Source organism: Hevea brasiliensis, chromosome 10 (assembly GCF_030052815.1).
Source record: "Hevea brasiliensis isolate MT/VB/25A 57/8 chromosome 10, ASM3005281v1, whole genome shotgun sequence".
Taxonomy (NCBI): domain Eukaryota; kingdom Viridiplantae; phylum Streptophyta; class Magnoliopsida; order Malpighiales; family Euphorbiaceae; genus Hevea; species Hevea brasiliensis.
Window position 1 is genome coordinate 2,117,142 of NC_079502.1, and position 226,355 is coordinate 2,343,496.

Consider the following 226,355-nt stretch of genomic DNA (forward strand, 5'->3'; position numbering starts at 1 on the left):
ATATTTTTTACTAATTTAGTTAATAAAATAGATTAAATTAATCATTTGGTAATTTTCTTATTATTTTTTAAGTGTAATATATATGTAGCTAAAATTAAAAGTATTTTATTATGTATAGACATGAAACATTTTATATATATGTTGGAAAGGATATAGGTCCCAAATAAATCTTTTACAAGAACTGATGATTCATTGTAATGGCCTAATGGGCAAAGTATTTTTCTCGATGCAAGGAAAGCAAGAGGAAGACAAGAAATCTGACCAGATCATATATATAGTTTCATTATCAGAAAATTAGCAGATTAATTACGTATGTGATTTTGTTTTACATTTCTAAGAACAAAAAATTCTCCATTAAATCAGTTGATAAATAGCAAGAAAAGCATGCCTTTTCAACACTAGCATTATCTGTTTTAATTAATAGTAATGGATCCAGCAACCAAATGAGTTGAGATCGACACATCAGTAATATTTTACTGTCATAATAGATACAAAAAGAACAAATTCACTTAAAAGTTAAACAAAAAATTAATCAAAAGCGAGAGAAAGATGGGAATAGGTGGGAAAAGCAGAATACACAGAGAATCATTAATTAAGAAACGAAGGAATGAAAAATGGTAGCAGGTGGGCATTTATAGTTGGAGGTTAAAAAATTATCACATGCTACATATGGAACTCGCACCTTCTTCCCTTGCCAATCTTAGAACCCCTCTCTGAATATCTTTTTATTGAAATGACCTATCGGCACATATATATATTGCTAGTCTTTGCCAAAGGCAATTGTGATGGGTGGTTCCTTTATGCCCTGAACGACTGACCCCCTTTAATTCTTAAAGAATATCTCTGAAAATGGTAAAAGTTGTTTACAAAGGGAAGGTTCTATGAAAACCATGAAATCTGCATTCAATAATATCTCCTTTCCTTTCCTTAAATGCAAAAGATGGATTGTTCGATAATTTTATCAAACGTGGAAGTCATGATCATCAAGAAGAGAATTTTCAAGAATCTTTAATCTTCTTTTGTGTTTTCTGTTCGCTGTTCTTCTTGCTTGTTATGTATTTAATCGTAGAAACAGAACTTGCATAATTACAAGACCCCCAAGCTACAGCCAATCAAGAACCGATTCCAGGGACCCAACAAAGTGTAGAGGTCATATAACATCAACGTATATAGCTGATATGATGGAATATAAAAATAAATCATTAATTATAGTTTATAGTCTGCCCTGGGAATTATACTTCATAGAAACAGAGAGAGGGAGAGAGATGAAACAGATTCCAGGACCAGGACTCTTATTCTTGATGCCCCATATTTTATGGCTTATGCCACTCCTAAACTAAGCTAGATAACTTGCAGAGTACGGCTTCAGACACTATAAATAGGTCTTTCTATACTCAATGCTCAGTATGAGTAACTTACCCTCTACATCTCTTTGTCTGTCGTTCTATGGCAAGAATAATAGAACCTCTCATTGTTGGAAGAGTGATAGGAGAAGTTATTGATTCTTTCACACCAGCAATAAAAATGTCTGTCACTTACAATAACAGGCAAGTCTACAATGGACATGAGTTCTATCCATCCACTGTTGCTGCCAAACCTAGGGTTGAGGTCCAAGGAGGTGACTTGAGATCTTTCTTTACACTGGTACTTGCATATTCTGATCTCTTCAGGTTCTTTTCTTCTTATGAGAACAAGTTCTTGCAAAATTCTAGCTTCTTGTGATCGTACAATGTCCATCCCCCCCCCCTTTTTTTTTATCAGGTCATGACAGACCCAGATGTTCCTGGTCCTAGTGATCCGTATTTGAGAGAGCACCTGCACTGGTATAATCGAACCAATGTTTTTTGGCGGCTACTTTGTTCTTTAATTTCTTGCGTTAATATTCAAGAAAAAATTATTTGGCTTCCTGCACATGTGAACCAAAGCCAACATCACATAGGCCATAACTTACAGAGATCAACTTAGATGCTGCTGAAGTTGGTCTTAATCACATGCTAAGTTCATCATATTTTAACTACATAAACATAGTTGCTTCTAAATTCTAATGGGTTATGTCTTATAAGCTATTACTATGATAATCAAAATGATGTATGAATAAGATGAAATGGAATAGAAATGTGTGCGTGATGCCTTTTAATTATAATAGAAATACGTGATATATAACCTAAACAATCAGTTAATTTGGAATGAACCCTTTACAGGGTAGTGAGCGACATCCCTGGAACAACAGATGCCACATTTGGTAAATTCATTTTCCTTTCTTGGACTAGCAAATGAAACTTTCCAGGGAGGTAGAGAAAGGTCAAAAACTAATAATTGTTTGTTTGTTTGTTGATTTGGGATTTTTACAATAATTTTAACAGGAAGGGAGATAGTGAGCTATGAAATTCCAAGGCCTAACATAGGGATCCACAGGTTTGTGTTTGTTCTATTCAAGCAAAAACGAAGACAGACAATCAACCCACCTACTTCGAGGGACAATTTCAGCACTCGAAATTTCGCTGCTGAAAACGACCTTGGTCTTCCTGTAGCTGCTGTTTACTTCAATGCACAACGGGAAACTGCTGCAAGAAGGCGCTAACCAGATATGGGATATCGATAGATCTCTTTCATATGCTGCTTATCATCATCATTATTATTATTAATAAAGCTGACAAGTGGCCTTCAATAATAAGTGTTATCAATATGTAACCAAAAATCAGCTTGCAGAAACATATATATCTGTCACTCTCTTCTCCATATATAATCTATTTTATCTGTGACTTGTTTTTCGGTGTTTCTGTTATTGAAGATCTGCGGATTCTTGTGTCTTCTCTTAGTATATTTTCCAGTAAATATACAATCAGTTAGATATCATCAACTCGGTGCCCTTCATTTCATCAAGTGAATCATTATCCATTACGCTGGCCAAGCCTGTCATTTTGTGTTCTTCTTGTTGTCATTTCAATATTTAACATCATGACGTTTACAATGCCATAAAACTAAACAAGGCGGAACATACAAGTTAAACCTTAGTTTTTACCAAAAAGATTTTCTAGCACTATGAATTTTTAAAATATCTCGTAACACACCTCAACTTAATTCCTGTAAATATTTGAAACATTCTACTTTATAAGAGTTGAGGTGTATCATGAAACATTTATTATAATTAAGGTGTGTCATATAACATTTTAAAAATTCAGAATGTTATGAAAATTTTTTAATAAAATTCAAATGTGAAATTATGAATTCGACCAACTAAACAATTTTGAATTTCAATTGGAATACATGTGTGTTTAAATTTGACACATTAGACAACAAAATTGTACATTAATATGATATACTCATTTACAATTAAAAATAATAATAAAAAAAAATATGGTTACTAAAAACTTACGATGAACATCAAGTTTGAGATTACATACATTTGTTGAATTCTGTTATGATCATTTCAGGGTCATTGCAGAATGAGGTAGGTGATCGCTTCAGCCACAAAATTGGGATTGGTTTCATCTTGAAAGGCTTGAATTTGAGCTAGAATAATATAATACAATTAACCTGTAAAATAAAACTAGCAAAAACCCAAAATCCAAAATAGATAAGAAAAAAAAATAATGGGAGAAACTAAATTAACAATTTATAGATTAAAAATAAGAAGATCAAATACTATATTTATTAAAATAAAAAAAATTAAATAATTAATTTTATTAAAATACATAAATTAAATGGTAAGTTTTCTTTTGAAAATATGATATATTCAAATCCATTAAAACGATACAATTATCATTCTTCCACGTACCTCACATTTCCAAGCGCCGCAAAAAAATCTAGCCAAACCGCGAAAGGCAAGAGACTCGAATTACTGTACTCCACGTTTAACTAATATATTTCTCCACGTGTTTCATGCCTACTCAAACTGAAACCCACAAGGTTTATACCTGCCAGATCTCAACCGCGTGCTGTGGCCGACGTGGGCAGATACATGGGGCCCGGGAACATGTCGAGAGGTGAGCTGGCATGATACGTGTCAATAGTATACAATGTGCGCTAAGCTAACAAGTGTCCAGTAGTAACTCTCCTCTCTCTACTACCACCTTACCCTCCCTTGCAGGAAGTGGGATATCTCTCTGTTATTGGTAGATGGATTTGGACAGATTTTCTGTTTCGAGTTTGGATTCTTCTTCTTCGTCTGCTTCTTCGTCGGGGAGTTCCTTGTCTGCGACGGCAGATCGGATTGTGAGGATAGGGACGGAGGCGGCAAAGACGCTTGCGGATTTGGCGCATTTAGCGATGCGAGAGAGTAGGAGACATGATTCCGGCGGTAAATGGGGGAGCAAAGGAAAACAAGGTAAGAAGCGAGTCAAGAGCGAGTCGCCCCCGATTGACCGTGCTTCGAACCCACTAATTGATGACTCGGTCCACAGCTGCCGGGATCTCGCTGCGGTTCGCCTATTAGATTCTCCATTTTTTTTCTTCCTTTGTTTATATAAAGAAGGTAGGGAACTTCAGATAATTTCTGGAAAACAGGAAAATTAATACTAAATTGGAATCAGTACTTAGTTGAATAAGAAATGATTCTGTTGGTTATACGGGTTAAATCATGTGCTAAAATAAGAGACGAGATGATGGTGATTGAGGTGTTAAGTGGCTTTGCGAAGCTTGTGGGCAAACTAGCTTGTAAGTTTTGTTATTGAATATTGACATTGTAGTATTGCTGAAAATCTTAGTAAAATGAGGCTCCAACTCTTAGTATTGCTGAAAATCTTAGCATATTCCCCAGTCATATTCTCTCAGCTGTACTTACTAGCAACTAAAGTTTTTCCCCATTCAGGCTGAAAAGGAAGCACGGAGATTACGTAGGATATTGGCAAACAGAGAGTCAGCTAGACAAACTATTCAACGTAGGCAGGTAATATTTTTTGCTAGATTTGGTAGATGTTCTGGTTTAGTTGAACTTTTAACTATTGATGTTTCTTAGGAACATTGGCATCAAATATTTCAGTTTTTGGAATAATGCAGAAAAGTGGTTGATTGCTCTTTCATATAAAAAGACTTTATAACCAAAATGTAATGACTTGCGTGTGTTACAGAGATTAATATTACCATATTGCCTTGCTAGTGTGTGAAAATATGTTAGCTATAATATAAAAGTCTGATTTGCCTAAAAAGAAGGCAAAATAATGTAAAAATCCAGTTAATATAACAAGAAGATATCTTTTTGTGGTGTGTGTCACTATCATGGTGTGTGTCACTATCATCTTTTCCTTCAGGCTCTATGTGAGGAGTTAACAGGAAAAGCTGCTGATCTAGCATGGGTGAATGAAAACTTAAACAGGGTGAGCAGCGTTCCCAATAATTGTGGACATCTTCCAACAAGATAGTTTTCTTTTTCTTTTCATACAATGTTTTAAACATTTCTGAATTTTGCAAGTGGTTTCATTTTTTTTTTCATTTTTTCTATTTTAATTTCCAAGTTATTTACCTTTTATTTTCATTTGTTTGCACATAAATTCTTGGATTGCTAACTTTATCTTTTTCATCTTTTGTGAAATTTCTGCTGAGAAGGAAAAAGAATTGGCCTTGAAAGAGTATCAGTCTTTGGACTAAAAAATAAGCGCTTAAGGCACAGGTGAGATGTGGCTTAATTTTTTTCCTCATTTTCTTCTATTGGATCTAAGTTTGTGAATGACAACATCCTAGATGGTAACAAGTCCCTGATATACTTCATGATTTTTCCAGATGGCCAAGTTAATAAAAACTGAGGCGGAGGAATCTCCAGGAGATCTTAAGTCAGCCCTTGTGGAGAAGTCTACCGCCTCAGCTACGAACTGCCCATTACTGTTTTATAACCAGCATCCATTTTCACCGCTTTGTTGGCCTTCCATCATTCAGTCTTCAAATCTTGTCTGGTCACCTAATGGGCCTTAAAATGTCATTGTCATTCCGTCAACCATTTCCACAGTACGTAATGGAGAGCCTGATTCATCTCAGCAGCAACAGGGAAACCCTGCGATTGCAAATGAACCAAGGACTCCCTTATGTATAGTGTCATGCCCGTGGGTTTTCCTTGTTCCTGATCATGGCAATGGAATCCACCCTCTACCATCCCTTGGATACTCACAAGATGGAACTTCTGTGAGTAATCAATATAATTATAGTTTGTCTTCAAAAGCCGCTGCTCTTACAGAGAACCAACTTTCCTCTTCGCCTGAAAAAGTTGAATTAGAAGCTGCTGGCTCTACGGAAGTCAGGGTTATTAATGATCATAACGAGACACCAATATGATTTCCCTCGGATGGAGGCTGTCAGTGTGCGGGATCCCACCTAAAGAAACCACTCCTCCGGTAAGGCTTAGTTCTGTTGCCATTAAAAATGAAAATGGGATTCGATCAGAGTTTGTTCCACGCATTGATGGCTTTTTCCGAAATATAGGCAACTAGTAAATACTCTACAAGAAAAGAATAAAGATCCATTCATATTGCCGAGTAAGAAACTAGTGGATGCAACTGCTGCAGCAGAGGCGAGGAGGAGGGGGAACTTACAAAACTTAAAAGCCTCTACAGCAGCATGTCAGATGAACTGTTGAACTTTTATGATAGATTTTGGATGGTTTCTTCATCAAATGAGTTCTGGATGAGTGAGCTTTTGAACCTTACTCGGGATATTGACATGAAAGTAGATAAGGTTTCTGTAGGGAATAGAGATCAACCACTTTGGTTATACATCCATGAGACTGCTAGTCTGCTATTTAGATTTGATGAGTAACGCTTTTCATTTTCATCCGTAATGTATTGTGGGCAATTTTTTTTTGCCCTTTTATGATGTATAGGTACTCTTACGCCATGGAATCTCGGAGACTCAGAAGAGCAGAATACATTTAGTGGCTTATGGTTGAAAGTAAGGCAAGGAAATAGTATTTACGTAAACTGAATGTTGCTGCCATTTTGATGGGGTTGAGTTGGGAAGGGCAGCGAAAGCAGAATTAGGAAATGAATATGTTGGTTGAAATTTGAAATTGCATTAACTATAATTTCTCTTTAGTTTCCTATCGCTTCATTCAATCTAACTGTAAATCGTGAATCACACCAATTAAAGCAGTAGTTCTTCCTTTAAATAATCGATACCATATGAGAAAGGTTAAAAAAAAAAAAAAACGCGCTAGTGTTGTCTTAAAATAAACAATTACAAAAGGAAAATCGTTATTGGTCTTTTAATGCTGCAAGTCTTGACTGCTTCATTTTTCTTCTCTGTGGTCTTTTTTTTTTTTAATCCTTGGGCCATAAAATGGAGGTACAGTGGCAAATCAAATCCAGCAAGGCAGCAATTTCATAATGGGGTAACTTTGTGGCAAGGATTTATAACAAAAAGAGATTTATAGGAAATCGGACGAGATTTACATTAAGAGCTGCCTCCATTGTCATACAGGGAGTTTTAAAACCGCCATAAACACTTACCATAATCTATAAATTAGGACAAAATTACCGAAAACTTATCTTTTACTGGCCAAATATTTATCTGTATCAGAAAATATTATTTCTTGACACCGTACAATTCCTGCAGCTCCTCCTGAGCACAACCATCTCTCGCAACCTTTGTTCATATTCCATCTAACTCTATTCATTGCAACTATTTTGGGAGGCATAACATCTATTTCATTCGCAGCTTCTGTCTTCTCACGGTCTTTCTCCCTTCTGTCTTCTCGTTCATTTGTGCATACTAATGCTAGATCCTCTACAGCCATTTTCTTACTGGTATTTTTGGATTTTGGTTTAGTTCGGCTTTTGAAAGCAGCAAATGTTTCATCAAAACCAGATTGCATACCCAGATCATTGCCATGACACAGGGCTGTCACAAAGTTTGAAAGAACTTTATGATCAAAGAAAGAGACATGTAATGGCTAAATGGCAACATGAGTATAGCAATGAAATTGCCATCCTTACCTAATCGTTGATTTTCTGCAGCTGTTTTTTCTTTCTTATCATTAGCTCTTTTTGTCTGATTAAACTCCAATAAACTCCACATAGATTTTGGGTTGTCTCCAACACTAAATGGCTTCTTCAAAGTTAAAGGAGCACCCAGTAATGGAATATTTACTGTAATAGCTGATTCATTCTTACTCAGGGACCCAACCATAAAATGTGGAGCTCGATGTCTTGATGGCTCTTTCTCTACTGCTTTTGATGTAAGCTGATATAAATAGATTATAATAAGCTTTTACAACTTGGAAATGCAAATATGAACATCTATCAACACCAATCATCCAAATTATTGATAAAGAATGATGCAAGCACGATAATTCAACCCAAATGATGAAAACTATAAATTCAAGAATCCCTTAAGAGTGTGTTTTGTCCCCAACTCTCCATATTAGATGCTTAAAGGTGCTGAAAGATAAAAAGTTTTACAGATGAACTTGGAACAGCAGTTTCCCTACCAGAAATGCCAGCAAATTAAGCATATAATTTTCAATCAAGAAAAAGGAGGGAAAATCATATTACATTGCATTATTTCTATAAACAAAATTTTGGCACTTAAAATACAACTCCCATCTGGCATATGATTATTGTTCCATTTATATAACATGAGCCCCATTCATTAGCAGTTTGCGCAACAAATAGTCCGTGGCATGGTCACCAATGATGTTATAACTTGCATAACTTGTAGGAGTTTAATTAGTTATACTAGAAAATTGGGAGTGAACTGACCTGGAAGCGGCTAACAATACCATCTGCACCGCAATACGCAACCATGCCTATTGAAATTCATGAATAAGTTTATCAGATGAAGGCACAATTTTCTAAAAGAGAAAAGGAAGCATTTTTAATCAATCTAATTGCAATTAAATTGAAAGAGGATGCTCTATAAATCCCATCATAGTTTCAATGGAAGATTTACATTTTACAACTATTTGCCACAAAAGACTTATCTAGGTGATATAATACTAACATACAGAAAAGCATGAAATGTTGCATACAAATTATGTAACTAGATCAAGACAATGTCATTGGCCTAGTGGGTAAATCAAAATATCCAAAAACAAAAGGGGCAGAGCAAAATATTGATCAAGACATTAATAGAATGAAGCCTATTAATATGAAGCAAGTAGAACCTAGGATCTAACAACAGAGCCTAATTGTGTTATGCGGCATTAGACCTGATCATCTTATGATCACATGAATAAGTCTATGCAGCACATGTAGGCAACTTCAGACACATTTAAATCCTGTTAACCAAAGAATAATTAAATAGATGGAACAAGGTTGTTTTAATCTAAAAAATAGTTCTCACACCTATATGCATATAAACATATGAGAAAGCATGACAATTGCTAGTCTCATACCAGCCCTTCCTCTTTTAGAAAAGCAAATATAAAATTAGTCCTCTAATAACATAACCAAATGGAATGGGAGGTACCTGTTTTTCTTGACACTTGAACGCTCCAGATAGCAAAGGATGAAGAATTAAGAATATGCATTCCTTGTTGTTTAGGCCCAATTGTAGGTTTTTCATTAACATGGCCATCGTATGCAGCCTTTGTCAAGCTGAGGAGTCTCATTGTTCCATCATCGAAGGATAAGATAATACATCTGAAAATGTGAATAATTAATGGTTCAATCATGAGAAAAAGCATCCTTAACAAAAGCTCCAATATCTATTCACCAAGAAAGAATAACACAGCACCTTGGATCTGGCAGCCAATCCAGACTATAAATGAATTTCGGTGTTGGGTGGAGGTCCCACAAAGGTCGGAATGGATCACTGAATACAACCAGAAGTTTATAGATCATTAGAATGATGTGCAATGATTATAAAACTGTACGTCAAAATTTCAAAATGAGTGCCAATCTCCTAACTCTCTATGCTAGTAGCTAACGTAGACAAGTTTACATTGATGATATGACATGCACAAACATATATTTCATCAAGTGAATCCAACTCTGGCAGGGTTTCATGCCTATTTCAGGGGGGAAAAAGAGAAGAAAAAGAAAAAGAATTAATGACACTTAATATTGAGAATCCGTGACTGTCAGAAAGAAATTTCATAATTCTTAAAAATTCAGAAAATTTATATATGAAAATTATTTGGCCACATCCAAAGAAATCTGATAATGCATGAGAGGCTAATGAAGGCACATAAAAAACCAACAGTTTTGTTCAAAAATCAGATTGATGTAAAGATGTATTACTTATACTTTATTTAGTGATTCAAATTTAGCAGTAAAAACTCCAGCCAAAAAGGATTCAGAAAATATATGCATAAATTTATATAAGTTAACATGATTTACTTATTCAGACGCTTCAGAACACCATAAGCAACTAATTTTCAAGGAAAAATCTGTTGAAAGCACCATGCAAAAGGTGATCAAGTTTTTGATTCAAAACAAGAACGCACATTTTCTTGATACAAGTGTGCCTTATGTTATAATTCCTACAGACCACGTGTTAAGTTATCATTACACTCCCATAAAAGTTCAATTATGTCCAATATACACCACATATTCAAAAACAATCACCAAATAAATTGAACAAAGGAAAAATTAAGCATTTAAAAGATGAAAATAAATAAATTAAACTTGGGAACAGCATCAAACGATTGCACCTAATTAAGAACCTATCATAAAACAAGCTATGATTTACCGTATGTCCCAAAACTTCAGCCCTCCATGCCCTGCAGTAACTATGACATTTGCACTCTCTTGGGTACTGAAAACAGTTTAAAGAGTACCATATTATACATCTCAATAACTAGCACAATAAATAGGGGGCATTTCATAACAATTACTTAACCCAAAACCTACATGTCCTTCGGCCTTTTTACATAATATGACAGATTACCACATAAGAATCTTAGAATTGATTGACACCATAATGGAACAAATTACTAAAGCTATATGAGAAGTTATGGTCTCTACTCTCTAGTGTATCATTTTCAACAAAAATGGAACTGCAGCATAATATCTTCCAATATGGCACAAACAGACTGTTAAGTGCAGATTCTTTGAAATAACATCAAGAAACTTGCTGCCAGCATTTTTCAATTAAAACAATATTAGACACACCAAACTCTTGTAGACAAGAGAGGTCCCATGACCAAGTAGCAGTCTTGCAGAGTGCCAAATCTAATCACCAAGATTACAAATTTGCATTAAAAAAAAAAGGAAAGAAAAATCAAACATTATGACTCAGAAACAAAAAAGAAAAATATGTTATCTGAAACCACTGACCTCTCAACTGGGGCCCAAGCAACTGCTCTAATTGCAACTGTATCTGCACTGAAACGTAGCAAAGGCCTTGTATCTGTAGAGTAAATGAAATAATTGCTAAAATTTTGTTATAATCCCTCAATTAGTGTAAATCCCTTAATCAATGGAAATTAGCTGTAAATTAGAATATAATTAGGAATCATTGTATTTATTAGCTATTATTAGTTTCCTAGTTAGTCCTAGCCTTTGTATATAAATTAGAATGCTTGTAAATCATTTTACTATGAAGAAATATAAAAGAAAAATTTCCAAATTCTCTATTTTCTACATGGTATCAGAGCAGTGCCAAAATTTATTGGCATGAACAGTGTAGTTCTGGGTATTTTTTTTTTTTTTTTGTCAAGCTTCTACATCGTTCTAGGAAGGGAGGTGACTGTAACCACCCACTTGAGGAGGAAGGACACCAGCCGATCAGCCTACGCAAGGAGTCCAGCCGCCATACGGTGAAGCGCACAAGCTCATGCTCCTCCAGAAGTCTCGCGTCATTCTTCACATGCCGGCGCGTGCACCCTTTTTTTGGTGATTTCTCCGACCGCGCCTCTTGCCAACAACCTTTCCTGTCCAACGCGCCTTTGACCAACGTGTTTCCACACCTGATTTACACATTTATTTTTTTTGGTACCTTCCGTTGTCTAGTTTCTTGCTTTCTGTCTCAGTACCTATTTCTTTAATTGAAAATGACTGATGAAAAGAAGAAAGCCTTAAAATAAAGGCTGCATTTGTTGGTGATAATCCCTCTTTACAAATTAGTCCTATAAAGTTGGATGGAACTAATTATTTGGCATGATCTAAATCTTGTCTACTATTCATTCAGGCTAGAAGACTGCAAGGATATATCACTGGAGATAGTACAAAGCCAGTGGGAGTCGGAGAACTCTCTTATTATGTCATGGCTCATCAATTCTATGCAACCTCATATAGCTCGTGGGTATTTACTGTTGGACAATGCCGCTACCATTTGGAGTGCTGTTTCTCAGATTTATTCTCAAGTTGGGAATGATGCACAAGTTTATGAGCTTAGGAACAAGGTTTATGGAATGAAACAAGGTGAGTTGACTGTTGCTCAATGTAGAAAGAGATGATTCTCATTGATTTCAATTAATCTGTACATGGGTATTTAAATACAATTGATTCCTATAATTGTGTTATACTAATTAGGAAGAAATCCTAAATAAGAAATCCTAAATAGGAATACAGAATACAAAATATACACATAAATAATATAATGATTGACTTTCCATAACACTCCCCCTCAAGTTGGAGCATAGATGTTAATCATGCCCAACTTGTTACAAATGTAGTCAATCCTAGCTACATTCAGAGCTTTTGTGAAAATATCTCCTAACTGCTCTCCAGTTTTGATATGTCCTGTTGAGATGATCTGTTGTTGAATCTTTTCACGAACAAAGCGACAATCAATCTCAATATGTTTGGTCCGCTCATGAAACACCGGATTAGAAGCAATATGGAGAGCAACTTGATTATCACACCACAATTTCGCAGGCTGGGGGGTCTTAAAACTTGTTTCATCTAGTAATTGAAATATCCACATTACCTCACATACTGATTGTGCCATGGCTCTGTATTCGGATTCAGCACTAAATCGAGAAACTACACTCTGCTTCTTGCTTTTCCAAGACACCAAATTTCCTCCAACAAAAACGCAATATCCAGTAGTTGACCTCCTATCAACCTTAGATCCAAATTTCGGCATCGAAAAACATTCAACATTCAAATGCCCATGATTACCATATAACAAACCTCTTCCCGAGCTCCTTCAGATAGCACAAGATTTGTCCCAAGGCTTCCCAATGAGCAACAGCTTGGAGAAGACATAAACCGACTTACCACACTAACGGCATAAGCAATGTCGACGAGTGACAGAAGGTAGTTCAATTTTCCTACCAATCTCTGTATCTCTCTGGATCTTCAAACAACTCACTATCCCCTGCTAACATTTGTAAATTTGGAGTCATTGGTGCACTACAAGGCTTAGCACCTAATTTTCCTGTCTCTGTCAATAGATCGATGACATATTTTCTTTGAGACAAGAAAATACCCTTCTTACTTCTCATAACTTCAATACCCAAAAATACTTTAATAATCCCAAGTCTTTGGTCCAAACTGGGTTTGGAGGAAGGTTTTAAGAGATGAAATACCGCAGAGTCACTCCCGGTGATGATAATGTCATCCACATAGACTACTGTGAGAATTAGACCACCTCAGTTGCTTATAAAATCGAGTGATCACACTTACTCTTTTGCATACCAAATTCCTGTACTGCTTCACTGAATCTCCCAAACCAGGCCCTAGGACTTTGTTTCAAGCCATAAAGAGACTTTCGAAGCCTACAAACTTTACCCAACTCCCCCTGAGCAACAAACCCAGGTGGTTGCTCCATATACACCTCCTCCTGAAGATCACCATGAAGGAAAGCATTCTTGATATCCAATTGGTGCAGGGCCAATCATATGTAGTCATAAAGAGATAAACAAGCGAATGTAAGTTTAGCTACAGGAGAAAAAGTGTCGAGTAATCAACCCCATATGTCCGAGCATATCCTTTTGCTACAAGGCGTGCCTTTAACCTAGCCACAGAACCATCAGATTTACCTTTCATCAGAATACCCATTTGCAACCAATAGCTTTCTTACCGGTGGGCAAAGCCTCCCATGTACCATTAGCATCTAAAGCCTCCATTTCCTCTTTCATAGCAAAGACACCAGATGAGACAAAGGCCTCACCAACAAGATTAGGGATAGGAACAGAGTCTAAAGAAGTAACAAAACACCGAGAACAAGAAGACAATTGATTATAAGAAACAAAAGAAGAGATAGGGTAAGTACATGAACGTTTACCTTTACGAAGAGCAATGGGTAAATCTAGATCAGAATCATGATCAGTATGAGGTACAGGATCTCCCAACGAAGTAGTTGGTGGAGGATCTGAGTCAGTAATCTCCAATCTCCTGGAATAAACATGAACAACGGGAGGCCGAGTAGGTCTAGAGACAGAAGAAACAGACTGTGAGAGAGGACTAGACATTGGTTGGACAGTTTATATTAAGATATCATCCTCCTCCCCCTGACTCTCATACACAGATGATTGAGAAAAAAATGGAGTGGACTCAAAAAATGTGACATCTGCAGAAACAAGATAACGATTAAGAGTAGGAGAGAAACAGCGGTACCCTTTTTGAATTCGGGAGTACCCAAGGAAGACACATTTGAGAGACTTTGGATCCAATTTAGTAACCTGCGGACGAACATCACGTACAAAACAAGTACAACCAAAAATACGGAGTTCAACAGGAAACAAATATTTTGTAGGGAACAAAGTAGTATAAGGAATATCCCCATTAAGGACAGAAGACGGCATACGATTGATCAAAAAACATGCCGTAGAAACTGCATCCGCCCAAAAGTGTTTAGGAACTTTCATCTGAAAAAGAAGAGCACGAGTTACCTCAAGAAGATGCCGATTTTTTCTTTCGGCCACGCCATTTTGGGATGGGGTATCCACACAGGAAGACTGATGAAGAATGCCATTTTGTATGGCCAGGCTCATGACAATAATAACAAATGACTCCTCTTGAGTCCTGATTAGAACTAGCCTCTCCATTACGCTGATTACTTCTGTTGCCTGTAATTCCTCCTCTACTTCCTCTTCTATTACCCTGTTGTCCATTTGGATTACGGCTAATAAGAGCACTACTGGCAGGCTGTGAAGATTGGGTACTTTCTGTACGAAGGACCCGTGTGAATGTTTCATGCAAAGAGGAAATCTCGAATCGAAAGAATCTGAGATTTAGCAGTCTCATACTCTGAAGGAAGGCCTGCAAGAAAACTCATAACAGCCAGTTGCTCCCGTTGGGCCTGCTGAACTTTCACATCAGAACTAAAAGGCAACAATATATTAAGTTCCTCATATACTCGTTTAAAATCCATAAAATAAGTCGTGAGAGACTTATTCTCTTTCTCAGCACGATAGAATGCCTTACAAACATCATAAATACGGAAGATATTCCCTTTACCAGAATACAGAAAATCTAAGTAATCCATCAATTCCTTAACAAATTCACAGTGATTAATTAAACTAATTACCTCACTGTGAATCGAGTTCCGAAGCTGCAAAAACAACCGAGCATCCTCCCTTAACCAAGTTTGTTGTGTATCATCAGTAGGTGGATCTTTAGTAAGGTGATCATCCTTATCAATGCTACGCAAATAGACCCTATGTCTTACTCCACCTGTAATTCGAACCATTAAGTTTGTGTTCCGTGATCTTAGTCATCATCGGAATCACATCAGAAATAACATTCTTATTGTCTGCCATTTGTTGAGACAAAAAAAAAAACTAACCGAAACGCTAATCCAAAGTGTTGACAGCAACAAAATAATCCAAAATCACAAATCAAGTAAATACCGAAATAGGATCTGAGAGCCAAACCTTAGAAGCCCTTTAATGGTGTACTGGATCAGGCAACAGCACACAGTGGTGGAATGAGGGGATTGAGGCGACGCTGGCAATGTTGATCGGAGTCGAAACGGTCGGTCGGCGGCCAAGGTCTCTCCTGAGCTGGGTGGTGAGAACAAATAGTCACCCTAGATGGCCGGCTCTGATACCATGTAGAAAGAGATGATTCTCATTGATTTCAATTAATCTGTACATGGGTATTTATATACAATTGATTCCTATAATTGTGTTATACTAATTAGGAAGAAATCCTAAATAAGAAATCCTAAATAGGAATACAGAATACAAAATATACACAGAAATAATATAATGATTGACTTTCCATAACACTCAGTATTATGCGGAACTGAGTGGTCTATGGCAAGAGTTGGATTTCTATCAGGACTTTCAGACTTCATGTCCGGCTGATGCAGTTAAGTTCCAGAAATTGGATCAGAAGGAGTGCATATATGATTTTCTTGCTGGACTAAATGTAGAGTATGATCAGATTTGGGTCCAAGTGCTTAGTAAGGATCCTTTGCCCACCTTAAGGCAGACATACTCTTATGTTCAGCAGGAGGAGAGCAGAAGGAGTGTCATGATCAATTCTACAGCTGTTGATAAGGTTGGTCTGGCTTCTAACTCCTTACAAGAACAGTCATATGATCCATCAGATAAGGATCACTTGCATTGTGACTACTGTGGGAAATCTCGGCACACCAAAGAACAATGTTGGAAGCTGCACGGCCGCCCAACTAAAGGGCGTGGAGGAAAAATAATGGGCTTTACTAGATCATATGCAAATGTATCAGAGGCTGTGAGTGTTTCTGAAGATACTGCTATCACTGGGATGTTTTCCAATGATGAGGTACAAACTCTGAGACGATTCCTATCACAGCTTGAATCACAATCCACTACAATTGCCTCTTCTAATTTCGTCAACTCAGGTAATGATTTTCTTGCCAATCATAATAATTCATTTTGGGTTATAGATTCTGGAGCAAACAAACATATGACAGGCTCTTCGAATAAATTAATATCCTATTCTCCATGTTCAGGCAAAGAAAAAGTTCGCACGGATGGATCCTTATCTAATGTTTCTGAAACAGGTTCTGTTAAATGCACTCCTACTATAAGTCTTAGTTCTGTCCTACATGTGCCTAGCTTTCCTATTAACCTTTTGCTTGTCAGTTCTATCACAAAAGCTCTCAACTGCAAAATTGAATTTTTTCCCACTCACTGTGTGTTTCAAGAGTTGATAACAGGGATAACGATTGGCAGTGGTAGACTACAAGATGGGCTATATCTATTGAATGATTGTGTTGATCAGGCCATGTTGGGACAGTCTATGGGTGCTGAGGAAGAAATTATTCAGTGGCATAGGAGACTTAGACATCCTTCATTTACTGTTTTAGAGAAACTTTATCCTCTTTTGTTTAAGCAATGCAAAACTGAATTGTTAGTATGTGATACTTGTGAGTTTGCCAAACATACTAGACAATTTTATTCTGCAATAAATAATAAGGCTTCAGTTCCTTTTATGACTATCCATTCTGATGTGTAGGGGCCTACTCAAATTGTGTCTTTATCAGGTTATAGATGGTTTGTGACCTTTATTGATTGTTGCAGTAGGTTAACTTGGGTATATCTGATGAAAGGGAAAAATGAAGTATTTTCATGTTTTTAACAGTTTCACAGAATGATTAGCATCCAGTTTGATGCTCATATTAAAATACTGAGAACTGATAATGGCACAGAGTATATAAATGGAGTTTTTCAGGAATATTTGAAGTCACAGAGAATTTTGTATCAGACTAGTTGTGTTAACACTAATGCTCAAAATGAAGTGTCTCAACTCAACTCAACTCAACTCAACTAAGCCTTTATCCCAAAAATTTGGGGTCTGCTGTATGGATTCGCTTTCTCCACTTTGAACGATTTTGGGTTAAATCCTCAGAAATGTGTAATGCTTCTAGGTCATGTTGTACTACTCTCCTCCAAGTCAATTTAGATCTACCCCTTTTTTTCTTTCTATCCTCTAACCTAATGTGCTCTACTTGTCTAACTGGAGCCTCCGTATGCCTACGCTTCACATGACCAAACCACCTCAATCTCCCTTCTCTCAACTTATCTTCAATTGGCACAACTCCTACCTTTTCTCTAATACTCTCATTACGGACTTTATCTAGTCTAGTATGGCCACTCATCCACCTTAACATTCTCATATCTGCAACTCTTATCTTAGATGCATACGACTCTTTCAGTGCCCAACACTCACTACCATATAACATAGCCGGTCGTATGGCTGTACGGTAAAATTTTCCTTTTAATTTATTGGGAATCTTACGATCACATAAAACTCCCGTGGCACGTCTCCACTTCAACCATTCGGCTTTAATCCTATGACTAACTTGAAGGACTGAGCCTAGATATTTAAAGTGATTACTTTGGGGCAGTATCACTCCATTCAAACTAACTCCTTCCCTATCACCAGTTTGGCCTTCACTAAACCTGCAATGCATGTATTCTGTCTTCGTTCTACTTAACTTAAAACCCTTTGACTCTAAAGTACTTCTCCAAAGTTCTAGCTTTCTATTGACTCCTTCTCGTGTCTCATCTATCAGAACAATATCATCCGCAAACATCATTCACCAAGGAATACTCTCTTGTATATGTTTCGTCAATTCATCTAAAACTAATGTAAAAAGGTAAGGGCTTATGGTTGATCCTTGGTGTAATCCAATTGAGATCGAAAAATCTCGTGTCCCCTCCCACTGTCCGCACAATAGTAGTTGCTCCTTCATACATATCTTTCAATACTTGTATGTACCTAATAGATACCCTCTTTTGTTCCAACACATTCCATAAGACCTCTTGGAGCACTATCGTAAGCCTTCTCCAAATCAATAAAAACCATGTGTAGATCTTTCTGCACATCTCTATATTTCTCCATCAAGCTTCTAATGAGAAAGATCGCTTCCATAGTAGAACGACCGGGCATGAAACCAAATTGATTGAGAGAGATAGAAGTATCATGACGTAGTCGATGCTCCACAACTCTCTCCCACAACTTCATAGTATGGCTCATGAGTTTAATTCCCCTATAGTTTGAGCAACTCTGTATGTCTCCCTTATTTTTAAAAATAGATACTAAAATACTCTTCCTCCCTTATTAACACTAATGCTCAAAATGAAGTGTCTGAGAGAAAAAATAGACATTTACTTGAGATTGTTAGGTCTCTTATGTTTACAATTTATATTCCCAAACCTTACTGGGGGGATGCAATTCTTTCTGCTGCATATCTTATTAACAGGATGCCACTCTAGACTTTGGAGTTTAAGAGTCCTTTAGAGGTTTTATAAGGTAAAAATTCATATATTGTTCCTCCAAAGGTCTTTGGTTCTATTTGCTTTGTTCATTAGCCTAATAGGGAGAAGTTAGAACCTCGAGCCCTTAAGTGTGTCTTTGTTGGTTATTCCAGTACTCAGAAGGAGTATAAGTGTTACCACCCTCCTATACAGAAATATTTTGTGATCATGGATATTACCTTTAGGGAATCTGAATCTTATTTACATCCACCTCTTCAGGGAGAGCATAGGAAGGAAGAAGAGGTGTCTTTCCCTTCTTCTTTGTGCTCTCCCAACTTTCAATTTCAAAGGAAAAATCTGGGTCTAAAGCCTATACCTAATAATGATACTCAGGGGGAGTTACCTAAATCTCAAGGGAGACTGAATGGACCAGATTTGAGAATCTATACTCGACGAAACAAGACAGATATAGCCATCGAGCAGGAGACTGCTGATCAACCGGAATCTCTAGATTCAATTCCTGAACATCCTGTGGTATGTGATGAGTCTTCTTTGGTTCCTGAAGAGTCTAATTTTAATTCTCAGTCTATTCTTCCTTCTTCTAATAATGATCTTGATATTCCTATTGCTCTCAGAAAAGGTGTTACAACATGTACTAAACATCCCATCTCTAACTTCATTTCCTATGATTCTTTGTCTCCATCCTATAGAGCCTTTCTATTGTCTGTTTCCTCTGTTTCTATCCCACAGGATTGGAAGAAAGCATGTCTTGATCCAAAATGGAAGGTAGCCATGGTAGAGGAGATGAAAGCTCTAGCAAAGAATGAGACATGGAAACTTGTTACTCTTCCAATGGGGAAAAAACCAGTTGAATGCAAATGGGTGTTCATTGTGAAACATAGAGCAGATGGTTTAATTTAAAGGTATAAGCTAGGCTGGTAGCAAAAGGCTTCACACAAATGTATGGGGTAGATTACCAGGAAATGTTTGCTCCTGTTGCTAAAATGAATACCATCAGAATTTTACTATCATGTGCAATAAATCTTGAGTGGGATTTGCAGCAGTTTGATGTAAAAAATGTCTTTCTACATGGCGATTTGGAAGAAGTATATATGGAAATCCCTCCAAGGTTTGAGAATGGGAAGACCAAAGGAAAAGTTTGCAAATTGAAGAAAGCACTGTATGCTTTAAAACAGTCACGTAGGGCATGGTTTGACAGGTTTAGTAAGGCTATGGTTTCCTTTGGATACTGCCAAAGCAATGCTGATTACACCTTGTTTATAAAACACTATAGGGGTAAGATCACTCTGCTTATTGTCTATGTGGATGATATTGTGGTAACTGGTGATGATAGAGAAGAAATGATTCATCTTAAGGAACAACTAGCACAGGAGTTTGAAATCAAAAATTTGGGAAGGCTAAAGTACTTTCTTAGAATAGAGGTTACCAGATCAGATAAAAGAATCTTTATTTCTCAAAGGAAGTACATACTAGATCTGTTGGAGGAAACAGGAATGCTAGGTTGTAAACCAGCAGAGTCTCCCATTAAGGCAAATCACAAATTGCAAGCTGGAGTTGGGAAATCCGTGGATATTGGGAGATATTAGAGGTTGGTTGGCAGATTGATTTACCTTTCGCATGCCAGACCAGATATAGCATATGCAGTGAATCTAGTGAGTCAGTATATGAATGATCCTCGTGAACCTCATTTGAAGGCTATTTTCCGCATCTTGCGATACTTAAAATCTGCACCTGGAAAAGGACTTCTTTTCTCAAAGTATGGCCATCTTTAGATTAAGGTCTTTACAGATGCAGATTAGGGTGGATCTCTTGATGATAGGAGATCGACATTTGATTACTGTACTTTTGTTGGTGGTAATCTAGTCACTTGGAGAAGCAAGAAGCAAAATATAACAGCTAGATCCAGTGCAGAGGCTGAGTTTAGAGTAAAGGCTGAAAGTATTTGTGAACTATTGTGGTTACGAAAGTTGATGGAGGAATTAAAATTACTGAAAACTAGTGGTTTGTCCCTGTTCTGTGATAACAAAGCTGCCATCAATATAGTTCACAATCCAGTTCAGCATGATCAGACCAAGCATATAGAGATTGACAGACACTTCATAAAAGAAAAAGTTGTCAATAGTTCCTTAAGTATCTCTTACGTAGGGTCAAAAGACCAATTAGCTGATGTGTTCACTAAGGGAATAAGTTGTAAGGGGTTTCAAACCCTAGTTTGCAAGTTGGGCATGTGCAACATATATGAACCAACTTGAGAGGGAGTGTTAGAATCCCTCAATTAGTGTAACTCCCTTAATCAGTGTAAATTAGTTGCAAATTAGAATATAATTAGGAATCATTGTATTTATTGACTGTTATTAGTTTCCTAGTTAGTCCTAGCCTTTGTATATAAATTAGAATGCTTGTAAATCATTTTAGTATGAAGAAACATAAAAGAAAATTGTCTAAATTCTCTGTTTTCTACAAATTTACACCAAAACCCTGAGCCTTGACATAAACCATATCTTGAGCGAGAAAAGGCAAAAGAAATTTTAAAGACTAGTCATTACCTCCAGATGAACCACTTGCAGAGAACTTCCATAAAGCAACCTAAAAGTAAGTAGATGAAATGGCCATGTCATGGATAAAGAAGAAATATCTGCTTTAGAAGAATAAAGCTAAGAGTTAAAGATTTTGCTTTAAAATTAAATGAAGAGATATTTAGGTCCAAAAATATTGGTTTGATTTAACTAGATTACTTGGGTTCGTCTATTTATTAGAACTTCGTTATTTTTATTATTTATTTTGTAAAGTCAAAAGAAGGTCAAGTTACTATTGTAGCATGGTAGAAGATACTAGTTGTCACTGTTGCATGGATACTGTTTACATTACTATTTGATAGAATTGTTTTCTCCCCGCTTCTTTAATTTAGAGTTCAGCGGTTGTGATTTAATGTTTTCTAGGGCTAGGAGTTATTAATTTAACAGTTTAAAAGGCATACAGAAGGGTTGTAATATTTGCCTAGCTTTGAAGTATATCATTAGGATTGGTCTCTAGATACTAGTGTCCCTCTTGATCTTTTTATTCTCCAAATCTCTTCCTTCATTATTTTTGTCTCTATAAATATTGTGCAAAAGATATAGGCTTTAATTCATGAAAGTAACCTGAAAATTCAGCAAACCTTTTACCACATTGCCTTCTAACGCAAATACATACCACTGCTAATTTCATTCATGTTAAACCCTAATTCCAACAGGATTTGGAACACACAGAGCTTTAAGGCTATTGTTCATCATATGGAAACATTTTAGCTTCTAATAACATAATAAATTCAGAATGGAACATGAGATAGTAGGATTGGTCAAAATGAATGACATATGGAATTGAATCCAGCACATCAACAGAGATTTTTCAAAGAATGTGCTAATTTTTAGGAAGCATGAAAAACCTATTCTTTTAGCAAAGTGCACATTAAGCTTGTTATATACGTGCAGACATACATATGATATCAAGTATGCAAATTATCAACACTTGTAATTATGGGGAGTATGATAAAGCTAAACAAAAATAAGATAATTGGCAAATTACAGTTCCGTCATGGCATCCAGCAAGTAAGTAATCATGGGGACATGAAGTTGACCATTCCACTGTCAAAGGAATGCTGCATGGGAAATTTTGTAAAGTAAATTAACTGCAAATCAAATAAAGTATAGAATATGAAGATCAACAAAGCCATGGTTCTAAACTCATCCCACTTCTATAAAGATTCTGTAGCTAGATGAATTCAACCATTGTTGTTAAAGCCATTAGTTACTTGTTTAATTTTATATTTTATTTGTTTGAAACATGTAAGCTATTCAAAATGTATACAAACTCATAAAAGAAAAACCAATTTGAAAAGTTGTGGTTTCAAACAGTCAAATAATACAATATTGCAGATTTATATGGTACAGTCACATGATTTTAAGATTTTATCTATTTAAATATTTGTAAATACAATGTTCTCTTTCCATGTATGGAAGCCATTATTTCATGCTTACTTCGACATCATTTTCAAATTGTAAGTTTAAACTTCAAATTCCTTAATTAATATTAAATTATACTAGTTGATCCAGGAAAACCTTTTTCTCAATCCCATTTGAGTTCACATAAATATCAAGAAGATAAAAGACACGCAAGTTAATTACCTCTGTATTTCCCCACGCTTGGCAATTGAACATCTGAATACTGGCTCCAATTTTATGAAGCGAGGATCAGTACCTTCTCTATGAGAAGAAGAATAAATAACTTTCATTATATGAGGAAGAGGAACATCCCATCTGCATTTTATAACAGGGATTATAAGACAAATACCACATAAAATCACTTCTTTGAGCGTAAATGGAAAGCAACTAGTAATCGGCACACATGCAATCCAAGGCTTGCATTTATGGCAAAAAAAGGAACTAATGTAGTTGTATAACATACAGTTCTTTAACATTTTGAATTTACTCTATTACATCAGCCAAACCCCACCTTTTCAAACCCTGCCCCCCAACTATGTATTACTAAATTATTTTTTATTTTTTCAATCTCAACATTGCTACATTGAAAAGTGCAATAGTCTCTTTTACTTTCCCCAAATTTTCACTTGAATTTAATGTTATTCAACAAAACTTAAATTCATTGATCGCATTAAAATGATAATAAAGATAGAAAAAGTAATTGTTATTTCCGAATACATAAATTCCCTCATAATAATTCATATTAAGAAATCAATGAGTTTTTCCTAATCAAATGAGTTATATAGCAGAAAAAGATCATGGATAGACAAGATGAGGAAGGCAAACAAAATGTGAACAGCTTAAATCATTATTGAAACTTTTGACTCACACTTCTAGTGATCCATTTCCCAGCAAGACAGCAAGATAACCCATGCGATGCTGGCATTTGGAATCAGATGCATGGCAAGGCTGCCATTTCACATCCCACGCCACTTTTCCATTATGAGCTAGGCATAATACAACTCTTGGCAAAGCAATATCCTTGGGAATAGAACAAGAATCAGAGGTTTTGTCCCAAGAAACATTATCTAAACTACTATTAAGCACTGCAGGATCCTGTGTGCTGTTTTCATGTATTGTAGTGGAAGATTGATCATCATCATTTTGAGTCAATAATGGTGGGCACATAACATCAGCACATTTGCAAGCTGCACTTGCCTTGGTTTTCCATCTTCTACTCTGCCCAGTAGTTTCAGGAGCTGAATTACATGCAGACAGTGACTTAGTGGAAGTCTTTTGTTTTTTGCCCTTGTTTTTCTGTATGTTTTGTTCTTGGGTACACCCAGAAACCCCTTCTATAGCAAGTAATTGAGATGAATCTTCTGGATATTGAATAGCGAGGGCTTGAACATATTGGTTGTTGCAATCTAAACTATCAAGGGATTCGTTTATTTCCTTCTTTCTAGGTCGTCCTCTTGGCCTTTTAAATTGAGTTGAATTCTCCTCTCTGGCTTCATCACTGGGAGATTTTTCTATTTGCTGCTTTCTAGGTCTACCTCTTGGCCTCTTGAATTGAAAAGAGTTCTCTGCTGTGTCTTTGCCACTGAGGGATTCTTCTATTTGCTTCTTCCTAGGTCTTCCTTTTGGCCTCTTTATTAGACCAGATTTATCACCCATGGAATCACTACTGTGCATTCCCCGTTTTGGCTTTTTTAGCGGAGGTGGTTCCTCCTCATCCTCACTGACGTTTAGAATGCACCATATCTGAACAAGACCTCTGCCCATAAGCAAAGTGCCTATCTTGTGATAACAAGAGTCAGGAGGATGGGCAGCAACAGCAACAAACTAGCAAAGAAAAAGGTTTAGGAAGTGAACCAGAAACATAAGACAATAACATTTTTCATTAATTATTTTCTTAGTCATGTACATGCAAAAAAATAAAAAATAAAAAAAAAAGCTTTTCAATTTTATGGGCAAAGTACAAATAATAAACAAATTTAATAATTTAACCAAGTAAAAGAAATAATTACTTATATGAATCAGGAAATGTTACAACATAACCATGTCTTGCGTAAATGATGGAAATTTCCCAATCTGAAATGTAAGTTTCTGTTAAAATTACACACTCCCATGTCCCATCCATGTATCCACATAGCATGGATTAAGTGGCATCCATTTTTATAGGTACAAAAAATATATATATATATATATATATATATATATATATATATATATATATATATATATATAAAACATTCAAGTGTTAATAATTATATATTACATGTGCAACACCAAAATAGCCTAACAATTTAATTAATTATTTATTCAATCATGCAATATTAGAGCATGCATTGAGTGGTAAATTTTGACAGGCAGGTCTCATTATAACATTCAAGTGTTAATAATTATATATTACATGTGTAACACCAAAATAGCCTAACAATTTAATTAATTATTTATTCAATCATGCAATATTAGAGCATGCATTGAGTGGTAAATTTTGATAGGCAGGTCTCATTGCAAACATTACACATGTCTACCAATGCCACATTACACATGTCTACCAATGCCACATTACAGCTTCCTTGAATACTATTTTTATGACACACATAAACACATCTATGAGGCACTCCAAAATGCTCTTCATGATTTTGTAAGTTCAATGAAGTATGCTGGTTAGCTTGCTATGAGTGTGTAAAAGGTTGGCAAAAGCAATCCAATAATTTCAGCTTAAGTACTTGATAAGGATCTGTTTCCACCAAATTCAGAAGTGAAAAAGAGGGAGGAGGAAGTGGAGAGGAGAGATCAGAGAAATACCTCACATTTGATACGACAGGCAGACCTTTCATGAAACCTAGGACACCAATCCAATGCCCAAACAGAACCTCCAACATACATCACAAAGTCTTTGCTGCAATAAGATGGAAAGAAAGAAGTTTGAACAAGTAAATAATAAAGCTTGATTACATAGTAATTGAGGATAGAAGTACATTAAAAAAAAGGCTGCAAGTTTGGAAATGGATATCTTTACATATAGTTAAACCTGAAATGTCCTAAAATTTAGGCAATAACACCAACTAAAATGAAGCAAATGCAGGAAAAAACCATTCTTGTGTGTCAATGATATGCCACATGATAAAATACACTATTGTACTATGCAATTAATTTCAATTACGACTTTATTATCACTTCACATCTTAAGAAACATTAAAGAGAAGAGCATGCATGCACACACACACACCCCCACCCCCCCTCCTCAAAAAAGGCCTCTACATTAGTACCTGGATTCTGGAGATGCAGTGTCCCCATGTAGTCCCTCATTCTGCAACAAAACAAAACCAAAAATAAATGAAAGTACTAGATGCTATATATCTGCAATGTAGAGAAAGTAAAATCGAACAAAGGAAGGAGCGAGAAAGACAGTGAAAAAAGAAACAAAGAATAAAAGATCTTTCCTCGAGCATTTTTGGAACGGTTGCTGATGAAAACTGGGGTAAATTTGTGTCACCAAGAAAACATTTTTCCTGTGAATTTTTCATTTCACAAGCAAACCTAACAACTCTTGGTTGGTAATTAAAATGGCTCCATTCTCTGGTAGCATGAAAAATTCCAAATTAAAAAAAGAACATATTGTGACCATGTAAAACTCAACTTCTAAGCTCATATTAAGGTTCATATAACTCAAAAAAACAGATATGACAAATTTTAATCTAAAAGCAGAGTCTAAAGCAAGCATTTACTAACCTTAGGAAAGTGATTGAAGAGGACAAGCGCTGAATTTCATCTTCTTGTAGAGAATCAGTCTCTGCCTCACCACATAGCTTAGAAATCGTGTCCATTGCCTTGAAGTGATTCTCTACCGAATAATCAAACAGTGAGACGTTAATTCCAGCACCATTGCCTCCTAATAATTCTTCTTCTTCCATTTTCCATAAAATTTGCTTGAATGGGAAACTGCAGGTAGAAAAGGTGACATTGGCTGGTTGAGTTCAAAATTCAGCAAAATGGAAATAACAGAAATTCTTTGAGAGGAGAACCAAACTCAATTGGCTCATTGATGGGTTCTCACTTCTTAGCTGAATAAATATCACCAATATATTCCTCAAAAAAAATCACCAATATATAACTAAAAATGAGTTAAACCAAAGCGTGTTTAGCTTTGGAATTATTAACATTAAATCCATAATAAGATTGTTTAACCAACCTACTAAATCTGCCACCCAAAATCAGTTTATCACTTGTGCTTGGATTTTTGATAAATTTTGTAGATTTTCCTTCTAGTTCTTAATATTTATAGTTGTTCAAAAAAAAAAACTACTAAATCAGAAGCTCACCGGTCACCACGCACAAAAATTATCAAAAGTAGTAAGCAACAACAACATTAAGAAGATTTCAGGAAACTGAAAATACCTAGGTCAGACTAAAGAGCCAAAAACCATAGACTAGCATAGATGAGGGTGCAAAAAGGCAATGAAGAGAGGGAAGGATTAGAAATTTGCCAACAGGAAGCAGCTTGACAGGGAAGCGCCAATGACGGAGAGCCGTGGAGGGAGGGAGGGAAGCGACACAGAGGAGAAGAATATTGCCGAGCATCAGCGGAAATTGCTTTGTATTTGAATTAAAAAACGATAATGTGAGAAGAGGGAAACTCGAACTCTTGTATGTGGACAAAAAATGTTTTTCTTCATTCGCTAAATACAGGGTCCTGAGACTCGAACCCTAGACCGGGAACGCAAAGCTGATTAATAGAAAGTTCTGACTACTCAATTATATCGTTAAAAAAATGGTAAATTACTATGAGGTCCCTATTTTTTATATTATAGCTCATGTACATACAATTAGTTTGATGGCGCGATGAAGCGCAAGGCGCACTGGGCGGTAAGGGTGGCGCCTGAAACCACCAAAGGCGGGCGACCTCACTCAGGCTCAGTGAGGCCCCAGGCAGCCTAGGCGAGTTGAGGGAACAAATTAAAACAGGGGCATGTTCTTTTACCCTTTCCTGCACCGCAAGAGCTAGTCACGCAGCCCCGAAAGAAGAAGAAGAAGAAGAAGAAGCCCACCCATAACCCATCCCAGACAGTCACTGAGGAAGAAGAAGAGAAGAAATCAAAGCAAGTACCTCCCGCTGCCTCCGCTCCTCGAAATAACGTGGCTGTCGTTTTTTTTTTTTTTTTTTTCGAATCGTCGTGTGACGTAGCTGGATACTTAAACATGGGTAACTGATACCCATCGGCGGCTGTAGTTTCTATCTGCTCTAAAAATTTAGAGCCGTTTCTCGTCAGCTAATAACTGATTTGATTTTATTTTTATTTTGATCATATTATTCTTTTTTATTTAACTTAAAAATTAATATTATTAATATTTTTATTTTTTATTTATAATGTTAACATTTTAATTAACGTATTTTAACTTTATTAAAATATTTTTTATTAATAACATAAAATATAAAATATTTATTTATATCTAAAAATTTAAAATTAATTATAAATTTTTCTATTAATAATAATAATTATTTTATTATTTTATCTATATTTTTAAATTATTTAATTATCTTAAAAAATAATTATTTTTTTATTTCAATAATAAAATAAATGATATAATATAATAGATTAATAATTATATATTTATTTAAATAATATAATATATTAATTTAATAATTATATATTTAATTTAATAATAAAATAAATAATATAATATAATAAATTTATAATTTTATATTTATTTAAAAATTAAATAAATTATATGATATATACCCTTATTAGTCATTTCACATATCAACAGCAACAGCTAAATATAATTTTACCAAACACTTAACATAAAAATTATCATCACTATCGCTATCACCATCACCTAACAAGAATAAATTATCAGTTATATTCAACAGTTAAACCAAACAGGCCCTATGTACTTCAATTGCAATGCGGTTAATGGCTATTGTATATAAATCTAATTTAGGATTTTTTATTTTTATTTTTTTAGTCCAAAACTAATTGAGAGTTTTTTCTTTTTAAGATCTCTATTGCATTTATATTTAATTTTATTTTGCATGAATTAAATAGATAATTATTAATAAAATTCAACTAAAATTATTTTAAATTATGTTTAGTAAAATGTTATTAAATTAAATGTGCAGTGAATTAAATTTATTATTTTAATATTATTTTTTATTAAAAACAAAGTTAATATAATATATTTTAATGATAATTTTCACTCTATATATATAATTTAATTGAAAATAATGATAATATAATAAAATAAATAATATATTACATATATTTTTATATGCAACTAATATTATGTTATTTGAATTTATAGTGTTTATATAATTTATTTTTATAAATTTTTTTATTTTTACATCTCACTTTGCTTACAAGTGGGCCTGGGCTCAAACTTGGAGTTTTAATGTTCCTTGAGTCTTTATTAACTATGTGCAAATTAAAATAAAATAATAAAAAATCTAACTGAATTAGATGTCATGTATTGCTTATGAAAAATAAACCAAATTTTTAAATTAAATAATTTTGATTATTTTTAAATTTATATGGAATTTATTTCAATTCCAATTTAATCTCCATTCACTTTAATTTTAATCTAATTCAATGGTTTTTTTTTTTTTTCTAAAAGTAAAAACTTATTTTGAATTGAAATCCAACAAAACCAACTTGATAATGTTATTAAATTCAATCTAGATATTGATCCGGCAAAAACAAGCTCAATTCGCTCGTCAAAAAACTCATTCATTCACATCTACCTATTCATTCGATTCAGTAATAATTTTATATAATTTTTGTTGTGGTATTGCTACAACTTAATTGCAAGCATTTTATCATTTGTTCTCATTAGCATGCTTACTTGAAACAAGATGGCAATTTCAGGCTAATTTTCAACTGAAAATAATAATCATAACATGCGGACTCTTTTCCTGCTGCTTTCAGCCAACAAATTCAAGAACAAGCAATTTGGAATGGTAAAGAGGATGGACTTAACAAGTATAATCACAAATTCAACAAATTTAAAATATCTGTTACAATTTTCAATGGCCAGCAATTTCAATCCCATCAATATAACAAGCAGAATCAGCATTAAAAGAGAGGAATTCGAGAATTGAATACAACCTCAATGTCAGCAATGTTGTATTTTCGGTGCAGGAAATGGTAGAGAGGGACGGAGCAGCAGCTAGAGAGGATGGAGCAGAACGAACCAATCGATTATAAATCCTGCGATTCTGGAAGGAGCAGCAGCTGCACATGCGGCAAGAGAAGCGGCGAGAAGAATAGAGTTAATGGCTTGGACTTGGAGGAAGTGACGACGCCAAGGATGCCGTGAAGGGCACAAAGCTGCGGGATATTGATGGGATTTTAGGTTTTGTTTTTTCACACGAAAGGATGTAGTTTATTAGAAGACATTTTATATATTATATTAGATAAATTTGAAAAAAAAATGCTATATATGTGATATTAACATAAATTAATTAATAAAAATATTTATAAATTTTATAAAATATTGAAGAAATTTTAAGAAATAAATTGAAATTAAGAAATAATAACAAAAAAATACTGAGTTGTTTACTTTCACCCATCTAATTTCAATTTGATTTTTCTTCAATTTTAGTTTAACTAATTTAACTCGATTTTAATTTAATTCAATGATTGACCTTTTTAAAATTTATATCTTTTGCTTTAAAAAAAATCTAATTTTAATTGAAAATAACAAAACTGATTAATTTTAACCTGATTTTAAATCGATTTTAACACATCAATTCAGGTCAATTTCTGTCCAATTCTACTTTCAAATTAGAAATTCTGATTTCGAACCAAAATCAAACAGTAGCCATGCCTAGTCTACTCAATGACATGTATTGTAGCTGTGGCGGATCCATTTTAGTAATTGTGATTCTATTCTGCTACTCCTCTAGAATGGTAAATCGAGGGAGAAGGAGAATTAAACTTGCACTGTTTAAATAAATGATCTCTGAGGACTAATCTTTGTAAGTGCTAATTAATTAAATAGTTTAATGGAGTCCCATAAAGCATGGGTGCATTCCTTGACTGCTTTTGGTTATAGCTAAAATGCATTCATGGGCATCCAAGTTAAAAATTTTGTACACTGCAAGATCATTTTATGAGAAAGCTATCATAAACACAGGCATTACAAGTTCTAATGACAGGAAGGTTTTTGTTTACACCAATACAAATCTTTTGAGCCTGTTCTTGGCATTCTCTCTGGGTTCTTCACTTGGAGGTGAAAATCTGAAACACATGATATAATAAATAGTTAATAAAACCAAGGAAAATATTAATTTTTATATTAGTTTGGTTTAAAGCTAATTTGTTATTTGTAATGTGAGAGAGAGCAGAAAGGGATGACTTACAGCGAAAATGGTGGCATGGCCAGGATCAGCAAGGTGAGCAAAGAGGTTGTCAATTGGGCCAGTGCCTGTGTAGATGTGTTGGAACCAAGCACCCATCACAGCCAACATTGCCAATCTCCCATTCTTGATCTCCTCTGTCCTCAATTCCTTGATCTTCTCGGGAGAACCAGATCCCCATCCAAGAGGATCAAACCATAGCCCACCTGGGTAACCCACATCAGTTCCAGTGAGCTTGTTGTTGGGGAAGATCGGGTCTGTGTTAACACACCCCGGTTTGAGAATATCTGCCCATCTTCTCCCCTCGGCCCATCCGATAAATATGAGCTCAGTAATGAAAAGGGTTGTGGTATCAGCAAAGTATTCCAGTTTTCCAGCTTCATACCATGATGTGGTGTTTAAGATGCCAATCTTGGTTAGGAATTCTGGGATGAAAATACCAGCAGCACCCAACATTGCCCATCTGCAGTGCACAAGCTCTGCCTGTACATTCCATCTCAGGGTTTCGGGATCAGATCCTGTTTAATATCCATTCAAAACACATAGAAGCTTTTGATTAGATTAGACAAGTGAACAATAGCTAAAGCTTTTAAGTTTTTGTCAACTTGCATCTCGGGTACATTGAATGGAAAAACAGATTTAAACTATGCACTTATCAAGACCCAAGGGATCAAAGCCAAAATCTCCAGGGAGACTGCATTTGAAATATTGAATTCAAAAAATACATTAGAACCATATCATTTGAGCTCTAATTAACATGAACATGGAAACATAGAGAAAAAAAAAATTAAAGAACAAGTAGTCTAACTGAACCTGCCATCGAGCGATGGGGGAGGGGTGCTGCCTGGGAACCACAGGGGTCTATAAAGATCAGCTGCAGCACAAACAGTAACAAACCTTGAAGCTACTGGCAATGTGTAGTTTCTTAATCTCGATTTCTTCCCACTAAGGAAAGAAGCCTTTGTAGCCCCTACTATGGATCCACTTTTCTGGGAACTGAAACACTTACCATTCATCATTTACTTGTACTTTTCAAGAACTGTATCATTAATTTATTACATCTAGAATCTATCATTAATTGCAGTTTCAACTGTTACTATTAACAATAAAGGTATTATAAAAAGTGATTATACATGTGATTAATTGGTTCTTTCACCTTATTATATCTAAGAACATTTGGTTTTAGCATCATAATTGCAATTGCTGATATGGGTTTTGAGCAAAGTTGCCTCGGAGAGGAGACAGCAACAGCTGCAATGGCAGAAGAAGCAACAACAGAAGCCATATTTGGCCAAATTTTTCTTCCTGAATGAGTTTGTATTGTGTTGGAATGGCGTATTGAGTGTGATATGGACGCAAATTTGTTAATGTACAGAAGGGCTTATCTTAAAAGATAGGAGAAAGAATATGTAATTGGCTAATTGGTTGCCATTTGGCATGCAGAATCTCATATCAAACCATTCTTCTTCCGCATCTATTGCCTGGTAGGGATCAATCACAAATTGGTGGCGCACATTCTCTGCGTCCAAACTCATATATCTAAATATCAGTTCCAACATATATTGCTAATATGCTATTTTTTTTTTTCAATTATAAATAATATGAAATCATTTCATTAATTTAGTTTACAATCACATGATTGAGTTACAAGTATTATATTAAATTTTTATAAATCAAATTTTAATTTTGTTAAATAATATTTTACATTAAATTCATATGGGAACATGTATCCTTGAGATGTCCTGAAGAATTTGCAGAAGGTGCTGGGCCATTTAGTAGATGCATGTTTTTGCTACTGCAAGCCTGACCCAAATTTACTAAACTCTTTTTGATGGGCAAGGCCTTTTGTGCTTTTCTTTGTCAAATGAGGGGCCAAGTCCCTAGTTGCAGAAGAAAGAGAAATGATTTATGGACACTGTTGTGGCTTGTGAGTTGGAGTTTGCAAAATTTGTGTTTAGGCAAAATCATTGTCTCTATGAATTGATTGGGCTGCTTTTCCAAGTTAGAACTGAGCCCATCAAAACACTGAAACCTAAGAAGTGAGAATTGGAATTAAAAAATTTACTAAGGGAGTGATATATCTTCAGCCTTCAGGCGATCTTCCCTTGTATTTAAAATCCAATTCAGGGTGCTGGCACAATTGGGTTATTATCCTCATATTTGAGGTGAAATCATGGCTTTCATTTGTCTCGCTTATAAGTAGATAAAACTCAGGCCCACTTCTACATACCATACCATACTTCCTTTCCTCCCAATTTGCCCGCTTAAATCCCTAACTGGAAAACCAACCAATTTGCACTCTGTAATACCACCCTTCAGACAATATTTCATGTTTCTTCCTACCCACTTTTTCCATAAAGATTTAGGCTTTATTTGTTTTATAGAAAATATTTTTTTAACATTTATTTTTTATATCTTTTAACATTTAGGGTATTCAAAAATGAATTAATAGAAAATATTTTGCTAATCAAAGGGAAAATTCAATTATATTTAAGAAAATGACTTCCTCTTTAAAAGGAAAAGTAATTTTTCATTTTCTATATTTTGATAATCTTATTGAAATATAAAAACACTTGTATATACATTATATAAATACATACCATTAATTTAATATTGCAACTAAACAATAGGAAAATATGAAAATATTTTTTCATATACAAGTTATTTTCTGCAAATCAAACAGAGCTTTATACTATACGAGTGTTAGAGATAAATAAAAATAAAAAAAAAAGCTGATCTATTAACTCAATTTAAACCCATCAAATTCAGAGCAATATGGTAAATTATTTCAATGTTCATAAAATCTAAAATGATTTGAACATGAATTATATTAAAATTAGAATATCAATTGGGTCAATTTGACATTTTGTCATTCAAATTTTAATCTTAAAAATTAAATCAATAGTTTAATTTAAAATAACCTGCAATCCATAAATTATCTCGAATTTAACTCGCAAACATTTTGTTGTACATGCATCGTTGCAACTATCAATTTAAAATGATCAAAACTAATTTATCTAGGAAAAACTCATAATTCAAAATAATTCGAATTCATCTACTTATCACTTTAACAATTCATTTCGGTTAGAAAATAATTTAAAATTATTTATTTTAAATATATCAGTACAATATAAAAGCGTGAATCTTTAAAATTAGTTAAAGAATAAATTTAAATGTCATACACAGTAAATACTCAAGAAGGAAAAGAAGGTAGACATTTCCAATGAAAAATGATTTTAACTTGCAAAGCTGCACATGATTTCACAGGGATATAATTAAGCTTTCCTGAGATGTAAAGATAGGGACTTAATCCCACTGCGTGGTGTAATTACACAAATCATTATCACCAAATTTACTCCACAGTATAAAGCACCGACCAGGAGATCTAGTTTGGTAGCCTTACCAGCCAAAAACGTTATGCTTTTTATTTTCTTTTATCAACTTGAAAAGGAAAGCAGGGTTCTTTCTTGCCTGGACGCCACCACCAACCAAGAGCAGTCTGGGCCTTTTAAGGAAGCAATTGGTGGTTAAAAACTTGTACATTGAATTGTAATTAATCAATGTGTTTTGAGGTCTACCAACAATATCAAAGCATGTTTGATAGAATTTGGCAAAACCCCTTTACCTCTAACATTGATTTTGATTTTTCTATATTGTCTTCTCTCTCTTGAAATTGCCTTGGATTCCTTTCCTCTACTTTTCCATGCAAGCATGTGCTAGCTATTAGTACCTGTAATTATGTCTTTCAAGAATTATAGCAAAAACCATTCTGCTAATTATGTTGCCTCAGAATTATATCATGTAGCAGTCTTGAAAATTCTATCATTGGATATCTATATATATTTCGTTAATTTTATTATTCTTAGGCGTTTATTCTTTTTTCATTCAACATAAATTAAAATAATAAAATAATTTATTTTTTGAGCGATTTTAAATTAAATTGTTTTAAATTACAGGTTAATTTTAACCATTTATCAAATCACTATAAAAAAGAATTTTAGATTGATTATTTCTTATTTTTTATAGTTGAGTTCTCTACATATATGTTATAATATGTACATAAATTTAAGGCCTGCATATAATCACGCAAATACAGTATAGATAAGAGAAAAAAAAATAGATATAAAATTTATATAGTTCGATCATAAGGTATACATTTACAAGTATGGTATAAGAGGAAAAATTTTATTATAATGAAAAGAATAAAATATAATCATACAAAATTATCAAAACCCTAATCTTAGTGTTTTTCTCAAAATTTTTCATACCATTCACTTCTATAACAAACTTCATAAAATGTTTTATTCAGTTTTAACGCGAAACTTTTCAAATCAAATCACACTTCGTTCGAGTTTATAAATACATATTCAAAATTTAAGTCAGTATATGTAATTATTAAATTTTCTGCTTGAGGTCATTTTCATCCTTTTAATTGCGGAGTCAACAAGCCAAGAGGCAGTCCTGGGCATGATTAATGGACTTTGTGTGGGAGAAAAAGGAAAACAAAATTGAGGACAATGATCCTAAGGTGATCATCTTTCTGAAAGTACTAAATAATGCAACCATTGGTTTGTTATAATTACTATAACAACTTTGCCAAACTCTCCAAAAGTTATGATTATAGTGTCGGATATTCCTTAATTTGGGTCACTTGGACGGACCCATAAAAGAAAAATTATCATCAAGTTCATCAGTTCATCTTCATATGGCACTCATCTTTATTATAATGTTTCACATGCTAGCTAGTTGCTTCCATTAGTGGTCATACATTACAACTTCACATACTTATAATTCTATTGCCATTATTGACCAACTCTTAATTTTATGAGTAGATCACAAGCACCAATTTCATTACCATACTGGATTAAATCCCTCTGTCTCCCTCCTACTAACCATTAATATATGCAGCTGGAAAAAGAAAAAAAAATCTAGTGAATAAGGTTTGATGATGAGCAGTGTTGATAATTGTTATGAAGATGAAAAATGTTTCTGCTTGATAATTATGTGTTTGCTGTCTTGAAAAAGATATATATATATATATATATATATATATATATGTATGTATGTTGTTGCCAGCCAGAAAAATAACACAACACAAAGGGACCATATCATTATTTCAATCTAATTTCAATAATTTTGTACAATTTTGGGGAGAGTACAATACGAAGACTTAAAAAATGGGCAAAAATCCCTTTCTTGTAGGTTAAGCAGCCAACTACCCCATCTAGTTAAAACTTGAATCCCCCACAAGTATATGTATATATATGTATATATTGATTTTAATTTGAAATTAAATCCTATCTGCAAGATGTGATGCATGCACACAAGCCAATCATTTTCACCTATTTCCTTTTGGATTTGATAAATTCATTTCATATCCAAATCCTATCATCAACCCAAGTTACTTAATTATATACAGTGACCAATTAAGAATTAGAATCCCCTCTTCTTTTTCTTTATCTTTTTTTCTTATTTCTGATATTTATATTTTATTTTTTAAATAATTTTCATTTCTGTATTTTTTAGTACGAACATATATCTATTTAAAAAATATAGATATAAATCAGAATAATTAATATTATTTTTTTATAAATGATCTATTTTTAATTTTTTATGTAAAATTATATTAATATAAAGTTTTGTCCCTCAAATTTATATTCTGTCCCATGGAAACTCTCTTATTTATTAAAAAATATTAATTAATTTTAACTTCCAAGTTTAAATTGATCTTAATATCATAAAAATTAATATATATATATATACACATGCGCGCGATCTCACATTGATAAGAAATAGTCTTAGTGAGCATATTGATAAGGAACAGTCTTATTGAGAGGTTAATAAGTCTTTAGATACTCTTCTCATGCAAGACGGCCTTTAAGAGTGAGTTCTACCTAAGTGATTTATACTCATGTGGTAAAATCTTAACAATTTATATTGCTCAATAATTTATATCTATTAGTATCAAAGTTAGTCACATCTTGTGAGACCCTACAAACTAATCACATCTTGTGAGAATCAACAAATCGGAGTGGTGGCCTAAACCCATTGTGTAACGATAGATGATTCGACGTGTAAGGTGCTAGCCGCAACCAATATAATCATGGTCAGAAGAAATTAGTTTTTCAAGTGTAAGTATTGTTATGACCCACATTATTAAGAAACAATCTTAATAAAAGGTTAATAAGTTTTTATTCACTTTCATCTTACAATCTAATTTTCAAGAATGAATTTTACTTAAATAGTTTATCCCCGCATGGTACAACCATTAGCAATTCGTGGTAGTCAATACTTTTAAATTTTAATAGAGTTTAGCATTGACTCTCTTTTCACCTAAACAAATAATTATTAATTTGAGATTACTAATTTCTCTTCTTTTCCTCAAGTATAATTTTTTAATTTGGATTTAATTAAGAAGTCAAATATAATTAAAACCCACAACATATAACCAGCAGGAAGCAACAATGACTTGTTCGAAAAATACGCACGTCATGATATTGGTAATATAATTATAGCTTGATCTTTTTCTATATCACCCCATCAATTAATAATAATCATTACGATGGATTGCCAGATTAGATACACAGCACATATGATTAGCCTTAATGACTCTAATTATGCACTTAATTATCATCTAACCCTAAACAATATGTAATATGGATTTAGTATATGTACTACACCTAATACAAACCAACCATGTTTGGCTTATTGTATTTACACCCATTAATAGAGTTTGCATTCCCTAATAATAGAATTTTATTCCATGATTATTACTTTTATAATCATTTCCTAATTCAATTTCTCAAAAGTTTGAATTAAAGAACAAAATTATTATACAATATTATTATTTATTAATATTTATATGAATAATCAATAAGTATTAGATACAGTGATAAGATTTATTATATTTTTAAAGAAATAATTTAAGTTCAATACTTAAAGAAAATATTATTAGGAGAGACAGTTAAAATAAAATAAAAAATTTGGGAGAGATTAACGATTAGACACCGGCCAAACATCAGAAATTTGTTTTTAATATAAATGATAAGACAGCAATTACTTACTAAACCAAACCTAATCCGAATCCTAATCTTAACAGAAGTTTTAATCCAACCGTTTTGTTTTCTGCAAAGGAATATTAACTTGTCGGTGCTTTGGACGGCCGGATTCCGTCATCTTGAGTTAGATTAAATGGAGCTCTCAACCATGACGTCGTCTAAGTAGCTGCCCTTCAAGAAGCATGCTTACGGAACCATCCAAAAGGCCGTCTAAGTAGCTGATAGGAATTTTTTAATTTTTACACTTTTTTTTTAAAATTATTCTCTTCGATTTTCTTTTTCTGATATTATTATTTGTTTAGGTTGGAAAGTGTATTTTTTATTATTTTTTTAATTATTAAATCCAATTCTAGAAGCAATTAAATTACAAATAAATTTAAAATTAGGCTGGGCATGATAACACATGAAAGCATTTCATCACTTGCTAATATATTTCTACTTTATATCATTGTCAATTTCCTAAATTTTTATTCATAATTTGACTAATTAATCTATTTTTTTTCAAATATGTTAGTTAGAAATTAATTTTAAATTAAATTTGATATATTATAATTAATGATAAAAATATAAAATGATTAAATAATATTTTAATTTAATTTATATAAATCATATTAAATTTATTTTTTAAAATTAATTTTAAAAATATATTCTCTAATGTCGGCTTAATATATATATATATATATATATATATATATATATATATATATATATTAAAAAGTATTTTAAAGAAGGATAAGTATTAATTGGTAATCTTCACTCTTGGATGGTGTCTAATTAACTTTCACTTGCCACACAAGTCAGGTTGTTTCAGAATCGGCCGGCACTAAGCAATCTTTGCTAATTCTAATTTTCTTAACTCTTAAGATAAAATTAATTAATTAATTAAAAAAAATAAATTATCCAAATATTAAATTTATATAAAAATTTAATAATATTAATAATATATATAAATTGATTAGACGTATACATTCAGTCAGGATATGAGATTAAAAATTAATTATGCTTAACAAGATTTAGGCATCCTTAATATTGTATATATAAATTCATTATAAATGTTGAAGTGGTTTACAACTCAGCAAATCTTCTTTCTTAATTATTTCAATTAAGTAGTCAGCCAAAGTTGTTTTAGAGAGAATAATGGTATGTCTTCTTTTGTTTGACATGACATTAGTGGGTATTTAATACCAAATTTGCTAAATTATTTAATATTATTTTTTAAACAGTTTTAATATTTAAAATATTATGGTTAAAATAAATTAAATTTCAATTAATTTTTATATTTTTAATTAATATATTTAAAAATTTTTTTAACCATAATTTTAAATAAAAAATTATTTAAATAACCATAATTGAGAATCATAATAGTAATTCTTTTTTCCAATTCAATGTGATTATTTTTTATATTAAATTCATCATATAATTTCCATATTCATTCATAAATTTCAATAGAGTGCAATTAATTAAATATATTCTAAATATAATTTAAAATTAAAAAATTAAATTTAAATAAAATTTTTTTATTTAAACTATAATATATATAATAAAATTTATTTATTAAATATATAAATCTCATAAATTTAATTTACATAAGAACTTCTCATAGAGGAATAGAGGGGATTGAGAATAGGAATGACAACGAATAAGGTATCCGTGAAAATTACCATACTCAAACTCAAATTCAATTAATATTATCAAAATTCGAACCCATCTCAAACTCATTTAAAATATATTTTCAACTATCTGAACCCGTTTCAAATTCAATTATTATTACTCGAAAAAATTTGAATCCGTTTAATTTTATATATTTTAATTAATATTTTGTATAAAAAAATTATTTTAATTAATAATTTAAATTTTAAAATTTTAATAATTTCATAAAATATTTAAATTATATTTTATATAAAATAAAATACATAAAAATTTATAAATATTATTATAAAAATATATATTTTATATTTAATTAAATATTTATTTAAACAAATTCAAATACTCAATATATAAAATTTAAATTTAATTTAAATTCACCATAAAAATTATTTTTTAAATATAAACTTATCTCAAAATTAATTATATAATATTTAAATTTATCTTATTAAAATTTAATCAAATCAAATATTCATAAAAATTAAACGAAAAGCCCTACAAATTAACGTTGACCAAACGCTACAACTGTTATTTATTTATTTAAATAAATAATGAAAAGGTGGCATAATAATGAAAAGAATGAGTTTATTTATTTATTAAAAAAAATAATGATACAGAGAATGTCAGATAACTTAAGAATCACTCAACTAAGCATATGGGGCAGCACGTGTGCACGCTCACTGGGATTTTACACGATAGCCGGGGAGAGGGAAAGGAAGGATCTCTAATCCTTATCGTTAGAGAGATGAGATGGCGAATGCGTTAAGCAACATCTTTAGTTCCCTCTTCTTAATCCCATTTAGGGTTCGTTACGCTAAATTCTCACTAATCCCAATTAACTCTCTCTAATTAATGTCTTCCTCCTTTTTAAGGAATTAACCAACTACATACTGTTTAATTTTTAAGCTACCTTCAACTATCATTACTAATCGATGTCATATTTAATGTTGTTATAACCCCCGTTTATTTAACGTTTTGATCGAGTTATCGGTATCGATTTAACCTAACTTACGTATTATGTATTCATTAGCAGAATAGATATCTTATTGTCTTCCACATAATAAACGATTTGTCGTATATCTTTTATTCTATTATCTGTCTCGCAAAAGGATTGTTTAAAGTTTAGAGAACCACCAAACCAAAATTGATCCTATGCTATTATAGATTCAGTTCGGTTTAATCCCAAAATCATTGACCAATTTTGATTATAATTTTAATCGATCCAATTCCAATCAATTTTTAATTTCAAATCGGATCAAACTTATGTCTAGATGTTAATTAACTTCATTTTTTATTTAAAAAAATAGATATTGTATATATTTATTTTTAAAATAAAATAAAATACAATGATTAATTTTTTTTAATTTAAAATATAAATATATTTAAACTCAAGATATAAGAGGTGTTATAGGATCTACTTATTAAATATATAAATTTTACATATTTATGTCATAAGTTCATAATAGATCACGTTTACGCATGTACACCAGGAAAGATTACAGATAAATTTCAATAACTATTCATGAACTTATATAGTTGTAAATTTTTCTTTAACTTTAAAATGTAACATAAAACTCCATAAATTTTTAAATTTTACACAGAAAAATCCCTATGACTTTCAATTATTGATTTTTCAATTAGAAACTGACGTGAACAGCTCCCACATGGTGCTTAGTCAATATTTCTCTCTTCTTTCTTATACAAATGTAAAATTATTCTTTCTATATATGAAAAATTATTCTGTCTACAAAGAAAAAAATGATTCAATTTACACATGATTTAAGAGAGAAAAGATAAATATTGACTAAACTCCATACTGAAACTGTCTAGGTCAGCGTCTAACTGAAAAACCGATAATTAAAAGTTAGAGGAATTTTACTGTGCAAAATTTAAAAGCTAATGGAGTTTTATGTTACATTTTTAAGTTAAAAGATTGTAATATTATAACTACATAAGTTTAGAGATGATTGTCGAAATTTATAAAAAAAATTGCAGGAAAACATGACCTTGAGAGGAAAGAAAGTGATTGCTGCTATAATTCTGGTATGGTTTTGGAGGGGACATAAGTAGTAGTAGCCTTTGGTTATTTCTGTGGAAGCTTGAATCTCACTTACCATGCACGTAAATGCAAGCTGGTACTTGTCCCATGACTGGGAGGCAAAATGCGCGCGACTTCTTGTTGCTTGCACGGCCAATTAAGCAGTGACACCCTAAGAATCCAAGAGGGCAATTTTTAGCCTCTGAAATGCCGAGAAAATCCCTAAAATTCCTTCCCAAAAGCATACATTTTCAGAGGATGTTTCTGTCACTTGGGGAATTATCATTTATAAGTGAATGAATGAATTTTAACTTAATAATATTAAAATAATTTTAAAAGTAAAACACAAAATTAATTGACTTGGTGCTTGGAGCATACTCAACCTGTGGGAAGGATTGGAAGAAGAGCATCACGTGAGTAAGTATACCTACGTTAAGCAACATCTTCTGTATTGTCTCCTGAAAATTCTGCCTAAAGTTCTAACTCAGATTCTATATATAGACTTTAGAGAGATATTTTTCAAGTTAAAAATCCCTCCAAATCCCAACGTGTGCATGCTAGAATAAGGAATAAGATTGACATAATTCTACGCTATTAAAATTTAAAATATCTTTTTTATATTTAAGATAGAAAAAAATATTCTCATTTAATACCTATTAAAATTAAATATAATTTCTAACTAATTTTATATTCACACTTCTCCATATTATCTTGATATATTAAGAGTTTATTCATTTTATCCTTAATTAAAGGAATATTTTATATTATTAAAGCCCATTTAGAAAAGTTGGCGTGCATCATGTGTAACTTTTAAGTAGAAGAAAGTAATTAGGATCCTATCAAATATGCATTCATTTTTAATATTTTGCTTTGTTTTTAAATATATAATATGAGCAGATAACTTGTTTCTACAACCCCTCCCCATGAGCTTGCACCTAGTTCCCTATCTTCCCAAGGAGTTGGAATTGTAATTATATAAATGGCAAAAACACTAAGGAACGTATGAGTTGGGTTCTAAGAACTACCAAATGAGGATGTGGGGATGATTTTCTGAAAACCTAATTCTGAATATTGATTCATATTACATTATTTAGTGATTAACTGTCTATTTTGTAAATTAAAATATTAGAATTTTTTTTTTAAACTCAAAATATTAAAAAAGTTTCACATTACAGATATTTATTTGAGATATATTTGATATTATTATTAAAATTATTATTAAAAAAATTATTTTTTAAATCTACTAATTAAAAAATTAAAAATTAAATTTAATATATTTTGATCATTAAAATAATAAAAAATTTAAATTATTTTTTAATAATATTTCAAATGGTATTTTTTGACATGTAAAACCCATATTTGTATAGTCTGGTATATTTCACTATTCCGGTGACCGGAGTCGGTTTGGACAATTAAGAGAATTAGAACCACGTCTAAGATACCTAGAGAAACCTTGAACACGAATAATTAGTAATTGCCAAATAGTTAAGTATAAATAAGAAAAACAGAACATAAGAGGTTAAATGAGCCGAGAGTCACAGCGATGGGTGACCTTCTTGGGAAGGACTGCGAAGTCGATTTAAACTCAAATTTCGAACCGTAAAATGTGACGTTGCGGTCCTTAAGACTATTGTGAACACAGTGGAAAAGAGAAAATCACGAAAAAGAATTGTTAAGCCAGTCAAATAATTAGGTCAGGGAGCTGGAAGGAATATTAAATTATTTGCAAACCGGGTTGAATCGGCGAGGGGCAATTTGGTCAATTGACCCCGAGAGCTGACTCCTGACCTAACCGTCAAATAAAATCAGAGAAAAGAAAATTTCAGAGTCGGGAATTAAATTAAAGAACTAATAGAAAAAAAAAAAAGAAAATGAAAAAGTGAAGGGAGATGACATCATGCATGACATCATGCATGATGCCATAAAGATTATAATTAATAAATTTAATTAATTAGATATTTATGGTCTTTCATAAGATAAAAATACAAGAAAAGAAAGAAAAAAAAAAAAACCAAAAAGTCCTTCTTCCTTCCCTAAGTTGCCGCCCCACCTTTCACTAAGTTACCATGGAAGAAACTCCATTGAAGCTTGAGTTCAAGCTTCAAAACCCCTACTAAACCTTACCTTGACCCCAAATTAATCCATTAGAACTTGATAACTTCACTTGAGAAGAGGATTGAGCAAGAAAGAAAGAAGGAAAGAGGAGTGGAATTGAAGATTGAAATTCAAAGTTTAAGGTTAGTGAATTTAAATTGAAAATTTATTTTTAATATTTGTGTTCTTGGTTTAGGTAACTTAGATCTTAACTTAAAATTAAAAGAAAACAATTGTTGGGGGAGTAATATGGAATTTCTTCCATCTAGGGTTAGGGTTTGATATGGATGATTTTGATGCAAATTATGAATTAGTTAAGTATGATTGAGTGTGTGAAAACTAAATATGCATTTAGAATTCAACAAATATAACAAATTGGTGAATTAGGGTTTGAACTTAGGGTTTAGAGACAAAAATGTGAGAAATTGGTAAATGATGTCTTTGACCTAGTTTGAAGTGAGAAATTGTCATTTGTGACCAAATGAAATGTGTTAGAAGTATTTGAACTAAAAGCAAATTCAGATTCAATGTGGTCATGCTGCTGGCAGCAGGACCAAGTTCCCTTTGAGGGACCAAAAATGAAAATTTACAAGTCCAATTGGTATGAGACCAATTGGGAATGAAAATAGACACTAAATAACACAATTTTTATTTAGGAACCATGCCCAAAAAGTGACCAAAACCTAGTAAACAAATTGACCAAATCCGGAAAATCTCAGTCTGCCCTGTACAAACTGACCAAATGAATCATTTGGCTATAACTTGAGCTAGGCAGGTCTAAATGACCTGAAATTTTACCAGTGGACAGTTGAGGTATAGACCTAAAACTTTCATGAACAATACAAACTCAAATTATGCCATTAACCTAGTCATTTAGCTACCTAAAGTTGGTGACCTAAAACTGCAAGAACTAAAATTTGCCCAGAAAATTTGGGTTAAATCCAATCCGGCAGCCATGGTTTAAATGGCTATAACTTGAGTTACAAAACTCAAATTTGAGTGATTCAAAAAGTAGAATAAACTTAAGACAATATGAAACATTTTCTATGAAGGAAGTTTTGCCAAATTCTAACAGAAAAGTGACCAATGGAACAGTGCAACTTAAGACACCAAAACTGAAAATTTGCAAATGTGCCTAAAAGACTTAGAATTTGAGTAAACAACCAAAACCAACAAATTTAGTGACCAAAATGTGGTATGTGGGTGAAGTTGGAATTCTCATACCTATTAAGCCTTAGAAAGTTAATAAATTGACTTGAATAATACCAGGAATAGTAATTTCAAAATGAAAATTTTCAAGAATGTTAGTTTAAGCATATTTGGGCTAGAATTAAGTATTTATGAATTAATTAATGGATTTATTGGGAAATAAGATACTAAAACACTATAAATTTTATGTTTCAGCTGAAAAAGACCCGAAAGGTATAAGGGACTGAGTCAAGGCCTAGAGGCGACTCACGTCAGGTTTGTGCACAAAAATTTTTAAATTATAGTTTTCATAATGGAAATTGATTTGTTATACATTGAGAATGTTTTTTTTTGTTCATTATGAATTTCGAGAATGCTGTGTTACCTATTTTACAATGAAAATTTGGAATGAAAATTATTTATTGATTTGTATGAAATATTTGAACAATATGGTTTTGAATTTAGTTTTGGCTTGAAAATATTATTTGAAAAAAAAAGTGTGTTGCCTACTTTGTAAAATGAAAAGTTTGGAATGAAATATGATTTGTGAATTATATGAAATGTTTGAATAACTTGATTTAAATTGTTTTTTTATTCACACTTGGCATGGCAATATTAATATGTTCCTCCTCCACTTGTGGGGTGAGTTTGATATTTGATCACTTTCCTCCCTCTCTGGCTTCTCAGTCTGAGGGGTAAGTTTGGATGAGTACTCATTAGCTAGCTAGCCACATCCCTCATTGATTTCGATTAGTGGGGTGAGTTTGCCTTGTCGTAATGTACACACGACATATTCGAAAATTTTGTGTCATGGCCTAAGTTGCGTTATTGTTTGGCAACACTATGTTTATTAAACTGTTTGATCAAGTTGTGCTCTATATTAAGCTTTGAAAATTATGATTTGTTGTAAATGTAATTTGAGAAAAAAAAAATTGTGAAATGCGATTATGAGATTTTTGAATGAGGATTTATTCATAAATGTTTTATATTTTGCATTTTATGCTTTATTGTGCACCACTGAGTATTTATATACTCAATGATAGCTTTAACTTGCTGTCGCAGATAGAGAAAAGGACATAGCAGTAGAGCGAGCTGCTACAGTTAGAGAGGAGCACAATTGAAGATTTTTTGTATGGGTATTTGTCTATACCCTGGTAGTTTAGTTTGATGTAAATATGATAGTATGCATATGTATCTCTGTAATTTGAGCAGTTGTACAGATAAAATTGTAATAATATTATTTTTGAGATTTTGCATCTGTAAATTAACTTATGATTGTAAATTAATGATTTAAAATGCAATGTGCATGAGTTATGAAATGTTTTGAGATATTAATTCTTGATTTGAAATTTGAATTTTGAATTGAAGTGTTGCTATTGCTGTTGATTTGAAGTTTGGTGGTTGCAAATGGAGTGGTGATTGAGAAATATTTTGGAAATGTTTCTATTTTCAAGTTTTGAAGAACTGTTTTCTCAAAATACAGACGGCACTCTGCCGAAATTTTTGTAAAAATTGCAGAGATTTAAATATCCAAAAATTTGATTTTATGTTTGGACTCTAAATGAAGGTTTTTAAAATTTTAAAAAAAAAATTTACCCACCAATTCCAAAATGAACGAAAATTGTTTTAAAATCCCTTGTAGTATATTTAATGGGTTACCGGTAGGTGAAGTACGATAATTCATTAGGTGTACTACGGGAACATGTTACATCTTATGAGGAGTAGGGTGTGACATGTTTAGTGGTATCAGAGCAAGGTTTTAAAATAAATTTTGAACTGTGAATTTGAAATATTTTGTTAGTAAATACAACTGCTCAAATGTTTGATATATATGACATATTTACATCATGAATATGCATTAACAGAGGTCAACCTCCTTGTGTTTGTTATCAGAGAGTAGAAAATTTATGAAAAATGGAATGGAAGAGGGAGATCATTCCGTAGAGTAATCTGTTGAGGCTGAGGCCCGAGGAGAAGCCCCAGCACTCCAGAATGTAAGTGGGTCAGCCACTCCAGCTCCTCCTCAAGCACCGTAGTTCCCTGCTCAGTTTGCATAGCAGATGGCTGCGTTCTTTCAATAAATGGTGGGAAATGTGCCACCTCAAGCACCTGTAGCACAACCACAGTCCTCGGTTCGATAATATAAAAAATTAATGAAATTTGGGGCTGCAGAATTCAAAGGAACAGTGGATCCACTAGAAGCAGAACAGTGGTTAGAGAAGATGGAACGGATTTTTAGAAAACTACAGTGCGCTGAAGAGTTGAGGTTCGAATATTCAGTATCACTTCTGCAAGGGGATGCATATGAGTGGTGGAAGACCATCCCCTACAGTCTAGTAGAGCCACCAGTCCTCACATGGGTAGACTTTTTAAGGGAATTTCGGTAAAAGTGGGTCCCTGATACTTATGTAGACATGAAGCTGCAAGAGTTTTTAAGTTTGAAGCAAGGGGATAGAATTGTAGCAGAGTATGAGCGGGATTTTTCAAGGCTAAGCCATTATGCTGGAAGCTTAGTCTCCACCCCCAGAGACCGGTGTGAAAGGTTTGAGGCTGGATTGAGGCCTTGCTTGAGAATGCAAGTGGTGGGGTTCCGACACCAAAATTTTTCTGAATTGATTTCACAAGCCCTAGAACTGGAAAGGATATAATTAGAATGGGCAGTGAGAAAGAGTACACAAGAGAAAGAGAAAAATGAAAAGGTTATTGGTCAAGCTACTGAGAGTGGCTCAAGGAAAAGAAAACATTTTGGAGGATCTAGCTCGCGCGAATCGGGTAGAGGTATATCTTCTAGATAAAAACCATCCCAATCTGATCAGCAAACTCAACAGACACGCTTTATACGTTGTCAGATCGACTTTGTAAGACTTGTGGTAAACCACATAGTGGAGTATGTTATAGAGCTATAGGAGCATGTTTCAATTGTGGAGGGACTAGTCATTTTGCTAAGGATTGCATAAGTCCATGCCGTTATGGATCATTTACCACGGCAAAAGGATCAGCCCAAGTTTCTACCCGGAAGAGTTTACTAACAGTTGGTAGAGGCAGAGGCAGAGATAGGGGTAGTACACCTAGAAGTCAGAGTACTATGAATCAACTAGGACAAGGTGATGCTCCAGTGAGAGTATATACTATGCGAAAGAGGGATGAAGATAAGACTTCTGGTATGGTTGCTGGTATTTTCTCAATTCTTATCTGAGATATGTATATGTGTAAAAAAAAAAAAATCAATTTTGATATGTTAGTGACTAGTCTTTTTAAATTTAATTTTGGAAGAGTTTGTCAGTGAAAAGTATTTGCTAGCACACAAGAATTTGTAAAGTTAATTAGTAAGCCTAATTATGTAAGGAAAGAGAACCGAAAAGTAAGTTATAGTAATATAGATGCCTTAGATGCGGGTAAGGGTATTACTGCTGATAGATGTCAGTGGGTACCATAATCAAAATAAGTTCAAGATATTAGTGAATTTAAAATAAAAAAGATACAGGGAAGTTTGTTCTATTGGGATATATCGTAATAACTATGCAATATTCTTGATGTTTGTGCTGTAAGCTGCAGATTACAGTACTGACTTGGGATTTATTGTGTAGAGCTACGTACTACTCAATAGTACACAAGAATAAGAATAGTTGCAAACGGCATCTGTTTTGGTACAGTTATGATAAGATAAAGTTTTCTTATTGGAAAGGAGTTTCAAAATCCTAACCTGGGATTTAAAACTCTAAAGTTAGAATATTGAAAGGTTATAGTTCAGTACAAAAGAAAAGAATGACTACACATCAGTGCAAAATAAGCTATAGAATATCGATAGATAAAAATAAATAGAATAGTAAGAAATGAGAAAAATACTAGATGAGGAATTGCCACCAAGGCAAGCAATTTACTTAAGATACATAACGATATTCTGAACTATTTTATTAAGAAAGAAATAAATTAAACCAAAGCAAACAAGATAGTGCAAAATGGCACATAAGCCTTGGTCATAAATGAAGATGGTAAGATAATGGTTATGGACCTATGGCTAAGAAAGAAAAGACTACAAAAGAAAATAATTGCTAAAACAACAGCAAGAAAAGACTAAAATATTCTAAACTAAACTGAAGGTTGCATCAAATGATCAAGAGATTTGATAAGAAAAGAGTAAAACTAAGTCCTCACCCATAGGATCACACGAGGTCCTAGAAAAGTGGATCCACTAGTACACAGATTTGCTTACCTCAAAAATTGAAATGAATTTGAATCTAACTTATGACAGAAGCTTATAAGAAACTTGGCACACGAGGTGAGCAATCAATGAGTAAATATTATTAGTTAAAGTGCTAAGGAACCATCATTTAGGCCAGGAAGCTACTTAAGAGCGTGAATAGGACATGAGAAGACAGTACCCACAACTGTTCAGAGATTGATACCAGGTAAAATTTCGAGGACGAAATTATTTTAAGGGGGGGAGAATTGTATCACCCTTATTTGTATAGCCTGGTATATTTCACTATTCCGGTGACCGGAGTCGGTTCGAACAATTAAGAGAATTAGAACCATGTCTAAGATACCTAGAGAAGCCCTGAACATGAATAATTAGTAATTGCCAAATAATTAAGTATAAATAAGAAAACAGAACATAATAGGTTAAATGAGCCGAGAGTCACAGCGATGGGTGACCTTCTCGGGAAGGACTGCAAAGTCGATTTAAACTCAAATTTTGAACCGTAAAATGTGACGCTGCGGTCCTTAAGATTATTGTGAACACAGTGGAAAAGAGAAAATCACGAAAAAGAATTGTTAGGCCAGTCAAATAATTAGGTCAGGGAGCCGGAAGGAATATTGAATTATTTGCAAACCGGATTGAACCGGCGAGGGGCAATTTGGTCAATTGACCCCGAGAGCTGACTCCTGACCTAACTGTCAAATAAAATCGGAGAAAAGAAAATTTCAGAGTCGGAAATTAAATTAAAGAACTAATAGAAAAATAAATAGAAAAAAAAAGAAAAGAAAATGACATCATGCATGACATCATGCATGATGTCATAAAGATTATAATTAATAAATTTAATTAATTAGATATTTATGGTCTTCCATAAGATAAAAATACAAGAAAAGAAAAAAAAAAAACCAAAAAGTCCTTCTTCCTTCCCTAAGTTACCACCCCACCTTTCACTAAGTCACCATGGAAGAAACTCCATTGAAGCTTGAGTTCAAGCTTCAAAACCCCTACTAAATCTTACCTTGACCCCAAATTAATCCATTAGAACTTGATAACTTCACTTGAGAAGAGGATTGAGCAATAAAGAAAGAAGGAAAAAGGAGTGGAATTGAAGATTGAAATTCAAAGTTTAAGGTTAGTGAATTTAAATTGAAAATTTATGTTTAATATTTGTGTTCTTGGTATAGGTAACTTAGATCTTAACTTAAAATTAAAAGAAAACAATTGTTGGGAGAGTAATATGGAATTTTGTCCATCTAGGGTTATGGTTTGATATGGATGATTTTGATGCAAATTATGAATTAGTTAAGTATGATTGAGTGTGTGAAAACTAAATATGCATTTAGAATTCAACAAATGTAACAAATTGGTGAATTAAGGTTTGAACTTAGGGTTTAGAGAGAAAAATGTGAGAAATTGGTAAATGATATCTTTGACCTAGTTTGAAGTGAGAAATGGTCATTTGTGACCAAATGAAATGTGTTAGAAGTATTTGAACCAAAAACAAATTCGGATTCAATGTGGTCATGCTGCTGGCAGCAGGACCAAGTTCCCTTTGAGGGGCTAAAAATGAAAATTTACAAGTCTAATTGGTATGAGACCAATTGAGAATGAAAATAGACACTAAATGACATAATTTTCATTCAGGAACTATGCCCAAAAAGTGACCAAAACCTAGTGAACAAATTGATCAAATCTAGAAAATCTCAGTCTGTCCTGTACAAACTGACCAAATAAACAGTTCATTTGGCTATAACTTGAGCTAGGCATGTCTAAATGACCTGAAATTTTACCAGTGGACAGTTGAGGTGTAGACCTAAAATTTTCATGAATAACGCAAACCCAAATTATGCCATTAACCTAGTCATTTGGCCACCCAAAGTTGGTGACCTAAAACTGCCAGAACCAAAATTTGCTCAGAAAATCTGGGTTAAGTCTAATCAGGCAGCTATGGTTCAAATGGCTATAACTTGAGCTACAAATCTCCAATTGGAGTGATTCAAAAAGGATAGTAAACTTAAGACAATAGAAAACATTTTCTATGAAGGAAGTTTTACCAAATTCTAACAGAAAAGTGATCAATGGAACAGTGCAACTTAAGATACCAAAACTAAAAATTTGCAAATTTGCCTAAAAGACTTAGAATTTGAGTAAATAACCAAAACCAACAAATTTAGTGACCAAAATGTGGTATGTGGGTGAAGTTGGAATTTCCATACCTATTAAGCCTTAGAAGGTCAACAAATTGACTTGAATAGTACCATGAATAGTAACTCTAAAATGAAAATTTCCAAAAATATTAGTTTAAGCATATTTGTACTAGAATTAAGTATTTATGAATTAATTAATGGATTTATTGGGAAATAAGATACTGAAACACTATAAATTTTGTGTTTCAGCTGAAAAAGACCCGAAAGGTATAAGGGACTGAGTCAAGGCCTAGAGGGGACTCACGTCAGGTTTGTGCACAAAAATTTTTAAATTATAGTTTTCATAATGGAAATTGATTTGTTATACATTGAGAATGTTTCTTTTTTTTTGTTCATTATGAATTTCGAGAATGTTGTGTTGCCTATTTTACAATGGAAATTTGGAATAAAAATTATTGATTGATTTGTATGAAATATTTGAATAATATAGTTTTGAATTTAGTTATGGCTTGAAAATCTTATTTGAAAAAAATAGTGTGTTGCCTACTTTGTAAAATGAAAAGTTTGGAATGAAATATGATTTGTGAATTGTATGAAATGTTTGAATAACTTGATTTAAATTGTTTTTTTATTCACACTTGGCATGGCAATATTAATATGTTCCTCCTCCACTTGTGGGGTGAGTTTGATATTTGATCACTTTCCTCTCTCTCTAGCTTCCCAGTCTGAGGGGTGAGTTTGGATGAGTACTCATTAGCTAGCTAGCCACCTCCCTCATTGATTTCGATTAGTGGGGTGAGTTTGTCTTGTCGTGATGTACACACGACATGTTCGGAAATTTTGTGTCATGGCCTAAGTTATATTATTGTTTGGCAACACTATATTTATTAAACTGTTTGATCAAGTTGTGCTCTATATTAAGCTTTGAAAATTATGATTTGTTATAAATGTGATTTGAGAAAAAAAATTATGAAATGCGATTATGAGATTTTTGAATGAGGATTTGTTCATAAATATTTTATATTTTGCATTTTATGCTTTATTGTGCACCACTGAGTATTTATATACTCAGCGATAGCTTTAACTTGTTGTTGCAGATAGAGAAAAGGACATAGCAGCAAAGCGAGCTGCTACAGTTAGAAAGGAGCACAATTGAAGAATTTTTGTACCGGTATTTATTTATACCCTGGTAGTTTAGTTTGATTTAAATATGATAGTATGCATATGTATCTCTGTAATTTGAGCAGTTGTACAGATAAAATTGTAATAATATTATTTTTGAGATTTTGCATCTGTAAATTAACTTATAATTGTAAATTAATGATTTAAAATGCAATGTGCATGAGTTATGAAATGTTTTGAGATATTAATTCTTAATTTGAAATTTGAATTTTAAATTGAAGTGTTGCTATTGCTGTTGATTTGAAGTTTGGTGGTTGCAAATTGAGTGGTGATTGAGAAATATTTTGGGAGTGTTTTTATTTTCAGGTTTTGAAGAACTGTTTTCTCAAAATACAGACGACACTCTGCCGAAATTTTCGTAAAAATTGCGGAGATTTTAAATATCAAAAAATTTGATTTATGTTTGGACTCTAAATGAAGGTTTTTAAAATTTAAAAAAAAAAATTTACCCACCAATTTCAAAATGAACGAAAATTGTTTTAAAATTTCTTGTAGTATATTTAATGGGTTACCGGTAGGTGAAGTACGGTAATTCATTAGGTGTACTACGGGAACATGTTACATCTTACAAGGAGTAGGGTGTGACATGACAAATGATCGTTAACCTTAACATTAAAGAAAAATTTTTATCTACACCCAATTCATTATATAGTTAAAATATAAATATATAATACTCATATATTTAATAGCTGAGTTCTATTATGTATTTTATATCTTAAATGATAAATTTTGATTAAAAAAAATTCAAAATTGAAATAGGTCTTAATGTTTAGTTCTCTTCCCACTCGTTCTCATGTTTTGTCTTAATTTTTTAGTGGCTGAAACGACGTTGTCTTTAGCGGGGAAAAATCAGCCTATTGGATGTGTTGTATTTTTTTTTTCCCAAATAAATTCTTCCTTCCATTATTTCATGCGACTTACATATATCTCACTGATCCAATTACTTGTTAGTACATAATTTTAATAAATTATTAGTACATCTAATGCATTAAAAAATAATACACTCATCACTTGTAAAATATTTAGTTATTTATTAAATTTAAGAGTGTGATACTCATAACTCTATAAATGAGGATATACATATATAAAATTATCTAATAATTTGCACATAACTTTAGCATTTCTTTCCAAAACACAATAAATAATTTCTTCGTTTAAAATGATCTTATATAATTATTGATGCAAACAATAAAACGATTTAATTAGATGACATGTTTACATTTTATAACTCCATATAAGAAGGTAACTAATTAAGCATTGACAGTTGAAACTTGTAAATAAAAATTTTTTGAAAATAATTTTATCTTAAATAATTTAATTACTATTAATTTTTTATATTTACTATAAGAAGTAGTGAGAAATATGTAAGGGTGTAGGGCGTTCACTGAAAGCGACCATGTCGACGCCCGGGTGTGGTGTTAAGTGAGCAAGAGTTCTCACATCATGGACAAGTGTGGATAAAGAAGTTAGTCCATAAGACAGATAGTGGAATAGAACACAAGATAGACATAGAAAACAATAGAAAATATCATAGAAGGAAACCAATTAGGAAGAAGCAGGATAGGAGGAGGATCAGGGCTGGTACTTGGGATGTTGGATCACTTACAGGAAAATTAATGGAGCTTGTGGATACCTTGGAAAGGAGAAGAGTGAATATTGCTTGCATTCAGGAGACTAAATGGGTAGGAGAGAAAAGTAAGGAAGTGGGTAATTCATGATACAAACTGTAGTTTACCAGAAAGGAGAGAAACAAGAACGGAGTAGGCATAATCATAGACAAGACATTAAAAGACACAATAATAGCTGTGAAAAGAGTAGAAGATAGAATTATACTAGTAAAGCTAGTACTAGAAGGAGAAATAATAAATATAGTTAGTGCTGATTCCCCACAAATATGACTAGATAGTGAGAGTAAACTAAGGTTTTGGGGAGATATAGATTATTTAATGCAAAGCATACCGAATGAAGAGAATGTTTTCATTAGTAGAGATTTGAATGGACATGTAGGAAGTGATAGACAAGGCTATGAGAATGTTCATGAAGGTTTTGGTTTTGGCAATCGAAATGAGGAGGGAAAAAGCATCATGGATTTTGCTATGGCATACGATCTAATACTAGAAAATATCTACTTTATAAAAAGAGAGTCACATTTAGTGACTTTCAAAGTTGGGCAACATAGAAGCCAAATCGACTTTCTCTTAACCAGGAAGACAAATAGAGCTCTATGCAAGGATTGCAAGGTCATTTCAGGAGAGGCTTTAACAAGTCAACATCGGTTGGTGGTCTTGGATGTCAAGTTTAGGAACAATTCAAGTAAGGTCAGAAGAAATAGTGTAGCTCAAACAAAGTGGTGGGAGCTCAAAGGAGTAAAGCAAGTGAAGTTCAAAAATGAGCTTCTCGAGTCTAAAGTATGGAAGCTGGATATGGAGGCTAATAATATGTGGATACAGATGGCATCAAAGATTAGAGAAGTAGCTAGAAAAGTACTTGGAGAGTCTAAAGGACATAGACTACCCTAAAAAGAGAGATGGTGGTGGAATGAGGAAGTACAAAAGGTAGTAAAGAGAAAAAGGGAATGGTATAAGAAATTACCTAAAAAAAAGAGGCAAAAAAGGCAGTTAGTCAAGCAAGAGCACAGGCCTTTGAAAAGTTATATGAGAAATTTGGAACTAAAGAAGGGGAAAAAGATATTTATAGATTAGCAAGGAGGAGAGAAAGGAAATGTTAAGATCTCAATCAAGTTAGATGCATTAAGGATAAAGAAGGAAAAGTGTTGGTGAAAGATGAGGACATAAAAGAAAGATGGAGAAATTATTTTAATGATCTCTTTAATAATAGTCAAAATGGTAATAGCGTGAATATAGATTATAGAACAATAGAAAAGAATGTGAATTATACTAGAAGGATTAGATCTTTAGAAGTAAATGAAGCACTTAAGAGAATAAAAGTGGGTAATGCCTGTGGACCCGATGAAATACCAATTGAAGTGTGGAAGTGTTTGGGAGATATGGAAGTGGCATGGTTAACTAAATTATTTAATAAGATTCTAAACTCAAGGAAAATGCTTAATGAATAGAGGAAGAGTATTTTAGTACCTATTTTTAAAAATAAGAGAGATATACAGAGTTGCTCAAACTATAGGAGAATTAAACTCATGAGCCATACTATGAAGTTGTGGAAGAGAGTTGTAGAGCATCGACTACGTCATGATACTTCTATCTCTCTCAATCAATTTGGTTTCATGCCCGGTCGTTCAACTATGGAAGCGATTTTTCTTATTAGAAGCTTGATGGAGAAATATAGAGATGTGAAGAAAGATCTACACATGGTTTTTATTGATTTAGAGAAGACTTATGATAGTGTTCCAAGAGATGTCTTATGGAATGTGTTAAAACAAAAGAGGGTATCTATTAGGTACATATAAGTGTTGAAAGATATGTATGAGAGAGCAACTACTATTGTGCGCACAGTGAGAGGGGACACAAGAGATTTTTCGATCTCAATTAGATTACACCAAGGATCAGCCATAAGCCCTTACCTTTTTACATTAGTTTTAGATGAATTGATGAAATATATACAAGAGAGTATTCCTTGGTGCATGATATTTGCAGATGATATTGTTCTGATAGATGAGACACGAGAAGGAGTCAATAGAAAGCTAGAACTTTGGAGAAGTACTCTAGAGTCAAAGGGTTTTAAGTTAAGTAGAACGAAGACAGAATACATGCATTGTAAGTTCAGTGAAGGCCAAACTGGTGATAGGGAAGGAGTTAGTTTGAATGGAGTGGTACTGTCCAAACGTAATCACTTTAAATATCTAGGCTCAGTCCTTCAAGTAGATGGGGGATGTGAGGAGAATGTTAGTCATAGGATTAAAGCCGGATGATTGAAGTGGAGACGTGCCACGAGAGTTTTATGTGATCGTAAGATCTCCAATAAGTTGAAAGGAAAATTTTATTGTACAGCTATACGACCGGCCATGTTATATGGTTGTGAGTGTTGGGCACTGAAAGTGTCATATGCGTCTAAGATAAGAGTTACAGAGATGATAATGTTAAGATAGATGAGTGATCATACTAGACTAGATAAAGTCCGTAGTGAGAGCATTAGAGAAAAGGTAAGAGTTGTGCTAATTTAAAATAAGTTGAGAGAAGGGAGATTGAGGTAGTTTGGTCATGTGAAGTGTAGACATACGGATGCTCCAGTTAGACAAGTAGAGCACATTAAGTTAGAGGATAGAAAGAAAAAAAATGGGTAGACCTAATTTAACTTGGAGGAGAGTAGTACAACATGACATAGAAGCATTACACATTTCTGAAAATTTAACCCAAAATCGTATTACACATTTCTGAAAATTTAACCCAAAATCATTTAGAGTGAAGAAAGTGAATCTATATAGTCAATCTTAAATTTTTAAAATAAAGACTTAGTTGAATTGAGTTTTAATTTGATATTAGTAGCATGTCAATTATAATTTTTTTTTTTTTTTTTTATAAAATGGAAAGAGAGGAAGCATCTAATTTGAATAGTTGCATCCTCGCAATCCACGAAAGGAGTAAAGGCGAATCCACGTAAGAATCACTAGAGCCAATAAAGCGAAGCATACGGCCGATTCAGGATACAATTCTGGAAGGTCAAGATGAGCAGCCGCCCCAATGCGGCACGGTGTCGTCTTCAAACAATGCCAAGCATTCCAAAACAAAAACGCAACAAGTGATGGCTTCACCGTGGCGTCAAATTCGTTGACCACTAACACCAAGCGAAACGGCGACATTTGGTTCATATATTTGTCTTGCGTGGCTAACAATGGACGGAGGGGAAGGGTGACGTGTCTATGTATCGCAACGTGTTTAATCCAGAAAAGAGCCGTGCACCACTCGGAGGAAACAGCGCAGATGTCCATAAACGTCCCAACAAAAAGGCAGGGCCCACGCTCGGAAACAGAATCTGTCCTAGATTAGCAATTTAGCTCAGAGGAAGTTACACTAGTTTTCTGTGGAGTTACTAATGAGGGCCCACCTCTTCCATTTCAGCCATTTCTCAACAAACTCCTCAACCGCATGATCTTTCCTTCCAAATGTGTGATTCAATTGATGATGTTGACAATGACACCGCTATAATGCTAACATTTTATTATATAAGTGTCCTTATCTCATCCTATTAACGTTGTTTAATGACAATTAACAGCTTAAATTATATTTATTAATAAAAAAATATAAATATTAACTTAATAAAAATTAAATTATAATTTTATACGTGTCAAAATATAAAATCAATTATATATATTTTATGGTTACGATGACAATAGCAATAGTGGGTCAATAATAGTGATAATTTGGAAGGTACAGGTGGCAATAAAAGGTTGAGGGAAAAGATAGAGCTACAGAACTAGCGTAAGTGTTATGGTAGTCCACAAATGGAAATAATAATGGTACTAGTTGCGGTAGTATCTGCCTCTCATGTAGGTGCCTAACATTACTTAAAATAAAATTAAAATGGAGAAATCTTTCAACTGAAATTGAAACCATCGACTTAATTCTGATTCTGCCCCTAAGCAGCCCATGGCCGGCCCTATGAAAGTAGCAAATTCAAGTGGGAATGCAATTATTGAGCACATTTTTAACGACCCCCCCACAAAATGAGAGGGCATAAATTAATGTTAGAAAAAGGAAGAAACCTACAAATCACACAGATGAACCGTACAACTTTTTTCCAAAGGAAAGGAAACCTCTCCGTCCGTCTTCATGTTCAGCAACTGTAAATTACAGGAACACATAACGTGCCATGTGGATTTCCGCTTGACATGTACTCCAACCACCATGCATGAGTAAAAATTAAATCACTGAATTTTAGAAGGAATAATATTTTATTAAATATTTTTAAAATATGTCAAAATAAAAATATTATCTATAATTAATTTATTAGTAAAATTGGAAATGAGTTGGGTTGTGATAAAATCAACAACGCCCATAAGCTCATGATGGTTAGAGACAAAGGGATCACGTGTACATGGTGTGGTGTGTTTGCATGTAATCATCATTTTTACTTAACGTGCGATCTAATTGAGATTTTCTTTTGCCTAGCTTGTTTCTCAAACCTCCTCGCACCACTTGTAATGATCACGAGAAAGTGTTTTTCACTCTATAATTTTAAGAAATTTCCTATTTTTCTCTCAATACACAGCTCTCCACCTTTGATTTCAAATCCAAAATTAATTACCTTTTTTTTCCTTATCTGAATGAGGATGACCCTAAGCTATGTATATAGCCTTCACGTGTCGTTTTGGTGTTAAGCCTAATCCAACTACAAAAGAAATACCTTTATTAATGACTTGCCCCGCTTGAATTTCGTAGCAAGATCAGGCTCACCAAATTAACTAAGCACTGTTTATAGTCACGCACACAATCCAGTTCTTTGGTAAATTTTGAATGTTAAGAACCTTATCTCAATTATAAACCGGAGAGAGAGAGAGAGAGATTATATATATATATATATAGAATTATTGAGAAATGATCAAATCCCATGACCAAAATCTGTCATTGTATCTTGTACAGGGGAAAGAAATTAGAACACAATCAGAAGAGAGATCTTCTTTTAACACATTGTTTAGGTAGGTGGAAAAAGAAGAGAAAGGAAAATAATAAGGAGAAAATAAAGTTAAAGAGATTTTTTATTGTTTGGATAAAAAAAGAAAAATAAGGAAGAAGAGAAAATTTTATTTTATTTTTTTTTAATTATTTTGAAGAGAAAATAAAAAATTAAAAAAAATTAAAGTAGCTTATCATTTATTATTTTTTATTTTCTATTTTTTACTTATCCAATCATTTATTATTTTTTATTTTCTATTTTCTACTTATCCAAATACAAGAAGGAAAAATAAGTGATAAAAAATAAGAAATATTTTTTTTCTTTTATTTTTTTTTTCTTTTCAATAATTTATTCAAATTGAGCGTAATAGATAGAAGACCAGAAGGTAGAATAAAAAAAAAATGTTAAAATACATCTTTTACCTTTTTCTTATTTTTTTATAAAAAAATAAGAGAAAAACATGAAAAATATTTTTACTTATAAATAATAGAAAATAATTTTTTAATTTAAAATTTAGAAAAATATTAATATTTTCATAATTACAAATAAATTATTATAAAATATATTTAAAATTTTTAATATGTATTATTTATTTATTTTATAATAATATAATTAGTTTTTTATCATTATAAATAAATGTTTCCTTAATAATATAATTTTTTTTGTTAGAAAAGCTATTATTTTATGTTTGGAAAACAGTTAGAAAATAAAATTTTTATTATAAAAGAAAATAGTAAAAAACAATTTAAATTTATTTTTAAATTTTAATTAAATTCTGAAAAATTATTTTTTTTATTCTTTATTTAAAAAATTAGTACATACAATAAAATAAATTAATGGAGAGAACCGAATTTAAAATGGGTCCATTGTTTATGCTTTTAAAAGTACAATAAGATCGACTAAGCTATTTCTAATTGGCATCTTGACTCATTACAGAAAATCACACTTTAAAATAATAATTAAGCACTAAACTCGGCCTACTTTTAAGTTAAGGAACCAACTACCAAAGCTTAAATCAACCGCTCATGTTTATCTCAATGAACGCAATCAACTCCCATGATCTATACCTATTATTATGCCTAAATCAATTATTGATCTCATATTAATTAATTAATTCATGTCAAATCACGCTTGCTTAATTAATTTTACGCCGCCCATTAATTATCTCAATTTCCTTATTTTTTTCCCTTATTCTAATCCATCATTGAAATCTTAAACATCCATACACATTTTCATTTTATCTCTTAGGCTATGTTTGGGAAGTTTAGTACGGAGGAAAGAAAATAAATGAGAGAAAATAAGGAAGGAAAATAAAAGTAATATAAAAAATATATTTTTTTTTGCTTGGATATTAGAGAGGAAAATAAAGAGGGAAAATAATTTTTTAAATAGTAAAATATTTATTTTATTATTTTTATTTAAAATTAAAATAAATAATTATTGAAGTAAAAAAGTAATTTTATTTATATTTCAATAACTTTTTCTTCAAAATGGAGAGAAAATGAATAACAACACTCATTTCTTATTTTCTAACTTTATTTTTCATTCCTCCCAATATTCTCTCATTCCCAAACAAAAGAAAATGAAAAATAATTTTACACTGTTTTTAAAATTTGAAAATTATAATAGAATTATTTTAAAATTTAAAAATATAATAAAAATTCTTTAAATTTTAAAATTTTATATAATATTTTTTTAAATTTTAATTAATAATTTATAAATAATAAGTTAATACGGATAATATAAAATAATAATAATAATATAAATGATTAATGTTATTTTTTTAATAGAGTCTCTCTAATTAATTGTCATATATTTAATGTTTCATTATTTTATGTAGTTAAAATTTTTTATAGTTAATCAATAAAGAGAATCATAATTAATTTTACTGTTATCGCATAAAAGAAAAAAATTATTTATATTATTATAATTCTAAATTATATAGCTAACTATTAAATTTTAAGAAAATTTTAATCACATAAAAGAAAAAAATTATTTATATTATTATTATTCTAAATTATATAGCTAACTATTAAATTTTAAGAAAATTTGACTGTAAAAAATTTCAAAATACATAGAGTTTTTTTTTTTTCTTTAAAAGATAGGTTAACTCATATATACGACTTAGTGATAGGATACACCTCTTAATAAAATTATAATAATTTTATTAAAACATATTAATTCATATAAGTCACATAAATATATTACTTATAATTTATATAAAATTTCAAAAGGTCAATCCTCTCCATAGGAGATCACGTATACATGACTCATATATAAAAGAGAATCCAAACACACATTTACCCTTTCTCTTATAATTTTTATTTTATTTTTTTAAATAAATAAATACATATGCGACATAATAATAAAATATATCCCTTCATAAAATTATAATAATTTTATTAAAATATATTATCTCTTAGAATCATTATATATTTTTAAAAATTTAATTTAAAATTATAAAAATAAATTCATAAATTTTTTAAATAAAAATTTAATTAATTTTTTTTTATTAAAATATATTATCTCATATAAATCACACAGATAGTGAAATTTCAAAGGACCACGAATAGTTTAGTTTTATGTTAGGCACGATTGTGTATGATGAGAACTTTTGGTTATGCTACAGTATCGGAAATAGTAAAAATAAATCCCTATCGCTCTCTCCTGTGATTGGGTGTCATCTCATCAAAGGAAGAACATTCAAGCTTACCGCTTGTACAAGTAATCGCGAAATTTCGGTACCAAAAAATTTACGAACCAAATCGAGTACGGTGATTGCGGGGGCCATGGTGAAGATTAGCGAGAGACCACGCGTCCCCACATTCGTGGTAAAATAAATAATAGAAAATGATGGGTAATTCCATGTCCAAAATACTTGCTTCTCCACCTCGAAATGGAGCGACAGGTGGGTCCATCTTTGCATGACATGAGTGGTCGACATCACTCCTTGAGATCCACGTCATTCCTCAATTTATCTGCACACTGTCTTTCACATTAACTGATGTAGCTTTGATACCGTTACCAACGTTCAAAAGTCACCACCAATAACAGTATTGCTTTTCTTCCTTGAATTATCCACGCTTGTGTTGGGGCCATTACATTGCTTTGAAAAAGTACTTGATTTACCATTACGTTACCCAATTAAAAAAAATGATTTCAAAAATTTTTAATTAAAATTATTTACTATTTATTTATATTAAAAATAATTAAAATTTTATTTTTTAAAAAAAGAGAAAAATATATTTAAGTATCTTTTAATTTATACATTTTATTCATAAAGATTTGAAATTTATTTTTTTCATTAAAGAATTTATGATATTAAATTGTTAGTATTAAAAGATAAAATTATTAAATAATATCAATATATATTAATATATCAAGTTTTTTTATGTTTTAAAATTATCGTGACAAGTGAACTCTATCTATTTAGTTTCATAATTAAAAATATTTTTATATAATATTAATATTATTAATAAAAAATTATTTATTTTAAATAAAATTAAATTCTATGACAACAAGATAATTAATTCCATTAAATTTGAAAAAAAAATTAATATGATAAGAACATTGATCAATGATATTTCTTGATAATAATAATAATAATAATAATAAGAAGAAGAAGAAGAAGAAGAAGAAGAAGAAGAAGAATAAAATGGGTGAGGGGTTTCAATTTCACAGGAGGGTAAGGTTTGCGAAATGTTTCAATTAGTCTGCAATAAAATAATGAAAAATTAAGGGGCGACAATTTTTTTATTTAAACAAAAACCCACGTCACCGTTTGATTTGACGGGAATTGTTAATTTTACGGCGACGTGACAGGAGGCCGACGCTTTACGTTCCTTACGCCACCACAACTAGAGCCACAAGAAGGACTTTTCTTCAATCTCTATAATAACATTAATTTGTTTTTCCTTTTTCAAAAAGGACGGGAGAGATAAGAATCAGTCCTCAATCCCTTTAAAGCTTATTCCCTCCAAGCCTTCAACTTGCCATAATTTTTTTTTTATGTTATCCATGAAATTTTAATGATACTTATATGATATTTTAATAATATTATTATTTCAATCTCTTGATTTTTGTCTCTTTATATATAAAATTCTGTTTGAATCTTTTTTAATAAATTATATTTTTTAATTTTTTTTATTAAATTAATTAATTTAAAATCAAAGATTTACATATAATTAATTGATCTAAATTGATAAAATATTAATTTTAATTTTTATCAATTGAATTTAATTAACTACTAAGTTAATTTTTAAATCAATCTTATTGATGAAATTATTTTACTCCTTTTATTAAGATACATTTCTTTTTTTTTTTATAGTTTTTTAAGAAATTTTATTTATAGTTTTTGAGAATATATGAACTTTTTATTTTTGTGGTTTTTTGATAAAAACTTTTCTTCCTACGTCGATTCAGAAGAAGAAATATTTTTTGATGATTGAGATTATAATTGAAAATAATGAAAATATGGTTGTTTAGGTGTAAAAGTTTCTTGAAATAGTTTATGAGGTATATTTTATAATTTAATATAATCCTTTTAATATTATTAGAATCAATTAAATTTTTAATATTAAAATTTTATATAGTTTTCATCAATTAAATTTTAAATTTTAATTTTCGACTTATTTATAATTTAATATTAAGACACTTATAATTCTTCCATAATTTCATAAAATTATTAAATTTAATTAAATAATTAAAAATTTTGATATATCATGAATATCAAAATAAAATTTGAAGATAATTAATAATACTAGAAAGTTGAATCAGCAATAAAAATAAAGTTGAAAAATGTGTCAAGAAAATTTTATAAAATTACAAGTTTCAAACTTTCAAAAAGTTTAAATAAAACTATAAATATTGTTATAGAATTTTCAATTTCAATTTTAATTGGAACAAAACAAAAAAAAAAGGTATTAATTGATTAAAATTTAAATATAAATTGATTTTTGCTAAACTTCATGAATAAAATTATATTTTATTCAATTAATTAATTAAAATCATTTTCAACATTTTTATTCTCCATAAATGATCATTTCTATTCAATTGAAATAAAAATTATAATTATTTTTTAGAAAATAATTGTTTAAGTAATTGAAGTTGATGGACTAAATTATAACATTTTAAAATACCAGATTTTTGTTTTTTTTAAGAAAAAATACAAGATTTTTGTTAAAACTCAATTAAATTTTAAAATATTGAGTCCTATTTTCTTGCCAAGGGAAGAAAAATATAATTATATTAATTAATGTGGAAATGTGAATGCACATGTTAAGTTAGGGGCGCATCTTTAATTTAAATATATATATATATATATATATATATATATATATATATATATATATATTTTGTTGATTTGTGCATAATTTAATTTAAAAATATATTTTACCGTAAGAAAAAACTAGCGTGGAGATCACTTAATATGTTTGAGTTTAGGAATAATATAAATATTAAATTCAATTAAAATTTAAATTTTATATATTGATATTTGTATCTGAATTTATTTATATAATAATTAATTAATAGTAATATTCATAAATTTCTTCGACATTATATTTCAAATAAATATAAATTATTTATAAATTATATTTATATAAATTATTAGTTAAATATATATATTTATATAAATTATTATTTAAATATATAAAACTAAACATATTTGAATAATATTTGAGCAATAATTATCGAATTCTTGTATATTAAATAATCCATTTTAAATATATAATTTAGAGATTATTAAATTAAAATTTGATATAATTTTGGTATAAAAATTTAAAATAATTAAATAACTTTAATTTTTTTAATACCATCAGAATGATGCCGTTTTAAAAAATAAATTTAAACTTTGTAAGAAAATAAATTTGTGTGGAACCTATTTTAAATTTTACTGTGCGAACAGTGGCGCCACTCAGATTTTGAGTTGACTAACAGTAGGTGCAGTGGGCCCCTCATTCAAAAAGTGTATTATTTCTTTTTATTATTATTTAAATCCTGTGTGATTTGGGAGGATCACGTCACTATTTTTGCCGTAGCAAATTAGCTTACATTATGTTAATTAATCAATTAATTAATTAATTGTGATTAATTCGATTCAGCAGCCATTAAGTAGGATTATGTCGTTGACCTTGACATTTGCTAGTGAAAGGAATCCTCACTTTCCCGCATTTTTTTTAACAGAGAAACAAATTAAATTGAAATTAACCTTTTCTTTAAAAAAAAAACTGTTAAATTTTAGATAATATTCTTTTTTTTCATATTATTTTGATCAAATAGTAAAAAAATTTACGTGTTTAGTCAATCATAGTCAATTTTTTTAATTTTGTCAATTTTGACCTAATTTAAAATTTTAGTGTTAATGGTAAAGAATTAAATTGAGTAAAGTGAATGGTGATAGTTAATATGGTAAAAATATTATTTTTTTGGAGAAATTATAAAAAAATATCATATGGCTTCACTCGTTTTTTCACTTTAGGATCTGTGATTCACTTTGTGACAAAATAGTACTCTATAGTTTTGCACCATTATCAAAAAATGACTTTCCGTCTCTGCTTTGTTAAATTATGCTGGTGTGGACAAAGAATATGCTGACATGGACTAAAGCAAAATGGCTGGAATAAATTTATAAAAGTAAAAGAAAAAACCCTAAATTTACGTAATATAAGCCACATGTGAGAAAGTTTCTCCTCTCTCACTTTAACTTATTAGCAACTTTTCTCTAAAATCTAAGGGAAGAATCCCAAATTCAATGGAATAGATTTAGGGTTATAGGTTGATTTACTTGATCAAACAACCTTCAATTGAAGTTATTTGGGTTTTGAAGTTTTTTGCAAAGCTTGTTGAGTGAAATTTAGGCTAATTTACTATGGGTTGAAAGACAAAGTCTTAGGAGTACGCAAGCAATACTCAGTTTTAGCCTCATACTCAATTTTTGCCTATCTCTATTTTCTCTCAAACTCACTTCCAGCCAAACAACAGTGACATCCCATTTGAGCGATAATCAAAGAAATTCCCAATTCCCATGAATGAAGGAATCACAAAGTCAACACCAAGGGTAAGTTTGTATAAAATGTGATGTTTAATAAAATTTGGTTGTTAACGTAAGGTGAATTAATGTGTTTTTAATTTTGTGGGGGAAAAAAAAAACTACACCAAGCCTTATACCAAGAAAAGCATTAGCTGCTACACAACGAATTCCTGCAAGTCCACATTCCGCTGGAAGTCTATTTGCTATTGCAAGTCCATTTGCACATGCTCTGCATGTATCCCTTTCATAGCCTTGGAGTTGCTTGAAATTTCCTAAGAGCATAAATTTTATCACCATGTGCTTGTAATGCTCTCTCCATATAACTGTTATGCTCTTTTTCTTAATTTCATACACCAATTCTGCCTCTCTTACATGATGTAACACCTCTCACTCGACTACAATGTAGCCAAGCAAAGTGTACTACATTCGGTGCCGAAGCACCCTATCTTATCTTACTTTTTTATTTTAGTAATTTTAAATTCGTTTAATTTAATATCAATTATTTTTCTATGGAGAAACCAGCGGAGTTTCTTCTATTTTATTTCTATTTGGAGCATTTCATTATTCACCTGCTTGAAAATTCAATAATATTTTCATAATAAAATCTTATCCATACTAATCATAATTATCTTATCAATTCGAATATCCTCTATATAATTCAATTTCATATTCATTTCCATTCATTCTCAACTCATATATGATAATTTTCAATCATCATTAATTTACATAATATACAATTTAATTACATATCAAATAATCAATTTTTAAATTTACATCACATTAATATTACTTACAAATTCTTAATTTACATTACAACATATGAATTATAACTTACGAAATATTTATGACATACAAAATACATAAAGTGATATACATGGGACCTAGCTATATGCATTGCTAAGGAGGTGACAACTTTTGACACTCTGCAGATCTGGACTCCCAAAATTCCCAGTCAAACGTCCATTGGGTTCTAGCTTCAGTACTTGCGCGAAGAAAACAATTCCATCGCGCTAAGCATTGCTGCTTAGTGGTGCAATAATATAACAAGGATAATATACAAATAAAGATAAAAACAAAGTTCGGATAATTAAGATTTATTTATACTTTACATCCGATTTCTAAAATTTAATATGTTTTATCCTAATTTAGCCTTCTTTGGAAGTGTTTATTTCTCCAATGTATAGTAATAATGTACAAAAAAAAATGATCTAAAAATAATAAATTTATGCTTATATTATTATATAAGTCACATTTGCAATATTTATTTATGTTATAATTTTCTTTGCTAATCTTTTAGCATTTTCTCAATACTTGCTAGGCTGTCTCAGATTATCTTATAATAAGTAAATTTTAATATCGGTCCAGTTCATTTCAATTCTTTCTAATAAATAACTATTCTAATTTATTTTAGGTCATCTTACTTATTTATTTTATTTAATTTTTAATATTTTTAATTGCTAATATTCTTAACTTATTTCAATAAATTTCACTGCCCAAGTAACCTATGACAGGCTGACTAAACTGGATAACGGGTCGTTGGCATTGGACACCGTGGTGTATCGGGCCGTCATACCATGGGACGCGGAACGTCAACCACGTATGCAGTCAGTATGGCTAAAAAGCCATGATAACACATAATCGGGCATAAAAGCCATGAATGCGGACATAAAGTCATGAATGCGGGTATAAAGCCTTTCGCAGTACTGCTAACCAATACCCTATTGGCATGCCAATCTATCCAATCTGACACACATGTCTAGGCAATACAAGGGCACATAATATCATTAAATAGTAATATATTGTGTTTTATGACTTCATTATTTCATCACAAATTCCATAATTTATATATTCATCATAATATTCATACATTCCTTACATCATTCGTATTGATCACAATTCACAACAATGGTGTTCATGTACCATTATACTCAAAACATTTTTCCTTTCTCTCATAAAAAAAACTAATGTTTCATTCATATTTTCATGTGGTTCATTTTTTTTCATTACAATATTTATATGAATTCATAACTCATATAAGATGTTATTATCTTATTTGTAATGGAAACATAAGTCCTAATGTAAATCTCATCCCATTTATACTCAACAATCCATCTAGGTTAATTTCATTTCATATTCAAGTAGTATTACTTATGTTTTATTAGACCTACTAACAATGGGAATACAAATCTTAACTATATACTCACATAACTTAAATTTTCATTAAGTCATTTAGGTGAATTTCTATTTCTATTCCAAGTAATCCATGAACATTTCATGGATTCCAAATTTCATACCTTAATTTCCCTTTAACAATTTTGACTAGGATGTATAGTCTACATTTGTCATACAATTCTAAGCATTTAAGTTTAGAATTGGTTCTAGGTCTTCATCTTAGTTTGCTAATCATTTTGATTACTATTCATCTTACTAGTCAACCAAAATGTTGACTTTTTCATACTTAATGGATGTGTTAATTCTAATTACACCAAGATCCCATATTTTAAGTTTTACATTTGCTAGTATTAATTGCCAATTGCAATTTAAAGTTTCCTAGATGCATTTCTAAATTTTTAGTTTTGATTACCTAAGTTTACTGTTCCATTGGATAATTTTACAGTGGAAACTGGGCTAACTTTTCTTCATTAAAGTTGTTCCTTATTGTGTCTTCTTTAATTTCCTTTTTGAATCATTCCATTTGGAGTTTTGTAACACAAGTTATGGTCATTTTACCATAACTGGCCGGAGTGACCTGTACCCAGAATTTTTGGGCAATTTGGTTCTGCCAGATTTGGTGACCTAAGTTTGGTTGGAAATTTGACTAGGTTATGATCAGAATTTGGATTTGTGTTCTTCATGAAAATTGTAGGTCTATGTCTCAGCTATTTTTTGGTAAAATTTCAGGTCAATTAGACTTTTCTACACTGAGTTATGACCAAATGAATAAATACTATTCATTTGATCATTTTGCCCAGGCAGAATGCAAGTCACTTGGATTAGGGTAATTTTTAGGTCAACTTAGTTTGGTTTTCTGGGCAAGGTTTCTTCAACAAAGTTGTGTCATTATGTGTCTAGTTTCATTTCCAATTGGCCTTGCACCTATTGAACCTATACAACTCCATTTATGGCTGCCCAAACCTACTAGACTCACAATCAGTCCTGTAGGTTACCAAGGGCAGCATGCCTAAGTTCAACTGCAACATCCTTACTCACTTCAATTCCTCCTCACACACATTCAAATAGTTATTAATTGACCATTGCAAGGTTAATATATCATTTCATAAGCAAACTCCAATTTTTTCACAAACCCTAATTCCCAAGTGTCCATTTCATGCTTTTCATGTCATCTAACACATCCAACACACATAGTTCAACATCTAACTCAAGTTATCTCATCCCAAACCACTTCTAAACAATTCAAGTCATACAAATCAACAAATCTCACCCTTCTCCATGGCTGCCAATTTTCATACATACTTCAATATAATTGTTTTGTTCAATTTTTCAACAAACTCTCATTTAATTTGTCTTCCTAATAAGGATTAAAAAGATAAGGAAGTGAGTATAAGCACTAACCTTTTTGAGCTTCACTTAACCTTGATTAAGCCTCCCTAATCTCTTCTTCTTTAGCTGCTAATAGCTTTTTCTAGGTGAAAGATTAAATTTTTGTGAAGGGACTTGGCAATTTTGGTGAACAAATGGGGAGGAAATTCAAGCTCATAAGCTTGAAAATGGTGGAACCTCTTCTCTCTTTCTCTCAATCTATATGAATCGGTTCATTGAAGAAGAAGCTGCTGTTTTATTTGTTTTTATCTCTTGTTATTTCATTTTTTTTTTCTTTAGTTAATTAGTTAAATGGTGATTGGTGGATAGGTTCTTAATGACATCATATGATGTCATAATTAGGTATTTTCTTTTATTTTCTTTTCTTCTTTTCTCTACTCATTTTCAATTCAATTTTTAGCAATATTTATTCACATTTTATGTCATAACAATTATTTACTTAATCGGACAAGTCAGTCAAAAATCATCTCTGAAGACGAAATTACCAAAATGCCCTCCGTTTGGCTTATTGAGCTAAAATCATCTATACCGATCGAAAAAATTTTCTAAACCTTTTCTTGGCATTCTAATTCCATAGAAACCTCAATGACTCTTCTCTGGAGTCCCAAAAATTATTTTATGAATTTTCTCCCTAGTTTAAGGCTCCTAGTTGCAAGGACCACAACTTCCCACTGGGTTACCCATCGCTAGGGCACCGGCTCATTTAACTTGGTTGCATTTTATTTCTAAAATTTTTTCTAAATTTTTCTTATTAATATTTGAGTTATTTATGACTCCTCACTATAGTCTAATTATTTTTTCAGATGTTCTAGTTATCCGGACCGACACCGGTCGCCGAAACAGTAGAATGTATGGAATTGCTACAGTGAGGGTGTTACACATGAGCTTCAAAAATTTCATCTTCATACTCTTGAATTCTATTAACCATTCTTAGCATAACAACTTCAAAACTTCTACAATTCTCCCCATCTACCCATAGGAAGAAATTACCTCTTTTTGAATGTTGAAATTGACCACAACCATAAACCTATCTTTGATTGCCTTTTGTCATGGATGTCTTCACCGGCACTGAAAGTAAGCATCTACACCTCATAATGTTACAGCAACCTCAAATTCATCTTGCCTAACTACAATAGAGCACTTGATTGGGAGCTCATTCTCTATAATTTGGCAATTAGGATTCCTACTGAAAAAAGAGGAAAGAATGTTGAATTGTGAATTTTCTCATTAGAAGTATAGGTGTGTTTATAATTTTTTTTCCTTTTTTTCTATTAATTTTTACTTATTTATAAATCAAATAAATTTTATTCCACATCAACACATATTGGTCCCACGTTAGCACCATGTAGACCCTTATTTTGTAATTTATTATGAGTATGTGCATTGAGTCCGTAGGGAACCCAATTATGAAAAAATTGTATGACTGTAAGATGTAATTAGAGGCATGGAGCTGAATTATTAATTCCGTGGTATGATCTTCATAATAATAATAATAATAATATATTTTTTTTGTGAAATTAATTTAATTAAATTTAAATAAAATTTTGTTTTGTTTAAATTTAATATGAGTAGTTCTTAAATGGACCTAATTAAGTTTAATTGGGCATCATGGGCCTAAGAAAGCCTAGTTAAGAATTTTAAATAGAACCTATTTAATTTATTTTTTGAAAATTAAAATAAGAAAATATATTTTTTCTCTCTTCCTTTCTCATACAAACTCTCTCTCTCTCTTCCACTCAGCCCCACTCTCTTCCTTGCTCCCTATTGGTGCTGCCCCCTCTTCCTTTCTTCCTATTAGTTGAAACATTTCACCCATATCCCAGTCTCACCCAAATTCTGCAATATCAGTTGTTTAAGTTATCTGAACCTTATTACCCTATGACTCGAAATCCTACCACACATCTCTCCCAAAACCCTATAAATACCCTACTGGGGTATAGAGAAAAATGAGAAGAAAAGAGTATAAAAAAAAGAAAAAGAGGAAAAAAAGGGGGGGGGGGGGGGGGAAGAAAAAAGAGAAAAAAAAAGAGATTAAAAAATATTCAAAAAATTCAAAGCTATTTAGAGATATTTTAGAGGTAAAGGAATTTTAGAGATATTCAAAACTCTTTTAGTTCTTTCTTGTTTCTTTTTTTGTTCTTCAATAAGATTTTCTCGCAAGATTTCTTGAAGGTTGGCTTTTGTTATTTTCTTTTCAAGATCTATGCCATGTAATATTTAATTCTATGTACTTTGTCTTTTAATTTATTTTGCATGTTTATGTGGATTGTGTAATCATATTTAATTTGAGAGGATATACAACTCTACACATATTTAGTTTTTTGTCTCCCAGGTTTTTATTACTTTCTGTTATCTTATGAATCTATAAAAATTTTAAAATTAATTTTAGGCTCAAGAATTGCTGAAAAATTTTTTGTATTTTGTAAGTTATGGCTGTTTGAATTTATCTACAAAACCTGATTTGCAGAATACCCAACTTATGAAGCCCATATCTCCTTTATTTATTAATACTTTTGTGTGAATCCAATGTCTAAAAATAATTTTAGAATCTTATGAATCTTTTCCAATTGGTTTCGATTCTGTCACAGGAAAAAAGTTACGATTTGTGTAGACCATTCGGCTAGAGTTTTGTTTGGTCTATAAATTTTATGATATTGTATGGTGTTTTGACTATTTTTTGTAATTTTTTCATTATTTTTAGGCATGTCTAACTCTTTTTAAAAAATTGGACTTCTTACTACTATTAATCTACCAGAATTTGGGAATGGTATGTTTTGCATGTTCTTGGGTTCCAATTGATATTTGATCTATTTTTCTGTATTCTTTTAATTCAAAAAGTGTTATGAAGTGTTTTGAATATGTTAGAAGACTTAGACCCTTAGGTAGTTATAACTAATTAGGTAGGGGAGAGCAGTTTTCGATTTAAACCGAAAAATCGAACCGAACCGATTAATTCGATTCAATCGATTCGGTTTTTAAATTTAATTGGTTCGGTTCGGTTTATAATTTTGATAATTTTGATTAATCAGTTAGGTTCGGTTTTTTGCATAAAAAAATTAAAAAAGGAACCGAACCGAAATTATTAATATATATAGGAAATAAAAAAAAATCGAACCAAATTGAATCGAACCGAATCGAATCGAACTGAAATCAAAGAAAACCGAACGAACCTTAAGATTTTTGAGTTTTGATTTCTAATTTTTTTTGTTTTTATATTTTTATTATTTAGATTTAATGTTAAAAATATGAAATTTTATAAATTTTGGTTTGATCGGTTTAAAATCGAACCGAACCTATATTTATCGATTCGATTCGGTTCAGTTTTCTCTTATCAATCGGTTCGGTTTTTAAAATTTTTTATTTTTGATTTTCGGTTTTATCGGTTTGGTTCGGTTCGGAACCGAATCGACCGTTTGCACACCCCTATAATTAGGAATCTTAACTCCTTATGAGACTAAAGTTAGAATCCAATGTGAGTTGTTATTAGTATTTTCTTATTTTCTTTACTTTCTTTTTTTTCTTTAAGTTTTCTTTATTTTTTTTATTACATATAAAATTGGTAAGTAGCCTTAATGTAAGTACCAAAAAGGGCATTTACATGGAGTTAAAAGGGAGTAAGCTAGGGATATCATTGTCATACTAGAAGAGAAGACCCTTTTTTAAGGGTAGCTTGCCCCAATGGTAATTGCAATTACGAACAAGTAAATAGCTCTAAATTCTTAGAATAACTATTGGGATGAAATTGTAGTAATAATATGATTTTTATTTGGTAAATTAAAATTAAATTTATTTTTAATTTAATTGACTTTTGCATGTAATTAATTTAATTGGTAAATTAATATTAATCTTGTTTTTAAATCAAACTAAAATTGGCATATAAAATAAATTTAATTTACTTCTTGGTAATTGTAAAATAAATTAACATATTAGAAATCTTTATAAAGGTGCGATTATTTGGGCCTTATGTGATATTAAAATAAATTACACATGTATATAATTAATTTAGTTTAATTATTTTTAGGATAACTTGGTGAAAAAATAATTAATTAGGTTAAATAGAAACTTAGGGCTATTTCAAATTGAATTTGTTTGTAAGTTAAATTCTTAATAATAAATTAATTTTAGTCATCTGGTAAATATCATTTAAATAATTTGCAATCCCATAGATAGGAATTACTTGTGCATGAAAATTATTTGTAAACAACAACTCTTTTATGAATTATTTGCGTATGTAAGATTAGAATTTCATTTTTAGGAAAAAGTTTAATAGAGAAATAATAAACAAGACTTCTAGAAACATTAGTAGAGGACTAACACTCAAATTAACAAGATTAGACTAGGTGTAAGGGGTGCCTAACACCTTTCTCTTATGTACCCACTATCCCGAACTCAAACATTGGGCAATGGTAATGACACATCTTACCCTTCTGTAAGGCATAACATGATCCCGTAGTATACCTAATGAATTACCGACTCCGTCTACCAATAACCCATTAAATATACTATAAGAGATTTTTAAACAATTTTCTTACTTTTTGAAAGTGGTGAGCACTTCTAGCAAGAATTAAAAATATTTAATTGAAGTTTAAAAGCTATGTAAAATTTTTAACAATTTTTATTTTTTTGCAAATTTTGTAAAAATTTCAGCAGAGTGTCTGCTGTATTTGAGAAAACAAAAAAAATTTCACCTGTAGAAAACACTTCCAAATATTTCACTTCGTTAAAATCAACCACCATCATAACTCAAATCAACACAATTTTTTCCAAACTCCACAATTCAAAGCAATTCTCAATTCAAATATCTTCAAAAATAATGCTAAATAATTTCATTCACATTCCATTAAAGAAAAATTAATTTACATTCATCAGTATAAATTTACAGTAGAAAATTCAAAAATAATATTATTACAATTTCTGTACAAATTGCTCAAGACTAATTTGCAATGTACAAATAGTCATTTATATTAAAATAAATATATACAATAAGGGTATAATGTAATACCCGACAAAAGATCCAAAGGTAGTACTATGATCCTCAGCAGCTCACTCAGTTGCTTTACTAGTATCTCTATCTGCGACAGCAATGAAAAGTCATTGCTGAGTACAATAACTCAGTGGTGCACAACATACTAAAAATACTCCTTATGCATAATTAAATCACAAATATCTAATTATAATGATGAAGTCAGTAAATAGATACAAAACACAATTTTAAATTTTCATCAAAGCATTTCCGTTTCAGAAGTCACAAAACAAACTTTATAAAAAACACACAGTCATATCATGCCATCAATATAGTGTTCATCTCAATAGCCAGAGGCTTATGAGGCATACCAAGGCTAGCTAGCTCAAACTATGGGTACCCATTCAAATTCTTCCTCTACTGGCATACACCTCAAAACTTCAGCCAGAGAGGGAATTCAAAACTATTTTCTCCCACTAGTCATGCTAGTGAGGCATTCAGATATATGGTCATGACACTGTGGTTTTAAAACTATCTTAACAATTTTCTAAACATTTATTTGCAATTCATCACATACCATAAAATTTTCCAACAATTTAAGTTAAAAGCATATTGTTTCATTAAATCACAATTTTCAACACAAATAAGTCACAATTTATTCATTCAAACAATTTGCTGAAGAAAATTTATAGAAAAATTCTATGTTGTGCACAAACCTCGTGCGAGTCGCCTCTAGGCCTTGACTCGATGTTTCCTTTCATTTCTTCGCATTATTCTCAATTGAAACACTCAATTTGTAGTGTTTTAGTATCACAACTTATAATAAATCCAATAAATAAATTCATGTTTTCTTAATTCTAATCTTAATATGCTTAAAATCATGTTCTTAAAAATTTGCATTTCGGGATTATTATTCATGGCACATTCAAGTCAAAATTTGACTTTTTCATGCTTAATAGGTATGTAAATTCCAATTACACCCACATACTACATTTTGGGTGCCTAATTTGTTGGTTTTGGTTGCCCCTTCAATTTTTAGGTCTCCTAATAACAATTTCAAATTTACAGTTTTTGTGCCCTGTTTTGCACTGTTCCATTGGCCTGGTTACTGTGAGAATTTGGCTAAGTATCCTTCATCAAAGTTGTTCCTTATTGTCTTATCTTTAATTTCCTTTTTGAATCACTCCATTTGGAGTTTTGTAGCCTAAGATATGATTATTTGAATAAGGCTGGCAGGATTGGTTCTTAACCCAGAATTCTGGGCTTGTTTAGGTTCTGGCAGTTTTGGATAACTAACTTTGGGTGGTAAAATAACTTGGTTATGTGTAGAATTTGGGTTGGTGTTCTTCATGAAAGTTGTAGTTCTATGTCATACCTTTCCAATGCCATAAAAATCAGGTCATTTGGATCTGTCTAGCCCAAGTTATGGCTAAATGAACAAATACTGTTCATTTGGTCATTTTTGTTCAGTGACAGTGCACAATATCCGGGTTTGACATAATTTTTCACTATCAAAATGTCATTTTCTGGGCATGGTCTCTAAATGAAAATTATGTCTTTATGTATCTAATTTCATTTTCTATTGGCTTCACACCAATTGGATTGGTAAATTTTCAGTTTTGGTCGCTGAAAGGGACCTAGGTCAAGCTGCCAGATTAGGAACCCTACCCAATCCGAATTGCATTTTAATTCTACCAATTCCAACACATCACAATTAGTCCCAAGTGACCATTTTTAACCTCAATTAAGGTCATTTGTATCAATTGGCCATTTCCTCTAATTTTTCTCCCAATTTCAGCATTCAAGAACCCTAATTCTAATTTTTATTCACTTTAATTAAATCAAAGTGTTGATCTTTAATCTATATACTTCATTCAACCTAATTAACACTTCAATTTCATCAAATCGTGAAATTTCTACCCCCTCCCCCCCAATATTGCTGGCCAAATTTCACTATGAGTCCTTCCACTTGATTTATTTCATTTCTTTCATCAATTCTAAGTTACTTTAACTAGAAACACATAAATTAAACTAGAGATTACAAGTTTAGCTCACTAATCTTTGTTTGATTTTCCAATTCCTCAATTCTTCCCTTTTCTCCTTTCTTTTTCTTCTTCAATCTCCTTCTCAAGTGAAGATAGCAAGGATTTATGGAGTAATTTTAGAGAATTTAGATTAAAAGCTTGCATCAAGCTTTAATGGAGGATGGAAATGGAGGTTTTAAAGTGAGAGGGAGGAGAGAGATGAGGGACGGCACAAATGATGAAGGTGACCATAATTTTTTTTTCTTTTGTTTTATGTAATTATTTGGCAATTTGACTAGTCAAAATTTGGGTAAATTAAAATTTAATTTTGATTTCATTCTTGATATCACCAAAGTGAGGTAATAATTCAAATTTCCTTACTTTTTCTTTTTCTTTAATTTTTCAATAGTTCTTTAATTTAATTCTCAATTTCGAAATTTTCGTTTCTCCTATTTTGTTGGACAGTTAGATTAGGAGTCACCTCTAGGGGTGAATTAACTAATTTTTCCCTTGCCGGTCTAATCCGATTTGTAAGTAATTCAATATTTCTTCCGGATCTCTAACTTAATTATTTGACCTACTTGGATTTCTAACCTAATTATTTTACCTACTTATCAACTCTGTTATGTGATTTTCTCTTTTTCACTAGGTTCGCAATAGTCCTTAGGACAACAATGTTACATTTTCCGATTCAAAAGTAGGGTTAGGACTGACCTCGCAGTCATTTCTCAGGAAGATCACCCATCGCTGTGACTCCCAAGTCATTTAATCTTTTATGTTATATTTTTCTTATTTAAACTTAACTATCTAGCAATCACTAATTATTTGCATTAAGGGCTTATCTAGGTGTCTTAGATGTGGTTCTAATCCCTTTAATTGTCCAGACCGACACCGGTCACTAGAACAGTGAAATATACCAGGCTATACATATAGGGGTGTTACAGGTAATGATGTTTGTGAAAATTCTGCAATGACTAAGTTGTCATCCATGACCCTCAAAAGAAACATTGAATATATTCCGGTTATTACTGGGGTGGCGACTCCTGTCTATCTATGCCTTTGTGGCATAAATCCTTAGTACCGTGGTCGTGTTATGGAAGACGGTACTTACCAGTGGTTTAATTCTATTAGAATTGTATGAAGTGCATGTGTAGAAAATACTGTCTAAGGAGGTGGTGCTTAATTAGACTATTGTGATTTCATCATTTTTTATGGGCATTACCTGGTGCATTTTATATAATTCTAGTGGATCACGCCTTACAATGACACCCCCCATCTACACACCATTTCGTCCACGTCAAGAGCATTTAATGGAGCATAGACGGAAAGTTACCTTTTGATAATAGTGCAAAACTAATGGATGCCACTTTGTCACAAAGTGAACCACAAACCCTGAAGTGAAAAATGAATGAAATCATATGGTACTTTTTTATAATTACCCCTATTTTTTTTTTACATATCGCTGATGTGACATCAACTTCAATTTTAGTATTTTGTTGCTGATATGGCAAATGACATGATAAAAATATTATTATTTTATATATTGTTACTGACGTGACATAATTTTAATAAATAAAAAAGATAATTTTTGACTTTTGTAAATTATAGTCAATTTTATATATTTGTTTCATTTATAGTTAGTTGACTATTTTTTATATAACTTAGTAAAAAATTAATATTTTATTACTTAATATAATTGTAAAAAAAGAATATTTATATTACTTAATACAATTTAAAAAGTTAATTTTCCCCTCTCTCTCATCCCTCATATTTTTTTACAATATTTATGGAGTTTATTTTTTAAAATATTTAATTTTTTTATTAAAAATATTAAAATTTCATGTAAAATTTTTTAATAATAACAATAATCATCATTTTAGCACATATATAATAATAATAATAATAATAATAATAATAATAATAATAATAATAATAATAATAATCATCATCATCATCATCATCATAATAGGAGTGGATGTGTATATATATTATTGAATGATGGTGGGTGGGACGAGAGAGAAAGCAAGGGGGAGAGGAAGGTGGATGGAGGAGTTTATATATATTATTGGATGACACTGAGTGGGAGCAGAGGGAGAAGGAGAGGGAGAGGGAATAGAGAGAGAGAGAGAGAGAGAGAGGTGGGTGTATAGATATTTTTGAGAGAGGTGAATGGAGGGGTTTATATATTATATTATTGAATAATAACGGGTAGGAGGGGAGGGAGAGAGAGGGTGGTAAGGATATTTGTTAGAGAGAGGTCGGTGGACGGATATTGTTTTCATTTTAAGCAAATAAAAATTTTATCTATTTTTATAAGTAACTTTTATAAATAATGAACAAAAAATTAAAGGGAAAAGAGAGAAAAATTATTTTTTTTATTATATTAAGTAATACAAATATTTTTTTTTACAATTATATTAAGTAATAAAATATTAGTTTTTGACTAAATTATGTCAAAATTAGTCAATTAGCTATAAATAAAATAAACCAATAAAGTTAGTTATAAGTAATAAAAGTTGCAAAGTTTAATTTTTTTTAATTATTAAAATTATACCATGTCAGCAATTATATACATAATAATGTTTTTTATCATGTCAGCAGCACTATAATAAAAAAAAAATTAAAATTTATGTTGTACCAATAGCTATGTTTGTCACGTTAACCGCTATATCAACATCTAAATAGTTAATATTAGTCAACTAACCACATTACTCTTAAAATTTCAAATTAAGCCAAAATAAAATTAAAAAAATTAGCTATGATTGATAAAAACACTTAAAATTTTGACTTTTTTTAAGCATTTGATCTATTATTTTCATCCTCCTACTATTAATTGTGAAAGTTACAAATTTTAATTTTTTGAATTTATTAAATAAAATTATTTGAATTTATTAAATTAAATTCTGAACAACTACTAAAATATTATGTTTAATTCATCAATGACTAAAATGAATAATATGAGAAATTTTATTTTTTTCTTATGGATTCTCTCTACCAAAATATATTGAAAATAACTAATAAAGGAGTACTTGATGTTTAAACATTATATAGTCAAACCAAATCAGTAGTTAATTTTTTCTAAAAATAAGGGCAATTGCTAATTTGGTCCTTATCTCATTATTTTGGGAAAATTATTCTACTAATATTTTCAAGAAACCCTTGAAGTAAATATTTTTTTTTCAAAGGTGGAAGATCAGTTCATTAATTAACTCAGCATCATAGGCCCACAACAGAAAGGTCAGAAAAACAATACAAACACTTAGACCCATTAGCTCCAATATAATTAAATATTACAGAGGAAATACTCTGGGCTTGTTTGGTATTGCTGTTAGAATTGCTATTGAGAAAATCAATTTTTTAGATATATTAGTTAGAGTGTATTAAAAAATAATTTAAAATTAAATTTAATAAGTTTTAGTCATAAGACTATTAAAATAACAAAATAATTTTTTACAAACTGCTTTTTTCAATAGCATCTGAAATGATATTTTTATTTAGAAAAACAGTTTTGAACCTCCAAGCATAATGCCAAACAAGCACTTAAAAAGCCTAACCCACAATCACTAAACAAAGCCTAGGGCCCACATTGAGGAACCCTTTAAAGACCAGGGATGGTAAACTTGCACCGCTCTCATCCAGCACCTGAGATCGTGACATCGGCAAGAAGTTTAAACACAGACTTAAACAGTTCTTCAAGCATTAGTAGAGCCCGCAAAGCCTTTGATTCACTCACATAAGCTCTTCTTCCTCCCAAAGAATGGAGCCTTTAGAATCTAAACAACCTAGAAGCACAACAGTAGCCAACAAGAGGGGATAAAAAGCAGAGCTCTTATGGATCCAAGAATCACACACCATAGGGGAGGAGAAAAAAGAGAAAGCCTTTATGACATCTTATTCTCTTTTAGCCACATGAAGAGACGACAGTCTAGGACAGGTTGCAAACAATTGAACCTTCAAGGTCTCTCTTCCTTGGATCAACTGATGAAGCTTTATCTCCCTGACGATTCAAAGACATAAACCCAGCCTGCAAGTAAAAGCAAAATTACAAAGCACAAAAATCATTAGTAGCCAAGATTTTCCTCTATCTTCATCACTGTTGCTCACCATACCAATCAAATACTATCTACAACCCATCGAGGGGAACTCACTATTAGGGAATGGAGAAGGCGGCCTTCCCCTGTCAAAAGAGGCAGGAGAAAACTACCGAATACAATCTATTTGCTTGTTTTACAACCACCGCAAGTGCACAGATCGCTAACAAGTAATAAAGTGATGAGTAGAGTATCGTTCCCACGAGGACCGTGTTGAGTACCAAACTATATTGATTTTAATTATCTAGACGGTCGAATTGTAGAGAAATAATGATTATATCTAGATTGAAAGAAATAAAATATAAATAATTAACTAAAATAAAATACTAATGGACAAAGGCATTCTAGAGCTAGGGATTCACACTTCAATCAATTATAGAATCAATCTGATTCATTAAATAAATGGAAGATTATTACTTTGATAGAAATTAATTCTAAGTTATCTTAAGTCCTCTCTCAAGGCACTCAATGTGTGTTTTAATTAATATAAACCCTACTTTCGTGGTGATTAAATTAATTAAAACCCTTTAAGATCTTTGATTAATTTTGAAACTCCACAAAGGTTATCAGCCTATCTCTATGTCAGATTTTCAAGGTTTAAAATCCCAATTTTCTAATATTAACCTTCACCTTTCAGTTCTTCAATTAATATCTGTAATCAATACTAAGTGGGCACCAACACATAGCATGCATTAAGGTCACAAGTGATTGAATCAAAGAATAAAATACACAATATATTAAATAAAATCAAACCAGATCCATAATGAAATTGAGTGCTACACTCTAACCCTAGAATAAAGAACCTACTCACCCATGGTGAGTTTTACAATCAAGTTTATAAAAAGATAAAGAGAAAACATGAGAAGAAAATAGAGTGAAAGAACCCAGAAAGAGAGTTGCAGCCTTGGACTTTTGGAACTTCGGCTGAAAATCCCTTAGAGAAATCTTGCAGATCTTTTTTCCTCCCTTGCCTCCCTTAAAGTTGATGTGCATCCTTGAATGTAAATCGGCTCCCCTTGAATGTAAATTATGTTCTTGAATGTATATTCTCTCCCCTCCCTCAATTCATGACTTGTTATATTTATATCTGGTGTAAAAACCCTAATTTCAGAGTTCTAGATGTGTTAGGAACCCATCTTGGATGTATATTCTCTCCCCTCCCTCAATTCATGACTTGTTATATTTATATTTGGTGTAAAAATCCTAATTTTAGAGTCTTAGAAGCGTTAGGAGTCCATCCGGGTTGAGTTAGAAGCAAGAAAAGTCGCATCAGAATCGCCATTAGGGGACTTTACACTGGGCGTGTATCACATGTAACTTTCTGCCACTTTCATTTTTCAAGCTTTCTTTATCCAGAAGGTTGCACGGGGTCCAGAAGGTTGCACAGCTCGTGTGCTGCTTCTGGCCCTATATTCTTCATGTTTTGACCTTTAGATCTCTTCCAAACTCATCTTTGATTCTAGAACCATATAAAAACACTTGATAAAATATAAAAATTAATGAATTGAGTTAGATTAATATGTTTTCAAAAATAATAATGAAAACATATAAAAATAAACATAAAAGGTTGCTAAATGCTAACAAAATGTAATGCATGTTAACCTTAAATATCTATATAATTTGATGCAATCAAATACCCCCAAACTCAAACATTTACTTGTCCTCAAGCAAATTAAAACTTTATAAAAACTTATTGGGGTACTTAGAAATATAACAGAAAACTTAACTTGCACATAATTAGACATTCTTCAACCTTCATACCAATTCCCACTTTCAAGGCATAGGGACTTCAACAGGCCTGCTAAAATCTCACCCCCTTTATGATGTTTCAACTAATTATTCCTCTATGCAAGGCCATTAATAAGTCACAAATAACCTATTTTATCAGGATAGACTTAAGAAATACTTACTCCCCCAAATTTGCCTTTATTATGGGTAATTGTAGTGAAGTGATTCAATTCCAACTCCATAAGCATATCTCAATTTTCTATCTTCACTAATGTAGCATATACTTTTCAAAAGAACAAAAGGTCTTTAAAAGGGTTGTAATGGGGCTAAAGGAATAATGACTTGATTACCAATGAAAGGTTTTTAGGGAATGCAAATATGAGGATAACATGTATGTATAAAATACCAAGTATACTAAGTTTATTCTACTGATTTTGTATGGAGAAATGCGGCTTTTGATTTTTTTATAGTGCCAAGCATGCTTCCATGATACTTATCTTGGGACTTCTTTTTTATTTTTTTTTTGTTTTTCCTTTTTTTTGTCCCTTTTGTCCTCTCTTCCAAACTCATTGCTTTTGCTGGGTTAGAAAGGCAAATTTTAATTTGATTTCAATTGCATACTTGCACTCTTTCTTGAGTTCTACATCCTCTCTCTATTTTTTTTTTTTACACTTAATATACTTTTTACTTATGCATTTAGGTTCCTAAAAAGGGTAAGATAGGAGTTTAGGCTAGGGGCTAGGTAAATGGTAAGCAATAAATTCTAAAAGGTAAATATAGGCTTCAAGTTGGCTGCAAGGGATATATATTTTAATTAGGGGTGGCTAAGGCTTAGTGAGGCTATATCAAAGAATGCCCTAATCATCTCTTCATCAAGCATATGCTAGGATTTCGCCTTGATAGGTCCAAGAGGCATGTTCTAGAATTGCTGAGGCATTTTTAGGTTTGTTTGTATTTTAAAAATTTTCTCCTAATTTTACAAGTTTAATGTGATAAATTAATGACTATAAAGGGGTTTAACTCCACTTAGGTGATTAAATTCTTCACAAACAACATATTGAAGCCTTTTTTTTTTTCAGTTACATTCATTCCTCTTTCCCAGAGAGTCCAATCATTAGGTCACCAAGGTTTTAGTTATAATTCTAAGTTAAAAGCTTTTTTGAAAAAGTCCAGAATTTTCAAAATTTACAAAAATTTTCTAGATTTTTGATACACAAATATAATATAGACATAATAAGATAATGAAATGCAATATATGAATGCAATGCATGAAACACACCCCAAAACTCGAATTTGACATTGTCCTCAATGTCATCAAGATATCATAATCAGGTCAAGAGCAACATCATAAACATAATAACAAGGAAAAGCTAATGGATATAGAATACTCCCCCTTGAAGCGTGCCTTTCCTTGAAGATTTGTGAGTTTGATCTCCATTGGTCCTTTCAAGTGCTTCTTGAACCTACAAAGTGAACAAACATCGAAATCAAGTTTGGGAGGGTGATAAAATAAAAGAAATAGATAAATGCAAATATTAAATTTAAAACTTGGGTTGCCTCCCAAGAAGCGCTAATTTAAGGTCATTTGCTTGACCCCTTTTAGAATTACTAATTAAAAAGCGATTTTTGCCCATAGTAGTTATCATGTAACACCACATATGGGTCTTGATTTGTGGTACCCTCATCGGCAAGATTTGAAATAAGATTGCACATAGCACGAACAACACATGGTTTAGAGTTGTATATTTGGGAAGAGGACTGTTTTAGCTCATGGAGGACATATGATGATATAGGAGGTGTCCATGATAGAAAAGGGTCTTCTGGTGGTATATGTGTAAACATCGTTCATGAGCTCAAGTTGATAGTCTTGTCAATTTCTTCATCTACCAACTTCACCTCTGATCTATCTTCATGTAAACACTCTTCTAATGACCCTCCAACATTAAAGGAGTTGTTTTCTTCAACTTTAGGTACAATTTCTTATTCAAGTAACTCCTGCTCTTGTGGTAACTCTACTGGTAAGTCGTCTTCAAAGGAATTTTGTTCTTCTGGCTCAACTTCTTCTATAGGTTCAAATTCCCATGAAGCTTCTTCATTCTCCCAACTTTGTTCATTTGTTTCCTCCTCATAGAGTGATAGCTCATTGTTCATCATAAGGTTGTCAAAATTTTTCAATGGAGCTATCGCCCCTTCAAATCCCACTCCCTTCTCTAATTGCAGCTCAAATGATCGGTGTGAAATATTATATTGATAGATGTCTAGACGATATTGGTGACTCCAACCCTGCAGTGAAGAATCCCAATGCCAATGGTAATCAAAATCTGCCATGTCATTCAACAAGTGAATGGCATCCTCATGGTCTCTTTGAAGAACATGATCACCGGTAGCCCAAGCTCCATAATCTACCCAATTCCTTGTCACTTCATCTTGACCATTGTAGAAATTGAGAGTGAGTTCATAATTTGAAGGCTATGATTGGCAAATTGCTCTACCAATTCATTGAATCTTCTCCAAGCATTATAAAATGGTTCATTGTGTTGTTGAATAAAACTTGTGAAGACTTGCTGATGAAACATCTCAATGTACCGCACACGAAAAACAAGCAAAAATAAAATTAGACAAGAAATAAACTATAAAAGAAATAAGAATGTCTAGAGTAACCAAATCACTAATCGCTCAATATCAAGCACCGGTCCCCGGCAACGGCGCCAAAAACTTATTTACTAGTTTTTCAACAACCGCAAGTGCACGAATCACTAACAAGTAATAAAGTGATGAGTAGAGTATCGTTCCCACGAGGACCGTATTGAGTGCCAAACTATAGTGATTTTAATTATCTATACGATCGAATTGTAAAGAAATAATGATTATATCTAAATTGAAAGAAATAAAATCTAAATAATTAACTAAAATAAAATACTAATGGACAAAGGCATTCTAAAGTTAGGGATTCACACTTCAATCAATTATAGAATCAATCTGATTCATTCAATAAATGAGAGATTGTTACTTTGATGGACATTAATCCTAAGTTATCTTAAGTACTCTCTCAAGGCACTCAAGGTGTATTTTAATTAACATAAACCCTACTTTCGTGGTGATTAAATTAATTAAAACTCTTTAAGATCTTTGATTAATTTTGAAACTCCACAAAGGTCATCAGCCTATCTCTAGGTCAGATTTTCTAGGTTCAAAATCTCGATTTTCTAATATTAACCTTCACCTTTCAGTCCTTCAATTAATATCTGTAATCAATACTAAGTGGGTACCAACACATAGCATGCATTAAGATCACAAGAGATTGAATCAAAGAATAAAATACACAATGTATTAAGTAAAATCAAACCAGATCCATAATGAAATTGAGTGCTACACTCTAACCCTAGAATAAAGAACCTACTCACCCATGGTGAGTTTTACAATCAAGTTTATAAAAAGATAAAGAGATTACATGAGAAGAAAATAGAGTGAAAGAACCCATAAAGAGAGTTACAGCCTTGGACTTTTGAAACTTCAGCTGAAAATCCCTTAGAGAAATCTTGCAGATCTTATTTTCTCTGTTGCCTCCCTTGAAGTTGATGTGCATCCTTGAATGTAAATTGGCTGTTCTTGGATGTATATTCTCTTCCCTCCCTCAATTCCTAACTTGTTATATTTATATCTGGTGTAAAAACCCTAATTTCAGAGTTCTAGAAGCGTTAGGAGTCCATCAGGTCGAGTTGGAAGCAAGAAAAGTCGCATCAGAATCGCTATCAGGAGACTTTACACGGGCTGTGTAGTGATACACGTCCCGTGTAACTTTCTGCCACTTTTGTTTTTCAAGCTTTCTTTGTCCAGAAGGTTGCACGGGGTCCAGAAAGTTACACGGGGCAAGTTACATGACCCGTGTACTGCTTCTGGCCCTATATTCTTCACGTTTTGTCCTCAAGATCTCTTCCAAACTTATCTTTGATTCTAGAACCACATAAAAACACCTGATAAAATATAAAAATCAATGACTTGAGTTAAATTAACATGTTTTTTAAAATAATAATGAAAATATATAAAAATAAACATAAAAAAATGCTAAATGCTAATAAAATATAATGAATGTTAATATTAAATGTCTAAATAATTTGATGCAATCACAATCAGAATAAGAGCTAACCCTAAAAGAAAAAAAAAAAAAAAAAAGAGCAAGCCGTGAGAAGGTTAGAAGCAAGTTTTTGTAGGGAGGGTTATTATTAGTTCAATTAAAAAAAAAAAAAAAGTTGTATCAAATAGAATTTGATGTTTTAATGTTTTTTTTTAAAAAAAATATAAAGATAAAGGCAGATTAGAAACCTGAAGCAGAAAATTTCGTCCATGTATGCTCGCAATGTAATTCGACAAAAAAGTTGTATAAGAGTACAACTTTTTGCAGCAGAAAAGCAGAATAATAATAATTAAAAAAAAAAAAATAAATCGACGACGAACGGACGGATCTGGGTCAAACCCGTTTGACTGAGAAAACGACAATACAAGGGCTAAGAGTGTAAATAGACAAGCCCGTGTTTTTTTTTTTTTTTTTTTTTAAATTAATTAGATTTTAGTAAATTCGGCTCTCTCGTTGTTCTTGTTGGTCTCTTTGCTCCCTCTTTTATATAAGGTTTCACTTCGCTTTTTCTCTCTTTATCTCTAAGATAGAGAGACAAATCGAAACAATATTCGACAGGGAGAGAGGTACACACAGAAATGAGAAGAAAGAGAGGGTTTTGTTATCCTACGGCAGAAGATTGCGTAGATAAGAGGTTAGTAAAGAGAAGAAACGGAGGAAATTTCACCACCGCCACCGCAACTGTCCCCGGAGAACAAATGCTTTCCCGGAAAAAGCCGAGGTTATCGCCGGAGAGTGCCGGAGAGACTGACTTGTTTGATTTTTTACCCGATGATCTTGTCATGTCTATTCTCTGCAAGCTTAGTTCCTCCGCCTCTTGTCCTTCCGATTTCATTAACGTTTTGTTAACGTATGCGATTCTTTTTCTTCTTCTGAAATATTTTCTCTATCCCCTTACTGTTTTGGATTTTATTTTTCCCTTCCTGGAAATTGAAATTCCTGGCACTTGCAGTGGAAAAGTGGAAATTGGTTAAGAATTGGGGTTCTCTCAATTGAAGTTTTCGATTTTGAAATAAAGAAATGAAATTTTTTCGTGTTTGTAGCTAACCATATGAATTTCGCTTTTTAATGAAACAGATGCAAGAGATTGAATGGGTTAGGCCTTCATTCTCTGGTACTATCTAAAGCTTCTCAAAAAACGTTCGCTATGAAGGCCAAGAACTGGTCCGATTCTGCTCACCGATTTTTGAAACATTGTGCCGATGCCGGAAATGTTGAAGCTTGGTACACTCTTGGCATGGTAATTTTTTATTTTTTATGTAGAAGAATTTTTCTTATATGGAAGTGATGCTAATGGAAGACTCTAAACCAAGAATTGATTTTTCCTGGTTGTCGGCAGATTCGGTTTTACTGTTTACAAAACCGAGGGAGCGGAGCTTCTCTAATGGCCAAGGCGGCGATTAGCTCGCACGCGCCATCACTCTATTCTCTTGCGGTTATACAGTTCAATGGTAGCGGCGGCTCCAAGAACGACAAGGACCTGCGAGCAGGAGTGGCCCTATGTGCGAGAGCTGCTTTTCTAGGCCATATCGACGCCCTTCGTGAACTCGGCCACTGCCTTCAGGACGGTTACGGCGTCCGGCAAAACGTCGCCGAGGGACGCCGATTCCTCGTTCAAGCCAACGCTCGGGAGTTGGCCGCTGTGCTGTCTAACCCTAATTCTGGTCTTAATACACGCGCATGGCTTCCATGGAACCCACACGCTCACCCCAACCATCGGCATGCAAGTGGTCCGGGATGTCCTTTGTTGAGCGATTTCGGGTGTAATGTTCCGGCTCCGGAGGCACACCCAGCTAGTCAGTTCATGGCCGAGTGGTTCGCGTCCCGTGGCGGTATACCCGGTCCGGGGCTCCGTTTATGCTCTCACGTCGGCTGCGGAAGACCAGAGACTAGAAAACATGAGTTCCGAAGATGTTCCGTTTGTGGGGCTGTGAATTACTGCTCACGCGCATGCCAAGCGCTTGATTGGAAGCTAAGGCATAAGGAGGAGTGCACCCCCGTGGAGCGGTGGGTAGACGAAGACGGTGCGGTTGGCGTTGTTGAGGCTGGTGGTGATGGAAACCAAAACGTCGTCGCTGATAGCTAAATTCAATAACGTTAACGGTGACGGTGACTGACGGTAACGGCAGATGACGTGCTGTTGAGTATTAACGGCCGGAGAACGGAAAATGATGATAGTAAGACCATTTTGGGCTAAGTTATTTACCATGGCCGTTAAATAGCAGAAGTTTTGTTCCTCTTGATTGTATAAAGCGTATATTAGAGGAATCGAGGGTACCATTTTTTTTTTTTCCTTAATTTAAATTATAGACAGTGGATTAGGGAGGGGCTCAGTGTTTGTGTCCTTAACCGGCGGGCTAGTGGCCGAGTGGCAAGGATGCTTTATTTTATTTTAATTTTTTTTCCCTCCTTTTGTGTAACATAGTGTAAATTTAAAATGGGTAAGTTAAAAGATGCAAATTCCTGGAATTTTCCAGCTTCCCCCTGTTTTCTTTCCCTTGTTTAAATCCTTGTGGGTTTATTTTGTGAGAAGGTTGTGGGTAATGATGGCCATTATGTGTGAAGATTGTATGGTATGAAGAGTAAAATATTTTGGTGTTTTGAGGGATAAATAAGACGAAATTAGGTATGTGAAATGTGATAAATAGCCAAACCACCTCAATGTGAATTGCAATATAACATTTTATTGTGGTTTTTAGCTTGGCTTAGCTTTGAGGTAAAGGTAAGGAATTTGTATATCTTAGATGTTAAAGAAAGTCAATTTCAATATTTAGTCTCAATTGAAAGGGCAGCAAAACTTTGAGGTGCTCGTAGATTATGGGCAAGGCAACAACTTAATCATTGCAATTTTCAACTATCTTTTATCTTCTTTTTTTTATTATAGTAAAAAAAAGTTGAAATCCATGTAGGAGATTTTTGACCGTTTAAGCTTTTTTTTTTTTTTTTAATTATTTTTTCGATGAATAAAAAGGGAAGGAAAGGGAGTAGTGCATTTTTTTTTTTTTTTTTTGGCAAGTGGAGGTGTGGTGATTTGTTTACAACAAGCTTTAAAGGGAAAATTTTTGACAAAAAAAAATTCCCATTCAAAGGCCACTTCTTATGGTGGGTATGCACTTATTCTTGCTTTTATTATTTTTATTATTATTCTACAATGGGTAGTGAATATTTGGGTGGTCCAGGCCCAGCCCATTTAATGACGTTAGTTGGGAATTCTAGCTGTTGTTGAAAGTTGTCTTTTTGTTTTTCTAGTAGGAAGAGAGAGAGAGAGAGAGAGAGAGAGAGTAGGCATTTGAAATTGAGTTTGTCACATGACTAACTCAATATACTTTCAGTTATACAATAGATAGGGACAATACAACATTGCTGAAGGAAAGCAGATCCAAAATGCTAAGCAGTGATATGTGGGGGTTTGACAAATTGTTGATCCATGTACTACCAAATCTACAGCTGAATCAGGAAATTTAATTTGATTTTGGTGTAGTACACTTCACTGTTTTACTAGTACATTTTGGCTTTTGCATTAGTACTTCAGTGATCCCATCCGACCAACCATTTCAACCAAATCAATTCCTCAACCCTTTTCATTTAATTCAATCATATTATATATCACTCTTCAAAATCAATTACCCCCTTTTGGGCTTTCCATTTCAAATTCGAGTTGGAGTCTAATATATATATATATATATATATATATCAAATGTATTAACTTAATTATTTAATGGTCAAAGGCTTTAAAAATTTTTGAAAATTAAGAAAAAAAAAATCCTCCTTTCATTTATACGTTAATTTCAATATATTGATCGCATTATAATTACTATGGCTTCTTTCATGAGTTGTTCTCATTTCTTAAAAGCGAAGATTGAAAGAAAAAGCATAAGGAATTGGATTCTTATCATCATTTTGCAAGAAGAATAAAAATATAAGAATCTTATAAACTTAACTTTTCTTCTCTTGTTGTGTATAAGAAAGTAAGAGTTCTTGTGTTGTCATTAGTTAATGCATGAGTGTGCCTTTAAGAAAACCTAAGCCTTAAAATAAACACCCAAAATTGATGGAAATTATTTGGAGATTCACACATTAAGCGGATAAATTAAGGCCTTAATTTTTAATATTTTTTAAAGTAATATTTAGTATTTTGATTATAATTAATATATTATCTCTCTTATTTTATTTGATGTTTATATTATTATTTATAATTTAAAAAACTGATTCATAAAACGTTATCCTTTATAACTTTTAAAGTTCGACGAAGTATTTTAACTAAAATGAAAAATATAATATAATTATTTTATATTTAAAAGTTAATCTAATAATTATTTTTACACAATAATTATATTTTAAATCACTGTATAAAAGTAAGCCCTTAACTGTGAATATTTAATAACTAACCGTTAGTAAAATAATCGAGAGCTATTAGAACAACTAAAACTATTAGAATAATTAAGTTATGTAAATAATCCACTTTAAACCCTCAAATTGATAGAGATGCCTTAGACTTTAGTGTCGTTAAATGCTTAAATTAAGTGAAAAAGAAAAAGACAAATTTATTAAATTATGTTAGATTGAATGTTACACAAGCAAAGTTCTTAAATTACTCAACTAGATTAAAAAGTCTATTACTATATGCTAATTTTTCATTTATTTGCTTCTTGGATTCACAATTAGGATTTTATCTAACAAGATAGATAAAAAATCAAAGCTAGAAAAAGAATAAGCATATAGAATTGTTTAAGAATTCCTCTAGAAAATCATACTTATTGGATTTTCATACTTCTATTTTTATAAACATTATGATTAAAATGTATAATTAAATTGTAAGAAATTTAAAAATTATAAAAAAAAACGATTTAATTATTTTAAAATAATAAAATAATTTTCAAATTTTGATACCCAATATATTAAAATGTAAAATATTTAATGATGAAATAAAAATGTAGGTTTAAAAAAGATAAATTAAAATTCAACTCAATTTCTAAAACAAGATTTAGCATTCAAGTGTATATTGAATTAAGTTGAAAATTAATTAAGCTTAAATGCTTAAATTAGATTTAGTTAAAAAAAAAAAGGCTTAAATTAGATTAGATGAGACAGCAAAAAATTAAGCAAACATTCTTTTAGATTTGAAATTAAGCTTAATAAATAAATATTGATTCTTCCATAATAGTGTTTATTTAGAATCAACACAGATTGTATAATTGCACTTTATTAGGGGATATTAAAAAAAATATATATCGTTTAAAGGGCTGCGGTGTAAGATGTTATAGTGGGCCTGAGCCCATAAAATAAGGCCTTGGAAAGAGCCCATTTACAAAGGGTTAGGCCCATTTATCACGCCGTAGTCAACGAATTTTGTTGATCTCAGTCACGGCCATAAACACGCCTCTCTGCTTCGCTAGTTCTAAGCTCTGAACAGTGAACAGGTACGCTCAACCATGTCAATGTCCACTCGATTTCCTCATATTATCTGAATTCAACAGATCGATTTGAGGACCTGATTTCTTGTTTCTTATTGAAATTTTTTTTCGCTGAGTTTGTTTGATTTGAAATTCTAGGGTTCTTTTAAAGGAAGGATGGGATTTATCATGGAATTCGCCGAGAATTTGGTTCTGAGGTTGATGGAGGATCCGAAGGAGAGGGATCGCAAATTCAGGGAGCACGTATATGCTGTGAAGGATCGATGCAACAAGACCAAAGAGATGTGGAGTTATCCACTTCGCCCTTATGGGTTCTGGACATTTGAGCGCCACAATGCCCAGCTCGCTTGGGATGCTCAGATTAGCCAGGTGCCCGGCCGTAGGGACCCGTACGATGACCTCCTCCAAGAAAGCTATGGCTCCCCCAAGTGAACATTGAGGTTAGTTTTTTTGGCCCCCACTAGTGGATTGTATTTAAAATGATTGATTATGATGATTTTGTATGGTTTGATGTTTTCCCCTTCAATTCTTGTGTTGAATGCTTGGTTATTGGATGAAGATGGTGCTGTATATTTGGTTTATGGGTCATTTCTGCGTGCTTGTATTCTCTCTTTCTGAGTGGAATAGTGGATGAATTTACCAGAGCTTTGGTTAATATGGGAGTGAAAAATACAGGGTCTTTATTGTTTATCGTGACAATAAATTTCACTATATTTGTCTTCCAATTGTTGAGTTTTTTATATGATTGTTTTGAGGCTTTAAAATTATGCCGCAATTTCTTCTTCATCTTCTTCTTTTTCTTTTGTACCTAAACTTGATCAAGAAGCATTTCTACTAATATTCTTGAATCTTGATACATATGTAAGTAGCCTTGAAAATGAGAGTATGAAGTTGCTAGGGTGCAATGTAATTAATTTCGGAAATGAATTGTTGTTCTATTCGATTGATGATGAAATTATCTCTATGCCAGAGTTTCATATATTTTGGTTTCATTTCCTGCATAAATTTTGTCTATCTTTATTTCATAACTATGTAATGTTATGCTTAAGGTGGTACATCATATTCAATTGTTCTTGATAACAGAGATCCTCTTGAAACAATTGCATTTTTTTGGCATAATATATGTCTGGTCATGTCAAATGTATGCAAATTAGTTTCGAGGGTTAGTCATGCCAGTATGAATAGGTTATTTGTTAGTATTGATGTTTTATTGTTGTATTTAGCCCATTTGTCTTTTTTTTTAGTAATTGTCATTGTAACTTAATGATGAGTGAGAGAGATGGATATATGAATGTGCTGCTGTGGATCATTTGCCTATGTTTCTTTCTCTAGTCAAATTTTCATATTCAGTTACCGGATCAAATCTTTTATCTAAGTTTAACAGGAGATTAGCAAATCTGTTTATTCATTTTATTAACTGTGATACTTACTAGTGTTATTTACTTATGTTTTCAGTGATGCAGCCAGATTGAGATGGAGATTTCTTTTAAAGTAGACAGAAAGGTTGCATTGTCTTGTAATTCGTTTCCTGCATGATTTGTCAGCTAGTCTGTGATAATATTCCGGACTAGTTCATGATTTTGAATAACTTGTCCATATAACTCGTGTTATGGAGTAAATCTCTTTGTGGAATGTTGACCATCCTTCTAGCCCTCTTCCTCTGCCTGTGTGTTGAGCAAATAGGTGCTCCACGCCACTTGTTTTTAAATGAATTTATCTTCTACTACGAGCATTGGATAGTTTCCCTAAATGTTACATCAATTAGGCCAATCTTATGACGATCTAGTAGATTTACAAACCATTCACATTCATCACCACATTAAGAAGTCCAAAAGACCCATTTGCAGATTTGCCAGAGACGCACACCTTATCACATTTTCGCGAACCTAGAAGCAAACCCATTGGACTAAGAATCGACCTTCTAATCCGAATCTGATGAATCATGTGCAGTTGCATTTTCTTTCTTCTCTGTTTCACCTTGCTTAAATGCCCTGGCTATATCATCAAGTGAAACCAAGGGCACATAATTAAAGACTTTATAACCATTCTGGGCCATGCCCTTAACGGTATGGTTGTACTTCTCCGACAAGTGTGCAGCTGTGGGAGCGACCATATCTGCAACTGTGTGAACCACAGGGAACTGGTTGAGTTTAATCCACACCTTTACAGATTGGGTGAGCGCCAAGTGCTTCAACTCTGTGGTTGCATAACGCACAGCAGCACGCGGCCCTCCAGCGCTAGCTTCATGCACAAGTTCTTGGAGCTTCTGTGATGCTATCTGTAAAAAGCTCTGGGCTTGACTCACAGCCTGCTTAGCAACAGGTGGAGCATGCTTATCAAACTTTCTTGTACCTTCGTCTACCTGCAGCAACCAAACAGTTGTTAGCCATCCTTCAATCGCAGAAATCCAAAGGGGAAATTAAAATCACAATTACTCTTCTATCTGGGTTCATAACAAATCCAATATAACAATTGTTCACGATGCTATATATTGACCTATAATTTATTGAAAACGCTACGAGGGTCATGGTTAGAATTAAATACAAGAACAGAGAACATAACATCCTCAGCAATCTGCAGAAAAATTCAGCAAAGAACATAGAATCAGTCATGGGTAGATTACGTATGCAATTCCAACCCAAAATACATAAAACAAACCCAAGGATAAAATGGTTACAGAACTTGCATAAAATCAAGCGGTAAAAAGATTATGAAGCAAACAGCTATCATCTATTTACACAAGATACCACAAGGCCAGAGGACCTTGGCTAAAATTACATTGAACCGCTGCTAGGAAATCATGCCAGCTAAGATTTATAAACAAATAAAAAGGATTAAGCAGCTCAAGTGCTCAACTAGGAATACATTCCGTTAAGATTCTTAGCAGCTCAAGACTCGAAAGCTGAACAATTGATCCAAACCAATACTTTCTAATTAGAAGATAAGCTAGAATCCAAAGAAACCAAACAAAAGAATTATACTGTAATTACCTTATTATCAAGAAATACAAGAAGATCATCGGGCAAGTCCTTGAATTTCCGGTAGACTGGGCTCACAACGGTAGTTACAGCACTCTCGACCGTCCCAACCGTAGATCTCAGTGGCCCCGAGTTCTGCTTCGCGTAATCGTATAGATTCGAAACGTACACCAGAACCTGGATAGCTGCGATCCTCACGAACACTAAGTGCTTCAATTCTGGGTTCTTCTTCTCCATCTCCATCTTCAAACAAAGGATCCAATTTTAGCTCAGCCACAGATCTAAACTTAAAAGAGTCAGAGAAAAGATCAAGAAAGGAAGAGAAGGTTACTGCAGACCTTATTGCATAGGAAATGAGGGGGAAATTACTCAGCTTCCTCTGCGTTTCTTCTAAGCTTCTTCTTACTCCAGTGGCTTGTAACTGAATTTTCGGGAACCTCCGCTGCAGAGCTGCGTTCTATAGAAATGGACTAATGGAGAGTTGGGAGCTGATAGTGAATCTGAACCGTTGGAATAATCCAACGGTAGTAAGAAAATCTCGCGGTGGAGTTGGGTGGGTCCTGATTATAAATTTCTCGTAACGCAGGGAATTTATAGAGTGGGGCCTGGAGACTGTTTCTCTAGTAGAAAGTAGAGGTTAGCGGAAAAACACGTGGCATTTAGCGAGAAGGAAGTTGGAAATATGTAAAAAAGGCCGGTAATTTTAAAAATTAAAGTATTTATATTTCTATGGTGTGTAACTAATTTTTATTTTTTAATATTATTTTTATTTAAATATTTTTTTTCTGCAATTGATATTATTGAAATTCGAAATTGAAAACTCTTGAAACGACTCTATGTTATTTGCTAAAATTTATTTATTTTATTTAAATAATTTAAGTTTAAATGAAATTGGTTTTTTTTTTTTATAAATTACCATTTACCTATATTCATTAACAAATATTTAAAAAAAGAATGAAGTAAAATAAAGACTTATTATTCATGAAATGAAATTGACTTCAAAATTATAAAATAAGGTAAAATTAACTTCTATTATCAATTTATTTTCAAGATAAACCAAATAAAATTCTTTTATTAAGCAAAGTTCTTTCAAATTTGCTACCTCTATATTTTTTTAGAAAAAAATAAATTCATTAAGAAATTTATTATAACTATTCATTTAGAAGGTACTTGACTTAATTTATATGTTGGTCAAATTAATTTATAAACTTTAATTTTAAATTAATCTATTTATTTAAGATATTTTAAAATGTGCTTATAAGAAAAAAAAAAGTTGAGAAGATGAGTTTTTTTTTTTAATGCTTATAATTTGAGTGTTTATGCGTTAATTGAAAAAAATAATTTATTATATTATCCTTTAAAATTTCACTATATACTCTCAAAAATTTAGATTTTTGCATTAATTTAAATAGATTATTTACATTAATTTTAATGAATTATTTAAGATTAATTTTAGATTTTTATTAATTATTATTTAAGAAATAATTTAATATCTTTCAATAATTTTAATAATAAACAATCTTATAAATTGATTTTTATGAAAAATTTTAATTATTTATTAATTATTATTTTAATAAAAATATATAATTATTTAAAATTTTAAATATTTATAAATTGAAATTAGTTTAACTTATAAACCGTAAACTTTCATAATTTAGGCTAAACGAAGATACGATGCTATAACAAATATTTCAACAATCCGTCCAATATGACATTATATAATGCTTGCATGTGTTAAAAAAAAAAATCAAAATGTAATTTCTTAAAAATAAAAATTTTCCCTATATATATTATTTCCCTTGGTGCTATTTCACATCTGCTAGCCAGCAGCCTTTCTCCACTAACATTTTGGTATTTTCCCACCAATCATGGCATAATTTACTCCTTTTCTTCTAAGTAAAAAAAAATCTAATAACTTTTTGTTCAATTGTTTTATTTTTTGGTTATTAATAAAAAATATTATAAAAATTACTTATTTTTATTAATTTTAGTTATTTTTTAACCTTCTTAGTTCTTACAAATTAAACACATCCAAATTAGATATATAAGTATGATTTTATTATCAATAAATTAGACCAAAAATATAGCAAATTTTCCCTTTTTACTCACAAAATCTAAAAATGGAAAAGAAAATATAAATTTTATTTATTAATCTTTTATATTTAAGATTCTGTTTGTTTCATTGAAATTTTTTTCTGAAAAATATATTCTGAATTTTGTTTAACGTTTGAAATATTTAGAAAAATTTGATGAACTAAAAATATTTTCCTAATTAAAGGAAAAATTAAATAATTTAAAAAAAATAACTTACTTTTTTTTAAAATAAGAAATTATTTTTATTTTTTAGATTTTAATAATCTTATTAAAATATAAAAATATTTATACATATATAAAATAAATATATACTATTAATTTAATATTACAATCAAATAATAAAAAAAAATTCATGAAAAATAAAAAATTATTTTTCATATAAAATATTTTTTATACACAAGTTATTTTTATAAACTAAATTAAATTTAAATTTATAATTTCAATAAAATTTTTCTGAATTTTTATTTTTAAATTTTCCGTCGCTCAAACGAAAGAGAGTAAGTTTTCTCTCCTTGTATTTATTCTCTCTAATTTGTAATCTTCCATTCAAGGTGTACGTATTATAAACTTGTACGCATTTTACTTGATTAATTTAAATAAATTAGCTCATGATTCCAACTTCAATTATTATCTTCATCTTGGATTTGTGCAATCCTTACCACAACTTTGTGTATATATAAAACTTTCAAATTTTTGATGGACAAAGGTCATTGGTTCTTCTCCTAGATGTGGCAGAAAAGGACATTTGCGAAGAACCATCAAATTTCCAAGAAATTCTATATTAGTCAAGTTTAAACCGTGGGCTTGACAACTTGACGCTAAGGATAAGACGAGAACAAGAAAATATTTTTGAAAAAAAGTAAAAACAGAAATAGATGGTTATATATACAATTGAAAGGGTTATGTTAACGAGCCCCTGTGGCATCCTTAAGCATCATTTATAGGATTTACTGGTGTCATTTTCCATATGTTTTGCATGATCTCCAACCAACAATAATATAGAGTTTAGTATTTATAGTATATGGATAATTATTGTTCCTTCTTCTTGGGTTCAGGTGGCTTTGAGTTTGAGTTTTGGAGAGTGGTGGAGGGAAGTTTTCGGGATGAAATTGTGTTCTAAGGTGGCTTTGAGTCGAACCGTAGTAGGGTACCTTTTTTGCAGGTTAAAAATGGATTCCAAATCCAGCTATCATTTTGGCATCATACATTCGTATATACTTGAAGAGTGCATTCTTCATTATGATGATATTGAAAGGATATTCTATATTCCTCCCGTGAAATAAATAGAAATTCAGTTTTTCTATCTACCCAAGATTTGATATTCTTGTCCTTCTGAAATTTGTGTGCCTGACTCATCATGATGTGAAGACTGTTCTGTGTATTCTATTCAATTTGAAATGTGACCTTCATGAATCATGTCATTGTCTTCCTCTGGTCGTTACTTTTCTGTCATGATAAGAACTAATTACTTCCAACATCAAATTCTCCAGATGCTACTTGTAACAAGGTAACCACAATTAGCAACAGTGAAAAGAATTCATGTAATTACCCACTGGTGTAACTGCATTTTGATTTTCTGGCGATTGATCAACCTGAAATTAACAAAAAAAAATTTGGAAATTTAGTATAAATACGTTAAATCATTGTATTACACATCATATCCAAGCTCAGTTGAATCCTTGAGGGGCAGCTAAAGCATAAAATTAAGAGGAATACGATAACTTCCTCACTATCAGATTCAGAAGGATAGTCTTTCTGCAGAGAATCAGCTCCTAAGCTCACTTCATCTCCGTCCATATCATTATTTTCATCCTCAAAAGGATCAAGCACACTCTTTACCTGCCCAAGTTACCGGTTAAACATTGATCAGAAGCTTTAGCCATGAATATGAATTTTAGCCATTAGCAGAGCAAGCACAAAATGCTTGCTGCAGACATTCCCAACCTCCATTTTGAGAGGACTTTCAGTCCAAGGATTAGGTGCTTCCTATTCTGTGCAGCTCCTGAAGAACGGAGGTTCATAACTGTTAGGTAGCATTAATTGCACAAAAAATTTTGAGTGGAAAATTAATCCCAAAATCAACTTTAATCAACATATGGAATGTTGGTATTTAAAATTTTATTATCTAGTAAATTACCTTAAATTTGCTTGAGGAGTTTCTTAACACCAGGCCGGGTTTTAGCAAAGGACCAATCGTTTAGATGTCCTGCCTCTGATGGTTATCCACACATACTGGTTATGAGAAAATTCTCCAAAACCTTCTTAGAGAAAAAGTGATTTTCAATGCTAGCTCAAAAGTGAAAATAAAGCTTGTTGTTGAAGAATGGAAGATAAGCTAAAAGGAGCAACTTTCTATAATTAAAAATTTAACCGTTTAAATTTTATTAATTATAATTGACCCCTATAGAAATTAAAAATCACATTGTCGCAAGATATTTTGCAGTCGCCCAGACGAAGCTCTTCACTAAAGTGGGAAAAGTGAGGAGTCGTCATTTTAATTTTGAGGGAAATTAAAGAAAACCATTTGTGAAAACAAATCAAAAGGAAACCACTTCGAAAATAGAGATTCTAGGTTCGAGGTCCGTATACGAGCGGAGAAGGTGTTAGGCACCCCGCCTCGTCCCTTAATGAGGGTAAACAGATTTAATGTTATGCTCTTTCATAAATTAAAAGGGTAATTAGGGGATTGGGATAGTGATGATGTTAATCCTTTGTGTAAAATAAATGAATGTTTGATATTTCACTTATTTTGGGTTGCCCAAGAACACGAGTTCGTGAGATGGCCCTTTAGTGAATAGGTGTTCAAGTAAAGTTGTCTTGTGTATTGGAGTTGTGTTGTTTAATTCGGATTTTTGTTAAGAGAGCTCAGGTGAGGAGCTTCTCCCCTTCTCTAGATATGTTTTATTGAGGGTTTTAAGCGGGAAATTTCGGATAAGAACTCTCCTCCGATCTCCGGGAGATTTCGAACAAGACTAGGCTTTGACATAGGTCCTTACTAGGTAGGATGTAGTGCCGATCTTTAAAGATCGCCCAAATGATGTAATTTGACCTTTAAAGGTTCTCTTAATGATGTAATCCGATCTCTTAAGATCGCCCAAATGATGTAATCTGTCCTTTTGAAAATGAAATAAAATTTTATTTGAAGGTTATTATTTAATTATTGCATTGGTTATTTTTCCGATCTCTGATGTGCATATCCGATCTGATCTCTAACTAAATCGTCATTAGCCGATCTGCGGCTCTGAAAATTCACACAATCTAATAACCCTAGCTAGCAGATCTCATTTACTCAATTTTGTTATTGTGTTTCTGGAACTTTCCTGCGACGTGTCAGGAAAGCAGGTCGATTCCGCTAACCAAAGCGTCGCTTGGGACTTCGTGAGCATTAAATGCTCAGATGGGTATAAATAGGGGGAGGGTCAATCAGTTGCTCTCTTATGTCACTTTCAGCACTTTGCTAGCAACTTCAACTTTTTCTCATTTCTTCAAGTGTTTCCGGCACCGATCACATTCCGGTAAGGGTTTTGATCCTTTTCTTAGTTAAACTTCTTTAGTTTCTTTGAAAATGAGCAGCGCTGAGGGTCAGAGAGCTGCGAGTCCATCTTCTATCCACGTTTTGTGGACTTCAGAAGAGGGTGATGTGATTAGATCGTGTCACATCCCGACTTAGCGGGCCCCAGCTCAAGCCCCTCTCTGGGTGGCCATCTTGCCGGCGTACCCCCCTAGAGGCCGGCGGTGCGACTCACAAGTCTTGTCGCTTTGGTGGAGTTCAATCGCCTGCAGAGCTAGGATTCGAACCCATATCACCTCACGGATTTGCTTCGCCTCTTACCACTTGCGCTGAAGCTCAATTGGTAAGAGGCGAAGCAAATCCGTGAGGTTATATGGGTTCGAATCTAGCTCAGGCGGCGATTGAGCTCCACCAAAGCGACAAGACTCAGAGTCGCACCGCCTCTGGGGTACGCCGGCAAGATGGCCACCCAGAGAGGGGCTTGAGCTGGGGCCCGCTAAGTCGGGATGTGATCTCAATTGGTAAGAGGCGAAGCAAATCCGTGAGGTGATATGGGTTCGAATCCTAGCTCTGCAGGGCGAAGGGATTGAACTCCACCAAAGCGGACAGTACCGATTTGAGTTGCATCGCCGGCCTCTAGAGGGGTACGCCGGCAAGATGGCCACCCATAGAGGGGCTTGAGCTGGGGCCCACTAAGTCGGGGTGTGACAGATCGGGTGTTCAAACCAGCACAGTCCTCGTTCCAATAACTGGTTCGGCTGCTAGACCGAGGCGAGGGGCACCTTTGAGGAGAGACAACTTGCCAGTTAATGAGTTGCCTTTAGTCTTGAGAGAAACTGATCTCCAATCTATAAGCCAAGAGTACAACCTGCGGATCGACTCTTTTGAACTGATCAAATGTTATGGCGATCATCGGGCCGACCACTTCTTTGATGAGGGCGATCTCATCATGGTGTATGAAGAGCAACTGAAGGTCGAGCTTCGCTTTCCCTTGGACGAATTTTACAAGGCCATCCTGAAATTCCACCATGTCTCGGTAGCCCAAGTGCATCCAAACTCCTGGCGGACTCTAATAGCCTTACGGGGCCTCTGCCGAGCTAAGGGACTGGAACCCACGGCCAAAGTCTTTACCGAGTTGCATAGGCTCGCCCGAAGGAAGGATGATGAGTTCTGGTTCTTCCAAGCTAAGCCCCATTGTTCCCTCTTTACCGATCTCCCTTCTTCATTGAAGAATTGGAAGAACCGGTTCTTCATTTTGAGGAGCAAGATTCGGAACGACTTTGAGGGCATCCCACGGAGTTGGCAACATCTAGTCGCTCCGATCCCAAAAAAGATTACCTTAAATAAGGATGAAGATGCAGTGGTGAAAGAGTTAAAGTCTCAGGCGTCCACTCAGAAATTCTCTTGCTTAGACGCGGTGATGGCCGAACTGAAGTATTGGATGATGCGGCTGATCACTGACGAAGAATACGAGCTTGACTCTCGACCTCGACCGTACTACCAATATCTCTGGTCTCTGAATCTTAGCGAACTCACTGACTTCTTTTTTGTGCAGGTATGGCGAGCGGTGATGCTTCCAAGGAGAGCCACAAACGAAAGAGGGAGGTCTCAAGAAAAGTGAGGGCGATGAAAGGGGCCACCATTGCCGATGCTCAGACCCCTCGTCGCGAATCAATAGAGGTGCCGAGCTCTCCTCCCCGATCTCGGGAGCAACAGATCCCTGAGGTGGAGGTCATTGCCTCGGCTCCTCAACAAATCGAGCTTCCACCTCCTCCTCCTCCTCTAACCTCTTCCAATGTAGAAGGGAAGTCTTCCGGTCCCACGGTCATGATACTTTCTCGGGGCGTACAACTTCTTATCCAATCATTGGAAAGGAATCACTATACTAGGGGGAATCCTGGCCTAGCCAAAGTCATGGGAGCTTCCATTTGCTTCCAAGAAGATCGGAACAGGTTGGCAGAGGAGAGCTTTGATGACATCTTTAGCTCAGACAATGAGCTTAGGCTTAGAGGCCATTGCAAACCAGCATATACTCAGAGAGAAAGCCCACGGCTTGAAGAAAGAGATCCTCAAAGCGGTCCAAGATGCCTCTGCTGCACAAGCTCAGCTCTCCTCTGCTAACAAGTACATTGCCAGAATGGAGGATCAGATGAAGCGTTATGAGGAGAGGATTGTTGACGTGGAAAGAGAACTTGAATACTCTCGAGCAGGTTGGTCTGTCGATCTCCCTCGTTATGCTGAAGACCTTCAGGCGAAGGAGGAAGAGCTCTGAGCCAAGGATGAGGAGCTTCAAGCTAAGGAAGAGGAGAGCACTACGAAGGAAGCCGGGGTTTATATGAACGCCCATAACAACCTTATGGCCGAGATGAAGAAACGGTATCCTGAAGAGGACTTCTCCTATATGAACGAACTCGCCCCAGAGGCCGAAGACGAGAGCGACAAACAGCCCGAGAGAGAGAGAGGAAATGATAGAAATGATGATGTACTTAGAGAACAGGCTGGGGGAGACCCTCCAGCAGAATGACTTGTAAATTTTATTTTGAAATGAAATGAAGTTCTCTCTTTTGTTCAATTTCTTGATGAGATCGGAAATCGTCCCAATTGTATGAGTACTTAATTGTTTGAACGTATTAGAACATCGAATATAAAAGCAACTATTAATCTAAGTATAAGAGGTCGGAAAAACATTGTAAGCATGAGATCGGCCTAAGCCGAGACTAAACACCGGGCAGAACTTTAGATCATTAAAATTGGAAAGGCTTGATTTGAATTCTTAAGATCGGAATCACCACTAAGTCGGACTGAAACCTTAACTTTGTTTTAAGGAATGTCTAAGACATACAAGTGAGGAATCCGATCTTAGTGTTAGCTAAACGGCTTTCAACTATATTTGTAAAGGAGAGATCGGAAATGAGACTGGATGGCATGGAGACCTAATATTGGTTTGATCTCCTTTGACGAGATATCGAAAAATAATTGACTAGATGCGGGATCGGTTTATTTCATGATCGAGTCACTTGTGACCGAAGAAGGCTGGGAGTCAAATTTTAAAGTCTATTGACCTCGGTGATCAGCCAAAATATGGTGTCGATACACATAATTAATTCTTACATTTCTTAAAATTTTAAATTAAGTCTACACTTAATTATTAGGACATTAAGCAGTTTAAATAAAATTTATGCTTTAGAGTTTATAAGCCTCTAGAATTATTTTATTTTATTTTATTTTAATCAAGTCCAACTTGATAACCCAATTTAATTTTTAATTCACACTCTTTATGTGTGTGACTCATTAGATTCCTAATATGTTGGCAACAAATATAATTAAATAAAAATAATACTTTAATTTTATCATCAAGTCATTATTGATTAATTATATTTGTAGATCATTATTGATATCTAGCAATGTGTAATAACTACCTAAATATTAGAACTTGTCAAAGTGGTGTGACTAACCTTTCTATGATGTAATTAATATTCCTTTATCATAATGTTATGATTTATACATTGATGCATGTAATGTGTCTGTTATGTAAAAATCATTTCTATTCTTTCAATGTAATTGATTAATTAAATAAGATTTCAATCTTATTTTACCTTGCGTAAGAATTTAACAATCTACATTGACTAAGAACAATTAAAATATTTTTCTCAATTACCTAGGATGATGAATTCTTTCTTGATAAATAAATATCTCAATATAGTTCATACTATATCCAATAGTTATCACATTTGTTATCCTTATATAGAATGACATGTAAATAGTATCAAAACACAGTGATTTCGATATAAGATAACTTAATGACTCAAGTCTAAGGATAACTTACACGATTATCACTCAAGTCTTTTCATAGATACAAGTAAACTTCTATATAGAATCCTTGTGCAGGTTAATTCAGTAAACTTATCACCATAAGCACCTACACGTTAATCTTAGTTATCTCCTATAACTCAACTCAATGAGAACTGTTGTTTCTTTTCATAAAGGAAAGAATGCAATGTACACTGATCTCAAAAGTTATATCAATGTCCAGTCTTAATATAACATTAACCATAAACATTTTTAGAATAAATAATACAGTCAGAATCTCATAATTATAATCACATTATAATTATTACTGCTATGCATATAAGTTTATGGACTTTATCTTTATTAATTAATATTAATTAAAATTAACATAAACATTAAAAATAAAGCAGCCTTTATCAATATCAAAATGTATATACATGTAATTAAGTAATCACATTTGCAACTAATACATTGGCTAAAGTGCACATATACTAACAATAATCTGCTGGCTACTGGGTCAAACAATTGTCCTATTATTCTTCCTTATGCTCAAATATTCTAAAATGCTTTCTCAAGTTCCTCAACCAATTTTTCACCCATATGCAAAAAGACTAAAAATTCAAAATCATCACAAGCGTAAAGGCAGCTCAAAACATGTCACAATTATATTTGACCATTCTAACTGTCCGAAACTACCAAAGTTATAGTAGATACTAGATGGTAGAAAAAGACATCCTCATAAATGGCCTATCCTTAATTTAGAAAAATTAGGAAATTTTTATGTTCTAAATCATAAAGAGCAATCACTTGCGTACAAATGTATAGAAACTAATTTTTAGAATTTAGTTAACTGACATACCGTTACATCATTATAGTAGAATAGTTTCATCAGTACTATGCGCTGAAAGGAAAAATGAACGTTCAGGTTTCTTGCAGTCAGTATACAAATACTAATAAAATGCAGGAAGTTTGCAATATCTCAGACAACGCATTCTTAATTGTTTAATGGATTTACCTATCCATAGTTCTCATCAACTAAACCAGTGTATGGATCATTTTACATGCAAAACTCCTGAATGTTAGCAATTTCCCATAAATTAACTAAAAATTAAAAGTTTGGAACATAAACAAGCAGAAAGAGATTCAGATTTACGATTGGCATTGTAGCTATCACCTCATCTGATTCAGATTTACGTTGGGGCGTCCTCTACTTGACCCGCGTTACATCGGGGGGTGTAGTGATAATATGCAGAGTGTAGTGTGTTGTTCAAAGAGGCGCGTGGGTGTGGTGTGTGGTGTGTTAAGGGACATCGTGGGCGTGGGGTGGTGTGTGTGTAGAAGTTAGTCCATAGGGAAGGATAGTGGAGAAGATAGAATACAGAGAATATAAGATATCATATAAAATAGATAATAGAAGGAGAAGGAGGGAGAGAGGGGAGAGAAAGAGGAGGAAGTTTGGAGAATGTTGGAACAAAATGGGAAAATAATGGGAATTTGTATGGAGCTTGAAATTGGAAAGGAGAAAATTTTGGATGCTAATTGGGTATTAGAGACTAAATGGAAAGTGAAAAAAAAGTAAGTGGGTAATGGGTAATTTACAAGGAGAGAAATAAGAAGAAAGGAAGGAAGAAATAAGAAACGATAATCATAGACATGGATATTGAGAATATGAAAAGATGAAAATGTAGAAAAATAGAATTAGACTAGTAAAAGACTAAGAAAAAGTAAATACTAAAAAAGAAACAATAAATAATGCTAGTGCTAGGTGGTGTGAGAGAACTAAGGAAGATTTGGAGAGAGAATTGTTTGGAAGAAGATATAGATTACGCTAGCGCCGCCCCTTACTACACGTTACATGGGGCACCTGTAGTGAGTGTAGTGAGAAATATGCAAGAGTGTAGTTCACGTGCCGGTGTGTGGTGTTGTGTGTGTGTTGGTTTCCAGTGGGGGATCGTGATCGGTAGTTGTAGTCCATAGGACGGATAGTGAGATAGATACAAAGATGAAATACAAAAACAATAAAATAAAAGATAATAGATAAGAAGGAAAAGAAGGAGAGAGGGAAGGAGGGAGGAGGAGAATGTATGTTGATTGGATGGATGGATGGACTTAGGAAAATAAATTAAAGAGAGATGTAGATGGATGGAAAGGAGAAGGGTGAATATTTAAATGGGTAGAGAATGAAAAGAGAGAAAAAGAAGAGAAAGAAAGTGCAATACTTACAAAGTGAAAGATTTACAAGAAGAGATAAGAAAGAGAGACATAAATAAATATACAGATATTTAATGAAATAAAGAGAAAGAATGAAAGATAGATAGAAAAGATTAGTAAAAAAGACTTAGAAAAAGAAAAATAAAAATAAAGAAAAAGTGCTTGTAGTTAAAAAAAAGGACTACTAGACAGTTGAGAAATAAACAAAGGTTTTGATGGATGATTTAGATTACAAAGCAAGATATGCATATAGAGAATGTTTTCATTGGTGGAGATTTGAATGTGCAATGTGATAGACATAGTTAAGGTTATGAGAATGTTTTTTGGTTTTTGTGGTTAATTAATAAAATAAAAAACAAAAAATTATATATTTTTGCTATGGCAATACCTGACCTACAAATAATTAAAATAATACTTTAAAAAGAGAAGAGTGATTTTGTGAAAAAAAAAAGTGGGGCAATATCGACCCTCTCCTCTCCTTCTACAACTAGAGAGGAAGACAAATGCAATGTGCAACAATTGACCCAATGTATACTGTAGTATAGTGTGACATGTCACACACACACAACTCAATGTTACTTTTATCTATTTTTTAATTTTATTTATTTTTATTTTTTTTTTATATTATATTATAATATATCTTTCTATATCTTGAAAAAAAAATATTCCCATGTTTCTATTACCATTTGACGTATTTTACTATTCACCTGTTTGAAATTCAACAATATTTTCAAAATAAAATCTCATAATCATCTCATATTTCAATATCATCCATATATTTCAATTCTCATATTCATTTTCATCCACTTTCCTTCATACTCCATTTACATATTAAAATTCTCATATTTCCATTAATTTACATAATTTACAAACTAATTGAATAAATTTATAATTTACATGATATACAAATTAATTACATATGAACTAATCAATTTATTAATTTACATCACATAAATATTACTTACAAGGATTAAAGCCGAATGGTTGAAGTGAAGACGTGCCACGGGAGTTTTATGTGATTGCAAGATTCCCAATAGGTTGAAAGGAAAATTTTACCATATAGCCATACGACCGGCTATGTTATATGGTAGTGAGTGTTGGGCACTGAAAGAGTAATATGCATCTAAGATAAGAGTTGCAGAAATGAGAATGTTAAGGTGGATGAGTGGTCATACTAAACTAGATAAAGTCCGTAATGAGAGTATTAGAGAAAAGGTAGGAGTGGTGCCAATTGAAGATAAGTTGAGAGAAAGGAGATTGAGGTGGTTTAGTCATGTGAAGCGTAGACATACGGAATCTCCAGTTAGACAAGTATAGCACATTTAGGTTATAGTATAGAAAGAAAAAAAAGGTTAGACCTAAATAGACTTGGAGGAGAATAGTACAATATAACCTAGAAGCGTTACACATTTTTGAAAGCGAATAGAGAAAGCGAATCCATATAAACAACCTCAAATTTTTGAAATAAATATTTAGATGAGTTGTATCTTGACTATTAGAATTAGAATAACGGAAGGAAAGTGCAAAACAAGTCATGCTACTGAAACTGTCACCAAACTAAAAAGGTTAACAAAAAATATTATGGGTGGGGAAAAACCAATAAACAATTATCAGGTAGAATTTTTTCCAGTGATGAATCAGAGTCATACACAGAGTGCAAAGTTGTAAATACTTACTGTTTAGAGCGTGGAAATGGGATGCCTTCCGTTCACAACTTGCCATATATACAGTTTCATCAATCAGAAATCTTACTTACACGCATATTCCACGATCATGGGGCCATCTATTGCCTCACATATAGAGAACAAAAGCCTCTTCAAGTACTTTTTCTGTAATGCATCGTAGACACCCACAAAAAGGATAGTAACCTATTGTACTGTCCATTAGTTAAAGAGGGGGAAAAAAAAAGAAAAGAAAGAAAGAAAGAAGACCAAAAAAACGAATAATCTGACAGAAGCTAGCAAATAATATTAATCTAGAGACGATATGCCTTTCTCCATCCAGTCAATCAGTCTACGAGACTCTGCATCCATAGGCGTCAACTTCTTGATCTTCATTTCTGTTGATTACGTCATATTCTCAAATAAAATAGCCAACTAAAGCAACATCTCATATTCTTGTGGAAAATTTGAAAAAAAAAAAAAGAAAATGGCAGAAGAAAAAGCATACCTAAAGCGGGAACAGACTTATCATTGAAATACTTCTCTGGAAACATGCCTCTGATGTAATTAATATTGAATAAGGCAATTCGGAGCAGGTTCCTCGTCGATTCAAACATCACACAACGGAAAATCTAGTTAAAGTCAATAGAAACAGAGAACATAAGAAAACTTAAGGAATCGATTTCAAGTGATTATTGATTATTTTTAACAGATTTAACTCAACAGAAAATTGAAATCAACTTGCAGTAAACAAAAATCTGAATACAGAGAAATTATCAAATAACTTAAGCAACTTCCAAGGCTCACTAGTTTAAACTGAAATTTCCAGAATGAGGTTGTATTTGGAGTTTTTAGCCAAGCGAGCACACTAGTTTCAGATCTGACTTAGAACTAAAAAACCTAAAATCTATACGAAAATCCTATGAAATAGACGTAAATAAAAACAAATTAAAGAAGGATAATAACAAACAGAGTCAGGAGCTCTCTAATGCAGAAACGGCATAGTTCAGCGGTCGATACCAGAAGAAGTGAGTCCTGCTCGGTGATCTCTGCTTCTTTAACTCTCTGTGCTACAACCTGAAACAGGAAACCGATAAAGCAGCTTCAGATTTAGAAGAAAAATGAAGGATAAATGCATTAGAAAGACGAAGCAAGCTCAAAAATGAAGTAGAAATGGAGGATCAAAGAAAGGTTTTCTCAGCTCACCATGGCCGTTGAGATTCTAGATAAAACTGAAAATCGCGGAGGGAGAGAGAGAGCTAACTAGCTAAGAGTGTTTGGTGTTGAAAATTTGAATCCAAAAATAAAATGTTGGAGACAGTTTTGCCAGAGGGGAGGGAATTTGGGGTATATAAAGGTCGTTACGAAACTTTACCGCGGTTAAGTCGTTAGGAATGGAAACTTAAGCGTGGTTAACTGAGCGTAGTTAACTGACATACAATGATATAAAACGCGTGAGGTGAGAAAAATGTTGGATATTTTTGCCATGTCGAAGAAAAAATATTGGGGTAATTGGTCATAGGATGGTTAGCTCAGCCGTGACATGGAACCTTCCATAGAATGGTTTTGGAATTAAGAATTCTTGGGAATTTCCTTCAAAGCACATTTCACCCTTGTAATCATTAGCAAATTACTTGAGGAGATGACAAAGTGTGAAACCAGTGGCTGTAAAAAACTTAAAAAACAACTTTGCAAGCCATTCTATCTTTTATTCCTTTCTTTCGAAGTCTTGTTTTTAAGAAAATTAATAGGAACGCTAACAGGGCTACGGATTGTGTGACCAAACTGGATTTCAATAACCAACTTCAATGTAATTGGTTATTTGCTCTTCCTGAATCTCTTAGAACTTGCTGTAACTTTAATGCCCCAGTGGCCTACTAATGTCGTGTTTGTTTTGCACCTAAAAAAAAAAAATAAATAAAGCTAATAATGACCAATTTAAATATTTTACCAAACACTTTTAGCCCTTCATTTCTTAGCATGAACCGATTGAGTACACTAATTTTCACAAAAAAAAGCTCTCGAAGTTAAGAAGAGCACCCTAATTCACGAGGGTTAGCCTTGCTGGTTAAGAACTCTGCTCCTAAAGCTGATTCGATTATGGAGAGGGCTACGGTGTATCATGCCCTTAGAATGACCTATTTAAATATTTTGCCAAACACTTTTAGCCCTTCATTTCTTAGCATGAACCGATTAAATACACTAATTTTCACGAAAAAAACTATAAGTTAAGGTGAGCACCCTAACTCATGAGGGTTAGCCGTGCTGGTTAAGAAATGTGCTCCTAAAGCTGATTCGATTATAGAGAAGGCTACGGTGTATCATGCCCTTAGAATGCTCTGGGCATCCATGCCCTGATTAGGCCGAGTCCGAGAGAGATTAGTCTTAATGCAGAGCATCAGACACCGCTACTGTCTGAAAAAACCCAATTCTCAAACATGCTCTGATATAGCAACTGCTGCGACTCCATCGTGTATTTCTAGGAGTATGCCCAGAGTTTTATCTTAAAAGTTTCCATTAAAAATTTAAACCTGGCCCTAATAATATTTGGAAATAATGAAGAGGATTCAGTTCAAACTACATCCGTCCTAAGAATTTAAACCTAACCACGCCAAACTGAAGTAAAGGCAACGAGGTTGGTTCAACAACATTGCCCCTAAGAAGAGACTTGGGTCTCCTGTACCTGCAAGAAAGCAAAACAATCTGTTTCCAGCATCTGCACCTATAGGCTACAAGTAATCAAACCATATATGATATATTATATACACATTATATAAAATTGTCAATGATTTGTTGTAGCCTTTTAATTCTCATCATCGAGAATACGTAGCCCCGAGAAGTTTAATAGATTTCTCTGAGGAAGGAATTTCATCACCTTCAAAAGCATAACAGTACACGAGTACATGCTTTTATTAAACCACTATGAATCTTTTTATTCCAAGCTAACCTCGTTGTATTACCTATAAGGCCCTTTCACTAGTCATCTTCCTTGTAGGTTTCATCTCTTGAGCACAATTACAACCGTGTACACATCTTCCCTCTATCTACTTCAAATCTCAAAGCATTCCAAGGACATCCTCTAGAAAGAGGAGGTTTACTCAAATTAAATTGTATAAATAGTACAGGAGAGAACCAAGTCCGCAATTGAACTATCAACTAACATTGAGGCTCACCTTTCCAAGGGATCTCCTCTATTTGAATAAAAAGGAGTATACACAGCTGCAGCAATTTTGTACCGCAGATTGTATTTCTGAGCAATTATTGGCCTAACATCTTCAACCCCAACTAAGCTCTCCAAAAATGGAAGCAGTAAAAGCAATTCTTGATCTGAACGATCATCAAACCAGCTCTCAATTGGTATACCATTGTCCACCTGGAACCCAAATGCCTGAGAAGAAAATAAAACCACCAACTTTGTAAAGAATTGAAGTTTCAATAACTTTACAAATGAAAAAAAAAAAATCTTGATTGAACACATAAATTCACTAGATAAGAATCAGATGGTTGCCCTTTTTAAGTGCACAAGCATGGTCATCTGAAAGTGAGCGTTAATGCAGTAATGGATATGGATAAAAACAATTCAACAATTTTCAGCAAATACACGTAGAACCAAGAATACACAAAGGGAAAAGGAAACTCTTATTAAATTCTCAATAGTCAATAATACTCGCATTAAATTCAATTCACTTCTCACAAATCATATTATTTTTTACATGATTTCTATTTCTTTTAAAATGATTTTTTTCTAAGTTAAAAATAATTGAATTCTTTCACCTATTAAGTTTCTGAACATGAGAATTGACAAAAAAGAAATCAACTGAATTCAATTCTTATAAAATTCTAGTTTAAAAACAAGGGGATTAAGCTCTACTATAATAAGGACATGACTTATCCAGAAAGATTATATTCATGTTTGTTCCCAAGTTATTTATATGAGATATAAATAAGATGGAATGGTGAGTCTCATGCCATATAACAAACATGATAGGCACTTATAAATGATAAGTAGGCCGAACCAGTGGCACTTATGATAAGCACATGGAGTTTACTCTTGTCAATGTTTTGTCATAAATCATATTAGTGCATATAATGTTTAGACCTGAGATAGCACAGGTACCTTATATATAGGTAGTTTGAGTTTGATACTGCTTTCATACTTGTACTATGTATGGGTATATGGGCATGTGTTGGCTCCTACTAGTGAATCTCTCTAAGTAAATAGATATAAAATCCTATGTTCATTTAATTGTTCTTGATGTTTCAAGTTCGACAAATAGATTTATTAAAGAGTTTCTAATGAGAAAATCTTTTAATCAAAATTAAAAGAACATAATATTCATAGCAAATGGAGTTTGACATTGAGTTGGGATTTTTGAGAGATTCTAGTGCATGATAACATATGATTATAGGTTCATTTAAGGTAATGGCATGCTATGCTAAGTGTTAACCATGGTCTATGAGATTCATAAAATGATTTAGAGAAATCATTTATGGTAGGAAAGAGTTCTGATGATATTAAGAGTTGATATCAAGAGTTGATATCATGTCTCGTTGCCAATTAGTGATGAGCCTAGTAAGTCACATACATACACAAGTTATCACCTATTTAAATATGATTTAATTAATTAATTATTAATTGATTAATTAATTGATTTACATGACTTGAAACCAAATCTAGATAATTGGAAATTAAATTTATATTTAAAATTTAATTAAAATTAATTAATAGATTAATTAATTAATTATAAATTAATTAGAAGAAGAAAAATAATTATTTTTAAGTAAGACACATTTTGGTACGTGGCACCATACCATGAGATGGTGGGTGTTTTAATCATGTAAGATGATTAAAATCAAAATTAAATATAGGTTTGACATTTGGCACAATGTGATTGGGTCACTTAAACCTAGAGCTAATCAAAGGGTGATATGTGGCAAGGGTTTAATGTGTTAACCTAGCTATTTAAGTGTGGTTATGAAAAATAACCAGCCACGCCACTTTGACTTCTTCATCTCATTAGCCATCAATCTCTTACTTGATTTTCTAATTAATAGAAAAAGCTTTAGAAGCTACAACATTCTTGATTTAATCTAGGGTTCTAAAATTAATCTGATTAATTTTAAAATCTTAAATGGCAAATACAGATTCAAAAACATATTAAAAGAGTTTTAATATGTTGTTTATCATTGAAATCAAATAGATAAAAATAAATCTTGCATGATGCATGTGACACTAGGTGAAAATTTTTTAATTCAATGGTATAAACTTGTGTTTTTCACGCTTCCGTTCCTTCAGATTCTACATCATCAGGTTTCCATCAAGTTCTTGATATACTCAACAAATTGGAAGTAATGATGACATCCCATGCAAAAAATTTTATGAAGGTGAAATTCTTCGATTTGTTGTAGGCAAATCATTTTCATGCCATGAGGAAGCCTCTTGTCAATTGTATGCCTAGTGCTGTCAGTCAGACAGCCCCTATGAAGTAAACATAAAAAGGGAATGTAATATGACCAAATAAAAATCTGATAAAGTGATACTGGTCACGTAGATTTCTTGAATACTCCAAGTCTCCTGTTGAAAACAGAAGTAAAACTTAGATAAATTAGTAGCAATGAGGAATTATCAACAGGTACCTGAGGAGAGTTATCGATTATAATAACACGTGCCAAATCTCGGCCAAGAACTGACAAATCTTTGAGGTAGTTCCCCTCCACAAAAACACAAGATTCACGGTAAACACGATGGCGGAATATCTTCCTCTTTGGATCAAGCACATTTAGTAGCTGCTCTGCATAAATACTTTGACTAGCTGTAAATATGATGATTTCAAAAAGAGTGGAAACTCTCTCCAAAAAATCTTTGAGGTAAGGACGGCATCGAACATAGACTGAATGCTCCTGGAGGTTAAAGTTCACAGGAAATGTGAAGTCTGCATTGTCACAAGGTTCTAGTGTGGAATGCACCAAAGTCTCTGCCAAATCAAAACTTCAATTAAAATGTGTGGAGTTTGAAGACCAACAGATAAAAGAAGGTAGATTAATGGCAAAACATCCATGTCACAACTGAATCAAGAGATAAAAATGAAAACTGCATCAGTCATAAGGGGAAAAAAATCAGAAAGAACAGTTTTCTGCAACTTCTCCCTGAGTACAAATAAAAACATGAACTGCCTCGGCGTATTAAAAGAGACAACAGAAGGAGCCAGAATGCCTGAAGTAACATCTAGATCAATTAGCATAATTGAATAACCAGCAAACCAACATATATGATAAACCTGTTTGAGGCACTTTCATTTCTAAGAAACTGGAATTAAATATCTGACTTCCTTACCATCCAAGTCTAAAACAAGAGTAACAGGAGGGCAGCTCCGCGTCTGTTTAGGTAGCAGCATTGGCCGAAATGTGGGAACTACTGATGACAACTCAGGCAAGTTCTTTATAAATACATAAGGATCAAAGTCATCAAATTCCCCATAGTCATCATCCTCCTTAGTTGACATGCAATCTTGATCATACTCATCAACACATTCCAATTTTGAATTCTTCATGGCAAGATATATAGCTGAAACTTCAGATGAAAGGCCAGCTTCTTCTGAATTTCCATTAGAAGGATAATTCACAGTATTTGTATCTATAGAAAACATTGAGGATGATGTGTTTGGATCATCTCCTATGTACTTATGGCATGTCTCCTTCTCATCTTCTCCAGATGTAGATTCTAAAGTGTCTCGAGCAACGTGGCCATCCTGCATATCAACTTCTGAGCAGCATGTTCTACTCTCCTGGTGTAATTTCTGTTCCCCACTTCGAAACAATTTGATGAAGTTGACTAAACCACAGATATAAAAACTTTTTAAGCAAAAGGGCCGAGATAACACAAACATTAATTATACAAATACACAAACACAGGTAATGGTTTTATTAACAAAAGGTCAAATTTATCCACCTACCTCCATTGGCAATTTCACCTCCAGCAATTTTAGAAATGCGAAAAGCAGGGGAAAATATGCATAGTTCCTCATTACAACCCTGCAATAAAAATTAAGAAATCATACAACAAAACCTTTACGGTCCTAATATAAAGTGTTCTTTGTTTACACTAGTTCTTTTGATGTAAAACATTTCCTATGGCTATTACATTAAACAGCTCCTATGAAATATGATCACAAAAAATAATGATGAGCATATCAAATTACATGAATACATTGACAAACCCAAAGAAAATATCATCACGCCTAGTTTGTGGACAATTACCTCATGATCACACAAAGAAGCAGCATTAGATGTCTCATTATGCACTGAGCTGTGCATAGTATTCAATTCTGTACCTGCAACAGGCTCCCCATTTTTCTTTTGAAGACTGCCAACTGAGTTTTGGAAGCAGAAGAAAATAAACTAATTTCATAACAGACAGGTTACATTAAACTAGTAAATACAAAGTTTAACACTTACAAAAATACAAAATGCTGACTTCAATGCTACTCCTCCCCAAAACTCTAATGTGAGAGCTGATAAGGTGATATGAAATTTGACACAATCATGACATAAGAGCTCCGTATGTTTCACAGAAATAAATTGTCTATGAGAAATAATTTCTAAGAAAATGTCTATTTTTTATTGTTTGGTGGCAATACTAAAGATCAGTTTGAAATCATTGTTAAGCGTTTGGACTTCGGAGTATATTAGAAAATACTAATTTATTTCAGTGCATAAGACTGTTAAAATGTTTGCATTTAAAAACTTCATATTTTCTATTTATAGTGAAATATAAGAGAAAATTGTAGAAAAAAATAATAATAAATTATAATCACTGTTAGAGATCAATGAGGGCCACCAGTGGCTAATGATGGCTGGAGATTTCTCCTATTGCTATAAATTTGTGAAAATCTAATAATTACTTACCAGTTTGAGAAAAAAAAAAAGTAAATTACTTTTATTGAAAATGGTCAGTTTTCCCTTTGGCTGGGAAAACATTCAGTTAACCAATTTCCTTATTGTCCAAACACTAGAAATATGGAAAATGATTTCTTGCAAAAATATTTTTACAAAACAAACAAATCCAAAAAGGTCAAATGCACAAATATGAAAGAAAGCAATCAAAATTCCATGTGTAAACAAAAGGATATGTCCTTTATTAGCAAATTTAATGTCTTCAAGACAATGAAGAACAAAGCATGACCAAAAGAATAGTGAAGGAAAGGCAGGGCCAGTTGAAATGTCCATTTTATGGTAAATGTACGTAAACAAGTGGTGTAATCGAGTGGGAAAAAGGAAGTTGCGAGAAGGGGGGGGTTAAAGGGCGGAACAAAAAAGAAGACCAATCAACATAAGCTGACCTCAAATATAACCACGTGTTGCTGAAGTTGAATAAGCTTAGGGAGTCTCATCATAGATATGCTAAATGCGTAAATTACATTTCATTGGGACGAACTATATTGCACTGCATCATCTTGTTGGATTAGCAATTAATTTTACCCACTACCAGGCATTACATTAAATGTTTCATGCTGATACTGACATGCATTTTAGTATTGAACAGGTCCAGGATAAAACAAGTCTAACATAAGAATTTAATTGGGAAGTACAGTTAATATACAGTCTTTTTCAATGAAAATAAGATAACCCCAACAGTGTTTAATGCTCAAAAGCTACAGCAAGCTTAGCAAGGTTCCTAAATACACCGTTAGAAAGAACGCAGCGTACCACATTTTTGCTTTCTAACTGAAGATGTAATGAGCTCTGTAACTTTTTTCTGATTAGCTTGTACATTATCAGAAGCTTTCATCTGAGTTCTGGAAATCCTGGGACTGCCAAGTTCTCTTGAAGTAGTTCTTCCAGAAATTTTTTTCTTGGTTCGCATTTCCAAAGGATGACAGTTACAAACTCAAGAAGGCTATTCCCACTAGCTTTCCTTCGGGAAACAATTCAAAAATTGCAGATACAGTCCTGCCCAGAGTGTCCTGTATTCAAAAATCATATTTAATCAAACAATGGTCAATAACTGTATTCAAGTCAAATGGCAATAATCATTAACTGATTATAATTTTGAAATACAGTGCATGTTCTTCAAAATTAAAATAAAGCATAAAATAGAAATAATATATATATCCCCATGATTTAAGAAGTACCAGATCATTGACGGTACAGCAAAAAATCCCTAATAAAGTTGAAAATAAACATCAGCGCATGTATGTTAGGCAGCGTCACTGTTAAATATACTAGCTGAAGAAGGAAAAAAAATCATTGTCAAAATAAACTGCTAAACTTATAAAATAAGGTCCCCTCGTCAAAATTATTCAAACGAACTCCTAACTAATCACTAAGGCTGTATTTTTATATGAAGGATGTGAAATGGAGGAACCTGAAACTTTTGGGGTTTTAATTACTTGGGTGAGGTTTATAACACATGGGTTTAGCTTTTTTTTTTTTTTGGCTACAACACATGGGTTTACTTTAATTGATTTCTTACATTCATTGGTCACAAGTCCAAATATTGATTCATTCAATTTGAATTAAGAGTTTAAATTCAAATCCTTAAATAGTTGAATTTAAAATTCCATATTCAAACATAACCTGAGTTTCTTCAAACATCTAGAGCCAATCGGCCTAGGAGCAATAGACTGAACAGGTACAGCACCTGAAACAAAGTCAGTAACAAAGAGAGAAAGAAGAAAACCCAGAAACTAAAGTACATCAAGCTGAGTTCCTTCCGCCCATTCAATTCTAACTCTAGAAACTAAAAATCAACATGCCTGAAATTCTTTTCCCCATATAACATGAACCAAAAAAAAAAAAAACCATATTATTCAAATTAGCCCCACTCCAACCAAACACAACCCCCCCCCCCCCCCCCCCCACCACCCCCCAAACCGCCAACCTCTCCCCAACCCCCAGTTTAATACCTATAACAGATAACAACCAGTTTGGGAATCAAGTGGAGCAACTAAGTAAAATGGAAGCAACAACCAAGCATAAAACAAAAGCTAAAACCCTAATTATTCTCCATTTCTAACACCTCAAACATCAAAAATCCACAAAACATAGAACCACAGCAAAACCATATCCAAAATCGAGCATTTAAACACGGCAAATGCATCTCAACAAACTAAAATCCTACAAAACACAGCTACCAATAGCACAATAAAGAACCAGGAGTATTAATAGAAAGCTATTCTTGAGCTAAAAGAAGAAAAGCAAGTTAAGCTCAACAACTGCTTGCCTGGAAGAAAATCAAGCATGAACAGATCAGATGTTGAAGTCACAGTAACTTCAGCTCATGAATTAAATGACAGAAACAGATCCAATAACAAGCTACAACCCTAGGTTTAAACAGAGAAATTGGTTTCGAGGTTTCGTTTTTTCGGAGGTTTTTTCCCTCCAAAGGAAGCGAAAAGAGAGGGAAATTGAAAAGGGAAAATTATTTTTGTCTTAACAAAGGGGTAGACCGGTCGAGAGGATACATATAAAAAAAAAAACAAAAATAAAAATAAAAAATCTCTCTGGATAATCAATTAATAAAATATTATAATCTTATATGTTTAAAACAAATTCATCTTAATTTTCTGTAACTTTCCTAATTGATGTTTTATCCTTGATTCCTCACTGGCGCATGTAGACTATGTGGTATACTCGCTTAATTTAGAAACCACGAATCCAAATGATGACACCGTTTGCCAAGAGAGTGGCGCTTGGACTTGCTCGACATAGCTTGAGTGTGAGGATGAAGCAGCTTCTATTTCTCTTTATTGTCAAAACGGTGCGTTCGTAATTCACAAGTTAAAACCATTTTAACATTATTAAATTTTTTTAATGGATTCATTTAACTTGTGAAGATTAGCCGCATGAATTATGAATTTTTCTTTTTTAAATTTAATTTTTTATCAGGTTAATATATAAGATACATAATAAATAAAATGTATAATAAAATTTATTTATTAAATATATAAATTTTATATATTTATGCTTTGAATTCATAGTGATCGAGTTTAAATAATAATTTTTATATTATATTTATAAATTATTTTAAATTTATAAATATTTAAAATTTAAATTTTAAAAAATTATTGTGTTCACCTAAAAACACGTTTAATAAAAATAATTTATAAATATATTTATTATTAAAATTTTTAATAAAAATTTGTGTAAATTATTTTGAGCAAAAATGTTTATCGGTTTTTTAAATCTCCAACTATTTAAAGCCATAATCTGAAAAATTATTTCTCAATAGAAAAAATAAAAAAATAATGCATATAAAATGGAATGAAAATACTTTAATAATTAAGAAAATAAAAATATATTTTGTCTCACACAATAAAATTTTTATTTTCATCTAAAAATATATTTTTCTAAATATTTTTTTAAATAAATATGTCAACTAATTAATTTTATTAAAATAAAAATATTAAATAGTAATTTTTTTAAAAATATAATAACTTGCTAATTAGTTTTACTAAAATAGAATAATTAAATAATAGTTTGATTGTCATTGACTAATAAAAAATTTAATTAATAGACTAAAAAATTTAACAAAAAAAAAAATATATATATATATATATATAACTAATAGTATATTTTTTAAAATGTAAAAATAAATTAATTGGTTTCATTAATAACATATATTATATTATTAGATTTGACACAAGTTGAATTTTAGAAATTATATCCAGTTGGATTTAATATAAATAATTAATTAAATATAAAATAGATATTTTATAATAATATATTTTGAATAAATAAAGTTTTAAATATTTATAAGATTTTTAAATTATAAAATATTATAATAAAAATATGTTTATATACATAAAGTCATAAATATATAAAATGAATTTAGGTTTTTTTTGAATAATAATAATTAGATTTAAATGGTTTATGATGAATTTTAATAAATTTAGAATGATTTTAAATATTATAGATATTAACTCTATTTGTTTCATATAAAATAGTTTGTATATAAAAAAATATATTCAATGAAAATTATTTTTTAAAAAATATTTTTTCATGAAACTTATTTGTAAGAAAATATTTTCTTTAAAAATATTTTTTATTATTTAATTGTAATTTTAAATTAATTATATATATTTATATCATATATGTAAAATATTTTCACACTCTAATAAAATTATCAAAATTTAAAAAATAATTTTATTTGAAAGATAAATTTTTCTCAAAAATAACTTTTATTTTTAGTTGATAAGAAAAATATTTTATATAAAATAATTTTTTAAGTGTCTTAAATATTAAAAAATAAAAAACTATTTTTACAAAATAAATAGAACATTAATAAAATTTATTTTTTAAATAGGTGATTTATATGGTATCCTATTATTTGCCACCCTATGTTAAAGTCGAGTTCATCAAAATCCAATTGGACCCTTTAGAATTAAAACCCAATGGCCATCCCTCCCCCATCAATCGGACTAAGGTTTAAGTAATGGACCCAATTTTCATGCTAAGTGGGCTTCCTAAAGGACCCAAAAGGTATAAATTATAAACCTATCTTCTAAAAGAAATTTTAATATATATATATATATATATATATATATATATATATATATATATATATATATGTCGTGATCAACACTAATATTTTAATAAAAATTGAGAACAACTCTTCTTCTCTTATTTTTTTCTGTTTTTTTTATTAAAAAAATTTCTCATCCGTGACTATTCCAGATTGATTTCTTTATTTTTTTTATTAATTTTTTTAATAAAATCTCATATTTATATCTATTTAAAATAAATTTAAATTTTTTTATTAAATTTATGTCCATTAAAAACATATTTGAAGTTCTCTATTCAATATTAAAGTATAGTTCTCTCAATTACTTGAGCCTTGTTTATTCTCTCATTTTTTTTAAATATTTGAACAAGCTATTTGACAATTTAAAATACAGTATGGATGATTGATTTATTTTGATTGAAAACTTTAAATTTTTAAGTATGGATAATGACTTTCTATTAATACAATTTGATAATACGACTTATTCTTTATTGATATTTAGTGACTATAAACATATGATATAAGCACATAATATTAGTTTAATATTATAATTAAATAATAAAAAATATTTTCATAAAAAATATTTTTAATATATAAGTTTTTTTTATGTATGAAAAATATTAGCTGCGGTCATAAGTAATTGACTAATATATTTAATTTATTGATTTATAATATAAGTTTTATCGAATAATATATATAAAATTTATATAAAAATGCGAATGTATTATTTGACTTTGACTTTGACTTAAAAACTCACTTAAATTTGCTTGTTGATGGAAAATTAGAGTCCTTTTCTAAAAAAGTTTTTTAAGAGAACTGAAAAATAAAATTTATATTCAATTGTGTCAATTTTCTAAAATAGAATTAGAAAGCTAATTTTTTAGTTTTCTAAAATTTAACAAAATTTGATAAAAGCTTTAAGTCATTTTTCCTGTTTCCCTATATAACAAAAGTCATATTCTCCAAATGAAAAACAATAGCTTTTTTACAAATAAAACTATATCATATTTTTTCATGATTAAAATTAATAAATGTTTGAGAAAATATTATTTATAATTATAAAAAATTAATTATATTATTGTAAAATAAATGAATAACATATATTAAAATAACTTAGTAATAAAATGATTTTTAAATGTATTTTATAATGATTTATTTTTTTAAATTATAAAAGATATGAATATATATATATATATATTATTTTTTAATTTAAAAACCATTATTTACTATTGAAAGTTGAATAAAATTTTCATATTTTTTTTATTTTCTTTGAAAAATTAAAATTAAGATTTTTTTTAAATAGAAAATGAAACTATTTTTTACGAGTAAACTCATAAAAATATAACTACTATACTCTTTGAATTTTATAAAAATTTAATGAAAAATTAAAATACCTACAAATTATGTTGGCTCATTTATCAATAAGATATAACTAAAGATAATGGTGAAAAGCGACTTTCAACGATTCTTCTTTTTAATATACATCAAAACTTAAAAAGCTTCATTATCAAGTGAAAGGGAAAAGGTAACCAAGCCAGGCTGTATATGTGTACTAATTAATTAGTTAATTAATTAAATCTATAATTAGCATTGCATGATACCCTAATTAAACCATACTTAAACACTTGAAATCTAAATTTAGTGGATGAGAAAACTCGCCAACAAATAAAACATCGACAAACATAAGAGACCTTTGCAAATCGTGTAAGCCAATCGGCCTTTTTTTTATTGGAGCCGCCACATGCGGGCCAATCACAGATCGAAACGCGGCCACGTTTCACTTTGAGAGATGCCACAAGGTGGGGTCCTTTGCCTTTTGTGGAGCATGTTTATTGTTTTAATTTTTTTTTAAAGGCTAAAGGTCTAGGCCTTTCTAGCTGTAAGGATAAAGAGAAAGAAAAAGAAAGCAGGATTTGGATCATTAAAAGCCTAAGCTTTAGCGGTAATGCCATAAGATATCTTGACCATTATGTACAAAGTTTAACCAGCATGATTTGTCCAATAACGACAATGCTATTATTAGATTCTATTGCTGGAATTATAATAAATTAAATAATAATTAAAATATAAAAAATAATAAAATTAATTAAAATGAGATACGAATATATTATTATTTTTAAAGAAACTCAAATATTTTATAATAGATAAAACCCATAAATTAATGAAATGAATATTTTCTATTGATTCATCCCAATAAATATAATTAATTCAATATTTTCATTGTGTAATTCTTTACTTAATAGAATTTAATTTAATTGATTAGTGTGAATTAATGATGTAGAGATTTAAACTTAAAATAAATTATAGGGTATATTTAGCATATTAAAAATTAATAAATTTTACATTTATATAAAAATAGTTATATTTTAAAAATAAAATAATAAAATTTATTATTTTAAAAGTGAAGGTATATATATATTGAATATATTTAAATAATATATATTTAATTAAAAAATTAAGTCAGATTAGATGTGAAAAGTATATTAAAAAAAAAAAAGGAAAACTTGTAATCTTTGATTCGATAATATCACTAATAGTAATGTACCAAAAATAATCAATGACTTTCATTTCACAATGAAAGAGAATCTAATGACTTTGAAATAAAGCCATCGTGGAGCTTTTATGATGATCTGTTTACAACAATTATGGCTAAAACCCTCTTCACATCCGTACAAAAATAAAGAATAAACCCAGAAGCCAAAGTATTGACAGAAATGGCATAAGCCATTCTCAAGTGGAGGCTTTATTAAAAGAGAGGTGGTAGAGCAAACGAACAATGGCAACAAATCCAATTATGACTTGTTAATATTTTTTAACTTTAATAAAGAAGACATAACTGATCTGTGTTTAATGATTTATAATTCTTGTAAGAATCGGCAAGTAATTGACCTATGATTGGAAGTTTGCTTTACCTAGCTCTCAAGTACCTCTCAGTAAAAAAAATACATTCCCAGGATTTTTTCCCCCGTTTCTTTCTTTATGTCTTGTCTGGTGCATTTTGTAAAGTTACTTGGCTTTCATTGATTGGCAAACTGGTAATCTCCTGTCTTCTTCATAAATCACTATTAATAGTAACTGATAACTATGTCCTCCAAGGGTGAGTATGAATGATTAATTCCAAGATCTGCAAAACAGTGAGGGTAAGAAACGGTGTCGGAATGGATTGTAACTTTCATCGGACGTGACGTGAGATATCCTTTTATATCAGGTTTCAGAGTCGAAGGTTTTCTCAACATTAGGGGCTTGGAGTATGTGCTGTTACACGTTAGTCCAGGGTTTTCATTTTGAGTTAGCTTTTGAAAATTTTTTAGAATTGAGTTTAGTTGGATTTATTTTTTTTATCTGATAATGTTAGGTCACTTATAAATACATTATATTAATTAAGTTTGATTAATTTTTTTTACATGATAATATTGAGTAACTTATATATATATATTGCCTACTCCAATGTATTATCGATAATAAATTAATAAATTTTGATTTAATGGTTCTAAACATTTAAAAGATTGTGAGGTTATAAGTTGAATTTCGTCAAATAATAATAATAATAATAATAATAATAATAGAACTTGACAAACTTCATTATTGTATCCAAAATTCCCAATCAATGAATAAAACTAGGAAACAAAAGCTGCATTCCAAGAATCATTGCCTAGCATATGTTAGCCGAAAAATAAAGGGTATAAAAGTTTAAATTACACCTTAAATTTTTAGTTTAAAAGTCAATTTGGTCTTATTTTTCTTTTCAAAGTCAATTGGTCTATTAAATTATTTGAATCTTAACAATAAACCTAAATTTCTAATAGGGTAAATCATAATTTAATCTTTAAAATTTAATTAAACTTACAATTTAGATCCCTATAATTTTAAGATCAAGTAATTTAGATATTGATATTTTAATAAATTTATAAGTTAATCTCTGTCATTGGTTATTTTAGTTAAGTTACTGTTAATTCTTGTAAAAATAATTAAAATACCCTTAACTACTCTATTTTCAAATTGAAAATAATTTAGTCTATTAAATTTTATTTTATTAATAATTTAGTCCCTGTATTTTTAAAATATGATTCCTATTAAATTAAAATTATAATTATTTAAAATATGAATTAATTACTTTAAGGTCCTTACAAATTTTATTTAATTACAAAATTATCCATATATTTAACAAATTGATCCTTAAATATTATAACTATTTACAAAAAAAAAGGCCTTTAAGAAAAAGGGAAAAAAATATGAATTTGGGCACAAGTTGTTAATAAATTAAAAAATTAATTTATAATTATTTTTAGATTAAAAATAGAGTTAAAGATATTTTAATTATTTTTACTAAATTTAATAAGAAATTAATGATGATTGCAGAGACTAACTAGTAAGTTTATTAAAATATTAAAAATTAAATTGTTTGGTATTAAAATTATATAGATTAAATTGTATGTTTAAATAAATCTTAAACTGTCAAGATAAGCTAGAGGAAGGTGAGGATGACTTCAAGTCATCATGCCCCTTATGGGCAACACATGTTACAATGGTCGGGACTAAGGATTGTGATGGTGTGAGACTAAATTGTCTATAAAATAAAACTTCAAGCACTTTTCAAATTGAAAATATAATTAAGAATATTTTAATATTTTTATTAAAATTAATATAAACTAATTAAAATTATAACAGTATGAATTAACTTATAAATTTATTAAAATATTACGAACTAAATTATTTAATTTTAAAATTATAAAAACTAAGTTATAAATTTAAGTAAACTTTAAAAATTAACTTGTAATTTACCTTTTCTTAAATTGCGTCACGTGAAATTATGTAATATTAACTCTATTAACATTTGAGAACACAAACGCACATTTAAAACTATCACCCTTCACTCACAACACTGTCACCCTCACCTTATTGTTGTCCGTTTAGTATTTTCTTTTGCATTTCCTCTCTTTGTCTAGCGAACTATAACCCTCCCCCTACCTTACTGTTGTCAATATATATATATATATATATATATATATATATATATATATATATATATATATATATTTTAAAAAATAATACGAAACAGGTCCATGAAAAATTGAGGGGATGGTTATTGACAATTATGGGATTTTGGTTCTCGTGTTTCTTTGATTAAAAATGAAGTGGAGAAGGAAAGCCAGAGAGTTCTCGATTTCTGTGGTGAAGAATAATCGAGAAAAGAAGAATTAGAGAGCCAATTAAAGGCATATATGCCATAAAGCAAACAGTAATTTACAGCCATCAATATCAATTATTATGTAAAGCACATAATTAGCTATTACAAGCTTTGAGGTTGGCCAATAACAAACAGAAGCTTTGCTTTGATTTGACCCACTTAATAATATGTTTATTACACAAACTCTAGACGTAGTGCGCGCCACCACGTCCTTTACTACCACCACTTCATTTTACACTTGACCCACCGGTTATTTGTTTCATCATGACACTTTTACGACATCGTTTTGCTCCAGCGATCAACCACGCGACAAGCTAATGGTTTTTTCATTTCAAGGGAAAGCTTCAAGCACTCGGACAAATCTACCGGCTGTGCCGGCAGCCATTTGTATCGGTGTAAAAGCCGCCCCAGCCACAGGTGCACCGTTGCCAACCCTAATGCCTTCCCTGGACACACCCTGCGACCCGATCCAAATGGTGCAAGCCTTAGATCCGAACCCATTATTGGCACGTCCTCTTTCAAGAACCGATTCGGGTTGAACTCCCATGGGTTCTTCCAGATGGATGGGTCGTGGGTTATCGCCCACATGTTAACCATCGCCGTCGTGCCAGCTGGGATGAAGACTTTGTCGACGTGGACGTCCTCCACTGCAAGGCGGGCCCAGGAGAGTAGTGGGCCAGGAGGGTGCATTCTTAATACTTCCTTGACTATGGCTTGGAGGTAGGGAAGATTAGGGATATCAGAATCTTGAACTTGCCTGTTGAAGCCGATGCAGGTGTCTAGCTCTTGCTGAGCTTTTGCTTGGATTTCTTGGTGCATTACTATTCTAGCCATAATCCACTCCAGAAGTATGGCTACTGTGTCTGTCCCTCGGAATATCATTTCCTGGTAAACGGCCACGAAATAATATATCCAACAGTGAGAATTGTTTTCTCTGTTGCATGTAAACTTGCCTAATACATTAATTTTTAATTAAAAACAAATATTCAAATATATATTCTACAAACCTGATATATTGAGCAGTCAACCATCAAATTAAAACTAGATAAATCAAATGGGAAGTGGGATTGGGCATTGTAGCAAGACAATTTCATTTCAATATTTTCAAAAAGAAAGGAGGAAAGGGAAAATTTGTCAATGAATTACGTATTAGAAATGACAAAGGAAAGCTTAAAGAAAATGATTTAAAAATTCGTCATACCACGTGAGAAAGAAATTCAAAGAAAGTGTGAGTAATTGGAGAAAAGAATTAAAAGTGGAGAGATAGTGAAGATAATAACTAGACTCTGCTAGAATATATGATTCATCAGGAGTCAGGACTCGAAAGAATTTTCCTATAAAGGCTACCTATTATGTAATCAGTATAGCTAGCTATTCCAAGGATCAAAATGTGAAAAAAGTTGTTGGCAGAAGGAGAGAGACTTTACCCATAGAACTGGCACCATATCAGATTCACTTAGCTGCTCCTGCTCAGGCAAAGAAAGCAAGGCACTGAGAAAGTCACTTCCACTATTCAAGTCCTCAGCTGCTTTTCTTTCTCTTACAATTTCACCCAGAACACTCTTAACCTTACCCGCCAATTCATAGCACCTTCTCTTCACTCCATAAAAGTCCAAAAATTTTATAGGAAAATAGTCTTCCAAATTAAACATTGTAATTAACTCATATCCTTCTTTAACCATGGTGCTTAATAGCTCTTTCTCTGAACAGGAGTAGCTGATCCCAAACACGCTCTCCAGTACATTGCTTACAGAACCCTTTTGAAATATCCCTCTCAACATTACAATCCCTTTCTCCTCCATCTCCTTTCTCACTTCCACTGCCATTTCATCAGCCAAACGTTGCCTTAGTGGCTCTAGGGCAGAGATTCTCCTAGGGGAAAACATGTAATTTGCAGCAATTCTACGTAGGTTTCTCCAGTAGTTCCCCGAGGGAGCAAAACCAATGGCACGTTCAAACATCAACAAACGAGCTGATTCCTTTATAGGACGGTCAGAGAAAGCGGACCCAGAAAGGATTTCCTTGGCTGTTTCTGGATGGCTACTAATGATCACACGAGTTGTGCCTAAACTGAATGCCATAAGCCTGGTTGCACCTAATGAGCTAGCCATGGCAGCCAATTTGCGATGAGCAAGTGAACCCATTTGAGGCAAGATTCCTAGTATAGGCCAACCAGTTGGACCACCTAGTTTTTTATGATAATTGTGGTTTCTCCATGCAAAGCCTCCAGGGACTAACCAGTGGTTCAAAGAGAGAGCAAAGAAAGAGAAAAGAAGAACAGTGATAGGCCATGGGGTTTGGTGTGCGTTTGCTAAACAAAAGATAAGGAAAGTAAGGTGGACTATTACGGAAGTAGTCTTCATTTGAAAACTTTAAAGGGGATGATAAACGAGGAAAATTGCTAGTAGGATCTCTTGGTAGTGATGGACGTTTGTCATGGAAGGAATTGCATGTGGGTTTGTTTTTTATATAGGTAGTAGTAGTTGCTAGTTGGGTGGGTTAAGTGTGCATGGTTACTTTGCCAACCTTGATTAGTGGTTAATTAACCATACGTATCACTCCTGGTTATGACCTAAGCAATTACATAAATTTGTAGTGACTTTGCTTTGTAATATGTAATGTATGACTGCGAAATTATTCAAATACATAGATATCATTGTAATTTAATTAATGACTAAACATGAGAATATATAATTACTAACCAGTGATCTAATCTGATAGTAAAAGTAAATCTATCTTAGAATAGATATCATCATCTAGAATTTGAATCTCATTCCTTATAATTTTAGGAAAACCCTTTCAAGATCTTGAGTGGGTTTTGTTTTTCACATTCTTTGATTTATAAGAATCCAAGATATAGGTAGGTAATTAGATCTGCTTGGAAGAGCATTATTGGTATAACATTTGGGATGTTAGGAGAAATAAAGGCATGAAATGAAAGTGGAATCAATGCCATGGCCACCGTACGTAGGTTTATGTGTCAGAAAAGGGAGCCCATGCATGCATATTTCACATGCCCAGAACCTCCACCTCCATCGATTCACTTCCACACCTCATAAGGAACTCAAAAGGAAAGCTAATCTGTGAGCTATAGTTACCCTACCCTTACCTAATATGTGTGTTGACATAAATTCTAAGGCCAAAATCATGAGGCATCCCTGAAACTATGACCTCAAAGCTGGTGTTGTTTTTGGTATTGTTACATCCGAGAGATTCTTGAAACCTTATTCATATACTAAAACAACTAAATCACTTTATATTATTAATATTTATTTATAATTTTAAAAATTAAAGAAATAATAATGTTGCCGTGGATTTTTTGAATTTTGGATCTGACTGAATCAAGGGTCACCTAAAAGTCAAAGAATAGGTGAGGATCGGTAGTGGTTAACAACCACTCCAACGCTCAAGTCAGTAATCAAATTATGAACTGAATATTTAATATAATTGAAGTGAGTGTTTTTTGTTTGCATACCTGTTTCTAAAGCTTTACTTTGTTTATATAGTGATTGGGATGGTAACTATATGAAATCTTGGCTAGATCTTCGCCAATTCCCCATTTAAGTTGTAACAATAATCCTAAAATTATGATGGAAATTAGGCATGATTATTGGCGTGATCTGTTTGGTCCAAACTCAATGAGAGTGTCGATCTCTCTGATCTATCCGATCTCTCAAAATAGGTCGTAACACTTTTAGAGATCACCTCCAAGCTTGGATCATTTAGGTGTCCGAGTTTAAGCTCATATGGGGCGAACTCTATCCAGATCAGCTTGTCTTTTATATCATTAGTCCCCCCCATCAAGTCTGAATCTTTAGGTTCAGAAGAATGATGACTTTTCAAAACTTGATGAGCATTGATGGCGTTTCTCTTAAAAGCTGCAAGAGATAAATGGACATTTTTAGCCTTTGAGATGAAAATTTTGACGATGTTTTGAATTTTCTGTCATTTAATGCTCTCCATTATATATAGATGTATCTTCTGTGTGAGTTTTGCTTTATTCGCTTTCTCTGAATTCTCTCAATTTCCTCCAGCCGGTGACTTTGCAACCTTAGTTGAGACTCCGATGAAGTTTCTTCTTCTAGTGAAAAGTAGTGTTCTTTGTTTCTTATCTCTCTTTTTCTTTGTTGTTCTTCTTTTCTTCTTTTGAGGATGAGTAATACCGATAGCCAAAGAACGGCAAATACTCCATTTGTTAAATTTTCATGGAGTACTAATGAGAACATGGGAACTAGTGGGAGGGTTGATGCAGGTGAAGTGCAAACCAAGCCAAACTCTCATAATTCTACTGATCCTAGCAAAAAGAAAACTCAGAAGCAGAGAAAAGAGTCACTTCCGGTAGATAAAGTTCTGTCAGTTCTGCTATCCTCTGATCTTCTCCGAATAAGTGAAAAATTCAATCTCTTGGGGGATCTGTTTAAGCTAATCAAGTGTCATGGGAACTTTCATGCTGATCACAGCTTTGAAGAAAGAGATTAGATCATAGTTTATGAAGAGCAGTTAAAGGCCGGTCTACGATTTCCCTTGGAGCAAATTTATAAGGATGTGCTGAATTATCAACACATTTGTGTGGCTCAACTTCATCTGGACTCCTGACAAACTCTAGTGGCTTTTCAAGGTCTGCGCCGAGCTCAAAATCTGATTCCTACTGCAAAAACCTTTACTGCTCTACATCGCTTTGGGAGGCAAAAAATGAATACTGGTTTTTTTACGTGAAGTCAAATTGCAGGCTCTTCACTGAACTCCCATCCTCTTTAAAAAATTAAAAAGATAAATTCTTTGCACTTCGGAGCAAAGATCCACATGGCTTCGAAGGTGTTCCGAGGAGCTGGAACTATCTGGCCGAGAGACCTCGAGGAAAGATCGTCCTGAATCTGGATGAGGATGCTGTGTTTTTGGAATTGAAAAGTCAGGCCAACACCTGCCAGTATTTAAATGCTGATATTGTGAGTGCCAAAGTGAAGTGGTGGTTGGCCAATGTAGTGGCTAGGGAGCGCATCCCCTTATAACTCACCAATCTTGGACCTAGAAAAGGTAAAAACCCTAGTTCTCGCTCTCTCAACTTAGTATGAACTCACTAACTTCTTTTTATGTGCAGATATGGCTGGGACCGAAGCTAAGAGAGCTACAAAGAAAAGAAAGAGAGAGCCCACAAAAAGAGTTCTTTAATGAAAAGGCAACCGCTTAGGCTACTGTTGTGAATGCTGGTGAACAACAGCCGTAGAAGAGGGTCCAGGATGAAGAGATGAGCTTGCCAACTCGTGCTCATAATGAACCTACTGCCTTTGATCTCCTCCTATTCAGGATCAACCTTTAAGCCAACCATAAGTGTCTACCACTTCAGGGGGTGGTTCGTCTGGGTAACGGATCTCTAGGGATGCTTAAGTGCTTTCTCGGCCTCTGGAGAGGAGCTAGTCTATAAAGGGCAATATTGATTTGGCTAGGGTTACTGCAGTGACCTTATACCTCCCTGAAGATTGAGCTCGGATAAGACCAGAAAGTATTGACCATCTCCTTAATCAATCCATGAGCTTAAGCCTGGAGGTTGTTGCCACTCAACATATGGTGAAGGAGAAAGTTCACTTCCTTAGGTGGGAAATGTCCAAGGCGGTCAATGAGGCTATAGCCTTAAAGAATAATTTCACCATTGCTGGCACCAGGGTGTAGGAGTTGGAAGAAAAAGTACAATCTTTCGAAGAGCATATAGCTTGGCTACAGAAGGAGTTGGAAGATGCCAAGGCAAGTCAAGCCACTGAACTTGCTAAATTTGTAAAAGATCTCAAGGTAAAAGAAAATGAGATTATTGAAAAGGAGGCCAGCGCTATGTACAGGCTTACAGTGATCTTCTTGTCGAGCTGCTAAACCATTATCCGAATGAGAACTTCGCCTAGCTTGAGAAGCTCACCTCTGGTGCTGGAGTAGAGAGTGAGAGTGAGGATGAGGAGGCCAAGGGCTTTATAAGGGTAAATAATGATGTATAGGCTGGTGGGGATCCACCTGCCGAATGACTTATACTACCTTTTTTATTTAATGAAATGACTCTTTTGTTCACATCCTCTATTTTGATTCTTTTTTTATTGACTCTTGGTTTATGCTAACTTATTGATGTTTAACTGTAGATCACTTTTATTGTTATTGTAATCCTTTAACTTGGAGGTCTTTAAAAGTTTGAGTCCTAGGTAGGACAGTAACACTCTTTAGGGTTTTTATTAGTGCCGAGAGCTTGGTATGTTGAATGAGATACTTGTGAGAATTTTTGGTTTCTCGGATGAGGTCTGTGCCTAGGGCAAGATCTATGCCTCAAATGAGGTTTTGGTGTCTTGGACGAGGTCTTTATGCCTCAGATGAGGTCTCTACGCTTCAGATCTTTACAAATCGGTGATGATGTGTGGAGGTCGAATGTTTCTTTAGAGGTCGGATACTGCTTGTTAAAGATTGAATTTGAACTCATCTGATTTATTGATAATATTTTTTCAAGTTGCAAACATTCCATGCCCGTGGGAGTTCGCTCTCACTCAGGTAGGGGATCTTACAAGCTCCTAGATGAATTACTTTTGAAATTACATATGGTCCTTCCCAATTGCTTCCTAGTTTTCCCACTCTTGCTATGCCTCCTGAAATATCTAGCCTTTTCATAACTAGATTGCCAACCGCAATGGATCTATTTTTCACATTCTGGTTATACATGCTTGTCATTCTCTGATGATATTCTGCCATTCTGATGAAAGCCCAATCCCTTATTATTTCTGCTAGATTAAGATTGAATCTGAGATCTTCATTATTCATCGTTGCTTTTGAATTCTCTATTCTGGAGCTTAAGATGCTGATCACTATGGGGATTATTGCCTCTGAGAGGTATGCTAGGGAAAAGGGGGTTTCATCGGTTGCTAATCTGGGATTTGTTCGAAATGCCCATAGTACAAATGGGAGCTCTTTTGACCATCATCCCTTTGCTTTATCTAGCCTTCTTTATAGCTCGGTTAGTAACCTCTGTCATGCCATTAAATTGCGATAGTATGTTGAAGCAAATCTGATATCAATTCCCCATTATGCGCAAAATCCTCTAAATTTGTGCCATTCGAACTGAGTTCCATTGTCTGTGATGATGACTTTAGGGATGTAGCTTTGGCAAAAGATATTTTTCTTAACAAAAGATATAGCCTTGTCTCCAGTGATGAGTTGTGTTGCTTCTACTTCAAGCCATTTAGTAAAGTGGTCCACGGCAATGATGACATACTGCCCGAATCTAGCAGCTTTTAGGAATGGTTCGAGTATATTGATTCCTCATTGATAAAATGGCCAAGGATTTTCAATCGCTATCAACTTTTCTATTCGAGGGATGAAACCGTGCTCTTAACATTTTTGGCATTGCTGAACTAGATTTTTGGTATCTGTAGGCTAAAACTATCCTTGTTGGAATGCTTTTTTAGTCATTGTCTGAGCTCCTTCATGACTTCTACACAGTCCCTCATGAATGTCTATCAGGACTTCTACTCCTTTTTCAAGTGAGATACATTTCAACCATGGCTTTGTGAAAGACTTCTCGTAAAGCTGTCCATTGAGAACACTGTAACCTAATGACTTTTGTACCATTTTCTTCGCCTCCAAAGGCTCATTGGGTAATGTTCCATACTCAAGATAATTGAAAATTGAGGACATTCATGTTGAAATGATGTCGATTGGGAGGATCTCTTATCGGTTAATTATTGGTTGACTTATTTTCTCGAGGTGGATTGGCTGAGATAGGTGCTACTCCTAGGGTGTGCGTTCAATCGTTTTAAAAATTAATTATAATTTTGATAATTTCGATTCGGATATTTTAAAATTATAATATATATATGAAAATCGAATTAAATTTAATTTATTTTTTCTAATTTTTTTTTTTTTATTTTTTTATTATTTTGATTTAATGTTTAAAATATGAAATTTTATAAATTTACACCCTTCTTTTGCCATTTTGGCTAGGGCGTCGATGTCACAGTTCTCTCCTCTGGGCACTTACACAATTGTGACATCTCTAATATTAGATAGAATTTGGGCTATTAACTGTTTTATTCTGGCTTCATATTTCTCCAGGTTCGGATCTCGCACTTGGAAGTTACCCTGATACTGATTTACTACCAACTGCGAGTTAGAATATATGGTAACATTAGGGGTTCTTACCTCCTTGATGATGCATAGAGCGATCAGTAAAGCCTCATACTCGGCCACATTATTTGTAGCTTGGAAGCTCAGCCGTGCGGCATACTTTAGTTTTATGCTTTGAAGGCCCTCCAAAATGATCCTAATTCTTGATCTGCTGGTATCTGCTATTCTATCAACCCAAACGCTCCATGTTGCTTTTTGTTCTATCTTTGCTTTCGATAGTGGTGTGAGTTCGGTAATGAAATCAGTAAGAACTTATGCCTTTAAGGCTGTTCGAGGAACATACCTGATATCATAGGCTCTCAATATTACTGACCAAGTAGATAGGTGACCTGACATGTCCAACCTTTGCAAGATCTTCCTTAGGGGATAGTTTGTGCATACTTCCTTCGATGGTGTGAGACTCGAAGTACAATCTTAAATTTGTGGCTGCTGATAGAATGACAAAAGCTAATTTCTCTACGGTCAGATAGTCGAGTTCAGCTCCTTTCAGGACTTGGCTTGTATAGTAAATTGGCCTTGCTATCTGTCTTTCTCTCTCACTAGATCTGAGCTTACAGTCTCCTCTATTACTGTAAGATAAAGATATAGGATCTTGCCTTGTTTAGGCGAGTCCAATAAAGGAGGGTTCGTTAAAAAAAATTTTAGTTCATCGAATGCTACCTGATTATTCTCTTCCTATTTGAAGTTCTTTTCTTGCTTTGAGTGATTTGTAGAATGGCAGATACTTCGTTGTTGAGCATGACATAAAATGTCTAAGAGCTGTTATTCTCCCCTTTAGTCTTTGAATTTCTTTGATGGTTCTTGGTGGTTTCATCTCCATAATGCTCTGATTTTTTCAGGTTTGGCTTCTATTCCTTTTTCTGAGATAAGAACTTTCTACTTTGACTCTGAACGTGCATTTTTCTGGGTTCAATTTCATTTTGACTTTGTCAAATATATTAAATGCCTCTGCGACGTCTTTTAGGTGGTCTTCCAAATTTTTACTCTTTATGATCATGTCATCCACGTACACCTCTATCGTCTTGCCAATTTGCTTTGCGAACATTTTGCTCACCAATCTTTGATATGTTGCACTTGCATTTTTTAAACCAAAAGGCATTACCTTATAATAAAAGACTCCCATATCTGTGATGAAAGTTGTCTTTCCTTCATCTTTTGGATCCATCTTGTTTTGATGGTACTCAGATATGGCATCTACTAGGGAGCATATTGAATGTCCTGCTGTGGAGTCGACTAACTTGTCAATTATTGGTAGAGGATAATGGTCTTTTAGGCATGCTTTGTTGAGGTTGGTGAAATCGACGCATATCCTCTATTTGCTATTTGACTTGTTGACTATGACCACATTTGCTAGCCATGTTGGGTACTTGACCTCCCTTATGAGACTCACTTTTAATAATTTTTAGACTTCTTCTATAACAATCTGTTGTCTATCCACCATAATTTTTCTTTTCTTTTATTGTTCTGGCTTGATGTTTGGATCAACATTGAGGCTATGAACTGCAAATGTAGGGTCTACCCCTAGCATTTCTTCCAAACTCCAAGCAAAGGTGGACGATCTCTCAACAAATGTTTTGATGAGCTCATCCATATTCGAACCTTACAGTGAGGTGTCGATCCTGATCTTCTTTCCTATATAGAGCTCGACCTCTTCGATTTGATCTGCTAGTTTTGGAGAGGCACTGCTTTCTAGCATTTTCGGGAGATTGATTGGTAGTGTGACCTTACTCGCTGCTTTTATAAATCTATTATAGCATTCTTAAGCTGATTTTTTGCTCCTTTTTACCACGGCTATTCCGTCTGAGGCTGGAAGTTTCAAACACAACCATTCTATGTTAATCAAAATGTTTTTACCATTTAAAATTGGTTATCCCAAGATGACATTATAGGAAAGTGGGATATCCACTATTACAAACTCTGCATATATGGTACGCTTGTGGACTTTATCACCCAAAATTACTATTAGATTTGTGGTTTTAGCTACTGGCACGGTCTTGTCTCCTAATCCAACCAAAGGGAATATTACTTTGGTGAGATAACTTTTCGTAAACTTCTAGTGCGATTAGGTTGACCAAACTACCTATATCGATAAGAACTCTTCGCACCATGTACCTATTTAATAAAATATTAATTACCAAAGGGTCAGAATAAGGCTCTTTAATGTTTTCATAGTCTTTCGATCTGGAGGTGATTGGATCTTTGGAGAGGGATTCTGTGTTGATGAAAAATACATTCTTCAAACTGACTGCTTCAGCTATCCTTTTACCATTATCTTTATAACCTTTCGGTCCTCCTGCTATAATATTAATGATTCCAATGGGCTCCTCTTTATTGTGTTTTTCTTAACTCCTGTCTTTTGATTTATCTTGTCTCCTTTCAATTTTAGCAAACCTTTTAAGGTTTCCTTGCTGAATGAGCCTTTCAATTTGGTCTTTCAACTGTTGACATTTTTCTGTGGTGTGTTCATGATCATCGTGAAAAATGATAGTACTTCTTTCTGTCTCTTTGGTTTGCAATTTTTGGCTTCATTTGCTGTGGCCATTTGATTTCTTGGCCATTTTTCTATATTCACATCAATACTTGGGCTCTGGATTCTTTCAGTGGCATGTAAGAGTAGTACCAATCTTGTCGAAAGGTTATCAAGTCTGATCCATAGGCTCAACAGTCACTGCGTCTTTTTTCATACCTCCTTTTTGAACTTTGGCCTACGCGCCTTTTCTCTTTTAAGGCTGTTCTTTCATCATCTAACATAATATACTTTTTTGCTCGTTCCATCAATTGCTCATAATCCACTATTGAGTTCTTTATTAGGGAATCCACAAATCAGTTATTTTTAGACCCCTTTTTTATGGCCTCGCAAGCTATTTCGTGGTTGAGATTTTCTATCTATACAGCTTCTGCATTGAATTTAGATATGTACTCCCTAAGAGACTCTCCTTCTACTTGTCGAATCTTCCTCAAATGAGATGACAATTTCCTGGGTGGGATGCAGCTTGTAAACTTTTATTTGAATGAGCTTGCCAGTTACTTAAAGTTTTCTATAGAGCCATCTGGTAGCCTTTGGTGCCAACTTCTGGGCAAGTCCTATTAGCATCGTTGGAAAAACCTTACAAAAAATAAAATTATTAATATTTTGTAAAAGCATTGTTGTGCGGAAGTTTACAAAATGGCTTATAGGGTCAGAGGCCATCATATTCTTCTAGGGCTTGTAATTTGAATTTTGGTGGAAAAACTTCTGATAATATTTCTTCACTCAAAGGTGAACCATCTCCCATTCCTTAGTCATCGTAGTGAGAACTCTTCTAGAACTTTTTGATTGCACGTGCGATTTTATGGCTAAGACCACTCTGTTCAGAGTCTGATTTTTCATCATCTAAATGTTTTCTCTTTGCCCTGCCTTTGTTGTTTCTAGATTTTGCTTCTTCAACTGGCTTTCCAGATGGTATTGTAGTTATAGAGGGTGGAGGTGGCGGTATGACCACTAGTGTATCTGGGAGTGCCACCCTTAATGTTTTGCTCGTATTCTCTCTTTAATGATTCTAGCATAGCTTCCATTTCCTTGATCTTTATGATAATTGAATCTGGATTAACAAGGCCTATTGGTTGGATTCCATGGGTAGGGATGGCAATGGGTCGGGTTTTTGCGGGTATTCGATTCGATCGAACTCTAATAGAATGAATTTGGGTGTTATATAATCGGATTCGGGATGGGTTCGGATTTCAAAAATAATACCCATTGCGGGTTCGAGTCAGGTTTGAGTTTTATATGTTGGGTATCCATTTCTCAAACCGGTTTACATAAATACTTAATTAAATATAAAATATATATTTTTATAATAATATTTATAAATTTTTATATATGTTATTTTATATAAAATAGAATTTATATATTTTATGAAATTATTTAATTTTTTAAATATAAATTATTAATTAAAATAATTTTTTATACAAAATATTAATTAAAATATATAAAATTAAATGGGTTCGGGTTTTTTTTTTGTAATAATAATCGGATTTGGAATCGGTTTGGGTAATCGAGAATAAATTTTAAACAGGTTTGGGACAAGTTCAGGTAATCAAGAATAAATTTTAAACGAGTTTGGGATGGGTTTGGATTTTGATAATATTAATCGGGTTCGGGTAGGGTGATTTTCGCGGGTACCCTGCCCATTGCCATCCCTATCCATGGGCTAGTGCATTCGTTTATGGATCTATCGCCATTGGCAGAGTATCCATGTCACCTAAAATTTTCGAAGGTGTTTTTTCGAAATTTGAACCTGCATTAGCCATTAAACTGTTATGAGTGAGAACAAAAATTTTCAAAAAAAAAACCACGAACAAAGTTTCGATAAGAAATGGGGAGGAAAAAAAAAGCCAGTGGTTTTTTCCCATAGACAGTGCCAACTCATGTTGCCGTGAATTTCCTGGATGTTGGGTCTAACTGAATTAAGGGTCACTTGAAAGTCAAAGAATAGGTGAGGGCCAGTGGTGGTTAACAACCACTTTGACACTCAAGTTAGTAATCAAATTATGAACTGAATATTCAATGTAATCGAAGTGAGTGTTTTTCATTTGCATACGTGTTTTGAAGCTTTACCTTGTTTATATAGCATTTAGGATGGTAACTATATGAAATTTTGTCTAAATCTTCGGCAATTTCCCCTTTAAATTGTAACAGTAATCTTAAAATTATGCTGCAAATTAAGCGTGATCTGTTTGATTTGAACTCAATGAGAATGCCAATCTCCCTAATCTGTCCGATCTCGCAAAATAGGTCAGAACGTTTTTAGAGATTGCCTCCAAACTCGGATCCTTTAGGTGTCTGAGTCTAAGCTAAGATAAACGAATTTTGTCCAAATCGGTTTAATGGTCTTTTATATCAAAAAATAAAAACACTTTTATAACTTTTATATTTATCTATAATCATATAAATATAAAAAGACAATTAAAATTAAATTACATGTTTATCCATGATTATATTATCATAGAAGAAATTGAGTCGACCTAAGAATTTCTCGAGAAAGCTCCTTACGTAGCATTTATGTAGAGATAAATTCTAAGGGCAAAATCATGAGGCATGCCTGAAACTATGACCTCAAAGCCAATGTTGATTTCGGTATTATTGCACCCTCTCTACACTCACTGATTTTCAAAGAAAGTTCGTGCCTTTGGACCACCACGCACCTGCCCACACCATGGGTTGAATAGTTTTTGTTTTCAGTTTCTGTTTGATTAATTGCTAAAATTTGGAAAGTTTAATGATAAAAAAAAAGTAAATTTATATTTGATTATCATATTTGAAAAGTTTAAATTAAATTAAGAGAATTTAATTCTTTTAATTAAAAATAAGTCATTAATAAATAGTATTTAAATGAATAGTTTTATTAAAAATTAAAAATACCCCTATTTGAGTAATATTTATTTCTTTTGAAAATAAAAATAAATACATTCATTTTATTTGTTAATTATTCTAAATTTACAATAAAATTCAAACGAAGTTTATTATTTTAAAATTTATTTAAAATACATAATAACTAATTTTCTCATAAAATCATTTGGATTCATTTTTTTTTTTTAAATAAAATTGAATTGAAATGTTGCAATAGAATCAATATATATATATATATATATATATATATATATATATATATATATATATATATATATCATGGTCTTTGGCTTTAGATCTAGATTTCATTGTTAAACGGTTCTACTATGTCTAATTTAACCCATACCATGAGAAATCTACTACCGAATTCAAATTCGAGATGAGTCCCAGAGTATTAAAAATGGGTACAACCCAAGTGAATCAATATCCTCACATGAACAAAAACAATATTTAGGCTCATGTTGCCACAGGATATTGAACTTAGATTGAAAACCTCCACCCACAAAAAGTCTACTATTAAGTCACCACATTCGATAATATATTATGTTATTACAATTATAAAAAAAAAAAAAAAAACCCATGATGTATGCATCATCCACTTAATTAAAGGAGACCACGTCTTGGTAAATTTGCTAACTAATTAATGACTCAATAATTGAAGAAAAAAAAAATATAAAAAACAAAATCATTTGATTGTTGTGCTGAGTACAGGCACACAGCACATTGGATATTGGGTGTAGATCTTCTTCACTGGGAACCTTTCCTTTTAAAGAACGGGAGTGCCCATCTGTTATAAAACATGAAAATCTCCTAATTCTAGCTTCCCAATAATGGCGATACCACTACATTTCGTATAATGGTACCTTAAAGCCACCACGCTTCAGTCTCACTTTCTTTTCACTCCTTTGGCTCTTAGCTCGACGCGTGAATTCCCAATGTCCCACCTTTAATTCTATTCAAACTGAAATTATTCCACAACTTAAGATTACTTAAATCCTGTGTTCCAAATTAAATATTAAAAAATAAGGGTAAATTTTATCTCTAATCACTCAACTTTACTACTAATTGAATCATTATTCTTTAATTTATTTCAATAAAATTACTTATTTTTATTTTTTCTCCCTAGCAGTCATTACCCAAATCAAAATCTAATAAAATTTTTAATAAAACTCTTATGTATAGTGTAGATTTAAATCATAAAAAAAAAATTTATATATTTGCAAGGTTTGATTGAAAATATTTTTTTAATTAACAATAGAGATTAATAAATGTAAAAAACACCATGGAATAAAATTTATTTATTTCCCTGGGTTTTTAATCTAATCTAATAAATAGATAAATTTTTTATAATTTAAAATCATGTAAGACACGCCATATGATAGTTTTACTATAAATTTTATTGAAATCTGATATGAGTGAATGTTAACAAAAAAAAAATAAAAGAAGTGATTTTATTGAAATAAATTAAAATATAATTTCTGATATGGAATAATCAACAAATTACAATGTTGAGTGATTGGTAGAGAAATTTATTAAAAAAAAGAATAAATAAAATAAAAGTAAAAATTATATATATATAAAGAAAATAAGAGAAAAAATTTGATTAATTGTAAATAAATTATAAGGTTATTTTTCATTGTTTTTTCTAAACTGGGAGGAAAATTTTTCAAATTAAAAGCGTACCCTTATGATTTTTTTTTTTTACTAATTAATTTCTCTTAAACTCGAATTTTTTTTTTTTTTCACCTATTAGCTTTTTTTGAAATTCAAACTTAAAATTAAGTGGTTCAAAAGATAACCCCAACACTAATAAGCAAAATTTACAGATCCAAAAATGGGATTTTACAAAAATTCTTAGAATAGAAAAAAATTCAGTATAAGAAATCATAGACTTTTCTTAATAAGATAAGCGAAAAAATAAAAGAGGAAGTATTGATGCACTCACTTACAAATCACATTTGGATATTTCCTATGCCAATATTTGTTAAATCTTCAAGCCACAGCCGTTTTGGTGCCGGACTGCCAGGATATGCACCTATTAGCTGCTCCAATCAATGATATTTATTTAATTTGACCGTTTAACATGAATTATCTCTAATATTTAATATTCAAATATATTTTTTTTCATATAATTAATATTGAAAACTTCTTTAAACGGAAACAAAAAAATTGATAAAACTAGTTTATGAACGAATAGAACTGCATCTCTAACACGGACTTAGCATTTGATTCAAATCAAACTGAACTGAATCGAATTATAAAAACTAAATTAACTAAATTATTATATTTTAGAAATCAAATTAAACCGTAATAAATAAAAAATCAAATCAAATCGAACCATTCTATTTCAGTTCAGTTCAATTCGAACTGATTGATTTTGAGTTTTAATAAGTTTTTTAATTTAAACTTGATTTTCAAGTTATTTGATATGATTTTGACTTTGATAACCATTAATCAATGAAATTAAATAATTTATATAAATAAAATTATATATAATTCATAAATTCCTTATAAAAATAAATCAATTTAAAAATTAATAAAACAATTCAGTTCAGTTCGATTCAATCGATTTTTTTCTCTAAAATCGAACCGAACCGAAATAACCTAAATTTTTAAAATGTAAAACGAATCGAACTAAATTATTGAATTAAGACTGTTCAATTCAATTTATTCGATTCAAACCGAGCAACGCTGACCCCCACCCACTCTGCATCCTAATTATAGCTTACCTAAGCTCGTAAAGACTACATCCATATGCATTGAGGGGGACAAATAATTTGGCAAAGCTAGTCCACGGGCATGCATATGTGCTTTCTCAAAAACCCAGAAAAGAAAAAGTAAAAATTCCTTGAAGCTGCAAGGACAAAACTATCACATAAATGCAAATTCATATCTCTAGTAGGGTCCTCCACATACTACCAATATGTTAATACCCCCACTTGCTCTTCATTCTCTATGAAACAAAAATGTTTTTCTCCTCCAACCTTGCTAAAACAACCACAACATACATCCACCAACTGATGAAATTGTTTTTTCTTAGTATCAATATCAAATAATATGAATGCTTATGCTTTCTTTTCCCCCACAAAAAGCATCCAAGATTATTGGGGGCCCATTACTAATTCTGCAATTATTCATGGAGGGTACAATCCACTCAACAGAAAAGTTAATGAAGTGTCGTGGATGTTCCCTTCCCCGCTAAATCTCCTAACCCTTCATTATTGAAAGAATATATCCAAATAATATAGGACCATCGAATCCACTAAGTCTAGTATTGCTTCTGCAACAACCACTGGATGGGAGAAGCACAAAATAGACTATTGGATGTTCAAAGAAAAACAATCTAGGACATAGACCATCAATAGAAATCGACCAACAGAAACCAATGAAAGAGGATGGACTAAACAACTACTGCAACAGTAAAAGTCACCTTTGCGGCAGCAAAATCATTCTTTAGTAGAACTTCTGGGAGCATCTCTTGAGATAAATCTTAATAAAAACAAATCAAAGTGGAATGCCTTGTAAACTTCTATTAATTTAACATTATCGTGCTACTTCCTAATAACAATACATTAACCTGTTGTATTATAAAAAAAAATCTCTCAAATTCTCTTTTTGGGATTTGTTTCCACCAATGGAAATGCATCCATTGTGAATTTGCCAGCTTTATACGGCACTTCATTCCATTAAGAGAAAATGGTGGACCTGAAGCAGCAAAGATAATCCTTGAATTTGACCTCCACTGCCTCTTAAAAATATACTCCACATTATCATCTGTAACAAAACTCACCACGCTATAGAAGAAATTCAAGATTATACAAAAAGAATCCTGCTGCTATCCTAGAACACCAAGAGCAGTTCAGTTATGATGAGCCACCTTCGATGCAAATGTACAAATACAAAAAAGATAACAGCAACAGCAATATGATAAGCTAAACCATTCAGGACATGCTAATATAAAACCACCTACTCTAATATGACAATCTCATAGGTAAAAACAACATCCCACAAACATGTAATCCAAGTAATCCAGCTACCATATTGACTGTAGGTAAATGAAGAAGTGAGGAGGAGAATGCAATTGAACAGAAGCATCCGGTAGTGAATGGGCCCAAAAGAATCTTCTAAAGAACAAACTAATAGATATATCTCCCCCATATTAACTGCTACAATGAGAACGGTGTCAGAACAGAAGTCACAGTCACCCACAAAATTGGATTCCAGTGGGGACTAGGGTGGAAGCCATAAAGGCAAAAAATGGATCAAAGCTTGCTTCAACTAAACAAACATCTTTTATTGTCATAAGTGTCATACATTTCTAGTTTGGGTGGATAACTTCTCATAGATAGTCTAGACGAGCTAGCAACTAATATCATTGCTCCTAGCTTAAATATTTAGGATGTTCAGCAAAATGCCTCAAAATGAGAACAAAGTTTAATCGAAACAAAATTGAGCATGGTGATGGGCTATATAACAATTGTTGACAGACATTCCCTTCAAACTATTTGTGTTTCCGCCTAAGGTAGCAGGTTCATTTAATTAACAGGGGTTATACTTCAAAAGAATTTTTTGGTGGTTTATGGGATAGGAATACCCTGCGTGATTCCCCTATATCCAAAATTTAAGGTTCAAGGAGCATATCTATTCACAATTCATAAAACATACAACAAAAAACAATTTAACACCAAATACAATGAGTAAATTTCCTTGGATATAGATCTGCAAAAGGCACATCAACAACAACTGGAGCCATAAATAGTGAACAGACTGTTCATGCATCAAAATGATAATTTAATAAATCAGCAAATCAAAAGAGTCTGAAGTCAAACAGAAATTCACACATTAGAGATGTAAACGCTAACGGTGAACAAGCAGCTATGAGCCTAACAAGAAAATGTACTAGATTCAGAAAATGTCTGAGCAAAACATCCTAAGAACAATAGAATTCACAGTCACAGTAGCCATTAAACAATAGCTGGTGCAAAGAACTAGATTGACTTCATAATAAGCACCTGAATATCTGATGTGCGAATGTCTCAAATGAAATCTAAAGATTTTATTTGCAGGAATGAAAAAGAGAGGAAACAAATTTCTCAGCATGTACACTACATCATATGTTGTTGCAGCTTCAAGCCTTTTTATTTTGCCCTTTCACTTTGGGTCAGAGCCACTTATCACAGAGGCACAAAATTGGTCCTGTTTGCAGAAGATTAAAGAATCAAAAGAATTTAAGTTTGAAGTTTTCCCCTCATAATTTTCCGTTCACTAAAATCTTGTGTTGGCTGTCGCAGCCTTAGATCTTTCTAAAGATGTAGCTCCAAACCGTTTGGAATGGGAAAAATAATCCATATATTTGAACCTAAATAGATTTGATCAAGCTTAGTCGAGTTAAGTTTCATATTGCACATTTACTGTTTAGCTTCAGGTTCTTTCCTACACAGAACAACTTGACTTCTTGTTTTGATACAAAATAGAATTTGAACCAACAAACTATTAAAAAAAAAAAAAAAAAAAAAACCACCACCTAGGTTTGGGGGCATAGGAAGTGCGGGGTGGGCAAACAAGGAAAGAGGAACACTCAATCATGGTTGGAACTGAATCACATAAAATAGTAATTCCTAAATTATTAATTCCAAGTTAAAGACAATAAGATCATAATCCAAATTGCACATCATATATTTGCCATTATAGCCAGGTTACTCTCCTGTCTACATTCAATGAAATCAAATCAAATGGTATCTCCTGCACCAACTAACAGTTCCCCCTGTTTAATGGGAAGCACAGTTTCAGAACTTCACTAACCTGAGCAAATGAAAGAAGGAAAGAGGAAAGCATAATAGATTGATTACACATACTGATGGCTAAAATTCGCACAGGAATAATCCTACTGACCAAATTAACAATGAAGAAACAGAAGATTCAAAATAAACATGCAGATTGAATTACTGCATGCTTAACTCAATCAACTACACGACTTCCTGTTGTAATTGTTTCATAAACATCTGAAGGTTCCAACAAAAGCATTGACACATTTACTATTTTACTTTATGGCTTATCTTGGAGGTGGAGGAGGAACATGGGATTTCGCCATTCCCACCCATGCAACAATTCCAACTGCAAGGATTATCCATCCAAAAATGTCATATTTGAAATCACTACTCTTCTTATTCTTCTTGGAACCCTGCAATATAAATTATGGGGAGAAAAAAATAAAGGGTTTAATGAAGCTGCTAACAACACAAAGTGATAATTTGAAACAGTATACACTATACACTTTAAATTATCAGACTCCCTCATGCAGTTGGAGACTACTTAATGGCGACTACAATCTCCACTCATTCCCACCCACCTCTAACTAATCATAACATTTAATAGGAGATTCAACATTGTATTTCTTGCGTAATATATGGTGTGGATTCTCCTTTTATATTTTCAGACTTGCAACACCCAAGACCTCATGCTTGTTTCCAGATTGGGAGTGACGCTGAGTTGGTTCCTAGGGAGGGATGGCCAATAGTGCTTTGACTAAACAAGGGAGGAGCAGTGCTCAACCATCTCTAAACCTAACAACCCCCAGCAAGGCTGTGCAACTGTGTAATAGCCAAGATAATATGTTCTAGAAGAACATTTGAAGAAAGTAAACATATAAAGTAAAGACCACAAGGCTGAAATAAGGGGAATTCCTGATTACATAAGTAGCAATGAACTAATGTAGGTAAAATTAACAGGCTGAATTATGCCTATAGTGGTTGCTTATAAGTGATAGGACTCATAACACTAGCCCTGCTTCAGTTACTGGATATAAACTTTTCAACAGGTACAAGAACAGGAACTATATCACTCAAACAATAAATTTAAAGCACAAAAGACTAAAATATTTGCTAAATTCTTCAAGTAATTACATTTAGTCCCACAAGCAACAAAATCCTTTTAATTGCAGCAATTCCTCCCCCCTTAACAGTGGCAAATTGGCAATCTTTCATATTTGAGGTTGGGGTGTGATTAAGTTCCTATTTTGAGCTGGTTAAGAATCTCAATCAAAAACATTATGAATTTAGGTAAAACAAGTTAACACAGTGCAAAACTATACTCATTTCCCTATTTTGACTACCCCCATTTACCATATATCTCTTTTCTGAAAAAAAAAATCTATACACAATAAAAATATTAGAAAAAACCCATATATGAATGTCTTATTTGAAATCAGAACAGATTATGTCTAAATATTTACTCATTTTTTGGCAAGAAGGGTAACACAACTTCTTTTTCACAAAGGCCAGTGCTATCAATGGAAAGCTGGAGAGAAGTCTTGACCACATACGTATTCACTATAAAAAAATTAAAACCCATCACCTTTGCATTTGAAGAAGCAGAAGACCCTCCACCCATTGTCTGTTGACTAATTCCATGCTTATGGATCTCCATATGTAGCTCTGGTGCCTAAACATAAATGAGCATAACATTACTATTTATCAAATATAATGCTTAATATACCAAGCACTATTGATTTATGTATTCTGTTCAGGTGCAGAGTCACAAAAAACAATTACAGGTGTAGTCGTTTAGAAAATCTCTTGATGGCAAATTACCCCTTTGTACTCTTTAGTAATTTGAAATCCGTAACAGGCATGTATCCCTAAGTATTTTTTTAGACAAATATTCAAAGAGAAATTAACACATCAACCAATTAAAGTAATGCCCCGATTGATCTCTTTATATTTTAGTGATTTTCTTTCCATGAATAGTTTAAGTTTACATCAGCCTTCTGTTGCAAAGGAACCTTGAGTTAACAACTCAAATTGTAAAAAATATGCACAAAACTGCATCCCCCAAGAAAATTTCATAAAGATCTTATTGGCTTCAGAGCCAGCCAGCCACCAAATTCACCACATGCGAAAGCAATATGGAAGGGAGAGGGGAAAACTGCAAGTAAGTATACCTTTGCAGTGACTTCTAGAGATTTTCGGTAGAGATCGTTACTGGGTTCCTACATTGACAAATTGCACTCATAAGCTTCGTTTGAGAATATAAAAATCGAATCAAAATATACCGTGAAAAAATGAAAACATAAATAAATTACCTCATCTACTGCTTGTTGGAAGTAATCAGATGCTTTATCAAAATACCCTTTTGCCTCAGCAAGGTCAGAAGTCAGAAATGCATATGAGGTATTTGCATTTCCTATATACCATAGTGTGTCAGCCTTGGCAGGATTTATCACCAAAGCCTCCTCCAACTTGGAAATGGCATCTATAAAGTTGATATCCAGTCCATCAACCTCAATAAACAAGTAAAACATAGCAATAACAATTACTAATTCGGATCATAACTAATAAAATACCATTTAACATCTTTTTTGCGTCTGGAACGCTCTGAAATTGAGACAGTTCAATCAAAGCTCCACCCCACTTAGTCAGATTCTGCATATATCACCCTTCTTAATCAACAATTCACTAAACTTCCATCACATAATATATTGGCAATTTGAACAAAACTACTCCGTAAGCGTATAAAGCAGCAAGCATGTGTGTCACAGTGTGAGAGCCCTAAACAGTAAATACCCAGCAAACATGTGTGTGAAAGACGTAAGTGACTCCTATTAAATATATAAATAGTAAAGGATGGAGATACGAACATCAGCATCGAGAGGATCCTTAGCGTAGGTAGCTTCAGCGGATTTTCGAGTATGCTCAAACATCAGGAGCCGATCGAAGTCATCTTGAGAGAACTCCATTTTCTCTGTCGTCAGCTCTAGGGCTTTCAGTTAATAGAACACGCAGAGAGAGAGAGGGAGCGAGAAAGGTCGGAGTCTGGAGGCTGTGACGGCTGAAGAAACTGCGTTGCTTCGCTTATGTATCAGTCATGTGAAAACTGAAAAGGAGTGTGGACAGAACGGTATGCGGTTTCCAAAATTCCCTTCGTTCACACGAGTGATCTATTGACGTCGCACGCGTGAAGCCCCAAGTCCCAAACGCGCTGGTCGCTGCCAACTATCGCCGTTAAAACGTCAAATACCCGATCAAAGGAAAAATTTAATGCTCTGCGATATGTAATAACTCCGCCTTTTTCTTTTTTTTTTAACTGTTAAAAAAAAATTCTACGTCGGGTTCCATAATTAAACAGTTTCACTAGTTTTCGATTAACTTTATTATTGGGAAATTTATCATTGGGCCATAATAGATTCTTAAAGACTCTTAAAATTGAACTATTTATAGTTAATCCACTCGTTCTTAATATAAATGTAGAGAGTCAGATTAAAGTTAGAAACTTTTAACTTTTAGGGCTTATCATTAAGTCTTTACGCTTAGTGATATGTAATAACTCTGTCTTCACTGAATTTAGGAGTGTAAATTTTTATTTAATAAAATTAATTTATATATAATAATTTTATTATAATTATTGATATAATAAAATTTAAAATTAAATATATATTTATTTTAAACATATATTTAACTTCATTATAAGATATAAATTATCATATTTTTCGTGTTAAAATATTTAATTACTTAAAATTTTTATTAAAAATCGTATTGTAAAAAATATATAATATTTTTAAGATTAAAACTTACCTCTAAGAGAAGCGCATAAAAGATAATAAATAATTATTTACAGGCTTAGTAAAAAAAAAAATAAATTACAAGTTGGAATTATTAATTCTGACTCTCAAAGATAAGGGTTCGAAATTGAACTACAGCATCCCTCAATCTCAAAAACAAAATCTGACTTCAGTTTGAAGCAATGCAATAGTTTTTATTTTTTTTAATTTTTTATTTTAAAAAATTATAATTTAAATTATATCAAACTCAACCGACCTGATTTCGATTTAATTTAATATGAGAGTGAAAACATAGTTTAAATTCGAACCTGCTGAGTTTTGATTCAATTTCGGTTTGAGTTAAACTGGGATGGTTTTGGATCTAGATCGACCGTGGTCGTCTAAACGGCAACGTTTTAATTTTTTTTTTTTTTAAATTTCAATCATAATATAGTTCATTCGTTCTCTAGGCGCGAAAGAAGCATATCGCGGCGGGCGATTTCCCAATACCGCAGTTCCCGCCAATATAAAACCCTAAAAAGTCGAATTTCCCAGAAGCAATTTTTGCTTCAAATATCTAATTATTTCCCGATTAATCATCAATGGCCGAAGAGGAGAACACAGAAGTGAAGATCCGACCCCAATTTCCAACTGGACGGGTCAAAAGAATCGTGAAACTGGATAAAGACATCAACAAGGTCAATTCAGAGGCTCTATTACTGGTTTCCCGATCCACCGAGCTTTTTCTCCGATTCCTCGCAGAGAAATCAGCAGAAGTTGCTATCGAGAGGAAGCGAAAGATCGTGAAACTCGATCACATCCGAGTTGCCGTTAAGAGGCATCAGCCAACCAGTGATTTCCTTCTTGACTCGCTTCCTGCGCCAACTCAGTCCTCCGATAAGCAGCCAGCTGAGAAGACTCATCCTTCTCCCGTGCCCGATAAACCTCTCCCCCCTGGCACTCGCCGGATTGACGATTTCTTTGCTAAGTCGGCAAATGAAGCTCCGGTTCAGATAAATGAAAGCTAGATGCTCTTCTTCTTTTTGTTATCCTCAAATTGTTTTGATTTGTTTTATAATATAACTAGTCTTAATTAATGTTTAAGTTTATTTGAAGATATTTCTCCTGCGAACCTGCTTTGAAGCATACATGAGTTCAGTTACTAAGTTCACAACTTCACATTGCTTGTACATATGCTACGCGGTGGACTTGGTTCATATGAGAATTTCTCAGCATTTGTAACTTGGAGAGTTGTTTATTGTTATGCAATGTATCAAAATCCTTTACATTCAAATCTGTGTACAATAATGTGAGCAATCAATTAGGAAAATTTACAGCTCATTGAAAACAAGCTTACATAGACCCGTAGATATTAATTTATTGGTGTACCACACCTTACATCTGCATCAAGATGGAAAAAATAATTCTAAAACTTTTAGCACTTGCTGAAAATTATCTGGGTTATAGGTGAGTCTATTGGCGGTAGGGGGAGACATAGATAAACATCTTCAAACTGATGTAGTGGAGCGAAATATTATTCTGCAGATTCTGTTATATTGCTCCACAATATGCTTTCTCTAATATCATGCATTTTGATCTCCCATTGCACGTGAAGATGAATAATCTGACTTGAAATTTAGGGAGATCATACAGGGCCAGAAAATGTTGATACCACTGAAGCTGTTTCATCTCGAAGATAAGGACCAAAGCCAGGTCGACCAAATGTCTTTTGTCCCCGTATTTTCGTCCTTCCTTTATTTAGGATATACCTTGAGTTGCAGAATTGATGCTGTTTGTTCGTAGCTGTTGGATACTGACAGAAAGCCTTCTGTTTAAAGGGGTTGGATTGCTAAAGCCTCCAATCAAGCTCCTACTTGAAAGACGTTGACAACCAGTGCCTGGCCTAGACCCAAATGTATTATCTTGATCAACTACTACCTGGCTCTGCACCTTCTTCTTTTCCTTTGAGGCAAAAGTCACATTGTCAGCAAGAGTTAAGAATATAAAGGTTACCATTGAATATGGATTTTTTTTCATTAAGCTAAGCTAACTTGTTAGTTGTCATTGAAACTAACAAAAGAGAAAAAAAAAAAAAAAAAAAAAAAAAAATTGTTATGCATTGCTATGGAAAAAAAAAAATTTTTATTATTATAGTTAAAAAAAAATATATTTTTTTGTTTTTTTCTCTCCTCTTTTTCCTGCCTTGAAATGTTATATTCTTCCAACATTGCCAACAGAGGTACCTAGATAACAATTCATGTAGTTGTTTATTAGTTTGCACAACGTATAGTTACATAATAACATGGTGCTTCTTTCCTGCAGTTTGTGTAGATAGTCAATGTGGGCTTGGTATCATGCAAGCAAATAAAAAAGCAATTTACCATTATATAATTACAAAAATAAATAAACAAATAAATAAATAAAATAACTTACATCATCAGACAAGAATTCTTTCTTTCTTTCTTTCTTTTCTTCAATTCTTTTTTTTATATAAGTGAGGCCAAGGCCAACATCATTGATTTTTTATTATATATATAATATATTTTTACTGTTTTTTTTTTTTTTTTGGATTTCAAAGAGGAAGGAGTTGCTGCAACAACATATGTCAAAGGCCTTTCACTATACAGTTACTTCCCTATCATGCACTTCTTCCATATTCATCCAGTTAACTATCTACTCAGTTTGTATTGTTTATAGCTGCATTAATATTTGGAGTGGCATGCACTTTTTTCTGGTCCTTCTGAAATTAACTCTTTTTTTAGTGCTGCCCTCAAGGGGAAAAACATACTTATTTTTTCTGACTTGATTAGGTAAATGCAACTGTCTCTTTTTTTAGAACTTCCCCCTTACCCTCTGATTTTGTTATTACTTACTCATTACGTTCTGCACTTCAGGTTGTTTATAGCGCGCCTCTAAACTGAAAAAAAATTTTTTTTCTGAAAAAATATTCATGAATATCATCTATATAATATATAATAGAGAGGAGAGAACAAATCTTGCAGACCAATGGATAAGAAATTAAACATATATATATCATCTAATCTAGCGTTCCTCACTCAAAAAAACCAAAAACCCATTTTTTCCATTTTTTCCTTCCTTCCTTTTGCTTCTTTTTTTTCTTTTTTGCTTTATCTATCTCCATGAGGAGATGAGATTATTAGCTTTTAATGTTTTTGTGTTTAATAATGTGTATGACTGCAGATGATGTTATGGATAAATGGGCAATGGTGAATAAAAGAAACAGTCAGTCAAGCATACCTGAGTTTATTGTATATTATATATCTATCATCTCTCTCTGATCTGATCTGATGATCATGTGTTTTTTTATGTATATGCTCTCTCTGCTTCTCTTTCTTGAAAAAAAATTTCTTGCTTGCTTTTTTTTTTAACTGATCCAGTTCTTCTTTTTCCTTGAAACAAATTTTTTAAATGTTATATATTAGTTGTTTTTATTTTTTTTGTTAAATAATCTTATACACTAATAACTTATATTATTCAGGTATATAAGGTCTCAGGGATTTGACACAGCAGATAAGACAGATAAACAAACAACCACATGAAAACAGTTGGTGATCTTCTTCTTCAATGTGTCCATAAGTCCATATAAATTGTTCAATTGTTCAATTGAGATGATGAAGAAGCCAAGTTGCAAACAATTATGGTATGCCATTCTTAATAATACAGGTAATATGTTCCTTAAACTAAAAAAAAAAAAAAAAATGAAAGTAAAAAAAACAAAACCACCTTATCACTTAATCATTCTTTTTTTTTTTTTTTTTTTTTTTTTATTTTTTATTTTTCATTTCTATTTATATATCACCCTTGCCACTTCTATACACTTATCATCAGACTTGCTAACTGTAGAATTTGTTGCTATAGCTCATGTTTTAGATCTTGCCAATAAGGTTTGGAAAATAGAAGGTTAGCACAGTGACATTTCTTTTTTTCAGTTTCTTCTCTTCTCTCTCTCTTCTCTTCTGTTGAGTGATTTGTTGTTTTTGAAATGATTTTGTCCAACATTCAAAATATTTTATGATTTTCATCAAAAACACAACTCATTCTTGATTGGATGAACTTTGAATCCTTTTGGATTTGATCAAAATTGTTCTCCTTGGTTTGGATTGTATAAATATATTTCTCCACTTGCTGATGCTGGAAATTCTCAAAAGTCAAAAAAGAAGAAAAAAGTTAAACATTAAAGTTCTCATTAGTGAGTCTTCTAAAATTTAGTTTTTTTTCTCATTGTTTCTTCATTCTTCAATCTCAATCAACACTTCAACATTCTCATTTAGATCATTCTCATTTACTATTATCATTTTTATTGAGATTTTTTGACATTTTTTGACATGCTGCACTTGCAATTTTTTTTGCTTTGCTTCTTTCTTTTGAAATTGTTGGTTCCTTTCTTTCTTTTTTTCAATTTCATTCTCTCTAGCTGGGGCATGTCCCTCTATTGCATCTTTTATATTCCCTGATTACTTATGCACTTATAGTTATATTGCTATTGCTTAAATTACTAAATTAAACAGAATAATGGATAAATAATAACAGATGGGATAGTAAGAGACTGGAAGGAGATGGGATAGAGAGGAATCAGCTCAGGATTCTGAGAATTCTTTCAGAATCTGATAACTCTTGATGCAGGCACTGTCTGCTGTCAACTTATTGTATATCTTCTTTCTTATATTTTTCTTTACAATCCTGTTCTAAATCCCTCTCTTCCAATCCAGATCCTGTTCTCCTTCCTGTTCTTCATCTCTTCATTCCAGATCATCAAACACAAAAAAAACAACAGATCAAAACAAAATAATTAAAATAAATTAAATTTTAATAAATAAAATTAATATAATTTTAACTATTAATTTATCTATTAAATTTCTATATCTGCATGCCTTCATTATTTGCATAGTAATGCAGAGCATAGCATTCCCAATTGGCAGACCTTTTGTACCTCTTTACTACTCTGAGGTGTGTGAATCTCTAAAATCTATCATCTCTAGATATCTCTTGTGCTATTAGGCTCTCTCTTGTATTTGGATAGTTTTTGTTCTTTAGTTCTAAGTACTGGAGAAAGAGAGAGAGAGAAGGAAGAAAGAGACTAGAATGTGAGCAAGAGCTCAAAAGAAAAGAAAAGAGTAAAGAGAAGAAGCAGTGGCTCAAAAGAAATGAGCTGTTGGATTGAGTGAAGTTTTGATTAAATAATCATTTTATTCTTATTGAGTATTCTCCATTGAGAGGTTCTACCATTTTACTCCTCTTTTTTTTTTTTTTTTTTTTTTTTTTTTTTTATTTTTTTTTTTTATTATTTTTTTTGATTTTTTATTTTTTTTTTTTTATTTAATTTTTATTGAGTGCATTTGATTTTTTGAAGTTTTATTCTGTGAAAGAAAGTAATGGCTAAATTTGCTGATAATGAAAGTTTAAAATATAAGTTTTAATAAATAAAAACCAATAATAATTAAAAAAATTGGGTATCCTACGAATTATATAGAAATCAGTTATCAAAAAGAGATAATTTAATTGTGTTGGGTGGATACCTTCTTTATCTTCATCTTCATAAGTGTGTTTTATAATTATTTTATTTTTTTACTATTAAATTAGATTTTATCTAATAATTTAATAATTGTTATCGAAAAGTAAAATCTACTTTGCAATTTTTTTAAAAACTATTTATAATATTTAATAAAATATTTAAAAATAATATTAAGCTTAACAATCAATCTAATTCATTATAAAATTAAGAAAGATAATTATTAAGTTATAATCAAATTCTTTTATATTTTCCCCTTTCTGTGTTGTATTTTATTTAAGCATCATCACTTGATTGAGGATCGGCATTGAATCATTTTCAACAGAACCCTCCAGTTCGTTTACCTTTTCCAACACCATTTTAGGCTTCTATTGAAAAACAAACACAACTAGCTTCCTTTTTTTTTCTTTTTTTTTTAATCAGTGTTAAGCAGTCATTCTCTAGTCATATGCCTGAAATGATAAGATTCACTCTAGGTGGGAAGAGAAGAGATAGAACACAAGATGAGACACCCAGAGTGTCAAGGACCAAATCATGGCATAACCCATCAACCAAGGAACCAAAAGAGAACACCACATTTTTTTTCTCACTTTCTGTTGCATATGAGGCTTGCAAATTAAGGATGGTCTACTTGTGGGATTCAGCCAACACTGTCCTGCTCCTGATTTCAATTTACAAGGCTAAATGTGGCTAAAATTTGGGCCTCGTTATCTAAAATAGTGATGGGTTGTAGCCCATGGAGAGTTTAGAACTTGCTTGCTTGGTGCGTCCTAGTCAATGAGCTGACGTGTTTAAAATGAATGCTGACGCTTACTGGTTAGAAGAGAACCAAACTCCCACATCGCTTAGTTACATGCATTTGCTAGACTTTATGGTTATCCACGAAGCATTTGGCTTACGTCCCTTCGGGGACATCCGATAAAATTGGAACGATACAGAGAAGATTAGCATGGCCCCTGCGCAAGGATGACACGCACAAATCGAGAAATGGTCCAAATTTTTTTTTCTTCCAAAAATTGCCCCTTCCATTTCTCCAATTTTCGGTTAATTTGGTTCTTTCTCCAATTTTTTGGGTTTTTTATTCGGAATTTTTACTCTGAACCTGTGCTTCCATGGTTTCCTTCTTCCTCTTCTCTTCTCTGAATTTAATTTTCTACCCATCAATTGAGCTCTGCTTCAATAAACTGCTGGAATCGCATTAACAGGTTTGTTGATATTTTGATTTTCTTAGGAAAATTTGCTGTATTATTGTTGTTTGTTCTTACACGGAGAATGGGTTAATTTTCTTTCCTATTATTGTTATTGTGGTTGCCAGTAATCATGAAAGGAGAGGTCTTGGAAGTTTTTTTTTAATTATTATTATTATTTCAAAGGGAAATTTTTTTACAAGTAGTAGCAATTGTAAATGCCATAAAAGCGTTGTGGAGAACTGAGTAGTCCAGCTCCTCCAAAAGCAATGCATAATAGCACTGTGTATGTGAGATTCTAAATGGGATTTGGAAATTCTGTAGAGGAATGAGACCACCTGCTCATCCTTTTCTGGTTTTCCTATAGAAGAAGAACCATTGATGTTAAGTTTAGATAGTCCGGTTGGTTGGGTGTTCCAACTAGTTTTATTGTCAGTCAGTATCTTTGATACTTGTAGTTTTTAAGCCAACTATATGGTTGTATTCATAAGCTTTACCCAGTGATTAGCTATAATTCAGTGTACTGTGATGTTCTTTTTTCCTAAACAAATTTGTTTTGAGTGGCTCAGACAGTCTATACTGATATATGGAAAATGATTTTTCATACCATTTGTGCTACATGGGTTCATGTAATTGGTTTTAGTCCACTCATTTAATGGGATGAAAAGGTTGTTATGGCCAAAAGGGCTAGTGTTCATTCATGATTTTTCTTTCTTTCTCAGGATTCTTAATTACCAGTCTTTGGTCATAACTGAGCTACATGGAATATCTGACACATGGATTGGATGGAATGTTCTATTCTGATTGCCAAGTGGTTGTGTCACTATAGTCATAGCCCTACATTAGCAGTTGGTAGGCTCTCTGGGTGAAATTGCCCATTAGCATTTCTAGACAAAACTAGGAAATCTGGAGGTCCTGGAATAGTTTGTCTAAGGATGTGTGTAATTTTGTGTATTACTATATACATATTTTTTAGCAGCATTCCAGAATAAGGCCTCAAAATTCCATGGAACTGCGTAATTTCGGGGGATTCTTGGACCATGTTTCTTATTGTATTTGTGCCTTGCCAATTGTCAATCCAAAAGCAAAACTTACTGCCATTTTAGACAGTCTTGAGACTTGATTCTAATCTCATTTGTTAATCACTAGACAAAGTGATTTGTATTGCTTAACATTTGGCTGTCAGAAAACATATGGAATTATTATAAAACATGGATAATAGTAGCTATCTAACCTTCATTGTAGTTAAATTATGTGTTGCGCAATGAGAAACACAACTAAACAAGTCCCTTTAGGCAACTTAAGACTCCATCACTTCTTTGGCTCTGATTGAGGCCAACAAAACTGTTGTGACTTAATTTAGAACCTGCCTTAACTGTTACTGAAAGAGTCTGAGTTGAACCAGAATCTTTGCTTTGTGGGGTAAAATTCTGAATGATTTTTCCTACTTGAGCCAGCAGTTCAAGGTATCCAGTACACTTTTTAGCATTCCTCTTCATGAATTCTACAGTATAGAGTGAATGCTTTGAGAGTGCAAGGATGGTTAGAATGCCAGAGGGATCATTGGACATTATGTTACTATCTCAACTGCTGCTTTGCGTTGTGGTACTGGGTAGTGTGTTGAGTCTATGTACTTCACTGTCCAAACGATGCACCATTGTTGGAGTGGGGATTTAAGTTGATCTGATATTGTGAATATATTATATATATTTATAGATTTTTTTTTTGTAATTATTTTACTTTTAGTTTATTTATTTCTATTTTATTCTTTTCATAATTAAATTCGATTTTATCAAATCATTTGAAAGTAAAACTTTTTTTATCCAAAAACTGAAAGTTTTATGCATAATATTTAATAAAATATTTGAAAATAATATGAAACGAAAGAATATTCAATCTAATTCATAAAAAAACTAAAAAAGACAATTATTATTATTAATTATAGTTAAATTTTCATATTTCAAACCAGAGCTTCAAAAAATCAAATTTACTATCAATACCTCTTTTCCACTTTTGGTCTTTAATGCAATCTTTTATTTTTAATTTTGAGAGGGGTTTGAGTGGTTCTTTTTTAATATGATTCACTAATAATCAGAATACTGTGTTTAGCTGGATTACAGTAAGATTTTGCACCTCCAGTGTGCTTGGTCCCTCAAAATCTGCTTCTTTTTCCGCATATGAAACTTGGGCAAAAACCAGCAGTGAAAACGGACGCACAATACCGCACCCATTGTCGATCAGTGGGCGAGTGTTATCGGGGTCCGAATCGATAAGGAAACCTTGAAGGCGAAGCTGATGATTTCACAATATCTGCATTATGCTATTCGTGATTCCACCTTCTTCTTCTTCTTCTTCATCGTTCCCCTTTTCGGATTGTTTGCCTTTGTTTTCTACTTTTTTCTCTGCCTTTCCCTTTACTATTATGGCATGCTTGCGTATTCTCTTGTACATGTATTCGATTAGATTCTGAGGATCAAACACTCCACTGCTACATGTGAACTCTTCAAATCTGGCTCAGCTGATTCCACTAATTCAAGAGACGCATTTCAAGATTCAGATTTTGCTCCATTTAATGCGAGATTTGGAGAATTATGTGGTGGGGCTCGTGGGATTTGATTAGGATATTGAAATCCATTGAACTTTTAGATTATTATCAAAGGGGAAATATTTTAAGAATTATAAAGGGAATAAAAATCTTTTATGAGAAATTCATTTTTATTAATAAATTAAATCAATAATATAATTTTATTAGTAAATAATTATTAATTAATTAATGTTATCAAACAAATTATTAATTAATTAAACATGAGGATGAGAAACTGAAATATAATTAAAATTTATAAGTTTTTAATAATAATTGAAATTTATGGAGGAAAATAACACATTCAGTTAGAATAAGTAAACATTATCCGTCATTTGATTGAGGGTGGCAGGCAAAATTAACAACACTCATCTAAGAAAAATTAAATATCAAACTAAAAGCCGAGCATATTGGATCCGAACAAAAAGTAAATCGGTCTAAGTCTAGATTAAATAAAAATGACGTCGCTCGCCCAAAAAACTAAGTAAAACTCATATTGAGCAAAAGCACCATCTAAGAAAAAAAAGTCAATTTGTTAGGAGGTACTCTCGGGATGCCATTCCAAGATTACCTCCATAATTAAAGCAGTGACTATTTTTTTAAAACTTATAAATATTAAAGAAGAATGAATGAAAAGATTCTTTTTTATTCTCTCATAATTACTAACTTAAGCATCGAAGCAGTTGACTGTAAAGCCGCTAATTTCACATTTTCTTTTTTTCGCAAATTCACGTGGCACTTTGACCAGATTTCAAAAGCTCACGACTGCATCAAAACACAACTATTTTTTTTTTTTTAAATAAATCAGCGATAAGCAGTCATTTTTCAGTGGTATGCCTATAATGATAAGATTCACTCTAGGTGGGAAGATGGGAAGAGAAGACATAGAACACAGGATAAGATACCCGAAGTGTCAAGACCAAATCATGGCATAACCCATCAACCAAGCAACCAAAAGAGAAACATTTTGAAAAAAAAAAAAACACATTTTCACTTTTTTTTGTTTTCTCATGGTGATTATTTTATTTCATTCATTTAATTTTTTAATTTATTAAAATAAAATTCTCAAATTTAATTTTATTTAAATAAAAGTCTTTTTAACTTTTATAATTTTCAATATTAAATTAATATTTAATCAAAATAAATTTATAAATTATTATTTATTATTTATTTATTTTATTGTTTATATAAAAAATTAAAATATTGATAAAATGTCATATATTAATAAAATATTTTTTTTACAATTTAATATTTATTATTATTATATTATTATGTTTCCAAATGGTTAGAAATGAAATTTTAATTAATAGTTTTATTAGTAAATTTAATTAAAATAAAATAATTTTATTAATAATAATTATTAATTAATTTAATCATAAAAATAAGAAAAAAAAGAAAAAAAGGGTAAAAAGGAAATATATTTTAATTAATTTAAAATTTTATTATTACAAGTAAAAAAATTAAAATAAAATTAAAATTATAAAATTTTATTTTAATAAATTAAAATTAAATAATTAAAATACAATAATCATATAAATTGAAATACGGTTGCGCAATTTACCTCAGTTTTCTCTCTTTTGTAGCCCATAAGGCTTGCAAATTAAGGATACGGCCTTCTGGCGGGATTCGGCTACCTTGTGTATTCATCTAACATTGTCTTGCTTCCTTTTTTTTCTTCTTTTTTTTTTTAATTGCATGAAAATGCATTGCACGGCCAAAAGGCAGATTACAAACAAGAATACAAAGCTTCTAGACTGACCACAAGCCAATTGATAGGTAATTTACCCCCTGATACATTGCTTGGCAACCCAGTCGGCCCATACATTGGCATTTCTGCTAACGATTGAAAAAGAAATTTGATCCGGAATGTAGCTCTCGAAAATAGCTCTATTTCTTACCTTCCATATAGACCAAATGGTTACTGTCACTATGAATTTGCAATTTAGAATTTACAAGGGCAAATGTGGCTAAAATTTGGGCCTCATGATCTAAAATAGTAATGGGTTGTAGTCCATGGAGAGTTTAAAAGTTGCTTGCTTGGTGCGTCCTAGTCAATGAGCTGACGTGTTTAAAATGAATGATGACGCTTAATGGTTAGAAGAGAACCACATGCCCACATCGCCTAGTTACATGCATTTACTAGACTTTATGACTGTCCACGAAGCATTGAGCAAGCGTCCCTTCGGGGACATCCGATAAAATTGGAACGATACAGAGAAGATTAGCATGGCCCCTGCGCAAGGATGACACGCACAAATCGAGAAATGGTCCAAATTTTTTTTTTTTGCAAAAATTTTCCCTTCCATTCCGCCAATTATCGGATTATTTTCTTCTTTCTCCAATTTTTTGGCTTTTTCCCTTGGAATTTTTACTCTCAAACTCTGCTTCAATGGCTTCCTTCTTCTACTTCTCCACTTTGAATTTAATTTTCTAACCATCGATCGAGTTCTGCTTCGACAAACTGCTGGAATCGCATAAAAAGGTCAGTTGAAATTTTCATTTCCTTAAGAAAATTTGTTGTATAATTGATGTTTGGTCTTTTGCAGAGAATGGGTTAATTTTCTTTCCTAGTATTACTAGTGTGGTTGTCAGTAATCATGAGAGGAGGGATCCTGGATTTTTGTGGCATATGAACTCCTTAAAACTATGGCCTGCAGCATGAAGAGCCTTTCTTTTATTATTATTATTATTATTATTTCAAAGAAGTTTTTATCGAGCAGTAGCAATCATCTCCCCAATAGCAATGCATAATATCACTATCTGTGTGCTCCTGGTGGATATCAAAGAAGTTTTTATCGAGCAGTAGCAATAGTAAGTGCCATAAAAGTATAGTGGAGAATCGAGTAGTCCATCTCCTCCAATAGCAATGCATAATATCACTATCTGTGTATGCGAGATTCTAACTGGGATTTAGAAACTCTGTAGAGGAATGGGACCGCCTGTCCATCCTTTTCTGGTTTTCCTATAGAAGAAGAATTTAAATAGTCCTGGTGGATATCAGTCAGCCCTTAAGAATTTCTAGATAAAACTTGGAAATCTGGAGGTCCTGGAATAGTTTATCTAAGGATGTGTGTAATTTTATCTGTTAGTGCTATATATATTTTTATTTTGAGCTGCATTCCAGCATAAGTTCTCAAAATCCGATGGAGCAGTGTAATTTCTGGTAGCTATCTGACCTTTAATGTAGCTAAATTATGTGTTGGGCAATGAGATACACAACTGCACAAATCCCTTTGGGCAACATAAGACTCCATCACATCTTTGGCTTTGATTGAGCCAAACAAAACTTTTGTGACTTAATTTTAAACCTGCCTTAACCATCACCGGAAGATTCTGAGTTGAACCAGTGCGGCAGTGCCTAGGGTAAAATTCTTAATGATTTTTTCCTACTTGAGGCAGCAGTTCAAGGGGTCCAGTGCAGTTATTGTTAGCATTCCTGTTCATGAATTCTACAGTATAGAAGAAGAATTCTTTGAGAGTGCAAGGATGGTTAGAATGCCAGAGGGATCATTTGACAGTATGTCACTATCTCAACTTCTGCTTTACCTTGTGGGTCTGACTTCTGGGTAGCGTGTTGAGTCTATGGACTTCACTGTCCCAATGATGGACCATTATAGGTGTGGAGATTTAAGTTGATCTGAATATTCATCCATTAAAATCCCCTAGTTTTAGTTATTGGCAAATAGCTGTAATCTTCAAATCCACCCCTTCACCAGCAAGTTGTCTGCAATTTGGCATGTTAAAAATCAATTGTTTAATTTCTAGTTTGAAGGTGACGTAGCTGCACTCCATGACCATCTCCTGGCAATGGTCTTTTCTGGAGTAGATAAGTAATACTCTTTTTCTTTTGTTATATATTGGAGTTGTTTGAGGTCCAAAGGTTTAAGAGAAGCATTGAATCAGCCTTGAGAGGGAAGATGCAAAAGAGGGGTTCACTTGTGAAGGTATCCAAGCTGCTCTTACAGTTTTCGACTTGGAAGGAATAATGCAGCATAGTTAATAATTTGTCAATGTCCAGCTGCAATATGAGTCTCAAACACTGCAAAAAGTTATTAGTGATATGAAAAAATCCCTGCGGGTCATAAAGCATTTTCATTTGAAAGAAACATAGCAACAACGATATACTTGCAAAATTCTCTATCAATATTCAACCATCTATCACTTATTTTGTATGGATTGTCTTTGTTTTTCTCTTTACTTTTGGGGCTAAGGCTGGCCACACTCTAGTTCCGGGTCAAAATTGGCGGTTTTAATTCCAAGGCCGAAGGGGCTAAAACTGGACTAAAGGGTCCTTGGATTCAATTTCGATCCGATTTCAGGTTCAATTTCAATTTGGTTTGGTCCAATTTGATCTAATTTTGATAAAATTCAATAGTTTTTTCCCCAAATTTTTTCTTTTTTTAAAAGGGAAAATTTTAGCTTTGTTTGAAAAACAAACTATTCAGTTCCAATTTGATTTCAATCGATCCAACTTTAATCGGTTTCAATTCTAGTTCTAAACTGGATTGTAGCCACGTCAAGGGGTTGATAATTACGAAAAGAACAATTTTGTTCTAATGGGTGAATACCATCCACATTACTCATGAGCAGCGTAATTCCATCAGTCTCAATCCATTTCATACTTTAAAGCAGAATGTGGTGATCGGAGTGATAAAGTACAACCATCATATTTTGCCGGGAATCCATACAAAGGAGAGAGGAAAATAATGGGAACAAAGAAATAAGAGGGATTTTACAACATTAAGGCTAAAATAAATATTAGTGGTTCTAAGCTAGTGCAGCCTGAAACTTTTAGGCTGTGTTTGGTTGACTTGCTAAAGTTGTTTTTCTGTTTTTTACAATAGCGAAAAAAGCAAGCACAAAAAAAGCAACTTTAGCAAACAAACCAAATTGTACATTAGATAGTTTCTGTTAAGAGAGAAGGGCATAAGAAGGAATGTCTTCTATCCGTAGGACATCATCCATTAGAAGTTCACTTTCCACATGAGCCCTTGTTGATTTCAAAACATCCTGCATATATATTATTTCATTAGTATATTTACTTAAAAAAAGATTAGGTAATCCATAGATTATATATTTATGTAAGCCATTCTACTCCCTCTGAATAATTTATTTCAAGTCTATAAAAGAGAAAGAAATAAAGAATTTACTTAGACTGGATTCTGATTCTCACATTGAACTCCATGTACGTTGCATTCCTCCCCAGCCATTGCTTGTCCATGACCACAAAAGCCATACAGTAGAGCAAGTCAAAAGCCCATTCATTTTCTGAAAGCACATTTGCGAACCAGAAGGCAGTCATGATAATCGGCAAATATAAATGTCAAACTTGTTCTTTACAAATCATATATATCACCTGCATCAGTCAAAATGCTTATGGGATATTGTTGTTAGTTCTTACCTGACAGCATGTGTAAGAAAACTGAAGTGACAAATGTCCTAGGTTTTGCTGCAAAAACGATATGCTGGCTAAATTAGCGATCTCCTCAAAGGAATACAAATAATTTTAGACCAAAATAAAGACCAACCTTGGTCCTTTAGGTATCCAATAGTAATGGGGTCAAAGTAGCTTGACAATGAGAATAATCATCTTTCACTCACGTAAATTCAATGTATAGGGAAACAGAAGGGTCCATGTTCCACTTACAAGCATCAAGGTCAAGCATTTGCATGATCATGAAAGTGATATTTATGCCAGCAACGGCAAATGGATACTCCCAAGCAGATCGCTTTCCTTCCTGCTTTTTGAGTAAATGTTGAAACGATGTCTACAGCATAAAAAAACAAACATAATAGGTTGCAAATCATCGGCCAACACAGCTAAGGGTTAACGCCTTGTTTATTTATTACGTTCAGCAATATTCTCTTTGCATCTTTTGTAAGGACTTACTGAATATGTTTTGGCAAAGAATAATAGGTTCTCCAAAGAAATGAATCCAGCTCCTCTGTTTATCAGGGGAAAAAATTAGTCCAGCTACATAAGTTAAAAGTACCAATTATGATAAATGAAAGGAGATGACAAGCAGTGGAAACAACCTGAAATCAGTAGATGGATCTCTTCCTTGCCATCCCATTTCTTTCCATTGATCGGATATCAAGCCATGAAGCTCCCTATCAGGATATGTGGCAGACCACAGTGCTCTTAAAGCTTCCTGTCCTCGTGAAAATTTCATTACTAGTTGCCCAAGAAGTATAAAACGAACCCAGAAGGTGTGTAAGTTTTAAACCATTGCATCTGTGTGTTGTGCACGAGAGTTTTGATTATATGTGAGAACAACATTGTTGGCGTTATGGACCGCAGTGGATCAAGTTTAGATTGGAATCAAGTAACTAGGATGCACATTGGAACCACAGAAAATGAATATGAAACCACACCTGGTGATCTGGCCTCGAAGCATCGAAATAAACCTTCATCCTGTGCTTCAACCTTTTCAGTCTTTCTTCCTGAAAAATTTTGAATAATCGATTATTAGTGAGGAGAAAAAATAGAAACATCTTAAAACAGGAAAAATAATACTAAACCCGAATGAAATCGCAATTTCAATATTTTTACAAACTGGTTTATAGTTATAGATATAGAGCCTATTTGGCATTGCTTATGAGAAAATCACTTTTTTAAATATACTAATTAGGGAATATTAAAAAATAATTAAAAATTAAATTTGATGAATTTTAGTTATAAGAATACTAAAATAACAAAATAACTTTTTTCAAACTGTTTTTCTTAACACTATCTAAAATGATACTTTTATTCAGAAAAACAGTTTTAGGCTCTGAAACTCAATGTCAAACAGGGTCATAGATATTGGCAAATTGACCCCATTTCTACATTCCCAATACAATCAAATAGATAGGACGGTAACATATATATACCCTGCCTTCGGCTAGAATAGGTCTTAAATATTTGGGCTTGTGCAGAGAGAGAGATGGAAAAAGGAAGGGACAAAATTCCCATTTTATATATTTTGTTCCCTTGAGATATATTACATATAATTGATCATGCTTAACAAAATTCAGTGAAAGCACCCTTGATATAGAGTTACCAGAGCCGGGCAAGCCGCATGTAAGCAACTGGAGCTTGGTTCAACAAGACGCTAAGAGGGGCTTATTGACAGATCAAACATACCAAGCTCTAGCTGAGTTTCTAAGTTCCACTGCCAAACCGGACTACTCTGACACTGAGGTCAGCTCCATTTGGCCTATGTGCAGCAGGTCATTTAGTTCTAAAGATTTGAGAGAAGCGGTTGCCATTTTTATTAAATAATTCTTTCTTGGCCTTTCCCTGTCCCTAGCCTCTTGCTTAAATGTGTTTTTTTATGATTTAAGTACTTGCCTGTAGATGGGTCAAGTTAATGCCGACCCGTTCGCAAGTTCGCTTTCGCTTGAAGCAAACACAAGTGAAGCCCTTACCAATCCAAGCAGGCGTCCCACTAGTTGCATTTTCTGCATATATATCAAGTACAACCATTAAAATGTTAACTACTTCATCAACTAGAACAATACAGTACTATATTTTGTAGCCACTGCTTTCACAAAAAAGAAAAAGAGGTTAAAACAAGAAGCTACATACAAGCAGAGCAAGTGCAATATTTTAGCCACCTGGTTTTATAGGTACACCAAAGCATTTCATGTCAGCAAACGAGAATGCTAGCAAAATACTCTCAATCCCCACAACCCACAAGGTGACCAAACTCAGGTGGTCATAAGTCCACAACAGGCATTTGTGGACGCGAGACACAATGAGAATGATAAAGGTCACGTGCCTCATGAGAGATGTTTCTTCTAGTGTGCAAGCGAACACAGGTAAACATAATTTTATACGTGTAAGGGTATGTATTGTAGTTGTAGCAGACACAATCGAGCGTTAGGTATTTTTGCGTGTGGCTCAGTGATTTCTTTTCAAGACGTTCTCTAAGTAGATGATGAGGTGTCCTTTTTTTTTCCGTATTTTTTCTAGGTTAGATGCAGTTTATTATAAAATATAAGATACCCAATAAAATTTATTTATTAAATATATAAATTTTATATAATTAAACTGAATTAAATAAAAATTTTTCTATAAATAAAGACACATGCTAAACTAAAAACCTGTTCATACCACAAGAGAACAGGGAACATATGGCATCCATGTGAGCACTTGATCCCATGTTGTCGGGAGCGTACTACACGCACTCGCAAGTAGCATGAACCCATAAGGAGTTGACAAACCGAAAAATATCCAGTCAGCAGCTCATTGCTTTCTTCCTTTAAGAAATGATCCAAAAAAATAAAGACCAATAGCTTCGTTAAATTTTCATTTTGTATTAATTAAGTTTAACTTTATTAATAAAAGTAATTTTCTTTAACCATAAACAAACTAAACAAGATTAATTAGTATGTTGATAAAAATAAAAATAATTAATTAAGATTTAATTTCATTAAAAATATTTTAAAAACAATCATAAACAAAGTTTACACCGAAATGTTGCATTTCTTATGCCTTTTCATGAATCTCTTACGCTTAAATTGAAGGAAATGACATATGGTCGTAGTTAGAACTTAGGAGAAAGATGGCGATCATTGGTAAACTAGGGTGGTTCGCCTAATATCAGCGGCGCAGTTGGACCATTAGTCCCAATCAACGACCGTATATCATGTGAAGTAAGACTCTGGGACCACTCTAGGCATGGACGGCAACCGACGGAGACGGACTGTGAACAGTGATGGATTTTAACCGTCCCCTGCCTGCACTGATAGAGTCCTCCCTACACTTCTCCTCGTTTGCGCCAATTTCAAAGCTTCTCAACTCCTACTACTATATTTTCTCTCGTAACGAAGGAGAAAACAATTCCTGATAAAAAAGGCTTAAATTATAAATGAGGTGAGGGAATGATAATTAATGGGAAGGTAAGAGAGGGTAATAAAAGCGAAGGATAAAAAGGGTTATAATAAAAAAAATCTCATATTTGAAAAGAGGTGAATTAACGAAAAGGTAAAGAGAGGTAACTTATATTCTTTATGTTTAGAAAGAGGTGAAAGAAGGGTAAATAATTATTAAAATTATAAAAATATATTTTTCTATTAGATAAAATTTATTTTTTATTTTTTTTAATATGTAAATTAAGGTTTTTACTTCAGATCATGATATGTACTATTTCAACATTCAACTTAGATATCTATAAAATAATGCAAACATGGATTGAATGAATAATAAATTATTTAGAAAATTAAGACCTTTTATTTTTAATTTAGTGACTTATAATTTATATTTTCAATTGTCTTTTTATGTCAAACCATGACATGTACTATTTCAATATTCAACTTAGATATTTATAAAGTAATACAAAAAAAAATTGAATAAAGAATAAATTATTTAGAAAAAAAAATTTAATAATTGAAACATAATAATTGCAGCAAACTATTGAAAGAACGAATGATTTAATAACTGAAATTAAATAGAAAGATAAAACAAACATTTTTTTCTACAAGAATTCAAAATTTACGAGAGCGAAGAGATTAGATACTACCACTTAAGAGAGAAAATATTTATTTATATTTGTAAATTAGATATATTTTTAATAGATATAATTAAATTTTTAATAAAAAATAAAAATATAATAAAAAAATAAAAAATAAAATAATTTTCATTTCTCACATCCACTACTTACACCCCCAATTAAGGTTTCATTAGCTTACCCATTTTCAAACAGTTTATAATAATTACTTAATGGCTTTTATTTACCCTTTCTCACCTATCAAAATAAAGCCTAAATTGAAATTTTGAATAAATTGAATATTCATCTTTCTTTTATTTTATTATTTTAAAAAGACGAAGGATGCAAAAACACAAATAAAAAACACGAATTAATCTCATATATATATATATATATATATATATTGTTAAAAAACGATGTCGTTTAATGCTCTACTATATATCGAAAACACAGTAGTGCAATAGAAAGATAGAACTGAGCAAGGCAATTTACAGTTCTAAAGGAATAAAAATAAAGCACATTTGCACAGAGAGAGAGAGGACCTGAAGAGGAAGCAGAGCCGTGAGGGCATCGGGAGATGGAAAGTGGAGAATTGAGTGTACGGATTGCGACGCAGTTCCCCTGAGTTTTGACCATGCTCATTTCAGAAATGCTTGAAAGTTGCGGAGGCTAAGCAGAAAAGAGTGAAGTGAAGAGAGAGAGAGGAGTGGGCTCCTGGTCCCGAGTTTTGTGGGCGAGTGGAAGTGATGAGGGAAGGTGAATGACGAGAATGCCCCGGCTTATTGTCACGTTCCGCTGATATGGATTGACCAAAACATGGGCCAGCTGTCTTCTTTTCTCTTTTGAAGGTTGTTGCTACAGAAAATTAGAGTTTATAATAATTATATGTATTATTAAATTATTAATTAAATGCTTATTTATAAATCTTTTCACCGATTTTAGAAGATATTTATTGAATAAGTTTTTTTAAGAAAAAAAAGTAGAATATGTAGTATTAGATAGAATAAAATCTCCCATTAATTTTCTTGGGTCCATGAAAATGGCATTGTTAGGTAGAATAGCAAGTAGAACAAACAGAACTAACAAGAAAATAATTATGGGAACTCTGACGTCAAGAGCTAAGGAAAATGCCTAATGTTTTGGTTTGGAGTTAGCTAACTCACTTCTTTAAATAAAATGTTAAGAAAATAATTTTGACTTAAATTTTAATCTCGATATTCTATTAATATTAAAATAAATTTATTAAATATAAATTTAACCAAAGAAGTGCGAATCAAATGAATGAAATTGGAGTTATCCAATGTTTCACATGACTCCTTGTTGAATGGTAAAATTAAATAAGGTCTGGTTGTTAGCACCAATAAGTAACAAATTTAAGTATTATTTTTATTGATTTATTGTTATATTTTATATTATTTGATTATGAGTTTAAAAAAAAAAAAAAATTCATTGACCTTATTCTATTCCACCGATGGCAAAACTCATAATTTTTTCCCCCTTTTTTACGCAATCATGCTTGCTGAATGCAGGAATAATTCAAGCTTGTTTGTTAACGAGTCCTTATCTTGGAGAGGAAAATTTTAATGGAAATACCAAGTGGATGGAAAATTATTACGTATCATCACTCACATTAATCGAGTGACATTCCAAGTTCCAGTCACTTACCCACAATCCTGTTGTCCTCTGCAACCTTCCAAGTTCCAATCACTTTTCTCCTGAAATTCCTTCGGCCCTTTCGTCATCAAAGTCTAGCTTCATGAAGGCCACTCTATTTTTATAAATGATTTTTTTGGATTATTGTAACCGAGTTGATTGCTCAAGTAGCTAGCCATATTGCACAGAACCAGAAAAATAATAAGAGTAAATGCAATTAACTTGTCCTTGTCATCGAATGGCTTTATCATTTCCTATTAAATAAGAATAAAGATTCAAAACTTAATTGAAAACCAACGTAATCTACTCTTGCTAAATTCTAAATGTGTACAGTTGCATGTTAGTACATACTTGAGAACTTAGTTCTGTAGCACTATAATGGGGAAAAAAATCACCTGCCTCTTGTGCACACAGGCAATCAAGAAAAGAATCATATAAGCTATGAAGTCAGACTATGAAGTGGTGTTTGCAAGTCCGATAATTCCAGCGAAAGGGTTTTTGTTATAAGTGTTGGAAAAAATCATGAATGTACAATACATAAGGAAGCTTCAGAATCATCTTGTCCTCTGCCACCAGTCTGGAACCTTCAATCTCCCGCTTCTATGTACAGAAAGTTGGACGCTAGGAAGCTTATGCTTTACCTGTCTCCACAGCATGTCAACTGCGTCCTCCTTCTTAGGTGGGTACTGGAATTCGAAGTGATGGGAGATGTTCTTAAGCTGTCTCCACATTTTAACCCATCTCTCCTTTGAAAATTGCCGTAGTTGATCAACTATGTATCCAGGTTGAATTGCCTCATTTACAGAGAAGAAAATTGAGAATTGGCTATAATCAATTTCATCCTCAAAAGGGAGCTCAATTTGATCACTAACAATGACAGGAACACAATGGCTTACAATAGCATCAAAAAGACGACAAGAAGATGGAGTGTCTCCTGCAGGATGTAGACAGAACTTTGATGAACGCATTCCTTGCGTTGACTGGTATGTCAGAAGAAGAAAGAAATCAGATGGTGAGGAGAACAATGACAGGAAAATATGGTTATAAATAATTTGCAAAATAGATTAGCCATTTAGGCCACCCATTAACTATCACTCTAAAAGGAGCTTCTTAAGTATAGTATTGCATTTTCAATGCCCTTGCACAAAGGAATATTCCCCAATTTCCCTTGAGTAAGGGGAAAAGAACAATTAATTGACAATAAATGTAACATGTTGCCAAACCAGGCTAACTGTCAAGGTCACCATATTGTAAATTGTAAAATTCATCCATATGATACAGGACATTCAGAAAATTATAGTGGTAGGCACGAAATGTTGACAAGGTTCATGGATTATTAAAAGCTAACAACAAATTAGAAAGTCTAAAAACTGGAACAGAGAATAAAAGTTTCTACTTGTGTCTCCAAAGTTTCTATTTGACACTGGCCTGGCAGCCTAATAGTTGGATACTTGCACACAATGAGGGCAATTAGGGTTCATTCAAACCATCCACTTCCTGCTTGCCCTTCCTTGATGCATATCAGGAAAGTATTATATAGGTCACAGTTATTAAAGACTCAAGGCGCACTAAGGCACCAAGGGATCCTGGAGCCAAGGCGCAAGGCCAACACGCACGCCTGAGCGAGATGAGGCGCAAAAAAAAAAAAAAAGTAAAATAAATATGAATATTCCATCAAACTTCAAATAACATAAAACTAAAAATAATAATAACCAATAAGCATTCAAGTACTAAATTATTAAAACTTTAATGGTCTTTTAATCTTTCACAACTAAAGTCAAGAAATTATAAAGTAACTATAACTTCTTCATCTTTTTCTACGGCTTCATCCTCTTAATATTCATCTTCAAAATCAATATCTTCATCATTTCCCTCACCTTTAAGAACTAAACGAGTATTAACTTTTTTTTTTTTGAAAAAGATAATGAGTGGTAGTGTTGATAATGAAATTATGAGAGGTTTGTAATCCTAAGTATGTTAGTTTGATGAGATTTTGGTGACTAATTATCGCCAATGATACTAATTTTGAAAACTTCTAGATCAATAAATTTCGAGTTGGGTAGTAGTGCTTTTTGTCAATGGAAGTACTCGCCGAATGTAGAAATAAAAAAGGGGTGCCTTTCTAGCCTTGTGCCTAGAACAAGGCGCACGCCTAGGCACATAAGGCGAGGGCCTGGTGAATATTGCCCGCCTTTCTCCTGTAGAGCCTGAGGCGTGCCTTTAATGACTATGATATAGGTTAGGTGAGACCTAGATATGCAATGACATTATCAATTTCCACTATCTCCATATCCCAGTACATACCATTTTTATTGTCCGTGGTGTTGGTGTGCTTTGCTCAAAATGAACATCATCATAACCAGCTAATATCTTTGCCAGTTCAGCTCGGACTTTGCCTTCCTGCAACAATAAGAAGATTGTTAACAACCACTTTGGCATCCAATTAGAGGTTTAAAGAAGTAGAAGTAGCATACATCTTTCCTAACCATACCCCCGCGGAAGAAAAGAAGTGTGGTGCGAGATTCAAATGGATCTGAAATTTCATCATCTGTAAAAAAGTCAACAACATGTACATATGGGGCCACCACATCTTTCCACAGAGTTGACATGGATTTAGGATAGCGGCCAAAATCTGCAACAATAAGAATAGACGCATTCAACTGTTGTCGGAGAAATCTAAAGGCATTAGGATGTGTCATGGGAATCACATGGTCTCTGCCTCCAGACCTCTGCCAGTGCTTGGATTGAGACAAGAATTCTATTACATCAACCTGAAATCAGAAGCACTCCATAGTCAAACTTGATAATGGCAACGAACCTCAGGTTAAAATATGATCAAAACAGAAAATTTAAAGACCTTGTTTAAACAATTAGATCCTCTAGTAAGAAGATAAAGGCTTTATTCGGAATAAATTATTTGCAATAAGAGAATTCAAATTCAATTCTCACGCAATCATGCTTGATTTCTATTTCTTTTAAAATGGAATTTTTTTTTTCTTTTAAAGTGAATTTTTTTAAGTTTTAAAAAAAATTAAAGTTTTTCATTTCAAATATAAGAATTGACTTAAAAAAATCAACTGAATTGAAATTCTAGTTTCCAAATAAGGGGAAAAAGAGTATTGTTCCATCAAAATGATTAGCAGTTAGAACATAAAGAACTTCATTTTACATACAAGTCTTTCAAATTTACCACATTAGCCCTTTAGACAGAAAATGGTGAACAAATTATGAATGCCCCATGATAAATCAAAGGATCATTCATTAATTGATCATGAATGGTCAAAAGAAAACATGAAACTATATTTTGAAAGATTTTTTTTTTTTTTGTAAAAAGAATATAATATATAAAAAGAAAATAGATATCTACCACCATCATGAAGAAGAATTAATTCTAGCACCCTAAATGAAACTTCTTTTTTGTCATATTTCTCAGCACAAACAACATCCAGAAACTCTGAGAGAAAAGGAAATGAGCAAAACAAAAAAAAAAAAAAGCACAAAGCTATCACAGAACTTTTCACAAGTTAAACACTATAATAAAATTTTCAAAGGAAAGATTGGTTCATGTCCTCGGCTCTTTCTTTTGCCAACTATAAACATATAGAAGCACTTATAACCTGACTAATTCAGTATAATGGTAACTTTTTCCCTTTCTTACCTTCTTAAGCATAGATACATAGAACCATTTCCTTGAGGAGATTGCTGAAAACCATGCTATTTCACAACTTGTGAACTCAATAGTTTGTTTTGCACAACTGCTTCAGTAAGAAAACCGCAGCAGAAGATCTAAGTTCTTTTAAAATGATTCACCAAATGATTTCCACATTCCATATTTTCAAATTTTACACTCATCAATCAAACTGCAGCTAATAATAGCATCTATACATCATTGAGTTCTGAATTTCCCTACAATCAGAAATGAATCTATCTAATTTTCTAAAAAAACTAAGGCTATAGTCTGCAAATTTTAGCTCTTCGTGCTTAAAAAATAGCTGACTAGTTACAACAACTAATTATTCAGCTGCTTTTGTTTATTTGGCTCTCTTTCCTCCAGTTTCCAAAGCTGTTAAACACAAACTAGATCAAGATTCAATGACTAATTGCCTATTAATAAAAATCCTCTAAAATATACACATTGTAAATTGAATAAATGATAAAAAATACCTGCAATTGGCGATCCTTCTCGGTCTCAGGATCAGTCATGTTATGGCCATGCGTATTGAAGCTCAAAGAGGAGAAAAACGGCACGAAGAACGCATCAGCTCTCTCCGGATTCAAAACCCTAACCACCTCTCTCTCCTCTCCACCGCCCTCATACAAAAGCGAAGCCATTAACCAATACTCCACACTGTGCTGCTTCTTAATTCCGGAATTCTTCGGCCACAGCGGCAAATTCTCCGCCGTCACCGGCGCACCATCATCAATCTTGCTTTTGTGATCCATCATCCCCACGTGGAATCTCCGCGGAAGCTCGTACATGTAGACCTTAAGAGGCGGCCCGGTTGCACACGCTGAGCGTGGACCGGCCGGTGACAGTGGGTGTCGAGGAAAGAAGTATGATCTGAAATCAACGGTCCCAATGAAGATGGAGTAGGAGAAGACCAGGAGGAGGAGGAATCCTATAGAGAAAATCACTTTTCCATACATTTTGGAAGACCTCTTGCCATCGCCGTTGACGTTATTTCGGGGGTCGTTTTTAGCACTCTGTAGTCTGTAGCTGCTAACACATCCTTTAGTTCCATACTTCCATTGACTAGGCATGGTCGACGGTTGGTTCCAAAGGTTTCAATTCGGAATCAGCTTGATTGTACTCATAAAAAAAAAATTATCTATATTTTTATATAAAAAATGATTTAATACATATTATCCTTTTAAATATATAAATTTTACTTTTTTAAAATAAAGAAAAACCCTATAAGCAAATACTATCTTGTATATAATAATTCTCCCTAAATGGACAATGTGAAAAAACCCAAACTATTTCTCTTCAGTCTTCATATTCTTTGAGCAAGCCCACAAAATGTAAAGAACTGTTCTATAAAAGGCCCAGTCCACATATCCAGGAATTAGGGTTTTGATCATTTTTCCTATAAAGTGAAACCCTAACGCCTCCACCTTTCTTTTGTTCAGAGGTAGCAATATCTCAAAATTTACTCGGGCAGAACCAGCGTTAGCCGCCATGGTACACCTATCTTCTTCTCTCCATATGATCTTTTCTTGGTTTGGGTCTTTGTATCTCTAAATCAAATTCTGTGCGCTTTTTCTTTTCAGGTGAAGTACTCAAGAGAGCCTGAAAATGCCACCAAGTGTAAGACATGAGCTGCTTGCTGCTTCATTTTTTTTTTTAAATTTAATTTTCTATGGTCGTGATCTTTGTGTTGTGTTTATGCTTATTTTGCAGCCTGCAAGGCCAGAGGCTCTGACCTCAGAGTACATTTCAAGGTATGTTTATCTGATCTCTTCTTTAAAATCAAGTTTTGTCTACTTTCTAGTTTTTGTTGTGTTTTAATGTGGTTATACTGGGTGGATGGATGTATGAGTTTGTTTTGTTTTGCTTTTGTAGGATTCTTAAAGTTTTAATAACTGATTGGTGATATTTTTCTTTAGATTTGGTTCTTAAACCTGATGAAAAAAGCAGGGGCCTGTTGCCCATGTGAACAGGTCTCTCGTAAACTTCAGGGAAATTACTTTCATTGTTACTGGGTGAACCTCTGTTTTTTCTATTTATGGCTGAAGGTTCAATAAATGATGAGACATTTTGACACATGAAAGATTTAAATATGTTGCTATTTAACTTGATTGGCTTTGATTAAAAAAAAAAAAAACTTGATTGACATATTTGGGGTTGCTATTTGATTTCTTACTGTTGTTATTGAGATTGATTGCTACTCGTTAACTTGGTTTTTAAGATTAGATCTCTAAATAAGTTGTTTCTGTGTTTCACTTTTTTTTTCCTGTCTGTTGGTCTGTGAATGACTATATTTTGCTGCTAAGTTTGATGTATTATGAACTTGTTGTGTTTATAGATGAAGTCAACATATCATTTGGTATGTAGCAAAACCACTACAATCGGTCATGGTTCAGAAAGCTAATGAAAAAGTTGAAACTAACCTGTTGAAAAAAGCAGGGTCTTGTTGCCTCTTGTGAACTGGGCTCTCGTAAACTTCAGGGAAATTTAATGTCATTGCTATTGGGTGAACCTCTGTAGTTTATTGTGACTGATGGTTCAGTAAATGATGGCACATCAATATTGAATTTTGTGATAAGACTTGCTTTCTTTTCTTTTTATTGTTGTTGGTTATTCTGGATGAAGTCAAAATATCATTTGGTATATAGCAAAACAACAGCAAGGGGTCATGGTTCAGAAAGTTAATGAAAAAGTTGAAACTACTAACCTGATACAAACAGCAAGGTCTGGTTGCCTCTTGTGAACTGGGTGCTTGTAAGCTTCAGGGAAATTTAATGTCATTGTTATTGGGTGAACCTCCGTAGTTTATTGTGACTGAAGGTTCAGTAAATGGTGGCACATTGATATTGAATTTTGTGATAAGACTTGCTTTCCTTTCCTTTTATTGTTGTTGGTTTTATTTTAGTATTGTATTTATTGCTCTTAATTGACAACCTGTGGCAGAATGCTTTTCCAAATTCTGCCCCAAAGGTTAAGCTTACGAGTGAACATTGCTGATAAATTTGTTTTTGTGCTTGTTGCTAATGTTTTAGACACTGAAAAATCTGTCATCCTATTGTCTTGGTGGTTTTGTCAATGAGTTGATGCTTAAGCTTATATTCCTTTTCCCTCCCAATTTGGCAATACTGGCATTAACTAGTTCATATTTCTTATAGAATACAAGGGAAACAGCCCATGCTTTAAGGAAATTGCCTTTGGCAAAGGCTAAGAGGTATTTGGAAGATGTTATGGCTCACAAACAAGCTATACCTTTCCGACGTTTCTGTGGTGGGGTGGGACGTACTGCTCAGGCAAAAAACAGGCACTCAAATGGGCAAGGAAGGTGGCCTGTTAAATCTGCCAAGTTCATACTAGATTTGCTCAAAAATGCTGAGAGTAATGCTGAGGTATGTACTTGAGCTTAACAATCTGCCCCCAATATCATTCTGCCACTTCTTGTAGCTGTGAATGATTTGATTCTCCTTTGTGCAGGTCAAAGGCTTGGATGTTGATACCCTCTTCATTTCTCACATTCAAGTGAATCAGGCACAGAAGCAGAGGCGCCGTACCTACAGGGCTCATGGAAGAATAAATCGTATGTTTTGATTTGAATTTTTTGATGTATTGTATGTTCTTTTCTTGTTTTACTGTAAATTGATGTGAAGTTGTTGTCTTTTGCAGCTTACATGTCCAGCCCTTGCCACATTGAGTTGATTTTGTCCGAGAAGGAAGAACCAGTCAAGAAGGAGGTATCTCGCTCATTACTTTCAGCAAAACAATAATAATGAGCAGCAGAGAGCATAATTTGTTTATGTTGCTTTATTACTTACATTATCTCATTTTATATTTTTGGTTTTGCAGCCTGAGACACAGCTCGCTGCCAGTAAATCTAAGAAGTCGCAAGCTATACGAAGCGGCGCTTCCTCTTGAGCACTTTCTAATATTTATCTTGTTCTCAAATTGGAGAGAATTTTGTTGCACTTCATTTAGAATGAGCAGTTATTTAGATGAATTGGACAGCTTGTTTGTTTGTTTTGATCTCTAGTTAATCGTTCTTTGAGATTTTCTTTTTTTGGAGACCTTTTCCAAAGCCTCCTTTTGCAGTTTTATATGATGTTTATGAAAAATACTACAGTTTTTGGTGTTGGGTCAGCAACCTCCATTTTTCGTCCTTGACTGATCTTTGTGATCTGGGTAAATCGTTCATGTTTGATAGCCTTGGAAAGCTTTGGTGATTTATATCGTGGATTTTCTAAGCAATTGATACAAAATTCTAATGTTTCTGTTGAGGGAATTGAGAATTGTTTTATGGAATTGCTGCTCGTGTTTTCTTGAATAGCAAATTTCAAATTTATACGTGAAGTTTATTACCATTTTAAAATTAAAAAAAAATAATGAAATAAATAATTTAAATAGTAAAATTAATGTTAAATAAAATAATAATTTGAACTTAATGTTCCAAGGGTAAATTAGTAAGTGTGCCATAGTTTCTTTCAAAAAGCACAAACAATTTTCTATTAATGATTGATGAATTGATGAAACATATGTAAGAGAATATTTCTTGGTGTATGATATTTGCGGATGATATTGTTTTGATAGATGAATAGAAAGTTAATTTTAATTTGAAGGGAATGATTAAAATATAAATAAAATTAAACATTTTAGATTAAATGATTGCATTTTCAAACATCATAATTAATACTCTTATGTGATTGCAAGATTCCTAATAAGTTGAGAAAATTTTAAGATAGAAAGAAAAAAGAGTAGGACTAAAATTGACTTTGAGAGTAGTAGTACACATAAACTAGAGTATTATAAATTTCATTTAATCCAAAATCGTTTAGATTTTATATAAACATTCTAAATTAAATGATTGCATTTTCAATCATCATAAATTAATACTCTTAAATAAAATAATAGTAAGAACTCTAATATTATTTTTATTAATTATAGGATTTACTAATATATAGTATTTTATGATTTGAAATTTAGAATATGGGTGATTTTAAAATATTTAATTGATAATGAATTCTTTGTTTACTTAAAATAATGGGTTTAGAATGATGAAAAATTTTTCAAAAATCCATGGACATTATTATTATTATTATTATTATTATTTTTCAATCAAATGATGAATAGATGAAAGAAAGAAATCCATAAAGTTTGTTGTTCATCCAAAATCACTAAATCAAACATTACCTTATATGATATTAATTATGAACAAGCATGATATGGAATGTAATGAAAACGTCACACATCGTTTAGATAGAAAGAGAGCAAGAGGGCGTATAGCTATAAAAGAAGCTTTAAGATAATTTGTTATTCATCTTTGCGCTTGGGGCAATGACGCAGCTAATGAGGTTCTAACCGAGGCGCGTCTATTGCTGGTTGAAAACTATTTCCAAACCCCCTCTTCGGCCTTGGCTTGACCCTGGCCGTCGAGAATTTCTGGAAGGGCTCCCTTCGGGGTAAAGTCCTACAATTCTTAGTTCTAAATATTACCCTAGAGAATTATTACGCCGGAATCTCGTTATTTTTGGTTTGTTTGGTGGCCCTGGAAATTTCGTTCCAATTATTAATTAATAAATATTGTTGATTAAACTATTAATTCAACCCTAAATAGATTATTATATTCCATTAACAAATGGCAATGTGCCAGATGAGATGAGATAGTGGCAGGAAATACTGCTTTGTGAGTAAAGGCAGCGCGCCTAATTTGCTCAAGTTTTCAGATAAAAAGGAGACCATGGTTCAATGTTTGTGCCTAACGCTACTTGATCTCTGCCTTCCGTTTCCAGTAATCTGATCCAACGGTCGTCATCTTTTCTATCAAACATTCAATAAAAAAAAATAGGGGTAGCACACTTGCAACTTCCATACGAATCCCTTCTCTTTGTCGGACAGACACCATATCTCCTGATACGAGATCCCTGAATTCTAGGTCAGATTACGAAACCCTTCCCCCAAAATTTGATTACTGTAATTCAATAACTGATGGTGAATTGGTGATCTAGGGACAATCTCTGGTTTTTGAATTTGGTTTGCTTGTTTCGTTCTAGATGGATTGGCAGGGACAGAAGATAGCGGAGCAGCTGATGCAGATCATGCTGATAGTATTCGCGGTGGTGGCCTTCTCTGTTGGCTACGTAATGGGATCGTTTCAAATGATGATCCAAATTTACGCTGGGGGAGTGGTTCTCACTACATTGGTTACTGTCCCCAATTGGCCTTGGTTTAATCGTTACTTTCTCCAGTGGTTGGACCCCAGCGAAGCCGAGAAGCATCCCAAGCCTCAGATTCAGCCTGTGAATTCGAAGAAGAAATCTGTTAAAAAGTAGGTCTTTTTATTTGAAATCTTAGCATTTGTTAGGATTTTTTTTAATTGCACGATGGAATGGAATGGATTGTTATGCAGGGAATTGGATGCAACAAGGAAGTTGTTTGTTATAAATTTGAAACTCTAGACAATGGGAAAAGTTTTTATCAGTTTTCTGGACTTATGATTATGCTTTTGCTCTTGCTTAAGATATTTTACCCCTCTCTAGTGTGTCTTAACCCTTGCAGAGGAGAAGGGATAGTTGATTGATATATTTATAACATTGGAAGATTTTTACTAATATGATGGTTGAATGTGTAGTTTAATGTGAATGTTGAGGGTCATGTTGGTCTCAACTGAAGATAGCAAGACTACAGTTTTACAGTTTGTGCTTTTTGATTGTTTTATGATTCATAATGTTCTCTTGATTGCTTTTAATTTTGGTTGGGGTGATTGTTGGAAATGGTGGGTGGATTCTAATTATCCATATTTTGAGTTCTTTAAAGTGTGGCATTTGTTAGTGGTGAATCCTTCGGGTAAGTAACAATGAGGATTTAGGGTCATAGCACATTCGCTATGGTTTTCTCCAAGCGTATATGAATAAATAGTTCAACATGAAGCAAATGCTCAACTGTGATAGATGATTGATGGATTAGCACAGAGAAGCGTTAAGTAATGTGTCGATATGCTACTCAATGGCTCTTAAATTATTCTACAGGGTTAATAGCATTTCATTACTTCTGTTAATTCTCATCTAGTATAATTTGATAATTTTTTCTTGGGGACTTGACTCTAGTCAGTTTGTGCATCTGGTTACTCTGACATAACATTTAGGCGTCAAGATACAATTAGTACTTAAACATATAATGATGTATGGCAACCAAAGGGAAAATATATGAGAATGAGAGAGAACCTACTTCCAGATTCCCCCCTTCCCTCCCCTTTCTCTGCCTCCAGCCAAAATAATTGCTATAGAGTTGCCATTCAATTGACGTCTCAAACTTTGAAATGCTACTAAGCTTCTAAGCTATTTTCCCGAACTGTTTACTTGGGTCGCTATGTGTAGATTGTATTCCATTATTCGAAGTTCTTGGCATCCTCATACCCCAGTAACCCTTCCTTCCTGCATGTACTACACGAGGTCATGGCCCATGTTTATTGAAATTGAAAATGTAATGTAAATACAATGTGAATAATGAGTGTGCTTGAAGAGTATTTAAAATGATTCCCAGGAAAAAAGATGTATTTTGTATCCCGTTGTGTGTTTTTGGTAATGTTGTGTTGATGTGGTTAAATGTACCAATTTTCTTGTGAGACATTATCAAGACAATAATAATTGCGAGTAGGATTTTCCGAAATATTCGAAGTAGCGTTGTGGGTAAATGGTTTTCAACTTTGTCCAGCCAAAAGGTGAGTGACAAATTCTTTGTTGCAATTAAACTCTCCAATCTCCATAATCTATATTATATATATGGAAAAAAGTGATGAGTGTAAAAAAAAAAATTGACATATCTATTTATTTTTTGTAAAATTAATTAACTTATAAATATAAATACAATGGGTCTGCCATTTTTCCGCATTTCAATTTTGAGGCTAGGCAAATGCCAAACCTCTATCAATATTACAGCATGAAGATTTTAAGGTGGCTTCAACAACATATGAACAGAATATTTTTCCTTCGGTCCGATAGTCACAATCTTGGTGTCCTCCTCACGCCCCTTTTTTGAAATTAAACTTCGATGCTGCAGTGGTCGAGCCAGGAATAGGGGTGCAATTACAGTGATTTGTAGAGATTATGCAGGTAAGGTGGTAGATTGATGCTGTTGTTTGTACCCTTCAATCTTAGATTCCCTTCTGCTAGAAAGTTTAGCCTGTACAGAGGCCTTACTATTTGCTAAAAGTGGAGGTTGGGGGAGAGTTGTGGTAGAAGGTGACTCTTCCATCACCATTAACACTTTTCAAAGACAGCAAATTCCTCTGCTTATTCAAGAACCAGTTCTTGATAGTTTGGAAATCTCTAAACAACTACGAAAGGTCCGCTTTGCAACTGTTTGTAGAGATGGTAAGCAAGCTGCCCATTTTTAAGTTAAACAGTTCTTTCAGCATACCTCATTCAGATGTAATCCATATTACCAAACGAACTTTTTATCTCAATCTTCGCCGCGTTAATGGCTTCTCAATGACTTTGCGTCTATGAGGAAAAAAAAACCTCTACCAACGCGGCAACGCTCTTGTTTTCTTTCGCAGGCTAAGAAACGTTGCTAAGATGTAATTGATATTGAAAAGAAAAGTTTTAGACATATGCCATTGCACAATAATGATCTTATAGAAAAAACTTAAATAGACTTGCTTCATTATGAAGCTAAGATACAAGTATATGAACTTCAATTATTTTACATTTAAATGTCATTATAAACCAAATCCAGGTAAAAATTTCCCTAATCTTATAACAGTACATTCCCCCTTAAAGAAGAAACATAGATTCATTCAATAACAGAGACAGAAGACGACATTCCCTAAGGATCTGAATAGTGTTCATAAACCTTCTTTATATGCTCGCACAGAGAGCGGTTCAACTGCCCAGTTCTTAGGTGGGCCGCCTGTCTGTGTAAGCAACATTTAGGTCACAACCTCTGTATTAGCAATCAAGCATGACAATCATTCATGTTAGACGTGAGACAACTCTAAATAGCTGCCAATCATGGAATAGATGAAGCTTAGAGCAGTGCTCGTTAACCTCAGATTCTGATCTATACAAACTGAGCTCAATCTCTGCGACGAGAAAGGGGGGTCAAAAAGCTAATTATTTTCGATGTACCCTGTGACACTTTTTAAACTTCCTACTGATTTTCATTCCTTAGTGCTCTCAAGAAAGGATCATTTTCTTCATCTAGTGAGTTGTCGTCATCATCCAGTTCATCCAACTCATCCAGGATTGATTGGTTGATCCTTTTGCGAGACTGTCTTCTGTGCTTCTTGGGCTCCAAACGAGGCTCTGCTTGCTGCACGCCCATATCTCCTACCTTGTACCTGCAGATTGGCACATTCAGAATTTAGTGACCAATTCCAGGAATATCTGCAACAGTTGGGAAACTGTGCTAATGACAACTGAACCGCATGAGGATTTGAGGCTGAAGTCATACTGTTAATCCAGTAAAACTGGGATGAAAGGGCTTATGATAATCAAAGAGATGTCCTTGGAATTATAGAAGGTACAGGCAGAACACAAGTACAAAGGAATTAGTGCCAAGTGTTCTGACACCCTCCACGGAATCTATGGCAATGGCATTGGCCAGTTTCTGCTCTAATGCAGCAGACACCATTTTTCTCTAAGTTGAATGAATCAATGTTATGGAAATCATGTCTAAGTAAAAGGTAATAAAACAGCTAATTTCCACTTGTTACTTTTTAATATTTGTACACTATGAAGCTCATTATAAACCATATGCACTAAAGAAGATTGTCTGAAACCAGAAATGTTAGAAATTTAAGCCTGGGTCAGACACTTCATGTTTAATTTGACATACCTTACATCAGCCTCCTTTTTGGTTCCATATGTCCTCAATTGAAATTCCTCCCTGATTCTGATCTCATCAAGGAGTTGAAAATAGAAGGAATATCTTTCCCAATCCCCTTTCACAATGCACCCAGGCTCACCAAGATGTAAGCAATCACTGAATGTACATTTAGCAGGTCCAGTGGCACTAAGCATTTTCCTGATCTGAAACAAAGATATCAGTTGAAATGAGGAGGTGCAAACCTAGTGAAAATTAAGATAATGATTCTAATGAAGTATATTTCAAGTCAGCAGAAAGTCACACCTCGGGGAATGCCTGTGCAAGAGATTGCTTTGTTACTTTAAGCAAACTAGGCTGGTTAAAACCAGGAGTATCAGCGAGATACCCCCCTCCAGATAGTGGAAGCAAAGAAACATTACGAGTGGTATGCTTCCCTCTGCCACTTCTTGTTGAAACTTCCCCAACACGCTGTTCCTCAAACCACTTACTTCCTAATATCTGGTTAAGGCACATGAACAATGAGTAAACTGTAAGATACATCAAACATAAAAGAAAAAGAAAGATGAAGATGAAAAGCAGAGAGATCAAACCCACAGGGTCAAACCAATTATCCACTTCTGCAGCATCACAGGCACGGGGGTTGTTTCTCAGAACATTTATCAGGCTAGATTTCCCAACTCCACTAGGACCCACAATCACAGTGGTTTGATCTCTCAGAATAAAAGCAAGAGAATCAAGTCCACGCTTGGATTCAACACTACAAAACACTGGTTCATAACCCCAGCTGCGCAGTCTACGTTTCCAGGCCACCAACGTCTACATAAGCCGAATAAAAATTTACAATCAATGGAACTATGAAAGGATGAAAATGGAACAAATTTTACTACTGGATATGCCTTCTGTGGTTAGGAGAGGCTAGGAAGCTTTTCAAGTAATTGTATGCACGATAAGAGTAAAAATCATAAGAAAACTTGTGACTTATGAGGATCAACATTACAAAATTTTAATGAAATTAACAACACCAAGTACAATACAGCACCTGATCTATGTAGTTTTGCCACTAATACGGTAATACATTGGTGATGACAAACTAAGGCAAGATCAAGTAACAGCAGAGACATTATCTCTGTCAATAACAGCATCACTTCAGATATTTTTCTCTTACCATGTGCAGCTCACGACTCGGGCTAGTAAAAAAATTATTATTATTATTATTATTATTTTGTTCATCGGATGAGCAACAAAAAGGGGTAGCTCTCTTCCTCCCATAAAACCATCCTATTAGCCGTGTTTGATCCTGAGACCTACTAATGAAGATTCTATATCTTTTACATCTATGGTAGGAGAGGCATATATTTGCCAAAATCTAAACCACTATAAATCAAATTCAAAATTGTTTTGGCTATATGTTTGTAACAAACTAAAGCAGGGTCAAGTAACGGTCCTGTCATTAATCATATTATGCTACTGCTAGTGTCTACAGGAAACATCAACCAGAGATGCCCTAAAACCACAAGTTCGCACCACCTCAGAAATTGATCTATTTTCATGTGCAATTCAAGAGCAAAGCAAGTAATCACAAAATTAACCAATAGCAAACATCCACCATTCTAACTTAGCATAATCATCATGGTTATTTGTCAAAAATTCAAACTAAATAAACAACCAGCAGCCTCAGCACCAAAAATTACAGAAATGAATCACAAAAACGTATCCATCTCTACTGATACAATAGTTTAAAACATGAACTAACCATGATGCAAAAACAGAATTCACTGAACTATTAACAGACTAAAAATTCTAACCCCTTCGTCAACAAGCTCCGATTTATTCAAAGCAAGCGTCAAGGGAATCCCAGTGGACTCAGCCTCAACCAGAAATCTCGTAAGGGTGAATGGCTCAAGCTGCGGCTGCTCCATGGAGAAAAGCACCAATAAGTGATCCACATTAGCTATGGGAGGGTCCAAAATTTCTGAGCTCCGTTGAAACACATTCTCGATCATGCCCCTTCGGTCCACCCAATCTATGGACCCTACCACTACCTTGTCCCCTACCAGCACTCTCCTCTTTATCTTCTTCAGCACCGCCCTCACCACACAAAGCAACTCAACACCAATTTTACCTTCATCGGAGTTACTACTAGAAGCTTCCTCTTCGCTCTTCTGGAAGGTGCTAGAAAGCTCAGAGGAGGAAGGTAGTGACTGGATGATTACACGCATAAAGTTGGCTTGGGCAGCAGCCACAGTGCCAATGGCTTGTGAATCAGAGAGGTCAGGTTTGTCCTCTAGAGAGAGTACCGGCGCCAAGGAGGAATATTCCTTAAAGGATTGTTTGGCTCTGAGGAGATTCTTGTTCGGTTGGGGTTTTCTGGAGACATTGTTAGGGTTCTTTTGCTGTTGCTGCTTTGCTGCAATAACTGGGAGGTGGCGAAAGGAGGTTATGCGGCGGAGGAGGTTGTGGAGGGTTGGTGTTCGGTGGAGGAAGAGGGACATTGAAGCGATAGACATCAGTAGTGAGAAACAGAAAGGCAACTGAAATGACCCTTGCTACTGCTTAAAATGATAATTTCCATGAGAAACAGAGAGACTCTTATTTAGTAGTTTTAACAGTTCAAGTTTGTCCCACATTTATTTTTGAATTATAATTTGATCTTTAAATTTAAATTATACTAATAATCACTGTCATTAACAAAATAATTCTACATTTAAATTTTATATTTAAATAATTATGTAAAATTACCATTATGTGTTTATTTTAATTAATTTTATAATAAATATTCAATTTAAAGGTTATTAAAAAAAAAAACAAGTTTATAATAGTTATACTCTTTAAGGTTTTTAAGTACAAATCAGATATTTCTTTTGAAATAAATTATTTTATAATAAAAATATATAAAATTATGTTTAATCTTTATTTTTTTAAATAAAAATTTTTTAAATTAAAATTTTTTATTTTAAATATGGGAATTAATAAAAGATAAATTAATTCAATTAAATTTTTGTAAAAATAAGGTGATAGAGAGTAATAGTTAAAGAAAAATATTGAAAGTTTGAAAGGGTAATTTATATTCTCTACAAATATATTTTAATTAATTGTATATATAAATATTTATTTTAATATTATTAAACTTATTTTTATATAAATTTAAATTTATATTTAATAAAATTTAATAAAAAAAAAGGCCGACTAACCCAAGTCAGAGTCCAATGGATCTTTAGCGATTACTAATTTTGTACAAACGAATGGGCCTGTTAGTGTTAGGTGCTGAGACTTTCTAGAGTTTATTTTTGGCGGGGGATAGTTCGTTGACGGATTCTGAATTAACTATATTCGTTACAGGGATTAATTTTAATAAGATATGTTTAAATAATATATTATTAAATTTTTGGAATAAAGTCAAATTTAGTAATTAATATTTATATTCAATTTAAAATTTACAATTTAATTATCTGAACCTTAAATATATTAAATATGTATATAAATAATTTTATTTATAAATTTTGAAAACTTATACTTAGAAAAATTCTAATATTTTTACAAAATTATTATATTTAAAATATTATTATTAATAAAATATCTATTTTATTTATTTATTTATTTCCTTGAGTACGGAGATTGAATGCCGGCAAGACTTAGAAATAATTTATATTAATTTTTTAAATATTTTTATGTTAACTTTCAATAACAACTAGTAATTTTGCTCGCATATTGCAATATATTGAAGAATAAAGATATTGAACTATATTAGTTATATATATTGTTAGAAAAATAACAATTATAATGGCTTTAATTATGTAATTATTTTGTAACACCTCAAATTTTTAAATTTATTATTCTGTGAGTAATATTAATATTTTATTTTATTTAAATTTTAGAAAATTATTTAAAATTTTTCGAATTTTTGAAATCGGGTTTGATTTCCCGAAAATATAAAACTTTGATGATTTTTAAAATTAATTTAAAGACCACGTGGAAAAACTAAAAATATATTTGGAATTTACGAATTTTTCTGAGTTTTCTGAAATTTTTTCGAAATTTTTGGACCTCGTTTATTGTCCCAAGGCAGAGTAAAAATTTAATTTTGGGTACCCTGAATCGAATCAGCCGAATCAAACCGGATTGGATCAGACCGGTCAAGTCAGACAAGCTCATTCTTCTTCTTCTTTTTCCTTCCCGCGCGCGTTTTCCTCTCTTCCTCTTTCTCCCGTTTTCTCTCTCCTCTCTCACCCCCAGGCCATGCCGCCGCCACCCAGCCTTCCTCACCTCGCCGGTGCACCACACCAGCACCTCCCCACCGCCTGCCGGCCTTCCAAGCAGCCGGAAACGACGCGCGAGCTTCCTTTGCGCATCGAAATCTGACCGATCGAAATCTGACCGATCCGGCCACCGATTGGGCCGAGTCTTGTGTCAAACACCATCTACACCTCGATAGCTTTCCATAGACATCAATAACACCAAAATCCATTGAGCGGTTTACCCAATTTTTGTCTAGAAAGTTTTAACCCATTTCGACTTTTGAGCTAGATTTCTCACAAGCCATGAATCCTACGAGAAAACCGAGAGTACCAGAGCTCTCCACTCGTCGAGAGCTTTGCCGCAATATAAATTTTAAAATTTTCCAACATCGTTTTTCGGTGGGCCCCACGAAACTTCGTAGTGTTTTTCTGAGCATTAAATGAGCTTAGAAATTTTCGTAAAAATTATATACTAACCCCTGTATTGTGAGCTTCGTGTAGGTACCTTCAATTTACTGAAATTCGACAGTTGCCCAGATCTGTGAATTTTCGACCAGACAGACCGGCTACCGAAAAAGTCTTGGAATTTAATCGAGATTTTGGCTACCCCGCCATTTTCAGACATTCCGAGGGCGTTTGTGGAGTTGGAATCGGTATAGGTAAACCCGAACCTTGTTTTTTTGTAAGTTTCTAGTCCTTGAATGGGATTAAAAATCTATAAAATATTCGTGGTAATTCAGAAAACTATGATTCTTTTTGCAATAGCTTAGCAATATTGCTAAATACAGCGGGGCAAAGTTTTATAATTTTTAGAACTTATTTGGGTAGTTTTTACAAAAGGGGTCAATTATAATGACTAAACTGTAATTTTACATATTATGATTGATGACTATTTGGATGGGCCCAGGAGGGGCTGTGTAATGTGATTGAGATGTGAATATATGGTTTGTGGTTATAGAAGTGTGTTTTAACCCTTTTTGTAGGTTGGGTAAGTCCTAGGTATATGAGAGACTCTGCCGGATTTTCGGCACGACTTATAATATATTTGGTCTTTTCTTGATTTGTATTGAGTCAATTATATTAAATAATTTTAATATAATTGTCAGGTGAGCCGGGACAACCTTCCTCCTTCTCCCAGCCGCCACAGTGACTTTGGTTGAGTCTGTGAGTAAAATATTAATTTTAATTGTAATTTTAATATTATTATATATTCAAGTATGCCCATGTATCACTTATAAATATATATTTATGTAGTTAAATACTAGGCACGTTTTTATGTTGCATTCATAATTGTTAAAGTGTCATGGATGTTGTTGTGGTAATTTGGAGCAGTGTGCGTGCGTGCGGTATAGTGTTGGCTATGGACAGGACGGGTATACACGGCTTGAGATCTTCGCTGGGACCCGGTCCTTCGGGGTAGACACGGCTTGAGTTCTTCGCTAGGACTCCGATTTGGTTTATTAAGTGAAAGTTCGAGCTTGAGTTCGTCGCTGGCACAGTTTGGATTAAGAGGACTGTATAGGGGATCAGCTCCCATATATGTATTGTTTGATAATGTTCACACCTGACATTATCAGGTGTGTGAGTCTGCTGTTATGATGTGAAAATATTGCCGATATTGCATTTCACTCTACAGGGTGCATTAGTTTTAGATAGTTATAGAGATTATGGTTAAAATTGATATTTTACTCTCTGAGTCGAACGCTCTCTCCTGTTCATTATTTTTCAGGCTACAAGAGGATTATTGTTGTGATTAACCTGTTTTTCTCCTTTGCAGGTTATTTATTAATATTTGTGTAATTTTATTAACTCCTAAAAATTTCGCACGTGTTAGAAATATTTATTTGATTTGGGTCTGTAATATAATTACCATGATGAGCCTGTAAACTTATTATATGCATCTATGTTAGACTGATGAGGGAGCTGAGTTCCCATTTATTTTTATGACGTATGAGTATGTGGAGGGTGAGCTGAGCTCCCCAATTGATTATATATTGTGTTTACAGGTCGGGTGAGTCAAAAACTCTCCGTTGAAAGGTCCATTTTATGGCCGGACTCTGTCCGGTTGAATTCTTGAAATTTAGCCCAAATGGGTCTTAGAGTTGGGTTAAGGAATAGTAAGCTTACTACGGGCCTCAGGGGCTTTAGGCTGACCCAGGTCCTAGTGCTGGTCCGGCCCATAGGTTGGGTTGTGACACATTTTTCTTATAAAATCATGCCTCTCGTTATGTTACTATCGAGTAAGTTGGGCAGGTTAACAAAGCCAAAAACAAAATTTTAGAATTCTCCATAAAATGAATTAAAAAATAATAATATTAATTGTAAGTATAAAAGAAAAGAAAAGATAAAAAAAAAAGTTAATAAATTTTTGTTCAAAATTACTATTTATAAAATATTTACACCTCTTCAATCAGACACAATAATTTACTTTATATTTATTAGAATAATTACATATATTTTTAGAATAAATACAACCGTTTACTTTGCATCTCTTATAATAATTACATTTATTCATTTATATCTTTTATAACATATATAATCGTTCAATTTTTATCTGTTAGAATAATTACATTTATTCACTTATACCTCTTATAATAAATATAACAATTTGGTAATAAATAATTTATTTTATTACCTTTTAATGAACATACATAACTCTTTTAATATAAAATAATTTTTTTTATCATCAATTATTTTTAACATATGTATGACAATATTTAGAGTCAATGTATGCATAAAAAATATTATTTTTTATATTTTATATTTTTTATATTCTATATGATACTAAAATTTATTTTATTTTAATATTAAGTCATTTGTGAATGTATTTATTTATAAATTTTATACCCTAAATATTTATGTGAGGATGTGGGAAGGGTTTCTTATCCCGCATATGTATTATTAGTATGAACTTCTTGCTATTCTTTATTCGTTGGGCAGCCTTAAGTTGTTTCAATATTGAAATTTGGACGGTGTAAGCTACAGCTTGGAAGGGTAATGTAATAATGTTTAGCTAGTAGTTAGTGGAAGAGTCGTGATCTTACTGACTAGATATAAATCTGTTACTTTATATATTTTAAAATGTAAATATATGACTGATAATAAATAAATTATTTAAATATTCTAAATAAAAATTATCAATCATTAACTAGGCCTGCAAGAACCTGTGCCATGGAAACATTAAGGCACTAATTTTCTTTTCATTTTTTCAATTAAAAATTATTAAAAAATTGAAATTTTTTAATAATTAAATTCTTAAATTGTAACATTACAGACAATTTGTCGCTATTAGCCATTATCAAGTTTCTTTTTTTAATAACTAGTTAATAAGGGAAATTTTTTGCTTAAAAAAAGAGTACTCGAATAATTTTTTAAATATATTAATTAAAAAGTATTAAAAATTAATTTTAATTATAAAAATATTAAAATAATAAAATTATTCTTTTAAATTTAATAATATTTAAAATAATATTTTTATTAAAAAAGCAATATCAACTTTTAAAATTCAATGATAAACAGGCTAGAGTCGACGACATTAAAAATGGAACGGAATTCAAATATTTTTCAAGCCATGGTCTCATCTAACACTTGATGAGTACATCATTTGACAACTGGACACAACCTTTCTTCCTATTGGGCCCTGGCGAGTTTGGATCATTGTGTGCCATCACTCAGTTCATAGATTTGTGTGCCGTGCCATATCACGTTGTCCAACAAAGAGTAAAAGCCAAAAAAATAAATAAAAAAATTTAAATTTAATAGTATTGAATTAAAGTCATACATTTAAATTATAATTAAAAATAAATAAATAAAATAGTAAAATCAACTCAGAGTAATAAAATTAAATTTTTAATTAAAATTAAATAAATTAAAAATAAAAAAAAATCTTATAGGTGTACAAATCAATCAATCAACCTAAATAATTTTAAATTAAAATTAATAATTTTATACATTTAAAAATTAATTATAATTTAAAAATAACTATAAGCCAATTTTTTTTTATTTTGATTTCAGATTAAAATAGTTTTAAACCGAAATTTTGTTTATATATATATTATAATCATATGAATAGTTTTTTTTATTTTTACTAATTAATATATTTTAAATTAATATTTATTTTTGAATAACTGTGATAATTTAAAAAATGCTAAAAAAATAAAAAAATTTCAAATCAATTTAAAATTATTTAATATGAAAATTATATATATATATAATTTTAAATTTTAATTGTTTAATTTCAATTTATATATTAAAAAAATTAATTTTATTGATTTGATTTGATAAAATAAAATGAATCTGCCGAAAGCATCGCATGTACAGCCCTATTGCAGACCCAATAACCCAAGCAAAATGAAAATCTGCCCTAAGGGTAGCGGACATTCTACCCAAACCAAACCATCCATTCACAATCACATCTGCCGGACCGTGTGGGTCCCACAAAGATTGAAGTAAACCATCCACCGTCAACTTCGACCCAACTTTACCCTTGTCTCGACCAAATCCACCACAGCGTAGCTCCACAACCATTGACAAATTAAATATATATAAAAATACCTTATCGGCGCAAATAAATAAATAAATATAAACATCAAATGTCATCTGTCAGATCTCCACCGCATCTTGTGTTCATGTGAAACCAAAATCTATGCGTCCATAAGCAGGAGATCAGTGGCAGCCATGCATAGACCTCCATCCAAAATCTGCACAAAGGAATATATATCTAAGGTTCAGCATTGCAGGATTGATACTTAACCAGGTACGTCAATATTGATGTTGAAAATTTTAGCACAGTCAATTGTATTACCTCCACTCCTTTGTGATAAAAACCATTGATTTCGACTACGTTATTAGCCTACACCACACGTATATATACATTCTTTGTTGGCATATATGCATATATCATGCGTCTATATCCATCAAGTGTTTGTTGGTCCCTGCTGCATTCTTATAAAACAATGGATTCTTTCCATGGGATAGTAGAATTTGACACGTATCAATTTCTATTTAAAATTAAATAGTTAAAAATTGTGAAATTAATTTTTTTTTTTAAGTTTGTTTGTTTATTTATTTATTTTTAATAGAAAAAAAAGATAATTAAAAAAATAAAAATCATGAGCTAGCAAGGGGAATCTACAAATGCAAACTCCTCCCTGGAAGTGATGATCAGTGATCAGATGCTGATAAATATAAGAGTAGCTAGCATCTGAGTGTCACACACAAGATTTGCAGCGCATGATTCTCATTTCTCCATCACCATCGGTGGTGCCTAGACAAACCTAGTAGGGCTCACCACGACAATGCACATTGAAAAACATGGTAAAAAGACAACAATGATATTTAGCCCATGGTATTTGAATGGTGGATTTTGAAAAATCGTTAATCTAGTTTTATTCATTAACCATTTATCATGTAATCCCTCAAAATTAGAATTTTCAAAAATCCTTGTAAATTTTAGATTTATTTATCAACAAAATTAATTTTAATGAATGGAAGATTCTACAACTTAATTTTTTATTTTAAAAAATCCTTTTAATTTCTTAGATTTTATTAATACATTAAATAATTTAAGTGACTATATGATCCATTAAAGTATGTATTTATAAAAATAATGAATTTTAAATTCTTTGACAAATTTTACATATTTCCATGTTTTCTATATAATTTCTTGCCTATCAGTTAATTTTAATTTAATTTTAAATAAAAGTTGAAGTTTCAGTTGTAAAATTTAAATTATTTTATTAATTTTCAATTACGATTCTCGATTCAATAATATAAAATTTTTATTTTTTTATTTTTATTTGTACTCATAACTAATAAATAATTATTTATTTAAATTTAATTAAATTAAGTTTAATTTATAATTTTGAGTCTAATCCAAATCATAGTAAAATTGAGGATGATACGAGTTAAATTTTTATGAGTATCTGACTCGATCAAAATTTAATAAGACGTATTTAAATAGTATATAATTGAGTTTAAAATATATTTAAATTTGAGAAATAATACTCATAATAAATTCAGATCGAGTTTGAGATTTACATATTGGGTATCCGTTCTCTAAACTTATTTATATAAATATTTAATTAAATATAAAATAAATATTTTATAATAATATTTATAAATATTTTATATTTTATTTTAAATAAAGAAAATTTAAATATTTATAAAATTATTAAAATTTTAAAATATAAATATTAATAGAAATATTTTTATATAAATTATTGATTAAAATATATAAAATTAAATTAATTTAAATATTTTTCGCATGATAATAATTGTTTAGAATAAGTTTATATAATTAAAAATGAAATAGAGATTAAATTTTAAAATCTTAATTAAATTTAAATTTAAACTCAAATAAAATTATTTTTATAATTATTAGTCCACAAACGACTATTTATTTAGATAATTGAATACTTAATTTTCCACTGGAGAAGAAAAATATTTTCAATTTTTTAATTTTATATTTTTATAAAAATTTTAAAATAGGAAGAAAGAGAAAGAGAAGAGTGTCTAAACACGACAGCACACCATATCCTATAATTGTAAAATTGGAATAAAAAGAAAAAAAGAAAAAAGAAATTCCATCGTGTTCCTTTGTATAAGGAACGCAGCACAGCACAAGTGACATAAAAAGGAGGTCGTCTCTCTGTTTCATAACCGCGTTTGAGGAAATCTGAAATCTGATCCTGAGGTGGATAATCTCTGTCAATTATATCTTAGAAACTGCCAAGTTTCGCCCTCTATCTATAATCCTCATTTCACCAATTCTCTCTTTATATCTGCCCCCAAACATTCCTCTTCTGGCTAATTTCATTTTCCTTTTTCAAGTAATGCCTCTTTCTCCCTCTCTCTCTCTCTATATATATATTCTCTATCACTCTGTTCTGTGGTTTTCTTTCTTAATATGAAGCTTTGATCTTATCAGCATTTCCTTCCTTAATACTTCCTTGTTTCCTTCTGGTTCTGGATCATATTTGTTTTTTGCTTTTGCTTCAATAACTCTTCTTGTTTCGGGAAAATTTTCTTTCTTGCTTTGATTCGTTTGTTTCTCGCTTGTGTTAGTGGGGTTTTTTTTTGTCATGTCTAAGTTATGATAAATTTTTGCGTCATTTTTGAATTGCGGATTTTTTTTCTTCTGTTTTTTAATTGCTGGGATTTGTTCTGTTGGGAAGTTTATTCTCCACTATAAAATCTAATGTGGTTTTTCTTTGATTTGCATTTTTCAAAGCTGTTTTAGTTCTATTAAACTGGGTTGCTTCTGTTTTGCTTGGATGATCTCTCTGTTATTCTCGTGGTTTAGAGTTTAGATTCTTTGATTTTCTTGTAATTTGCGTTAAATTTATCCGTAAAGGTTTTAGCATTTTTCATGCTCTGATGTGGATCTTTTAGGTGTAAGTTTTCGTTTTTGTATTTGGTAAATTATTTATTGGTTTTAGATCTGGTTACCTGAGCTTCTTCTTCGTGGATTTTGGAATTTTTTTTTATTCATTCGAACTCTTTTCTTATGAGGGCTAAATTTTTCAGTTGGCTCTCTCTCTCTCTCTCTTATGGGGTGAAATATCAAATAAGGGCAGAGGGGAATTAGACATGTCTAGCTGTTTACCTGTTATCTTGGCCTTCTTGTTGTGTCAAAGAATATTTGGTGGTTATGGTAGGTGACCTCATTTATGCTTTGAAAAGTTACTTTAGAGTGCTTAAGTTTTATGGAATGTTATTATTAATTGAGTCCATATCATTTGTTTAACTTTTGAAATGAAGTTGCAACATTTTGTTTTGGGTACGTAAAATGATGCACAAAATTAAGTACTGCTATTTTGGTATATATTGCTTTTTCGTTATCTTAGATGTTTTTGCATTGCAAAATCCCATGAAACCTTTATGTCCTGTCTAGTAGAAACTATTGCCAAATCTGGGTGGACTTTTATTATCCTCATTCCTCCTCAAAAATGAATTAACAAATAGAATTGCTCTTGCTGCTGTCAAGATCATTATTATCTTTTATTCTTCAAAGTTCACGCCTGATAATTCTAGAATTAACTTATGTTCCTATCATGTTACTGGGCAGGTAGCTACAACTCCAATAAAGATGGAAGCCACTGGCGGCTGAGACTTGCTAAGTTCTATGGCCTTCACTGGTATGCGTGTGTCTTTTAGAGGGGAGTGTTGGATTGGTCTTCTGATGGATAAATGTTGTTTATCTTAGCATTTGTGTTAATTTATTATTATTATGTGTAGAAATTTGGGCAATGTGTGGAGCAAGAGACAATTTTAGAGGCTTATGGAACACCCTGCATAAAACAACCAAAAGGAACTACTATAAGAGCAGAATTTCTGGTATGGAATATGAATCAGACTGGACAAGACACAGAAAAACCTCAGCATTTACTGCTCAAGCAATTCGACCTGCAACATCTTTTATGCCTTGGTCTTGTAAAATTCCTATAGGTGATGGTTATCATGAGTTTCTTTAATTGAACATCTGTCATTTCAAAGTACTGATACATTCTAGGGAGATATAGTAGATTGAATACAATAACCATCTACATCTCTCTTGATTTCTTGAAAATGCTGGGTGTTGCGAGTGGAAAGAAGAGATTGACAGAGACAAATATGTTTTTCTCCACTTCACTCACCCAAGATAAGTCAACTCATTCGAGGAGCAACCTTCTATTAGCTTCGCAGGTTGCTGATGATATTGACTGCCCCATTCTACCTGGGCTGCCTGATGATGTGGCAAAGTATTGCCTAGCACTCGTTCCCCGTCCCTATTTCCCAGCTATGGGGGCTGTCTGCAAGAAATGGAGATCAGTTATTAAAAGCAAAGAATTCCTTGTTGTGCGAAAATTGGCTGGGTTGCTTGAGGAATGGCTATATGTCCTAACTATGGATTCTGAAGGAAAGGAAAGCCACTGGGAAGTTATGGATTGCTTGGGACACAGGTATCAGCTTCTTCCACCAATGCCTGGTCCTGTGAAGGCTGGCTTTGGGGTAGTTGTTCTAAATGGCAAGCTTCTTGTCATGGCTGGTTATTCAGTTATTGATGGGAATGGCTCTGCCTCTGCTGATGTTTATGAATATGATTCTTTCCTCAATAGGTATGTTTTCCATAAGAACATGGAATTTTCTGTCTCTGCCTGTGTGTCTATTTCACCTTCCAACATCTTCTTTGCTAAATTTATCCATTTTTTCCTTGTCAAATTGTATGTATGTAGGTCTAGCGGATATTGTTGTTTTGTTAGTTGTGGGAGTCTGGGAAGAAGTCTGTTCGATAGTACTGTGTACTGTTTAGGAAGTATATTTCTTTGTGAATCTTTGATTCTTTGTGGCCATTTTAAAAACCTTATTCTTATACATCAGCACTAAGATAGTGACTTTATTCAGTCTTAGATACATTTTTGCAACTTGTTTAACCAGCTTATCAGTTGCGCGATTTACAAATTACAATTTTAGAGAACCCATTTTTGTTGAATAATTAAGAATAAACTAACCTCCTCTATGTTGTTTCATTCTTTTGGAACTAACTTTAGAACAAGGAGATTGTTGTTATTAGTGCCTGGGTTTATTCCTGACCTGAGTAGGGTTGATCTGGCCTTATTATCCAATCGAAAATTTTAAGTTCTATTTTTGGATTCTTCAGATTCTTACTTGTTATACAACATGGCCTCTGTAATTGCAGTTGGAGCAAATTGTCAAACATGAATGTTGCACGCTATGATTTTGCATGTGCAGAGGTTAATGGCAAAGTTTATGCTGTTGGGGGCTATGGAATGGATGGCGATAGTCTCTCAAGTGCAGAGATGTATGATCCTGACACTGAAAAATGGACCCTGATAGAGAGTCTTCGCCGCCCAAGGTGGGGCTGCTTTGCATGTGGCTTTGAGGGGAAGCTTTATGTCATGGGCGGACGGTCAAGCTTCACCATTGGCAATTCAAAGTTTGTTGATGTGTACAATCCTGAGAGTAACTCATGGTGTGAGATCAAGAACGGCTGTGTCATGGTTACTGCTCATGCCGTGCTGGAAAAAAAGCTCTTCTGTATGGAGTGGAAGAATCAGCGGAAACTAGCAATATTCAATCCAGAGGACAATTCGTGGAAAATGGTGCCAGTTCCATTGACAGGTAGCTCAAGTATTGGTTTTCGGTTTGGAATACTTGATGGGAAACTTCTGTTGTTCTCACTAGAAGAGGCACCTGGTTACCGTACACTGTTGTATGATCCTAATGCTTCCCCAGGTTCAGAGTGGCAGACTTCTGAAATAAAGCCGTCCGGACTGTGCTTGTGCAGTGTGACCATCAAGGCATGAAATGGTGCATTTTCTGGGACTACAAGTTCTTATTACAAGTCTAGAGTGTATTGTACTATTACTGGATATCTTTGTAATGGTTAAATGTACTGACTTCTGTATTTCACTTTCACTTGTTGTTAAGGTTGAGCAATCTAGTTGGTATGAATCTCTTGCTGCTACATTCTTCCTTGCCCCTCAACTATGTCGTGTCAGAATTATTGAGGTAGTAATGTGTTTATTCTTGTGTTTATTTTTTGGCTCAAGAGTTCTTGCGGGGCACCCAACCACTCCCAGGGCGCATGAGTTATATAGGCTCTGAACCAGAACCTGAACTTGCCACTGTGATTGTTGCTATTTGAGACGGTACCCTTTAGTAGTCTCAAATGAAAATGGCTTCCCTTCATTTGGTAAGGTGGACAGAAGGCCAAGGATATCTACATACTACTGCGAGGAACAATCAAAACGAATATCAAGCGCAGCTAAGAGCATCCCATTATTTTGAGAATAAGCTTGAATGATTGATTTGGGGGTGAAGCCAAACCTTGAGATGTCTTTGCTATTGGTATTTTGGGATTGAAGACGTGTGTGTTCTTGGAATGTTCTGAATGACATGATTCTATTTCCTTCCTTGTCAAGTATTTGTGATGGGAGAGAGGGGCACAGTTCGGTTTTGATCCGTCAAAGGGAGGGCCTTGAATTAAACTGCCGGATTCGATTTAATTTTTATTTTTATTTTGTTGAAACTGAGTCTTTAATAGTTAAAGTTTGGGTAATTTGTTATTTGATCCTTGGGCTTTAATTGATATTGTGATTTAATTTTTATATTTTAAAAATTTAATAATTTAATCTCTTATTTGTATTTTGTCAAAATCAAACATCTTTTTATTTAATATTGTTATTTATTTGAATGGAAAGTAAATATATTCTTTATTTAATTTTTTAATTTGTTTTTCTTAATAAATGAAATAATATTATTAAAATTTATAATTTATTAATAATTTATATTAAATTTAAATTTAAATCTGTTATTTCAAATTTTTATATCCGGAGCATAAAATTATTTCAAATTAAATCTGTGAAATTGATAACACCAAAAGGTCCAAAACCCCGTCGATTAAGCGCCGAAAAGACTTTCCCCCAAAGTGCCCGCGCCCCACGGCCCAAGTGAAAAGTAAACCCTCTACCCTCTCTGAGCGGCAAAGGATCGAATACTGGAGCGGCAAACACGCTACTAAACAGCAAAAGCCACAACTCATGGCATCTTTTTCTTAAGAGCAGCAGAGATCTATACTTGCTAGCTCATTTTCCTCTAATTGCATACAATGTTCGGCACTCCATCCTCAGCGCCTGCATTTGGCACTCCATCCTCTGCGCCTGCATTTGGTACGCCCTCTTCAACTCCGGCGTTTGGTACTCCATCTTCGACTCCGGCCTTTGGAGCTCTGTCTTCGACTCCGGCCTTTGGAGCTCCATCGACGCCGTCTTTCGCCACCGGCTTCGGCTCCTCCCTTTTCTCCACCCCATTCTCGTCTCAAACGCAACAGCAACAACAGACTCCGTTTTTTCTGCAGCCGTCTACTGGTTTAGGATTTCAGACTCCATTTGCTGCTCCTCAGACGACGCTGTTCCCTAATGCTCAACTTATTACTCAGATGGCCCCTGTGGCTCCGCTTCCTTTCTCGCTCCCTGATCGTGATATTCAGGTTTTGTTTGTTTGTTCTTTTTCATTTTGGTGTGACTAAAATCCTGGCTCTGATTCTGTGCTTGTGGCTCAGTCTCTGATGTTTGTTTTTCCATTTTTATCAGGCGATTGTGGATGCTTACAAGGAGGAGCCAGGAAACCCTAAGTATGCGTTCAAGGTTCGTTCCATTTCTCTCCTTTTCTCTTTTGTTCCTATTTCATTAGTATTTGGTTGCTGACAATGCTGAGGAGGGAGAAGAAGGCTAACTAGGTTTACAATTCTATGCTATTTCGTTTCCTTGAGTTCTAATCGGTCAATATTTTTGTAATTAAAATTTGTTATGTGTGTGTGTGTGTGTGTGTGTGTGTGTGTGTGTGTTTTCTGATTAACTGAGTGAAGAATTAGGTTTTAGATGTTGACATTTTGTGTTAATTTTGCAGTATTTGTTGTTTAGTGTAACTGATCCACAGCATAGAGTGAAGCCTGCTGGTGTATCAGATGTGAGTTTATCATTTCATTGTTCTTTATTTTTATCACAATTTTTTTTTTAATGGTAAATCATGAAATGCTATCCTCTTGAGCTTTTTTTGGCTAAGTTTGGAGAATAGTTTGCATTGCTAGATCATGTGGGCAGAGGCTATGGCAAAGCTAGAGGGCATGGAAAGTTCGGATAGAGAACGATTGTGGCCTCAGCTTATTGAAGGTTTCAAAGATCTTTCTCACCGGCTTAAGGTAGTGCTTGTTACTTCAAGGCATGAAGTGTACGTATACTGATTAGAAGAAACATGCTACCACTACTTGCTAGCTTGTAGTATACTGATTTTTCTGTTATAAACATCATGATGTTCATATTGCTGCATTGACTAAATTTCAGTTTAAGGCTTACATATCAAAGTTGGAGTAGGCTTTTGTGAGCTAGAACTTTGAAGGTTATAGCTCTTGGACTATTCATTTCTGCAAATTTCAATTTTCTTTCACTTGCTATGTTATCAGTAAGAACCATATTGAACTCAACATGGCACATAAGGAGTTGAAGTATAACCATTCTGTTCTTTACATGCGTAGAAGATAGCTACACTACCTGCCAGGATTTGCCCACTTCAAATTAGCTCTCCTATTTCACGTGGTTTGTGGATTAGGGGGAGTGTCTCTGAAGGATTTTGTAACAAACTTCAATGATAAGTCTAAAAGTTTAGGTAGTAAGCAAACTACTCTTGCAAATTATCAGTTTAAAGAGTGGCTAAAGCAGCAAAATTTTGTGTTCCTGTCAAGTACCGTAGAAATAAAATGAACGCTCTAAGGACTGCTGAATTCAACTTCTTGATCTTAAATATCATGAAGGTGAAATTTTTTTACATGGAAAATAAATGAACTGAGAAGGTACAACCTTATTCAGGCTAAAGTGGCTCTCCAGGTGTTGTTTTTCTGTGGTTTGCATCTGTATAAAAAGTTACAAATCGAAACAGTTTAAGCTCTTTACTCTTAATGTTTATGTGTTACACGCTCTTCCTTGTGCCATCATATTTCCTGGTGGACTCTTGTGAGTGAACATCTTGACATTGTAAAGTTGAATTGATGCAGCTCCAAGATGAAGTTATTGTTTCCGATGCTGAGCGATTGCGAATGACCCAAAGCAATGTAAAGATGGTACGGTTTTGTCTATCTCCAGAGTTCCTACTTTCATGCAACCTCTGTTTTTGAATATGCTTTTCATGTATATAAGTACTTTGCAGCTTCAAAGGCATTTTCAAGCTGAGACTCTTCCCTGGATTGAAAGAATGAGGCAAAAAGAGCAGAGTCTTCAAAGGCGTCTTTTAAGGGTGAGAATGTTGTATGCCCTTATTATGCAAAACCATTTTGAATGAAGAGAATGGCTTTATCCATTGCATCCCACATTTTAGTCTTCTGTGGGGCTTGTTATGTGTTCCATGTGCTGGATGTGAAATAGATGAATCATGTTTTCAGAATCCTTTGCCATTCTTTACTATAATGAAAGATGCGTTTTGAATTCTGAGCCTTTTAATTCCATCCACCATTTCAGTTTCAAGCCTGAGTTTTCAATCCAAAAAACTCTATTTTGAAGCAATGTTGATTGTCCATCAAATAGCATTAGACTTTATCCATTTAATAGTAACTTGTTTATCATACAAGTCAGGAAAATATTAATGGAAAAGCAAGCATAAAAGGGAAGGGCTATGTAGAGAAATTAGGTGGTTTCTTAACCTGACCTAGGAGCAAGCAATGCACATAACACATGTTATTTTGTGTAAGATGTAAGTTGTTTTCTGAAATTTCTCTCTCAAAGATCCTATATGATTTATGCATATGAATCTTGTATATTTTATGTGTACCTATTATGAGTTTCATTTCAAATCTGTAGAAATTAAAGATTGCACCAATAATGAAATTATGAGGTTTAAATTGCCTCAATTGAAAGTTCAAGTCCAAATTGAAATTTTTATGGAATTGTGGGGGGCTTTAGAAGATACTTCTCATCTTTTATGTGGTTGGTGCACTGTCCACTATGGTTAAAAGTATTTAGAATCTGTTTGTGATGCTATTGCCAATTGTCTTTTTATCACAATTGTGGGGGCCTGGGCTGTCAACACCTGTTTGTCTAGTGTGAACAATTTGTGCATTTGGTTCCTGTTAACACATCCTCATGTGTGCTGTGTGCTTGAAGATAATGAGAATAATGGAGGCATTGGAGGGTAAGGGTTACCGAATGCCCTTAATGAAAGGGGAAGCTGAATTGGCTGAGAAGTTGGCTGCAATAACCAGACAGGTGGGTGTTTCTTGCACTGTACTCCCTTTATGCTTTTCTTCTTCACTTGGGTGCCTGTCAGGGATGATGTTAACAAGTAGAATCATGTTCAGTTGAAAGGATCTGGAGCTGAACTTTCTAGAAGGGTTCAGAACCTACTCACTGTATCACGTGTTCAAGCAAATGCCATCGGAGCTGGTGGTTCTATTTATCTTCCAGGATCAACCAAAATACATGATCAGAGTCTTGCTGATATGCAGGAGGTAATGGACAACATTTGAAGTCATGGATGTAACATCATTTGTCATTATCAATAATTTTATTTTTTAGAGCTCATTGACGTATTTTATGTAACTGCCATATTGTAACACAATTTGAAAAGGAAAAAAAAAGATCTAATATCATACTAACCATGCCGACTGGTTAATAATTACAGTTGTGCAAAAGATATTACATCATTCTTCTAATCCCATATTGGAAAGCGATGCTACTTGTGAAATGCAATTATTCACAGTTATTATTGCTGTTAATTATAATTTTAATAGAATTATAGTTGACAGGTGACAAATGATTGGTTTGCTGGGCAGGTTTTACAACAGCAGACGGAAGCCATAGCAAGGCTTGGCAATGTATTGAAGCGAGATATGAGAGACATGGAAATTATAATGGCAGTGGACACAGAAATGACAGAAGATGTAAGCTAACGAGATGAGGCATCAGGGAGCACTTGCTGCATTTGTCTTGATTCTTTTGACGCCTTGAAATTTTGCGATTGATCTAGTTGGAATGGTGCTAATATGGTCCAAACTCACTTTGTTTTTGCAATGGGCAAAATAGGCCTTGTTTTTTGCACTGATTTTATCGTAGTCCTCCGTGTTGTATCAAGGAAAAAAAAGATCTGCAATGATGGCTGGTGATGTGTGATTTCTGATCCCAGGCATGCATGTTCTATTGCGTTAACTGGACTGTCAGGAAAACACTGTATGTCGAGAACGGTGCCTAGTAGTTAACCTGCATCATCTGGTAAACTGTATTTCTCACTTGACTGTCCACTTGTTTGCACTCGAGCTATAAATATTCTACGTAGTTCATTTGCTTCGTCTGATGAAATAATGCAAGCAATTAACCTATCAGGTGGGTAAATCATTCAAGTATGACATAACTCATGGGTGAGGGGTCGAGTGATAAAATCAGTATCAAAATATAAGAAGTCATCTTTTTATATCTTATTTATTAGATATATTAAAGAATTATCACTGAAATTAATTATGGGTATTCTAAGTTAAATATTGAAATTATATAAGGGATGACAATTTTTTTTTACATTCCAAGTCTAGCGTCAGTCAAGGTAGTTTAGCCCTTTACAAAGATACAGCTTGCTTGATCGTGTCAAGAAATTCTTATTTAGAGCTTATTTAATATTATTATTAAAACTGTTAGAGAAAATTATTTTTTTAAATATACATATAAAGGTCTTAAAAATAATTTAAAATTAAATTTAATAAATTTTAATTATAAAAATATTAAAATAATAAAATTATTATTTTAAATTATTTTTTTAATAACATCTAAAATAATATTTTTATTTAAAAAAATAATTTTAAACTTTTAAATAGAATGCCAAATAGCTATTTAATCTATTTTGCATCTATGTTCGTGTTAAGTATAAATCTGGGTTCAGATAAAAAAAGAAAAAAAAAAAAAAAAGAGTCGGCTTGCCTAAGTCTATGGCTGTTCATTGTGTTAATAACCCAAAATTGGGTAGTGTGTCAAACGTAAAACGCTACATCTGATATTGGTACACAAGTTACTGTGAGCTTGGATTTATATATATTTTTTTGTTATAAAAGTGAAAAAGAAGGCTCAGGTATAAGCTTCCGCCATGATTAACAGCACAAGTGATGTCCAACCAGTAAACAGGCGTGCACCCTTTCCTTTACCTTTCTTCTGATCATACTGTTCCCATAAAAACCCAGTTTGGTGATAATTCTGAACCACATTTCTGTAGCAAAACAGCAAATAATAATTGAATTAACTCACAATAGTAAATGCGCTTATTTTATGTAATGCAACTATTTGCCATAGAGAACTAAATGTGAACTTTACCTAATCAAATTGCTCCTCAAGTCTTCATAGATCACCCTGGCCCTATCTTTGTATGGTCCATCTTCTGCAAGAGTTCAACAAGTTAAAGATAAAACTAGGCAGAGCTTTCAGGAATCAAAGTATTTCCTTTACCCTCTCCTGTGGGTGTTTGTGGTGGAGGAAAGGGAACAAGTGTTGGTTGATACCTTTGGAGTAGTGGTAGAGTGCTGAAAGAATCCTGTAATTCAAGTTAATCCAAATTGGGCCTCTCCAATAAGGTGGGTCGTGCTCTGTGTTGCGTTTCATGTACAGGGAACTGAGGAATAGACACTTGTAAGAGAAATATAACCTCTCAAACAAATATGCAGAAATCAAGTAAATGACCGTAAGGCAAGCTAGACTACAGAAACCTTGTTTTAGCAAGAGACCGGAGTCCATAGTCAGTCCACAAAATGCTCCTGTTTAAAATGAGGTCAAGCTGTTTTTCCAGAATCCATGAATCCTACAATAAAGTGATATACATGAGAAAATCTAGAATAAGCTTATTAGAAACCAGTAAGTGATGTCATGATATCTCTGTCATACAAAAATAGATGTTCCATGCAACTCACAGATGGAATGATCTTCTCCATGAATGGAAAAAGGCTGACATATCCAACATGAGGAATTAGTCTCAACTCTGGCCTTCCCAATACTTCACGAACAAGCTCTCGCTTTACATAACTGTTCCCCACAATTGTCTCTTTCCAGCTTAATCGAACCTAAAATGTTTCAGAAATCAGTCAGTAAATTCCACAAGAAAAGAAAAAAAAAGGCTATGCTAAATAGATTTTCTGGTAGATATTTATTTCAACAGGCCAGGGGAACCTGATTGAATAACACTGGTCCATCTAGTCATATTGACATGCTAAAATATTAGGCCTATGATTTTACATTCTTCATAACAGTAACAGTAGGCTTAGGAAATTATAGTCTAGGGGCTAACTATTATACAACATAAAAGGTACATCTGCATGGACCATGAAGAGGAATGAAATAAGAACACAAGTACATTATACAGAGTAGAAAGTACAACTAATAAGCAGTGAGAACAATATAAACAGTGAATCAGCAATCAAGGGTACTGAAATCTGAGGAAAAACAGTAACAAACAAGCAAAGTACCTTTTCTGTATGATTTCCAAAATCAAAATATGCTCCATATGATGGATCAAGATGCATCTGGTAAAACATCAATTATCTATCAGGTGTAAAAAGATATTATTACAATAATTGCGGGTCAACTACATATTTTGAGGCAATTATGTACCACATCTGGCAGCATTGCAAAGTAAGGAATTATAAGCATCTCTATAAAGCATTGAAAAAACTAACCAACCTGATTGAGCATTTCAAAATCTGAAAGTAGCTTAGCTGTTGAACCATAATCCTGCATTGCACCAAATTTAAGTACTACAAGTCATTAATTACTTTCAATACTATTATTGTATTCCAGATACTTGGTGATTTTAGCATACCTTCCCAGACCCGTGTTCTTTCTTTAACAGCTGTGTGATAGAATTCATGCAATTTGCAGCAAGAAGCATCCAGCACCTAAGATCCAAGTGACGTTCTTCTTCACTTGGATGTGAAGCACGAGGATAATCATCCAGTCCAGAGGAGAGTGTCTGGAAATGCCAGAAATAATTCATCCTATTATGGTGTCATTTGATTGGAATAGAAAAATTAATAATCATCATAAAGCCAATTATATTCACGCACAAAATGCTGCAGAATTATTACCAAAAAAAATAGATACTAATTACTTATGCCAACTCCGAAGAAAATTTTGTGCTAAGACTTTGACAACTATGAACTACGAAATGCCGTAAAATGGAACCTTTGGGTTTAGCTCCCGAATAGTTGAGTTGTCCCTCCCATGCCAAAAATAGCTGCCAATCTCCTTCCCTGGATCACAAGAAGTTTTTTTAAAAAAATTATTATACTAACAATTAAATGAAAAAATGTCTTGTCCAAATATCTGTCCTCAAAGAAATGTCCAAGATTCGGAAGGATAATAAGAGCATATTTATCTTCTCTTTCCCACCAAGATACTCAACTCAGCTCGGCTCAGCTAAGCCTTTATTCCAAGAATTTGGGTGGGCTATATGGATTCTCTTTCTCCATTCTAAACGATTTTGGGTTAAATCCTCAGAAATGTGTAATGCTTCTAAGTCATGTTGTACTACTTTCCTCCAAGTCAGTTTAGATCTACCCCTTCTTTTCTTTCTAACCTTTAACCTAATGTGCTCTACTTGGCTAACTGGAGCCTCCGTATGTCTATGCTTCACATGACCAAACCACCTCAATCTCCCTTCTCTCAATTTATCCTCAATTGGCACCACTCCTACTTTTTCTCTAATACTCTCATTATGGATTTTATCTAGTCTAATATGATCACTCATTCACCTTAACATTCTCATCTCCGCAACTTTTATCTTAGACACATACGACTCCTTCAGTGCCCAACACTCACTACAATATAACATGGCCGATCGTATGGCTGTACGGTAAAATTTATCTTTCAATTTATTGGGAATTTTGCGATCACATAAAACTCCCGTGGCACTTCTCCACTTCAACCATCCAGCTTTAATTCTATGACTAACATCCTCCTCACATCTCCCATCTACTTAAAGGATTGAGCCGAGATATTTAAAGTGATTATTTGGGGCAATACCACTCCATCCAAACTAACTCCTTCCCTATCACTAGTTCGGCCTTCACTGAACTTGCAATGCATGTATTCTGTCTTCGTTCTACTTAACTTAAAACCCTTTGACTCTAGAGTACTTCTCCAAAGCTCTAGCTTTCTATTGACTCCTTCTCGCGTCTCATCTATCAGAACTATATCATTTGCAAACATCATGTACCAAGGAATACTCTCTTGTATATGTTTTGTCAATTCATTTAAAACTAATGTAAAAAGGTAAGTGCTTACAGCTGAACATTGGTGTAATCCAATTGATATAGGAAAATCTCTTGTGTCCCCTCCCACTATGTGCACAATAGTAGTTGCTCTTTCATACATATCTTTCAACACTTATATGAACCTAATAGATACCCTCTTTTATTCTAACATTGTCTATAAGACATCTCTTGGAATACTATCATAAGCGTTCTCCAAATCGATAAAAACCATGTGTAGATCTTTCTTCACATCTTTATATTTCTCCATCAAGCTTCTAATGAGAAAGATCGCTTCCATAGTTGAACGACCGGACATGAAGCCAAATTGATTGGGAGAGATAGAAGTGTCATGACGTAGTCGATGTTCCACAACTCTCTTCCACAACTTCATAGTATGGCTCATGAGTTTAATTCTCCTATAGTTTGAGCAACTCTGTATTTCTTCCTTATTTTTAAAAATAGATACTAAAATACTCCTCCTCCATTCCTCAGGCATTTTCTTTGAATTTAGAATCTTATAAAATAATTTAGTTAACCATGCCACTCCCATATCTCCCAAACACTTCCACACTTCAATTAGTATTCCATCAGGTCCACAGGCTTTACCCACTTTCATTCTCTTAAGTGTCTCCTTTACTTCTAAAGATCTAATCCTTCTAGTATAATTAACATTCTTTTCTATTGCTCTGTAGTCTATATTCACGCTATTACCATTTTGACTATTGTTAAAAAGATCATCAAAATAATTTCTCCATCTTTCTTTAGTGTCCTCGTCTTTCACCAACACTTTTCCTTCTTTATCCTTAATGCATCTAACTTGATTGAAATCTTGACATTTCTTCTCTCCTCCTTGCTAATCTATAAATATCTTTCTCTCCTTCTTTAGTTCCAAATTTCTCATATAACTTTTCAAAGGCCTGCGCTCTTGCCTGAGTAACTGTCTTTTTTGCCTCTTTCTTTGCTATCTTGTAATGTTCATATGCCTCATTATTATCACACTTAGGTAATTTCTTATACCATTCCCTCTTTCTCTTCACTGCCTTTTGTACTTCCTCATTCCACCACCATCTCTCTTTTGAGGGTGGTCCATGTCCTCTAGACTTTCCAAGTACTTTTCTAGCTACTTCTTTAATATTTGATGCTGTAGAAAGAGATGTAGAAAGAGATGATTCTCATTGATTTCAATTAATCTGTACATGGGTATTTATATACAATTGATTCCTATAATTGTGTTATACTAATTAGGAAGAAATCCTAAATAAGAAATCCTAAATAGGAATACGTAAATATACAAATAATATAATGATTGACTTTCCATAACACTCCCCCTCAAGTTGGAGCATAGATGTTAATCATGCCCAACTTGTTACAAATGTAGTCAATCCTAGCTCCATTCAGAGCTTTTGTGAAAATATCTCCTAACTGCTCTCCAGTTTTGATATGTTCTGTTGAGATGATCTGTTGTTGAATCTTTTCACGAACAAAGTGACAATCAATCTCAATATGTTTGGTCCGCTCATGAAATACCGGATTAGAAGCAATATAGAGAGCAGCTTGATTATCACATCACAATTTCGCAGTTGGGGGTCTTAAAACTGTCTCATCTAGTAATTGAAATATCCACATTACCTCACATAATGATTGTGCCATGGCTCTGTATTCGGATTCAGACTAGATCGAGAAACTACACTCGCTTCTTGCTTTTCCAAGACACCAAATTTCTCCAACAAAAACGCAATATCCAGAGTTGACCTCCTATCAACCTTAGATCCAAAAACATTCAATATTCAAATGCCCATGATTACCATATAACAAACCTTTTCCTGGAGCTCCTTCGATAGCACAAGATTTGTCCCAAGGCTTCCCAATGAGCAACATTGGGAAAGACATAAACCGACTTACCACACTAACGGCATAAGCAATGTCGGGGCGAGTGACAAAGGTAGTTCAATTTTCCTACCAATCTCCTGTATCTCTCGGATCTTCAAACAACTCACTATCCCTTGTAAATTTGGAGTCATTGGTGCACTACAAGGCTTAACACCTAATTTTCTGTCTCTGTCAATAGATCGATGACATATTTTCTTTGAGACAAGAAAATACCCTTCTTACTTTTCATAACTTCAATACCCAAAAATACTTTAATAATCCCAAGTCTTTGGTGAAATGAAGCCGGTTTGGAGGAAGGTTTTAAGAGATGAAATACTGCAGAGTCACTCCCGGTGATGATAATGTCATCCACATGGACTACCGTGAGAATTAGACCAGAGATTGCTTATAAAATCTTGAGTGATCACACTTACTCTTTGCATACCAAATTCTGTCTTGTTTCACTGAATCTCCCAAACCAGGCCCTAGGACTTTGTTTCAAGCCATAAAGAGACTTAGCCTACAAACTTTACCCAACTCCCGAGCAACAAACCGTGGTTGCTCCATATACACCTCCTCCGAAGATCACCATGAAGGAAAGCATTCTTGATATCCAATTGGTGCAGGGCCAATCATATGTAGTCTAAAGAGATAAACAAGCGAGCGTAAGTTTAGCTACGGGAGAAAAAGTGTCGAGTAATCAACCCCATATGTCCGAGCATATCCTTTTGCTACAAGGCGTGCTTTTAACCTAGCCACGTAACCATCGGGATTTACTCATCTTTCTTTAAATACCCATTTGCAACCAATAGCTTTCTTACCGGTGGGCAAAGGCAATGGTCCTATGTACCATTAGCATCTAAAGCCTCCATTTCTTCTTTCATATCACCAACGGTATTAGGGATAGGAAGAAGTCTAAAGAAGTAACAAAACACCGAGAACAAGAAGACAATTGATTATAAGAAACAAAAGAAGAGATAGGGTAAGTACATGAACGTTTACCTTTACGAAGAGCAATGGGTAAATCTAGATCGTAATCATGATCGGTGTGAGTGCAGGATCTCCCAACGAAGTAGGCGTGGAGGATCTGAGTCGATCTCAATCTCTGGAATAAACATGAACAACGGAGGCCGAGTAGGTCTAGAGACAAGAAACAGTGTGAGAGAGGACTAGACATTGATTGGGCAAGATATATTAAGATATCATCCTCCTCCCCGACTCTCATATGATTGAGAAAAAATGGAGTGGACTCAAAAATGTGACATCTAAACAAGATAACGATTAAGAGTAGGAGAGAAACAAGTGTACTTTTTGAATCGAGTACCCAAGGAAGACACATTTGAAAGACTTTGGATCCAATTTAGTAACTCATGGACGAACATCACGTACAAAACAAGTACAACCAAAAATACGGGGTTCAACAGAAACAAAGATTTTGTAGGAACAAAGCGGTATAAGGAATATTCCCATTAAAGACGTAAGCATACGATTGATCAAAAACATGCCGTATCCGCCCAAAAGTGTTTAGGAACTTTCATCCTAAAAGAAGAGCACGAGTTACCTCAAGAAGATGCCGATTTTTCTTTCGCCACGCCATTTTGGGATAGGGTATCCACACAGAAGACGATGAAGAATGCCATTTTGTGTCATGTAAAGTGAATGACTAAATTTGTCTAAAAATATTCTTTAGCATTGTCACTTCTTAATATGCGCATGAAATATTAAATTGAGTTTTGATTTCATTACAAAAGGCACAAAGATAGAAAACAACTCGTAACGATTCTTCATTAAATATAACCAGTAACACGAGAGTAATCATCAACAAAAGTAACAAAATAACGAAATCCTTTAGAAGTAACAAGGACCCCAAACATCGAATGAACTAACTCAAAAGGGGATGAAGCAGTTTATTGACTCTAGACACGAAGGCAAACGATGATGTTTTGCAACCGACACGACTCACATTCTAGTATAAAGGAGGACACAACTTCTTCATGGTAGACAAAGAAGGATGACCCAATCTACAATGAGCTTCAAGAGGTGTTACGATGCTCGAGCAAACAAGCGACGCGGTACATGATTTTCCGAATGTAGAGACCACCGACTCACGCCCTCTACCAATAACTGTGCGCCGTCGTAAGATCCTCAAACAAACAAAAAGGAAATAGAACAATTTAAGGTACGAGTAAGTTTACTAACAAAGTAGATTAAAAGAGAAATTTGGTAGACACAAACAGATGACAAAGAAATTGTGAAGATTCGTAACCCATGACACAAGAAGTAGAACCATCACTAAAGTAATGAGGAAGTGGGATTAGACTAAAAAGCGGATAGAAGACTAGAATTACATCATGTGATTGCACCGAATCAATAACCCATTTGGATGAGGAAGACACAAGGCATGTAGTGGATTTACTGATTTCAATCGCGCATGATAGGGGGAACGTAGGCTTTAGAGATGCACGATCTGGGAAAAAAAGCAAAATCCTCTGCAGATACCAAAACAGTTTTCATAGAGGAAGATACTGTAGAATCCTCTGCTGCCATATTTGCCATCCGTGATCGATTTTTCCTCTGAAGTTGCGGACAATTATATTTTGTATGGCCTCATGACAATAATAACAAATGACTCCTCTTGAGTCCCGATTAGAACTAGCCTCCATTACACCGATTACTTCACTTGAATTCCTCCTCTACTTCCTCTTCTATTACCACATTGTCCATTTGGATTACGCTAATAAGAGCACTCTTGTGGTGTGAAGATTGGGTACTCTGTGGACTCTAGGACCCGTGTGAATGTTTCATGCAAAGAGGAAATCTGAAAGAATCGAGATTTAGCAGCTCATACTACGAAGGAAGGCCTGCAAGAAAACTCATAACAGCCAGTTGCTCCGCTGGGCTCTCCAACTTTCACATCGTAACTAAAAGGCAACAATACATTAAGTTCCTCATATACCCGTTTAAAATCCATAAAATAAGCCGTGAGAGACTTATTCTCTTTCTCAAGTAGAATGCCTTACAAACATCATAAATACGGAGATATTCCCTTTACGAATGAAAAATCTAAGTAATCCATCAATTCTTTAACAAATTCACGTGATTAATTAAACTAATTACCTCACCGTGAATCGAGTTCCAAAGCCGCAAAACAACCGCGTCCTCCCTTAGCCAAGTTTGTTGTGTATCATCGAGGTGGATCTTTAGTAAGGTGATCATCCTTATCAATGCTACGCAAATAGACCCTTTACTCCACCTGTAATTTGAACCATTAAGTTTGTGTTCCGTGATTTTAGTCATCATCGGAATCACATCAGAAATAACATTCTTATTGTCTGCCATTTGTTGAGACAAAGAAACTAACCAAAACGCTAATCCAAAGTCTTGTGACAACAAAATAATCCAAAATTACAAATCAAGTAAATAAATAGGATCCGAGAGCCAAACCTCGAAGTCCTTTAATGGTGTCTTGGATCGAACAACGACACCACGGTGGTGGAATGAGGGGATTGAGGAGACAGCAATGTTGATCGGATCGAAACGGGGTGCCAAGGTCTCTCTGGAGGGGGTGGTGAGAACAAATAGTCACCCTAGATGGCTCGATACCATGTAGAAAGAGATGTAGAAAGAGATGATTCTCATTGATTTAAATTAATCTGTACATGGGTATTTATATACAATTGATTCCTATAATTGTGTTATACTAATTAGGAAGAAATCCTAAATAAGAAATCCTAAATAGGAATACAGAATACAGAATATACACAAAAATAATATAATGATTGACTTTCCATAACAGATGCCATTTGTATCCACATATCATTGGCCTCCATATCCAGCTTCCATGCTTCGAACTCGAGAAGCTCATTCACTTGCTTTACTCCTTTCAACTCCCACCACTTTGTTCGAGCTATACTATTTCTTCTAATCTTACTTGAATTGTTCCTAAACTTGATATCCAAGACCACTAACTGATGTTGACTTGTTAAAGCTTTTCCTGGAATGACATTGCAATCCTTGCATAGAGCTCTATTTGTCTTCCTGGTTAAGAGGAAGTCAATTTGGCTTCTATATTGCCCACTTTTAAAAGTCACTAAATATGACTCTCTTTTTATAAAGTAGGTATTTGCTAGTATTAGGTCGTATGCCATAACAAAATCCATGATGCTTTTTCCCTCCTCATTTCGGCTGCCAAAACCAAAACCTCCATAAACATTCTCATAATCTTGCCTATCACTTCCTACATGTCCATTCAAATCTCCACCGATAAAAACATTCTTTTCATTCGGTATGCTTTGCATTAGATCATCCATATCTTCTCAAAACCTTTGTTTACTCTCACTATCTAATCCTATTTATGGGGCATAAGTACTAACTATATTTATTGTTTCTCCTTCTAGTACTAGCTTTACTAGTATAATTCTATCTCCTACTTTTTTCACAGATATTACAGCATCTTTCAATGTCCTATCTATGATTATGCCCACTTCGTTATTGTTCCTCTCCTTTCAGGTAAACCACAGTTTGTACCCTGAATTACCCACTTCCTTGCTTTTCTCTCTTACCCATTTAGTCTCCTGAATGCAAGCAATATTTATCCTTCTTCTTTCCAAGGTATCCACAAACTCCATTAATTTTCCGGTAAGCAATCCAACATTCCAAGTACCAACCCTGATTCTCCTCCTATCTTGTTCCTTCCTAATAGATCTCCTTCTATGATATCTTCTATTGTTCTCTATGCCTATCTTGTGTTCTGTTCCACCATCTGTTCTACTATCTGTCCTATGGACTAACTTCTTTACCCACACCCGTCCATGATGTGGAAACCCTTGCTCATTTAACACCACACCCAGGCACCGGCATGGCGCGTCGCTTTCAGTGAACAACCTACACCCTTGCATATTTTTCACTACACCCGGACTCCGATGTAGCGCGTTGTAAGTAGAGAACGCCCCAACGTTTATATTATTTAAATCCATATCATAAGGTATGACGAAATTTTTATGCTGGTTGTCACCTACAACAACCCTCCTCCTTTATCCGGACTTGGGACCGGATAAGCACAAACTACTTAGGCAGAGTTCTCTTTCTCACCAAGATAAAAATTCAAAAACATTTTCCTGCCTTAAGTTCAATGAATTTGGTTGCATGCATAAATCATTTATTATCTTTCAAACAACAAAGTTTTTAGTTCACCTGTACAATTTGTTAAGCTTCAAACAACTTCTAACTGTTATACCTGTTTAGGAATTTTAACATGTACTAGATTGCAAATAAAGGAAAAACAGTATTCAAATATTCTAGTAAAACTAGAATTGCTTGTTCCAAGAACAACATCAACCTCATAGCCTATAACCTCCCTAAACCACCAGGCCTCCACCAAATCAAGCCAGAAGTAGATGGGTGGAATACCTGACTGTGTAGTATTGAACCACTGGAACCAAGCTTCAAGGCGAACAAAAGCCCGCTCCAGGAAAGAGATGATCTCATTGCTTTCAGCAGATGTAAACTTATTTTTCTCTATGCCATGAAGTAGATCTGGAAGCAACAAAGTTCAACATTACATTTCTGATTATCTTTACATCAATTTGTTGCTGTTTCAACCAAGATATATTCCTAGCCCTCAAAAAAGATAATATTTAACACTTTAATCCATGGTAAATTGGTAATTATCAGGAAGCATACAGGATTACAAGTAGGGTGCAACTGGTTTGAACCAAAAATACAGCACATATAAGACGGGAGGAAAGAAATTACTTAGTAGCATGGTTTCACACTTTTGAGAATGGTCTCCTCCCATACATTTTCATAACTTTTCCAGCTTTTAGGAGGATATACACATAAATGCATCACAATTTCATGCATGAGGCTGCAACCCACCATATAGACACAAAAGGGGAGTTGAGATAACAATCTAGTCAACTCAAGCAATTTGGATTCATGAGTATGTAGGTTTCTACAGCAAATTTTTCTTTTTTCTTTTCATTTCACAGCAACTAGTTGACCAAAACCTTAAACATAGTCATTATTTGATCAAGAAGCTAACACTGTCATTATCACTTTATCAAAGTAGTCTTCAGTCATAGCTAAACAAAATGATGCATGTGAAAAAACTAGAAGACATGGCGCCCAGGAGGGAGGGGGATAATGTATGAAAGGATTTTTTTAAGGACAAAAGATTTTTCCTCTACAAGAAAAAAAAAGAGGTTACAAGAGATGAATCATATATTATAATACAATTTCATGATTATATTTTAGTGTTAGTCTGATGCTATTGTACAATCATGATATTGAAATCCAAATGCTAAATACAAATCTTATAAAAAAACCCTTACCACTTATAACCAAAAATAGTGTTGGGGGATTTCCATTAGTTGGATGCTGCAGAACAAATTCCTCTGGAACCTTACTGTAATTACACCGAAAAAGACCTTGCACAATTACTTCATTGATGAAAAAATCCCAGAAAACTATTTCCCTTACTGAACTGAATAAGCTTCAAATCTAACTCCAAATAAAAATCAAGCTTCAAATTAATTCCAAGTACTTGATAACTACATTGAATGACGGTACCTTAGAGATTCAGATCCCAGTATTTGTTCCCGAGGAATCCATCCATCAATGTTCATTAAATCTAACCAGTGGCCAACTATATCCAAGCATATGCTGATATCCCAACGCCTGATCAAACCTCAAAAAATATAATCATATATCCCATTTTTACCTCCAAAAAAGTCAGCAACTGAAAATTTGCTTCAAGAGGAGAATGGAATAAAAGGTGACTAACCAGATCAACAGTTGATGAAAACCTTCATCCCATAGAAATCCCCTTGGAAAGAAGGGTCGACTTGGAACTGCTGTGTAAAGCTCAGCTGGCCAATATGCGAGAAAATTATCATGATCTTTATGCTGCAATAAAATATTGGCCACTGTATGATTTTGTCAGATCACAGATGTTCAACTTGCAAAATAAAGGATATCAATTTTGCCAGCTGAACTGTGAAAAGAGTGAAGAGCACATTGCGATATGGAAAAAAAAAAGTTAAATCCAAAGGGGTTTTATTTTCATTAATTATATTTTAATATGTGAAAGAAAAGAAAAGAAGAGATAGACCTAAACTGACTTGGAGGAGAGTAGAACAACATGACCTATAAGCATTACACATTTCTGAGGATTTAACCCAAAATCGTTTAGAATGAAGAAAGAGAATCCATATAACCGACCCCAAATTCTTGAGATAAAGGTTTAGTTGAGTTGAGTTGAGTTTTTATATTTTAATATGTGAACCAGGAATATCATCTCTAAAGAAGGGGAGCACTAAGAAAGGCAACATACAAATTCTCATTTTGTGACCGGTGTACTCCTTTCTTCTCTCTCACATATTGTGACAATTTTCTTCTTACATTTTCACTTTTATTTTCCTCTTGTTTTCCTTGTCTTCTCCATAGATTAGAGACCAGTAATCTCTCTCCCCAACTAGTTTAGGTTCACAGTTCACTCTTATCATCCTCAGTTGGTTTATTGTGGTCAAACAAGAAATGCTTGAATTATGAAGGAATAGATAGCAATTAGCTAGAATCCACAGCATGAAATTTATTCACTGTGGGACATCACCTGGTTATTTAAAGCACATATGGTTTATTGTTATCAAGGAAGAATACTGGTTGAATTGTTCATAGCCAATAATATGATCACTTAATAGATTCTAGATTGTATTATAAATAAACTATAAAATATTCTAGATTGCATTATAAATAAACTGTAAAATAAAAAATGTAACTTACATTAGAATTTCTAGCATATGCAATTTTTGATTGACCATAAAAGTAGCCAATACCTCCCAACATATTGGCAACAGCAACCTTACCAACAATTCTGGATTCAGATTCAAGCTGAACAAATATTAACAAAATGTCAGTACTTTTTTAAGCCAAAGTATTGGGATGCTTGCTCTTTGCCAAAACCATAAATGGTTAATGGGCAACATATTTGCAAGAAATGGTGCACCGATCTAATTGAGCTTAGAATAAAAATTTGGAATTTGTAAGTTATCAATGTATTATGCCACAAGTCTCCTAAATTTTTCCCTGTGAAGTTAGGGGATAAGCAATGTTCATGTTACCTAGTTTACATAAATTGCGAAGATGCTCGAGATATGGGTAACAAATTTCCAAGAAATTGTGAATGCCAGTAAAAGGACAATGTATTTGGAAAAGACAAATGCATGATTTTAAGGTTTCCATTTCCACCAACAAAAATCATAAAAAAAAAATCCACTGGCATAACATAATTTACAGGATGTGGGAAAAGCTCCCGTAAAAGAGAAAAAAGAGACTTGGGTAGTTCTAACTTCCATATAGGGCATGATGATTACTTATATTAAATCAACATATAATAAATAATAATAATGACGCCAAATTAAGCTTTGCTAATACATTTACCCTTTTGACATATATTTAAAATTGAAATAACACCATTCGTGTGACTATGTACAAGATATGCAGTGGCTGTAAGATGATCAAGGACTGTCCTACATATTCACACTTAAATACAACACACTTTTCAAAAGTAATACCTTGCTAGCAATATTAAAGCACTGCTCAAACTTGGCATCAAATTCTGATTGCTTTTCTTGTAATTGATTTGTCAGTAAGGTGCCTGGATATTATATAGAACACTAAGAAATTTGAGGAAGGATAATACAAGAACTTCAGTTCTTGGAAGCCAATCAATAGAGTTTCAATTGGTGTCAACAAAAACCCAAAGAAAAATAAATAAATAAATAAAGGAGATGGTTCCCACAAATCTAATCAGCAATAGACAAAATTATAAAATTGACTTAGTTTTAGACAGAACTTTAACCTTCCAAAATTTCAAAAATGGTAGAAATGTGGGTCAGTCCACAAATTTGAAACCCTAAATACTGAAAAATAACATAATAAAGCAAGGGCCACAAAATGCATTTGTAATTGTAAGGCCAATAAAATGAAAACATGCATATATGGTTTATAAAATCCTGTCTGGATCATGTACAAGTCTTCTATACTAGGTTACTCATGCCATGGATTTAAAATTTCATGTTTCCAGCCCTATAAGAATTAGTTTCATCTACACAGAATCTCTAAATGGATTCAAGTTGAAATTATAAAATAAATAAAAAAAACTCAGCAACACTCAAAATGAGAGCAAGGCAGAGGAATGCTTTATCTAATTTTGATTGTACAGCTGATTCTCTGCTAACAGTCTTCTCTAATTTTCCAGTTTGTACGGACATACAGCCATGTAGAATAATTGACAGAAAACTAATATTTTAAGATAAGAAAGAAGAAGACCACATTTGTTATTGAGATGAAATAGACATGAAAAAACCTGTCAGGCTGTTTACACGTGCTTTTACTCTTGAATCTTTTACTCCAGTTCCAGACACAAAAGCAATATCTGTTTTGAATGGAATCCTAGCAGAAATCTGCATAAGATCATGAACTTCAGAAATGATATAGAATATCAAAGTTAAATAACAAAACTCTGACTTAGTACAGAAAACCAGCATGCATTTTAGAATGAGTAGCATCATGGCCATATACCTGAAAAACTAAGATATTTGAAGAATCTTCAGATGAGTCAGCTAGCTGCAGTAGGCCAAAATTTCTCAGCTGGCAAGATGCACAAATGCAATATGCAAATCAACACAAAGAAACTCAGAAGATGCATACTTCTAACATCAATGCATTTGAAAGCAACATAGAGATAACAGATAACACACTTGGGTCCCAAGATTTTGCTGGATGAGATCAGACAAATTGTGGATATGAGGTGTCCTGAAGCCAGAATAGTGGATCTCCAAAACATCCTATAAAACAAATCAGCATTAAAGGATGGAATATTTAGCACAAATCACAGAGAAGTTAGAAGAAAGAAGATAGTTTATTTTAAGGACGTGACATTTACAACACAAATTCCAGATGATAACCCTCATAACTAATTGGTGAACAACATATTTATGTTTCAAAGAATAATAACAAGCAGAAAAATATAATTGAGGAAGTGAAAGATTAGCAACCTGTAATCATAAATTTAAGTTCCTACATGAGCACTGAGTACTTCTCAAATTTCTGATATAACTAACCCTCCCATTCTCCCCCCCCAAGGGTACTTGTGCACTCATGTTGGGCAGTGATGAAATGTATGATCTTCAAGTTACAATTTTGAGGACACGTGATTGGCTGTACTTTTTTATTATGGTAATTCGTGGCATGCAAAGTTCCTCGACTGTGATGTAGAAACAGTGTTGGTTTATGAATTTTGGTACCCCCAATTTCGCTGTAGATATAAAAGTTAGCCTTCTAAGCATAACAATCAATCACTAAATTACCTTAGATTCTAAATGCAGCTGCCAATCTCCAATGTCTGAACGTGAACCTGATGCCAGAAGAGAATTCTCATGCATGTCTATTTTATCTTTTGTCAAACTTAGAGCACTTCCGTCTTCATTAGTCAAATAGAAAAACAAATGCCCATTTTGCAGCATTTCTTTGTTCCAGTCAGATCTGCAAGTTCCCATGAGGAACAATATATCATTTTATGACATAAAAATGCTCAATTGATTGAGATCTTCCTGTTTTAATGCAAATTCTATTTGGAGGTGTGGGACTGTGGGTGCACAACAGAAGCATGACATGAATTTGGTAGGAACCATTCAGATAGCAGGTGAAGCTATTTACTTCTCACTTTGGGCATCAATGCGAACTGCCCAATCTCCTCCATAGCCACTGCCTTCACTTCTGGATTTCAAAAAACTGGTTTCCAACTTCAAGCCGTGATCAACTAGTATTTGGTGCCCAAAATCACGACCATTATGTTGTGTCCAGCCATAAGTGCTTAGCTCATCAGAGTCTTGGCAAAAATGTCTTATAAAATACCTTCCATCCTTTAAGCCTATCCACATTAAACCAGCGACCAAAGACTGAGGAGTCCTGCCAATCATTACGGCAGACCTTTATAATTCATAAGATGGCAAGCAAATAGAGAGGGGCAAAAAAAAAAAAAAAGAAAAAGATAAATAACAACATTCCATTTTTTTTATCAGAACATTCCATAATAATCAATTGATAAATTCGGGTAAATGAAACATTCAATGTATAATAATAGACTTACCTAGCGCGAATTCCGAGATAAACATGAGGGCGATATGTTCCCCAGTACAAGCTCTCTTTGTGCTCATCTTGGAACTTCCAAAACATACATGCTCTAGTCAAAATGAAACATTAACGAAAAGGAAATGTTCAAATTAAAGAAGTGAGGCTACCTGAGGAAGGTCCATGAGCTTCAGAGCAGGAAAGGGAGTGACAACCCTAGGCCTCTGAGCTGATTCAATAGGCTTCATGAGATTGTGAATCAAGAAGAAGATAACTAAGAACGAGAACACGCCAATTCCTAGCATGATTTTGAGATTAACACTTAGGATTCCAATCAAACTGTGATCCTTACTTCTATCTCTCCGTAGTTTGAAGTTAGGTTTCGTACTACGGAGAGCACCATCGTTGCCGCTGTCTGTGGTGGACTTGATTCTGCTCCGAGCACTGCTCCTGCCACTTCCAGCCATTTGAGGCTGAGCGAGTACCAAATTCAGCTGTTTATATCTAGTGCATTTGATCGGCGAAGCAACATGGATGAGTAATGGAATGGAGGTTTTGAGAAGAAGAGGAATTGGTGAAGCTGGCTCTTTCCTTCTGCTGTTAAAGCTGGTCCTCGAGCAGACCTGGGAGTTGGAAAATCAACAGGGATGCACCAGATGTGGGCCTCGTACAAGTTTTCAGCCCAAATAATTATAGGCCTCAGAAGCTTTTTAGCCCAAAATATTATGGCTCTCAGGAGAAACTTTGGCCCAATAATTAGAGCAAAAGAAAATTTGAGCCCAAATATTTAAATTTTTTTAAGCAAAATAATTATAATTAAGTCTCGGTATGGTCTGGTTGTCAATCAATTTCATATCCGTACAGCATTTAAAAAAAAAAATTCAGTTGAAAAAGAGATTGAAATTAGTCCCAGTCAACTATATATTTTATTTTTAGCCATTTAGCTCTGGTTGGACATTAGTTGCTTTTTTTTTTTTTTTTTTTTTATGACCATCAAAATTTTGGAAGTCAAGCTACTACTGGCCTATAAAGGAAAAACTCTTTCAGAGTGATTGTTTTTACATTCACAAAGATTAAACCCGAAATCTTACTTAAGAGAAATCGAATCCCTTCCACTCGACCCAATCTTAGTGTTGTTTACTAATAACTAATACCAATTAATTAACAAGCGAAGCATTTAAAGAATTTCCAGCTACAGCAATATAAAAACCAAAGTTTTAGTTAACAAGAGGAAGCCTCTGTCAACTTTTCTCATATACTGGAAGCTCCTTAAGATCTTCCAGAACATATCTATGCATAAAACTCGCTTCATGAATCATTCTAGTAGGCAAAGGAAAAATAAAACCATTAAGTCTGAGATTTCTGCTCCTTGCAGCTATGCTGATATGGAGCTTTGTACAACAAATAGTTACAAAAGAAAGGATCAGTCACCGATCACCACCTTATGCAGGGCTCAGCCTTTTCTTCCTTCCCCTAAAGCTGAGGCTTCGCATCAAATTTGGAAGGCAACACTGAGCAGAATGTGCTGGTTTACCTTTTGTGTGAATGCAGTACCCATTTGTTGTTCCACTACAAGTAGAGCCGTTTACCGATTCATAGGGCCTTCTATTTCTGCATTTAGAAGGAAGGTAAAAGGTCATAGGCTTGGCTTCTGTCATGTCTTGTAAGTTTTGATTGTTATCAACATCAGTGTTGAAGCTTTCGTGGAAGAACTCAATTAGTTGCTTCTTCATATCAGTTGGAGAGGATTCAGGCATTGAATTTACAGAGCTGCTGATGTAAAGAGATTCATCATATTCAGGATTTTTTATGAAGCTGTTCTGGTGAAGTGGAGAAGTACTACTCAATGGGGTAAAATCTGCACAAATACTATAACTCGGTAAAAAACCAAATATAGAAGTAGAGAACCTTTGACAAAGTTGTACGGCCTCAGAGGACCTATACAGAATATGCTTGAGAGACAAAATTTCTGGAATCTTACCACCGTTGACACTGATGAAATCTTCAATATCAGATTCTAACCAAGGCTGAGAATCGAAAAACATTTCCTCCCTATTACCTGCAAAAGCAACAGGCATGCTTCAATCAAACAAATGCATACGTTAACGATATCCCAATTTATTTATGAAAAAGTTTTTTTCCACGACTGCTAATGTAACATGGTCCTGGTTAGGCCTTCCTTGTTCCTCACATAATCGTCGAAGATCATGAATTTTTCTATCTCATTATACAGGTCATCTTCTAGGACTAGTAACTTTTAGAAGCATCCCACTCTGAAATATGCTCAACCTTCATATCTAGAACCTAAATTAGGCAAAAAATGAAGCTATAGTGGCTAAACTGCTTGACTACACGGTAAGCTTCCCATCATTACAGAGACCAAGGCTGTAACATTTTCTGTATATGAAAGAAATTGTTGTTTGAAGCTGAAAGTCTTAATCTGCCAAGGGCACATCTATTTAATTGTGATCACCTTATACAAGATTTAAAAAATCATATACAACTAAAAAGCATTATGATCAATAAACATGTAAGCAACTTCAGGCTTTGAAAATGTAGAACACAGATGGGTATGCAAAAGAAAGAAAATATACATTAATAGAATAAACTAAGAATCATACTCAAGTCTCCAAAACTCGCTTCGTAAGGCATTTGAGATGAGGATTGAAGCTTGGAATTGAGTTCTTTCATTGAGAGATCACCATTAACTTTGTCTTCCTTAATGGGTGATTCAATTCGAACACAGTTGCCTTCAGAATTGACTGAGCTTTTAAGAGTCATGGCTGGTTCTGTGTTTTTCTGAGCTGAAACACAATTTCCCATGTCTGTAACAATAGTCTATGCTTCCATCATAGAACTTGAAATTCTGTTAACTTAATTCGTAAGAGAGAGTGGTTTAACGCTTGAAGAAGATAAAGTTGGTCACTCTAACTACAATCTGGAGAGGAAGTTGATTGGTCTTGAAAGCGAAGTAATGGCATTTACAGAGGTGGGTCCTCAAAAAAAAGTTTCCTTTCCTGGAATTTACTTGGTAGAAGTACTGTTGTTTTAGTGGCAGCGGCGGAAAAGGAGAGAAAAGCTTCTTTTTGGGTGCAGTTTAATCATTTTGCTTTGAATGGACATCTTTTAAGTCTGCCTTTGCTTTTTTTTTTTTTAAGCAAATAAAGGGAGCTTTCTGGTCTGATGGTCATTGCTCCCTAAATTCAGGATCTACAGTTAGATGGTTTTATTGTCTACGATTTAACCTACCTTGAGACCTTTCACAGAGTGCGAGATGAATCTCACAGTGTCAAGAGGGAGTACAATCTAAGTCGATCGATATTTTCTCTCAAATGAAAACAATATTTAATCTCACGTTGATGTAGAGATCAAACTCAGATTGGAAACTTTCAACACGAAAGGCCTATCAGTACTAGGTCTCTACTTGGCGGTTTGCCTTTGCTGCTATTGATATTTTTTAACACCTTTTTATCTTTTGATGTCCTACAGGCCTGAAAATCAAGTGGCATTAGGGATGGGTGTCTCACTCAATCATTTTCCATTTGAAAAAGTTAAGAAAAAAAAAATGAAATTCCAAGATATCTTTCTTCTTTTGTGTACTTGCGGCAAATTACCCTAGTAATATTTTTTGGGTAGAGCAAGAACAGAGAACTGTATCTACTAAAATTATATCATACAGCATAGAACTGCAACTACGACAGCAAGTAGAAATTAGAAAATAGGATGTTTTGTGCTGTCCATTGTGTGAGCTCCACTTGTTTGACTACTCCTAATACAAGACCTATCCTTGTCCCTGCTGGTGGCGAGGTAATGAATGAGGATGAGGTCTACATATCAAGTGTTGCAGCTTGAAGCAGTAATGCACCCATGTCCTTAACATTTCACATTTGTGTCATTTCCTTAACACAGAGACGGTTATGCTCCACTTCCCACCACCTACTGCTGGGTGTGCATAGGACGGCAAGAACATGTTCCCTTTTTTTGTTTCAACAGTAGACATACATAAGCTTTCAGGCGAGAAAGGAACTATTACCAAATACCAAGGCTATATTTAATATTGTGATTGAGACGTTAAAAAATTTGTTTAAAAAATTATTTAATTATTTTAAAATTTTTTATAACTAAAACATATAAAATTCCTTTGAAATAAATAAGTAAAACATAAAAGATTCCGGTTAGGGTTTATTGTAAATGAGGTAAGGGACTATTAGTGATGAGATTTTGAATCTTGACCTCATTAATGGATGTTTGATTTAAAATGGACCTTTGAAAGATAAACAAGGATTCAACAACCATTCCTTTGGATTCACTTCCTATATCAAAAAGTAAGTATTGGATTGGTAGATGTCTAATTCTAAATGAAGTAACCAAGTAATCATGTTCTTGTTTGTTTTTCTCCGATAACAAAAACTTGTATGGGAACAACATGATGTTTGCATTCTTTTTCTCTCCTCCCATTATAACTTTTTATCTAAAATTTCCCAACTTGTAATCATTAGAATTTTATACTTTGCGTTAGCTAATAACAATGGTTCTGATCTGATAACAATTTAAAATTTTTAAATATTATTATTAATAAAAATATTCATATATTATGGAGCCACTCAACAAAGGTTGATGTGAAGAGAAGTTTTGATTGTTTAAAGATATCATTGACAAAGCTTTGAAGAATGTATGCCAGAAGTCTCACCTTGCCATTAAATGCAAGGAAAAGAAAAGAAAGCACATTACAAGAAACATTTCAAACCCCCTTTCAAGCAAAAGAAGGAAAAAAAGTCGACTATATACAAAGAAAGGAACGGGTACAAAAAGTGTCATTGTGCTTTCTCACATCTCCTGGAGCATGATGATGTTGAATAGAAGATTACTCATTCACCCAACATATCCAATCCTCTCAATCCACTTATGGTTCATGTTCTTCTCATGAAGAATACTTTATGGAAATGTTTTCAAAACTAGCCTCATCACTAAGCATCCAATTTGAATCTCTTCCCCACTGTATCCTCTGACTAGGGTCATCATTCGGATCTTCCCCACAGGAATTTGAAGATCCTTTGAAATATAAGAGGAATTTTGTTATATTCTCTGGTGATGCCTCATTTGAATTCCAAAGAACACACAAGCTCCTCCTCAAGGTCCCGTGATTCCCATGCATCTTTCACCATCACCATTCCATTCAAACTCAATGAAGATATCAATAAGGCATCAAAGAATGAATCCTCAACAAGGCCTCATAGAACTCACTTCCTCCCAATGGTATGTTGAAAAAGATCGACTAAGAGGAAGAAAAGACTTGTCATAGATTACAAGCCTCATCATTTCCTCCAAGATGACAAGTTCCCATTACCAAAGCCAAGCCTTGTTCACTCAACTACACGAGCCCATATCTTCTCCAAGTTTGATCTTAAAAATGGTTTTGGCAATTGGGTATTAAGATATTCGAGCCCATACTACATAGTGCTCTTATTTATATAGGCGATATCCTTCTCTTCTCCAAAGATGTTACGCCCATCTCCTCCTCTCCACATTTCAACAATTGGTGGATTCCTATGGAATTATGCAAAGAAGAGCTCATCGCCCAAACGACTTCCTTGGAATGAAATTCAAGGATGGAAAATAGACCTCACATTGTAGAAGAATTCATGTTTCCTAATAAGGACTTTTGGTATTATCAATTACATCGAAGTTTATCCCACATGTAAGATGCTTAAAATGGATGCCCCACCATGGAAGGAAGAAATTAAAAGAAGTGGCTTTAAAACCACTAAAGATTCTCATCGAAGAGATTCAAGGAGAAAAGCATATCTGCGGACATGTTAGTGGAGAGTTAATATTATCATTAAAGAGATATTAAAAATAGAATAAAGAAATTCGAATTTCACTTGATTGGCCACCATTTCACTGTGGTCATGGACAACTCATCCTTCCCAAAGGTTCTAGACTTCAAAAACAAGTCTCTTCAGTATAAATTCTATCAAA

General features: G+C 33.1%; 19 protein-coding genes, 2 long non-coding RNA genes, 6 other non-coding genes and 1 pseudogene across 40 annotated transcripts; 16 read left to right on the forward strand and 12 right to left on the reverse strand.

Annotated features, from left to right (window-relative positions):
- The first annotated feature begins 1,274 nt into the window (after window positions 1-1,274).
- On the forward strand, window positions 1,275-2,766 carry LOC110640096 (protein SELF-PRUNING). The gene is made up of 4 exons (XM_058128688.1): window positions 1,275-1,644; window positions 1,762-1,823; window positions 2,202-2,242; window positions 2,364-2,766. The coding sequence occupies exons 1-4, from the start codon at window positions 1,447-1,449 to the stop codon at window positions 2,579-2,581; spliced, it is 519 nt and encodes a 172-aa protein (XP_057984671.1). The 5' UTR covers window positions 1,275-1,446; the 3' UTR covers window positions 2,582-2,766.
- Window positions 2,767-4,064: 1,298 nt separating this feature from the next.
- Window positions 4,065-6,905, forward strand: LOC110640095 (uncharacterized; annotated as a pseudogene).
- A 445-nt stretch (window positions 6,906-7,350) lies between these two features.
- Window positions 7,351-28,049, reverse strand: LOC110640094 (uncharacterized). 4 transcript variants are annotated; one of them, XM_058128880.1, is made up of 16 exons: window positions 27,397-27,731; window positions 26,731-26,940; window positions 26,453-26,577; window positions 26,268-26,310; window positions 25,804-25,897; window positions 23,876-24,831; window positions 23,191-23,322; window positions 22,592-22,664; window positions 21,574-21,613; window positions 11,205-11,277; window positions 10,618-10,683; window positions 9,661-9,738; window positions 9,394-9,566; window positions 8,685-8,731; window positions 7,920-8,166; window positions 7,351-7,824 (listed from the first exon to the last, which is right to left on the reverse strand). In XM_058128880.1, exons 2-16 carry the CDS (start codon window positions 26,910-26,912, stop codon window positions 7,469-7,471), a joined length of 2,685 nt encoding a protein of 894 aa, XP_057984863.1. In that variant the 5' UTR covers window positions 26,913-26,940; window positions 27,397-27,731; the 3' UTR covers window positions 7,351-7,468. The 4 variants fall into 4 exon arrangements, with proteins under 4 accessions (XP_057984863.1, XP_057984861.1, XP_057984862.1 ...); XM_058128878.1 differs by lacking the exons at window positions 26,453-26,577; window positions 27,397-27,731 and adding an exon at window positions 27,823-28,049 and having other exon boundaries at window positions 26,268-26,308; XM_058128879.1 differs by lacking the exon at window positions 26,453-26,577 and having other exon boundaries at window positions 23,191-23,268; window positions 26,268-26,308; window positions 27,397-27,730.
- A 3,051-nt stretch (window positions 28,050-31,100) lies between these two features.
- LOC110640089 (chlorophyll a-b binding protein 7, chloroplastic-like) lies at window positions 31,101-32,776 on the reverse strand. The gene is made up of 4 exons (XM_058128881.1): window positions 32,168-32,776; window positions 32,011-32,048; window positions 31,358-31,872; window positions 31,101-31,235 (listed from the first exon to the last, which is right to left on the reverse strand). Exons 1-4 carry the CDS (start codon window positions 32,371-32,373, stop codon window positions 31,218-31,220), a joined length of 777 nt encoding a protein of 258 aa, XP_057984864.1. The 5' UTR covers window positions 32,374-32,776; the 3' UTR covers window positions 31,101-31,217.
- A 54,686-nt stretch (window positions 32,777-87,462) lies between these two features.
- LOC110640105 (F-box protein At1g67340) lies at window positions 87,463-89,502 on the forward strand. Its single transcript, XM_021791290.2, has 3 exons — window positions 87,463-87,876; window positions 88,104-88,266; window positions 88,366-89,502. The coding sequence occupies exons 1-3, from the start codon at window positions 87,605-87,607 to the stop codon at window positions 89,110-89,112; spliced, it is 1,182 nt and encodes a 393-aa protein (XP_021646982.2). The 5' UTR covers window positions 87,463-87,604; the 3' UTR covers window positions 89,113-89,502.
- Window positions 89,503-92,302: 2,800 nt separating this feature from the next.
- On the forward strand, window positions 92,303-94,081 carry LOC110640109 (uncharacterized). Of its 2 annotated transcripts, XM_058128886.1 has the most exons (3): window positions 92,303-92,446; window positions 92,579-92,880; window positions 93,896-94,081. In XM_058128886.1, the coding sequence occupies exon 2, from the start codon at window positions 92,597-92,599 to the stop codon at window positions 92,870-92,872; it is 276 nt and encodes a 91-aa protein (XP_057984869.1). In that variant the 5' UTR covers window positions 92,303-92,446; window positions 92,579-92,596; the 3' UTR covers window positions 92,873-92,880; window positions 93,896-94,081. The 2 variants fall into 2 exon arrangements, with proteins under 2 accessions (XP_057984869.1, XP_021646992.1); XM_021791300.2 differs by lacking the exon at window positions 92,303-92,446 and having other exon boundaries at window positions 92,453-92,880.
- Window positions 94,082-94,137: 56 nt separating this feature from the next.
- Window positions 94,138-95,916, reverse strand: LOC110640108 (REF/SRPP-like protein At1g67360). Its single transcript, XM_021791298.2, has 3 exons — window positions 95,757-95,916; window positions 95,431-95,661; window positions 94,138-94,802 (listed from the first exon to the last, which is right to left on the reverse strand). The coding sequence occupies exons 2-3, from the start codon at window positions 95,659-95,661 to the stop codon at window positions 94,362-94,364; spliced, it is 672 nt and encodes a 223-aa protein (XP_021646990.2). The 5' UTR covers window positions 95,757-95,916; the 3' UTR covers window positions 94,138-94,361.
- Window positions 95,917-98,727: 2,811 nt separating this feature from the next.
- LOC110640110 (uncharacterized) lies at window positions 98,728-99,804 on the reverse strand. The gene is made up of 4 exons (XR_002492015.2): window positions 99,650-99,804; window positions 99,457-99,514; window positions 99,062-99,351; window positions 98,728-98,958 (listed from the first exon to the last, which is right to left on the reverse strand). It is a non-coding gene; the product is annotated as an uncharacterized LOC110640110 (long non-coding RNA).
- Window positions 99,805-108,571: 8,767 nt separating this feature from the next.
- On the reverse strand, window positions 108,572-119,180 carry LOC110640106 (uncharacterized). 6 transcript variants are annotated; one of them, XM_058128883.1, is made up of 10 exons: window positions 118,907-119,179; window positions 117,391-117,647; window positions 115,942-116,054; window positions 115,638-115,716; window positions 115,019-115,516; window positions 114,322-114,659; window positions 111,858-112,072; window positions 109,655-109,761; window positions 109,193-109,316; window positions 108,572-109,082 (listed from the first exon to the last, which is right to left on the reverse strand). In XM_058128883.1, the coding sequence occupies exons 2-8, from the start codon at window positions 117,545-117,547 to the stop codon at window positions 109,755-109,757; spliced, it is 1,407 nt and encodes a 468-aa protein (XP_057984866.1). In that variant the 5' UTR covers window positions 117,548-117,647; window positions 118,907-119,179; the 3' UTR covers window positions 108,572-109,082; window positions 109,193-109,316; window positions 109,655-109,754. The 6 variants fall into 6 exon arrangements, with proteins under 6 accessions (XP_057984866.1, XP_057984865.1, XP_021646983.2 ...); XM_058128882.1 differs by having other exon boundaries at window positions 108,573-109,082; window positions 109,705-109,761; XM_021791291.2 differs by lacking the exons at window positions 108,572-109,082; window positions 109,193-109,316; window positions 109,655-109,761 and adding an exon at window positions 111,421-111,763 and having other exon boundaries at window positions 118,907-119,180.
- A 7,249-nt stretch (window positions 119,181-126,429) lies between these two features.
- Window positions 126,430-128,820, reverse strand: LOC110634944 (cytochrome P450 78A4). The gene is made up of 2 exons (XM_021784102.2): window positions 127,802-128,820; window positions 126,430-127,259 (listed from the first exon to the last, which is right to left on the reverse strand). Exons 1-2 carry the CDS (start codon window positions 128,735-128,737, stop codon window positions 126,648-126,650), a joined length of 1,548 nt encoding a protein of 515 aa, XP_021639794.2. The 5' UTR covers window positions 128,738-128,820; the 3' UTR covers window positions 126,430-126,647.
- Window positions 128,821-145,722: 16,902 nt separating this feature from the next.
- LOC110634972 (mitochondrial import receptor subunit TOM20) lies at window positions 145,723-148,968 on the reverse strand. Its single transcript, XM_021784139.2, has 6 exons — window positions 148,547-148,968; window positions 148,253-148,331; window positions 147,992-148,161; window positions 147,851-147,898; window positions 147,265-147,351; window positions 145,723-146,092 (listed from the first exon to the last, which is right to left on the reverse strand). Exons 1-6 carry the CDS (start codon window positions 148,643-148,645, stop codon window positions 145,964-145,966), a joined length of 612 nt encoding a protein of 203 aa, XP_021639831.1. The 5' UTR covers window positions 148,646-148,968; the 3' UTR covers window positions 145,723-145,963.
- A 924-nt stretch (window positions 148,969-149,892) lies between these two features.
- LOC110634951 (NCT transcriptional regulatory complex subunit A-like) lies at window positions 149,893-150,740 on the forward strand. Its single transcript, XM_021784108.2, has one exon. The coding sequence runs from the start codon at window positions 150,049-150,051 to the stop codon at window positions 150,472-150,474; it is 426 nt and encodes a 141-aa protein (XP_021639800.2). The 5' UTR covers window positions 149,893-150,048; the 3' UTR covers window positions 150,475-150,740.
- Window positions 150,741-155,811: 5,071 nt separating this feature from the next.
- LOC110634952 (uncharacterized) lies at window positions 155,812-157,286 on the forward strand. The gene is made up of 2 exons (XR_002491075.2): window positions 155,812-156,181; window positions 156,886-157,286. It is a non-coding gene; the product is annotated as an uncharacterized LOC110634952 (long non-coding RNA).
- On the forward strand, window positions 155,876-155,978 carry LOC131169979 (U6 spliceosomal RNA). The gene has a single exon (XR_009140923.1). It is a non-coding gene; the product is annotated as a U6 spliceosomal RNA (small nuclear RNA).
- Window positions 157,287-160,920: 3,634 nt separating the features above from the next.
- Window positions 160,921-161,023, forward strand: LOC131169967 (U6 spliceosomal RNA). Its single transcript, XR_009140912.1, has one exon. It is a non-coding gene; the product is annotated as a U6 spliceosomal RNA (small nuclear RNA).
- Window positions 161,024-163,392: 2,369 nt separating this feature from the next.
- On the reverse strand, window positions 163,393-169,057 carry LOC110634970 (uncharacterized). 3 transcript variants are annotated; one of them, XM_021784137.2, is made up of 9 exons: window positions 168,760-169,057; window positions 166,078-166,187; window positions 165,120-165,188; window positions 164,781-164,896; window positions 164,635-164,689; window positions 164,392-164,512; window positions 164,146-164,193; window positions 163,918-164,012; window positions 163,393-163,754 (listed from the first exon to the last, which is right to left on the reverse strand). In XM_021784137.2, exons 1-9 carry the CDS (start codon window positions 168,857-168,859, stop codon window positions 163,656-163,658), a joined length of 813 nt encoding a protein of 270 aa, XP_021639829.2. In that variant the 5' UTR covers window positions 168,860-169,057; the 3' UTR covers window positions 163,393-163,655. The 3 variants fall into 3 exon arrangements, with proteins under 3 accessions (XP_021639829.2, XP_057984871.1, XP_057984870.1); XM_058128888.1 differs by lacking the exon at window positions 168,760-169,057 and adding an exon at window positions 166,344-166,646 and having other exon boundaries at window positions 163,895-164,012; XM_058128887.1 differs by lacking the exon at window positions 168,760-169,057 and adding an exon at window positions 166,344-166,641.
- A 1,099-nt stretch (window positions 169,058-170,156) lies between these two features.
- LOC110634974 (probable arabinosyltransferase ARAD1) lies at window positions 170,157-174,688 on the reverse strand. 2 transcript variants are annotated; one of them, XM_021784142.2, is made up of 5 exons: window positions 174,035-174,688; window positions 172,345-172,641; window positions 172,175-172,270; window positions 170,767-170,850; window positions 170,157-170,664 (listed from the first exon to the last, which is right to left on the reverse strand). In XM_021784142.2, the coding sequence occupies exons 1-5, from the start codon at window positions 174,629-174,631 to the stop codon at window positions 170,425-170,427; spliced, it is 1,314 nt and encodes a 437-aa protein (XP_021639834.2). In that variant the 5' UTR covers window positions 174,632-174,688; the 3' UTR covers window positions 170,157-170,424. The 2 variants fall into 2 exon arrangements, with proteins under 2 accessions (XP_021639834.2, XP_057984872.1); XM_058128889.1 differs by having other exon boundaries at window positions 170,157-170,850; window positions 174,035-174,687.
- Window positions 174,689-174,867: 179 nt separating this feature from the next.
- Window positions 174,868-177,689, forward strand: LOC110634973 (60S ribosomal protein L17-2). Its single transcript, XM_021784140.2, has 7 exons — window positions 174,868-175,052; window positions 175,142-175,178; window positions 175,272-175,312; window positions 176,714-176,944; window positions 177,030-177,132; window positions 177,219-177,286; window positions 177,399-177,689. Exons 1-7 carry the CDS (start codon window positions 175,050-175,052, stop codon window positions 177,465-177,467), a joined length of 552 nt encoding a protein of 183 aa, XP_021639832.2. The 5' UTR covers window positions 174,868-175,049; the 3' UTR covers window positions 177,468-177,689.
- Window positions 175,499-175,629, forward strand: LOC131170150 (small nucleolar RNA snoR74). The gene has a single exon (XR_009141090.1). It is a non-coding gene; the product is annotated as a small nucleolar RNA snoR74 (small nucleolar RNA).
- LOC131170151 (small nucleolar RNA snoR74) lies at window positions 175,988-176,117 on the forward strand. Its single transcript, XR_009141092.1, has one exon. It is a non-coding gene; the product is annotated as a small nucleolar RNA snoR74 (small nucleolar RNA).
- Window positions 176,272-176,401, forward strand: LOC131170152 (small nucleolar RNA snoR74). Its single transcript, XR_009141093.1, has one exon. It is a non-coding gene; the product is annotated as a small nucleolar RNA snoR74 (small nucleolar RNA).
- Window positions 177,690-178,862: 1,173 nt separating the features above from the next.
- On the forward strand, window positions 178,863-179,013 carry LOC131169920 (U4 spliceosomal RNA). Its single transcript, XR_009140866.1, has one exon. It is a non-coding gene; the product is annotated as a U4 spliceosomal RNA (small nuclear RNA).
- Window positions 179,014-179,285: 272 nt separating this feature from the next.
- LOC110634925 (signal peptidase complex subunit 1) lies at window positions 179,286-180,037 on the forward strand. The gene is made up of 2 exons (XM_021784086.2): window positions 179,286-179,478; window positions 179,597-180,037. The coding sequence occupies exon 2, from the start codon at window positions 179,597-179,599 to the stop codon at window positions 179,873-179,875; it is 279 nt and encodes a 92-aa protein (XP_021639778.2). The 5' UTR covers window positions 179,286-179,478; the 3' UTR covers window positions 179,876-180,037.
- A 2,123-nt stretch (window positions 180,038-182,160) lies between these two features.
- On the reverse strand, window positions 182,161-185,972 carry LOC110634963 (small ribosomal subunit biogenesis GTPase RsgA 1, mitochondrial). Its single transcript, XM_058128890.1, has 5 exons — window positions 185,177-185,972; window positions 183,966-184,187; window positions 183,675-183,869; window positions 183,381-183,574; window positions 182,161-182,883 (listed from the first exon to the last, which is right to left on the reverse strand). The coding sequence occupies exons 1-5, from the start codon at window positions 185,876-185,878 to the stop codon at window positions 182,694-182,696; spliced, it is 1,503 nt and encodes a 500-aa protein (XP_057984873.1). The 5' UTR covers window positions 185,879-185,972; the 3' UTR covers window positions 182,161-182,693.
- Window positions 185,973-194,194: 8,222 nt separating this feature from the next.
- On the forward strand, window positions 194,195-198,094 carry LOC110634964 (F-box/kelch-repeat protein At1g67480). 2 transcript variants are annotated; one of them, XM_021784122.2, is made up of 4 exons: window positions 194,195-194,436; window positions 195,675-195,744; window positions 195,845-196,704; window positions 197,286-198,094. In XM_021784122.2, exons 3-4 carry the CDS (start codon window positions 196,175-196,177, stop codon window positions 197,911-197,913), a joined length of 1,158 nt encoding a protein of 385 aa, XP_021639814.2. In that variant the 5' UTR covers window positions 194,195-194,436; window positions 195,675-195,744; window positions 195,845-196,174; the 3' UTR covers window positions 197,914-198,094. The 2 variants fall into 2 exon arrangements, with proteins under 2 accessions (XP_021639814.2, XP_021639815.2); XM_021784123.2 differs by lacking the exon at window positions 194,195-194,436 and adding an exon at window positions 194,466-195,260.
- An 883-nt stretch (window positions 198,095-198,977) lies between these two features.
- Window positions 198,978-203,432, forward strand: LOC110634956 (nuclear pore complex protein NUP54). The gene is made up of 9 exons (XM_021784112.2): window positions 198,978-199,598; window positions 199,702-199,755; window positions 200,018-200,077; window positions 200,199-200,309; window positions 201,159-201,224; window positions 201,311-201,397; window positions 202,261-202,362; window positions 202,455-202,604; window positions 202,929-203,432. The coding sequence occupies exons 1-9, from the start codon at window positions 199,218-199,220 to the stop codon at window positions 203,043-203,045; spliced, it is 1,128 nt and encodes a 375-aa protein (XP_021639804.2). The 5' UTR covers window positions 198,978-199,217; the 3' UTR covers window positions 203,046-203,432.
- Window positions 203,433-204,056: 624 nt separating this feature from the next.
- LOC110634955 (mannosyl-oligosaccharide glucosidase GCS1) lies at window positions 204,057-220,987 on the reverse strand. Its single transcript, XM_021784109.2, has 22 exons — window positions 220,547-220,987; window positions 220,396-220,469; window positions 219,963-220,214; window positions 219,614-219,788; window positions 219,005-219,091; window positions 218,826-218,894; window positions 218,611-218,707; window positions 217,817-217,899; window positions 217,026-217,133; window positions 216,028-216,149; window positions 215,814-215,921; window positions 215,576-215,649; window positions 214,653-214,778; window positions 206,305-206,372; window positions 205,943-206,092; window positions 205,804-205,854; window positions 205,590-205,646; window positions 205,038-205,187; window positions 204,837-204,928; window positions 204,633-204,742; window positions 204,448-204,511; window positions 204,057-204,343 (listed from the first exon to the last, which is right to left on the reverse strand). The coding sequence occupies exons 1-22, from the start codon at window positions 220,841-220,843 to the stop codon at window positions 204,205-204,207; spliced, it is 2,553 nt and encodes an 850-aa protein (XP_021639801.2). The 5' UTR covers window positions 220,844-220,987; the 3' UTR covers window positions 204,057-204,204.
- A 548-nt stretch (window positions 220,988-221,535) lies between these two features.
- On the reverse strand, window positions 221,536-223,905 carry LOC110634948 (uncharacterized). Its single transcript, XM_058128891.1, has 3 exons — window positions 222,998-223,905; window positions 222,358-222,435; window positions 221,536-222,234 (listed from the first exon to the last, which is right to left on the reverse strand). Exons 1-3 carry the CDS (start codon window positions 223,197-223,199, stop codon window positions 221,819-221,821), a joined length of 696 nt encoding a protein of 231 aa, XP_057984874.1. The 5' UTR covers window positions 223,200-223,905; the 3' UTR covers window positions 221,536-221,818.
- Window positions 223,906-226,355: the final 2,450 nt, after the last annotated feature.

Coding starts and splice junctions, on each gene's coding strand:
- LOC110640096 (XM_058128688.1), top strand. CDS start 1,447: ATGGCAAGAATAATAGAACCTCTCATTGTTGGAAGAGTGATAGGAGAA. Junction 1,645..1,761: donor TGAGATCTTTCTTTACACTG/GTACTTGCATAT, acceptor TTTTTTTATCAG/GTCATGACAGACCCAGATGT. Junction 2,243..2,363: donor AACAACAGATGCCACATTTG/GTAAATTCATTT, acceptor TAATTTTAACAG/GAAGGGAGATAGTGAGCTAT.
- LOC110640094 (XM_058128880.1), bottom strand. CDS start 26,912: ATGGAAGAAGAAGAATTATTAGGAGGCAATGGTGCTGGAATTAACGTC. Junction 25,898..26,267: donor ACTGCATCTCCAGAATCCAG/GTACTAATGTAG, acceptor ATCTTATTGCAG/CAAAGACTTTGTGATGTATG. Junction 22,665..23,190: donor AAGCGTGGGGAAATACAGAG/GTAATTAACTTG, acceptor TTTCCCATGCAG/CATTCCTTTGACAGTGGAAT.
- LOC110640089 (XM_058128881.1), bottom strand. CDS start 32,373: ATGATGAATGGTAAGTGTTTCAGTTCCCAGAAAAGTGGATCCATAGTA. Junction 32,049..32,167: donor CCCCCATCGCTCGATGGCAG/GTTCAGTTAGAC, acceptor TTTCAAATGCAG/TCTCCCTGGAGATTTTGGCT. Junction 31,873..32,010: donor CTTTGATCCCTTGGGTCTTG/ATAAGTGCATAG, acceptor GATATTAAACAG/GATCTGATCCCGAAACCCTG.
- LOC110640105 (XM_021791290.2), top strand. CDS start 87,605: ATGAGAAGAAAGAGAGGGTTTTGTTATCCTACGGCAGAAGATTGCGTA. Junction 87,877..88,103: donor TTCATTAACGTTTTGTTAAC/GTATGCGATTCT, acceptor TTAATGAAACAG/ATGCAAGAGATTGAATGGGT. Junction 88,267..88,365: donor CTTGGTACACTCTTGGCATG/GTAATTTTTTAT, acceptor GGTTGTCGGCAG/ATTCGGTTTTACTGTTTACA.
- LOC110640109 (XM_058128886.1), top strand. CDS start 92,597: ATGGGATTTATCATGGAATTCGCCGAGAATTTGGTTCTGAGGTTGATG.
- LOC110640108 (XM_021791298.2), bottom strand. CDS start 95,661: ATGGAGATGGAGAAGAAGAACCCAGAATTGAAGCACTTAGTGTTCGTG. Junction 94,803..95,430: donor TTGTATTTCTTGATAATAAG/GTAATTACAGTA, acceptor TGGTTGCTGCAG/GTAGACGAAGGTACAAGAAA.
- LOC110640106 (XM_021791291.2), bottom strand. CDS start 117,547: ATGCGAACCAAGAAAAAAATTTCTGGAAGAACTACTTCAAGAGAACTT. Junction 116,055..117,390: donor AGTTAGAAAGCAAAAATGTG/GTACGCTGCGTT, acceptor TCCAAAACTCAG/TTGGCAGTCTTCAAAAGAAA. Junction 115,717..115,941: donor CTTCTTTGTGTGATCATGAG/GTAATTGTCCAC, acceptor TTTTTATTGCAG/GGTTGTAATGAGGAACTATG.
- LOC110634944 (XM_021784102.2), bottom strand. CDS start 128,737: ATGAAGACTACTTCCGTAATAGTCCACCTTACTTTCCTTATCTTTTGT. Junction 127,260..127,801: donor ATATGGTGCCAGTTCTATGG/GTAAAGTCTCTC, acceptor GCCGTTTACCAG/GAAATGATATTCCGAGGGAC.
- LOC110634972 (XM_021784139.2), bottom strand. CDS start 148,645: ATGGAGTTCTCTCAAGATGACTTCGATCGGCTCCTGATGTTTGAGCAT. Junction 148,332..148,546: donor AGGATCCTCTCGATGCTGAT/GTTCGTATCTCC, acceptor TGATATATGCAG/AATCTGACTAAGTGGGGTGG. Junction 147,352..147,850: donor CTCTAGAAGTCACTGCAAAG/GTATACTTACTT, acceptor ATTTATGTTTAG/GCACCAGAGCTACATATGGA.
- LOC110634951 (XM_021784108.2), top strand. CDS start 150,049: ATGGCCGAAGAGGAGAACACAGAAGTGAAGATCCGACCCCAATTTCCA.
- LOC110634970 (XM_058128887.1), bottom strand. CDS start 166,512: ATGAGGCACGTGACCTTTATCATTCTCATTGTGTCTCGCGTCCACAAA. Junction 166,188..166,343: donor TGGTGTACCTATAAAACCAG/GTGGCTAAAATA, acceptor ATATATATGCAG/AAAATGCAACTAGTGGGACG. Junction 164,690..164,780: donor GATCCATCTACTGATTTCAG/GTTGTTTCCACT, acceptor CCTGATAAACAG/AGGAGCTGGATTCATTTCTT.
- LOC110634974 (XM_058128889.1), bottom strand. CDS start 174,631: ATGCCTAGTCAATGGAAGTATGGAACTAAAGGATGTGTTAGCAGCTAC. Junction 172,271..172,344: donor GGGGTATGGTTAGGAAAGAT/GTATGCTACTTC, acceptor TTATTGTTGCAG/GAAGGCAAAGTCCGAGCTGA. Junction 170,851..172,174: donor CACCACGGACAATAAAAATG/GTATGTACTGGG, acceptor CTGACATACCAG/TCAACGCAAGGAATGCGTTC.
- LOC110634973 (XM_021784140.2), top strand. Junction 176,945..177,029: donor ATGCTGAGAGTAATGCTGAG/GTATGTACTTGA, acceptor TCCTTTGTGCAG/GTCAAAGGCTTGGATGTTGA. Junction 177,287..177,398: donor AAGAACCAGTCAAGAAGGAG/GTATCTCGCTCA, acceptor TTGGTTTTGCAG/CCTGAGACACAGCTCGCTGC.
- LOC110634925 (XM_021784086.2), top strand. CDS start 179,597: ATGGATTGGCAGGGACAGAAGATAGCGGAGCAGCTGATGCAGATCATG.
- LOC110634963 (XM_058128890.1), bottom strand. CDS start 185,878: ATGTCTATCGCTTCAATGTCCCTCTTCCTCCACCGAACACCAACCCTC. Junction 184,188..185,176: donor CGGAGCTTGTTGACGAAGGG/GTTAGAATTTTT, acceptor CGGCTTATGTAG/ACGTTGGTGGCCTGGAAACG. Junction 183,575..183,674: donor TTGCACAGGCATTCCCCGAG/GTGTGACTTTCT, acceptor TCTTTGTTTCAG/ATCAGGAAAATGCTTAGTGC.
- LOC110634964 (XM_021784122.2), top strand. CDS start 196,175: ATGCTGGGTGTTGCGAGTGGAAAGAAGAGATTGACAGAGACAAATATG. Junction 196,705..197,285: donor TATGATTCTTTCCTCAATAG/GTATGTTTTCCA, acceptor CTGTAATTGCAG/TTGGAGCAAATTGTCAAACA.
- LOC110634956 (XM_021784112.2), top strand. CDS start 199,218: ATGTTCGGCACTCCATCCTCAGCGCCTGCATTTGGCACTCCATCCTCT. Junction 199,756..200,017: donor ACCCTAAGTATGCGTTCAAG/GTTCGTTCCATT, acceptor TTAATTTTGCAG/TATTTGTTGTTTAGTGTAAC. Junction 202,605..202,928: donor GTCTTGCTGATATGCAGGAG/GTAATGGACAAC, acceptor TTTGCTGGGCAG/GTTTTACAACAGCAGACGGA.
- LOC110634955 (XM_021784109.2), bottom strand. CDS start 220,843: ATGGCTGGAAGTGGCAGGAGCAGTGCTCGGAGCAGAATCAAGTCCACC. Junction 216,150..217,025: donor CATATGCTAGAAATTCTAAT/GTAAGTTACATT, acceptor ATTTTATTGCAG/CATAAAGATCATGATAATTT. Junction 215,650..215,813: donor CTGGGATCTGAATCTCTAAG/GTACCGTCATTC, acceptor GTGTAATTACAG/TAAGGTTCCAGAGGAATTTG.
- LOC110634948 (XM_058128891.1), bottom strand. CDS start 223,199: ATGGGAAATTGTGTTTCAGCTCAGAAAAACACAGAACCAGCCATGACT. Junction 222,436..222,997: donor AGCGAGTTTTGGAGACTTGA/GTATGATTCTTA, acceptor TTGCTTTTGCAG/GTAATAGGGAGGAAATGTTT. Junction 222,235..222,357: donor TTTCATCAGTGTCAACGGTG/GTAAGATTCCAG, acceptor GTATTTGTGCAG/ATTTTACCCCATTGAGTAGT.